At 44.1% G+C, this 245032-nt stretch overlaps 5 protein-coding genes across 13 annotated transcripts; all 5 read left to right on the top strand.

The window, feature by feature from the left end:
* The first annotated feature begins 8357 nt into the window (after positions 1-8357).
* Positions 8358-114011, top strand: PIR (pirin). Of its 3 annotated transcripts, none has more exons than XM_025986708.2 (10): positions 8358-8594; positions 10149-10275; positions 23972-24064; positions 44446-44529; positions 47688-47894; positions 83395-83479; positions 95569-95613; positions 104868-104950; positions 108761-108827; positions 113694-114011. In XM_025986708.2, the coding sequence occupies exons 2-10, from the start codon at positions 10180-10182 to the stop codon at positions 113804-113806; spliced, it is 873 nt and encodes a 290-aa protein (XP_025842493.1). In that variant the 5' UTR covers positions 8358-8594; positions 10149-10179; the 3' UTR covers positions 113807-114011. The 3 variants fall into 3 exon arrangements, with proteins under 3 accessions (XP_025842493.1, XP_072600989.1, XP_072600988.1); XM_072744888.1 differs by having other exon boundaries at positions 8381-8520; XM_072744887.1 differs by having other exon boundaries at positions 8387-8846.
* Positions 114012-114217: 206 nt separating this feature from the next.
* VEGFD (vascular endothelial growth factor D) lies at positions 114218-151025 on the top strand. Its single transcript, XM_025986709.2, has 7 exons — positions 114218-114953; positions 135342-135552; positions 139970-140160; positions 143288-143436; positions 144153-144253; positions 149336-149531; positions 150353-151025. Exons 1-7 carry the CDS (start codon positions 114864-114866, stop codon positions 150477-150479), a joined length of 1065 nt encoding a protein of 354 aa, XP_025842494.1. The 5' UTR covers positions 114218-114863; the 3' UTR covers positions 150480-151025.
* Positions 151026-157695: 6670 nt separating this feature from the next.
* PIGA (phosphatidylinositol glycan anchor biosynthesis class A) lies at positions 157696-170813 on the top strand. 4 transcript variants are annotated; one of them, XM_025986695.2, is made up of 6 exons: positions 157696-158122; positions 160320-161099; positions 165351-165483; positions 166271-166403; positions 166560-166766; positions 168490-170813. In XM_025986695.2, exons 2-6 carry the CDS (start codon positions 160382-160384, stop codon positions 168754-168756), a joined length of 1458 nt encoding a protein of 485 aa, XP_025842480.1. In that variant the 5' UTR covers positions 157696-158122; positions 160320-160381; the 3' UTR covers positions 168757-170813. The 4 variants fall into 4 exon arrangements, with proteins under 4 accessions (XP_025842480.1, XP_072600504.1, XP_072600503.1 ...); XM_072744403.1 differs by having other exon boundaries at positions 158119-158283; XM_072744402.1 differs by having other exon boundaries at positions 158119-158379.
* A 2663-nt stretch (positions 170814-173476) lies between these two features.
* Positions 173477-198290, top strand: ASB11 (ankyrin repeat and SOCS box containing 11). 2 transcript variants are annotated; one of them, XM_072744401.1, is made up of 7 exons: positions 173477-173799; positions 181807-181886; positions 185003-185110; positions 189223-189373; positions 192670-192804; positions 194146-194337; positions 197721-198290. In XM_072744401.1, exons 1-7 carry the CDS (start codon positions 173619-173621, stop codon positions 197843-197845), a joined length of 972 nt encoding a protein of 323 aa, XP_072600502.1. In that variant the 5' UTR covers positions 173477-173618; the 3' UTR covers positions 197846-198290. The 2 variants fall into 2 exon arrangements, with proteins under 2 accessions (XP_072600502.1, XP_025842487.2); XM_025986702.2 differs by lacking the exon at positions 173477-173799 and adding an exon at positions 174613-174855.
* Positions 198291-206695: 8405 nt separating this feature from the next.
* ASB9 (ankyrin repeat and SOCS box containing 9) lies at positions 206696-233935 on the top strand. 3 transcript variants are annotated; one of them, XM_025986710.2, is made up of 7 exons: positions 206696-207111; positions 214535-214614; positions 222755-222862; positions 225895-226045; positions 227751-227885; positions 229879-230070; positions 233716-233935. In XM_025986710.2, exons 1-7 carry the CDS (start codon positions 207021-207023, stop codon positions 233838-233840), a joined length of 882 nt encoding a protein of 293 aa, XP_025842495.1. In that variant the 5' UTR covers positions 206696-207020; the 3' UTR covers positions 233841-233935. The 3 variants fall into 3 exon arrangements, with proteins under 3 accessions (XP_025842495.1, XP_025842496.1, XP_072600501.1); XM_025986711.2 differs by having other exon boundaries at positions 206702-207111; positions 229879-230135; XM_072744400.1 differs by lacking the exon at positions 206696-207111 and adding an exon at positions 208356-208480.
* The last annotated feature ends 11097 nt before the right edge of the window (positions 233936-245032 follow it).

The raw sequence follows: 245032 nt of genomic DNA, 5'->3' as shown, positions 1-245032 counted from the left end.
GGGCAGCCCACACCTTCCAGGGCCTTCTGTCCGCTGCAGGCAGAGAACCCCAAGGGAAGGTCTAGCTGAGTAGAGCGCGTGGAAAACAGCTTGGCCGAGGCGCTATTGATGTTTCTGCTTGAAACCCGCGTGGTTCGGGACGGGGCAAAGAGCCCTTCGGAAGAATTCGGAAGAGGAGAGCTTACACCCTGAGAGCAAATGAGTCGCGGCTGGAGCCCCAGTAGCTCTTCGGGCTCTGGGAAGGCAGTAGGCAATCATTCCAGAAACTCGGGGTGAAGCCGAGGACCGTGGCGCCGCTACTTGGCCACATAGGTTGATGCTACGCTCTGCGATGTGTATTTAACTCCACCGTTTAAACATGGTCCCCTGGCAGGAGATCAATTCTAGAATGGACTGTCAGTTTCGGGGTGGGGAAGGAGGTAGTGGTAGCGCCCTGGAAACACCTGGGCACAGTCTCTTAGGATCCCCATCCCTTCTGGGGCCTTGAGAGACTCCAGGGCAGCAGGGAGGGGTGGCTTCCTCGGAGTCAAGTGTCATAGATTTATTGACTTACTCCATTCATTCCCTTCCTCGGCCGCTTCGCCCCAACCTTCCCTTGGCTCTGGAAGGCATTTTCCGTGCCTTCAGTGTGATTCTAACCTGTTGTTGGCAACCTGCTGCTTCGATCACATGATTTAATTTGTTCCAGTTATAGCCTACATGGTCACCTGTACCCGGTGAGACCCTTAGGAATGTTCCCTAAAGCTTGTTCACGCAAGCCGTTAACAGGCGATGAGCTTCTGCAGGGATGCATGAGATAATTTGACTTCCTGAGGTAAACAAGCTTGTCCACTTGGGAGGAGTAGCGCTTATCTTTAGCTAAGAAAGAACCTGAAAGGATCCACTGTGTGTGTGTGTGTGTGTGTGTGTGTGTGTGAGAGAGAGAGAGAGAGAGAGAGAGAGAGAGCGCACCACCTCTACTGCTACTTGCTGGTCTAAGTCGCCACCATCCCTCACCTGCAATGTCGCCCCTGCCTCCTGGCTGCTATCCCTGCTTTGGCTCTTGCTCCTGGAGGTCTGTTCTCCACTGGCTAGCCAGAGCGATTCTTTCACAAGCAACTCGAATCCTGCCACTCGCCCAGTCTGAACTCTCCATTGGTCCCCCCTCTTCTGGTCCCCGAGTGCGGTCTCTAACATCATCTCATCATGATTCTCCTAAAGCTGGCCTCCTCGCTACTCCTACACTATTCTGAGCACTGTCTGCCCCAGGGCCTTTGCACTGGTAGTTTCCTCTGCCCGGCAAACTGTCACAGACATCTATCTGCCTGGTTCCTTTGCTCATCTCTGGGCTTTGCTTCAAATGGCATCCTCCTAATGAGCCCTACCCGGACCACCTTGCTTACTACTAGAACCTCTCTCCACCCAGCACTGCCAGTCTCCCTTACTCTGCGCTACTTTGTCTTTTTCCACAGCACTTAACACCTTAAAACCTGCTACATGATTTATTTACTTATCACTTTTTTAAAAAGATTTTTACTTATTTATTCACGAGAGATACACAGAGAGAGAGAGAGGCAGAGACACAGGCAGAGTTGGAGAAGCAGGCTCCATGCAGGGAGCCCAACGTGGGACTCGATCCTGGGTCTCCAGGATCACGTCCTGGGCTGAAGGTAGGCGCTAAACTGCTGACCCAACCAGGGATCCCCTTTTTTATTACTTTTAATGTCTGTCTCCGCTTTTTAAAGAGTAAGTCCTGGGGGCATCTCTCTGCACCCGGAGCTTTTTCCATGGGAATCTCTTCACTGGGGATGCCACTCCATCACCTCTCGCATGTATTCCCCTGGTGCTAAGAGGATCTCCTTGGAGGTTGGGATCTGATGTGAACAGTCAACACTTATTGGGATGGAACATTAATGTACCACCTCTCCTAGAAACGCTTGCCTATTAAACCTCAGGCTCAGTGGTGCAACAATTAGACTTGGTTCTAATGAGAGGAGACGGGTAAGTGGGGGATAGAGGTAGACATGAGAAGTTTTGCTGTTCCTTTTTGTTAGGACCTATCCTGATACATATGAAATCTTTACAGAGCCTGTTGGCACGCTACCAATTTTACCCTCTTTTTTTTTTTTTTTAGTGGAGGGATTTGGGGCCCAAGATGGAGTTGGCAAACTATGACCACCACCTGCTTTTGTAAATAAAATGTATCGGAGCACAGCTACGTCCATTCCTTATATATTGTGTGCAGCGGCCTAGCGGAGTAGTTGCAACAGAGACCGTATGCCTGCAAAGTCTCAAATATTTACTATCTGGCCTTCACAGAAAAAAATTGCCAACTCATGCTCTAGGAGAGTCTTGCCAGCTGTGGAAATGACCTAGTAGATTGGAATTAAGTTCGACAGCCCAACTCCACAGACGCTCACTGAATCATACTGTGTACATGGTGCCAGAGTTGGAAGTGAAGAAAATAGGCAAAGGAGGTGGCTTTATGGAACCTTTCCAGCCAAGATTCCCACTTTGATTCAAATTATCTTTCCCAAAAATTTATCATGAGGTATTTCAAAATACAGGAAAGGTAAAAGAATTGTACGGCGAGCACCCATACACCTGCCATCTAGATTGGGCAATTAGATTTTGCTCTACTTGCTTTGTTGTATATGTTTATCCATCTCTCTATCCATCCATCAATCCTCCTTTATTGGTCTTACTACTTCTACTGCTACTACTACTCTGATCATTGTTGTTATCTCTGGTGCATTCAAAGGAAATTGCAGACACCAGTACACCTCATCCAGGAACACTTCAGCATCCTAACGTTAATTACCTAGAGGGGTTAAGTCAAATTAGCCTTTTATTTTAACTCCAATTCTGTGGTCTTGAAAGCAGTCTCCATTTACCCAGAAGACACGACCACATAAAAGCCAGAAACTGAGTGAGGTTAGCAGGGTAACTGAGGTAAGTATCAGGGGCATCACTCACCTTTCTCCACTTCCTTGGTTCAGAGATGAATCAGCCTTTCAGGGCCAAGACCATTTTGCTTGTGATGAATTCTAGGAAATTTCTGTGGCTCAAAAGAGAGGGTCATAAGCTGTTTTTTTTTCTGGAATGCTGCCGAAAACCCATGGGAAAGATAGGAACACAGTCCTGAGTTTCATGCAATCAATGGTTGATCACATGTAGCTTCTGGGTCAGAAGCCTGGGTGCTAGAACAGACCTGGTCTATGCAGATTGCTCTCACGAGGGTGGAAGTGGGAGTCACTTATCCTCATCTCTGCTGGATGTATGTGGATGTCCTCAACCACCAGCATGTTAATGACCGTTGTAAACTAATGCTTACAAAACACTCAGTGTCTGATTTGGAGCCGATGGATTTCCTGGGTTTGGTGAGTCTGAATCCCTAACTTGGAATATTCCGAAGGCATTTGTCATTTAATGAATGGCCGCTACAGTGCTCTGGGAGGCAAATTACCAAAACCTGACCAATCTGTGAGAAAGAATTTTTGAGCTGCGTGCTACAAGGAGGAGAACATGGAAATGATGAAATATAGAAGATATCTGTGTATTTACGTAAAATGTACCTTGGAGAAGAAAAATCAATAAGTCAAACAGAAGAGAAAAATAAATTGAGGAAAAAGGTCAAATAAAGTATGTTGACAATGTGGGTGCCTTTAAAGATTATAATGGTTTTACTTAGAATCATTTAGGGAAGGCTTTCTTTGCTGTCATGTCGGCAGAGTTTTTTTTTATGCTTCCCAGGAGCCTGAGGGCCATTGGTGATCTAAGTACACACTCATACGTCCAGCTGCCTGTTGGACACCTCCATCTGGATGGCCAATAACTAGTGTGAAAAGTGTGCCAAGCTCCACATACAGGGTCACACTTCTCATCTCCAAAGTGGGCCCTTCGCGGAACGTTCCATGCCCCGTATTCCATTTGAAAACATTTGTCCCTCTCTGACCTTGGTTTGTCCTCAGTTTAGGTCTCCTAGCTTCTCAGCCCTGTTCTTTTCCTCCACGGGGTCTGCAAGGAGAGTTCCGTGCCTTGCCCTGCCAACGCAAGCCTCGGACTTAGTTTGCACCCATGACCGGCCTCTCAAAGACAAGAGGAAAGAGAAGCTCGGGCTCCTGTTTCGGTTTCGGAGGTGGAGGGTGTTCTGAGTCCCAGAGGAAACTCTGAAAAGGTGATAAACTGAAAGCGTCCCCAAGAGTGTTGCAACTCTACTATGGAAGTGGGTAACAGCGGACAGTGAGGCCCTTCTCTCCTGCTTCCTTTTAGTGCAAAGCTCTCCTTGTAAATGCTACTGGTAACAGAGGAGCCTTTCAGGACACCTGAACCCCCAGGGTCACTGCGATGGCCTGGGGCATGCCACTTTTGCTCTCTCAAGTTTAATAATCCTTTAGCTTGCCGGGTGGCTGGTCACCTTGGTAACAACATCTAAATGGACACAGCCACGTTCTAAAAGAGTAAATCTTCATAAGATTGTTTTTTTTTCTTAGTCCAGAGAGCTCTAAAAACCCACCTCCTCTCCTCTTGCATGAAAGTATATTTTCCATTTGTCTAGTATCACGAGACAAATGACCCAGAAGCGGAGTGGCCTAAAGCAACCGCTTTTTCTTTGCTCATAGTTCTGCGGGCCTGGAAGTTGGGAAGGATGCAGTTGGGTGTTCATGTCTTATTCGCCTGGCATGAGCGTCTCCCAGAAAGGTGGTTTCAGAGCCATTGCTCCTTTCACATGGCAGCTGCTCCCAGGAGGCAGCAAGCAGAAGCCATCGGGCCATCTCAGAGCCACGTCCAGAACTGGCACAGTGTCACTTGCACTGTATGGTATTGGTCAGAGCAACCACAAGCCCTGCCTAGACTCAGGAGGAAGAGAAGGAAACGCCACTTGGGATGGAGGGAGTATCAAAGTCGCATCGCAGAAGACATGTCTAACGGGACATACTGTTGGAAGTATCATGGTCCGAGGAAAACAGAATCTTCCAAAAGATGGCAAACAATGGGTCTGATCGACAACGTGTGGTTGTGATTGCTGCAGGCTGGCCTGGGTCCAGGGCCCCGGCGGGGGTGGGGGTGGTCCCAGGCCGCGTGCAGGTTAGAAATCAAACACTGAGCCCAGAGGAAGTGAGAACAGAGTTTATTGGAGACGTAGAGAGAGTGCACGTACAGACCCAGTGGCTCAGAGACTCGGAAGGAAGGAGAGTGAGTGTCGTCTTTGCTCAGGGGTCTGGGGTTTTATTGAAGATGATGGTCTGGGGTACAAGTCCTCTCAGGCTTCCAGGAACTGGTCAAACAAGGACTAGGGCTCTGGTGTCCTCATCAAGGTTCTGGAGTCAGTGGTCTTGGAAACCGTTCCTGACAACCTGCCGGGTCACCCCTCAGATGTTATCGTTTATGCTGGAAGACTCCAGAGAAATCGTTAACTCCTTGACCTTTACAAGGAGGATGTACATTAAGGCACGTGTAAGGCCTGGGTGCGGGTCCTAGCCAGACCAGAAGCAGGAAAAGGAGCAAAAAGGCAGGCTTCCCCCCCCTCCACAGGGCCCCTTCTGTTTTCCTGTCTCATAATAATTGCCATGTCAAACATCTCACCCAGACTTGAGAGGAAGGAAGGTTTCCCAGCGGGAGTGACATGGAAAGCCAGCTGAGAGATGAATGCGGATAAGCCAGATCAAGGAGAGAGAGAGTTGCAGACAGAGGCACAGCAAGCCAACAAGTGGGGCAATGCACATTTGGGAGCCTAAAAGAAGTCAGCTAGGTGGAAAGAGGGAGTGCAGTGCTTCTGTGTGTGTGTGTGTGTGTGTGTGTGTCCTTGAGCAAGTGTCAGCATGTTGAAAGTGAGGCCGGATTAAAGACATCGCAGGACTCTCTTGAGGGCCCTGAAGGTTTTAGGCAGTTATTCCATTTTCCTGGGAATTGGACAGTGGATTGGCCAGAGGCAAGCCTGAAGGCTGGAAGAGTGGAGTGGCTCTCTCAGAATGCGATGACACGTGGCAATCATATTTAAGAGATATTAGGAGTGGAATCCACAGGATTGTAAGGTGGAAGAGTGATGGGATAGCTTGAGTTTCAGGCCCAGGCAATTGGCTAAATTTTGACATTTTTGGTAGCAAATGCAGTAGCATTTACTAAAGACTGCAAAGAGCCAGACGGAGAGCCCATATTTCTTTTTTTTTTTTTTCCAGGAAAGGCAAATTTATTGTCACAGAAAGGGAGATTAGTGCTTCTTCTTCTTTTTTTTTTTTTAAATATATAATTGGGAGACGGCTTCTGATGCTAAGTGACAATACTTCATTATGTCATGGGACTTAATATTCATGTGCATTATCTCAATTAGCCTTGAATCAGGTAGAGAGGAAGGATTTGAATCCCGCTCACACATAAAGAATCCGGGGCAAAGTTCCCCGTTCCCTTACTACCCTGTGCTTTTAGAGCAGGGGTCTGCAAACTAGGCCTGCAGGCAAGTCTGGCCCACTATCTAGTTTTTATAGTCCTTGAGCTGAGAGCAGTTTTTACATTTTTAAGTGATTGAAAAAAAAAAAAGCAAAAGAATAATATTTCATGACAAGTGAAAATTATATGAAATTCAAATTTCAGTATTGTAGAGGCAAGGGCAGGTCACCTCAAGATGGGCCACTTTTTAAAAAGAGATTTTATTTATTTATTTGGGAGAGAGAGAAGCAGGCTCGATCCCAGGACCCTGAGATCATGACCTGAACCCAAGGCAGACGCTTAGAGTACTGAGCCACCTAGGCGCCCCCCACTCCGCAGGCCAGTTTGGCCTGAAGATTATTTTGAGTTAAAAGAGATCAAAACCCAGGAGGTTCAGGAAAAGTTCTTTACCTCCCCGTCAACTGCCTCTATTTACATTGGAAAGAAGGAGAGCCTGGACCGAAAAGAGAGCTACAGCAGACAGTCCTCTTTCCTTAAGAAACTTAAGTGCATCCCAAGGCCACCTTTGTCTTCTGAGCTTGTCCTCTCACCTTCCTGCAACTGCTCTCCCTTCCCTTTGTTTCCCTGCACCCCTGTCCCTCACCTGAGCTCAGGAGGCCAGATAAGCCTCCTGGTGCTTCCGTGCCTTTGGAATTTCAGGCTGTGTGGATTCCCCGCCCTTACGAAATTACATTTCATTTCCACTCGCTCATCTGTCTCCAGTCAATGTGGTTCTTCTTCTTTCGGCTAAAGGAGGGGCAGAGGAAATCCTTCCTCCCCAACAGTAACCCTAATTAAGGTTTTATTGAAACAGCCACACCCGTTTATTTGCGTGCCATCCCCGGTTCCTTGCTCCAGAGGCGAGATGGAGCAGTCCTCCCTGAGCATGGAGGTGGCCTGCGAAGTGGAAAGCCTTTACCTTTTGGCCTTTTACAAAGTTTTCTGGTCCCTGTTTTAGAAGTGCCACTTTCTTTCCTTTCTGGGTCACACAATGAGCTTTCTGTGAGACAGCGGCAGGTGTGCCTGTAACCCTGGTGAGGAATCTCAGTGGAACCGGGCCGCTCACAGGCTCCTGCCACTCCCCACTGCCCTGGGAGGACGATCGCACGCCTGCCCGCCGCGCTCCACGACGACCGAGCTCCTCAGCAACTCTGTCCCCACTAGGCTGTGTGTGTGTGTCTGTCTGTCTGTCTCTTTTTTTTATCAAAGATTTTATTTGTCCATTCATGGGAGACGCAAAGAGAGAGGCAGAAACATAGGCCCGGGAAGATGCAGGCTCCCTGCGAGGACCCCGATGTGGGACTCGATCCTAGGACTCCGGGATCACACCCTGAGCCAAAGGCAGATGCTCAAGTACTGAGCCACCCCGGTGTCCTGACTGTGTCTCTTTTTTAGGCAGGTGGAAAAGAGTCTTGGCCCTCCTACCCCGCCCCCCACCTCCCTCTCCCTACTCCTTTGCTTTAAGTACCGAACAGCAGCCTTCTTTTTGCAACACGCTGGAGGGGTGCAGAGGGCACGCCGAGCTCGGTCGGTTCTCCCCACAACCCTAGCAGGCTGGTCTAGCATCCCCATCCCCGTTTGACGGCGGAAGAACGGGGGGCACAGAGAGGCTGAGCCACCGGTCCCAGGTCGCGCAGCGAACAAGTCACGGAGGCACGGCGGGAACCCACGGCGCCCGGATCGGGCACCTGCCGGCCCAGGGAGCACCCCCGACCCCGACCCCGACGCCGGGGGTCGCGCCTCTTCCCGGGTGCGGGAGGGGCCCCGAGCAGGCAGGGGCGGGGCAGCGGGCGCCGGGCGGCCAGGAAATGAGGGAGCGGCACCCCCAGACCCCCTGCCCCACCCCGCGGACTCCCGCCTCCTGCCCGCTGCGGCCGCGGGCGGCGAAACGCTGAGTCACGGTGAGGCGGCGGGCCCGGCGCCCTCCCCGCCCCGCGCCCCGCGCCGCCCCCGCCCCCGCCGCCGGGCCCCCGGGAGCACCGCGCGCGACCCGCCTTCCCAGCCCGCCGCCGGCTCCCGGGGAGGCTCCCAAGAGGGGACGGGAGATGCTTAAATAGGGCCCTGACATTTGGCCAAGGGGGAGGCGGCTTTCCGGTCTGAAAGCCCTGCGCTCGGGTGAGCACCTCGCCGGGTGTTGGCGCGCGTGGAATTCGCGGGCGGGAGCGTGGAAGGACCCAGAAGGAGCGCAGGTAGGGGTGAAGCCCTTCCTAGTCGCTTGGAGGCAGGTGGTGACGGTTCTGTCCCGCTCTGAGGATTGAACGCTTTCCTGAGCCCCACTGACCCGCACCCCAGAAGTATTTATTGATCGCCTGGCCCGGGGGTTGGGGGGGTCACGTATTCAGTGGCGGGGGGTGGCGGGCAGGTGGCGGGCGGGCGTTGCCGAGTACAGCGCTCGGAGGAACAGCAGCTGACGCTCGGAGCGCTGACGACACCCCTTGGAGGTAGGCACTTTTATTACCTCTGTCTGACACATGGGAAAAACGGAAGATCAGAGAAGCTTAGCAAGGGGCCCGAGGCCACACAGCGGGCACCTGTGAAGCCGGGCTGCACCCCAGGCTCTCAGGCTCCGGAGTCTGCGCTTCTCCCTAAAGCATCCCTCTTGGTGTGAGTAGGACTCTCGAAAGGAATGCATTGCCTTCCGCTTGAAGAAGAGTCTTAGCGATTTGGTGGCACTGTCTGCAAGCATTCGAAGGGGGAAACAGCTTGATTATGTTGGGTCTATGATACTCCATTCGGTAGAACTCAGGCCCCCCCAAAAGAAAAAACTCTTTTGGAATAAAGGCGGAGTATAGACTGGGCCTCAAATACAGGATGCCTTGTCAAGGGCATCTCCTCCGTGACTTTCCTGCTCTTGAAGACTTCCTGACAAAGCTCGGGGCATTCTTGCTGCTAAAGTTGGCCCTGAACTTTAGGGGCACACGGATCTCTGAATTTGGTGACCCTCGAAATTACTTTCAGTGCCAAGATCTTTGACACGATTTTTAAAAAAGATTTATTTATTTACTTATTCGTGACAGACACACACAGAGAGGCAGAGACACAGGCAGAGGGAGAAGCAGGCTCCCCGCCGAGGGTCTGATGCAGGACTCGATCCCAGGACCCCGGGATCACACCCTGAGCTGAAGGCACACGCTCAACCCCTGAGCCACCCAGGCGCCCCATTCCACGTGTTCTAGGGAGATTCACAGACCTCACGGATTTTCTTTGTGCTCCCTTAGTCAACACCCCATAAATCACTCTCAGCCTCGTGGTAGCACCTCCCTCGTGGGGGCAATGCAACGTTGGGGAGCTTGAGAAATTTCAATGAGATAAAGCAGATAAACGGGCGCCTGCCTGGCCCAGTCAGTGGAACATGCGACTCTTGACCTTGAGGTCAGGAGCTCGAGCCCCACCTTGGGCGTGGAGCCTACTTAAAAAAAAAAAGCAAGCAGATAAAATGCTCCTTAGAGGTTAGTAAGTGCCCAGGAGAGACGCTGTTGCCAAACCATGTAAAAGATGGCTGTGGGATTGCGTGAGATTGCAAACAATTAGCGGCGCTAATACATTAGTGCTCATGCGTGCTCACTAACGTTATTGTTCTCGATTTCCTAACCCGGGTCTCGCACAGACTAAGCAGTCAATAGATGGCAGCTGTTCATATTTTGGACAGGCCTGAGTTTAATAGCCTTTATTTGGAAACCCTTGGATGTGCCCTCCTGATTTTTCCTTCTTGTTGTCCTCCACTGGCCCTCTACCGTCTGCAGCTTGGCAGCGGAGCACTTTCCAGACGTGGACATGGCACCCTCCAAGAAGGTTACCCTGTCGGTGCTGAGCCGGGAGCAGGCCGAGGGGGTTGGAGCCAGGGTCCGCAGGAGCATCGGCAGACCCGAGGTATGCAGGTTGGGGGGCTGCTTCGTGCTTTCCTGCAGAAGGTCCTGGCGGGCCACCGAGGTTTAACTTGGGGAGAGGGGGCCCGGGACCATCAGGAGCTGCCTTATGGGGGTCCCATCGGGGCCCACTCTCAACTTAGCAGTTAGGGTCCCCGCTGGACTGGCCCCAGGCCGGAGGGGGTTTCTCTATCATGGGTATGGGGTCCTGCCTGCACACAAGGTACAGCTGAAGCACCTCTGCCCCCCTCTGCATTCCCTTGTCCGGTGCTGGGTCCCTCTACCAGCCTCAGCATGCACGTCGCCAAACACGCCCACTTCACAGCCCGGAGTTTGCTCACCCGCAGTTCAACGCACTGGGCAGTAACTTTAGGTCCCACTTCCAGATTCCTGGGGGAGGGCATCTGGTTGGCTCGGTTAGGGTCACGCCTCCATCGCACCCCCCTCCCTTGGCCGATCAGCCTTGCCAGGGATTTGGGTTCATGGAAAAACCACTGACCCCCAACTCTGTGGACCTCCTGTGGTGACAGGGGCGCGTGAGGGCTTCCCTCATAGGAGGTGGTTTTAGGTTAGGTGGGTAGACTTCTTTCAGCACGACAGAGCAGTTTTATTTGAAAATGACAGAGGACGTGGGACTTGCAGAAAAGAGAATCTTATTCGCACAGAAAGGTAGCCAAGGGTGGGGTTAGCCCAGGGAATGCGGCGTCCATCACCAGACCAGATTCCAAAAAGATTTTTTTTTTAATTGAAGCATAACTGACATGCGACATTGTGTTAGCTTCAGGTGGACAGCATACTGATTTGCTATCTGTGTATATTGCAGAACAGTCACCATGATAAGTCTAGTTAACATCGGTCACCATACGTAGTTATAACATTTTTCCTTTTTAAAAATATTTTATTTATTTATTTTTTTCATGAGAGACACACAGAGAGAGAAGCAGAGACACAGGCAGAGGGAAAAGCAGGCTCCCTGCAAGGAGCCCGACGTGGGACTCGATCCCTGGTCTTCAGGATCAGGCCCTGGGCCGAAGGCAGTCACAAAACCACCGAGCCACCCGGGGACCCCCAGTTATAATATTTTTTCTCGTGATGAGAACTCTCTTGAGATTTACTGTCTTAGCAACTTTCAAATATGCAATACAATGACCTTAGTTATGGTCACCATGCTGTACATGACATCGCGAGGACTTCCTTGTCTTATAATTTATTTATCTCATCACTGGAAGTTTGTACTTTTGGACTGACCACCTTGGCCTATTTCACCCACCCCCCACCCCTCACCTCTGGCAGCAACCACTGAGCTGTGTTCGCTGCGTCTGTGAGCTGGGTTCATTTATTTATTTTTTGATTCCACATGTAAGTGAGGCCATATGGTATTTGTCTTTCTCTCTCTGACTTACTTCGCTTAGCAGAATGCCCTCAAGGTCTACCCATGTTGCTGCACGTGATAAGATTTCACTTTTTTATGGCTGAATAACATCTCATTGTGTGTGTACGTGCCTGCACACATGTGTCTACGCACACACACCCATCATATTTTCTTTATCCATTCAGTGGGCACTTAGGTTGTTTCTGTGTCTTGGCTGTTGTGAATAATGCTGCAGTGAACAGGGGGGCGCATATCTCTTTCCACGTTAGTGTTTTCATTTTCTCTGTGTCAACACCCAGAAGTGGGATCGATCGCTGGATCACATGCAGTCCTATTTTTAATTTTTCGAGGAACCTCCTACTGTTTTCCATAGCGGCTGCACCAATTTACATTCCTACCAACAGTGTACAAGGGTTCCCTTTTCTCTACACCCTTCCCTATACTTGTTATTTTTGGTCTTTTTGATCCTAGCCATTCTGGCAGGTGTGAGGTGATCTCTTACTGTGGTTTGGATTTGCATTTCCCTGCTAATGAGTGGTGTTGAGCATCTTCTCTCGCGCCCCGCCCCCCAAATATTTTTGAATAAAGGAAGGAGTATATTAGGGAAATGGATTCTTCTTTTTTTTTTTTTTAAATGAGGTCAGTTTGTTTCTCTTCTTAAAATCTGCTTGTTTATTCTCATACTCTTTCTGCCATTAGCTTCCTTTTCACCTGTGAATGTCTTTTGGGGCGCGTCGGACATTGTTTTCCAAAGGGATACATGCAAACAGGATTATTCTAAAGGGCTAAATCCGCAGTGGATGTTGGGGAGATGCAGATGGATGTGGAATCATATTCTACTAGGCCACATCAACAGAACAATTATAAAGAATTTGGACACCCATTAGTAAACCCGTCATTGTTATTGTGTGTCGAAGGTAGCTAATACTTTAATTACTCCATCTGTCAGGACACATCTGCTCAGGGTTTCTTAATTTTTTTTCTGTGTGTGTGTGAACCCTGTTGGTGGTCTGATGAAACATACACGTTTCCTCTCAGAATAATGTTTTTTATCTTTTTTTAAAATGTTGTGTTTATTTATTTGACAGAGAGTGCGCAGAAACAGGAAGGGGAGCAGCAGAGGGAGAGGGAGATGCAGACTCCCCACTGAGCAGGGAGCCTGATGTGGGGCTCGATCCCAGGACCCTGAGATCATGACCTGAGCCGAAGGCAGATGCTTCCCCGACTGAGCCACCCAGGCGCCCCAGGATAATATTTTTTAAATGGCATGAAATAAAATACATAGGATTACAAAAGAAAACATATTGAAATACGGCTAGCACAATATTACAAAAGGAATTTGTAATCTAGTAATTTTGCATTAAATAACAAGATTTGGTGGCAGGTCACATAACTACCTGATTTCAAAGCTGCGAGGAGCATGAACAATACAGTTCAGTATACCAGGGTGTCTGGGTGGCACAGTCTGTTAAGCGTCCGGCTCTTGGTTTCAGCTCAGGTTGTGATCTCAGGGTCCCGAGATCGGGTCCCGTGTCGGACTCTGTGCTAGGCGTGGAGCCTGCTTGAGATTCTCTCTCTCCCTCTGCCTCTGCCCATTCCCCCAAATAACTCCATAAGTCTTTAAAAAGTAGTTCAGTATGCCTGCAACAGCTGTCATGTGAGATGAAAACAGCTTTGATTTCTAGTGGTGACAGAGTCACAGGTCCTGGTCATTTACTGTGGTTCTTTGCATTCATGATTAAAGTATTAAATTTCAGTCTGGAGATGGCTGGTGGTGACTCGTGCCCACCAGTGCAAACTGAACCACATACTTGAAAATAGTTAAAGTGGTAAATTTTGTTATGTACATTTTACCACAAAAAAAAAAAAATCCGGAAGAAAAAAATTTTCCGTTAGAGGTTAGTGAAAATAAAGATGTAATGTTTTTCCCAGCCAAGTTTATAGCCGCCCTGGCTTCAATCCATGGTACCCAGGTAAGAGTCCCTGGCTGAAAACGTATGCTTTAAAGACCCCCACATTCTGCTAATTCTGAGGGTCTCCCATGTATGCCACTACCCTCAGGAAAAATATGTGCATTGGAATCATTCCTAATGCCATCATCCGGGTTTAATCACGATTAAGGCAGAGGGTGTTTCCTTTTGTCTCCATATAGTTGTATATTTTACATCATGGGGATCATACAAAATAGACAACATTTTGTCCTTATTTTTTTTTTCATTTAACATGGTAACATAAGCACTTCCCATGGTATTATAAATTCATGCACATCTTAAAAAAATTTTGTTTTGAGAGAGAGCCCACATGCAAGGAGGGGGGAAGGGGTAGAGGAAGAGAGAATCTTTTAAAAATTTTTTTTAATTAAAATTTTTTTATTGGAGTTCAATTTGCCAACATATATCATAACACCCAGTGCTCATCCCGTCAAGTGCCCCCCTCAGTGCCTGTCACCCAGTCACCCCAACCTCCCGCCCACCTCTCCTTTCATCACCCCTTGTTCATTTCCCAGAGTTAAGAGTCTCTCCTGTTCTGTCTCCCTCACTGATATTTTCACTCACTTTCTCTTCTTTCCCCTTTATTCCCTTTCACTATTTTTTATATTCCCCAAATGAATAAGACCATATAATGTTTGTTCTTCTCTGATTGACTTATTTACTCAGCATAATACCCTCCAGTTCCATCCACGCTGAAGCAAATGGTGGGTATTTGTCATTTCTAATGCCTGAGGAATATATTCCATTGTATACACATACCACAGCTTCTTTTTTTTTAAACAAATTTATTTTTTATAGGTGTTCAATTTGTCAACATACAGAACAACACCCAGTGCTCATCCCGTCCAGTGCCCCCCTCAGTGCCCGTCACCCAGTCACCCCCACCCCCCGCCCACCTCCCCTTCCACCACCCCTAGTTCGTTTCCCAGAGTTAGGAGTCTTTCATGTTCTGTCTCCCTTTCTAATATTTCCCACATATTTTTTCTTTCCCCTTTATTCCCTTTCACTATTTTTTATATTCCCCAAATGAATGAGACCATATAATGTTTGTCCTTCTCCGACTGACTTACTTCACGCAGCATAATACCCTCCAGTTCCATCCACGTCAAAGCAAATGGTGGGTATTTGTCGTTTCTCATGGCTGAGGAATATTCCATTGTATCCATAGACCACAGCTTCTTTATCCATTCATCTTTCGATGGACACTGAGGCTCCTTCCACAGTTTGGCTATTGTGGACATTGCTGCTAGAAACATTGGGGTGCAGGTGTCCCGGCGTTTCACTGCATCTGTATCTTTGGGGTAAATCCCCAGCAGTGCAATTGCTGGGTCGTAGGGCAGATCTATTTTTAACTTTTTGAGGAACCTCCACACAGTTTTCCGAGTGGCTGCACCAGTTCCCATTCCCACCAACAGTGCAGGAGGGTTCCCCTTTCTCCACATCCTCTCCAACAGTTGTTGTTTCCTGTCTTGTTAATGTTCCCCATTCTCACTGGTGTGAGGTGGTATCTCATGGTGTTTTTGATTTGTATTTCCCTGATGGTCAATGATGCGGAGCATTCTCTCATGTGCTTTTTGGCCGTGTCTATGTCTTCGTCTGTGAGATTTCTGTTCATGTCTTTTGCCCATTTCATGATGGGATTGTTTGTTTCTTTGCTGTTGAGTTTAATAAGTTCTTTATAGATCTTGGATACTAGCCCTTTATCTGATACGTCATTTGCAAATAGCTTTTCCCATTCTGTAGGTTGTCTTTGAGTTTTGTTGACTGTATCCTTTGCTGTGCAGAAGCTTCTTATCTTGATGAAGTCCCAATAGTTCATTTTTGCCTTTGTTTCCCTTGCCTTCATGGATGTATCTTACAAGAAGTTCCTGTGGCCAAGTTCAAAAAGGGTGTTGCCTGTGTTCTCCTCTAGGATTTTGATGGAATCTTGTCTCACATTTAGAGTTTCTTTTTGTGTCTGGTGTAAGAGAATGGTCTAGTTTCATTCTTCTGCACGTGGCTGTCCAATTTTCCCAGCACCATTTATTGAAGAGACTGTCCTTTTTCCAGTGGATAATCTTTCCTGCTCTGTCGAATATTAGTTGACCAAAGAGTTGAGGGCCCACTTCTGGATTCTCTATTCTGTTCCATTGATCTATGTGTCTGTTTTTGTGCCAGTACCACACTGTCTTGATGACCACAGCTTTGTAGTACAACCTGAAATCTGGCATTTTGATGCCCCCCAGTTATGGTTTTCTTTTTTAATATTCCCCTGGCTACTTGGGGTCTTTTCTGATTCCACACAAATCTTAAAATGATTTGTTCCAACTCTCTGAAGAAAGTCCATGGTATTTTGATAGGGATTGCATTAAATGTGTAAATTGCCCTGGGTAGCATTGACATTTTCACAATATTAATTCTTCCAATCCATGAACATGGAATATTTTTCCATCTCTTTGTGTCTTCCTCAATTTCTTTCAGAAGTGTTCTGTAGTTTTTAGGGTATAGATCCTTTACCTCTTTGGTTAGGTTTATTCCTAGGTATCTTATGCTTTTGGGTGCAATTGTAAATGGGATTGACTCCTTAATTTCTCTTTCTTCAGTCTCATTGTTAGTGTATAGAAATGCCATTGATTTCTGGGCATTAATTTTGTATCCTGCCACACTGCCAATTTGCTGTATGATTACTAGCAATCTTGGGGTGGAGTCTTTTGGGTTTTCTATGTACAGTATCATGTCATCTGTGAAGAGGGAGAGTTTGACTTCTTCTTTGCCAGTTTGAATGCCTTTTATTTCTTTTTGTTGCCTGATTGCTGAGGCTAGGAATTCTAGTACTATGTTGAATAGCAGTGGTGAGAGTGGACATCCCTGTCTTGTTCCTGATCTTAGGGGAAAGGCTCCCAGTGTTTCCCCACTGAGAATGATATTTGCTGTGGGCTTTTTGTAGATGGCTTTTAAGATGCTGAGGAATGTTCCCTCTATCCCTACACTCTGAAGAGTTTTGATCAGGAATGGATGCTGTATTTTGTCAAATGCTTTCTCTGCATCTATTGAGAGGATCATATGGTTCTTGTCTTTTCTCTTGTTGATACGATCTATTACATTGATGGCTTTATGAGTATTGAACCAGCCTTGCATCCTGGGGATAAATACCACTTGGTCATGGTGAATAATCTTTTTAATGTATTGTTGGATCCTATTGGCTAGTATCTTGTTGAGAATTTTTGCATCTGTGTTCATCAGGGATATTGGTCTATAATTCTCCTTTTTGGTGGGGTCTTTTTCTGGTTTTGGAATTAAGGTGATGCTGGCCTCATAGAACGAGTTTGGAAGTATTCCATCTTTTTCTATCTTTCCGAACAGCTTTAGTAGAATAGGTATTGTTTCTTCTATAAACGTTTGATAGAATTCCCCTGGGAAGCCATCTGACCCTGGACTTTTGTGTCTTGGGAGGTTTTTGATGACTGCTTCCATTTCCTCCCTGGTTATCGGCCTGTTCAGGTTTTCCATTTCTTCCTCTTCCAGTTTTGGTAGTTTGTGGTTTTCCAGAAATGCGTCCATTTCTTCTAGATTGCCTAATTTATTGGCATAGAGCTGCTCATAATAAGTTTTTTTTTAAGATTTTATTTATTTATTCATAGAGACACAGAGAGAGAGAGAGAGGCAGAGACATAGGCAGAGGGAGAAGCAGGCTCCATGCAGGGAACCCGATGTGGGACTCGATCCCAGGTCTCCAGGATCACACCCCAGGCTGCAGGCGGCGCTAAACCGCTGCGCCACCAGGGCTGCCCTCGTAATAAGTTTTTAATATTGTTTGTATTTCCTTGGTATTGGTAGTGATTGGAGAGAGAGAATCTTAAGCAGACTCCATGCCCAGTGCAGAGCCCAGCGTGGGACTCGATCTCATGACCCTGAGATCACGACCTGAACCCAAATCAGGAGTTGGACACTTAACAAACTGAGTTGCCCAGGCACCCCCTTCATGAACATCATTTAAATAAAAATGATGTGTTCCAGTTATTGTCTTACTCATGGGCCTATTTTTGACCATTTAAATTATAACCATATTTTTCAGTACCCTGCACCCTACCGGCTTATCAGAAACGTTGACCCCCTAACCTTCCAATCAGCAGAGAAGGAAAGCACCCATCCGGTTTCAGGGCAGTTACCTTTCCAACTTCTTGCAGCAAGGCTTTGTCTCTGAAGAAACACCTCAGACACTTTGGAACCCAGAGCTGTGTTAGTGTAGAATTGACAACAGTGTTTGGTATTAGTGGCCCTAAGTGACATGTTCCCTATTGCTGTGAATGAGGTAGTAGAGGAATTTACAAAGCTTTCACTGAGCCTTTGGGTGATGAACATAAAGAAGAGATGGAGGGGGGCTGGCTCACACTGTTCATTATAATTCTGTGTGGGCCGAGGCAGCCAAGCTGGAATTCGAGTGACTGCATAGCATGGTTTGAGCGGCTTGTTCGTCTGTGCCCCCAACGGGAGGGAAGCCCACTACTCCTTTGTACTTGCCTCTGGGCTCCACTGCCCTTCCCTCTGGACATCCCTTGGTGGAAAATGATTTTCCTGGGACCCCCTCTTATACGTATTTGTTTTGTCAGGAAGAATTTTGAACACAGAAAAGTAGAGAGAAGAGTATAATGAACCTCCATGTACTCAACATCCACAGTGATCAACTCCCAGATATCCTGGTTTCCTCTATATCCCCCCATGTGTTCCTGTACTCAGGGTATTTTAAAAGCAAATTGTTTCATTTTACTTTTAAATATTTCAGTTTGTGTCTCTAAAAGATAGGAACTTTAAAAGATAAAAAAGACCTATATTTATAAAGCTTTAAATCCCATTACACACTTAAAAATTTATTAAGAGTCCCCTACTATCATCAAATAACCTTGACTAACCTCGGTCCTGATTGATGCAGCCTCTAGGTGGCGCCCTCCATTAGCAGGGTCCCTGGAAGTTGTCACCCTAGAGGGGCGTAGAGTCATAGGGCAAATGCATTCAAAGCCGAGTCTGGATCCAGGTCTGGACTACATGGGGGCAGTTTCCTTCTACCTTTCCATCGTTCCCGTCGGGCCCCTGTCTAGGTGCTGAGTAGGCCCGGGAGGTAGTCTAAGCTGCTGGAGTCGGCCTTCCATGGCCTTCTCCCTCCTGCTGCTGCCATGTTGCCTTGATACAGGCTGGGGTTTGGTTGGGTGTTGGGCGGGTGGGATCTCAGCTGGTTCCAGGCTGCCACCACCACAGGCATTATTACTCTTCTATCAAGGTCAGGTTCAGCTGTGTGACTACCCAAAAGTAGACAGTCTAGGGTGGGCCTCAAGGCTCCCCACTTTTCAGAGACTCATGCTTATTCTATCTTAGTTCATCATTTTTATTTTTAAATTTTTAAAAAAGATTTTATTTATTTATTCATAAGAGACATACACAGAAAGAGAGAGGCAGAGACACAGGCAGAGGGAGAAGCAGGCTCCATGCAGGGAGCCCGACGTGGGACTGGATCCCGGGTCTCTAGGATCATGCCCTGGGCTGAAGGTGGTGCTAAATCGCTGAGCCACCCGGGCTGCCCTAGTTCATCATTTTTAGAACGTTCTCAGTATATCACCTTATGGCCCAAGACAGCTGTTGGGGCAATAGCAACCACTTGCCCTTGGGCGCAGAGAGGAGCAAGAAGGGAAAGAGCAAAAGGAGAGGTCCCAGCTGTCCACTCCTTTTTTAGATGTAAAGGATTTCCCTGAAAGGCCCACCCAGCGACTTCTACCTACCTCTCATTAGCCAGAGTCAGTCAAAGGACCAGACCCAGCTACAAGGGTGACTAGGGGCCTGACTCAAGTCCCACTTGGGATGTCTGTAGTACCTCCTATACACACAGAATTATTCTAGATTCAGTGGAGCATCATAACAAAGCATGATGTTGGCCCTCTCCGCATGGAATTGACCTTCCTGGTAGCTACGTGCAGTTCTTCCTGATTTATTTATTTTTATTTTTGAAAAAACGCTTTAAAAGATTTTATTTATTTATTCACGAGAGAGGCAGAGACATAGGCAGAGGGAGAAGCAGGCTCCATGCAGGGAGCCGGACGTGGGACTCGATCCCAGGACTCCAGGATCATGCCCTGACCAAAGGTAGATGCTCAACCACTGAGCCACCCAGGTGTCCCTCTTCCTGATTTAAATAGAACACCAGGCAGCTGGAGCTTTATAGAGGGAGTGCCACACACTTGGGGTGGTGGCCACAGGTTTTGACTGGCCTTCTTCAGACATCAACAGAAATAGCCTGGAAGCTGCCACCTGAATTTGGCTGCTAAAGGATTTGGAACGGTGTGAAGGAAAGGAAATTTGGCTCCAAAACTTCGAAAAGATCATCAGTTGTGAATGAGGTGGTGACCAAGTCAAAACGTAGAGAATCCAAGCGCTCATGTCAATCAGATCCTGCCTACAGATCACACATTTCTTTGACGTGCCCTTGAATACTCGCTGAATGCTTACAGAATGTTAGGAACTTTATTTTTAAGATTTTATTTATTTATTTATTTATTTATTTATTTATTTATTTGTTTGTTTGTTTGACTGGGGCTGAGGGGGCATGAGCAGGAAGAAGGAGAGGGAGAAGCAGGCTCCCTACTGAACAGGGAGCCTGACGCAGGGACCTGAGCTACAGGCAGATGCTTAACTGTCTGAGCCACCCACGTGCCCCTAGAATGTGAGGAACTTTAATAAGGCCTGCTACCCAACTGCGCAGATCCCACTTTAGTACGAGGTACATCTTGCTTGTTGGAGGAAGAGTGTCTCACACGTGGACCCCATCTTTTGGCCATAAACACTTGATCCTTCTGGCTCTCTTCAGCCAGTCCCTGGCTTCGGCAGGCTTTTCCTTGTGCTGCCTTTCTTCCTGTGTGTGTCCCTGTGTCGTGCATTGGTGACCAGATGGCTCGAATGTGCAATCAGTATAGAACAAACAGTACTTTCCAAGCGATGACTAACTCTTGTTCTGTGAGCGATGGATGGTGATGAGGGTGGGCCTGGAAAATAGGAACCTCTGCTTTTCACGATTTATTTAACAGCAGCACATATTTGGTCATGTGAATCTCTCTTCATTTTTTTACTTGTGTGTGTTATAGTATTTGTACTTTTCTACTAAAGTATATTTGATAGCATATTAGTTTAGGTGTACCACACAGTGATTTGATATTTATATAGATTACAAAATGCTCGCCACCGCAAGTGTAGTCACCACCTGTCAGCATACGGCGGTTACAGCATTATTGACTATATTCCTTAGGCTGTGCCCTATATCCCCATGACTTCTTTATTTTATAACTCGTAATTTGTGCCTCTTAATCCCCTGTATCTATCTTTTGGACACCAAACTGATACCGAGAAGCAATACATACTCATCTCATCCTTACCCACATTTTCATACCGTAGCACCCTAATAGCGTAGAACTAAAAAGCCATCTTGAAAAGCCATCTGCACCCTTTCTTTTGCAGGTGGGGACTTTGTGGCTCAGAGATTTGTAGGCGTTTGGTAGCAGAGCCCACTCATCTGTGTCAGACCTGCCGCACTCCAGGCATTGGCCCAGCTGCTTTACATTCATTGATTCCAGTCCTTTGAGCCACAGAGTATCCTGAGAGAGGAAAAATAAATAATAAGATAGGAGAATTTTCACCCTCTCCTCCCAACCCCAGTTCCATTCATGGGCTTTCATTGAGCTGAAGTGGAGTTATGAGCGATGGAGTAAGATTGAAAAGATCCAAGATTGCTTTTCACTGGAAGGGGCAGAGAGTTCACGGTGGAAGAGACAGTCCATTCAGAAGGTGTGAGGGGAGGAGAAGAGGAGCACCCTCCTGAGGGTGTGAGGAGTCGAGTGAGGGAAGATTGAAACACAGGGGACATGCTGGACAGCAGTGAGGGCAGTTTGAAATGTAGAAGTTGAGACGCCTTCTTGGGTGATTGGGTGAGAAGTCAATAAATGTTTTGCTTTTTGGTTATTTTTTAACGTTTCACTGCATTTCCTGCGGACTCACTGGACTGAGATGGGCTGCAAAGTGGCCCAAGCTTTTTATGGGTGACAGTCCACATTTTAAAGTGGAGACTTGGCTAGGTGAAAAACTTGCAGTGGCTTGTCGAATTTCTGTGTGTGCACAGTATCTGGTGTGTGTGTGTGTGTGTGTGTGTGTGTGTGTGTGTGTTTTCCTATGGAAAGTGAAAATAAGAGAGTCAAAACCGGACACAGGGACAAAGAGAGGGCCTAGAACCCTCATTTCAAGCAATATGACCGAGTAGGTACACTGAAACACACAACTTAAAAACGTAATTAGCTCAGCTGCCAGGAAGCTGGAGAAATTCTGAGTCCGAAAACAATGAGAAAGAAAGAAGAAAGTCTGAAAAGTTTCATGGCCATAATGCAGTGGAGTCAGTATTTTAACAGTCTATTATAAAGACAACAGGTCCAGAAGATTTTACAGATTTCACCCAATATTTAAGATACGGAAAACTCCAGTACCGCACAAACTGTCCAGGAGCTGAAGCTCCAGGGAGTCTTGACATCACTTCATTAAACAATGTTGCCTTACAGTCAAGACCAGACAAGGACAGCAAGTGAAAGGATAATGACATCGCTTTTATGCACATTTTTGCAAGAGTCATTAGCAAAAGATTAACCACCCAGATACGGCAGTGTATAAAAAAGATAATACATCACGAACAAAGTTTGGATTGTCAGGACCTAGCAAATTTGGCTTAATGTTAGAAAATCTAGTTATGTACTTTACCACCACTGAGAGATGAAAGGAGAGAAAAACAGCTCAGGAGTGCAGAAAAAGCATTCAATAAAATTCAACACCTGTGTCTATCCAAAAAATCCATAAACTAAAAATGGAAGGGGAAGACTTTCATCTTACGAAGGGAATCTGCAAAAAACTTGCGTTAAACAACCTGTGTGCTGGTGAATCTTGAAAAAGCAATCTGTAAAATCAGGAAGAAAACAAGGACATCTATTTACCATCCTTTCTACTCAGCCTTGTTGTAGACACACTAGCTTGCAAAAAGACCAGAAAAAGAAATAGAACATGTAAGGATTGCAAATGAAGGGGGAAAAAACCTCAGTTATTTATTTGTTGATGGGTGTTGGTTGGAATATTATTCCCAGATAGTCACTGCCCCCCACCAAGGGATTGTACACTCACACCCACTTTTAGGTGCATTACCGGTGAGTCCCATAGGCAGGGTTTGAGTGTGGTCCTCCTGCCTTGGGCTTGGCCATGTCACATGCTGTGACCAATGGGACGTGTTAATGTGATTGTGTGCTGTTGGCTTGGCTTCCATTTGCTCTTGTCCTTGGTTATAAGAACAGCATGTCCTAGAAGGTGGCCACTATTTCAGCTTGTGCTCGAGAATGAGAATCCATGTGGAGACCAGCCAAGCCTAGCAGAACCCAGAAAAACAGCAGCCTGGCACAGCTTTAATCTAATGCAGGCAACAAGTGATTTGTGAACTACTGAGCAAAAGCTCATTGATAAATACACCAGTGATCTGAATGTCCCCGAAAAAAACCCAAAAGAAGCTATGGATAGATTATTAAAATTAATAAGAGCTTAGCGATGTTCAAAAATCACCTTTCTATTCACATTTTTATTCCCTAGTAGCATACTGTTCAAAAACAAAATTAAAAAAATCCTATTTATGATGTCCTTAAAAACATTACCTATAAAATTAAAAAAATATGTATGGAGGAAATTATGAATCCTATTAAGAGACATTTTAAAAGCCCCAAATAGGGATGCCTGGGTGGCTCAGTGGTTGAGTGTCTGCCTTCAGCCCAGGGCGTGATCCCAGGTTCCTGGGATCAAGTCCCGCATCAGGCTCTCCACAGGGAGCCTGCTTGTGTCTCTGCCTCTCTCTCTCTCTCTCTCATGAATAAATAAATAAATCTTTAAAAAATAAATAAAAGCTGCAAATAGATGGAGTTAACTGTTTATGTATAGGAAACCTCAATATTATATAAATATCAACCTTCTCCAGGGGGGCCTGAAGTCCCTGATATTTTGATTCTGTTTAGGAGAGACAGTATCTTGTTTGTGCTTAACCGTTTAGTCTTAGATGATCATGAAATGTTTTTCCTCTCTTTGTACTTCTTATAAAATCAGCTCTTTAACATAGTCCTTGTGTGTGTGTGTGTGTGTGTGTGTGTGTGTGCAAGGAGTTCTTTCCCAAAAGTAATTTTCATTGCAAAAGTTCCTCATTAGCTATGTGGTTCTCAGTGAGTTTTGCTAGATCTGTCCATGAATATAGCCCCTACTATGTGGTTTGAAAGGCATGTCTAATCTGCTGGATTTAATTTTCATTTCAGTTAAAAAATCTGGATCCATTTTTGCTGTTTGATGAATTTAAAGGCGGTAGACCAGGCGGATTTCCTGATCACCCACATCGAGGTTTTGAGACGGTAAGTAAAATAATTTGACTACAAAAGTGAGTATCTTCAAATTTGCCTCTCTTATTAAATCTAGTAATCATTTCTTTTTTTAAAGACGTATTTATTTATTTGAGAGAGTGCACATGGGGGAGGGGGGAAGGAGAGGGAGAGAAAGTCTTAAGCAGACTCTGAGCTGAGCACAGAGCTGTCTGAGGGCTTGACCTCATGACCCTGAGATCACAGCCTGAGCTGAAACCAAGAGTTGGACACTCAACCAACTGTGCCCCCCAGGTGCCTCAAAACCTAATGGTCACTTCTTTTTAAAAAAATATTTATTTAAGTGATCTCTACATGCTTGAACTCATGACCTTTTTTTTTTTTTAAAAGATTTTATTTATTTATTCATGAGAGAGAGACAGAGAGAGAGAGAGGCAGAGACACAGTCAGAGGGAGAAGCAGGCTCCATGCAGGGAGCCCGATGTGGGACTCGCTCCCAGGTCTCCAGGATCACGCCCTGGGCTGAAGGTGGCGCTAAACTGCTGAGCCACCCAGGGATCCCGAACTCATGACCTTGAGATCAAGAGTCGCATACTCTTCTGACTCAGCCAGCTAGGTGCCCTTAGTAATAACTTCTAATAGAAAATTCAAAGTTAGAAACAATGAGTAATAGTTAAATTAATTTATAAGTTCTTAGCTGTAGACCAGCTACTATGGCAAGCCACATATGTCACACAAAGCATATTCAAATTTAAATATTTGCTGTTTTGAGGACGCCTGGGTGGCTCAGCGGTTGAGCCTCTGCCTTCAGCCCAGGGCGTGATCCCAGGGTCCTGGGATCGAGTCCCACATAGGGTTCCCTGCATGGAGCCTGCTTCGCTCTCTGCCTATATCTCTGCCTCTCTCTCTCTCTGTCTCTCTCTCATGAATAAATAAATAAATCTTTAAAAAATAAATATTTGTTGTTTTTAATATTCTTTGAGCTGGTGCCACTGGAAACATTTTTACTTGAGCAGTTAATAAAGAGCAAGAATTGGCTTCTGGCGCACCTGGATGGCTCAGTCGGTTGGGCATCAGACTCTTGATTTCACCTCAGGTCATGATCTCGGAGTTGTGAGATTGAGCCCCATGTGGGGCTCATGCACTGGGCTTGGAGTCTGCTTGGGATTCTCTCCCTCTCCCTCTACCCCTCTCCCACTTCCTCTCAAAAAATATACATAATTTTTAAATATACATAAATTAAAAAGAAATGGACTTCTTAAAATTTCTACATAATTAAAATAATTTGTGAGAGAAGAAACAATTTAAGATGTGATTTAAATAATTTTATGTAGAAAATGCATTTTTCTTCAAAAATATTCAGAAATGATTAATCTCATGTAGTATTTTTTTAAAATTTATTTATTCATGAGAGACAGAGAGAGAGAGAGACAGAGACAGAGACAGAGATACAGGCAGTGGGAGAAGCAGGCTCCATGCAGGGAGCCCGACATGGGACTCGATCCCAGGTCTCCAGGATCACACCCTGATGATCTGAAGGCGGCACTAAATTGCTGAACCACCCGGGCTGCCCAATCTCATGTAATATTTTAAACTCCAAAGACAATCTAAGAACACTATTAGTATTTAAAATCAATTCTAAGGAATTATAGAATCAAGGGCTGAAATGGAATATAGCCTAAAAATCAGGATTTTAAGGTCAGACCAATACATTTACAAATTTTAACTAAGATTTGTAGAGATTGTGCTGAACACTTATTTTCCATTTGAGATAGGGAGATAAAAATGTATAAAACAGTATTGTGGCACTTTGAAAGATTCTTATTCTCCACATGTACCTATATTCTGGGAAAGCGTAGGGACAGTTAAGAAGAAACTGCAACCATCTGCTCCGTGGGAGGAACCTGTATTAGGAAACAGACTGGGGCTCAGTGTGTTTGTCAAGCCAATTGTTGAATGTGTAAATATTTACTAAAGACTGGCGACATGCAGATATTGGTGTCAGGCGATCTTTTGTAGATTGGGTGTGTGTGTTCGTGTGTTGGGGAGCGTGGGTGGGAGGCGGGAGGGAGGCTAAGGAAGAAGGAGACTTGGCCCCTGTTCGCCTCTAGTTTGCAATCTGGTTAGGGAGGTGAAAGACGGACCAGTAAAGAGTTAACCACTGCAGTGTCAAGGTTGAGTAAACCAAGAAGCTTCTGGAAATAATATAAAGGCTCAAGGTAGTTGGACCGGTCTCCCTCCCTCACTTAGCCATTGGGCTTCCAATTCTCTTCTCTGTTAGCACTTTGGGGGGGGTTGTGTCTTGCCTTACAGCAGTCATGGAAGCCATTCCTTCTACTTACCCTCCACCCACCCGTGCTGCATTCTGACTTGGGTCCCAGAGCACGTCTCCCCACTGTGCTCCTCTGCTTCTGGTATCAGGCTGTTCTCACCACTTTCACAGCTCCAGTGAAAATCCCTCAAGGTCTTTTCAGATGTCACTGTCTCCATCAAGTTTCACGAGACAATCTCAAGAGGGGACACTTTCTCCTTCGCTTGGTCCCCACAGCATTCTATTTTTACTAGTCTCCTGCACATTAGATCTTTACGGTGGCCTCGATCCTATTCTGTCATGTATTAGAGTTAGGAGTTGCCTCAACCTCCCCTCCCACGGTCAAGAGCACTGTAAATTGCTTTAGCTGAGATAATCCCATGCCTCTCCGTGTTCTGCAGCTGGAGACACTCAGTACCTACTGGCTGAGTGTAATTGGATAATAACAACAGAATTTTTGCTAAAGACGATGAATGTATTAAATAAAACCAGTGATGGCACACATTGCTTTCTTTCCCATTGTGAAAAGGAAACTTAATTTCCTTGACAACTTGCAATGTGTAAATTGTAAGGTGCTCAACTTTAAACCGGGAAGGAGTTCAGCTCTAGAACATTGGTATTTGGCCCTTTGAGTAAGAATTTTCCTTAAAACCAAAGGTATAATTACAGTCAGTGCTCATTATTTGCGGATTCTGTATTCGTGAATTCATCTACTCGCTAACATTTATTTGTGACCCCGGACTCCGCACTTGTGGTGTTTCTGCTGTCATCGTGGGCGAGCGCAGAGTGGGTCAGTGTGAGCATTGCCAGCTGGGGATGGGCGAGGCCCCACTGCCTTCTTGTTTCAGCTCGCGAGCTGTAAACAGGTGTTTTGGAGGACTACCTAATGCCACATCTTTCACATTTGTGTACTTTCTGTTGGTGATTTGGCTGTTTAAAATAGTCCCCAGGTATAGCACCAGAGTGCTGTCTAGTGTTCCTGGGTACAAGGTGGCCGTGATGTGCCTTTCAGAGAAGGGAGGCGTCTTAGTTTTGTTCAGGGGTGAGGTAGAGGGATGCTTGCTGTGAGTTCAATGTTAGTGAATCAATTATATATAGACTATAGGTGTATTATATATGTATATAATACATATAATGTATATGTAAATAAATGAAATGTCTTTAAACAGAAAACACACATGAAACAAGGTTATATATTGATTGGTTGATGAAAATGTGGTTGGAGACTCCACAGGACGAGACCCTGTATTTCCCCAAGAGTGGTGTGGTGGTTCAGTGTACCAGTTTTTCCCAGGGTGTTGGTAAGCCGAGGCCTCCTCTGTCTCTTAATGGGAATGTTAACAATCTGCAGTTCAAAACCAGGCCCGCTTGTAGACTCTCATCAACTCCTCCAGGCTCATTTTCTACAGGCTTGGTGTAAAGTTTGAGAAGGCTAATTAGTATAAAGAACAGAGCCGGGGGCAGGCCGGGTGGCTCAGCGGTTTAGCGCCTGCCTTTGGCTCAGGGTGGGATCCTGGAGTCCTAGGATCGAGTCCCACGTCGGGCTCCCTGCATGGAGCCTGCTTCTCCCTGTGTCTCTACCTCTCTCTCTCTCTCTCTCTCTCTCTCAAGAATGAGTGAATAAAATCTAAAAAAAAAAAAAAAGAACAGAGCCAGGGGGCACTCAGGTGGTTAAGTGTCTGCCCTTCAGCTCAGGTCATGATCCCAGGGCCCTAGGATGGAGCCCACATCAGGCTCCCTGCTCAGCGGGGGTTTCCATTTCCCTCCCTCTCTCTCCTCCCCCACACTCAAGATCACTTTCTCAAATAAATAAATAAAATCTTTTAAAAAAACCAGAATCACCTGCTATGTTGTCTTGCTGTCCAGAAACAGGTATCATTGCTTTGATGAATTTTCTTTCGGTACTTTTTTCCTGGTATCATGCTGTACGTTTTCTGCCTTTTTTTCATTTAACATTATATTGTTAATATTTTCCCCATATTCGAAAAACTAATCTTTTAAGCACCACCCGTGAAGGTTGTACCAATTGACATTACCACGGCAGTGTATGAGGAGGGTGCCTGTCTTCCCTTAGCATCACCAACATCATATATTTGTCCAGTTTTTCTTTACCTTTGCCATTTTGACAAGTGAAAAAGAATACCTCGTCGTAGTTTTAATTTACATTTCTCTTATCTGAACAAGGTTGAGTATCTTTTCTTTTTAAATATTTGTTTACCTTCCATATATATATGCTTGGCCTATTTTTTTTCTTTTGGGTTGCTGGTATTCTTACGGTGTTCTAGAAGCTTCTGTGTTAAGGAAATCAGGCCCTTCTCAGTGATAGGAGTTGCAGTAGTGTTAAGAGGGATTAGGCTGGTTTTGCCTGGCCCCAAAGGTAAACCTTTGGATACAAAGCATACACACAAACCAATAGAAGAAAGAACTTTCTAATAAACATAGACTATGTATATAAAATATAGAATAGGCTTCCCGAATCAAAGTGAGTTTCTTATGCCTGGAGAAATACAAGCATTCACGGAATGTTAACATAATGGGTGTGTTTTCAGGATTAGTGGTCCTCAAAATAGGGTGTGTGCTACATAAGTCAGTGCTGTGCTGACGGACATTAATTTTTTTAAAAGGTTTTATTTATTTATTCATGAGAGACACAGAAACGTAGAGACACAGGCAGAGGGAGAAGCAGACTCCCTGCGGGGAGCCTGATGCGGGACTCGATCCCAGGACCCCAGGATCACGACCTGAGCCAAAGGCAGATGCTCAACCACTGAGCCACCCAGGTGCCCCCGATGGACATTAATTTTTTTTGAATTTTATTTATTTATTCATGAGAGACACACAGAGAGAGAGAGAGAGGCAGAGACACAGGCAGAGGGAGAAGCAGGCTCCATGCAGGGAGCCCGATGTGGGACTCGATCCCAGGACTCCAGGATCACGCCCTGGGTCGAAGGCAGGCGCCAAACCGCTAAGCCACCCAGGGATCCCCGGACATTAATTTTTTAAAATAAAAATGCAATTATGCTGTACTACTAACACATGAATGTAAAATATAAATAGATACATACATTATGAGTGTATGCTCACATTTTTTTAAACTAATAGTGATACGTAATCAAAGAAATGTGGAGAATGTTATTCTACAAAGTTGTTATTACCTCAAGTTAAAACATGAAACAGCAGTGGTATCACCTGGAACCTCAGGCTGCACCTCTGATCTGTAGACAAATAATCTGCATTTCATCAGCATCCTCGAGTGATTGATATGTGCAGGTAAGATTGGAGAAATGCCCATCGAGACGATCTTCTGAACCAGAAATACTATAATTATATGAGATAAGAGCGAGGACCTGATTTTACTGTTAGTCGGTAATCTTTTTTTTAAAACCTAATGGTTTGGATAACTATATATTTTCTGTTAAAAACTTGCCTGAAAAATGAGGAAGAAGGAACGTTCCGGAAAAGGAGGCACAGCTGGAGGTCACAAGACAAAAGGGACGATGCATTCAGCATTTCCTGCCGGGAGTTAGGACTCTGGGGAGCACTGTTTTCAAAAGAGCTGAGTGGTGGGGACACCTGGGTGGCTCAGTGGTTGAGCATCTGCCTTTGGCTCAGGTCATGATCCTGGGGTCCTGGGATGGGGTCCCCGCATTGGCCCCCCACAGGAAGCCTGCTTCTCCCTCTGCTTGTGTCTCTGCCTCTCTCTCATGAATAAATAAATAAAATCTTTAAAGAAAAAAAAGAGCGGAGTGGTAAAGGCCGGGATAATTTTGCAGTTACCTATTTCTGGTCAGGCCTGATACCTTGATTTGCTTAGGGCAGCTCTGAAAGGCCGGACGGAACGATCCGGAGAGCCCACGCCTTGTGTAGTTTAGCTCCAAAAAGAAGCAGTTCAAGTTCAGCACGTTGTTGATGAACTTCTCACCTGTTTTTGTGCCTTTCAAAGTCATCCTTTAAATGACAGCCTCGGGCCTGCCCTGGTTGTAGCGCTGGAAGTCCCAGGCTCCTGGGAACCCCCGAGTCCTGGGGAAGGCAGCATGGGGGGGGGGTCACTCCCGCTTAGTGACATTCAAGGACAGTTAAGAGCAAACCGTCATGCGGCAGGGACACCTCAGGATGACCTTGTCTCCTGGGTCCTTAGCAGGGCTTAGAAGTGCTTTTTTCAAGTTTTTCACTGCAAGCCTCAGCAGGTTCTTTGCTTTTGTTCAGGAGAACAGACCCGTCCTGTTTGCAAGGGTGTGCCCATCAGAAAAGCCACACTCCTGTTTACTGGATGACAGCCAGCAGCTTTGCATGCAATGCCTGGACGATATCCTGGACAGGAAGGGAAGGGTCCGGGTGATTCACCCCTCAACCTTACGACTGACTCAAGCCTCCCGTCTCCCACACAGCCTGCTCTCTCTAGCTTTCTGTGTAGTCTCAAAACCAAACCATGCCATTTTCGAATCAAAGCTGGGACGGGGTGGAGGGGGTGGGGAGGGGTAGAAAGCTTGATAAAAAATCAGAACCCATTTGGCAAAGAAAAGACAATGACTCTACGAAAAATGGGAAAGAAGGGGCCTTTCTCAGTATCCTGAAGACCATTCAGTGAACTTCCCATGTCCTATCTACCACGGAGCTATTACACATAATCCTGTTAATTGCAGGGAAGAGCAGACAAGACTGTTTGCCAGCGCCACTGCGATTTAACATGGCTCTAGAAGCTTTGAAGCCACTACTGAGAGTTACAGCTGTCAGAGAGGAGGAGGGAAAAGTACTTATTTGGAGGTAATACGGTGATAGAAGCAAACCGCACAGTGGCCGCATCCCGCTTTGGGAGGTGATGTGACTGGAGGAGGGCGGAGGGCGCAGGACTTGTCCAGAAGCCATGCATGGAGGTTTTAGCTCCTATGTTTGTTTGACATGATCTGGAGTTGAGGCTCAACAGAGTATAGGAAGGAAGCGAGAGCCACCTTCACCACTGTGCTGAGGGCATCAGCCAAAAGCTCCTTGTAAGTGGCTCGATATAAAGTCCCCATGCACAGGGTCACTCACTTTCCGGCATGAAACATGAAAGCAATAATCAGATAGAATGGGGGGAGATACCCCCTTCATAGTAGCAGTGGGAGCCCCAGATACCTCAGAGGAAAAAGTTTTTTCTCCTTTATCCCAGTAATCCTAGTTTTAGAAATCTGTTTTTTCTTTTTTTAAAAGATTTTATGTATTTATTCATGAAAGACACACGGAGAGAGAGGCAGAGACACAGGCAGAGGGAGAAGCAGGCTCCACGCAGGGAGCACATCACACCCTGGGCTGAAGGCGACGCTAAACTGCTGAGCCACCCGGGATGCCCCTACTTTTAGAAATCTAATAATTTTCTGGACAGAACAGAAAAAAACAAAACAAAACAAAAAAACAAAGTAAGAACAAAGGCTTATTATACACATCTTTATTCCAGTTTTAAAAAGTTGGTACAAAGGGGAATAAAAGTAAGCATTCAAAATAATAGGGGAATCATTATATATCTGGAAATTGCATATGAGGAAGTTGCATATCTGGAAGATGGCATATTCGACATCATTTGTAAAAGCAAATATTGTAAAAAATTTAAATTTTCCTTAATCCTGGACTGTTTATTTTTTAAAAAGATTTATTTATTTATTCACGAGAGACACAGACTGAGAGAGGCAGAGACATAGGCAGAGGGAGAAGCAGGCTCCTCGTGGGGAGCCCGATGCGGGACTCGATCCCGGATCTCAGGATCATAACCTGAGCCAAAGGCATGCACCCAGCCGCTGAGCCACGCAGGCGTCCCTAATCATGGGCTGTTTAAATCAAGGCTTCTCAACCTGGGGACTGTTACATTTTGAGAGGATAACTACTGTGAGGGCCATCCTGTGCATTGCAGGATGCTGAGCAGCTTCCCTGGCCTCTCTCCACTAGATGCCAGTAGCCCCCCCCCCCCGCCACTTCCAGTGGTGACAACAAAAAATATCTCCAGATATTGCCTACTGTGTGCGTTGGGGAGGCTACCAAATGGCCTCCAGGCGAGAACTAATGGTTTATTTTTTAATTTTTAAATATTTTCTCCCAATCTGTGGGTTGCTTTTTTTTTTAAAGATCTTTATTTATTTATTCATGAAAGACACACACACACACACAGAGAGAGAGAGAGAGAGGCAGAGAGACCCAGGCGGAGGGAGAAGCAGGCTCCATGCAGGGAGCCTGACATGGGACTCGATCCTGGGTCTCCAGGATCAGGCCCTGGGCTGAAGGCGGCGCTAAACTGCTGAGCCACCCGGGCTGCCCGAGAACTAGTGGTTTAAACACACATGTCCCTGCAGTGACGTGCTCTACAGCCATTAAGGAGAATGCCACAGCTTGATATGTTCAAATATAGAATAATCTCCATGATAGTTGGAAAGTGACAGAACCATTATGGCATTAGTGTAGGATTTGTATAAAAAGCAAAGACTAGGGCACCTGGGTGACTCAGTTGATTAAGCGTCTGCCTTCAGCTCAGGTCATGATCCCAGGGTCCTGCGATCAGAGCTCCCAGTCCCGCTCTCTGCTCAGCGGGGAGTCTGCTTCTCTCCCTCCCTCCCCCCTTTTGGGCCCACTCTTTCTCGCTCTTGAATAAATTTTTAAAAATCTTTAAAAAAAAGCAAAGACTACTTTTATTCTTTTTTTTAAAAAAAGATTTATTTATTTATTCATTTAGTACTTTGTTCTCACGACCCTGAGATCATGTCCTGAGTCGAAATCAAGAGTCAAATGCTTAGCCCACTGAGCCACCTAGGCATCCTTACCTTTATTGTTTTTAAAAATGGCTTATTATCAATTGTGCTGTGGGAAGGATAGGCTGTTTTATTTATTATTATTTATTTTTTTAAAGATTTTATTTACTCATTCATGAGAGATACAGAGAGAGAGAGAGGCGCAGAGACACAGGCAGAGGGAGAAGAAGCAGGCTCCATGCAGGGAGCCCGATGTGGGACTCGAACTCAGGTCTCCAGGTCATGCCGTGGGCTGAAGGCAAGTGCTAAACCACTGAGCCACCCGGGGATCCCCAGATGGGCTGTTTTAATGAGTGATTACTTCTACATTGATTCAAAGAAAATAGAACTCCAAAATTCACATTACAATTCCAAAAGATGGTGCTTAGAAAATCAACGCTTAATGACAGATACAGAGTCACAAAGCTTTTTGAAAATATTTAGCGGTTTGTAGTATTTTCAAGGTATTGTGCAGCTATCACCACCAATTCCAGCACATTTTCATCAGGCTTATTTTAGTTTTTAAAAGATTTTATTTATTTGAGAGAGAAAGAGAGAGCACAAGCAGGGGGAGCGGCAGGCAGAGACAGAGAGAGAAACAGACTCCCCACTGAGCAGGGAGCCCGATGTGGGGCTCGATCCCAGGACCCTGAGATCATGACCCGAGCGGAAGGCAAATGCTCAACCGCTGAGCCACCCAGGTGTCCCTCTGCACATTTCATATAAAAGGAATCAGATGATATCTGGTCGTTTGTGTCTGTTTTCTTTCACTTAGCGAATGTTTTCAAGGCCCTTGCATGTTGTGATGTGTGTCAGCACTTAAGTCATTTTTATGGCTGAATAATTACCCATCGTATGGATATGTCCCGTTTTGTTTATTGGTCATGTGTTGATGGACATGTTGATGGGACAGGTGTCCCACTTAGACCTTGATTCTTGGGTATGCCTACATCATCTCTGCGGGACACCCAGGAAGCCGGTCCTATGCCTTCCAGGGAAGGTTACTGAGCGGTGAGGAGGAGAAAGTTCATTTTCACTCTATCCCTCTTTTTTCTTGTTGTGCCTTTCACTTTTGAGCAATGTGTATTGGTTATTCAAATAATCAGTATTTTCAAAATTCCCTCTTCACGTACCATATAAGATCAGCAGTGCTCTCATGGCTGGTGAAGCTCCTGGTGCTCGCCGGCTCTCCAGGAACTCTTGCCGAGGCCTCTCTGACTTGGGTCTGGCCTCTGCACATAAAATCAACTGGGTTTGTGTTCTGTTCCAGTCAACAGCTACCTGTGTGCAAGCCTGCACGCGCGTGTGAATGTGAGTTCCCAAGTGGGGGCAGAGGACTTCCAGTTTGCAAGACCGTTAGAAAATAATTAAGGAGGAACAAGAGAGGTCCTGTTGATGAAGTTTCACATTCTGAGGGAGAAGCTAGCATTTCTCACAGGAAGGTCTGGGAGAGTTTCAGCAGGAAATTGGCCATTTGGTACAATCTTAAGGAATAAGTTAGAACTCTCTGGACAGTGGAGGAAAAGGCAGAGGGCGTGGTATGGGGATATTCTAGAAATAGTGAGGAAGTAGTCAGACTAAGAATTAGATGTGTAGAGCGGGCACCTGGCTGGCTCAGTAGACCGTGTGACTCGATCTCAGGGTCATGAGTTCCAGCCCCATGTTGGGCATAGAGCTTACTTAAAAAGATAAATAAAAACTCTGTGGGATAAATTAAAAAAAAAAATTGGATGTGTAGGGGGGGGGGTGGGATCTCAAGCTGTAGGTTGGGCCATTATTTGGGAAAGGCCTTCACAGCAGGGTATGACCTTCAGTTATGAATGAATGACCAATGCTTTATATCCTGAAACTCCCAAGTTAATACTGTCATTCTAAATAGTATGATCTTTAGTCCCAAAATTGGGATTTTAGACTGTCTACGTCAGTGGTTCTCAAGTGGGGGTGACTGACTAAGTGGGGTCAATGTGGCCATTTCTGGGGACATTGCTGGTTATACCAACTGGAGGGTGCTGCTGCCATCTAGTGAATAGAGGCCAGGAATGCTGCTGAACGTCCTGCAGCGCAGGGGCCAGTTCTCACAGCAGAGAACGAAACCCTGGCCTATGTCTAGAAGCATCGGTCACAGGAGGGAAAGCAGCAATTAACTGAATTGGTCTTCAAAAGTAAACCAGAGGGATCCCTGGGTGGCGCAGCGGTTTAGCGCCTGCCTTTGGCCCAGGGCGCGATCCTGGAGACCCGGGATCGAGTCCCACATCGGGCTCCCGGTGCATGGAGCCTGCTTCTCCCTCTGCCTGTTCTCTGCCTCTCTCTCTGTGACTATCATAAATAAAAAAAAAAAAAAAAAAAAACAAACAAAAAACAAAAGTAAACCAGATACATCCCCAGCAGGTTTCCCCCTCCGCGCCGCCTCCCCCTGTTACAATTACAAACAGAAACCACTCGTGTCTGAGAGGCTGCATTCCTAGAGTTCTTACACAGACACGTTGGAAGAGGGGATGTAATAAAGACAGTAAACCAGTCATTAAACATCCTTTTATGTCACCAAATAATGCTTTTGAAGTGAGACTGAAATTAAGTCCAGAGTCAATGAACATAGATCAGTATGTGATAAAAAAAAACTCCTTGCACAGGTGCTTGGGTGGCCCCGTCAGTTGGTTTCGGCTCCAGTCTCGGTCTCAGGGTCGTGAGATTGAGCCCCACATTGGGCTCTGCACTCAGTGCGGAGTCTGCTTGTGACTCTCTCTCCCTGGGATGCCTGGGTGGCTCAGTGGTTGAGTTGGCCTTCAGCTCAGGGCGTGATCTGGGGTCCCGGGATCGAGTCCCGCATTGGGCTCCTGCGGGGAGCCTGCTTCTCCCTCTGCCTGTGTCTCTGCCTCTCTCTGTGTCTAATAAATAAATAAAGTCCTTTTTTAAAAAAAAAAAAAGACTCCCTCTCTTTCTCCCTCTGCCCCTCCCCCAGAAAATAAACAAATAAATCTTTAAAAAAATTCTTGTAAATCTTCAACAGTCTTAGCAAAGTTGTTTCAGAGTTTTCCATCAATCGACTCTGTGAAAATGAAATGCCTTGACCACATGGGACTAAACCCGAAGGAGATTTGCCAGGCAGTCTGAGCTACCAGTTTTATGAAACGCTCCGTATGCCTGCTATACGTTACCTCCGGGCTTCACAGCAGTCCTGAAAAGTAGGAATTGAAAGCCCTCCTCCCCTATTTTATAGATGAGGAAACAGGCTCGGAAGTGGTGACTTGTCAAGGTCCCGCAGCCCATATAGGGCAGGATTGGGCAGGCCCATCTGATCCCGGGCCCGCACTTGTCCACTCTTCCACCCTCCCACTCCTGGAACAGAGTTCCCTTTCTGTACATCTGGAATTGCCCCAAAACATTCTTAAGTTAATACCATTAGAAATGAGATTGCATCCGTGACACGGATCCCCAGCTGCAAACACGTCCGAGTCTTTCTGTTACTAACTGTGGGTCCTGATGCTGTTTTGGTTCAGGGATCCAAATGTCCTCCTGTCTGGCTCTTCTCTGAACTTCACTGAGGAAATGGACTAGGTTGGTTAACCGCCTGGATGTTTCGGGGTAGCCATTTAACTTCTTGCAGCCACAAAACCATTCACGATCTGGTAATGACATGGTAATTAATAAAACCATGCTTTAATTGCTTATAGGCTTTTATTCCAACCTACAAATTCCTTTCCTCCTCCTCTGCACTTTTGTGCCCCAGTCACCCCAGCTTTTTCCCAGCAGGGCAGTCTTTTAAGGACCAGCTGGGGGAACTGCTCCTCCATGAATGACTCCCCCATTCCTTCAGATTCTTGCTCATCAGAATTGATCTTTTTTTTCTGTGTTTCCATAGGGACTAATTGTACTTCTTTTTTTTAAGATTTTATTTTTAAGTTACCCCTACACCCAGCATGGAGCTTGAACTTGCAGCCCCGAGATCAAGAGTCGCGCGCCCCACTGACTGAGCCAGCCAGGCGCCCCTGTATTTCTTTTTGGTATTAACTTCTCTTTTCTGCACATTTTAGTAGTTTCCCCTGCTAGAGTGGTGGCTCCCTGAAGGTAGGGAACGGATGATCACTGTCTTCCTTTTGGGTGATTTCTAATTTCCTGTTTCTGAGCCGGTCCCTTGATGCCCAGATGGCACCTGGCCACCCACATACGGTCCTGAAGCAAGAGACCCCATGCACGGCCTAGAGGACAGGCTTAGTTTTCAGGGGCTTGATTTGCAAGACCTCTCGCTGTTCTGCTGAGGTCTGATAGTAGAAAAACAGCGAGCACACGTCGTTAGCATCAGCAGAGGGCGCTCTTAAGCAACAATACTTCTGACGATGCACATTCTCACCCTGGGTGCAGACCTGACACTTTTGCAGGTGGGAAACTCGGGTAATCCTCGAAGTCGGCAAGCCATCCCCCTGCTGCCCCTTCAGTAGAACCCGGGAACTGGAACACAAGGGGCACGGACACCTTGACCACAGTTTTAAGAGATTTAGGTGCTGTCAGCCTGCGATTATGGGAGGAGCCAGCGATAGGTTGTCTGAAGAGCTTCCACAAAACGTTGAATCCTGAGTGGGGTTGGAAGAGAAAGGGCGTTCCTGGCCTGGCCCTGGGGTTCTAGAAGCAGCTGGAAGTTTCCGAGGGAGTCTGCCATTCAGTTAGATGCAGGAATATGATCGGTATCGAGCCTTGATGTGCATGTCAGATATTTTACTCCGAGGGAGAGGAGAATTAGTAGATTTGGGAGACTTTTGTGAATGGGAGCAACAGAAAAATGTAAAAGGAAAATTGCCTAAACTAAGTAAGTTCTTTTCTCTGTAGTTAGACATTGTTGGGTGGAACTCTTCGTGTCCACACCAAGGAAGGATCCTGGGAGCACCTCCTCTCAGGAACCTGTGGCTCCCTGTCCCTCCACCCGCCTTTTCTCCACCTCATCCATGATGCATGAGGCCTGTTTTCAGCTTTGTGTACTACAGCGCGAGGACCCTTTCTTTGCCAGAGGTGGCCAGTTCGTCTAAAGCCCTTGCAGTGGGCAGTCCTGGCTGGTTTTCTCTGTCTTATCTTTCTCTCTCTCTTTCATCTCTCCTCGAGAATGAGCAGGGGGAGGGGCAGAGGGAGAGGGAGAGAGAGAATCTCAAGCATGCTCCATGCCCAGCGTGGAGCCCGACTTGGGGCTCGATCTCACGACCCTGCGATCATGACCTGAGCCTAAATCAAGAGTCAGACGCTTAACCGACTGAGCCACCCAGGTGCCTCAGTCCCGCCTGTTTTTGCAATTCCCATCAGATCTCACAACGCATGTGTTGCTGCCGAGATGGTGAGGCAGCATGAGAGGGTGACGTGATTTTATCTTCAGAGACAACATGTTGATTGAAGTCCTCGCTCTGCTGTTCTTAATGGTGTGACTTAAGCACATTAAGCCACAGTGTTTTCATCCGTGACCTGTAGATCGTAGATTCTCAGAGTCGGGGGCTTTGTCCATGCTGATGTGTCACGGATCTCCACTGCCAGCGCTGTTCTGGAACCTTCAGGGGAGGTTATGCTTTCTTAGGGAAGACAGATGATGAATAACCAAATAATTATATGGTCTAGTGTCCCTTTGGGAAGAAGCTAAGAGGAGGAAACATGTCAGCGTAGGAAGATAAAGACTAGGCCGACCGATGTGACGGGCTGGGTGGGGGCGTCCTCTCTTAGGCGGTGACGTTTGAATGGAGGCCTGAATGAACAGAGGCCTGAGGAGTGAGCCATGAGCATATCGGGAGACACACTTTCCAGGAGGCGTGAGGGAAGACCCACCAACGGGATCTCTGCCAGCGGAAGTGTGGCAGCTGTGCCAGTTCTGGAACTTACTGACCACTTGTCATGTGCCGGGAACTGTGCACACGTTTCCTCACTTCACTTGGTGAGCCCCTCCCCTGGGTCCATGTTGTACATGAAGAAACTGAGCCTCCAAGAAGTCAAAGCACTTGGCTCTGCGTTTCACACGTGGTAAATGGCAAACCTGAGATTCCAACCCAGGCCCCAGAGCCTGAGTGGTTCCCCAAGGCCGGGCCCCGCCACCAGGGGGCAGTGCGGGGTGGGGAATCCCTCAGGGTTGGCCACCCTGGGCACCGTTGTGGCAGGAAATGGCAAGGCAGGACCCAGTGGAGCTTTAAAATAGTTGGCTGAATTCCTAAACCATTTGGTTATCTTTTTTCTTTTCCACGTTGTTTATCTTTTCCTTTTTTTTTTTAATCTCTTCCTTTTTTGTTAAACCCACCCATTGGCACTTGTGAAGGTGTTTATGTGGGGTCGGGATTGGATGAGCTTATTTTAGTGGGGTGATATTCCAGATTTCTCCGCAATTGCCCAAGTAAGTAAAACATTTTTGTAAAATAACGTGGGTCCTTAATTGTATGGATCCGAACATTACATTTCTAGCCTTGAAGACCTGCTAGCTGCTTCTATTATGCAATATGCTCCTTGCTGGCCTCTCTCCACAGCCATGGCCTCCACCCCTGTTTTTGTTTTGTTTTTCTCTTTTTCCTACTCAGCTACCAATAGAAAAAAAGAGCCACCATTTCAGGCACGGGGAAATGAAAAGTAAACGTAGTTTTATCTATAGTGCAAACTTTGTGCTTTAAAGAAAAAGTCTTGCATCTAGAAACATTGAATGAGATCATCACACTCGTCCTTCTAAATACCAGCCAGAAAGAAACAACAAACTTGACTCTATCTCGTGCTATAATTCTTCAGAATTAAGTGATAGCTCCTTGAGGTGCACGTTTCTTAAATTTCACGTTGCAAGTGGCACTTTTCTCTGGTTCCTGTTTCGGCGTCATGTCTCTCTCCTTCCAAATAGGCAAAGGCATCAGGAAATAAGAACTGACAAGGAAGCAGAAGTGTTTGAAGATCCATGGAAAGTTTAGGACTAGGATGGAGGAAAGGACGGAGCAGGATCAGAAAGCATGGCAAGTCCTTTAAAAAAAAACACCTGTTTCAGATTACAGACTTCTTAATTAGACACACGCAACTCTTGAGTTTAAACATAACACTCCCAGTTCCATCAGCCACCCACAGCAACTCTCCAGGTGTTTGCGATTATGTAATGTCCTAAAAGATCATCTGGTTTGTGTCAGCTCTCAGAGTACGGCTTGAGTTTCAAAAAATATCCTCTGCAGGCATCATTTATACTGAAGGTCTCAGTGTAGGATTTACAGCACTTAAGAAAAATAAAGAAAGAAAAGAAAAGATAAGCAAAACTAAGGGGTCATTGGTTTCTGATTTTTTTTCTTCCCTCCCAACGGCTAAAAGTATGGCTTTTGCTTTAAGTGGTCAAGGGCAGGCGTTATGGCCTCAGTAAAGCTTCATTGACCAGACTTCTCCAATTCAGATTTTATAGTATTTAGGATGGGAGGCAGGATGTTGACTTTTGTATGACCAGAGAAAAGAGGACATCCACGCTGAAAAAGTAGGGGAAAAGTGGGGATAACCGCCTTCTGCCTTTTAGAAACAGTGTTGGCATTGCTCTCTAAAATAAAACTTGCAACAAGCACGCACGCACACACGCACAAACCTCTTTTGGTGTCTGCGTAAATTTTCATCTTTGAATGAGTCATGCTCACCACAATTTACTTTTTAAAGTTGCCTGACATCTTTTTAGATGATTAACAACTCGAAAGTCCCTAGGCTGGGGTAATTGAAAAAACTTCGGAGATGGAAGGAATATGATTTGAAAGAGACTCCTTTGAGAACTCAAAGCTTCACCCAAACAGAATGAAAATTGCCTTTATTATGCAGTTATTTTAATCAAAAATGCCTGCATAAACAGGAAAAGGAAAAGCAATTCTAGACACTGTTCCTTCTAGTTTGGTTGTTTGAGATTTGGAAGCTTTTCATTTGTCCTCTTTAATTTTTAAGCTTCGTATGAGGTCCTTAGTACTTCATTCCTAGTTTGGCCTCTATAATAATAATTCCAGGTCTTTTCTGCCTAGCAACATCGCAGCTCGCTGCATGGTCCTCTCACACTGTATGGTGTTATTCTTCCAATTCTTTGTATTTTCCCTTCTGTCTCACCGCCTTCCTGGCCACCCCCAGTTCACCTAAAGAGGGAAGAAATATTCACCAGCATCTCTGCAGAAGAAAGCAGGTCACTTCTTTTCATTCACCGGTGAACAGTAGCATCTTTATATTTTCACAAAATAAAAGAGTTGTTTTCGTTGTAAAAAAGTAAACTACTCATTGCAGGAAGACCCAAACTATCAGAAAAGTGGGATGAGGATATAATACAATGTACTTGCAATTCTACTACCTGGAGATGACCACTGTCCACATTTTGATGTGTCTGTCCAGGCATCTCCACGCAAACCCTAACATGACGGGATACAATTTTATTTAAATGAACCCATTTAAACTCATCATTGTATGTGACCTCTTTAAATAAAATTGCTGTCGGTAACTTGCTGTTTTTGATTAAATAGTATTTTGGGTGGCAGCTCAGGTGGCTCAGTGGTTTAGCACAGCCTTCAGCCCAGGGCCTGATCCTGGGGACCTGGGGTCGAGTCCCACATCGGGCTCCCTGCATGGAGCCTGCTTCTTCCTCTGCCTGTCTCTCTGCTTCTCTCTCTGTGTGTGTCTCTTGTGAATAAATAAATAAAATCTTTAAAAAAATAGTATTTTGGTTTTCTGGGTCAGTGAATAGAGCTCTACATCACTTATTTATTTATTTATTTAAAAAACTTATTTATTTATTTATTAATGAGCGAGACAGAAAGAGAGAGAACGCAGCAGAGGGAGAAGCAGACTCCATGCAGGGAGCCCGACGCAGGACTCGAACCTGGGTCTCCAGGATCATGCCCTGGGCTGAAGGCAGCACTAAACCGCTGAGCCACCCGGGCTGCCCTACATCACTTTTTTAACAGTTGTATAATATTCTCTTGTATGACTGTACCATAATTAGGTAAGTGTGCCCTAGTAGGCCCGTCATCCGATTGTTCCTGTCTTCTTGCTGCTATAATAAATTGCAAAGACAGATTTGTGCTGACATTTTGTCTTCTTGGATTTAAATCTCAGAAGTTTATTTTTAACATTTAAATCTTTATCCACTCGGAATACATTTCCATATATAGTGGAGGCTTACTCTCTCTTCTCATATGGTCAGTCAGTTCCAATACTGTTTATCAGAAAATGCATCCTGGCTCCACTGATTTGGAATCGCTGTCATGGATGTACAAGAGGAGGTTTATTATAGGAGTTGGCTCACACAGTTATGGAGGTGGAGAAGTCTCACGATCTCCCCTCTGTAAGCTGGAGAACTGGGAAAGCTGGTAGCATAATTTAGTCTGAGGCCCAAGGTCTAAGAATTGGGGACAGGGGACCGGGGGACGGGACACGGGACAGGGGTTGTTGCTGGTGTCAGTGCCAGCATCTGAAGGCCAAGAACTAGGAGTTCCGATGTCTGAGGACAGGAGACCTTAGATGTTCCAGCTAAAGGAGAAAGAGGAGGAATTCACCCTTCTGCCTCTTGTCCTGTTGGGGCCCCCAGTGTATTGGATGATGCCCACCCACACTGGTGAGGGCAATCTTCCTTACTCAGTCTACTGACTCAAATGCCAGTCTCTTCTGGAAACACCTTCATGGATGCAACCAGAAGTAATGCTTTACATGTATCTGGGCATCCGTTAGCCCAGTCAAGTTGTCACATGAAATGAACTGTCACAACCTTGAACCTCCAATTTCCGTAACTGTCTGCCTGTCACCTGGGGTAGAGGTTGCTGCCGAGGCCACTCTGTACATGGTGTACCTCCATGTCGTTGCTTGGCAGGATGCCACACGGAGAGTCCTCCTATCAGGCAGTCCTGATTTCTACTGTCATAAGTGCTCTGTGTAAGTCTTTGGTTTCAGGAACTGGCATCCTATAAAGTTGGCTCACGGCAAAGGGGGTTTATTATAAGGCTACAATATAAGATTTCAACAACTTGATGGTAGCAGGTCTTTAGTTCCCCTTTGTTTGGGGTATGAGGAGGCATAATAAATGATGGCCTAACTTCCCAGCATGAATTCTGAGCCATTGGAGACCATAAAAGAATAAGAAAGATGGCAGACACAAAAGACTACCTTATTTCTGATAAAGCTGATGGTAGAGAATGTGGCTTCCATCTGCACGTGGCTGAGCTTCCAAATACTGAATTGTGAGCGAAACTTAGACTTTATTCAGATCTCACTGGCTGTGCCGGACCCATGAAGGTCACTGCTCACTGGCTGTGCCGGACCCATGAAGGTCTGGGCTGGCCTCTCCCAGAGGCACTCGCTTTCTCTGGGCAGGCTGATTGCAGACGAGGAAGGGGAGAGCCAGGAGTTCGGCATTTGAAATGTGGCCAGTGCAACTGAGAAGCTGGATTTTTAGTTTTGTTTCACTTTATTTGCTTTAATGTGGATGGAACTAGAGGGTATTATGCTGAGTGAAGTAAGTCAATCGGAGAAGGATAATCATTATATGGTCTCATTCATTTGGGGACTGTCAAAAATAGTGAAAGGGAATAAAGGGGAAAGGAGAGAAAATGAGTGGGAAATATCGGAGAGGGAGACAGAGCATGAGAGACTCCTAACTCTGGGAAATGAACAAGGGGTAGTGGAAGGGGAGGTGGGTGGGGGGTTGGGGTGACTGGGTGACAGGCACTGAGGGGGGCACTGGACGGGATGAGCACTGGGTGTTATGCTCTATGTTGGCAAATAGAACTCCAATAAAAAATATACAAAAAAATTAGTTTAAACTTAAATAGCTACACGTGGCTAGGAGCTACTCTGCCTGACAACACAATTTCTTGCCATTCTTAGATTTAGTATGGACATGCCCCCGGAAAAGTTGACTTTAATTTATATGAATCCGTTTGACATTTTACGTGTGTCTATTGAGCACCTAAGTGAGTTTGTATGCCTGGTGTTGGGAATACACTGCCTTTGGATTTCTCAAATCAGCTTTTAGGGAAAGGTGTGGAGACCTGGGATCTGTCGTCCCACACACCCGGGTGAACATGGCCTTGGTAACACGGCCCTGCTGTTTCAACGGGAGCTGCCTCTATTGCACCCTGAGCTCTGGGACCCATCTGCAGGCCGAGGGGACAAATGGGGGCTTCTGTCACCTGGCTGTGAGCTCTGGCACGCTCAGGGCCACATCTACGCGGAGGAAGGGGGTCCTATTTGAAATTCTCTGAGACCTTGCATGGGCTAGCATGGCCCTTGCCCTCAGATTCATTCCCTCCGCCCACGCTCCTGTCTCGGCTGCTCCCGACACTGGCCTCAACACAGTTTCAAGTCAACCATTCCTCACAGCTGCCGAACACCTACTTTTTCTTCTGCTTGTTTTGTCAAAGGTATCTTACCTCCTGGAAGGCGGCAGCATGGCCCATGAAGACTTCTGTGGACATGTTGGTCAGATGAACCCAGGAGACCTGCAGGTATGGCCAACGACAAGGAATTGCTGACGGTGTAATAGTGTCTGGGGGTGCGCCCAATTCCAGTACATTCCCACTTTCTCTCTCTTAAATTTTTGGCCTCTTCTTTTCTGTGGCTCCTTCCACTCAGCATACAAGCCTGCATAGGTTTTTGGTATTCACCCCTCAAGCTTTCCTTGACCCCCTCAAGTCACTTTTAGGTTCCCAACTAGTCTTTCTCTTTGGTTTCTCAAAAGCACAATCAAGGATGATTGTCGTAACTTCCTCATCGCCCATTTCATCCTTCACTCTCAGAAATCAGGGTTGGCCTCTCAACATCCACGCAAACCTCTACTGAACCTGTGTAGGCAGTGGTCAGTCAGATGTCCCCATTGCCAAATCCATGTACCAGTCTTCATCTTTCTAGACCTTTCTGCTACATTTGTGGCAATTTACTTTTTTTTTTTTAAGATTTTATATATTTATTTATTTATGAGAGAGAGAGAGAGAGAGAGAGCAGGGGGAGGGCAGAGAGAGAATCTCAAGTAGACTCTGAGCTGAGGGAGGAGCCCGCTGCAGGGCTCAGTCCCACAACCCTGAGATCATGACTTGAGCTGAAACTGAGAGTCAGACACTTAACCGACTGAGCCACCCCGGTGCCCTGTGACAATTTACTCTCTGTCTTCCAACTTGTTTGCAGGGGTAGATGTTGCCACTTAAGATCATGATGCAAATCTTGCATCCTAGGCAAGATCCTAGGCAAGCCTAGTTCATCCTAGGCTTGTTTGAAACATATTAGAATCCCTAGGAAACTCTTCGGTATTCTTTGCTGGGTTTGTGAGTCCGAACCCTATGTCAAGAATTTTCTGGGGTTATTTACATATTGTGTGGAGTTTTAACTGCACAGATTTGAATTGTGGTGTTTCAATGAACATGAAATTGAAAGCATTTTCATGTGCATAATCTCCGTAAGGTAAGTATTCTTTCTACCTCATTTTTAAAATGAGAGAATGGGGATTTAAAGATGCCAAAAAAAAAAAAAAAAAAGATATCCATGGCCTCAGAGCTAGCAAATGGTGGGGTTGAAATGAGAAATCTGTTCTCCCCCTCCAAATCCAATGGATGGGCTGTACATATTAAGAAAAAGTTCCTGCCAAACTTGGTCATATCTAAAAAAGGATAAACAAGGTATGAAAAGTAGGTTGAAAATATGGAGAGACGAACTGTGAATGAAACACGGAAAGGAACAGGAGGCCAAGTCATTGAGATGCACCAGTAGCTGCTGTCAGTTGGAGGAAGCGCAGCGTGGAGGGGCGCTGAGATCTTCACGTTGTGAGAGAGCAGGCCTCAGCGCATGTTTTCGGTAGTAAGCAGAGAGCACATATTTGAGGCTTTGTGGGGCAGGTGGTCCCCTACGTGGCAACCATCCACCCTGCCTCCACAGCATGCAAGCAGGCGGACAGGATGGCACTGAACAGGCACATGCGTGTGCCAGCGAAACTTCACGTACCGGATCAGGTGGCAGGCTGGGTCTAGGCCCCTGGGCTGTCGTTCGCGGACCCCTCTAATTGGAAGGTTTAATCAGTCTGAGCAAATGGAAGACGGAAATCTATTTAGATTTAGTGACAGAAAGAAAACTCGGAAATACGTGCTGGCCTTCTTTCCCATCTGGGAGCTGATATGCTCAGAGGCGTTTCCCCTGCGGTTCCCTGTCCGTGGACTCCCTTCCTCTTACCCTTGCTCGCTTCTGACTCCTTGCCTGGGTCTCCGCCCGAAGGGTGCAGCCTCAGGAGAGCTGCCTGGAGGAGGCAGGCCGTTGGGTGCGGCCTCACGGAAGCCCGTGGTGCCCCCACCCCGCCGCGGTGCCGGCTACGGGCGGGCGTGTGCCAAGGGCGCTTTGACTGGGGAGGGGTTTCTGTCCCCACGAGGGCCGCCCGGAAGACGCGGTTGGTGGCCTGCGTCTTTGCCCTCTGCCCCCGTCCGCGTCCCGGTGGCAGCAGTCCCCGTGGCTGTCCGTCCCAGGCGCTCGGCCGCCGGCTGTGCTGGGGAAGGGACACCCGAGGGGCGCCTGTCCGGGAGGGCTGCGGGTGGTGGGGAGAGCGCCAAGCCCCCCTCTGCGCCCCTGGGGGACCGAGCCCGCAGGTGTCACCTGCTCCTCGCGCCCCTTTTGGGCTCCCTCCCCTGCCGAGCTCGCTCTCTCCTCCTTCGCTGGGGCTTCCTGCAGCACCTCCCAAGCGAACACTTGCGCTTCAGTCCCTCATCGCAGGGTCTCTGGGGCCGGCCCCGGCTCACGGCCTGGCCGCCGCGGTCCATCCCTTCGCCCCCAGGCCTGAGGCTCGCGTCCCTAAACCAGGACACGGTCCATCCCTTCGCCCCCAGGCCTGAGGCTCGCGTCCCTAAACCAGGACACGGTCCATCCCTTTGCCCCCAGGCCTGAGGCTCGCGTCCCTAAACCAGGACACGGTCCATCCCTTTGCCCCCAGGCCTGAGGCTCGCGTCCCTAAACCAGGACACGGCGCCAAGGCGATTACTGCCCCACCGGGTGGTGAGGGCTCCGTGCCCAGGCCTGGAGCGGCGGCACCTGCAGGTCCGCGCAGGTGTCCTCCAGGTGCCCCAGCACGGGCGGCCGTCCAGGCACCGCCCTCCGCAGCACCGACGGCCTCTCCCGGGGCCGCTCCCCATGGGGGTGGGCACAGTTCATGGTTTGCCGGGGTGGGGACAGAGAAGCTTGGCCACCTCGTCCGAGTTTGGGGCAATCCTCAGGTTCATGCGAGGCCAGAGGTCCGCGTTGGACCGGCTGAGGTCTCCTTTGTCACCGCATTGCTGGTTGGCTTCTCCCCCCAGCCCAGTTGTGTTCCTTACCCGTGGGGCGCATCTCCTGAGAGAGGTGCCCGGGACGCTGGCCGCCCGCAGCTCCCCACCTCGGGGCTCAGTCCGACACTCGGGGTTGAGTTCCAGTCCGATGCTTGGAGTTCAAATGAGGAAGCTTGCGAGGCATTTGGAATCCTGGAAATGGCTTCAGCGGTTGTCACTGCGGCCCTGTCGTTCCCCCCGATGCCCTGGGACCCTGAAAGCAGCACCTGTAAGGTGCCCGGCTTAGCCCTCGTGACATACCTGCCCCACCTGCAGACTTGGCAGAGTCTGGGTTACATATTCCCTTCTTGTTGGTCTGCTGTTTGCAGTGGATGACTGCGGGCCGGGGCATTCTGCACGCCGAGATGCCTTGCTCAGAGGAGCCAGCCCACGGCCTACAGCTGTGGGTTAATTTGCGCAGCTCAGAGAAGATGGTGGAGCCTCAGTACCAGGAACTGAAAAGTAAAGAAATCCCCAAACCCAGTAAGGATGGTGTGACAGTTGCTGTCATTTCTGGAGAAGCCCTGGGAATAAAGGTAAGCCGTGTCATTACGTGTTTGTGAAAGTCCGCGTGTGCGGTCAGTGAGGCTGGCCCCATGGGGGTCACCAGGTCTCACTGGGTTGATCATAGTTCCCATCCCACGGGATGGACATGCTTCAAAGTTGTCAGAAGTGGAATCCAAGGGAACATTTTTTTTTGCCACATGCAAATCCATAGAGTTAGGGAACTACAAGTAAGCAAGCTCATATAAAAAATGTCAGAAAGCAGTTTTCTGTCTTTCCTTTTTTTAAAAAAAGATTTTATTTATTTATTCACGAAAGACACACAGAGGGAGAGGCAGAGACACAGGCAGAGGGAGAAGCAGGCTCCACACAGGGAGCCTGACGTGGGACCTGATCCCAGGACCCCGGGGTCACGACCAGAGCCAAAGGCAGACAGATGCTCAACCACTGAGCCACCCAGGTGCCCCAGAAAGCAATTTTCAAGGTCTATCTTGGCAGGCTTGTGAGCCTTTCACTTATCATATAGTTCTGTAGTTCCTTGGTTGTGCAAGTTTGCGACCTTTGAGAGACAGACACCGAAACCAACTCCACCGCCTGAAGATTTATTTAAATCATTTATGCCCAGCTTAGTAAGGAAAGTACACTGCTACGTCATAGAAAGTTTTTTTTTTTTAACTTGAACACTTCTTTAATCCACACGTGCCATGCCCTGAACATTCTTCTCAACAGAGACTTTATAATATTTAGGATTAGGGTCCATCCTTTTTAATCAAAGAAGACCAGTTTAGGCTTAAAGATCATGGACACATTTGTGGCAGGAAAAGGGTGTGGCGAGTACTGTGCTAATTAACTGCACACAGAACTGCCACTGGGGACGCCACGTGATTTGTGCTAGTGGGTAGTGAGCCGGGTCATGGGGTCTCTTTGGTGGCGTCTCCCAGAGGCAGACCCTGAGCTGGGAGTTCATGTGCAAATGATTGTCAAGGAAGTGCCCCTAGAGAACTTCTAGGGGAACCGGGGTGGGGAAGGGAAGGGAGTCCAGCGAGGGTGTGGTGTCAGGCGAAGTCCCAAAGAGGACAGGGACTCTGAAAGGTTCAGTGTGCCTTCCGGTCATCCAGACCCACCCCGGGCGGGGGAGCTGGCCTGTTCTCTTATTCGAAGTCATTACCTAATGGCCATTGAGTTTGGGCTGGGGGTGCAGAAATGGTTAAAAGGGTTCCTAGGGGATCTGGAGGGGCCCTGGCATCCAGTTGCACCAATGCCACCTGGAGTGGAGAGCATGGGCATAGTGGGACCCACTCTGCCATTCTCCCCGTGGGCGGCCAGCACCTGAGACTGTATTAAGTACTAATTTCTGTACATTTGAACGCCGTTTCTCTCACCCAGGGCGATAATGGCTTGGCAGTGGCTGCCAGCCAGCCACTCAGTGGGATGCATGTCGCCGTTAACAGGTTGGGCAGGATTATTGGCTGGGACTTCCCAGCGTTTTCATCCCTGGCCCTCTACCCGCAGTTCTTTACCTGTGCCAGGCCTAGACGTATGCGTCCCCTTTGCTTTGTGTCTCCAGAGCACACAGAAGTCACTGAAGAATAAAGATCAGAGTGTGCTCTCCTTTAAGCATGGGTAAGTGACTTTGGTCGCTACCCCTCGCAGGCCTGTGGCTTACTTCGCAGTTGGAAACGTGGCCCTTCGCTGTACTTCTGGAGCCCGTCTCTGTTTGGCTGAATGTCGGGCAGTGCCCTTTACAAACATATGTCAAGAGTTCCCTTCAGCTCCTGGGGTTTTTCATCCTGTGTTTCCAGAACTCTAGGGCTGGGCCTTCAGGGGCTCCTGGGGTGGGTGGTGGAGGTCAGGAGATTTTCCCCTCTTCACTCCAGAGCACGGGGCTTTGCCCAGTCATGTATATTGGAAGGGTCCTTACGATTTCACTTAGAAAAAGAGCTGTCTGCAGCTAAAAAGAGAAATTAGACCGCGGATTTAATAGATAAGCAGAGCCAGCGTTGTCATGAATCCTTGGAATTCACAACTGCTTCTCATTTATAGAAAACACCATGCAATTTTAATGTTGGAACCGGTTCCAGTTACAGGCAAAGGGACGTTGTAAAGTACTTCCAAGCAGCAGACCGCGTGGTCTCGCGATCACAACCAAGAAGGAGAGACCAGAGTTAATGTTTTAACTTTGTAAAACAACGTCTTAGTGGCTGAGGGGCCTCTCTTTGTTTCTTTTTGGTGAGTAAAATCTCTGAAGTGAACTACATTCTCCTAGGTACATGATCAGGCTTTAGTAAGAGAGCATTTTAATAAGGGGCCCTTGGAACCCTGGGCAGCATTATTTTGAATTTTGAGAGGCAGTGTGATGCTATGGTTACCAGCAGGGCCTCCGGAGACAGCCCGCCTGGATTAGAATCCCCACCTTGAATTAGCTGTGTGGCCTCGGGAAAGCCACCAACCTCTCTGTGCTTCACTGTATTCATCTATAACGTAGGGTTGCTGTGTGAGGACTGAGTTTTTGATACATTTAAGCTATCAAAACAGCACCAGCCACACTGTAAGCACCATATAAGCATAGCTGTTCCTATTATTGTTTTGATTACTTCACATTAACTTGGGCAGGAGCTGGGCTGACATTTATGTTTGCTGTCTGTGCCAGAGGGACTTGCTGGGATTCGGGAAAGGCATTTAACCTGCTCTGAAGAAAAGACCCTAGCAGGCCACTGTAAATGGCCAAGAGTCATGGGGGACTCTTGGCCATTTCTTTCTAGGTCTCATAAGAAACATGGTTTTTACATCTGAAGCCTTAATATCTGCTCACCAAGGAATGACTGAGACTTCAAAGCCTAGATCTACCTTAAATCAAACTGAAGATTGTTTTGCATCGGGAAGATAATTTTAAGTTCAAGTACAAGGAGAGGCTAGGAAGATACCTTTCAAGAGATTGATGCGCTTCTAGCCAATATGCAGTCAACCGCAGCTCCCCTCCTGTGACTAAAATATCTAGGAAACGGAGTTAGTGACCATCCCAGCACTTCTCCAACTTTATTCATATGGATTCTGTGGGGGAGGAAGGAGGCTTGTTAAAAAGCAGACTGATTGAGCAGCTTGGGTGAGGCCTGAGTCTGCAATTTTTTTTTTAAGTAGGCTCCATGCTGGGCGGGGCTTGAACTCATGACCGTGAGATCAAGACCTGAGCTGAGGTCAAGAGTCGGATGCTTAACTAACTGAGCCACCAAGGTGGCCTGCAAGATGGAATTTTTAAAAAAAGATTTTATTTATTTATTTGAGAGCTAGAGCAAGGGGAGCAGCAGAGGGAGAGGGAGAAGCAGACTCCCCGCTGAGCGAGGAGCCTGATGCAGGGCTCCATCCCAGGATCCCGAGATCTTGACCTGAGCCAGAGGTAGATGCTTAACCGGTGGCTTAACCAACTGAGTCACCCAGGTGCCTTGCGAGTCTGTATCTTTAACCAGCTCCCAGATGATGCGAATGCTATGGTCCAGGGACCACTGTTTGTCACATGTGTGGCGACTGTGGGATCCAAGTCACAGAAGCTTGACTCCTCACAAGGAACAGCTTGATTACGTGCGTAGAGAAGATGTTCAGCTCCGTGGCTTTTGGCAGATCTTACTTACCCTTTCTGGACTTTAGTTTCGACACCCATAAAAAAGGTGAGGGGGTTCTGTGCAAGGTGTTAAGAGCTTTTGCAAGCAGCACAACTGTCGTTTTTTTTTTTTGGTCTGAAAGATAGATGTGCCCCTATTCCCAGATTGTATGCGTCTCAGCCCTTGGGAAGCCACAGCCAATTTTGAGCAAAAATCTGTCAGAACATCACGATCTCAAGCGAAGGCTGAAAGGAGGAAAGGATAAAAATGGGATATTTTGCATAGTTTCTGTCACTTCTGGAAGGTCAAAATCACATGTTTATTTCATGACAGTATGAAATTCTCCAAAGCCCATTCCATCCTTATCTGGCAGCCAATCAGCGATGTCTCTTGCCAGTTCTCTCAGGAATATAAGTCTTCCAACGAATGCCTCTCCTGGCCTCCTGCTGTCTGAAATTCCGTTGTGTCAGAAGCAGACCTTAAGGAGGCCTCAGTCCCATGGGGGTCAGAGAAAGGCAATCTGGAGCCAGGCTGCCTGGGTTCAAGGCCAGCTCCACCACTGAGTAACTTAAGAAAGATCACTTAAGCTTGCTGGGCCCAAGTGTTCCCATCTGTAAAATGGACTGAGAGGATGTGTAAAGAACTGGGAACAATATGTGGTGCAGAATAAGCTCTAAGTGGTTGCTGCTTTTACTTTGCAGAAGCTTTGCACAGTGTTCATGTGGCCTATAGACATATCAAAAAGGATCTTCCTTCTTTTTTTTTTCTTTAAGATTTTATGGATTTATTTGACAGAGCACGAGCAGGGGGAGCACCGGGCAGAGAGAGAGGGAGAAGCAGGTTCCTCGCTGAGCAGGGAGCCCTAGGGGCTGGATTCCAGAACTCTGGGATCATGACCTGAGCCAGGGACAGACACTTAACCAACTGAGCCACCCAGGCCCCCAGGATCTTCCTTCTGATGGACAGATTGTATATCCATGTGTTGGACGATCATCACAATTTTCAAGATTCACTTTCCAAAAAGCATTGGCCAAGCGTCTCATGTAATTCACTCAGACCTTATCACGGCGCCCCAATGCCTGAAACAGTGCCTGATACCTACAATACAATTAATAAATGTTTTCTAGGTGCATAAGTGAAATCACTAAAATGTCGATGAATACTGGAATATGAGAAATGGGTGAAGTAGTAAAAGGTAGACAATCTAGGGGTTAAGAATAACTGCAGTAGGAGCACCTGGTGGCTCAGTGGTTGAGCATCTGCTTTTGGCTCAGGTCGTGATCCCGGGGTCCTGGGATTGAGTCCCTCTGCCTGTGTCTCTTCCTCTCTCTCTGTCTCTCGTGAATAAATAAATAAAATCCTAAAAAAAAAAGAAGAATGACTGTAGTAAGCGTAATATGAGCTAACTAAAAAGTTGAGAGAACAGTAAAATTGGTTAAATTGCATTTTTAAACTACTTAAGGATTAGGAAGTAGGGAAATTAAGAAAGAATGATTTTTCATCTTTAAATGTGAATACTAGGCTGTTTTGCAAGACCCAAATTGTTCCCTGCAGGTTTCTTAAATTCAAGCAGTGACAACAAGGATGGGCAGACGTGTGGAGGCCTGGGGGTCTTCTCTGCTTTAGCTTCTTTTCTGTGGGTTTTCAAGGTGTGGCTTGATCTCTCTGGGGGGGCGGCAGATTTACCAGCTCTCGGTGCATCCCTGCTGGATCTGTCCCCCTTCCTGGCTCTGGCTTCACTCGGGCAGGCACCCTGTGTCCCTTGGGCAAGTCTCTCCACCAAAAAGCAACCTGCCTTCTAATCAGACTGTGTTGATTATGGGTTGGCACATGATTTATAACCAAGTCTGATTGTTACCTCCGAGGCAGAGAGCTCATGGGAGTTTTCCGGCTCTGTAGCAGGCCGTTGGTGCGCACACATACTTCTTCCCATACCAGGGCTAGAAAGAGCTGCCCACCACATTTTCCAGCCCTTGTTTGCATCCAGGAAACTTTAAGGGCAGAATGTCATTTCAAACACTGTATACAATTTTGTATACAATTTTGTCAGTATTCCTTCTACCTTAATCGGATTAAAAATATGTATATTTATTTATTTTGTTATTTATATATTAAATATATAAAACAGGTAACTTAATATAAAAATATAAAATAATGTAATATATGATAAAATATATAAAACATATTTTATATATTAAAAAAGTACATATATAGTTTGTGTGGCTTTCAGGGAAGTACTTTGATAGCACGTCCAAACGGGAGTGGGGTTTTGACAATCATAATACTGGACACTACACTTAGAACATTTTTGCATTGTACCTATTTCTCTATTTCTGGGATAATTTGAACCCTTTGATTGTATCTGGCATATTTTAAGTGCATCTTGCAGACTTAACAGCTGACCCCCACTTCTCAGCATACCCATGCTCCTCTGCCTTTCTGAGCTTGCTTCCATTCACTTGGTGATGTGGGGAGAGCTGGCCCCTCCACGGGAGGCCTCTCTTTCCTTCCCAAGCTCAGAACAGCTTCTCAAAGCAGCATTTAAAAAACTATTAAATCATGAAAACAGCATAGGCACAGTTTCTCTTTCTTTCGTTCGTTCTTTTTTTTTTTTTTTGCAGTTGAAGTATGCCAACAGGGTCATGGGTCTGGCTCAAAAAGGAATGAGGAATATTCTCCCGGGGGCAGAGGTTGGCAGTGGCATGGTGTGTTCCTGACAAAAGGGACTTGCGAGAACGGGCTTCAGCTGCCCCAGAGAGTGAGCAGAGGGAGAATGACACCTGCCCCGAAAGGAATCGTCCCTTCCAAAGGCTTCTCTGTTCATTTATTTTATCTATAAGTCAGACCACTCTGTGATAGCCTTAAAAACTGGATATTTAAAACCGGTTCCCTTTGGGTGAGGGTAGGGAGTAAGGAGCAACTAATACTTATCTCCATAGGTCTTTTTCTTTCCAGTTTTCAAAGATGTCAATGTTTGCGTATTTACAATATCAAGTTAAACCAGAAAAGAAAAAAAAAAAACCCAAATCTTAAACTCAAAAACAAGCAGAAACAAATCACCTTCAAATTTGTGTAAAGATAGGGGCAACACAACCACACAGAGAAAGTATTTATTTTAAGGACTTAAAAAAAAAGATTATTTATTTATTTGAGACAGAGAGAGAGTGAGCAGGGCATGAGAACACGAGTAGGGGTGGAGGGGCAGAGGGAGAGGGAGAAGCTGACTCCCTGCTGAGCAGGGAGCCTGGTGTGGGGCTCGATCCCAGGACCCTGGGAACATGACCTGAGCCAAGGCAGATGCTTCACCCCCTGAGCGCCCCTCTGGTCTCCACTTGACACAGGGCGAGGGCAGCAGCATTTGCCAGGAAAGGACATAGTGAAGTACAGACCGGTAGAAACATGAACTTGAGGATTTCACCATCTCCACCTCTTCTGTTCACTGAGGTCCAGCCTGTGGCCTTCTCCTCAGTGAAGCCTTCTCAGCTGCCCTAGATCTACACAGCCATCTAGCATCACAGCCCATGGGATGTGGGGACTGACCGTTATTTAATCCATGTGTCCCATTGCTCTGTGAGCTGTTTGTTCAGTCATTAGGCACCAGCTGTGTGCACATCGGGCAGTGCCCTGGAGATATGTGAATAAGAACCCAGCACTGTCCTCAAATAAGGTCACAGGCTAGTGGAGGAAGGGGAATTGGCACGCATCGGAGGCATACTGTGATACGTGGAAGGGGAAGCCAGCGGTATGAGAAACTTCCATGGGAGTCCTGACGAGGGACAATCGATTTTGCTTGTGTGCCTAAAGCGAGGGAAACAAAAGAGACGGGGCAGGGGTCATGTCTTAGAACGGCTGGCGTGGAAGGTGTGGGTAGTAGGAGTGGGATAACTAATTTGGGGATCGTGATGGCAGGCTGCATGGACAACCAGACCCTCGTGGGGTTGTGACAGGGCAAAAGGAGATGGTGCAAAATACTGGGTCAGAGGGAAAGTCAAGACCACGTCTGTCTACTCCTGGATTTTGCCTGCAGTTGACCTTGGCTGTATGTACGTATCTCTGTGTCCCCCCTCCCAGGGTTGGCAACAGCACTATTTGAGGATAAAGTAGGGTAGAGTGTCGCGTGCAATCTTCTCTCAAATTTCATAAAGCCGCCCATCCTGTAGGAACTTCCCAACATAGGCCATGTAGCCCGAGCAGACGATCGGCATCATTCCACAGACAAGTGCAAAACTTGGTTCTGGTTCAGTGTTGGGAATAGGCACAATTAGGTCTGTTGGTCTTGTTTAGTAAAGAGGAGGACACCAAAGAAATGCATCCAGCAACTTCAAAGACTTGTCCTGTGGTAGGCAGCCATAGTTGGCACTTCATTTGCAGTTAGGAATGTTCCAATAAACAGTGGTCAGGATTTGCTCAAATCAGCTGTACAAAAGGTTGCCCTTGCCCGGGGCGGTCCATTCACCCCAGAAATACCATTCTTGGTGTGCACAAAGGGTGCCAGATGTTATCATTCCTCCATGATGTCCCTGCTGACCTAGGAAGCACATTCCAGTGGCGATAACAAGCCCTTTTCCAGCCATCAGGGAAGAATGGATAGGTGTGCTTTTAAATCCGAGGTTACATCCTGTGCCCTTGGTAATCAGGATTACAGATTAGCAAGGACAGTTAGAGTAAGAGTGTGACAAAAGCCATAAAAAAAAAAAAAACCAAGGTGTTACCTTCAAGAAAGGTGAATGGACACTTTACATCATTATCGTCGCTCGTATGGCTGTCAAGGCCTGGACTTCTAGGATATATAGTAAGTCTTTGCCCAGGGACACATTATGTATTGTTTTCTAGCAGAGCAGAAAGTCCAGGATCGCTTCAGAGAGCTTCAGAGGCTCTTGCATGTTGCGTTGAAAGGTAAGCTGTTGTGGATATAAATGAGGTAAATGCCAATATTTTAAAGACTGGCATTGGCATGTATAAAGCTATGCTACTGATAGCTACCAACACAGTATTTTCTTTTGACCAAACCACAGGTGCTCAGGGTCACATAGCTTATGAACAGTTTGGCCCAACTCAGAATGAAAGGTGGTGAGGAAATTTGGTGTCAGATATAATTCTGATTACACAAAACCTTTTTTCTTTTAAAAAAAAAAGATTATTTATTCGTGAGAGACACACAGAGGCAGAGACACAGGCAGAGGGAGGGGCAGGCTCCCTGCGGGGAGCCCAATGTGGGACTCGATCCCGGGATCACGCCCTGAGCCGAAGGCAGATGCTTAACCACTGAGCCACCCAGGTGTCCCTACATGAAGCTTTAAGAACTCTGCTCCTGTGGGTCAGTATAAGTGCTCCAAGATGGACAAGGATTGTTAAATTTCAACTCATATGGGCCCTAAATCACTGATAGGGTTTACTCTGTTAAAGGAGGAGTATGTTGTGGTCTTAAAACCATAGGGAGCCCTTCTCATCATCCACTGCGTGTCCTTGGGCTCTTTAGTATTCCCTTGACTTAGTAAAATGAGATTAGGAAATGGTCAGATCTTCCCATTCCTGGCGGTGGGGAATTGGAAGGATTTCCCAGAAAGGTATCTATGCCATTATAGTTTGGTTGAGCTCACCAAGTATGAATTGAGGGCCAACTGTGTGCAAGACCCTGTGAAGGCATGAAGGAAAAAGATAAAAGAAATCAAAGAGCTGGGGCACCCGGGTGGCTCAGTGGTTGAGCATCTGCCTTCGGCTCAGGTCGTGATCCCAAGGTCCTGGGATCGAGTCCCACGTTGGGCTCCCCACAGAGAGCCTGCTTTTCCCTCTGCCCGTGTCACTGCCTCTCTCTGTGTCTCATGAATAAATAAATAAAATATTTTTAAAAAATAAATCAAGGAGCTGGAAGGGTACAGTTGAAGGGACGGACACATCGACTGCTAACACTCGTATACTGTGCTGAGTCACCAGGCTGGGGAACGTGGTGGCTTTAGGGGAAGGCGGCGTAGACCGGAGGCTCAGCCCAATCTGAAAGTTCGGGAAAAGCAGGCCCAAGTCTAAAGGAGCCAGCTGACCTGCCAAAGAAGGATGGAAAGGGTCTAGACAGTCCAGAGGAGACAGCATGAAGCCACAGAGGCGTTTATAAACTGTTTCTGCTTAAAGGTGTGGAAATATCCAGTGGAATACCTCAATACCTTAGGAAGCCCTTCAAAGCATTATGTTCAGTGTTTGAAGCACAAAAATGGGAAAAATCATCATCTTTACCAGGTGAAACTTTTCTGGTAGTTTCTTTCCCTGTATCTCTTTTTTTTTTTTAACTTTTCAATTTCATTTTCTTTTGTCTTTAGAAGTATCTTGAATATAGCAATCATGTTTCACCTAGAATAACTGCTCTTTGGTCTTCTCTGCCCTCTCTCTCTTTATCTCTCTCTGATCAAAACTACAACAGTGCAAAATCCCAAAGATACAGTGTCTCGTATCCTTATCTGTGGGAGTCATCTGTGTTGAGAATAGAGCTGTCACATTTGGAATATAACATGAATTCGTGAAGATCCAGTTTGTCCAGGTTCATCGAAGAATAAAATAATGATAATTTGCCTCTGTTTTGTGAAATCTTAAAGCCCCCTTGTTCTCTTTGCTTCTGTATAGATGGTCATTTTTGATATCATGGAAGGTAATCACAGTGGCCCAAATTTTTCTTTCTTGGTCCAATTATACATAGAAACTGGAGGAGGTTAGATGCGTCCTTTTACAGGAAATCATTTTGAAGTCTGGAACACAAGGCTCTTCTTTCCCACCACCTTCAAACAACTGCTGGTGGCCAGTTTTCCTCTCATCCCTAGGCTCTGAGAACAAATGCTGGCTCCCTCTCCCCCACTGCTCCTCGATGACAAGGAGGGATCTACTAGAGAGAGAGCGAGAGAGAGAGAGAGAGAGAGAGAGAGAGAGAGAGAGAGAGAGAGAGAGCTGGGTTGGGAAAAGGAGGAAGATAAAGAACCTGCCACCTTTTCTACTCCATCCTGGTTGCTCCAGCATTGATTTTTGTGCCTTTCTCCATCTTCTCTCTTCCCCAGTGTTTTCTCATGACCCCACTGTCCTCGCACCACCCCGTCACCACCACCAAGAGGTTCTGTGGGTTGAGTCTTCCTGGCCAGGTCCCCCCCACTCCCCCAGCACCCATGCCTGGCTGCAGCAGCTCGGCTTGTCAGGAGTCCAGATCACGTCTATCTTTGTGGGCCTTGGGGATTTTGAGTGTCTCCGAGGCCCTGCTGAGGCTTGGCCCTCTCAGCATCAGATGCTGATTCAAGGCCATCTGTAACTGATCAGCGCCAACGACGTTTTGAGCAAGGGTTTCTGGTGGCTGTGATCACAGGCTTTCATAGGTTTTAACTGCCAGGGTCTGTCAGCCAGACCAAAGCAGAAGAGGACTGAATTGGGTGGAAGTCAGATGTAGGGTGCTGAGGTAGAGGAGAGGACCAAGAGGTCATTATCACCTCTTCCCCTCCCAAACTCAGGGTGAGCTGAACTTAGACCCTGCGGAGTTAGTCAGTTGGGGACCCAAGTATCATCTTGATTACGAGTAAATGGTAATCAAGATGATACTCAATCATGGGGGCACATGACTTGTCTCTTGACATCTGTTGAGCTTTTAATACTTCCTGCATTTCATTAAACATGTCCAGGTGGAGCTTACAGTCACAGGCATCCTTTTCAGAGGCTGACCTCTTACCTCATGGCAGAAGGAGAGAGGGAAACTCTGGGAAACAAACAAGGGGTAGTGGAAAGGGAGGTGGGTGGGGGGATGCGGTGACTGGGTGACGGGCACTGAGGGGGCCGCTGAATGGGATGAGCACTGGGTGTTCTACTACATATTGGCAAATCGAACTCCAATAAAAAAATTACGAGAGAGAGAGAGAGAGAGAGAGAAGAAAGAAAACAAATACAGCCTAGCTGAGCATTCTCAGATCCTTGAATTGCCCTACCAACTGGATCCCAACCCTTCCCTCTCTCCTCCACCCCCAGGGGTAAGTAAGGGGTCTGGAGGCTCCCCTCAGTATTCCTCAGCATGTTGTTTTGTTAACTTACTGGATTTGATATTTAGCAGTGACTGCCCCCCCCCACCCTGCCCCGTCTGCCTAACTAACTTCAGCTCTCTGGGATAAATTTTACCCCCAGAAGGGTCTGAAATGAGTATAGCAAGTATTTTCATTAAATTAATACCAAAGCACACTGTATTCTAGGCTACACATGATAGGCTCCCTATCCTAGTTCCCTGTGGAATTATTCCCAACCATGTTGACAGGTGTGTGAGAAACCTAAGGGGTAGCATAAAAATTACCTAAATATTAAAATGTTCCAATCTTGAACACCTATCTCTCACCTCATCAAATTTCTAATAAATCTAAACACTTGATCTAAAACCTCTTGCCTTTATAAACCAAGTCAAAAGAAATTATAATATCTAATTACATGCTAAATAAAATTCCAAAGCATCCTTACCCAACTTTAATTCTGCTTTGCTTGGCTGGGGCGGGTGGGGTGGAGTACAGATTTTCTTGTCCTTTATAAGCACCGCAGCCTGGCTTGTCACCTGGACTGGATGTGGCTCCATCAGGACTGCCAAACTTGAATTCTTTCTACACCAGTTCTCCTTTGTCTCACTTTAGAGGTAGTCCCAGAAGGTAGTAAGAGACCCGTTTATTGCAATACCAGCCCTAGTTCCATGAGGTTTCACTGTACAACCAAATCTCTAAGTGCTAGAGTGGTTATATCTGCAGAAAGTTGATGGATGTGGTCAGTCCAGAGCATTAATAAGGCTGGGAGAACAAAGCCATGTGTCCATACTGCCTCTGCCCTTTGAGCTGAGACATTCTTGCCTTCTTGAAAAGTCAGATGCTTGTGTCGGTGGCAACTCCAGGTACTGGGTCTTAAGAAAATCTGGGCAGCCCGGAGGGCTCAGCGGCTTAGCGCCGCCTTCAGCCCAGGGTGTGATCCTGGAGACCCGGGATCGAGTCCCATGTCAGGCTCCCTGCATGGAGCCTGCTTCTCCCTCTGCCTGTGTCTCTGCCTCTCTCTCTATCTGTTTCTCGAATAAATAAATAAAATCTTTTTTTAAAAAAAGAAAATCTTCCACCCGACTATTGAAGGCTGATAAGAATATGAAGAGATGTCCTTTGAACCAATATGCAGAGGAGTGTAAATTCAAATAATATGCTACCACTTGACACCCTTCAGATTGGTCAAAATTAGAAAATTGAGTATTGTCAAGTGTGGCAAGGATGAGAAGAAATAGCTTCGTGCATGGCAGGTGACTAACTGTATTCATCGTGGAGAATGAGCTGGCGTTTCTTGGTTACTTAGTGAAGCTAACGGTGACTATAGAGTATCCTAGCAATTCCACTCCTGGATATTTACTCCAGCAGAACTTCAACAAGTAGACCTATGACATTGATCATCTCAGCATCGTGGGTGGCGAGAAGGACTCAGGCGATATCCGTGTCCCCACTCATGAATAGGATGTGATGGTTATATATGATGGAACATGGTGTAGCTGCCAGAAACAATAGATATTTACTTATATCTACATTATTAGGTTTCAGGAAATAATGTGGCATAAATCAGAACAAGAAAGCAGTTTTGCACACAATAACACTTTTCAAGGCTGCCTGTATATCTAATTAAACATATGAAGCGTATTATTGAAAGGATGTTCATTATGTATGCTCAACTAACAGCCAGTGGGAGAATAGGATTGAACGAGGAAAAATAAAAAACAAAGGGGGCTGTCATGGATGTATGATGACCATGTCCCATGGACCAATTGAATTCCATTTCTTGCATTCAAAGCAAGAGGGAAGGGGTGGGGGAGATATTGATTGATTGATTTGTGTTCAGCAGCTTTTAACTTGGTTAGTGTAGTTGACCTCCTAGGTGATTAAGGGAATTCTAGGAAGCCCTAACATATGTCAAAAAACCTTAATTATTGAAACCATACCATGCCATTAGAGCCAATCCTTTGACAGTATGATGATAGATTGAAAAGAGAATGGACTGTGGAGTCAAGCAGAGCTGGGTCCAATTTTCAGCTCTCTTGTTTAATGTCTCTGTGACCCTGGGAAACTTCTTTTGAGCCCTTCCTTATCTGCCAAATGGGGATAGTAATGAATAGGCCTCAAGTTATTTGTATGATAGATAATGTGCCTAATGACATTATGGGTACTTACTAAGTATTTGTTCTCTCCCTTTTCCCTGTCTCCCTTTCTGTTCCCACACTCTTTTATCATTAGGCTCTATTGACAGCAAATCTCTAGAACTTCTTGGGAAGGGAATAAAAATGACTAACATCTTTCGTGGACTCACAGGGTACTAAATTCTAAGTCAGAGCTGTCCAATAAAAATGTAATGGAAGCAACATGTAATCTAAAATAATCAGGCACATTTTAAAGAAAGTAAAAAGAAATAGGTGAAATTAATTTTAATTGTATATTCGAACCCAGTTATCCAAAATACTGTTATTTCAACATGTAGTCAATGTAAGTTTATAATGAGATATTTTACATTTTTGTACAAAGCCTTTGTTTTTTTAAAATTTTATTTATTTATTCATGACAAACACACAGAGAGAGGCAGAGACACAGGCAGAGGGAGAAGGAGGCTCCCTGTGGGGGGGCCCGGTGCTGGACTCGATCGATCCCAGGACCCCGGGGTCACGACCTGAGCCAAAGGCTCAACCACTGAGCCACCCAGGTGCCCCTGTATGAACTCTTTGAAATCTGGTGTGAATTTTACACTTACAGCACATCTTCATTCTCACCACGCACGTTTTATGTGCTCAATAGTCTCCTGGTTAGTGGCAATTGTATTGGACAGTGAAGTTCTGAGTGCTTTACATGCATCAGGTTTTTTCCTCTTGATTTTTTGGGGTTAATATTTTATTTTAATTAATTTTTAAAAATATTTTATTTATGTATTCATGAGACACACACATACACACACACACACACACAGAGAGAGAGAGAGAGAGAGAGAGAGAGAGAGGCAGAAACACAGGCAGAGGGAGAAGCAGGCTCCATGCAGGAAGCCTGATGTGGAACTCAATCCCTGGTCTCCAGGATCATGCCCTGGGCTGAAGGCAGGTGCTAAACCACTGAGCCACCCAGGGATCCCCTATTTTAATTAATTTTTTAAAAAGATTTTATTTATTTATTCAAATGAGGCACACACAGAGAGAGGCAGAGACATAGACAGAGGGAGAGGCAGGCTCCTCGCAGGGAGCCCAATGCAGGACTCGATCCCAGGACCAGGATTATGCCCTGAGCCAAAGGCAGATGCTCAACCGCTGAGCCACCCAGGCGTCCCTTTATTTTAATTAGTTAATTAATTTCTTCCTACCGATTTAACTTGGGTTCTCTGGAAAACGGAGCCTAAGGCAGGTCTTACGTACAATCCCAGGGCAGCAAGTATGAAGGAGAAGGGAAGTGAGACAGATACTTGGTGGTGCAGGATGCCTGTTCAGAAAATGGGACCTCAGGACTTTGTGATGGAGAAAGAGAAGAGTTCCATATCTTCCATGCCCCTTTGGCCAAAGCTTGCCCTGTTAGGGCTAATGCCCTTCCTCCTGGACTGTGTCACCTCGCCACTTCAGGCAGCCTCTGAGGAGGAGGCACGTACTGCATCCAGTGGCTTGGATCTTCTTTCCAGTCTGGGTGTGGATCCAGAGCCTCGGTGGGCCTGTCAGGTCAAGCCCAGGAGCTTCTGTGGTTCCCACCACCGTGCGGGCAGCCAGTCAGTGAGGAGGGGGCCGGGGGCTCAGGAGCTAGTGAGGCTGAGAGACTCTGAGGAGGCCACGTCGTGTGATTTAACTTGGGTTCTCACAAATGCTTACAACAACATAATGAGAGGGAACCGAGGCTTAGCGAGATTAGCTGTGCATCTCCTGAGTGACAGAGCTGGCATTCTGGCTAGATGTCTGGCTCCAGACTTTGTGCTGCACACCACAAGCTCCTAGGTCTTTACCAGTTTGGCACAACCCAGCATAAATCAGATTTCCTGCCAAGAACAGGTTTTTAATCTGTGGAAACTTTATTTTTATTTATTTTTTAAAAGATTTTATTTATTTACTCACGAGAGACGCACACAGAGAGAGAGGCACAGACACAAGCAGAGGGAGAAGCAGGCTCCCTGCAGGGAGCCTGACGTGGGACTCGATCCCGGGACTCCAGGATCACACCCTGGGCTGAAGGCAGCACTAAACCGCTGAGCCACCTGGACTGCCCATCTGTAGGGACTTTAAAGATAGGGAAGGCCCAAGAGGAGAGATGGATGGTTGAAGGGCTCAGAGGAGAATCTTGACCCACCGGTTATCGTGCTAAGGAGCTGACCACTTCTTACTTGCCCTGATGGGGGATAAGTACCGACCCCTTCCATGGGCCTCCAGCCCTTTGGTTGATTTGGTCAATTCTTTAGTTTCTCAGAGCTATTGCTGAAGAGTAGGGGAACCTCCCCTTTTGTTTGTGGATAGAGAGGTGGCCATAGTCAATACTTCCGGAGCCCGTTTTTGTATAGTTATTTATTTAGATGGCTTGGTGTGGTAAGTGTGGGGATTTGGAAGTTGATCAAGGAAGAGACAGGTTCACGAGAGGCCATAACACACAAACTTTATTTGGGTGGTGCATGGACAAGGTTGCATGAGAAGGGAAGTCCCTTCCAGTTGGAGATCTTCGGAGACAGTGGCACAAGGCCACACCCAGAAGGGAAATAGGGCAAGAGACTTCCTGGGAGAATAGGGGAAATCAGAGAGGGGGCTTGCCTGGCTGGATGATGTCGCTCAGCAACCAGGTAGAGGGCCTCTGGACAGAGTGCTCCGAAAGGGCAGCAGCAGTTTGGGAACTTTCCTAGCTTTGGTGTATATTCGTTTTTGCTAGCAGGTGGTCAGTGCCACTTTGTAGGGTGTGTGTGTGTAGTAGGTAGGCTCCAACTGGCTAAAAATGTGTTTATTTGGAATATATTTAAAGAAGTTGGGTGCATGAGAATTTGAGCTGATTTCAGCAGGCTTTGGGCTAAACAACACAGGGGCCATCTCCAGCCTATTTCTGTAGTAGTTGGACAGGAAACTTGCCATTCATTCACCTCTTTCATTGCTATAATGGTGTATTAGGCTATGAATGCAGTTCTTAGGGCAGCAGGAGGTTAGAGTTCATGATACTGTGAGATGCTCTTCAGATCCAGCCAAGACCTACTCTTCTTTTTCTTCTGTTGGAACCAGAATGTCAGGCAGCAAGAGACAGGAGAGATCCGCTGTCCAACTCTTCCACCGCTTTGTCGATGAGAACGCTGCAGCCCACCTACATGAAAGCCTTTCAAGGTCACACAGCTCATTGTGGAAGGAACCTAGGCCCAGACTCAGGTTTCCTGAATTTTGCTCCACTTTATTTGCACAGTGCCTCTGCCTTGCCATACCATCCAGCCCTGGTGCGGAAACTCACTGAGTGTGTCTCTTTGCAGTTTGGGAATGCTTGTCTCTTTTTCATGGAAGGAAGCTTCAGAATGAACATTTCTGTCTTTCTATACGAAAAGGGTGCCTTCAGGCATATGTCTGTGCAAGCAAATACCCCTGACTGGGTCAGAATGTCCTGTAAACGATCACATAGGAGATGCCCTGTGCCATAATAAATTCCCCCTTAATCGTATCTACACAGAGGTATCCGTCCCAGTGCTCTGTGAAATCTTATCTTTGCCAAATAGCTTCCCATCTTGATGCACTTTCTTGCAAGAACCCTTAAAAACATCTTAGTAAATACCAAATGTAACTAATAGAGATTAAAAATATTATAAAGCCCTGTGAGGAATATTCTAGCATCAGTTAATAGATTTGCTGATTCAACCTTGGAACGTGTTACTCATGGATAGGAGACAAGGGATAAGAAGGCTCCCTCTTGGCATATTTGGGGGTTGCTGTGGTTTTATTGTACTGTTGCCTTGGAAAGATTATGGATGGGTCATTCATATAAGGGATGGATATTTGTTCTTCCTCTGGTTTTAATTTTCCAAAAAATTAAAACATCTCTAACCCAACTTGAGGCAATAATGCTGACTCAAAGAGTGAAGAAGTCCAAGTCCAGTTTCACAGTTAACATGCCTTTGCTTAAGTGTCAGGACTGCAAGTCCTCTTGGCATCTTTATCCCATCCCTCTTTAGCTCTTCTCTCTTCACTACCCCTTTCCCAAACAGAAGGTGTTACTGTTACTGTTGACAACAGGGCAACCCGAGATAAGATGCTGGACCCTAGACTGGAGGATAATTTGACTATGTCCAAAACTCTTGGTCAGCTGGGCAGCTTGATGCTCGAGATTTCCTGAAATCTTTTATGGTTGATAGAACTTAAAAATGTTGCCTGGCTCTCCCTCTCACCCCATATAGAGTAGCTGGCGTTTTGCCGAAGTGTTCCTTAATTCTTTATGTAGCACTTCATGTATATGTCAAAATATAATTACAAGGTTTTAATCCTCCCACAATACCTTTGGCACTGAGGATGGAAACTAATCTTTCCCACTCCTTATCAGAGTTCTTTAAAATAATCAAGAACTCAGAAATCCGAGTGCTTTGGATTGGAGACAGAAGACTTTCATTGAAGAGCATCAGCCTATTCTGAGCAATGAGATTGGAAGTTTACTTTTTTTAAAAAAATATTTATTTATTCACGAGAGACACAGAGAGAGGTAGAGGCATAGGCAGAGGGAGAAGCAGGCTCCCTGTGGGGAGCGCGATGTGGGACTCGATCCCAGGGCCCCGGGATCATGCCCTGAGCCGAAGGCTGACACTCAACTGCTGGGCCACCCAAGTGTCCTTGGAATTTTGCTTTAAATAATGTGGTAAATGTACTTTTCATTTCCTCGAAGCCTTAAGATCTCCAGGAGAAAGAGTAAGGTATGGTTCTCCACTCAGAGGCCAAGGGGTCTGGCAGTGAGTTTCTTGAGTGTGTATGAAGGTGTTCGTCATAGAGAAAAGGGTTCTGTGCTGATGGCTTTTTTCCTCCATGCAAAGCCCAGTAGACCGTGACAGTAGGACGAGGATATTGGGAAGCCTGGTGGGAAGTGTACTAGACCTGACAAGGACTCCTTATGGAGTAGATCTTCCTCTATTGGTTGGGGCTCCTGAGCTAGTTAGTGAAGTTTTCTTCATTATGGCTCTTCCTTGTGATCGGCAGAGAGAGAACCTACCTGAAATAGACCCAAGAAATTAATCATCAGGAAAAGATAAGTCAACTAGGAGAATTAAGCATTCATAAGGAGACACAGAACATGAGAGACTCCTAACTCTGGGAAATGAACAAGGGGTAGTGGAAGGGGAGGTGGGCGGGGGGGATGGGGGTGACTGGGTGATGGACACTGAGGGGGACACTTGACAGGATGAGCACCAGGTGTTGTGTTATACTATATGTCGGCAAATCAAATTCCTAAAAAAAAAAAAAAAAAAAAAAAAAAAAAAGACGCCAATTTAGCTCATGATCTCATACCTCATAGTGAAATAAATTCAACATAGATTAAAGAATTTAATGTTAAGGGATGCCTGGGTGGCTCAGTGGTTGAGCTTCTGCCTTTGGCTCGGGTCATGATCTGGGGTCCTGTGATCAAGTCCTACTTCGGGCTCCCCGCGGGGAGCTTGCTTCTTTCTCTGCCTGTGTCTCTGCCTCTCTCTGTGTCTCTCATGAATAAATAAATAAATAATATTTTTAAAAACGAATTTAATGTTAAAAATTCAGAACTAGGAAAATGTAGGAAAGCATTTATGTGGTCTTTGGATAGAGAAAGACTTTCTAAGTTTAAAAGCACCAGAAGGAAAAGACTGAGATTGGACCCATGTTAGAACTGCTGTAAATGAAATTAAAAGCCAAAAATAAACTGGGAGATTTCTACAACAAGTATTATTAAAGGCTAGTAGCCTTAATTTATTAAAAAAATACCTTCATATAAATTGATAAGAGAAGCACCAAACTCCCTCCCCCCCCGCCCCCGTTCTCGACTAGGAAGTTATAGTCCCAGAAGATTTGTGTGCACGTGTTGTGTCCGCTCACCCACATCCTCGGTGCTCTCAGCCTGGCACCCATCAGTGCCTTGAGTCACCGGTGACTTCCATGTAGCCAAACTCAAAGGTTGTCTTTTCTTTTCACATTGACTCGTCCTTTACATGGGTTGACTGCCTCCTCCTTCTCCACACGCTCTCTCCTTTCTTTGGTCTCTGAGATGATGGGTCCTTTTGTCTCTGGCTGCTCCTTGCTCCTTCAGTTTCCTTTCTCAGGTAGGGAGGTCTCTTTTCCTCTACCAGACCCCTACATGCCCGAGTTCCCTGGATTTCAGTCCTCTCTCATCAAACATCATCTCCCTGGGTGATCTTGTCCATCCCATGGACGTGGATGCCATTTTTAGTCTTATAACTCCCACACTGATATTCACCGCACAAACCCCACCTCTAGGCTCTGTGTGCTCATTTATTGAGCCACCTCCTTGACATCTCCTTTCTCATGTTCCCAGGCCTGTCACATTTAAAATAGAAGTTGAATTCTTGGTCCCCTACTCCCACATGTCTTGACGACAAACCAATGAAAACTCATTTCCCTTTCAGTCTTTTCCATGTTAATAAATGAATGGCACTAACTGCTCAAAGGAAAACATGGTGGTCATCTTTATTCCTTCTCCTCCCCAATCTAGTCCATTAGCAAAACCTCTCTATGTTTTTGTTTTACATTTTTAAAATTTAAATTCAATTTGCCAACATATAGTGTAACACCGAGTGCTCATCCCATCAAGTGTCCTCCACAGTGCCCGTCACCCAGTTACCCCATCCCCCTACCCACCCCCCTTCCACAACCCTTTGTTTGTTTTCCAGAGTTAGGAGTCTCTCAGGGTTTGTCTCCCTCTCTAATTTTTCCCACTCAGTTCCCCCCCCTTCCCTTATAATCCCTTTCACAATTTCTTATATTCCCCGTATGAGTGAAACCATTTGATGATTGTCCTTCTCCGATTGACTTACTTCTCCAGTTCATCCACGTCGAAGCAAATGGTGGGTATCCGTCTCTTCTGATGGCTGAGTCATATTCCATTGTATATATAGACCACATCTTCTTTATCCATTCATCTGTGAAGGACATCGTGGCTCCTTGCACTGTTTGGCTACTGTGGACATTGCTGCTATGAACATAAGGGTGCAGGTGTCCCAGCGTTTCACTACATCAGTATCTTTGGGGTAAATTCCCAGCAGTGCAATTGCTGGATTGTAGGGCAGGTCTATTTTTAACTCTTTGAGGAACCTCCACACTGTTTTCCAGAGCGGCTGCACCAGTTCACATTCCCACCAACAGTGCAAGAGGGCTCCCCTTTCTCCACATCCTCTCCAACATGTGTTGTTTCCTGTCTTCTTAATTTTTGGTGTTCTCACTGGTGTGAGGTGGTATCTCATTATGGTTTTGATTTGTATTTTCCTGATGGCAAGTGATGCGGAGCATTTTCTTATGTGCTTTTTGGCCATGTCTGTGTCTTTGGAGAAATTTCTGTTCATGACTTCTGCCCATTTCATGATTGGATTGTTTGTTTCTTGGATATTGAGTTTGTTAAGTTCTTTATAGATCTTGGCTACTTGGCTACTTGGATCTTGGCTACTTAGATACCAGCCCTTTATCTGATAGGTCATTTGCAAATATCTTCTCCCATTCTGTAGGTTGTCTTTTAGTTTTGTTGACTGTTTCTTTTGCTGGGCAGAAGCTTTTTATCTTGATTAAGTCCGAATAGTTCATTTTTGCTTTTGTTTCCCTTGCCTTCATAGATATATCTTGCAAGAAGTTGCTGTGGCCAAGTTCAAAAAGGGTGTTGCCTGTGTTCTCCTCTAGGATTTTGATGGATTCTTGTCTCACATTTAGATCTTTCATCCACTTTGAGTTTATCTTTGTGTCTGGTGTAAGAGAATGGTCTAGTTTCATTCTTCTGCACATGGCTGTCCAATTTTCCCAGCACCATTTACTGAAGAGACTGTCCTTTTTCCAGTGGATAGTCTTTCCTGCTTTGTCGAATATTAGTTGACCATAGAGTCGAGGGCCCATTTCTGGGTTCTCTATTCTGTTCCATTGATCTGTGTGTTTTTGTGCCAGTAACACACTGTCTTGATGATCACAGCTTTGTAGTGCAGCTTGAAATCTGGCATTGTGATGCCCCCAGCTCTGGTTTTCTTTTTCAGTATTCCTCTGGATTTTCGGGGTCTTTTCTGATTCCATACAAATGTTAAGATTATTTGTTCCAACAAAACCTCTCTACTTCTAAAATATATTTTAGACATATCTACCTCACTCCTCTCCCCTGCCCTGTCCTGGCCAGACCTACTGCAGTAGCCTCTTCAAGGGGATTTTCTTTTCTGTTCTTACGCCTTTCCCAGTTCTCCAAATAGTGGCTCAAGACATCTGTTTAAGATAAAAATTGGATCAGTGTATTCCTGTTGTACTTTTAAAGAAATCCCAGATACCTTATAGTGGCCTGCACTTGACTGGGTCTTTTCTGACTCTGAACTCATCTCATGCCATTCTCTGCAGCCATCTCTGTGTCTGCATATTCCTCTTCTCTTATTGCCTTAAGGCCTTCCATTACTTACCTCATTTTCTCTCTCTACACCCTATTTATTTCTTTTATAGCATGTGTAATTTTATATTTAATTTGTTACATTGTGTTCCTCACTCGAAAGGAAACACCCTGTTATTCACCAAAATACATATCCGGTGACTGACACACTACATGTTCTTAATCAGTGTTTCTTGAATGAGGAAACTAATTAATAAATGAGTGAAAACTTAACAGGTAATGAGCAGATATTTTATAATATGAGATATACAAGTGAATTAGTGAATAGATAAGCAGCAGCAAGAATAGTGTCTAGTACACACTAGGCCCTTACATATTTAGCTATTGTTGTTCTTGTTTTTTTTTTTTTTAAAATAGACTTTATTTATGCAACATAGAGACTGTCCAGAAGCAGGGGGAGGGGCAGGCAGAGGGAAAGAGAGAAGCAGACTTCCTGCTAAGGAGGGAGCCCATGCAGGGCTCGATCCCAGGACCCTCGAATCATGACCTGAGCTAGAGGAAGACGCTTAACTGAGCCACACAGGTGCCTCACTGTTATTCTTATATTAGTAATATTTAATAGTATTTGTTAAATTAATAGTAATATCACCCAAACTTAGAGCAAAATCAAAAGAGCAAGGATATAACAATTTCTGCTTCCTAAATTAGCTAAAATTTAAAAATATATTAGATAGTCAACATTTTGATGAAATGGACACTCTTTACAGGCAGTTACCAAGTGATTTGACAAAAAACAAACCAAAACAATTTGGGTGAAAGCAATTCAGTTAGTATAATAATTCATCAAAATGATTTTTTTGTTCAGAAATAAGGATTGCTAGACCCTGATTGTTTGTATTGGTGTTTGTACAATGGAGGTTGTGCCTTTAAACCTTTTTGTAGGTTAAGCTTTTTTCCTTATTTTTTCTTTTTGTCTATTTTTTTCAAGGATTTTCAGTTATTTTTTTCTTTTCCTTTTCTTTTTTTCCCCCAGAAATCAATTCTTCCCTTTTATGTTTGTGACAAGGGTGTATTGGGGAAAAAATCTAAATATACAACAGTAGGTGATTTCTTGGAATGAGTTAAGTTTCTAACAATTGGGGGTTCAGTGGGGGAAAAAACAATATCTAGAGCATGTAACTAGTTGAAAAACTGCCCTGTGGTGTAGAAAAAATGACCAAGAATAGAAAAACCACTGACAGTAGACTAGTTCAGCAGAATTGCTGTGCAGTCACGTGATTGTGTTGACCAGTTTGCTTTTGGCCACATGACATTTAGCTGTAAACCTACAGATGTATAAAGAGCCCTTATAATGTCTCGACTTCTAGGCTCGAAATTTCACTGTGAAGGAAAAAGATAGAAATATGGTCAAAGAGTTATGTGCAGAAGGAGCAAAGATGGCGGAGGAGTAGGGGCACCTGAAGCTCATCTCATCCCTCCAACACAGCTAAATAGTTCTCAAATCATTCTCAACACCCAAGAAATCAACCAGAGGTCTGAGAGAACAAAAACTGCAAGTTCTACAAGCAGAAAAGCCACCACTGTTTGGGAGGCAGGAGGTGCAGAGTTGACGTAGGGGAAATTACAGCTGTGGATATGGCAGTGGGGAGGGAGCCTGCTTACGGAGGCTACTGCAAAGTATTATAAGCACAAAATCAAAGTCCACTACTGTTGGGAATGTGTCTGGCTTAGAGGTGCTCAGGTGGCGAAGCAGAGCAGAATCCCAGGAGTCACAGCATGGCCTGAGGTTCCCCTGGATCACAAGAAGAATGAGTGGTGCCATCCGCCTAAAGGGTTCCCAGGCCCAGTAGTGGAGAAGCTGGCTGAGAGCAGTGGGTCTTGGTGCCAGCTTTCTGCTCTGTTTTGCCTAAATTGTGAACCATTGTGTGGTCATGTGACCACTTTCCTGGGACCAGCCAGCAAATGGCAAAAGCACAGTGGGACCCTCCACCAGAGGAACGGTGCCCATTCGTGCTGCAGGAATCCCCAAATTTGCACTTTTGAAACTCAGTCATGCACCTGAGATTAAAAACAACAACAACAAAAAACTCAGACATAGGCAGGGTGAACGCATGTTTCAGATGGAAACCAGGGACACAAGTAGGGTGATTGATTGCCCTTCTGTTTGGGGTCACTGAGAAGTGGGGGGCCCAAACTTTCAACTCTGGGGCTAGATAGCGGGGTGCTGCCATAGCCTGCCATTTTCATCCCTCCCATCAGCACTGAAAGCCTTCAGGGAGCAAGAGGGTGCCCCTTAGTGCAGGTTGGAGCTGCTTACACCAAACTCCACCCTTGAAGGCACATGTCCACTGAATTAAGTAAGTCTGAGAATCAGCCCAGCAAGCCCCTCCCCCAGAAGGCCCACATAACAACTTGCTGGAACCAAGTCTCTTGATCATAGAGTACTACAAAGCTTCAACTCTAGGGGAAATAGGATCTAGCTTCCTTTTTACTTTTATTCTTTACTTTTTTGTTGTTTTTTTTCATTTATTTTCTTTTTTCCAATTCCTTAAAATTTTTTTATTATTGATTTTAAGAATTCTTATATATATATAACACATTTACATTTTTAAAATTTATTTATTTATTTATTTCCAGGGATATTTTGGGGGAGGGGGGATCTGGATTCTTTTTTAACAAGCAGACCAAAACACACCCAGGATCTAGTTTTTTTTTCCCCCTTTGTTTTTTGTTTTGTGGTTTTGTTTTTCTTCTTTCTTCTTTTCTTTTCTGGGCAAAACGACGAGACAGAGAAATTCATCCCAAAAGAAAGAATAGGAAGTAGAACTCATGACCAGGGATTTAATCAGTAAAAAATAAGATGTCTGAACTAGAACTTTAAACAATGATTATAAGGGTACTAGCTGGGCTTGAAAAAAAGCATAGTAGAAGACACTAGCGAATCCCTTACTGCAGAGATAAAAGAACTACAATCTAGTCAGGCCAAAATTAAAAATGCTATAACTGAGATGAAATCCCAAATGGAGGCCATAAAAATGAGGGTGAACAAAGCAGAGGAATGAATCAATCAGTGATAAAGAAGACAAATTGTGGAAAATGATGAAGCTGAAAAGAAGTGGGAAAGAAAGGTAATGGATCACGAAGGTAGACTTAGGGAATGCAATGACTTATTAAAGCATAATAACTTTCATATTATAGGAGTCCCAGAAGAAGATGAACAGAGAGAAAAAGGGGCAGAAGGTTTATTTGAACAAAGTGTAGCTGAAAACTTCCCTAATCTGAGGAAGGACACAGACACCAAAATTCAAAGAGTGCAGAGAACTCTCATTAAATTCTATAAAAGCTGACCATCTCCAAGGCTTATTATAGTCAAATTTACAAAATACCCAGACAAGGAAAGAATCCTGAAAGCAGCAAGGGAAAAAACGTCCTTAACCTACAAGGGAAGACAGATCAGGTTAGGAGCAGATCTATTGACAGAAGCATGGCAGGCCAGAAGAGAGTGGCATGAAATATTCAACATGCTGAATAGGAAAAATATGCAGCCAAGAATTCTTTATCCAGCAAGGCTGTCATTCAGAATAGAAGGAGAAATTGTTTCTCAGACAAAATCTAAAGGAGTTTGTGACCAGTCCTGCAAGAGATTTTAAGGAGTCTCTTTGAGTGGAGAAAAAAAGACCAAAAGCAACAAAGACTAGAAAGGACCAGAGTACATCACCAGAAACACCAACTCTACAGGTAACAGGATGGCACTAAATTCATATCTTTCAATAATCACTCTGAATATAAATAAACTAAATGCTCCAATCAAAAGACACAGGGTATCAGAACAGACAAAGGAACAAGATCCATCTATATACTGCCTACAGGAGACTCATTTTAGACCTAAAGATAGCTGCAGATTGAAGGTGAGGGGATGGAGAATCACCTATCATGCTAATGAGCATCAAAAGAAAGCCAGAGTAGCCATACTTATATCAGACAAACTGGATTTTATTTTTAAAAAGATTTTATTTATTTATTTTAGAGCAGGGGGAGGGGCAGAAGGAGAGAGAGTATCTCAAGCAGATTCTCCGCTGGCCACAGAACCTGACATGGGGCTTGATCGCACAACCCTGAGATCATGACCTGCGCTTAAATCAAGAGTTGGATGTTTAACCAACTGAGCCACAGAGGTGCCCCCAAGCAAACTATATTTTAAAACAAAGACTGTAATGAGATGTAAGAAGGGCTTTATATCATAATTAAGGGGTCTATCCATCAAGAAGATCTAACAGTTGTAAATATTTATGTCTCAACTTGGGAGCACCCAAATATATAAATCAATGACTAATAACCAAAAAGAAACTCACTGATAATAATACAATAATAGTAGGGGATTTTAACACCCCACTCACAACAATGAACAAATCATCTAAGCAGAAAATCAATGAGGAAACAGTGGCTTTGAATGACATGCTTGACCAGATGGACTTCACAGATATATTCAGAACATTTCATCCTATAGCAGCAGGATACATATTCTTTTCAGGTGCACATGGAACATTCTCCAGAACAGATCACATATTGGGTCACAAATCAGCCCTCAGTAAGTACAAAAAGATCGAGATCATACCATGCATGTGTTCAGACCACAATGCTATGAAACTTGAAGTCATAAAATTAAGCTTTCTGATCCATGAAAAAAAAAAAAAAAAGAAACTTGAAGTCAACCTCAAGAAAAAAATTGGAAAGACCTCAAATACATGGAGGTTAAAGAACATCCTACTAAAAAATGAATGGGTCAACCAGGAAATTAAAAAAGGAATAAAGAAATACATGAAAGCAAATGAAAATGAAAATACAGCAATCCAAAGCCTTTGGGATGCAACAGAGGCAATCCAAAGAGGGAAGTATACTGCAATACAGACCTACCTCAAGAAGCAGGAAAAGTTTCAAAGACACACACAACCTAACCTTATACCTAAGGAGCTAGAAAAGGAACAAAATAAAGGTGAAGAGCCAGTAGAAGAAGGGAAAATAAAGAATAGAATAGAAATAAACAATACAGAATCAAAAAAATAAATACCCCAGAATGTATTAACAAAACTAAGAGCTAGTTCTTTGAAAGAATTAATAAAATTGATAAACTCTTAGCCACACTTAACCAAAAAGAAAAGAGAAAGGACCTAAAAGGATAAAATCACGAATGAGAGAGATCACAACCAACACCACAGAAATACAAAGAATTATAAGAGAATACCATGAAAAATTATGTGCCAACAAACTGGGCAGCCTGGAAGAAATGGACAAATTCCTAGAAACCTACAAACTACCAAAACTGAAATAGGAAGAAATAGAAAATTTGAAGAGACCCATAACCAGCAAAGAAATTGAATCAGTAATCAAAAATCCCCCAATATGGGGATCCCTGGGTGGCTCAGCGGTTTAGTGCTGCCTTTGGCCCAGGGCAGGATTCCAGGGTCTCAGGATCCAGTCCTACATCGGGCTCTTTGTGTGGAGCCTGCTTCTCCCTCTGCCTGTGTCTCTGTCTCTCTGTCTCTCTCTCTCTCTCTCTCTCTCTCTCTGTCTCTCATGAATAAAATCTTTAAAAAAGAAAGAATATTTTTAAAAAAATCTCCCAACAAACCGAATTCTGGGCCAGATGGATTCTCAAGGGAACTCTATCAGACATTAAAAGAAGAGTTAATACCTATTCTTCTCAAAATGTTCCCCAAAAAAGGAAATGGAAGGAAAACTTCCATACTCATTTTATGAAGCCAGCATTACCTTGATTCCCAAACCAGACAAAGACCCCACTAAAAAGGAGAATTACTTACCAATATCCCTGGTGAACATGGACGCAAAAACTTTCAGTAAAATAGTAGCAAATCAGGGCACCTGGGTGGCTCAGGGGTTGAGCGTCTGCCTTTGGCTCAGGTCATGATCCCAGCATCCGGGGATTGAGTCCCGCATCGGGCTCCCCCTGGGGAGCCTGCTTCTCTCTGCCTATGTCTCTGCCTCTCTCTGTGTCTCTCATGAATAATAAATAAAATCTTTAAAAAAATACTAGCAAATCGAATTCAACAGTACATTAAAAGAAGTATTCACCATGATCAAGTGAGAGGTTTATTCCTGGCCTGCAGGCATGGTTCAATATTCACAAATCAATCAACGTGATATACCACATTAATAAAAGAAAGGAGGAGAACAATAGGATCCTCTCAATAGATGCAGAAAGAGAATTTGACAAAATACAGCATCCTTTTTTGATAAGAATCCTTAACAAGGGGATAGAGGGAACTTACCTCAATATCATAAAGGATGTATACGAAAGACCCACAGCTAATACCATCCTCAGTGGGGAAAACCTGAGAGCTTTTACCCTGTGGTCAGGAACAAGACAAGGATGTCCACTATTACTATTTAACATAGTACTGGAAGTCTGAGCCTCAGCAGTCAGACAGCAAAAGAAATAAAAGGCATCCAAATTGGCAAGGAGGAAGTCAGACTTCACTATTTCCAGATGACATGATACTCTATGTAGAAAACCTGAAAGACTCCACCAAAAATTTGCTAGAACTAATACATGAATTCAGCAAAGTCACAGGATATAAAATCAATGTGCAGAAATCTGTTGCAGGTCTATACACCAATAACAAGCAGCAGGAAAAGATATCCGGGAATCGATTCCGTTTACAATTGTACCAAAAACAATAAGATACTTAGGAATAAACCTAACTAAAGAGGTGAAAGATCTGTACTCTGAAAACTATAGAACACTTATGAAAGAAGTTGGAGAGGACACAAAGAAATGGAAAAGCATTCCATGCTCATGGATTGAAAGAACAAACCTGTTAAAATGTCTGTAGTACCCAAAGCAATCTACACATTTAGTGTATCAATACCACCAGCACTTTTCACAGAACTAGAACAAACAATCCTAAAATTGGTAGGAAACCACAAAAGACACCAAATAGCCAAAGCAATACTGAAAAAGAAAAAAACTGGAATCATGATTCCGGATTTCAAGATATATTACAAAGCTGTGGTCATCAAGACAGTGTGGTACTGGCACAAACACAGACACAAAGATCAGTGGAACAGAATAGAAAACCCAGAAGAGGACTCACAACTATATGGTCCACCAATGTCCGACAAAGCAGGAAAGAACATCCAATGGAAAAAAGTCTCTTCAACAAATGGTGTTGGAAAAACTGGACAGCCACGTGCAGAAGAATGAAACTGAACCACTTTCTTACACCCTACACAAAATAAATTCAAAATGGATGAAAGTCCTAAATGTGAGACAAGAAACCATCAAAATCCTAGAGGAGGACACAGGCACCAACCTCTTTGACCTTAGCCATAACTTCTTACTAGACCCGTCGCCAGAGGCAAGGGAAACAAAAGCAAAAATGAACTATTGGGACCTGATCAAGGTAAAAAGCTTCTGCCCAGCAAAGGAAACAATCAACAGAACTAAAAAGCAGCCTGTAGAATAGGAGAAGATATTTGCAAATGACATATTCAGTAAAGGGTTAGTATCCAAAATATAAGGAACTTACACAACTCAACACCCGAAAAACAAGTAATCCAATTAAAAATGGGCAGAAGACATGATCAGACATTTGTCCAAAGAAGACATCCAGATGGCTAACAGACACATAAAAAGATGCTCAGCATCACTCATCATCAGGGAAATACAAATCAAAACCACAATGAGATATCTACTACCTCACGCTGGTCAGAATGGCTGAATTTAACAACACAAGAAACAACAGGTGTTGGTGAGGATGTGGAAAAGGGGGAACCCTCTCGCACTGTTTGTGGGAATGCAAACTGGTGCAGCCACTCTGGAGAACAGTGTGGAGGTTCCTCAAAAAGTTAAAAATAGAGCTACCCTATGATCCGATGGTTGCACTGCTGGGTATTCACCCAAAGGATAAAAAAATACAAAGGGGTACATGCACCCCAATGTTCATAGCAGTGTTATCAACAATAGCCAAGCTATGGAGAGAGCCCAAATGTCCATCAACTGATAGGGAAGATGTAGTGCACGTGTACTCACACACACACACACACACACACACACTGGAATATCACTCAGTCATCAAAAAGAACGAAATCTTGCCATTTGCAATGACATGGATGAATCTAGAATGTATTATGCTAAGCCAAATAAGTCAGAGAAAGACAAATACCATATGATCTCACTCATATGTGGAATTTAAGAAAGAAAACTGATGAACATATGGGAAGGTGGAAAAGAAAAGAGAGGGAAATAAACCATAAGAGATACTTAACAACAGAGAACGAATAGGATGGCAAGAGGTGTGTGGGTGATGGGGATCAAGGAGGGCACTTGTGATGCGCACTGGGTGTTGTATGTAAGTGATGAATCACTGAATTCCAGTCCAGAAACCAATATGGCACTGTATGTTCAAAAACTAAAATTTAAATTTAAAAAAGATTTACGTACAAAGATATTTATCAGAAGTTAGCAATGATGAAAAAAAAAGAAGACCCAAACAAACCCTAAGACGTAATATCCAACAGTAGGGGGATGATCCAACATGAGGGTGAGGGTTCCAGAACAGGTGGAAATTGTTTCTTTCTCTTCCAGGGTATTGAGAGTTTGCACTCATGGTTACTTAGAGGAATTTGCTTAAGCAACATGTAGTAAGATTGAGCACTTGAGTGCATTTCCTGAAAAAACAAGTCGTAAAAGATTTTGGAAATCCTTCCCACAGAGAAATGGGAATGCATTTATTACAGCTCTGACATGTGACAAATTGCTGCCATTTGCTTTCAGGGAAAGCCAGCATGGTGGCAAAATTAGCAGCATTCAGCGATTAGTGGATGGCAGTTCTGTGTGAGGGGAGCAGAGGTGAAATTAGAGACCTCCTGCGTGCGCCATGCTCACGCACAGCAACCAGCACAATGTGCTCTCTTCTTTTTCACGGGAAGGCTTTTTAGGCCACATGGCTTCCATGTGGAAGTGATTTCATCTCCTTAATTAGGATCACATTTACGAATAAAAGCAGAGTCAGGAAGCCAGCCTGACACGGGTAGCACACCAAGAGCCAGGGTAAGCAGGAAGCCTTTGAAGGCTCTAAGATGAAGGTAGCTGGGGTTCGGAAGGAAGTGGTTTTGTAGCCCTTGTTTGGTCTTGCTTGTATCGCAGGCATTATTGGAGTGGTGTGTTAGGTTCATTAGAGGCTTAATTCTGACATTTATAGAGAAAGAGGGACAAGGCTCGTCTGGATTCTGTAGAACCCCTGTTGTTGTAGGTTAGCCAGAAATTACCCATAACCTCTCCTGAAGAGTCTCACGTTACCTCCTGGAAGCTTTGCCTGCCTATTTGAAGCCTAAGATTTTAAGCGATTGGATTTTTCAAATGCAGACTAAAACCTTTAAAGATAAGTTTCGCAAATACTTTGACCAGAAGTAGGAAGTGAGAAGAAAGACGAAAGAGGAATGGCCTCGGATTTTAGTACCTGTGCAGGCAGTATTGATCAGGACCAAAACAGGGAAAAGGAAAAAGAAAACAATTTCACTGATGGACTTTAAGTGCGTTCGTTCGGTTCGTGCTGAAATGGATTTGTAGAGTAATATTTTATTTTAGGTTGCCATGGGCTGATTTATTTTAATCCTGTGGAAACACATATACATTGATAGCTGAGTTTTACCCAAAAAGGAATGATTTGTGTCATTGAATTCTCACTCTGTTTCGAGGACCACATTAATAGTTTGATACTATGCACGAAAATAAACAAAGCGGAACACAGAAAAGAATGTCCTAATGGTGATCTTTCTTTATGGGTGCAAGTCAGCAGTGTGTGTAATAGAAAAATTAAATCTAGGTTTGCTCACAGTGCATTCAAGGCTGGCATTATCTTTGAGTTAAATGAACATAATTTACATTTTCCATTTCAACAGAGTTACTGTGGAAGATCAAAATTAAAATCTTTTCAAAAACTGTGTATGTGACACATATATATGCACCTACACACACACACACACACACACACACACACTCACTCACTCACTCACTCATAGGAACAGTTTCCAAATTGATTTTATCTCATCACGGCTTGAATGAAATGGAACAATATACATTTAGGTTTGGGGTAGTTGATTATTCAAGACATGTGTTATATTAAAACTTTCAGCGCTCCCATTTTCAGTACAAAAAAGGGTATTAGAATTGGGATTCTCTTTTAGGCTATTGGTGTGAAAAGCACTTTCAGAAGGAATTAAAAATTTCCCTTTAGCCCTTTTCACACTGTAAGATGATAGGATATATTTGTGGCTTTCTAATGTGTCTCACTGGTTTCTGGTTAGATTTTTGTAAATGCAGAATTTTATGTGTGTTTATGTGTGCACATGTGGGTCAGCGTAGTGGCGGTCTTGTGAGATAGGTTACTATTTTTTGGATGAGATTGAGAAGCTCGAGGCAGGAAGAAAAGAGAAAGAGGGCAGCCCGGGTGGCTCAGCAGTTTAGCACTGCCTTCGGCCCAGGACGTGATCCTGGGGACCCGGGATCGAGTCCCACGTTGGGCTCCCTGCGTAGAGCCTGCCTATATCTCTGACCCTCTCTCTCTCTCGTAAGTAAATAAAATCTTTAAGAAAAAAGAAAGAGCTTGCCAGGAGGGCAAGGCTAGAGCAAGGTAACCTGTAGCTCCTCACTCACTCCCCACAGCTCTAGGCGCTCTTCTTTGCTCCAGACACATGCTCCCTTCTTAACAGCTCTAGTCTGAGAATCAGAAGGGAACTTTCAAAATTAGGATGTGGAGGAAAACATTAATTTTCTGACTCAGAATTTTAGAACCATGCATGAATTTAAAAATCAGTGGGTCCTATCATGAGATTTTTCAGATGAGTGAATTAAGCCCAGTAGAAGATACGTGCTTTGTTAGTCAACGGGAAAAGCAATGCTGGCATCGGTGCCTTCCCATTTCCAGTTCAAGAGTATTTTTAATGACTACGTTGTTGGAGAATTCTAGTAAAAATTAATCCAGGGGCCTCTGTGATTAAAGCTCTTTGCAGTAGGCAGGGATACTGCATCTGCTACTGAGACAGAAGTTAGGAAAGACACTTGAACAGGGATTCTTCTTCTAGAAGAGAACCAAATACTGTCCAGGCAGACGAATCATCACTATGTGAAGTTTACCCTTGATCTTTTTATCTTATTTGCTTATTTTTAAGTAACTGCTACCTTCAACGTGGGGCTCGAACTCACGAACCCGAGATCAAGAGTCACATGCTCCCCCGACTGAGCCAGCCAGGCGCCCCTACCCTTGATCTTTTTAGAGGTAATTTTAGGAGACTTCATCAGGCAAAACCAAATCCTTTCCAGATGGTGCCATACACACCTAAGGATCGTAGAGAATTAGATCCTGTGTCCCATGGGTGCTGCCCTTGTTTTATGTATGGTTCAACATCTTCAGATTGATTGTGAATGTTTGGCCTCAGGTTGCGTTCAATGCTGTAAGTCTTTCTGGTTTCATTTATGTATGCACAGGGGAATTTGCTTTTGCAGCCTTTGAAGCTACATTGATGCAGCTTGGCCTTCTAAGCCACATAAAACCACCTACCAGACCTTTTAAAACCCAGAGCTTCAAAAATGAGATATTCATATTATTTACATTATTTACAGTTCTTTATTCCAAAATTTAATGTACAGACACACACTTTGACCATACCAAAACACCTGTCCTAAAGAGAGGCATTTTGCTAAGGGTAAGTAAAGATACTGATGAGTAGTACCCTATGTATACTGTAAATAAATGTATTACTGTGCATGGGATTTTTCCATTATGAAAATCAGTCAATAAATATTTATTGACTACCTACTATGTGACAGGCACTGTGGGTTGGCCCTGGGTGAAATGTCCGTATCCTTGTAGTGTTTATAAAATTATTCTCTGCAAAATGATGCCTTTATCAAGGATAGTAAATAACTCTGGGCTCTGGAGCCTCTCTTTTGGTCTATTGACACATGTATGTTTTTAATGAATGTAAGCTTTTTGCTAAAATATAGACACAGACAAGTACATAAATCAAGTGTACAGATCAGAAAATTTTCACCCAGTGAACACACCCATAAAACCAGAATCCAGGTCTAGCGACAGACATTGTTTGGCCTCGGATATCTCGTTTTTAACCCATTCCAGCTCCTAAGCTTCCCAAGGTAACCACTTTTCTGACTTCTGAAATCATAGATTAGTTTTACCTTATTTTGAACTTCAGAGAAATGGAATAATACGGTCTATGATATTCTGTGTCTGCCTTCATTTGCTTAATAGTATGATTGTGAGATTCCTCTGAGGTGTTGTATATAGTTGGGTTCATTCATTCTCCTTGCCACATAGTATTTCATTGTGTAAGTAGATTACAACTCACTTATCCCTTCTATCATTAAAGATAGCTGGAATAGTTCAATTTTTTCTGCTGTTACTGACAGTATCACTATCAAGTGATATCAAGATTCAAGTTCTTGTCTTTAGGTGAACACTTCTGTTGGGGATCCACGTATGTATGGAACGCTGGGGTCATAGGTAATGCATTTATTCATCTGTCCTGCATACTGCCAAGCAGTTTTTTGCAGTGTTTATACCAAGGGCTAGTCCCACCAGCAGTGTATGAAAGTTATTCCACATCCTTGCCAAATTTGGTGTTGTGTGCTTTTTCATTTTTGTGTGTATTTGCAGTTTTAAAAAAGTCAAACAGAACCGCTGGGGCTTTGTGATAAATGAGACATAAAGTTCATAGCAACAGTGATAATCCCTTGGATCTTGGACTGTGCCAGTGATTCAAAATGGTATCATAGTGGATTACAAACTCTGCTTAGCTGTTGATGGAATCAGAGCCACTGTTTACAGTGCAGAGTCCCACAGAAGTTTGCTTTTCTCACATTCGGAGTTGTGGCTTTTTCTTCAAGCTAGTGGTGGTAAACAACCTTTTTTTTTTTTCCCAAAAGGGCCAAGTTAGAACAAATAAAAATATTTACTGGCCACCTAAATTTTTTTTAAATGGACATGGCCTTATTGAGACCTGGGGGAGAAGCATACACGGGGATATGAGATAACCTACTATATCAAGTAGAAGCCTGGAAGTGAGCAAGCTGAGGCAACTCTTGGCCGACAAACTATTCACCTCAGACTGTATTTGAGATGTGGTTATAGGGAGACAGCTGTCATCCTGAAATTAGTTTGTCAACCATGTTGTAAAGCTAGGAGGGTTAACTTTTAGACCAAGGTCTTAAGAGGGGGATGTATGGTAGCCCATTCCCTTGCTTTAACAGCACTTGTGAAGGGAGGAACCGGTAATATAATCATCCGGGCCCGACGCTCATCAGAGAAGGGCCCAGCTGAAGTGAAGAACTTTATTTTTGGAAAAGAGGCTAATGGTTTCCTTTTCCTTTTCAGTCTAAGATTTACACGCGCACACCAACCTTATATTTGGACTTCAAATTGGACCAAGGAGCCAAGCATTCCCAGCCTATTCCTAAAGGTATGATGGCTTCTGGGGTTTCATCATCAGAATCAAAAACGAAAACAAGGGACCACTTTCTCTGAAATGTGCTCATTTCTGAACCTTAGCACGAAATGCTATGATAGACTTTGTTTGGGTGTAAGTACATTTGGCAAATATTGCTGGGGCTTTTCAAGCAAAGATCATGTGGAATTCATAGAATGTTAGGGCCAGACTGCCTGCCCCCCGCCCCCCTTTTACAGGTGTAAACACTGAGACTCTACAGATTAGTTACTTGGTCAAGGCGTCATCAAGACTTGCTGGGCAAGGCAGGACTTTTATCCCCATCTCCTGATTTCCTAGCCAGTGGGGATTCAAAGTGTTCCTGGAGGCAGATTTCAACCTCATCGCTTGTGAACAGGTGCTCATTGAGCTGTAGATATCTCTCAATAAAGGTGTTGTTACGGATGACTGACTTACCCTAGAGTTGACTTTTAAATTCAAAGAATAATTACAATACTCCCAGGTGTTTAATGCCGATTTCATTTGTTTATTTAAAGGTTTTATTTATTTGGAGAGAGCGCACAAGCAGGAGGAGGGCGAGAGGGAGAGCGAAAATCCTAAGCAGACTCCCCGCCAAGGGTAGAGCCCCTTTCGGGGCTTGATCTCACAAACCCGAGTTGAAACCAAGAGTTGGATGCTCAACTGACTGAGCCACACAGGTGCCCCAAGGCCTATTTTATTTTATTTTTAAGATTTTATTTATTTGTGAGAGACAGAGAGAGAGAGAAAGAGAGAGAGGCAGAGACACAGGCAGAGGGAGAAGCAGGCTCCATGCAGGGAGCCTGATATGGGACTCGATCCTGGGATTGCAGGACCATGCCCTGGGCCAAAGGCAGGCACTTAACTGCTGAGCCACCCGGGCGTCCCAACCCAATTTTATTTTTAAAACTGGTTGCATCTGAGGTCATTAGGATTCACCTTGGATCCATTATTTTCTTCTTTGGTTTTGTGGTACTGGTTATTTTTAGGTACAGAAAAACTTTTTAGATTTATCTACTTAAACATATGCCTACCCTTATACACAACTTTTATAACAGCAAGTGTGAAAGCATATATGCTTTTTTAAAATATAGATTTTATTTTTATTTTTTAAAAGATTTTATTTATTCATGAGAGACACAGAGGGAGAGAGAGGCAGAGACACAGGCAGAGGGAGAAGCAGGCTCCATGCAGGGAGCCCGACGTGGGACTTGATCCCGGGTCTCCAGGATCAGGCCCTGGGCCGAAGGCGGCGCTCAACTGCTGAGCCACCTGGGCTGCCCTGAGCCACCCGGGCTGCTCAGATTTTATTTTTAAGTAACCTCTATACCCAACGTGGGTCTCGAACTCACAACCCCAAGATCAAGAGTCCTATGCGTTTCTGACTGAGCCAGCCAGACGCCCCAGAAAGTGCATATGCTTTAACCTTAAGTGCAGTGCTTTTTACTTATATTTTTGAGTTTTCTTCCCTCCAGTTCCTTCCGGTATCTTCCCTATATATCCCAGCTCTAGGATCTATCCTAGATATATACTCACATTAGGTCTTGCTGTGTTTTCCCCTACACCCACTATTCTACACTGACATATATGTGCATGCAAATGTATACATACACAGGGCTATTTTTCATCATTTTACCAAAATGGAATCATACGATAAATACATTCATGCATCTTTTTTGACCAACAATTCCTCATGGAACTCTTTCCCAATCTGCTTGTATGGCTCTTTATTCTTTGACTTAATTTTTAAAATTTGTAATTGAAGTAGAGTTGACATATAATATTATCTTAGTTTCAGGCGTACAACATAGTGCTCCTACAGTTATGTATGTTACGGCACGCTCACCACAGTAAGCGTCCTCACCGCCTGTCACCACACAGAGTTTTTCCAGCGTTATTGTTGACTCTATTCCCGATGCTGTGCTTTTCATCCCTATGACTTGTTTATTTTATAAGTGGAAGATTGTATATCTTAGTCCCCTTCGCCTATCTCCCCATCCTCCTCCTCTTCAGCAACCACTAGTTTGTTCTTATGAGTCTCTTTCTCTTGGCCGTGGTGGTAATGGTGGTAACGGTGGTCTACTGTGCTATGGGTTGACCCATACAGGCACTCCCTCTGTACCTGGCACCTGGCCACTGCACACTGGTCTGTGATAAACATCCATATGCACATGCCCTTCCATACGGGCACTTATTTTGATGCGGTAGGTTTCCAGGGATGGTCACAAGGTATATGCATGTTTAATTTTAAAACACATCGCCAGGCTGCAATTCAGAAACACAATCGTCCTTTCCATCAGGAGCATCTGAGAGCACCAGTTTCTCCATGACCCCACTGATACTAAGTGGATGGTTCATGTTAAGTTTTGTCCTACCCTGAGTCACTACTCTATATATGGCACTTTAAAAGGCTCTCCTTCTGTTTTATTTTGTCATTATAAATTGTAAATCTGAGATTTGTTTTCAAAAACATTTCTGGAGGGATGCAAAAGCCAGTAGCTTAGAAATGCACATTTATCACTGAGTCAGTATAAACCCACTTGGAGCAGATCTGTTATGAACCCAGCTATGAAACCGAAGAACCTGTCTTTTCCAGGACATCACTTCTAATTATAGTGTATCCTCTTTTTCTCAGTGTCTCTGTCTGCCTGTCTGTCTCTCTCTCCCACTCTCTCTCTTTCTCCCTCTCTCTCTCTTTCTCTCTCACACGCACACACACACACACGCTTGTCTCTGTTTTCATTACATTCAGTGACAAATCCAAAGTTCGAGGTGTGTCTGTCCAGTACCAGACAAACAATGTAGTTCAGGTATCATAAAGCACTTATTATTTACAAGCTTGATAGTTCTGGCTGCCTATAATCAGCCATATTGACTGGTGAAATTATGCTGCATAAATTTTATTATCAAGTCATTCAAGTCAAGGTCACCTTTTATCCTTTTTTTTTTTTTTTTTAAACCACCTTTCCAGGTCAAATTCCATTATAAAACCCGAAGACTGTTTAAATTCATTTTATTTGGGTGCTTTGCTGCATCAATATTTCTTAAAATGTGTTTGTCATTGGCTGGGTCCTGGACATGTTTTGTTTATAATATTTTGAGTGTTTTGTTACTCATGGTAAGGGGATTTGACATGGATGTCTGAGTTATGTTTGGCTTTTGGCATAAGCTTTGTGATCTTGCTGATCTAATGTTGACATCGTTGTATCATTACCAAAGCAGTGGGATAGAAATAGAGGCATACAGCGCTACTATCACATCCCTGCTACCAGGGAAATATGTATTTCCCAAGGGAAATCGAGTTAAGGGTGATCAGAAACATTTCTCATGAATCAGACTAGGTTTTATATGAATTCTTTCCCATAAATTGTATGAGAATTGTTTTTTACCATCTCTGTCTTTCCTTTGGTTAAGACATATTTCTGTGGAGTTGGGCTAATCCTGCAGAAAACAGATGTTTCATGCAGTGATGATTTGGAAGGGAGCTGATATCAGGAACCAAGCCTGGACAGTGCATCACTTACAAAGAATCCAATTTGTCAAGTCTCTGACAGTACCAGATTCCTTTAACATCGGCCACACGTATTTCATGTTAGCTCTTGGCTAAAATGGGAATAAGCAGTTGTTTTTGGTTTGGTTTTTTTTGTTGTTGTTGTTGTTGTTGTTTTTGCCGAGACTTTGACCATCTCTTACAAGCAGTTTGATCTTCCTTGCTGAAAACTGACATGCAGATAATACTGTTATCATTCACTGAGAAGACCTAAATCTGTATTTCTAGGGAAGGATCTATCTGTCCCCAGAAACCTGGGCCTTCTGGTCCTCATGTCCCCTTTATCTTCTGACTCCATTGAAGTTTGGCTCTGAACAGCCACTCTCTCGCTCCCAGTCTTCCTTCACAGTGACTCTGCCACCAGGTATTTAAAGCATGATCTGGGGACAGCCTGGGTGGCGCATCAGTTTAGCGCCACCTTCGGCCCAGGGCGTGATCCTGAAGACCCGGGATCGAGTCCCACATCGGGCTCCCTGCAGGGAGCCTGCTTCTCCCTCTGCCTGTGTCTCTGTCTCTCTCTCTGTTTCTCATGAATAAATAAAATATTTTAAAAATAAATAAATCATGATCTGGAATGTTAAAAGTGGAGGGTGGTTATGGTATGGAAACACTTAATTTTGTGTTCTTTTACTTCCCCCAACCTTTTAATTTTCTTTGCTGTATGTACATCAATCCAAAAGATGTCTTTAGAGGACCTATAGCCTACCCTTCTGTGGTAAGCAGAATAGTGGTGCCACAAAGATGTCCACAGCCTTAATCCTTGGGACCCAGGAATACGTTACTTTCCATGGTAAAGGGGATGTTGCAGATGTGATTAGGTTAAGGATCTTGAGATGGGGAGAGTGGCCTGGATAGTCCAGGTGGCCCCAGTATAATCAAAGGGTCTGTGTAAATGGAGGAGGCGGCGAGAGCAGAGTGAAAGACCAATAGAAGCGCAGGTCCAAGTGATGTAGTTGCTAGTTTTGAAAATGGGAGGGGGCCTCATGCCAAGGAATGGAGGCAATCTCTAGAAGTTAGAAAAGACAAGGAAATGCATTCTCCCCTAGAGCCTCTAGAAGGAAGGCTGCCCTGCTGATACCTTGATTGTAGACCCTCAAGACCCATTTTTGGACTTTAGACCTCCTCAACTATGAGATAACGGTTTGTGTTGCTTTAAGCCACCAAGTTTGTGGTGATTTGTTACAGCAGCAATAGGAAACTTTAAGATAATTCATTCTCTTAAATATTGTCAATGTATTTTTGCTTCTGTGGGAGGAAAAAAACAGAAAGGAGCCCTGTCAATTACATCCCAGTAAAACTGGGGGTGGGGGGATAGGAATGAATGCTTCAAACACTTTTCTAAAAAGTAGATCTTAGGGGCTCCTGGGTGGTATAGTCAGTTAAGCGTCTGGCTCTTGGATTCAGCTCAGGTCGTGATCTCAGGGCTCCGTGCTCAGCGTGGAGTCTGCTTGGGATTCTCTCTCCCCTTTCCCTCTTCCCCTCCCCTCCCCCCTGCTCTCACTCTCAAATAAATCTTTTTTTAAAAATTAGATTTTAATGCTGTGTATACAGTAACTACTCAGTAAATCCCATTGGGTTATGTTTAAATAAATCTGATTGTATTACTTACCTATGTTGCTGTATAACAAATTACTCCCAAGTGTAGTGGCTTATAAGATAACATTTGTTGTCTCATGGTTTAGCTGTGGTCTCTGACTCAGGGACTCTTACAAGGCTGTGATTCAGGTGTCAGCGGAGTCCCAGCAATCCCAGAGCTTGACTGCGAAGGATACGCTTCCAAGCCCACACCCGTGTGGTTGGTGACAGCACTCAGTTTCTGAGATGTGTTGGCTGCAGTCCACCTTTACTTCCTTGTCACATGGGCCTCTCCATAGGACAGCTCACAACACGGCCTCTGGCTTTATCAAAAGCTTACAAGTGAGAGAGGAAGAGAAAGAGTGAGCAAATGGAAGCCAGAGTCTTGATGTAACCCAGTATCAGAAGTGACAGCCCATTAGTTTCGCTGATTCTGCTGGTTAGAGCCAGGCCAATAGGTGCAGCCCACGCTCAGAGAAGAGAAGGTTGCACAGGGCATGAATGCCAGGAGGCACTGGGTGTCTTCAAGTCAGCTTGCCAAGCTTATGATCTTGAGTCAAAGTGCAGTACGTTTTCCATATGATCAGTGACTCAAAAATGTAGTGGTTTTTTTTTTTTTTTTTTTTTTGAAAATGGAAGGGAAGCCATGGTGAATTCTCCTCAGAGTTCCTGCCTAAATGTCATTAGCTACTTTTGAAAGGAGAATGCCCCAAACATGAATGATTCATGTGGAATCTTAGATTTTCAGGGAGAAAATCTTAGATTTTCATAGAGAGAACAAAGGCTGCTTTTGTTCACTACGCAGAAAACATGATTTAATTCATGGCTAGTTTTTGCCAAGCTCTCTACTTACCAGTAGTACATTAAGTCAATCACCGAGCCCCTCGTCCTTAGGATATACTCATCACAGTGATGGATGTTAGTAAGTCTTCAGAGCAGTGATGACCACGAACCAGAGCCTGAACATAAAATTATCCAGGGAGAAGCTTCATATTTTCCTTTGACTGGGTTGTCAATCTTTTTCATACTGATTTGTAGGAGCTCTTTCTATATTGTGGGTGCTTGTCATTGTCAGTTGTTTGTGGTGCAAATATCTCCTCCCCTTGGCCTTCTGTTTCACTCTTCTGTGTACTATTATATTTTTCTATCCATTAATAAATAAAAATTCCTAAATGTATCGATCTGTACCTTAAAGGCTAGTGAGTGCTTTCTGTGGCTTCTTTATTAATAAACCCTCTCAGCTCAAGATCATGAAAATGCTCTATTATAGATGCTTTGTTGTTTTGCCTTCTGTATTGATATATCTACCCCTGCAGTTGAGTTTCCTATGCAGTGAGGTGCAATTGCATTGTTTACAAATGTGGTTTTCGAAAAGAGAAAAAAAAATAGCACAAATCCATCATAGGGAATATCATGAACATTTTGGGGGGCTCGGACTTCACTGAATCATCCAGTAGGAATAATAATTATAGCTAACATTTAGTAAGTGCTTATCGTTTGCCAGAAATTGCTCTAAGTACTTCCCTTATATTAACCCCTACGGTGAGGTAAGGACTGATTATTTTATTTTTCAGATGAGGAGGCTGAGGGACAAAGAAGTTACTTACTTGACCTGAACTTACTCAAGGTCAACGAGCGAGGGAGTGTTGGGATGAGAGTGTAACTTACACGGTTGCACTTGCGCTGTGACTCTTAACTACTGAGGTCCAGACGAATGAGGGGGCCTTCGCTCACCAGCACCCCCATCAGTAGTACCTCGGGCATATTGGTAAATCAATCCAAGACTCTGCAGATAGGTTAAGGAAAAAACCAAGTTTTGAAAATTTTCAAATGCATCTCCCCAGTTTGAAAATTGTATTGTTTTTCCAATATATCGTTTTTAGAAGAGAACAAATTAAATTCATAGTTAATGTAAAGTAATAAATCATTCGAAGAATTTAAACACATTTCAACTTTGACAGGGTTTTTTTTTTTTCTCTTTTCATAGTTTCAGGTCCTCCTTAAAAATCTTTTTTCTCTTGGGGGTGTCTGGATGGCTTAGTAGGTTAAGCCCCAGACTCTCGGTTTCAGCTCAGGTTATGATCTCCGGGTCCTGAGATCAAGCTCCGTGCTGGGCGTGGAGCCTAAGATTCTTTCTCCCTTTCCCTCTGCCCCCCCCATAAAAGTTTTTTTTTTAATCTTTTCCCTCTTAAAACAGGTGCCAGAATATGCCCTTTGATCATCTTAGGGCATTCTCTGCTTTTTCAGGTTTCTTTTGCTTTCTGAACCTTTATTTAATCCTTAAAGTTCTATATATTTGGGTTCCCACTTGTCTTGCCATTAATCTAAGTTCATAGGCCTAAAGTGATTTCTATTTTGCAGCCCTCAGTATAATTTTATGATTATAACTACATATTTGAAATGCTTTCTGAATTTTTCTGAGCAATTAAAAACCAATTGTGAGCACTGTATATTTGAAGATGAGAAGAGTGTGTCCAAATAAAGCTAAGAAATAATAGTAACATGTATTTTTAAAAAAGATTTATTTATTTATTCATGAGAGACACAGACTGAGAGAGAGAGACAGAGACAGAGGCAGAGACATAGGCAGAAGGAAAAACAGGCTCTCTGCAGGGAGCCCGATGCGGGACTCAATCCCAGATCCTGGGATCACGATCTGAGTTGAAGGCAGGCACCCAACCACTGAGCCACCCAGGCATTGCGTAACATGTATTATTTTAGTTAAAAATGGTCACATTAATATATCTCAGTGGTGGGAAAACTTCACTGTAGGCTTAGTCTATAAAGACCAGAAAGCTTCCATGGGATTCTTTCTCTCTCTCTCTTCCTCCCTCCCTCCCTCCCTCCCCCTATCTATTTATTTTACAGAGAGAGAGAGCGAGCATAAGCAGGGGAAGTGGCAGGCAGAGGGAGAGGGAGAAGCTGACTCCCCATTGAGCAGGGAGCCAACAGGACCCTAGGACCATAGGATCGTGACCTGAGCCTGAGGTGGGTCTGCCGCCCATCCTAGGTCTGCAGGCGTGAAATCCATGGTGAGGGAGCTGCCTGCCCAAGATGAACTTAGGGGCATGGAAGGTAGGAGAAGTGTCGTGAGTGATGTGGTTTGAAGTGGTGGGGTTCGGAGCCGAGGGCCAAGAAAGAATTCTTGAGGTCCCTTCAGTGCAAAAAGGTGGTTTTACTAAAGCACGGGGACAGGACCCGTGGGCAGAAAGAGCTATGCTGGGGTCATGAGGAGTGGCCCATTATATACTCTCAAGTTGGGAGGGGCTCAGGGACAGTGTGAGTATGTCAGGAATTTTGGAAGCAAGGTTTCCAGAACCATGAGCGGGCTGGCTATTATTAGGGAAAGGTACTGTCTAGTAAAAACTCAGTCCTGAGACCCTTCAGATGTGCATCAGTGGGCCATATGCGTGGGGCATGATTGCCAACATATATCTTGGAGAGTAGAGAAAAGGGAAGTTTCCAAAGGAATGTTTATGTTAAAATAGACTTACAGGATCCCGGTGGTGGTCAGGCTAAGATTGCCTCTTGCCCCTCAGCAAGGTCTTAACATACAGGCAGCTGAGTCCCTAGAGGAAGGTCACTCTGCCTGTTTCAGGGACTTGTCAGTGGGCTGTAGTCAGTAAGGACATTTTATTTCTTGTGCTTTTGTTCCCACATCACATGTATAGGGAATAGCTGGAAAGTTCATTGAAATAATGAACTCTCCGGCTAAGGCAGCAGGAGAATGAGCTGGGTTAAAGCAAGGAATGTCGCCAAGAAAAGCTCCCACTAGGGACATTGGCAAGAATTGGCAACCTCCCTGGATACGAGAGCAGAAGCCACAGAAAATGATTTGCATAGTTCATAGCTTTACATTTTTTTTGTTTGACTAAAGGAGGTCCGGCTTCCATGTGTTGCTGATTAAACTGTCCTCCAGGGCCAGAGGTGAAGTGAGACCTCCAGCCCAACTTACTTGCTCTGTCATGGCCCAAGGGAGGGGAAGAGCTTCCCAGCTGCACAGAGCCAGTAGCTTGGAGACCGTGTTTGTGGAAGAAAGGAAACTGTAGGGCCTGCGACCTCTGACAACAGTAAAAATGTGGGGATGGTATCAATTCCTGGTGCAGGACTTAAAATTGGGCAGAGTGGGGAGGCAGGAGAAAAGGATGAGGAGACCAGAGAGCTCTTTGCTGATGTAATCCTGCTCTTCACAGACGAGGAATAATTGCAATAAAAAGTGGTGGTTCTTAAACATATAGGAAGCCTTCACACAATCCAGCTCTTGTTTCACGGTAAATTAAACGAGGTTTCTAGCTGGGGCACAAGGGTGTAAGAGCACCAAGTTTGGCCACTCGCCCCTGACAAAATCCAAAGGCAGAGAAAGAAGTAGTGGTGAAACAAGAAAGGAAAAAAAAAAAAAAAAAAAAGAAACAAGAAAGGAATTTATTTTAGTGAGACCAACCCCAGGAATACAGCAAACCAGCATCTCAAAGATTGTCTCCAAAGTGCTGAAAATACGTCCAGGTTTGCAGAAGGACTTGGCCATTCCTTTGAGCAAATGTTTGACCCTTCTGGATCACGTATAAAGATGAAACAGAAAACAAGCCAGGGAAATTGTGTGTGGACTAGTTTTCTTTTTGGAGGGTGAGTAGAAATGAAGCAAAGAGGGTGGAGGAGAAATGCGATGAGAACAATCCGAGTAATCCCAGTTAAAAACCCAGCTGAGCAATTGAGAGCTCTGAGGGTTTTTTTTCAAACTCCGAAGCCATTAATTTTTTAGTACCTTTCAAGCATGAAGAAGGGATTGGTTACGTAAATTATGACGTGTCCTTACAACGGAATGCTTTGCAGTCTTTCCCGAGGATGAGTTACTTCTCTGTTTTGACATGGAAAGGTATTCGGAATAGAACACTGAGTTTGTTCTAGCTTTTAAGCAAATGATACGTAGCGCCGGAAACAAAAAAGAAACTGAAAGCATAAATATCAAATTGCTAGCAATATTTATGTCAGGCCGAGAAGGAAGATCACAGAAAGATTTTCAGTTTAGAGATTACACCCTTCCAAGTCTTAAAATATGTTTTAAATTGATGTGTGTGCATTTTTTTTATAATCCGAACAACACGGCGAAGACATTAGCCCTTTGAAAAATCAATGTGAACAATGTCCCATGGTGAATGTTTTCAAGGAGCAGCGAGGTAAGGGGTTTTGTCGCAGAGTTTCATTGCACATCGGGCTACATAGGACTGGGGAGGCTGAGCGTCCATCCAAAAGGAGAGACAGCAGCACTTTCATAGAGCCGCCCCCCCACCCCCCCAGATAAGACACTGGAACTGGGCCGTGGGTTGTTGGCCTGTGCTTGCAGCATCCCGACCCTCCTCCCCCAGATTGCACAACTGGTCCACCCCAGCTGGGCCTTCTTCATGCCGGTGTCTCCGCCCACAGCGCAGGCACGGGAGTGCGTGATGTTCACTGACGGTAGACAGAGAAGGGAGAACAAGTGTGAGTGAGCTGTCAGCCGGTGGAATTACTTCCAGAGGCCTTAAACTGAGTCTGGTAAAAATCCCAGAGAGGAAAGCTTGGAAGGTGGGAGGGTGAACCTCTTCTGGTATCTGCCCAAGGGTCTTGGTTTACTTCGCCATCCTTTGGATTTTCTCAACCAGACTCGGTTGATGTCGAGTGATATCAGTCATACCTTCTCTCTTGGGTGTTTCACCCCACCTGTCTTCGCACCTGCATCCCTAGAGTGTATTTGGTCCTCCGTGATCCTTCCACGCCTGCCTTTGTTTTGTTCACTGTGTCACCACGTCAACTCTCAACAGGGTGACACAGTGAACTGGGCCCTGCCCTTCCACCTTGAGCTCCACTATGCATTCCATCCCGCATCCTCTCCTTTTCCACTGAAGGCACACAGGTGATGTCCTGATTATGTTTTGAGTTTTCCATTTCTGCACTCAGGTCTTCCAGTGGCACCGCAGCATCCCTTCTGGGCCGTGGGTACAAACACCCATGGAAACCCTGTGCTCCCTGGCATTGGGAGGGCAAGTGGCAGGTTGTCTGTGGTTCTGAGCTCTTGGCCCCACATGTCACAGTAGGAGTCTGGTGAATGCTATGTACCCTCTTCACAGAAAAGTATACACACTTGAAAAATTGTGTACACAGCTCTAGGGAGAGCACGGACCATCCAATCCCCACTTGTACCCCAAAGATTATGCATCCCCAAATCCCTGGAACTGATGCTCTGTTTTAGGATACATGAAGAGGAGTGAGTTCACTAGAGACTAAAATACAACTAAGTAAAGAAAAAGCATGTTTCTAGCATTTTCTTCACACTTAAAACTACCTGGAGGCACAATGAACTGAAGATAAGCCAGATTGGGGTGTTGCAGTTATCAGCATGATGTTAAAATGGGAGGGAACAGTTGGTTAAGACAGCTGTTGGCATATAGCTGTATAGCCAGGTGACTGGTATACCTCCTACGTGGGTGGCTCTAAAACATACTGGGCCAAATCACTTAAGTTTAGGGGTACGTGTATATGTGTGTCCATGCATGTGCACATGTGGGAGTGGGAGTGTGTGTATTAAACAGCTCATAGGGGACGCCCGGGTGGCTCAGCGGTTTAGCACCTGCCTTCGACCCAGGGCGTGATCCTGGAGTCCCGGGATCGAGTCCCACATCAGGCTCCCTACATCGAGCCTGCTTCTCCCTCTGCCTGTGTCTCTGCCTCTCTCTCTCTCTCTCTCTGTGTGTGTGTGTCTCAAATGAATAAATAAATAAAATCTTAAAAAAATAAACAGCTCACATAAGTTAAATTTTTAAAATATAAATCTAAGAGAAAATAAAGGATTTCATTTCAATTTATCTGTCATATCTGTTAGATATGTTTATATTTCATAGATCTTTGTTAAACATATCACTATTATAGCTTTGTTCCTCTGGGCATTATGGACACTAACCTTTTAATGTTGCTGGTCCTTTTTCAGGATGGACAAGCTTCATTTATACCATATCTGGAAATGTGTATATTGGTAAGTGATGACTCTGTTGCTTTGAGTTCAGTTGTGCTGTAGTTGAAACTAGTGAGGGGAGGGAAAGCAAGATGAAACCTTTCATGTAATCAAATAGTAGCCACCTTTCAGCCAGCACCAGCCCTCTCTACATCCTAGTACATCCTGGTATGCCCAGGACCGAGCACCTCTCAGCTTCCAGCACGTTCGGTGAGGGAGGAGGATGTGGACACCAGGCACGATGGCTGCCATTTTCCTGTGGCCTGTGTGCGGATGTAAGGTCCAACCATGATCACTTGGGTTGACACCTTGTTAAAAGGTTGGTGACCTCCATGCCAATGAAGGGATGGAGCTCTAGTGGGCTAAGAGGAGCAGGACTCTCTCTCCTGGGAGGTGGAAGGAGGTGAGTTTGCAGTCCCAGGTGCCGCTGAGAAATCTCAAAGTTGGTTTTCTCTTATTTTAAGGGTCATTGATGTGTCTCTTGTTGTCTAGTCTAGGAGGGATATTTGAGACACAACCAACAGTCATTTTTCTAAAGATTTTATTTATTCATGAGAGACACACAGAGAGAGGCAGAGGGAGAAGCAGGCTCCCCACAGGGAGCCTGATGCGGGACTTGGTCCCAGGACCCTGGGATCATGCCCTGAGCCGAAGGCAGACGCTCAACACGGAGCCACCCAGGTGCCCCAATGGTCATTTTATAGATAAGGGAAGTCAAGTCTAAAGAAAGTTGTTGAACTTGCCAGGATTATGCCTTGGTCGGCTGGGGCCCCAAACCAAGGACTCCCCAAACCGTTTCCCGTACCATACTCCATAATCTTTGTGCAGTGACAACACAGCAGCCGCACTGTCTGACTTGTCTTTTCCAGCCTAAGCCTTTTAGCCAGCCCCGCCGCAGAGGAGCCGCCAGTGGTGGCAGAGTGGAGCCTGCAGTCAGGCTGGTTCCTGCTGCATCTCCTCCCACCCTCCCCATCCTCCTGGAAGCGGCACTCGTGTCGGGCAAGTGTCTCCTGACAGAAAACTGCTGTCACAGATGCTGTAGGCGCCCTGCCCACACCCCTGCGGCCTTAGCTCTGCGGCAAGAACTATCTTCCTGGGGCCTGAACACGGCCACCTCCTGGGTAACACGGCCCGACAGCTGGCTTATTGGTAACATCTGCTTGGGACTTGAAGGTGACACCCAGAGCCACTTAAACCATTCTTTATAATCTCCAAAAAGAGTTCAACTGCCTCAATTTACTCTTTAGGAAAATAATGCTAATACAAACCCATGTATTTTGATTTTATGCAGCAAAAGTGGCCTCAGTTCCTCTTTCACTGAATAGCATTTCAGTTACAGGTCAGAAGCAAAATTCATTTATTTTAGCATTTGAAAAAAGCTGGAAAAAAATTAGTAGTAGTATCACAGGTATCACAATTAAACTCTATGAATCATCTGAAAGAGATGAAGCATCATTTGCTTTCTGATCTCTTGAAAATCTTGAGTATCACAAAGTACTTTATACAAATGGAGAGTGAAAACTATTTTTATGGTGGTGGCGCCATTGCCTTATGATTTCAAGAGAAACAAAATAATCTGCACAGATGGAAAGTAGTAGAGGAAGCACTTGGAATTCTAAGGTGGGAAGGACACCAGAAATGTTTGTGTGGAATGAGAAAAGGCAGGGGCAGCAAACTTGTTATAAAGGGCCAGATGATAAATATTTTCATCTCTGTGGACCATACAGTTTTAGTTGCAACAATTCCTTCCTGCCCTTGTGCATAAAAGCAGCCACAGTGATACATAAACAGCTGGGGTGGCTGTTCTAATAAAACTTTATGGGGATGCCTGGGTGGCTCAGCGGTTGAGCGTCTGCCTTTGGCTCAGGTCATGATCCCCGGGGTCCTGGGCTCGAGTCCCACGTCAGGCTCCTTGTGGGGAGCCTGCTTCTCCCTCTGCCTCTCTCTCTGCATCTCTCATGAATAATAATAATAAAAAAACCCAAAACAGAAAGACTTTATGGCCACTGAAACGTGAGTTGCGTATATTTTTCATGTGCCATGAAATGCTATTCTTTTGATATTTTTCAACCATTTAAAAACGAACAAACCTTTCTTGGCTTCTGGACTCTGCAAAAGCTCATACTTGATTTGGGTCTGAGTGGCGTTGTGGAGGATGAAGGGGAGACAAAAGAACAAATAATCTTCAAGAACCTGTTTTCTTAATTGAAGTAGAGTTGACGCACAAGGTTACATTAGGGTCCGGTGGACATCATAGGGATTCGACGAGTCTCTAGGTGACACTGTGCACCCCACACCTGGAGCTCGCATCTGTCGCCAGGCAGCACTGTTACAGTGCCATGCACTGCACTGCCAGGGCTGTGCCTTTCATCCCTGTGACTTATTCAGTCTCTAACTGGAAGCCTGGACCTCCCCCACCCCTTCACTCATTTTGCCCATCCCTCTGAGGCCCCCCTGCTCTGGCATTCAAAACCTTTAAAATTTTTTAAAGGTTTAATGTATTTATTTGACAGAGAGAGAGAGCAGGAGTAGAGGAACAAGCAGACTCCTCACTGAGCAGGGAGCCCGCCGTGGGGCTCGAACCCAGGACCTCAGGATCATGACCTGAGCCGAAGGCAGATGCTCAACTGACTGAGCCACCCAGGCGCCCCTCAAAACCCATTTTAATCAGTAGTTACAGCCCTGTTTCTTAACAGACCTTTAGTCCAAGAATTTAGCAAGTGAAAAGCTTGTTATTGGAGGGGTAGGAATGACCTATACATCCCCTGGTTTTTATGGACAAGGCGGGGGTTTCCTGAGTCATTTCTATTCACTGGCCTGGTCACCTCTCATGACCGTGGGCCGCAAGTGCAAAACATCTGGCAGGAAATGGGGTCACAGTCTGTAGCCTTGGAGCGAAGAACTTGCATCTGCCCTGGGTGAACTGGACCTCGGAGAGATTCCAGCTCGTGTAACTGGCCTCTTGGGACTCCACTTTAGCCAATGAGTGACTGGCCAAATGATCTCATTTGAATTTTATCTCCTTCCCTTCCTCCTGCCCCCCTCCCCAGTGGAGATGTTAATGAGAAAAACAAAAGGGCAAAAACAAGTCACCAGAGGAAAAAAGACAAAGCACAGATAGCTATTAAATATGTCCTGACATATACAATCTATATAAGAATCCAGAAAACGCTTTCTGACTTTACTGCCTCAATTTTATCTTGCTTTTAAAACCAGGATGGCACCAGCAAACCACAGATGGCAGGAACCGATAAGCAAGTAATTGTCTTTCCCAAAATGTCGTGCACCTCCTTTCTCTTGGAATAGATGTTATAAATGTGCATTGAGCTGGAATGAATAGGCTGCCGTTTGGGTTGAGAAAGTAATCTGGGGAGATTCCATAAAATGGAGATTTAGGAGGACTCAAAAATATTAATTGATACAGGGAATTCTTAAAAGACGGACATTGTTAAGTTTTGAGTAAGGGGACAGGTGAAAATTTCAACATTACAGATTACCGGAGTGAATTCTTTGACAATAATCTTTTACTGGGGCTTCAAGTCCTTTGACCCACTCTCAGCTGAGATCTGTGCAGTATATGATTAAAAAAAAAAATCAGGGGCAGCCCGAATGGCTCAGCGGTTTAGTGCCGCCTTCAGCCCAAGGCCTGATCCTGGAGACCCGGGATCAAGTCCCACATCAGGCTCCCTGCATGGAGCCTGCTTCTCCCTCTGCCTGTGTCTCTGCCTCTCTCTCTCTCTGTGTCTCTCATAAATAAATAAATAAATAAATAAATAAATAAATAAATAAATAAATTCTTAAAAAAATCTAAAGAAACTAAAAACCACATGGTCAGAAAGCCAATAGATTCCCAAGTCTACTGGCACTGAGCCCCTTCCCTGCAGCTGAGATGAAAATGACATTACGCATTAACACAGAGATCAAAGGGTAGAGGAGTTGACATCCTATATCCCTGCAGCTTGGGACAGTGTATCAGCTTGGATGTCAGTCTCCTACAGGGACCAGTATCAGGTATACGGTTTGGGCTGAGAAAATATATTTAGAAATCTAAAAATATTTGTCTGTGGTTAGTGAAATGACACCTAAATGGCTTATGCGGATAGTGAAATGTTTCAGACTTACTTAAGTAAGTAATTATTCATGCTTAGTTCGTGCTTAGCCCTTTGCTCCTGATTCTGGGTGGTTTTAAGTTTGACACCACTCCTGGATGTCAGTAAAGGTGCGGAAACACTAGAAGCCCTCCGAGTTGACCTCCGCTTACCCGGGATGGACTGGACTAAGCAGTGGGCTCATTCCAAGGGGAATACCTTGCGTGAGGGGCTTTGAACACCCAGGACGATCAGCAGCCCCGGTCTGCGTGCCCATTGCTACTCTCTCCTGCCACACTGAAGTGGGCTTAAAGGCAGTTGTGGTTGTTCTCGGATCTGTTATGCCAGTTGCACCAATAATTGCAATTATGCGATTTAATTAAACAATATGTAAATTAATGAAGTAAGTGTAAAAAAAGAGTTGGTATTTTTAGGGGCACCCGAGTGGCTCAGTAGGTTAAGCGTCTGCCTTCGGCTCATGTCATGATCTCAGGGGCCTGGGATCAAGTCCTGCATCGTGCTCTCTGCTCAGCTGGGAGTCAGCTCCTCCCCCTGCTTGTGTGTGCTTGCTCTGTCTCTCTTGTCTCTCTTGTCTCTCTCTTTCAAATAAATAAATAAAATCTTAAAAAAAGAGTTGGTATTTTTAGAACAGCTAAGTCAAATGCTTTGTAAGAGTGAATTGCTAAAGAAGAGCTTTTGAGTTAGTATGGGAAAGATGACAGGAAAAAAGGTGGGGGCAACTAATAATCTAGAAAGATTTTAGGGATTAGAGTCGTTATAGTTATGCTTTCCAAAGACAGGGCTTCAATCCAATCAGCAGACCCACCTTGACTGTATTTCTAAAAATTGGCAAATGTATGCATATTTACACTTTAATTTACAACGTTGGAGGCAGTTGATTGTCTTTTTGAATTAATGATCCTGATTGCATCGATAAGAGGGCCCCGACTGTACATATAAAATTGACGATATCAAGCTCTAGTGGAAGTGCCAGCATGTGTGGAATGGCAAGTCACTGGGACGGCAGTTCTTGTAAAGAGAAGAAAAATGAAATCTGGCTTATGGGGGAAAGTTGCCCAGCAATTAATCACCCACCGAAGCTGCAGCACTAACTTGAAAATATGTTTGAAAGTATTTTGCCCTTTCAGGACTGTTTAGGCAAACAAAAATATTTGCAGTTCAATTGTTTTCGGTTACATCTTCCTTAACTGCACTATTAGATTTAACATTCTTGGCAAAGCTGCTCCATGGAAACTATGTATTATCTGATTTGGGCTCTGTTTATAATTGAAAGTAGTCAAAAACAATAGAGTATATTTTCTTTGAGACTTATTTTAGGTTCAGGAGATAACCAGGTGGGTGAAATAGCATAGAAAGGATACGCAGATAGAAGCAGTGTTTGTTTTCGGGGATCCTGTTTTACATATTTCATAAAACAATACAGAAGCTAAAGGTACACTTAGAATGACCTGGAAACCTGACTTCAGTGTCTATAAGGAAAGGCTACCTTAGACTGGAGCATTTCGCATGGCCTCTTCAGAATCAGCATCGTGATTCCTCTCCTAGAGCAGCACAGCAAGTGGGCAGCAGTTGCCCTCCACGCAAAGTTGGGATCGGCCTTCTTAGGAAAACAGGAACTCTTCATTTCCAAATTCAGGTTTGCTCACAGACCCATGAACACCACCGTCGAGCAAGCTCCCCTGACAGGAGGTGCAGAGGAATTGCCCAATTCAGCATTATTTGAGAGTTGTCTCTGGCCAGCTCACTCCATAAAGACACCGAAGGGGCTGTATAAGTTGTTTTGGTTTATGTATGGTGGAACGTCCTACGTGACAAAATGAGGGGCCAGGAGTAGACCTCGTGGGTAACGTATATGGGTGTCGTGTAGGAGTGAGTTGACACTAAAACACATGTTCCATTACCTGCAGGGAATCTCAGTAAAGCACATTTAATACAGTGCCTCTTCAGGGACGCCTGGGTGGCTCAGCAGCTGAGCATCTGCCTTCGGCTCAGGTCACGATCCCGGAGTCCTGGGATTGAGGCCCGCATCGGGCTCCCCAGGGGAGCCTGCTTCTCCCTCTGCCTTCTTCTCTGTGTCTCCTGAATAAATAAATAAAAATCTTTAAAAAAATGCTTCTTCATATCACAGTTCAAGATATTGCCCAGTTCCAAATGAGATTATTCTTAGACTCCCTGGCCTCTGTTTTATTGCCAAATCCATGCATGAGTAGACCATCCATGGCATTCTGTCACTTACTTTCAATGGCATCTGTTGACCTAAATCTTCCATAGAGAAAGAACTTTTAGTGGTGTGCTGGGCCAGCTGTTGCTCCCCCTGGGGAGCCGATCATGCACCTCTTCCCTGACCTCACACTGGCAGCTTGGAAATGACCACAGTGGGAGCACTTGCACCGTGGAAATTAGCACGCACCACACATCGGGGTCGTTCTCCCGCTCCTCCTTGAAAACCAGTTTCCAACATTGACTAGCACACCACTGCTTCTGGGACAGAGGTTCTTAATCTTTTTTTGTGCCCTGGACCCTTTTTGTCCTTTGCCAAGTCTCCAACATCTGAACGGTGTTGTGGTGGTGGTTTTAATTCAATGAAGTCACTAAAATGTTAAAGGAGAAGTTGATGGTGTAGTTACAAATGTGCTTTTTTTGATGGCATTTGTAAGAACACCAGTGAGCAGCAGCTCTTCTTTAAATTCTAGGTAGTGGGATCCCTGGGTGGCACAGCGGTTTGGCGCCTGCCTTTGGCCCAGGGCGCGATCCTGGAGACCCGGGATCGAATCCCACATCGGGCTCCCGGTGCATGGAGCCTGCTTCTCCCTCTGCCTGTGTCTCTGCCTCTCTCTCTCTCTCTGTGTGACTATCATAAATAAATAAAAATTAAAAAAATTTAAAAAAAAAAATAAATAAATTCTAGGTAGTGATTCCCAGAAGCTGTGTTTTGAGATTGCTGCAGCACTACTATGACATGAAAATATCTGTGATTTCTACTGGAGACAGAGTCGTTGGTCCAGCTAATGCCACAGTGGTCATTGGCTACATTCGTGACCGAAGGAAAGGCCACATTTCAGTTAGGTGTTAGTGAAAATAAAGATGTAATTTATCTGCCATCCAGTGATTGCTCGGAGTTCTATCCATGGGTCCTGGGGCTGCACTGACCCAGGTTAAGAACTCCTGCTTGGTTAGAATCCTTTTTCACACTCGTGGGCATCAAAATGAACCTTGTTGCTTCACACAGGTTATCTCCACGAAGTGGGGGCAAAAGGGAGGATTTTTTTTTAAAATTTCATTTTATTGGAGTTCAATTTGCCAACATATAGCATAACACCCAGTGCTCATCCCATCAAGTGCCCCAAAAGGGAGGATTTCTTTAGGAAAAAAAATAGCTGCGTCTGGACTCCAATATTTACAAGACTCACAAGTTATGTGTCTGTTGACATAATTATTCCTCAAGTTATTGTTTTCATTTGGATAAGCACCCCCTAATTGATCATTCAGCTTTAGCTTTAACATGTCAGGTCAATGCCCATATTTTATCCCAAAACGTTGTGAAGGTGTATCACTCTTAGACATTTCTATGGGCTTCTCTCCCTACTTGGAATCTTCTCTCTGTTGTCCATTCACATGTCTTGGTTTTTTACCCAACTGAACGACCCAGCCCAAATCCCACCTCCTCTTTCCAGCCTCCTATGGCTCTTCTACCCCACTGTGGCTTCTCCATTCCCTACCCTCATGCAGAACCACTGCTGTCATTTTCAGGTCACTCTATTATTCTGTTCCTAGTGAGGATCCTGTTAGACTCCTCTCTCCGGCCTCTTACCAAGTCCTTTTGATTCTTAACCCCACCTCTAAAATCCATCCCACTCGCTCAGTTCAGACTGTAATTCATTTTCACTTAGACTATTAGAATAAACCCCTAATAGGTCATCCTAACTTCATTCTTGCCCCTCCAGTCTGTTCTATGCTCTGGTCCCAGAGTTATGTCTCCAAGACATGGGGCTGACCATTTCACACCCCACTCTCTCCACAAAGGCCCTCCACTTTATACAGATAAGCCTGGCCTTCAAATCTTTTCTTGATCTGAAGCCAGTCTACATTTCCATCATTCTTCACAGAGGAATGTCGCAGCAGTGGTGGAAGGGTCACCCTTCCTCTAGAGACGCCTTGCACATCCCCAGCACTTTATCTTTGCACAGGCTGCTGTCTTGTCTAGAATGCCCTTCCTCCTAGCTTTACCTGGTGTAGGTTTCTGTAATCCTGCAGAGCTCTGTTCAAGTCAACTCTTCCACAACAAATCCTTAGGGCCCCTAGACCTGAATAAGCCCCTACAGCCCTATTCTCTCATTGAGCTTTGCTCATTATTTTATTGTTGCATTAAGACACAATTTCATTTGTATTTCATCTGTCAGCCTCATCATAGAAGGGATAGAAACGTAGCCATCCTGAAGACACCGCCCCTCCCCTAGTACACACAGCATTTAGCACAGACCCTTGGTCATAGTTCAATAGCTATCCCACTTACTTATTTTTCAAAGGAATTACTCTCTGATCCTTTTATGAAAATATATTTAGCTTTTCCCAATGAGATTTAGGTTATTTGTGTAAGAGGAATCTGTGGAGGACCTGGCTGGCTCAGTCAATAGATCTTGTAACTCTTGCTCCTCAGGGTCATGAGTTTGAGCCCCATGTTGAGTGTGGAGCCTATGTAAGTAAAAAAAAGGAATCTGCTTTGCACTTTGGATTTTCTCATAGTACTAGGCACTCATCGGTGCTCAATAAATACTTGTTGACCTGAATTAATGATGGCGTTTACTGATTTTCCTAAGTACGCTTAACTCTTATGAGATGTGTATAATTTGCACAAGGAAGCATTCTTGTTAGCATGTAATACCAAAGACTATGTTTAATAATTGAACTGTTAGGCCTGCCATCCAAAGTGTAAGTGGAAACTTGATGCAGAATTCACCTCCCTGGTTTTTTCCACATGGGAAACCAGTCAGTTTCAGACTTTAATACTTGCAAATATAATCAACCAAGAGATTTAAGGAGATTCCTAAGTCTCTGATTTCTGAGGTTGAAATGAACATTATGGTGTTATGTAGTTACCCGCATTTGTAGCCACGTGATAAATGTACAATAAAGCACATTCAATTTCATGGGTCATCTTTTTTGTAGGGCCTGATGATGCGCAACAAAAAATAGAACCTCATCACACAGCAGTGCTGGGGGAAGGTGACAGTGTCCAGGTGGAGAACAAGGTAAGTATTAAAAATGGGGTAATATTCTTAAATTACACTTCTACTAGTTTACAGGTAAATGCCTAAATCTCCTGTGTAGCTGGAGAACTGTCTCTCTTCCTTAGGCAAAGAAACTCTGCCACAAGTTTATCATCTTTCATTAACCTCCGTTATTTCTCTTGGTTTATTTTCAAGTTTTATCTATACCCATTGCTCATCTTCAGGACTCACCTGAAGCCTCTACTGTTTACCCCTAGAAATCTGAATCTGGAGGCAACATGAGTTCCTTGTCTCTTAATTTTCTTCCTTTATACACTTGATTTATTTTATTTTTAGTCTAAACAAAAATAGATCAGCCCTCTGGCAGTATAAATATAGATCTCCGTGCTTACTCACATAGAGCCCTTTGCAAGTCAGCCCCATTTTCCAACTGGGAGGAGCATATGATGCATTTTGTAGTCCCTTTTGTGTTGAATCCCTGCTCCTTAGGTAGAGTTTGTGATATTTTAGGAGTCTTGGCAGCTTCTATGCCCAGATTGCCAGGTTTCTTCCCTGGGTCTCTTTCATTCCCTTGGGTGATTCTCTCACTCTTTTGTGAGCCTGCTAAGCCCATCTAATGGTTCTGTGTTGTTCTACTAAAGAGGATTGAAGAGACAACTGTACATAAGACTCCTGACCAGATGAATTTTGAAAAGTAGGGATGAAAACTATGTCAGCGTGCAGGTGGCTGGTGGAGAGGCAGTCTGGCTGCCTTGTGGCACTCTGCCCCTGGTGTTATAGAATGTAGTGGATTTGAAGAATTACTGCATCTTAGCCCACTTTCCTGGCAGCTCACCTCCTGCCGCTTCAGTCACCCATAGCACTGCCGTGAACTCTGAAGTAAATAGAAGAAAATCCTCATGAGCACCAGAGAAAATGCAGATCTCGGGGCCTGTGCCCTCTCTTATTAGGTTGAACTGTTTGAAACTGCCACTTTTTGACCTACAGAAATGTGCCAACCCAAGGCGGGAACGAGGCATGGAAGCCACACAGAGAGCAGAACCTACTGATAGCAGATGTGTTTGTAACATTATCCGATTTAACTTGACACCTCAGTTCTTCCTGTAATCTGGCAGAGGGCACATTGCAAATGATAAGGATTTGGAAGCTGGAATGAACCACCAGGAAGGGCTGAGGGGAGCCAGAGAGGCAGGAGGCAGCAGGGGGAGCAAAGAGTTGGCTTAAAGGTCAGTTCGCTGGCTCCAGAGGCACCATTCTGCTGTGTGTTCTTCTGTTATTATCTCTGTGTGTGAGCACAGCCAGAGCCAGCATTAGAAAGATTTCTATGAAAAATATTATTTTAGAAAATTGGCATTTAAATGGGTGTGTCGTGCTTACGTCCACGGATAGCAGGAAGTCCCCGTAGATTATAACGGAAAAGAGATTGTGGAAGTGTGAATCTTGACCTTGCCACTTGTTAGCTGTGTGATTTTGGATACGTTTCTCAGCCTCTCCAAGATTCTGTTTCTTTGTCTGCAAAATCGAGGTAACGATGCTGCGTGCATGGGGTTGTTGGAGGGGATATGTGACATTACGTATGTCAAGAGTCTGCTCCAGGCCTAGCACAGGGCTCAGTAAGTTCTGTCCAATAAGCCAAATTCAAAACCTGGTTTTGTAAATAAAGTTTTGTCGGAGCACAGCCATAGCCATTCCTGTCGGTTTGTCGGTGGATGCTTTCACACCACGACGGTAGAGTTGAGCCTTTGCAGCAGAGACTATACGTGACCCACAAAGCCCAAGGTACTTATTCTCTTTACAAGCACAAGTTTGCTAATCCTGGGTTTAGTACGTAATAGGTGCCCAATAATGGTAGCTAGAAAGTTCGCTGATCTAAACACCTAATTTAACAGAGAGTCGTGTCAGATACGTGTTACCTAGTGAGGATTCATACTTTAGGCTCTAAGGTTCGGGTCATGTAACAGTTTCTACAGCTAGAAAAAAAGATCATGATCTTCAGTTGGGGATTAAACATGAAGCAGTAAGTGGGCCCCTGCTACCTTTGTATGGGGTCTTTTCATCAAACCCTAAAAAGCATGTACTGAGATCCTAGTAACATTATAACGATTTCTAATTAATGAGCTTTGTATTAGAAACATAAATATAATATGTATAATATAATATTTTACCACATATTTAGAAATTTGCTGTATTAGAGGCACCTGGGTGGCTCAGTGGGTTAAGCATTCAGCTCTTGATTTCAGCTCAGGTTGTGATCTCAGGGTCATGGGATCAAGCTCAACGTCGGGTTCTGCACTCAGCGGGGAGCCTGCTTGAGATTTTCTCTCCCTTGCCCTCTGTCCCTCCTTCTGCATGTGTGTGCGCATGCACTTTCTCTCTTTCTCAAGTAATGAATCTTTTAAAAAGAAAAAGATTTTTAAAAAGAAATATGCTATATTATTAGAATAGTGTAAAGTTTTAAACAATTTTAAAGGCTTTGTTTTAAAGTGCCTAATCATTACTGCTTTACTTATTATTTTATTCTAAATTAGATAGACCTAAGAGAGATATCCAAAGAATTACATAATCTTCAGTTCTCTATTAGTGGTTAATAAATCACCCTAAACTCTAGTGGCTTACAGTGGTTACTCTTTCTCACAAGTGTGGTGGGGGTTCTTAGGCTGCTTTCCCTGGCATTGCCGGGTCACAGGACATCAGTGATGGTGGGAGTTTGGAGTCATATTGTCAAAGTGTTCTCAGAAAGGATTCCTTTGTCAACCTAAAATCTCCCAAATGATCTATAAACATGTTCTTTCCCTGCATCCACACCAGCACCAGACATTGTAATTAATACTTCTTTCCGTTTTGGAGAAAAATCTAATCTTAATTCTAAAGAAAAGCTTTTAGAGACTTTAATATAACGGGACCCTTTTGGAGAGAAATTTAGCTGAGCAGATGTCACTTGGCACTTTTCATAAGGTCCCACTTAGTGTAACATTTCTGGAGTATATTTTACATTAATAGTAAGAAATGTCAAAAGTAATAAAATCTTACTTTGGGATTTGTATAGATAATCTTCCCTTTTAAAAACTGTTAATGGGGGATCCCTGGGTGGCGCAGCGGTTTGGCGCCTGCCTTTGGCCCGGGGCGCGATCCTGGAGACCCGGGATCGAATCCCACATCAGGCTCCTGGTGCATGGAGCCTGCTTCTCCCTCCGCCTGTCTCTCTCTCTCTCTCTCTCTCTGTGACTATCATAAATAAAAAAAAAAAAAAAAAATTTAAAAAAAAAAAAAAAAAAAAACTGTTAATGGGAGATTATAAACCCCATAATAAGGAAAGCACATGGTTTGTCTCAAAGATGTTTCCAGTTAAAGAAAATCTTAATTTGCATTCTTCTTCTTTATCTGAGAAGGTTAATGTTTTTGGTGGTCTGGGTTTATTCTTGAGTCCTGATTGAGAAGACCAATCATCTTTAGGAATAAATGTTTCTGTATTGAGTGTTAACACAGAAAATATTTCTGGAATTTATATTCAGAATTAGGAACATTGTCCATTTGGCCAGCATGTCAGCTTCAAATTATTCCTAATCTGACATTCAGAGATAAGCATATTTAGGGCACCTGGGTGGCACAGTCGGTTAAGCATCTTGCCTTTGGCTCAAGTCATGGTCCCAAGGTCCTGGGATCAAGCTCCATGTCAGGTTCCCTGCTCAGCAGGGAGTCTGCTTCTCTCTCTCCCTCTCCTTCTGCTCCTCCCCACCAACTCATGCTCACACACTGTCTCTAATAAATAGATAAAATCTTTAAAAAAGGATAAGCATGTTTATTGTTTGATGTTTTCTTCCTTGACTTTAGGATCCTGAGAGAAGCCACTTCGTGCTAATTGCTGGGGAGCCATTAAGAGAACCAGTTGTCCAACACGGTAAGCCCCAAATGATGGCAGTTTTCCTGGTTGATTTTCTTTTTCTTTGAAAGTAGTGTACGTACATAGTATTATTTGGGAAGAATAGCTGGATATTTGTCCTCTTAATCTACAAATTCGAGGATTTTGTTTCATTCCTCCATCGTCAGAGGAAAATACATACATGGCATTTATTTCTATATTCATTCTCCCTTTTAAAGAAACAGTTCTTGAGTACCCATCGTGTGTAGGATGTTGAGCTTAGAACTGTGGGGAAACCAAAGTAGTGTTTTACATTGTATCATAGGGAACTTGAACTTACAGAAAGGTTTTATGGCCTGCTGCTCAAATATTGTCTTTATCTTTACTAAAAACAGCAGTGATTTCAATACTGTTTGTAGTCCATTGTATTTTTAGTGAAAAATAGGAACCTTTTAAGACCATTTCTTTGGAAGTTTCTAAAATATTTGAGTCACTCTTTATTTGTTTAAAAAATCAATGTGAATAGAGGGAACTGTGGCATAGTAGAAATAGGACTTTAATTGGAGGCGGAAACTTCTGGAAAAAATACCATCACTTCACTTTGTCTTGACTTCCTCATAATGTTGTTTTATTAAAATGAGGAACATCTAAAAGCACCTAGAATCCATCTTACTATTTATTTTTATTAAGAAATTTTTTTTGGGATCCCTGGGTGGTGCAGTGGTTTAGCGCCTGCCTTTGGCCCAGGGCGCGATCCTGGAGACCCGGGATCGAGTCCCACGTCGGGCTCCCGGTGCATGGAGCCTGCTTCTCCCTCTGCCTGTGTCTCTGCCTCTCTCTCTCTTTCTCTCTCTCTCTGTGACTATCATAAATAAAAAAAAAGAATTTTTTTGCCAACTTATTTAGATAAATGCCTATAAAGCATGTGTCTACCTATCAAATCATGAAATCCAGCATGCCTTAAAATCCCATCATATTACCTTGCCTTGCATCAATTCCTAGGTATACATAATGATTTCAGGAAAAAACTCCAGTTGATTGTACATTTAAAGAACACTGATGATTTTTTAAAATATTCTTTTTTGTTCTATTAATAACTTCAAGAGAAAACATTAAATTATACTCCACCTAGCCAATAGTAGTTGACCTCCATTTCACATACACTCCAACTTCCATTCCAAAGGCGAGTGGTTCTTGTTTCCTTTTATCTTGATTGAAGTGCACTGAATTAGTTTGTTCTTCTGGAAGAAGACAGGTCATAATCTTTATTAATAGCGGCTACAATTTAGGTGGGAAAAGGATGTATGGGATTTAAGTCTTTTGAGTTTAATAATATCCTCTGCACCAGTGATGAGAAACAGGAGTCTGACTAAATTAGGTGACAGACCAAAGGGGTGGATCTGCTCGAGGCCACCCTGCATCCGGGTCAGGGAATCCTCTCAAAGGGGCTTGGATCTCAGGAACACTGCAGAAGCCTGTACACCCAAACTCACGTTAACCTGACAAGATAAGTAAGTTCCTTGACATCTCAGTTAATGTGAGGTGAAGCATTTTGTTTGGTTTACTGTGTGTGTGTGTGTGTCTGTATGTGTGTGTGTATTTAACCTTTTAAACCCCAGAAATATATATATATATATATATATATATATATATATATATATATATTTATCTGTGCATGTTTAAAGACAGCCACAACCATCTCTTGAGTGTTGGGAAACCAGTACCAATTTAATGAACTCGCTAAGGACCTTGTTTTTCTTATCAGGGAGTGTCCTTAATTATGTGTCCACAAATTAAGCATGGAATGTCACAGAATGCTGGAATAGGAAATGTCCTTAGCGTCAACGTAGTCATGTCCCTTTTAATAAATGAGGAAAATGAAATCAATATATTTTATTTATTTATTTAACAGAGACTTGGGTAGTATTTATCATTTACTACGATGGGTCAAAGTGCTTTCCATATATTAATTCATTTAATCTTCAGGATAACCTTATGAGTTTGGTCCTCTCATCCCCATTTTACAGATAAGGAAGTGGAGATACAGAGGTTCATTGGCTTGTCCCAATGCCACATATCTGGATTCACAATCAGGCTGTCTGATTTCCAACCACCCTGCCCTTCTGCTTCTCACCGTGTTGGGTTGACCCTCACTCTGCCCTGTGGCTTCTCTGATGGGAAGTGATGATTAGTAGTGGAGCTGGGATTCGAACCCTAGTCTTCTGACCCCATGTTTTGTGCTCTCCACTATACCAGGGTTCTACATAACGAGAGATTGAACACACACCATTTTTATTACTTGGGAGGGGAGTGTAAAGGTTTTAGAAGAGAAAAGATGAGAACCGTAGTTTGAAAGGGTATTTATGAGATTGTTGATAACTATAAAATAGTTTTCTTATTTATAACCTTTATAGTTGATCAGTTAAAAAACATACACTTTCTGGGGGATGTAATGTACAGCATGGCAACTGCGGTTTATAATACTATCGTGCATATTTGAGAGTTGCTAAGGGAATAGATCTTAAAAGGTCTCATCACAAGACTGGGGCACCTGGGTGGTTTTATAGGTTAAGCATCTGACTCTTGGTTTCGGCTCAGGTCATGATCTCAGGGTTGTAAGATCGAGCCCTGTGTCAGGCTCTGCATGAGATGTGGAATCTGCTTCAGATTCTCTCCCTCCACCCTACTCCCTGCACCGCCCCCCCCCCCAAAAAAAGTTCTCATCACAAGAAAAAAATCCTGTAACTTTGTGTCGTGATGGATGTTTAACTAGACTCACTTTGGTGATCATTTCACCGATGTGTACAAATATCAAATCATTATGTTGTACATCTTGAGACAAATACAATGTATTTCAGTAATACCTCTACATTTATATTTTTTTTAAATCAAGAAAGCATGTTTTTGTTTTCCTTTTGTGCTTTCTGGTTTTAGTTTTCTTCTTCCTCTTAAGGATTTGAGGAGATCAGCTCCTGCAGCTCAGCTTTTGGGGGGCTTCCAATGCTTCCCTAGTTTCTCAAAGTGTGGTCCTTGGACCAGCAGTATCTGCATCATTGGAAGAATAGTGAAAAATGCAGAGTTTCAGACTCCACCCTAGACCTCCTAAATAAGAATGTGCATTTTAATAAAATTCCTGGGTGATTCATGTGCACATTATAAGTTGAGAAGCACAGCAGAATACTATAGAAAAGGGTCAACATGGAAGCTCAGAAATGTACCATTTTTACAGAAAAATAATTGAGGGATGAGAGAGGTGCTCCACAAGTCCAAACTGTTGTGCTATTATGACATGCAAGAAATTGGTCCTTAGCCCACGATCTGCTCTCATTTTCTGAGTTCCATTTCCCTTTCATCTACGTGGTCTTTAAAAGTTGACTTCTCCAAGGTGCCCTCTTGGATTGATTTTGCATATGAGGGCTCTGTCATTCTTTCCTACCTGTTACAGCCCAAGTCTCTATCTCCAGCTGCAGTTCCTCTCATGAGCCCCGGATCCACATTTCCAACAATATGCTGAGCACCTCTGCCAGGAAGCTAGCCGTTCCCTTGCTTCCAGTACCTTCATGTCAAAGTATCCAGAGCTGAACTCCTTGTTCTACCCACAGCCTCCTATGTCGGGTATCTCATCTGCCCTTAACAGTTCTACCATCAACTTAGCCTCCCAGGCCAGACACCTTCTCTACCCTGATGCCAAAGTCTTTAAAAACCGCAAATCAGATCATGTTACTATTTAACCCTTCAGTGACTCTTGATCACCTGCGGAGTTATGCCCAAACCTCATCCCATAGACCGCATCCAAAACCCACAGGGCTCTGGCCTATTCCAACATGTCAGGCCCCTCATTCTTTCTCCCTTCAATTTCTCCTTTCAGCACTCTGCCCCCATCCTCAATTCCTCCTTTTTAGCAACACTTGGATTCAAACCCAGCAATTTGACAAAGGCACCAACACACTGTGACCTGAGAGCCAAATCCGCCCACTGTATGTTTTTGTAAATAAAGTTTTATTGGGACACAGCCATCCCTCTTCACTTTCATATCATCTGTGTCTACTTTTACACTTCAGCAGAAGAGTTGAATAGTGGAGACAGACTGACCCACAAAATCTAAAATACATACTATCTGGCCCTTTATGGAAAACATTTGCCAACCTTTAGAGAATCCAAAATGTGATGGTTTCTTGACTTGAAATCTTTGTTATCTCCTGTTTATTGCCAATGAGTTGCTACTAATTTTCAAAAATAACTTAAACCCCTTATGTAAGTGCACAGTTTTGGATACTGGATAGACACCAAAACTATGAGATTAGTCAATTTTTTGCATCAAATCAATCCAGTTCTTGGCATCAGCTGATGCCATCAAACTAACAACTACAGGAAATCTTACAAGTTCCTACAACGAGAGAAAAAAAAAAAAACAATTCTCTGTGTGTCGTGACAGATGTTAAACCAAACTTACTGTGGTGATCATTTCATAATACATAACAAATATTGAATTGTAATGTTGTCCACCTGAAACTCCACCTGAAAATACAACATAACGTCATATGTCAATTACCCCTAAATTAAAAAAAGGAAGAAAAAAAACTAACAACTATAAAAATAGTTGTAATAGAACCAAACCCAAGAATGTTTTGAATGAAGAGATTGTCATTGCTGATGACAACTTGCAATGGATGAGTGGGATGCAGTTGTTATCTGATTTGTTTATCTGAAGTATGGTCTTTCTAATCATACACAATCCTTGTGTTACAGTCCTCAGGGATTGGACGCTGTGTAAATAACCTTTTACTGCTCGGATATGCCTGGATTGGTTTCAGATTAAGAACTCCAGAAATACATATCATTTCTTGTGATAGAAGAAAATATTATCACCACCCAGAACTTTCTGAATGTCTCTTTCTGCCCTAGGTCCATTTGTGATGAACACCAATGAAGAGATTTCTCAGGCTATTCTTGATTTCAGAAATGCGAAAAATGGGTTTGAAAGAGCCAAAACCTGGAAATCAAAGATTGGAAACTAGAGCACAAGAACAGATCTCATGCTTTTTAGAATTTTGCCAGTTGTGGCATCGTCCATTCAGCACATTGAGTTTCCAAAGCTGACTGAGCCGGTGCTTCCAAAGCATTCCACACTAAAGTGATAACATGTGATAACGTGCATTTGTAACAAGGCACATGAGATATTTCCTGGTACGTGCAAATAAACCTAATTGTTGCTTCTTTAAACATCAAGTGTTCTTCATTTAGACCCAAGTTTATTAAGCTTCTGTTAAAAAAAATCATTTTGTGTATGTTTCCCTTTTCTGTGTATATGAATGTTTTGTTATTTTTGCGCATGGGTGAGTTTTGTAAGCATATTTGATTGTTTTCTGTGTGTCCATGGCAGTCGATGTGTGAGCATCTGAGGTCCCTTCCTGAGCATTGCGATTTCCATGCAACATTCATGCCTGTGTGCTGGGGTTTCACGTTACAGGTTATCTGCATTAAAATAACAGCAGTCCTGATGGTTTGAGTCAGTTTTCAAAACTGCCCTGCTATTGGTAGGGACGCGACAGGATTACAGCCAAGACTTCCCTGCATTTTCTGCCAAAGTCTCTGTCAGATTTAAGACACATGCTTCCGCAACCTTCCATGAGGGTTGTAAAAAAAGTCTGAATCCAGAATTGGGTTCCAGCCTTCTGTGGCTGCAAACATTGGTGGCCACACCACCTCCTTACAAAGCAACTAGAACCTGGGGCAGAGGGTGGAGAGATTTTTTTTTTTAATTTGCTGGACATGAAATGAATTTAGAGTGCTTTTTCGTGTCAAGTGGAAGTCATGTCCACCTCCTGATTATTTTTGGAGCATGAGTGCATTTAATTTTTTTTCATCTCTCTCCCCGCATAAGATTGAGCAAAAACGTTCCTTGACTAATTGAAGTCATTTCATTGGATTTTGATCACAACTGATTATTTGGGTTTTTTCCATGTGAAGTCTTGGGGTTTCGAACTTTCCTTCTGGAGAATGCCTTTTGAAACAGTTTTCTCTAGCTGCCTGATGTCAACTGCTTGGTAATCGGTGGACATTAAAATACTCAAAATGTACAGACAGTGGGCCGTGGTGAATGTTTTCATGATGTCTTATCTACAGTTGGTGCACAGCTCCAGTTATGAGCATGGACCAGTGAAGGTAGGTGGCTTAATTTTTAATGTGATGCAGAGTTTTCTTATTGGCTTATACAGAGGATTTTCTTTCTTTGCCCCACCATTTCCCAGACAATATAAAAATTCAGAATACTCCTAGTAGTCAACAGGCTATATCTTGCATTGGTTAATGAGTATTCTGGTTCTTGGGCTAAGATTTTTGCCATGTGTATTTGAAAATGCTGGCTATTTTTTTTTTTTTTTTGGAGATGTTACAGAACATGAGTGAGCCTTGTGGGCACTTATGAGATGGGTAAGTGTCTCCTCAATTACATATGCAGATGGCACAGTGATTTTCTAATCAAGAGCTGATTTGTTTTTATGATACGGATAACTGTGTGGGCCATTTATCCAGGTTGTTTGTAAAGCAGCAAACATTAGTTTACTTAATTTCTTTTGTAAATCGCAAACTGCAGTACTTCCTACAGATGGTTCCTATCTGGTTTTCTAAAATACCTATTGCTACCACCTAGAAAAATGTTTTCTTGGAAGTCGTTTGGTCTTTTGCTTTCTGAAACGTGTAAAATTCAAGTAATTGAATCCCTGGTTCTATGGGCAAGCCTCAGAGCCGGATGAGTGGAGAGTCATGCAAAAGAATGAACTGGGATGTTACTGACCGAGCAATATTTCCCCCAGTTTCATGTATTTTGTAGATTGTATTGTTTTCTTCAGCTCTCATTTCGAAAATGGCTTGGATTTAATTGTTTTGACTGAAGCGGTGCTAAATCATCATCAATTTAGGAATTTCTGGCCATGAACTGTCAAAAGTGACCTTGAGGTTTTGTAGCTGTTGTTAGGACATGTGTTTTCAGCAGAGGCGATACCGCCCCCAACAGGAGAAAATTGGTCCTTGGGGTGAAAAAGTCTTAACTCTCATCCTGCGTGGAGTGCAGATGGACAAACAGCACCTGAATAGACACACGGTATGTCTGGAAAGGTTGAACACTGTGCTGGGGGAGAGCCGCCTTGTCTAGCAGTCTACTAAGTCTTTCTACAGCTAGAAGGTCTTTCTAGCTTCTCCCCCCCCCCAAAAAAGAAAGAAAGAAAGAAAGAAAGAAAGAAAGAAAGAAAGAAAGAAAAGAAAGCAAGCAAGCCTAGCTTTCCAAATTCCAGGTGCACTCAGGAGAGCTCACAGCCTTTCAGCCCCACCTCATTGCCACCAGCCTGCACGCTGCATCTCAATGCCAGATGGTAGGTAAAAAGGAATCCACTTTTGAGCCTACGTGACGGGGGAAAAATTGGACTTGTTTGAAGCAAATAAGACTTTTCATGCTGTTCAGCTTTTTTTTGAAATCCACAAAACTCAGGAATCCTTTAGATGTGTTGGGTTCATGGAAGCTCTCCTCCCCCCCACCCCCAGCGTTATGCCTGGATTTTAAAAAGTTTCCATTTTACTTTGAACGTTGCTGTATTTGACAGTACAAGAGGAGATTTTGAATTGTTGGAAAGAAATAAAAATGTTTTAGGTGGGATCCCTGGGTGGCGCAGCGGTTTGGCGCCTGCCTTTGGCCCAGGGCAAGATCCTTGAGACCCGGGATCGAATCCCACGTCGGGCTCCCGGTGCATGGAGCTTGCTTCTCCCTTTGCCTATGTCTCTGCCTCTCTCTCTCTCTCTCTCTCTCTCTCTCTCTCTCTATCTGTGACTATCATAGATAAATAAAGATTTTAAAAAAATGTTTTAGGTTCTTCAGCTCTTTTAAAGACCTCAGACAGCAAGAATTCTTTAGGTGTCCTGGGCGCAGTGAGGTTTTACGTGTTTCAAATGTACTGATGACGCATGAACTTATTTCATGGGGCGGTGGAAGAAAGCATTTGAATTTGCATGTGACAAGATGTGTCCTTAAACATGGGAGATGCAACATTAGCTTAGTGATACTATTAGTGATTTTTTTCATACATGTCTGAGTTTCCTTTAAAAAGTGAAGCTACAGATACTGCGCTCATGTCTACCCAACCCCCAGCTAAATTAAATGTTTCTGGTGTGAAGACAAGGGTGTGCCAAAGTAAATAGAAGTTTTGGCATTAGACATGACTGAGTAGCATGAGGGATGGAGAGGTGCACCATTATTAGTTATTAGACTTTTCCTTTATCCCCTTCAGAGAAAATCTAAGAAGAAATCGCTGCTTCATGTTCTTCTTGTTTATTTTTATTTTTTAGATTTTTAAAATTATTTATTATTCATGAGAAACAGAGAGAGAGAGAGAGAGAGAGAGGCAGAGACACAGGCAGAGGGAGAAGCAGGCTCCATGTAGGGAGCTTGACATGGGACTCGATCCCAGGTCTCCAGGATCACACCCTGGGCCAAAGGCAGCGCTAAACTGCTGAGCCACCCGGGCTGCCCTGTTATTCTTGTTTAAATTAAAATTTAGTATGGAAGCCTATTTGAGGTGTAATGAACACTAGGATAGGAATTAATTTTTTGCTGTCTGGGATAAAAATCTTTCATTTATGGGACATTTTCAGGGTCCTCCTCAGTAGTAGGTCCATGAGTGTGTTCTCTCCCCTCTCCTGTCTCCCAGCCCCCTCTGCTCCTAAGTGGATGGCAGTGTGGGTTCTGTGTTCTAGGTTGCCCCTTCCTCTACAGTCCTCACTTTCTGTCCTTGAACATTGTCCTTTTCTCCAGCTTAGACTAGCATTGCCTCTACCATAATTATACAAGTCTCTGAATATTTTTTCTGCAACAATCATGCAGACAACTACCAATACCCCAGATGATTGCACTTGGTGTCACTTGAGTAGGAGGCATCCTAATTTCATTAGTCTTGCCACTTGTATTTAGGAGAGCTGTTTGGGGTCAGCAGTGCATGGGATTTGTGAGCTAATTCTGTTGGAAAATCTCAACTCGGATCTGTATACGGTGTTTAGCTGCTAAGTTTCCCAATCTAGGCAGACCACATTTTCTTCTAGAAATAGGGTTAATCCAATGCCTGTTCTTGGCTCCCTAATATAATCAGATTAACCATCTAGATGGGGTTTTTTCTACCATCTACCATTGGGGATAGTCCTATGTCATTGCACAGGATGTGCATTGCTCAACTATAGGAAGCTTGCATAGGTTCACATCTGTGTGTGACATCCCTGAGTACCTTAGTGTAGACATTCTGGGCATTTGGTAATAAATACCTACAACTTCACCATCCAGTCATTTGCACTGACTGTCTGGCCGGTACTATTTCTGGTTTATTTGGTAAGCAATTTTTGTCATTGGGAATCTTGGGATCTCCTTGAGCATTCCGATGAAACCATCCCCCATAAATCTTTCAGAGTCACTGATGCAGACATATCACTAGAGTGGTGAAGGAATAACCCCAGGTTTTGGTAGGTTTTCCCAACTCTTCTGGCAAAATTTGTTTCCTTCTCCCCCACACTACCTTTTAGCCGCCTCTTTCCTCACTGGTGGGCGAATGTTGCTGGGTTGTTGGAGTCATTCAAACTGCATGTGATACCAAGACCCACTGGAATGTAAGGTACCTCTTCACTTTCATGAGACGTCCCATGGCCTTCATAGCCTTTGTGTCACTGGCCTTCTCCTGAAGTCGTCTCAAGAGTGAATTGAGTAACAAGAACTGAGTGCGCCTTCCGTATTTCCAGGAAGCATTCCCCTCCCCTTTTTCACTTCCAAAGTCATGCACAGGAAAGCCCATTGGCTCTTTTGCTAGTCACATGGCCCAATGAGTCCTTGTTCACTTCTCTTTCAGGCACAGTCCTTGGCACAAAAGACATTTGCAATGTTTTCCATTAATTTCTTCATTTATGACCCCGTAGCTAAGTGTGTTGAATTGCATGCTTCTATACACAGATCTGTTCGACCCTAGTTAGTCACTTTTTTAAAAAAAGATTTTATTTATTCATGAGAGATATAGGCAGAGGGAGAAAGAAACAGGCTCCATGCAGGAGCCCGATGTGGAACTCGATCCCGGGTCTCCAAGGATCACGCCCTGGGCTGAAGGCCGGGGCTAAACCACCGAGCCACCCGGGCTGCCCTAGTTAGTCACTTTTAACTGGTGGTTGAAGCTTTTATATCGCCATTACGTATTAGTGGTATTCAGGATACAGTAGAACCCCTGTATCTTACATCTTCCTTGTTTGACTTATTTTTTGATTTAAAAATCCTGATTTGGGCTTGTGGATAAACCTTTACTGTAGACGCCTATGAGCTCTAGGGGGAGAAAAAAAAGACCAGTAATGCTAAATGTTGAGCAAGTTCCATTATGGAACCCCTTTTGGGAGCAGCTTATAAAAAATCGTTTATGGGATGAAAATATAGTATTTGGACATACAAATGCTTCCATGTAGAGCCTGATGTAATAAGATCTGGAACTCCCGGGCACATTTATCACTACTGCAGTTGGCTGGAGGTCCTTGAGAAATAGAGACACACATGACAGTAACATTTCTGAGCACATTTCTAAACTTAACTCTTTCCTACCACTTGAGATTAGCAGAGGGTGGGAAACTATACATAGGAACATGATTGAGATGAGAGGAGATGAGATCTTTCTCCTTAGGTGGCTTCTATGCAAGTCCAGTTTTCTCCCTCTTGCCACCACTTCTTACAACCTCTGCCACAATACCGGGACATTATAAAACAAAGACACGCTGAGACCTCCCTGCATCATGAAAGCTTTGACTGATCGTGATGTCCCAGTTGGTAAAGGATCTCCTTGGCCTCTCATTAGAATCGAACTGTGTTCGACGATTCATTCACTTCATTGGTGAGCACCTACTATGTCTGGGCACTGGGGTCAGTGCTGGAAATGCAACAGGAAAGAAGACAGCATTTTGACTCTCACAGAACTTACATTCCAAGTGTGGTGGGGAGAGGCAGGCAATGGCAAATCTATAACCTGCCAGGGAGAGCGCCATGGAGAAGATCAAGCAACAGAGTGATGGGTCAGGGAGACCTCTGATTTGATTTCACTTTTGCAGACCCCTGAAGGAAGCGAGGGGGGCAGAGACAACCACTGTGCCCTGGCCATGGGGAGGGCGAGGAGGTGGCTTGGGTGTTTGGGTAGCAGCCAGGGGGCCAGTGTAGCTGGATTAGGGAGAGTGGGGGCCAGAGCCATGGTTGTTGAGGCTGGAGAAGTAACCAGGGCAGATCACGTGGGGTGTGGCTGTGTTCCAGTAAAACTCTATGGACACTGAAATTTGAATTGTGTATCATTTTCATGCATCTTGAAATGATCCTCATCTTCTTTTCATTTGTTGCAACCATTTAAATTCATAAAAAATAATTCTTAGCTCACGGGCCATAGTAAAATAGGCTGTAGGCTGGATTTGGCCCACAGGTCAGAGTTTGCCAACCCTGACCTGTGTCATTATGTGATTTTATCCTCCGCATTGTATGTTCTCAGTACCTGACATTTTTAATTTGTGTGTAAGTTTATTGCTCTGTCATCCTCCACTAGAAGGAAAGCTTTTTAAGAACAGGGACATTTCTCCTTCTCTCTCTCTCTCTCTCTCTCTCTCTCTCTCTCTCTCTCTCTCTCCTTCCTTTGTTTTTTTGTTTTAAGATGTTGCTTATGCCCAGGACACCTGGGTGGCTCAGTCCATGAAGCATCTGCCTTGGACTCAGGTCATGATCCCAGGGTCAGGATCAAGCCCTGGATCCAGCCAGTTTCACCCTCTCCCTCTGTGTGCTCTCTCTCTCAAACAAATAAATAAAGCTTTTTTTTAAAAAAAGTTGTTTATGCTCTTTGGCGTTGGCCACACGCCGCTGCTCTGGCCCCAGCTGGAGTTCCTTTGCTTGGGCGCAGGAGGCGCAGCCCAAGGGCTCTTGCACGGGGGACCCTGAGCGTGGGAACTCTGCATTGTGACTTCACTGTCACAGTCACCTGGTACAAAGCCTGTAAGAGAATCGATACTTAAGAAACAGTCAACAAAACTAAAAGACAACCTACAGAATGGGAGAAGATATTTGCAGATGGCCTATCAGATAAAGGGCTAGTATCCAAGATCTATAAAGAACTTCTCAAACTCAACACCCCAAAAATAATCCAGTCAAGAAATGGGCAGAAGACATGAACAGACATTTCTCCAAAGAAGACATAGACATGGCCAACAAGCACATGAGAAAATGCTCCGCATCACTTGCCATCAGTGAAATAGAAATCAAAACCAGAATGAGATACCACCTTACACCAGTCAGAATGGGGAAAATTAACAAGACAGGAAACAACACATGTTGGAGAGGATGTGGAGAACGGGGAACCCTCCTGCACTGTTGGTGGGAATGGGAACTGGGGCAGCCGCTCTGGAAAACTGTGTGGAGGTTCCTCAAAGAGTTAAAAATAGATCTGCCCTACGACCCAGCAATTGCACTGCTGGGGATTTACCCCAAAGATAACAGATGCAGTGAAACAGCAGGACACCTGCACCCCAATGTTTATAGCAGCAATGTCCACAATAGCCACACTGTGGAAGGAGCCTCGGTGTCCATTGACAGATGAATGGGTAAAGGAGCTGTGGTCTATGGATACAATGGAATATTCCTCAGCCATTAGAAACGACAAATACCCACCATTTGCTTCGACGTGGATGGAACTGGAGGGTATCATGCTGAGTGAAGTAAGTCAATCGGAGAAGGACAATCATTATATGGTCTCATTCATTCGGGGAATATAAAAAACAGTGAAGGAATAAAGGGGAAAGGAGAGAAAACGAGTGGGAAATATCAGTGAGGGAGACAGAACAGGAGAGACTCCTAACTGAGAAATGAACAAGGGGTGGTGGTAGGGGAGGTGGGCGGGGGGACGGGGGGACTGGGTGACAGGCACTGAGGTGGGCACTTGACGGGATGAGCACTGGGTTTTATGCTCAATGCTGGCAAATCAAATTCCAATAAAAAGAAAAAGAAAAAAAAGTGTGTGTGCACCGACAAGGCCTGTAGGATTTTGAGACACCCAGGCTATACACTGCTGCATTGAAGAACCTCCGACACCTCCTCTCCCCATGGCTTGTCTGATTTCAGCTGTTTAAATTCTGAAGCATTTTTGCTGAGGCAGTGTACTCACCCTGTGGCGTTCTCCTGTGGGGAGGAGAGGGTTCAGACGCGATATCGAAGAATCCTGGAAGGGAGTCCCCTTGCCCATAGTCTAGCCAGGCGCCCACAGAGAGACGGGCAGGGCAGCGTTGGGCCACACGGCGGATCTGGATCAAACAGGGACGCCTGGGTGAGTTCCTTTATCTTTGGCATCCCTGAGAAGTGCGGTGTTTTCATCTGGTGATTTGTGGGGATGTGGGACATGATGGCAAAGGACTCTGGTTTGATACTTTGTCAGTCTGCATAGGCCAGAATATGCTACAATAACAAGCAACCCCCAGATCGTGGTGACTCTAAACGGGTTTATTTATTGCTCGTACCAAAGGACTGTCCTGGTTAGTTCAGGATCAGCTCTGGTTCAGGATGAAACTGGCTGAGCATCCACATCTTGATGGTCCCTAATCACTGTGACAGGGGGCAGGAAAGCCCCAAAGAGTCTTTCCTTGGCAGTTAAATGCTCTGGCCTGGAAGTGACACACGTCACTTCTGGTCACAGCCTCTTGACCCATGGCTCCATGTAACCACAAGGGGCCAGGAAGTGCAATCCTTCCATGTGCTCAGAAGATAGAAAGCTAGAAATATTTGGTGAACAATGTAAATGACTAACACAACTTCGATTGCTTCTACATGTTTCTGAACATATCTTTGAGATGGGAAACAACCATGGTTGGATACTGAAGTAGAGTCGCTGAAGGAAGACACTCAAGTTTATTTCTGCTGTTCAAGAGTAGGCTCCTTTTCCCTGGAAAAAGGACAGCTGTACGTTCAGTTCAGTAAATATTTGTGGAATGTCTAACATGTGCCAGGCACATGAGTGGAAATGATATTTTTATAAAATAAAGATGTCTTAGTTATTTTCATGTCTTACCAGCAGCTGAGGAGTTCAGTTTGGCCTGTGGGAAGGATAATTTTAATGCCTGGAACTTTAAGTAATAATGTAACTTTCAAAAAAGGTTTTATTTATTTATTTGACAAAGCACTAGCAGGGGGAGCGGCAGGCAGAGGGAGAGGGAGAAGCAGACTCCCCGCTGAGCAGGGAGCCCGATGTGGGGCCCGACCCCAGGACCTTGGGATCATGACCTGAGCCGAAGGCAGACGCTTAACTGAATGAGCCACCCAGGCAGTCCTATAATGTAAATTTTTATGAGTCTTTGTTGTTGTTGTTGTTGTTCATTGTTACCTAAATAATTATAACACTCACATGTTAGAGAAAAGCATTGCTTTTCTGAAATCTTGGTTTGGCTAGAATTGTTTCTGGAGAGAGAGAATGACATTTGTGGACTATTGCCACGGCAAATATTTTGTTGCTGCTTATGGTTCCATTCTGGAGAGAGTTAGGAAGGGTGTAATTTTAACCGAATGAATGCCCTGAATTCATCCTAAATCAAGATTCCCCAAAAAGAACAGAGTGGGATGAAAAAGTAAAAGCAGCCTCTGCGATGGTGTGCTTGGTTCGTAACTGCATCGTCACAGCAACGCTGGGGCTCACTGGGCATTTTAGACGGTGCGGAGGATATTGGTGAGGAAGAGAAGGAGAGCCATGGGTGTTGACAGGGGACCACTGCATCTTTGGAAGAAAGGAAGAAGGGGACACACCGGGCTGACTGCCAACAATAGAACAAGGCTGCCATGACAAAGGACGTGAGATGAAGATCCTCTGCTCATCCAATGGATTGTGTTACACTTAGGCTGGAACAGGGCTGTAGCAGTTAACTGTTGTCACAATAATGCTGTGTAACAAACCAGTCCAAATTTCAGTGGCTTCAAACACCAATAATCTATTCTCATTCATGTTGCTGTGGGCCAGCTGGGGGTCAGGATCAAGGCTCAAGCCATAGGCTGAGTGTGGGTCTGCCCCCCATGTCTCTGATCCTCCTTGGATCAGTGGACAGGAGCAGAGTCTTGTGATGGTGGAAATGTAGAAGTGTGCACTCCTGAGTACATTTCAGTACGCTGCATCATGCCTTGTAATGTCTCACTGGTCAAAGCAAGTCACACGGCCCAACATCAATAGGGCTTAGAAAGATATTTCTCCCTTTTGGGGGGCAGCTGTGAAGTTGTTTTTTACAATAACCTAATTACCACGAAGGCTTTGAGTTGTTTCCTTACACATTGGGCCCTTGATCTTTTGAGATCAGTGACAAAGAAACTGTAACAAACCTCAGGAATATATACTCTTGGGGTTATTCAGAGCACTCTTGGGTCTTGCCACTCAAGCCCATCCCACACTCATCTGCCCCACATCTACGCACAGATAATGTCTGATGGGAGCAGAGCATGGATTTAAAATCCATAAAAGGAGAAGGCTACCTGGGTGGCTCAGTCGGTCAAGTGTCCCGACTCTTGATATCAGCTCAGATCTTGATCCCAGGGTCATGAGTTCAAGCTCCATGCTGAGCATGGAGCGTATTTAAAAAATAAAACGAAATAAAACATGTAAAGGGGGATGTTAACTAAATTAAATTCAATAAACAAATTTTAAAAAATATTTCGACTTAAAAAATGTAAAGGGGCATAGACATCTCCCCAAATCTCCCCATTTGGCTGGTTAGAAAATCACCCACAGTATTCCTCAAACTGGAAGATGTGGAAGTTTTAGGCATCATAGTCCTCCAGTATTGCCTTAAAAAAAAAAACCCAGACAACTATGCACACACACGGAAATGCATGCATGTGTCTGTGTGCATGTGAGCGCATGCACACACACACACAGTTTCCCTGAGTTTGCAGTTCCTTTCCTTAGTCAAGTTTAATTCAACATCCCAGGTTTCTCATATATATGCATTACAGTACAAAACTACATTAGTAAAAGAGCCACCGGGAGCATGAGGCCCCCAGACGGCCAGGTTCCTGGATTTCAGAGAAGCAGGACCAGGCCTCGAGCTCCCTCTGAGCAGCCCCAGCAATAATTATTTGTAAGCCTGCATTCTCCTCCCTGCCCTTCATTGGGGCACCCCATTCCATTAGGTACCATGTGTTCTGGGGAAGGCCAGACCCTAATAACAGAACACAAAGGTTTAAGAAGTGGGTTGTTTCTTCATCCATCAATGAAGATACATGTAAAGCCAGAGCAGATTACTTCAAAATCAGCCATCTGAAAACACTTCCAAGAAATGTTAAAAAAGAAGAAGAAAAAGCTTGTCCTTGATTTACCCTGGAAAAGTTTTTCTCTTTTAAAGTTTTTATTTACCATGATGGAAATTTTCTGTCTTGCTCTTGTCCGACACCCCTCTGGTTACTAAAGGGAAGCCAAGGGGGCATGACACAGACCTCTAAACCGCAGCGCAGGACCGGATGCCCTACCCCGAGAAGGGAAAGAAAGGGAATTACCTTTACTAGACGCCTACTGTGTGCCTGGCCCTTTCCTACATAGGACCTCCTGTAATCACATCAGCTCTCTGAGGTGGGCACTGTTAGCATCGCCATCCACAAAACCAGAAAAGGAAACCAAGCCTTAAGGAAGGTGAATAATTGACCTTCAGGCAAAGAGCTAAAAAGGAGTAGTGTCTGGGTGCCAAGCCAGCATACTTTATTGTTTAAAGTCATTAATGTCTTTTCCCTCTTGGCGTGCAGTCCCATGAATTCTAACACACGTAGAGATTTGTGTAGCCACCGCTGGAATCAGGATAGAGAAACAGTCGTTTATGGTCTCCTTTCCAAGTCACACCCTCCCCGCCAAGCTCTGGCAACCTCTGATCTGTTCTCCATCACTATCATTTGCGTTTTTTTTTTTTTTTTTTGAGAGTGTCCTAAATGGAGTCATACAGCATGTGACCTTTTGAGATTGGCTTCTTCCACGGCCAATGCCCAGCAGATGGATCCAGGTTGCTGCGCGCACCAGATCATTCTGGGTTCTTGCTGAGTGGTATTTCACAGGATGGACAGGGCAGTTTGCTTAACCACTCACCCTCTGAATGACATATGGGTTGTTTCCAGTTTGGGGACTATTATGAGGAAAGCTATTGTAAACAGTGTAAAGGGTTTGGGGTGAACCTAAGTCCTCCTTTATCAAGGGCAAATTCCCAGGAGTGTGACCGCTGGGTCATACGGTGAACATATGCCAAACATTGTCAGACACTGCCAACACAGAGTTTTCCAGAGTGTTGTACCATTAAAAACCAGTCGTGAACAGTTCAAATCCACCTGGTTCCCTCTCCAGTTAGCCACGGCTTATGGTATCAGGCCCAGCTTCCCTTCTGGGAGTGTTATTTTCACTTGGGAGCCATGGGAGGCAAAGACCTAAAACGTCATGCTCTTGCAGCAAAACAGAAGTTCTTAAGAGGTGGAGGGAACACAGAATTATTTGTTGCAACCTGATCCACCTCAGCAAACCTACTGCAAAGGGAAATTGCTGACTGCTACGATGCCCCCGACCCCCAAGGGCAAGTCATAAAACTGTGTCCCCAGGCAATGCTTGTAAATCCCTAAGCAAATCGAGGGAAAGTCGTGTGAAATGTGTTCCCTCCATAGCTCACACCGAAGCTTCTGGATTTTCCCAATATATAGATTCTATTCACTCCACCTTCTTATTACCTAACTTCCTGAAGATATTGCCAACATGGTTGATACAATGACACCAACAGTTTTTGAAAGGTTTGGAATCCCAAGCTTAGACTCACTGCTCTCAAGGGGTCCAGAGAGGAATTTTGCAAAGCTGGTCTTTTTTTCAGATCTAGGAACAGGAGGATTCCTAATAGCATGGGACTGGATGGCCCAAGAAGAGCTCGTCGTGGCTCTTTGAGGAAAGTGGTCAGCGGCCCCACTCCGAAACTCCTTGCAGAAGGCCTGAGAGTTCAGAGCTGGGATTTGAACCCCACCATGTACTCCAAGCCATGTCCCTGCCCCCTAGGCATCCATGCTTATACTCCTCATTTATATTTTCATTCAGATACTTTGTGGGCTGCCTTGTGAACGGATTGCACTTTGCACTTCCCTGTTGAATTCCAGTAGGTTGAAGTACTACCTATTGGTTTTATTTCGGTTTTGAGAAATGGGTTGTTTTGAGTCCTGGGAAATTTGAGAAGCAATTTATTCTGTCATTTAGCATGGTCTCAGGAAAGGCAGCTGACCTCCTCATGCTCTTCTGCCTGGAAAACGTTATTGTTGGTCTTCAATCTTGAAAAAGTCATACAGGTTGGGAACTGATCCACCATCAATCAATTGGCTGACTTAAGAAAGGCTTTGGAAATCCAGTAAAGCAAGATACGTACACAGTATTTTGAATCCAAGGTGTAACCCAAAAGGGTTTAAAGAATAAGGTTATTTCTCAGCATGCATCTGCCATGTATTCCCTACTGAACGGACTTGTACGTAACTTAGGCACTAACCAAGATCTTTGGACATATACCGGCATGCACCATCCCCCAAATGAGTGGTTCTCATTAAAATTACTTGCCAAGATTTTTTTTAAGATTTATTTATTTGAAAGAGAGAGGGCATGCGCAGGGGGAGGGGCAAAGGGAGAGAGAAGCAGACTCCTCGCTGGGCATGGAGCCCATCGTGGGGCTTGATCTCAACCCTGAGATCATGATGTGAACTGAAATCAAGAGTTGGCTGCTTATCCGACTGAGCCACGCCGGTGCCCTGAAATCACCTGGGACGGTTTTTTAAATAAACTTTTTATTTTGAAGTAGTCTTAAATTTACAGAAAAGTTTCAAAGATAGTAGTAGAGAGAGTTCCTATATATCTCCCACCCAGCTTCCTCTAAGACTAGCAAACATTCGGGAAGTTTTAAAAAAATAAATCCCGATGGCAAAGCTGCGGGAGCCATAACATGTGAACCTCTGGGGATGGCATCGCAAAGCATCAGCATTTCTTTGAAGCTTCTTCCCCAGGAGGTTCAAGGTGAAGCCAAGGCTGAGAATCGCTGCTGCCCTTACTTCTCGAAGTGTGGTCAGCCAGCCAACAGTAGCACCATCATCTGGGAGCTTGTTAGAAATTCAAGCATCCCAGGTTCACCCCAAACCTCCTGCATCAGGATCTGGATTCTAAGAAGATGGCCAGGCGATTCGTAGGCACATTAAGCTTTGAGAAGCGCTACTCTATACAAAACTTTAAACAGACCACACAAACCTGGGTCCCATTGCTCTTTGTCCCATTGCTGTTTGTCATGCTCTTTGCATGTATGTGTATATTACTCATCAGTTTCTTCATCGGATATCTGCTAAGTGCTTATTATGTAAAAAAGATGAAGCAGAATTATATTCCACCCTCAAGGAGATCACAGTCTAGTAAGGGAAATGCAATGTGTTCATAAATAATATAGTATAAGTTAGGGACATCATAGAAAGCTTGACGGACTAAGCGACATTGGATTTGGACTTGGAAAGAGGACACTTGGAGAAAGATACTTAAAAGATAAGTGATGTAGTTTGAACAAATGAATAATCCCAGGGTTAGTTTTTCTTTTCTTTTTTTTAAAGATTTTATTTATTTATTCATGAGAGACACAGAGAGAGAGGCAGAGATATAGGCAGAGGGAGAAGCAGGCTCCCCTCCTGGGAGCCTGATGCAGGACTCGATCCCGGGATCCCAGAATCATGACCCGAGGGGAAGATAGAGGCTCAGCCACTAAGCCACCCAGGCGCCCCCCTAGGGTTAGATTTTCTATAGTGGTTTTCATATTTCAATTTATTTCATATTTTAATAAATCTTTATTTAGCTCTTACTACTGCTATTATTTGAATAAGACATTATATAAGACATGTCATTACTGTTGCGTGGCCCTTACAACTCAGTGACGAAGACAAACACTGAGCAAGTAATGACCCAACTAATTCATTAGTGTCAGTGGTGGTGAGCTCCGAGAAGGAAAGAAATGGGGTGCTGTGAATCCATGTGACCTTGGGATCAGACCCAGGCGGGGGTGAGAGTTGTGGGGGAGGTCTCCCTCAGAAGGTAACACCTGGCTAAGAAAGATTTAGCTGGACAGAGAGTGGAGGACTCCAGGCAGAGGGAACAGCGTGGACCAAAGCCAGAGCAAGAAGAAAAAAAAAAAAACAAAAAAACAAAGCCAGAGCAAGAAGAAATGAACAAAAGAGCAAGCCAATAAAATGGATGTCCAGTAATATTCAGTTCTCCAGGGTTTTCCATTGCCTCTTGTCTTGGTACAAGCAGCCTGGCCTTCAAGCTTCCAGTCCTTCCTCCTTTCAGTTTTAAACAATTAGGGCGATAGACCATCTGCATACACGAAAACTTAGCCATTCACCTGTTTTAAGTAAATCGACGATTTTTAGTAGACTTACTGAGTTGTGCAGCCATCATCTATATAAGATCCCTCGTGCCCTTTTATAATTAGCCCTAATTTCCATGCCTGGCCCCAGCCAATAATCTATTTTCTGTCTCTTGGTGGAATACCTAGGAGTAGAATGGGTTGGTCGTCTGGTAAATTTAGGTTTAACTTTTTAAAGAACTGCTGAACTCTTTTCCGAAGTGGCAGCACCATTTTTACAGTCCCATTGGCAGTGGAAGAGGGCTCCTATGGCTCCAAGTCCCCGACAGCACTTGGTGTGCTGTCAGTCTTTTCGACCAGAGCCATCCTGGTGAATGTGAAGTGGTACCTCTTCGTGTGCCAGCCTCTCCCTAACCTTATCTGCCCGTCTTCCCACCCTTCACCTGGCTCTTTTCCCAACCAGAGTGCCCCTCCCGCTGTTCTTTTCAGCATGGCTTCTTGATATCCCCAAATCATGCCTCTGTTTACTCTTTGGATGTGTTACTTGACTAGATATTTTAGAGGAGGAGAGGGGCCAGCAATTTAGAATTTAAATTAGCAGGTGTTCAGGAGGCCTTTGATTCCCCCACAACATGGACACTTCCAAATCCCTCCAGGAAACCGAGGCACCATAACTTTCCAGACATCTTGCCTGCCACTTTAGATACCCTTGGCTCAGATCCCTAAGCCTGAGCTGTGGAGCTTCTCCTGCTTCCTCAGGGGAGAGTGCCATGTGAACTTGGGAATTAGCAAAAGGAGAAATGGTTACCCTTCCTACTGGACCGCAGAAAAGGGAATTTAGGGGCACCTGGGTGGCTCAGCGGTTGACCTTCTGCCTTTGGCTCAGGTCATGATCCCCGGGTCCTGGGATCAAGTCCCCCATTGGGCTCCCCACAGGGAGCCTGCTTCTCCCTCTGCCTGTGTCTCTGCCCCCTCTCTGTGTCTCCCATGAATAAACATATAAAATCTTAAAAAAAAAGAAAAAAGAAAAAAGTACACATTGAAAGAAGGGTAAAATCTTGTTACAAAGACTTTAGGCCTCACATCTTAGAAACTGGCTGAGGTAGCCAGGACATCAGAGAATGATTTGTTATTTAGGAGTGAAATTGCTAATAGTATTGGATTAATTATCACTCACATAAAGACAAGGTGCTGCTGTAACCAAAAGCAGACCCCGGGTAACCCTGCCTGGCTTCCTTCCTCTCTGCTCAGTGCTTTCTAATTATTTTAGTTTTGATGAGGACTTCCCCTAGAAAAGAGGAAGAAATCATGAGCAATTTATTTGGCAAGTGTTTGGTAGTTAAAACTATTGAAATCAATGGTGTGAATATATATTTGGGATGATATTTTACACTTTGTGATTTTAAGTTTTGCCTTACCCAAGCTGATCACATAAAGTTAATTATACAAAAATCAGCCAGTGCAGAAAGTCTTTTGGAAACCAGCAGCCGTTCCTGACCCTTTAGAGATGTACCCCCCGATGAATTAGTCGTCAGGTCTCTGCTGATGTTGAGTGGTTAGTACTTGCGCTTGTAATAGCAAAATGACTGTCTGCAATTTCTCAGCTATTTCAGACTCTATTTTAAATTATGAGGCTTAAAGCATGCTTAAGTAACTCTGAGTATTTGAGTAAACACTGCACTTTTTTTTTTATGATGAGGCAAGTGTTATGAGTCGTTCAGTGCCTTTCATTCAATCCAGAGATTTGATATTTTCTCCTGACTTCTCCCTTGGATAGTTTAAAAACATTTCTGAGATTGAATTGAAACCTGTAGGAACTATGAAAACACACATCACTCTGTATTTATGGGTGGTATTGAATGAAATTTGCTTCAATAAATAAAAGTCCTTTCGGTCTAGTACGATTCTTAAAACATTTAAGCAGCAGTTTGATTGGTTTCATTATTTTCATGTGGAAGCAATGATGTAACAAAATTTTATTTCAAAGATTACATTGAACATGAAGTAGGATTACTGTCCAACCAGAAGAGGCAATGGATAATCAGGAAAAGAGAGGCTATTGACAAATGAGCCCTAATGGAGAATCATTGCATTTCTGTGTTGCTTCGAGACGTGGGCAATTATGCAGTTTCATCCCCAGATTTCCTAGACGACTGCTGCTTAAATTTGATGCCTATTCCACAAACCCTATCTTTGCTCTTCAAACTTCCTCCTCCCCCCGCTCCCAAAAAATCGCCTTTATCTATTTTTTATAAGATTTTACTTATTTATTCATGGGAGACACAGAGAGAAAGGCAGAGGGAGAAGCAGGCTCCCTGTGGGGAGCCCGACGCGGGACTTGATCCCAGGACTCTGGGATCACGACCTGAGCCAAAGGCAGACGCTCAACCGCCGAGCCACCCAGGGGTCCCAAAATTGCCTTGACTTAAACTTCACAGAGAAATGAGAAATCGTAGGCTCCAAGCAGTCTCGCTGTCTGCAAACCCATGTTGTTCTCTGTGAACCTATTTCAGAGGATGATCCTCTCATCCATTCATCCATTCATCTCTGGGACTTAGGTCAAACCAACCCCTCTGCTTGATCTCTCCTGCATATGTATTCAGTGCCTTTCTCTCTGTTGGCTCTTTCCCTCAGCTTAGAAGCCTGTTCAAGATTCTCCACTTTAATTAAATACACACGCATTCATATCTGAACTTCCAAGGAAGATGACCTTCTCAATTCATGTTTTGAGATCTTTTTTAGTCCATAGCCATGCTAGGTAAAATATAAAATTGATCAAATGGTGGTGAACATCTGCAGATGGCAAACATTTGCAGAAATGATACCAAAGGGGCACTAGGGTGGTTAGGTTGGTTAAGCATCTGCCTTGGGCCCAGGTCATGATCTTGGGGTCTTGGGATCGAGCCCCAAGTCTGGCTCCCTGCTCAGTGGGGAGTCTGCTTCTCCCTCTGCCCCTACCCCTGCTTGTGATCTCACTCTCCCTCTCAAATAAATAAATAGAATCTTAAAAAAAGAAATGGTATCAAATACATCAAGCTGAAAAGATCAATATGTTGTACACCTTGAACTTATACCAAGTTGTATGTCAGTTATCCCTCAATACAAATAAACTTTCAAAAAACATGAAGCCCAAAGCTGCAGAACAGATGCACTCTGGGTCTGGAAGGTGGAGGCCACCAAGATTTCAACCTCAGTGGGCAATGCGCCCCATGAGTACACTTCATCAGCTCCCTGGATACAGAAGCAATGTCTAAATGAAGAAAGAATAGAAAAACAAACCTCCCAATGAAGGTGAAACTACTAAACAAAACTCCAAAGTTCAGACAGGCAATTACTGCTAAGAAAGACAGCTGGTAAAATTAATAATCAGGATATAAGTCGTATATATGAAGTTAAAATGTAATTTGAAGAAATAAGTGTATTTAGGACCATCAAAGAGAGGAAGAAAGGAATAATATTCATAAGATAAAATGAGACATTAGGAGAAACATACAGAAATGAAACAAAAAGATGGAAAGGAGAACGAAGTGGAAATATCTATAATATTAGAAAACTGGTGATAGAAATGAAAAGCTTACCAAAGCAGGGGCACCTGGGTGGCTCAGTGGTTGAGCATCTGCCTTCGGCTCAGGTCATGATCCCAGGGTCTTGGGATTGAATCCCGCATCAGGCTCCCCACAGTGAGCCTGCTTCTCCCACTGCCTATGTCTCTGCCTCTTTCTCTGTGTCTCTCATGAATAAATAAATAAATAAAAACTCTAAAAAAAAAAAAGGCTTACCAAAGCAAACTCTAGATTCACACAATTGGAGAATTGGTGATTGGGAAGATGAACCAATTAGTTTAACACGTTGAAGAGAGATGAAGGGAGAACAAAACATATAAATATGAAAGCACATTTAAGAGACCTGTAAGATCATTATAAGGCTCCAATGTATGTCTGTTAAGTATTTTGAAAATAGAATTGAGACAGTGTAATATGTGGAATAATGAAGAACATAATGCCTGAAAAGATAAAGAATTGAAATTTGAAAAGGACGATGGCCTCAAGATTCAAACTGCTGTGAAGGTCTCTGTCAGCTTCTCAACCCTGCCATATAGACAACATGTACATGAATGTGCGTGGTGTGTGCCAATAAAACTTTATTCATAAAACAGACAGGCAGCAGGCTGAATTAGGCCAGGGAGCTGTAGTTCCACAGCCTCTGATCTAAAGTAGGAATCACTGTTTATATTTTCATATATATCCCTCCAGATATTTTTATACATCTATAATTTTACATATATGATGAACAGTGGTAATTTTTTATATATGCATACATATATCATGTATGTTATACACACATAAATCAAAAAGACATCATAACTGAGTCATACATGTATGACTCGGACCACAGTTGGTCTTCTGAGCACCCACTTTTGGACAACACTCAATATCCACCATCATATCTAAAAACAACCAAAAAAATCCTACTCCTAAAATACAGATGAATGATGCAGATTTTAATTAAAGTGTTTGAGGGGCAGTGGAGGAGGGCGCACATCATATCACTCAACATCAAGCTTCCTAAAGGTCCCATTTGCCCACCTGTTTTTCCCCTGCAGCAGGCAGCTCTCTCTACACCCTCCTCAGTACCATCCCGCAGCTGCCCCAGTCCCTCGACTCCGCCCCTCACCCAGCTCTAAAAATCCCCTCAGCCCACATATCCCAGCTGCCCAGGAAAACAAAGATCTAGTAACCACAGGCTGGGCAGGAGATAATCGGGGTCCCTAACAATAGACCACTGTATCGTTTCTCCAACACGGTCCAGGGAGGATCTTAATTCATTCTGTCCCAGTATTCATCTCCATCACTGGTTTCGATGACCACATAGTGTTTCATTGTATGTATGTACCATTGTGTATCCTTATTTTAAACAATTCAGCTACTATATTAAAAATATTGTATTGGCAGTCTCACAAATGTTGTGTCAGTCAGTACAATTTGTGCAAATGTATGGAAAGCAAATTTTCAACATGAACTTCAGAAGTGTATTTTATCAGAAAGAACAATGTCTTTGAAATAGTAAACAGATCTTTAAAAAAAATGTTAGAAGTTAGAAAATTCAGGTTATCACGGTCTTTAAAAAAAACTCCCTTTCTTGTGTGACTACAGGCAGGGTCCCCAGGACATTGTGGATCAGTTTCTCAGATAACAGGGACAAAAGCAACTGTCATTGGCTCCTGTCACAAAAACAGTATGATCTTAAAATTTTTATTAGTTTCCTGTGGCTGCTGTACCAAATCACCGCAATGTAAGTGGCTTAAAACAATAGATATATATTCTCTCACAGTTCTGGAATCCAGAATTGTGAAATCAAGGTGTTGGCAGGGCTGTGCTCCTTCCAAAGACTCTTGGAGAGAATCCTTCCTTGCCTCATCCAGCTTCTGGGGGCCCCAAGCCATTCTTGGCTTAGGGCTGCATTGCTTGAATTTCTGCCTCCGTCTTCACAAAACCTCCTGTGTCCATGTTCCCTCTCTGTCTCTCATAAGGACATTTTGTTTTTGTATTTAGGGTCCACCTGGATAATCCAAGATGGTCTCATCTCATGATCATTAACTTCATTACATCTGCAAAGATCTTCTGCCCAAATAAAGGCACATTCCTAGGTTCTGGGGATTTGTACATGCACATGTCATTTTGAAGTCCACCATTCAACCCAGTATGATATTGCTTTTAAATGTCCTGAGAAGGGATCCCTGGGTGGCGCAGCGGTTTGGCGCCTGCCTTTGGCTCAGGGCACGATCCTGGAGACCCGGGATCGAATCCCACATCGGGCTCCTGGTGCATGGAGCCTGCTTCTCCCTCTGCCTGTGTCTCTGCCTCTCTCTCTCTCTCTGTGACTCTCGTAAATAAATAATAATAAAAAAAATTTTAAAAAAAATAAATAAATGTCCTGAGAACCCAGGGGGAATCATTGCTTTGATTCAGTCATAAATGAGCAGAATATGAACCAAAAATACTAACTAGTATTTTTCCTAGATACTGGTGTGTACATTTGAATAATCTCCCTAACTTCTTTTCAGCTCTATTTCCATCTTGAAGTGTCAGCAATGAGGGTTATCAAGACAAACTAAAACTTCAGCAACTGGCTTTGAAATCAGTATTTTTTTTTTTAAAGCGGGCATCTCGGTCAACATTAGAGCGGTCTGAACAGCAGATTAGGGCAGCTTCTGGTTTGGAAGAACTGCTGCGGATCACACACTTCGAGGACTGGAAGCTCTGGAGATGCCGACTGAAGCTCAAAAGTTTGACCAGCACAGACTCTCGCTCAGCATCCCATCGGGCCACCAGGTTTGCGGCAACTTTCTATGACATTGAAACCCTAAAAGGTAGGTGTGTGCATGCACATGCACGTGTAAGTGTGTATGCATGTGCTTGCATGCATATGTGTGTGTCTGTATGTAAGCAATTCTTGTTCTTTATCAGATACCAACACATGCACCAGCTTCTTCCAAAGGTTTGAGCAGGGCTAGTGTGTGTCCGGGAGAAGAAAAGGGTGTCTTTGATTTCAGAGCTTTGGTGTCAGCAGAGAATCCTGGTTTCCTATGTTTACTCTACAGAGAAATATATTCAATATGATTTTGAGATCTAAAACGGACACAAAAGAACACTTCAAAATTCAGAAATATATTGAACACAGAGATGTGAATGTAAAACGAACCCAGAAAGACCATCCCTAATCATTGGATTAAGAAATCATTGGGTTTACTTAAAAACATAAAACAACCTCAGTGTCCATCAGCAAGGAGCATTCTACTGCCATGCCTACATGGACAAAAACCAATAAATTAGGCATAGCTTTTTTATTTCTTGAAAATTCTGTGATTTTTTTTTAAGTAAAAATGAAAAGTAGAGGTTGGAAGCTGAATTGTAATATTGCATACTGAGATTACTAGGTGATGGAGGTGAGGAACCCTCTAGACAAAAGAATCCAAACTCCAGGTAGGAAATGACCTAATTTGAAATAAGGGGGACGGCGGCGATTGTTCCCTGATAAGGTATGGAGGTTCTTTATAAGAAAACCATTGTCTGTGTATGTACTATGCCATAATGAACGAAGCTTGCCAAACACAGTTGTGTGGCCTCTGATTAGGCATTTGATTTTTTGGATGGCATAGCAAAAGAACACAAGAAGCCACTGTGGCCTTGTTGATTTGGCATTTGAGGTTTGATTAACATACAATTGTCGAGTAATGGATTATATCTATCACATAATGCAAATTGACCAGCAAGCCAAAATTATTATTTTCTTTTTTCTAGAATTATCTGTCTTTGTTTCCCTTTGTTTCCTGTAAAAAGATGATGATGTTGCACAGGCCACTGTTGTCGGCTGCAGGGGAGGCTGTGCATAGTTGGGATAAATCTCTCGGCAGCACTGCAGGCCTGAGTGTGAGGAGGATTCTTTGTGCTCATGTGTGTATGACTGTGTGTCTCGGTGAGTTGAGATGATTGGCACCCTGGCCTAGAACCCACTTTAGCCAGAGGTTTGAAGCTCTAGTTTCTGTGTAGTGAATTAGCACAGACTGGAAACAAAGGAGCCAGACCTCACCTAGAGATCCAAGGCTTTAACCAGGGTCCCTATCTGAAAGCCTGAGGTGAGCTTGGAGATACTCTGTGAGAATGGAGATAGACAAGCATTTACCATACAACCAAGATTAGGTGATTAAAAAAGAAAAGTCAGTGACATTGACATTCTTTAAGGAGAAAACCATAAAAAAATAAAAATATTTTTTTAAACATAAAAATATGAAATTTGCCAACTCCAAAATGTCTCTTATTACATGGGGGGATCATCTGAAGTTATTTACTAAGTTAGAAGCAGTAAATAATCAAATCGATGCGTTACACCAATTGTTATTTGTTATCAACTCTCGTCATGGATTTTGGGGTGATTCCCTGAAGCAGAGCAGCCCTGCTGGACAGTAGGAAAAAATAGCAGAGTTATGAAACTTTTAAGCAGTGCATTGGTCATAATTCCACACAATTTTTTTTTAATTCCACACAATTTTGATTAAAATCTTATCACTCCAACTTTCAAAACTTAGTTTTACGAAAAAGCAAATGGAAAGCAACATTTAAGTAGAATTTTAAACAGAGAATGTTTTCATAAGTTGACTACTTGTTTTCCCCAGGATTCATGATTAATAACAGTGAATTAAGTAATACTCGTTTTAATACCTAATTGCGTAATTTATCTCTTATGGTTACAGCCTGTAGGCTCTTTATATAAATATTCATAATCAGAAACTTAAAAAGGTCTCTTGGGTTAGAAGATTTTATGATGAAAAAACAGAGTTAAGGCAAATGGTGTAGTATATGCAATGTTTCTCAGGCAGCCAAACATCTCGTCTTTTGTGTTTTCAGTGACTTCTGAGGAATATTAAGATGGTGTGTGGGGGGGAGTCAAGATACAGAAAGGTGTTATAAGGGAATAATTTAGACACTAGGCTCAGATCTCCAACAATAACATCGTACCTGTAGACTTCAAGCAGAAGTTCTCTTTGTCCCTTCTAGTGGAAACATGTTCACATCTGGGGGAAGTCAGAATGATGTGGGGAGAGACCAGCACAAATGTGAAGGTGGGGTAAAAATGGAGAAGAGTTTGTCTCTTGCTGTATAAACACATGACCCTCAAACTTAGCTGCTTGGAACAACAGTTTTTATCTCACGGTTTCTGTGGGTTGGGGATACAGACCTGGCCTTGCCAGGTGTCTCTCTTTCAGGGTCTTTGCAGAGGCTGCAGTCAAGGTGTCATCTTGTAAGACACTACTGGCTTTTTTGGGCTGCAGGCGGCATCTCAAGGTTTAATCGGGGCAGGATGCACTTCCCAGTTCACTCGGGGCTTGTTGGCAGGACTCAGCTCCTCGCAGGCTGTTGGCCAGAGTCTGCGCTCAGTTCCTTGCCATGTGGACCTTTCCAGCGGGGCGGCTTGCTTCATCAACGCCTACAAGTTGAGAAGGCAAGAGAAAGAGAGTGGCAGCGAGAGATAGAGACTGCAGGCAAGACAGAAGTCACAGTCTTTTTTAAACCTAATCATGGAAGTGACATCCCACCCCTTTTTCTGTATTCTCTTCGTGAGAATCAAGTCACTAGGCCCAGCCCCCAGGGGGGAGGGGATCGTACAAGGGTGTGCACACCGGGAGGTGGACATCACTGGGAGTCAGTTTAGAAGCTTCCTACCACAGGAGGTTTTCACCACCACCTCCAACATATGACAAACTCCACAGTCGCACAGCGAGGCTAAAAGAAGGTCTTTAGAGTTGTCTTTATCATAAAATTGAATCATTTCCCAAAACATCTGCAGAAAGGCTCTACAACTCTGAGTATCAAAGTGTCAGAATCCCATTTTTAAAAATAAACCATGAGACAAAAGCCAGTAGTGTTTTACAAGAAAGTATGTGATCTTTTTATTCCCAGAGGCTGGTGTCTTTTTCTGGTTTCCCTCAAATTAGTTAGAATGGCCAGATTATGGCTTGTGCCATCAGAATGAACTGGCTTACTTCCTTTTTTCTTTTCTTTCTTTCTTTCTTTCTTTCTTTCTTTCTTTCTTTCTTCTTTCTTTTCTTTCTTTCTTTCTTTCTTTCTTTCTTTTTTTTTTTTTTTTACATAAATATCGGTATTGGGCCCTGGCGAGTGAAAAAAACCCTGGCTCGAAGCAAAGATGAGCTCCATTTAGATTTCCATTAGTGTCATTGGCCCGCTTTGAATCCTATGGTAGTTACTTAAGCAACCAACAGAAATGTATTTCTTGTTATTTTTTAAAGATTGTATTTATTTATTCATGAGAGACACACACAGAAAGAGGCAGAGACACACCAGAGGGAGAAGCAGGCTCCGTGCAGAAGCCTGACGCAGGACTCGATCCCAGGACCCAGGATCAGGCCCTGGGCTGAAGGCGGTGCTAAACTGCTGAGCCAACCAGGCTGCCCCAATATTTCTTGTTTTTAAAGATTTTATTTATTCATTTGAGACAGAGAGAGAGAGAGCACAAGCAGGGGTAGGGGCAGAGGGAGAGGGAGAAGCAGATCCCCTGCTAAGCAGGGAGCCGGAAATGGGGCTCCATCCTAGGATCCTGGGATTATGACCTGAGCCAAAGGCAGGCACTTAACCAACTGAGCCACCCAGGTGCCCCCAGAAATATATTTCTTGATGGTGCCAGGACCCATCCACACCTGACTTCAAGCAGAAAAGAATACCTTCCAGCTGTGTCCTTAAACTGCTTCTAGATAACACGCATCATTTCTTTACCTGCTTCCGTTTGCTTCCTTTCCGGCCAGCTCCTCCAGATGCACCCGGTGTGGTTTTATTTTTTTATTATTATTTTTAAGATTTTTATTTGTTTATTCATGAGAGACACACACACACACAGAGGGGGAGAGGCAGAGACACAGGCAGAGGGAGAAGCAGGCTCCATCCAGGGAGCCCGACGCGGGACTCGATCCCGGGACCCCAGGATCAGCTCTGGGCCGAAGGCGGTGCTAAACCGCTGGGCCCCCCCGGGGAGCCTCCCGGGTGTGGTTTTATACTGCAGACAGTGATCTTCACCAAAGAAGGTGTCGTGTGAGTGGGGAGGAGCCCAGACTTTGGTTTCAGTTTTTTCTGGAACCGATCTTTGGGTAAAGGAGCGACGGGGAAAGTATCCGTCGAGCGGGCGAGGTGACCGTGGCGGCGCCCGGCAGCCCACTGGCCGGCGCTGGCATGGCCGGGCCGGTTCTTGAGCCGGTGCCGACGAGCGTCCTGTCGCAGTCATAGATGAGGAGTGGCAGCGGACGCAGTGCAGCCCCCGGGAGACGTGCGTGGAGGTGGCCAGCGAGCTGGGGAGGAGCACCGACACGTTCTTCAAGCCGCCCTGCGTGAACGTGTTCCGCTGCGGCGGCTGCTGCAACGAGGAGAGCCTCGTCTGTATGAACACGAGCACCTCCTACGTCTCCAAACAGGTACGGGGGCATCGGCAGGTGTGGCCCCTCCAGAGCCCCCGGGGACAAGCGTGTTGACAGCCCCAGCTAGGCTCATTGCCATGCACCGTGTGGAAATGGCCTTGCGGGCCTCATCTCACTTAACCCCCGGAGCAAGCTAACAGGGTATCTATCCTCTTCTCCTCCTACCTGTAGAGATGAGGAAACTGAGCTCAGAGAGCTAACCTGTGGCGGAGCTGGGACCCACATCCAGGTCTGTGGGACTCCAGACCCTGAACTCCTATGGGTTCCTGTCTCTCTGGTGCCATGATGTCAAGAATCAGAAAATCCCAAGGGAGTTACTAGAACAAACGATAAAAGGAAGGAAGAGAGTGGGGCTGCCTTGCATATTCGTTGAGTTCTGTGTTGCTCAAGTGGAGCCACTGAGAAGAGTTGACCTGGGTGGCAGGGAAGTGGGAAGGAGGATGCGTGGTCAAGTGCCCAGTGGTAGCCAAAGCAGGAGCCGTTCCCACCCCTGGACCGAAGAGGCTGGGGGCTGGAGCAGTTGTAGGAACCCCAAGAGAAAGGGGAGAAGAGGGCTGCTGGGCCAGCTGGAGGAGTGGCTGCAAGGAGTCGGGGGCAAGGGGTGGAGGAGGCAAGGGGACCTATAGGTGCAGCCACAGAGGTCAGTGTCTTGAGACACAGACCCAGTGGGGGGGGAAGGAGAGAGGATGGCATCTCTGGGAGGGCAAATGGAGCATATCTAGCACAAAAGATCTTTGAAAATCATTCTCTAGTCCCCATGAAAGAAATAATTCTTCCCTCTCCAGCTTATAAAATCTCTTTTGCCCAGTAGATAAGTTTTTCTATCACTACCGTATTGTTGTCAAATGTAATAAATGTTGCACTGAAAAGCAGTAATAATAAACTTAGGAAAACATTAAAAACCTAGAAGTCCAACTGCATTCCTTTTGGTTCTGTGTTGCAAATTCCTCACGCATGTTGATGGGTTCATTTAATTGTCACATTAACCTACACAATCTGTTCTCCTTGTGATTGTGAACAGAGGTGGAACAATAAAATTACATATGCAACGACTATATTGTGGTAGGAAATAATCTTTAAAAAAATTTTTTTAGAGAGGGCAGGAGGAAGGGGAAGGGCAGAAGGAGAGGGAGAGAGAGAATCTTTAGCAGGCTCCACACCCAGTGCACAGCCCAATGCGGGGCTCTATCTCCCAACCCTGAGATCATGACCTGAGCTGAAATCAAGAGTCAGACACTTAACCAACTGGCACCCAAGCATCCTCCCCCCCCCTTTTTAAGAGGAAAATTATCTTAACTGGATGGAAAGAATGGTATGCTGATTTGTTTGGTAATAGGTTAGCTTATCCTGAATTTTGCTCCCCCTCCCCCCTAAAATATCCCACAAAAGTTTCTTTTTTTTTCTAAATTCTTTTAGAGAATCTTGGAACTTGTAAAAATTCTGACCTCTAACTACTTGACAGTTGGGGGGAAAAATGACATAAGTATGGCTAACCATCAACTGTCAGTAGAAACAAAGCTTGCATAACATAAGAGGCTTTGGTTCATGACCATGTTATTCCCTAAAGCATAGCTGAAAAATTTCGCAAGAAGATGAAGTTTATGCAAAGTAAACACTCTAAAAGCATTCTCTTACTTAGACTCATAGAAGGTCCATTTCATATCAAAAGGTCAGAATAAACACAACTTTAATGGATTGTTTGCACTTAATAGAGAGTTGAGTATTTTATTTTGACTGCTGGACTCAACAGATGATTAGTCTTAAAGAATGTACTTAAGTGTAAGTGCACAGCAGTTTTTCTTTCCAAATATGCACACTTGAACATTTGAACAGTGGTTTAAAAGAACTACCTCTCACTCCAAAGTTATGGACTATTTGATTAAATACATCTTTGAAACACAGTGAATAAATGAATACTCTGTGTAGTAAGGACTACACGGAGTGGAGATTGAATGAACAGAGCACTAAAATCAAGTTCAAATTTATCTGAACCACTCTAGAAACCAAGTAATTGACATTTCTCTGACTTGTACTTGCCAAGATCCCACCTTGCTTCTTCTGGTCACAGAAATTTTGTTCTAAAATGTAATAAGGCATATTCTTAAGAGTATCACCTCTGGCTCCAGGGAAGATGGCCTGGGTTCAAATCCCCACTCTTCCAATCAATAGTTATGTGGCCTTAGGCAAGTTATATAACCTTTCTGTACGTCTGTTTCTTCACCTATAGGGTTAGGGGTGGAGACATTAAAAAAAACCCACGCTAGAATATTGTTATAAGGGGTGAATGAATGAATAGAGAACAGGACCTGGCATATAGAAACATGGAATGATATTCATGTTACCTATAATTATTTGGTTGGGCATGATGATCTTGTATCAGTCATTACTATGTAATGCTGTATAATACACACCCCAAAACTCTGTGGTTTCAAACAATAGTGATTTAGTCTTACCCCTGCATTTAAGATTCAGTTAGTTTTGAGTGGGCCTAACTGCAAGCGACAGGTTAACTGCAGGTCTGTTCCCTGTATCTCCCATCCCTTGGGCCAGCATACCTGCTAAATCATGCTCTTCTCATGGCTACAGCATCCGCGGGAGAAAATGGGCCCCCGAAGCACACACAAGTTCAAGTTTGTAGATGTGTCATGTCTGCTAACATCCCGATGGCCAAAGCAAGTCACATAGCCAAGTCCAAAGTCAAGGGACAGGAAACTATTCCTTCAATGGAGATGGTATGAGAAGAGATAAGTAAATAGTTCTGAACGATAATCTGTTTACTGTGGTCTCAAAGAAACTTCATAGCTGTAAGTTCATTTAGTCCTTATAATTTACACTCAAATTTAAAATAGGAGCAAGGACCAAGTGCCTGTTACAGGGGTACCAGTGACACCAGAATGGTAAGAGATTTGGCCAAGCTTAAATACTTGCTAAAGTTACATAAGCCCCCAGGCTCCTGCCTCCCAGCCCAAGATCCTCTCCATCATGCCAGCCCTTAACCTTATTAGTTCTTTCTTAATGGACAGCTTTGCTAAAGTCACTACCATAGAGGACAAAGGCAAAAATGCAAACTGTAGAAATTAGCATCTAAATACATATATGTCTTATGGTTCTTCCTCTCCTCTAGCTCTTTGAGATATCAGTGCCTTTGACTTCAGTACCTGAATTAGTGCCTGTTAAGGTGGCCAACCATACAGGTTGTAAGTGCTTGCCAACGGCTCCCCGCCATCCATACTCCATTATCAGAAGATCCATCCAGATCCCAGAAGAAGATCAGTAAGCCTTTCTTGTATTCACTTACGCTTGCTCTTGCTTTGCTAAAGCTGTGTGTGGAGAATATTTCATTATTTTAGGTGTTAGATGTATATGGCGGTAAGACCACAAAGCTCAGTGGTTATGAACTCACCAGGTCTACTTATAGACACCTTTGTTCTTTTTAAAAATTATTTTTATTTTAATTTAATTAATTTTTTAGGGAGAGTGCATGCAAGCAGGGCAAGGGGAGGGGCAGAGGGAGAGGGAGGAGAGAATCTTAAGTAGGCTCCATGCCCAGCACAGAGCCCGATGTGGGGCTCCATCTCACAATCCTGAGATCCTGACCTGACCTGAAACCCAAAGTCAGATGCTCAACCAACTGCGCCACCCAGGCACCCCTTATCTCCATTTTTAAAAAGGTAGTGCTTAAGAGCTATGTTAGGACAATGTTTACTTTTGGCAAATAAGCTCTGTTGACAGCTAATTTGCACAGTTTTAAAAGCAATCTTCTTAAAAAGATGATAACTGTCCAAAATTACAGTTTAGTTTCCAAATGGAATATTTGTGCTTACAGAATTACTATCTAATAACATACAGTTCATAAATATGAATTAAGCTCCTTAAAAACCATCACTATTCTCCACTCAGAAATGTATTCAGCATTTTTAAAAAAATGCCCCAAAGGTGTGATTGCCCTTGAAATATTTTAAATCTGGTTTGTTATTTTCTTTTCCTAGCTGTTCCCATTCCAAGCAACTCTGTCCTGTTGACATGCTATGGGATAGCGACAAATGTAAATGTGTTTTGCAGGAGGAGAATCCACTCGTTGGAATGGAAGGTAATGATGACAGTAAGGAAATAAAAATAGTAATAATAAAAATGACAATTGTAACTAACATCTATTGAGTGCTTACTATGGCCAGGCAATGTCGTAAGCCTTTTAGATGTATTAACTCATTTACTCCTCACAACAATCCTTAATGTACTATTATTATCCTTTTTTTTTTTTTACAATGACAGAATGGACACACCAAGATGTCTAGTAATTTTCTCCAGATTACACAGCTAAGAGTGATAGAAGCAGTCAGATTCCAGAGCCCACTGTGCTTTCATTATATAGTAAGTCTACCAATGCACGGCTCTGCTTTTTAATCTTAAAGAAAAACCCAGTGATTAGAACATCTCACAACGCTGGATTTGAAAGGCGATGGTAGCCTTTCATGAAAGCTACTTCAAAACTAAACACTAGTCAACCACATTTTACTAATTTATTTGTATAGAAGCCTCACAGGAACATAAAGTAATTTTAGACTTATTGGTTTCTTTCAACTGTGGCATGTGAAAACAGGCCAATTATTTGGGAAAAAGAAATGGGGAGTAGGAGAAAACTTTTTCTGAAACTAGGGCAAAGTAAAAGCAAAACATGGCCAGCTATTGGGCGATGAGGAGTCGGGGACCACATGTCATCACTGCTCAGAACTCGTAATGCTGTGATGTTTGATGATGACTGTTTGGCTGAAAATGAATGCGTTGTTAGAATTTATTTCCCGGAGGACATGACAGGATTCCACTGAAAAAAATAAAATCACAAGGAGTCATGCACCTCGAACCTTGCTTGTTTTAAACTATGATCTCCAAGCAAGACTTTGTAAGGACTAAACTCTATGGAATAATGTCCTAGAAACCGTAAATAATGTTCTACTTTCTAGACTTCTGTCTCTCGGCTTCCTTCTTATTGTTTTCATGAGAGTTCATGCAAGTCTTGAATGTCATCTACATCCTTTCCACCATGTGTTCAGATTATCCTCTGCTAGAAAAGACCTTGGTCATGAGGAAGCCTGCCACCCACCGAGGCAGCACAGTTACCCTGGGCACACTCTTGTTGTTAGTAAACTGTATTGAACCTCAATCTCTGTCTCTAGGACAGGACCAATCAATGGAATGACAGTGAGAGTCACATGTGTAACTTACATTTCATGGTACTCACATGAAGAAGGTCAAAAGGAACAAGTACATTTAATTTTCATATATTTTATTTAATCTAACATAGCAAGATAGTATCATTTTGACATGTGATCAATATACATTCATAAATGAGATATCCTGGGGAGAGACTCAACTGGTGCACGTGTGTGCTGAGAGTGGGAAGAGTGGGGCGGAAGGAGAGCAGTGCTCTGAGTGGGGGCAGCATGAGTGCTCAGGACTGAAAGTACGAGAAGGTAGCATGTCAGGGTGCTGAAAAAAGTTCAGCGTGGTGGGAACATAACGGGAGGGGGCTGGGTAGATGTGAGAGAGGAAGCTGGAGGAGTTCACAGGGGACCTTGGGCATCTTGTCCCAGAGACTGGATGTGATGCTAAGGGCAAAGGGAACTCCCTCAACTGGGTCAAGCAGGAGAGTGATAGCACCAATTAGAATTTTTTTAAAGATTTATTTATTTGAGAGAGAGAGAACATGCGTGAATTGGAGGGGCAGGGGGAGAATCTTCAAGCAGACTTGCCACTGAGCACAGAGTCCAACTCGATCTCATGACCCATGAGATCACGAACCATGAGTTGAAACCAAGAGTCAGACATTTAATCGACTGAGCCACCCAGGTGCCCCATGGCAGCACCAATTAGAATTTTAACACAATCAACCAGTGACAGGATAGAAGATGTGTTGGCCCGGGGCAGGAAAGGAGACAGGGGACTTCTGGAGAAGTTGCAGCAGTGATGGAAGTGAGAGGCATGGGGTAGCTAGATCACCGTCACCTCTCCAGTGGCCTCGTCAAACTCATGACATACTGAGCTTACTGTTCACTAAACACCCTTTTCACACATGTGGCCATTAAGCCAACTGCCTTTTCTACACCTACAATGACTTCTCTTCCCTGAATGAGCACATTCAGGTTAGCGAATCCAAGACCAGTTTAATTTCATCTTTTTGGATTCAGGTCATAAACAATAAAACAAACAATACCAAAAAAGAAAAATTGGAGGGTCCTGATTTTATATTTTAAATTCCTCAAGAATTTACCTGGGAAAAAAATCCATGAACTTGTTGATAAAAAATGATGAAAGAGACAAGGCTGAGAACAGAACTCATGGTATTCCATCCTCAACCTTGCTAGGGTGGAAATCAATATATGACGCTTCAGGGTATGACCCTTAGCTAGTTGCTGTTTCACTCAGTTCTCCTACACACAGTCTCTGTTACTTTTTTTTTTTAAAGTAACCTCTACACTAAAGTAGGGCTCAAACTCACGACCTTGTGATCAAGAGTCACGGGTTCTACCAACTGAGCCAGCCAGGTGCCCCCCGTTTCTGTTACTTTTAGTTAATGCTTATAAGGATTGAAGCCAGCCACTGCTAACTACCTTTCTGTAGCTCAGCAAACACCTAGTGGACTGTGTTTCCCTAAACTACAGAAGAAGGGCATTCATTGGTTCTATCTGAAATGGTCTGAATGAATCTCTACCGCCACCTTGTGATTCATGCAAGTCTTTTTAGGAGCTCCTTAAATATCCTTTAACGATCTGTTTTGTTTTTAGTTTTTAGTTTAATTCCAATATAGTTAACATACGCTGTAACAGTAGTTCCAGGTGTACAATATAGTGATTCAGCGCTTCCGTACATCACCTGGTGCTCATCAGGACGGTGCACGCCTTAATCCCGGTCACCCGTTTCCCTCCTCCCCACCCCCTTCCCCTCTGATAACCATCAGTTTGTTCTCTAGAGTTGAGAGTCTGTTTCTTGGTTTGCGTCTCTCCCTCTTTTTGTTCCCCCTTTGCTTGCTTGTTTTGTTTCTTAAATGCCACATGAGTGAGATCATACGGTGTTTGTCTTTCTCTGACTGACTTATTTCACTTAGCATTATACTCTCTAGCTCCATCGATGTCATTGCAGATGGCAGGATTTCATTCTTTTTTATGGCTGAATAATATTCTGTTGTAGTGCTTCTTCTTTATCCATTTGTGAATCAATGGACAATTCCAGACTTCAAGTTATATTACAAAGCTATAGTCATCAAAACAGTATGGTACTGGCACAAAAATAGACACATAGATCAGTGGAACAGAATAGAAAACCCAGGACTGAGTCCTCAGGTATGTGGTCAGTTAATCTTTGACAAAACAGGAAAGAATAGCCAATGGGAACAATCTATTCTCATCCTGCCCCAAAGTGGCATATACCTCATCGACATATGGCTTACAAAGCTCACCTTTTTCCTCTTCATGCAATTCTGAGAATCTCCCCCAGATCTGGCCTTCCAACACCCTTTCCACGTGGTTCCTTGAATACCATCAGTCACAGAGCAGTTAAAACTATGAGATTAGACAACATGAGATTGCCATTTTGATATACTGTCAGTGGTCAGATATTGACAAGAATATATGGTTTAACCCAATGTCTTGGAACAATGGACGGGATTCTTCAGAGTCTTCCTACATCAGCCTGTTTCAGGACCCTTTTACTACAGCGAATGAACTCAACATTTGTCATGTGCCTATTTTATGTCAGAATGATGATATCTGATTCCAATAACCTTCAGTATTTTTTAATTCATAGAGGAAATAGACACATGTAAGCAGTGCAAGAAAGGACAGGATGGAAATATGCACAGGGTAAGGGCATTTAGCTAAACTTGTAGAAGTTGAGAAAGATACCTGGGGAGAAAGATGACTGGCAGGGAGAAGGGCAAGGCCAAAAGCATGGGGCTGAGAGACCCTGGGATATCAGGGGAACAAAAAGTAGTATAATTTGGTATGGATGGAACACAGGTATATATGATGGGGGCGGAGGGAGAAAGATGAGTCTGGGAGATTAGTAAGGTCTCCATCATGGAGGTTCTCATATGACCCTGGTTGGGAAAACAGTCTGTTATTGGGAACCTTTTAAGGAACTTAAGGCAGTAGAGTAATGTGATTAGATCTGCATCTGCAGATCTGCACAAATAAAACTTGTGATGGCAAGATCTGTGACAGCCATCTACACAAAAAATATTAGGGTGCTGACTGAATTGAGGTGGTGGCAGTGTTGATGGAAATGATAGAACAAAGTCAGGATGGCAGAACTGGGTGCACAAAGTGATGAGACCCAATATGGCAGGTGAGTCGGGAGTGATGGCACCATTCCCTAAACAAGGCAGATTTAGAGAGAAGCAGGTTTGGGGAAGAAACTAACCATGTACTTGCCTCCAGAACATTCAAGAATGCTAAAGTGTCACAGTCACGTTCTTCCCAAGTTTCTTCTTTTCCATTTCCTGCACCGAATTTCAACTTGGTGATCAGAATTGGACATGGAGTAGCAGTTACCCAATTGTTGTGTACACTTTCTAGAAGAAATAGCTGTCAACTAAGTGTGTCTAAAACTTCTCAGGCCCTCCTCTCAGCTGAACGTGTTCTTCCAACAGATAGTCTGTGGAATCAAGGTTTATCATCACTGTTGTATCTTTTATAACAGCGTTGTGATCTGTGGTGAGGAAATACATCACTTTGTATTTGTATCCACAGTCTGGAATGTCTGAGGTGTATTTCGATCATGCCCATACTTCTGTTCCTCCCTTCTTTTACTCTTCATCTAAAAACTAGGAAGGACCAGACTCAAAATTCCTCGATATCCTATGTTTTATTACTAATACTTGCCTGTGAAAGTTTGCATTTTGTAACCAGTCACCAACCTAAAAATCTCTTTGAAAATCATATCAAAAATACTCAGCTTATAACATCTTTCTCCCAAACTTAAGAACACATGAACTCAGTATTGGTATTATGAAATCAGAGGTGAATCTCCCCCACTATGTGAAAAGACTAGGAGCAAAAATCGACAGGAAGGGAGATCAGAAAAGTTATTTTAGAATAACGGAAAGTATACAACTAATTTAGACGCCACGTTTTCCGTGCTACAGCCATCTGACCAACCTTTTTCTGTTTCTGTTTAGACCACTCTCACCTCCAGGAACTGGCTCTCTGCGGGCCGCACATGAAGTTTGATGACGATCGTTGCGAGTGTGTCTGTAAAACACCGTGTCCCAGAGATCTCATCCAGCACCCAGAAAACTGCAGTTGCATGGAGTGCAGAGAGAGCCTGGAGAGCTGCTGCCAGAAGCACAAGATATTTCACGCAGACACCTGCAGGTGAAAGGCATTTTCACTTTCACCTTCATTTGACTCATTGACAAATGTGAATGCCATTAATGTGAATGCCATTTCACTTTGGTGAAATTCCTTCTGAAAGCATTTTTTTTTTTTTTTGCAGTGCCCAAGTCCCTTTTATTGATAGTAAAACAGAGGTTTGGCAACCAAGGACAAATGAGAGTATATAGAGTGATGAGTAATTGTGAAACCAAGAAAATCCTGGGGCGCCTGGGTGGCTTAGCTGGTTAAGCAGCTGACTTGGTTTCACTCAGGTCATTATCTCAGGGTCCTGGGATCAAGCCCTGCACCAGGCTCTGTGCCCAGCAGGGAGTCTGCTTGAGACTCTCCCTCTCCCTCCATCTCTCCACTCCCTTGCCCCAGTAAATAAATAAATCTTAAAATAAAAAGAAAAGAAAAGAAAAAGAAAGTCCTGCCTGCTGTTGTTGGGTATGGATCTTCCGCAAAAATTTAATTGATGAGATTTAAGCAATTATTTGGAGGGTGAGTTTCAGATCAGCAGGTTCTCTGGTTGGATCTCTCTCAGTATATGTCCACATGTTTGTTTGTTCTTTGAGGAAGGGGATAGCACTGGATTTATACAGCAAGAAATATATTGATAAATAGAACCCTTACAGGTCACCATTTGGGCTTTCATAGGCTTTTTTGCATCCATGTGGAATAACTGTTCAGGGTGTTATACTGACATTTTAAATACATATCGGGAAGATTTATGTTGAAAACTTAATCACATCAGAACAGAGTTATTCCTTTGAATTTAGTCCTTGATTCCGAATTCTCATGTTTATTTTCTTTTGCAACAGCTGTGAGGACAGATGTCCCTTTCACACCAGAACATGTGCGCATGGAAGACCAGCATGTGCAAAGCACTGCCGCTTTCCAAAGGAGAAAAGGGCTGCCTATGGGCTCCATGGTCAAGAAAATCCTTGACTCAACTTGGTTCCTGAGTTCCCCATCCCTAACATTTTAAACAGCATGCTGCTTTGCCAAGTTGCTGTCACTGATTGTTTTTTTTTCCCCACGTACAAGAAAAAGAAAAATCTGTTTTGTCCAGTCCCACAATGAATTCAGACCACCCTTCCATTACACACCAGCTGAGGCTTCCCTGGTTCACTGACAGATGGCTTCCAACTGAAGATGCCCCTGCACAGCAGGATGGAGAGGAGGGAACCTGTAGCAACCTTTTTTTTTTTTTTTTTTTTTTTTTTTGTGAATGTTAAAGGTCTGATCATCCTAGAATCACTGGGGCCATAAAATTGATTACTCAAAGCCAACGAGGCAATTTTATAGTCTCCAAGTCCTTCGCTAATGCAGCTGTCTTGTGAATTCTTCTGACTCTTTATTATGCAGATTTTGATTTGTATGATCAGCACTGATTTTCTGATTACTGTCCAGCTTGTAGTTTTGAGTTTACTGAACTACTGTCTGTCGTTTCATATTTAAGTGTATTTAAAGAAAATAAACACCATTATTCAAGCCGTGGAATTTTGTGTTATTTAATATGGTACCACTCTAAATTTCATGCCAAGGGAAAAAATGTATCTTAAAGAGAGAAAGGGATCGAGAAGGGGGAGGGATGGGGAGAGACATGGGCACAGCAACACTTGATGTCAGTTAGGGGAAGCCCAGGCAGTAGCTCTCAGAAGGTTTAAGATTTTTTTTAAAGATTTTATTTATTTATTTAAGAGGGAGAGAGAGCAAGCAAGCACAGAGGGAGAGGGTGTGGGAGAAGCAGACTCCCCGCTTAGCAGAAAGCCCTACAAGGCACAGGGCTCGATCCCAGGACCCTGGGATCATGATCTGAGCTGAAGACAGATGCTTCACCGACAGCCACCCAGGCGCCCCGCAGAAGGTTTAAGATTCTAAATGAGGGTAAGTGGGGCCCCTGGGTGGCTTCAGCTCAGATCATCTCCTTCCCTCTCCCTTGGCCCCTCCCGCCACTCATGCTTGTGCTCTCGCATGCTCTGTCTCTCACAGATAAATAAAATCTAGGTAAGGTTAAGCAAATGTGACCCAAGCTTAAAATCTGTCTTCCCTTTGAGATTCAGTGTAACTTAACCTGACCCACATCTCGTGATGGAGGAGAGCCCAGGAATCCCCCCTGATGTCTTTGAGAACTTGTGTCTTCTGGCCGCCTCCAGCTCCAACTGCGGGCACCCGTTCTCGGGTCATTCACATCTCACTTCTTGTGGCCAAGGGCTTCCTCTCTCTGTCGCATGGCCACCCAGGAAGGGAGCACGGGCCTTTTCCCTTGTTGTTTTTCTCCAAAACAATCCCACAAATACCTTTTTGATGGCACAGACTTTAATGGACGTTTGGTAAACCAGAGGGAGTGATATAGCATTAGCAGAATTGAGGCAGCATTATGAGTATTAAGCGGTGTTTTTATTTTTTATTTTTTTTTAGCAAATTAAGTCAATTTCACAATTTCACAGAATTTAGCAAATAACTTAAAAACGGATGCCCTCCCCAGAATCTTGCTGAAATGGAAAGATGATAGATAGGTAGATAGGTAGACAGGATCTGCTACAACACCGCAGACTTTTGTAAATAGCTGTGTTCGGCTTATCTCTCCGCACACTGCGACCTCCTCACCATCAGAAACTGTCCCGACCAAATTTGTGCGACCCGAGTTCCTCAGACCATGGTTATTACCAGGGGGAAAGTGATGATAGACACAGCAAAATCATTCTGTTCCTCCTAATTGTTGGATCCTGGCCCCAATCCCTGCCCTTCCCCTCTCGGTTCATAAGCGGTTCCTGAATTCTCCTCTCCCTCCCCGGTCCTCTGCGGCCTGTGGCTCTGCCCCCCTGCTCCTTTCCTGGCTTTAGTGCTCAGTCCCTGCTCTGGGGACACAGCTGTTCTAGACCTGGCTTGGGACCAGTCCTCATCATGCTGCCATTATTACTGCTGTCATCTGCTGGCAGTGGTCCAGTCAACCCTGTCCTGTCACTGTTCCTCCTCCCCCTACTTTATGACCCTCAAGCCAAAAGGCCTTCTTCCTCCTAGTTTCACTGTTTGATTCCTAGCCTTCTGAGAGGGCTCGGACCTAATGCATTAGCGTCCAGCTCCTCCTAGCTGTGTCCCTTCACTCGGTTCCTACCAATCTCTTCTCCTCTGTGGTTGTTGGTCACATTCCCTTGGGAGCTGGGGCAGCACACAGCCCGAGGGACACTGCACAAAGGAGTCACCTTGCTCAGCTTTGGTAAAAAAGAGAGCGTAAATCCAAGGACCGGCTCTGCCACCTAATCTCATTATGGGCTGAGCAGCCCCGTGGATCCTCAGTTTCCACACCTGCCAAATGTGGGTGGTAATCTCAACTCCTTGCTCTCAGAGTTGCTAACCTCACTTGGGTTACCGTAAATGAAAACAATTTGAAAAATACAGTGTAATTTACAAGTTCTTGGCTTATCCTGGATTCCTGGATCTGCCCTAAAAACAACTCCAACCATGTTTTGCTTAGTGGCTCTGGCTTCCTAACTGCCATTTAGGTGGAGATATTATAGAGAATTCTGGGCTAGGACAAAACTATTTGCTGTCTGGCTTTGCACCTCTAACCCTCCATAACTACCAAGAGATCTGCATTTGGATCTCTGAGGCTGTGTCCGAGCTGAGATGGGGCTGGTCCTCAGGGTGGGCATGGGGTAACTGGACTACTGCCTTCTTAGAATTTGCTGGTCATTGTACAGGAGTATTTGTCATGCTAATAGCTTTGGAATGTGGACTGAAAATTCTCAACTTGTTGCAAAATAAAAATATGTGAGAAGCCTCAAGAGCTTAAAGCAAACACAGTAAATGCCAATGATGCATGATGTCCCTGATTATCTAAGCCACAAGGCTGGAGAATGTATTAATAGGGCAGCACAGATCATAAATCTGGGACTAAAGAAAGCAGTGTGGCAGGACGCCCTTCAGAGTTGGAAACAGATTAGACAGCATAATGGACAGAGTTGGATGAGATTAAAATACTGACATCCTTGATAAAGGAGATGACACAAATCATCCATTTTGGGGCTTTTTTAAAGTAAACTCTATCCCCAATGTGGGGCTCAAACTCGTGACTCCGAGATCAAGAGTCCCATGCTCTACTGACTGAGCCAACTAGGGTGCCCCCATTTTAAAGCTTTCAAGAAAAATAGTAGTTTGGTGAAAATTGTGATTTTAATGGATTTGGCCAATGAGAGCTGGACTTTGTCTAACGTACTCATAATCCTCAGTGTGAAAACAATGTCTTACATTTAGTAGGTACCTAATAAATAATAATCAATCAGTAACAAAGAAGTATTGCATTGATTTTGTGCCCAGTGAATGGGAACTCGTCTGCTGCTGGAAGCCCAAGGTGAGCTCTCATTCTCCAGGGCCTCTCTCCAAATGGCTTTTCATCATTCAGTATCTTGCCTGAGCTTCTTTGCAGCATAGCCATTGGCGATCAAGAGGAGAGCGTCCAACAGGACATTCCTCCGCGCATAAGCGCTTACTAATTCAGCTTCTGCTGCTTCTCCTTCACTGATGACCCACTGGCCAAGCAGATCACACTGCCCACCCGGAGTCAGCGTGGTAGGGGATAAGACAGGAGTGTGAATATTGGAAAGTGGCTCATGGAAAGCTGCCGATGTAAACGTCTCCCACAAGCCTGGTTCCTGCCTCCAGCCACATGTGGCACCGATAGCCTTTGTCATTCATTCTACAAGAGCTGAACCCAGTTCATGTGTTCCCGCTTTTCCACATACAGAGTCCAGGACCCATGGTGGCTTTGGTCTGATTACCATTTTGCATCCTGGTTCTGTGTCTGATACGTGGAAATGTTTGTTCTTTTTTTTAAGTCACAGCTATAACATTTTGATTTTTCTCATCTCTCTCTATTTGAAGCAGAACGAGGAGTGAATAGTCCCAAAATGTTAATTGAAAATAGTATTTTGGCTGGAAGTCTGGCTCAACATCAAGCCCATTTTCCTCAGTAAGATCCTCTACCAGTTTGCTTGAACCTTCGCTGGAAATGCTACTGCTCTGTCTGAACCCTTCCTCTCCTCGTCCCCTGCATAACAGCACAGGAGTGTACACTGGACAGTCAGCACCTGTGTCTCTACCTCGTCCCTCTTATTCTTGGAATGATCTTGCTCCTAACAGTAACCTGAGCACTTTTTACTTCTACGCTAAATGCTGGCAGCTAGAAATGCTCTTTCCCTCTGAACCCCCAGTATTTTTTTTTTTTGTATTTTTCTTACAGTGCTGACACTTCCTACCTTTTCTCACAGGTGTTTGCATATGCCTTAACCCCATCTTGGTTCCTTGGATATATGGCTCATGCTAGAATTTCCCTGCCCTGGGTCTTGTATGTAGATAGCAGGCTCTCAATACAAATGTGTGGCCTTCCCACTCCAAAATTATCCAAGGGAGCTTGGAGCTGAATTTTCAAAGAGCTGGATTTCAAGGGAAGGTGATACACACATTTATTTGATACCTTCTCCGTTCATAGGTTATTTTATACTACAACTGGTACTGACTGCCCTCATATTTTACTAAGTGTAATCAGAATACACTGCGTGTAAGTAGTATTAATTTATTTAATTAATTTAATTAATTAATAAATTAATTTAATTAATTAAATTTATTTAATTTTAGTAGCCTCTAAGAAAATTCTCTAGAATCGTACCTTGATTCTACACACTTAGGCCGAACAGTATAATTAGAATTATCCCTAGATTTATAGCATATTCCTGATTCTACAACTTTTCCTTTGACTTTTAGTAAGTGGCCTTAAATTTGAATGGACTATAAATGAAGTCTCATACCCACATGAGATTGTGAGCCATGTGTAGAATTATGATTTATTTGCCTTTAATGCTCAGCGCCTAGGTCAGAGACTGGAGCATGATGAATGAATTTCAATGTTTTCATACTGTCACAACCTATACACTTCATTGGAACAGCCTGCAGTTTTCTCAGCCCTCTCCCCCGCCACAGAGACTCGGCAACAGTGTGCCTTTATTAATAATTTATAAAGGTCAGGCTATTCTACAGTACTTAAAACACAAAGAACCTTTCAAGAAAAGGGGATTGCTTTTTACTGATGGAAAAAGGTATATAAAAGCTAGGAAGGATTAAAAAACTTTTAAAACATAGGGACCATGTTTAATATTCCTTGTATTCCCCACAAAGTCTTCTACAGAGTAGGCACTCAGTAAATGTTTGATGATAAAGGTAGAAAATATTCTGTTTTGAGAAAAGATCACAACTCTTTTGAAGGAGTATTGGCATCGGGATCTTAAAATTTCAAATGTGCATTGTGCTTAGAACTATGGTACTGGCAAACGAGAGGATCAATAATTGGACTTATTATACTTTCCAGGGTCTCTACTCATACCTTTTGTACTGAAACCTACTGCAAAAAAATAAAAAATAAAACCTATGGCAAAAATGAAAAGGAGACCAAAGCAATGCTGTAACATCTGGTAGTGTTGGTGCTATCTGTGCAACCAACTGCAAATTATTAAACTGGAAGAAGTATCCTTGAGCCTTCATTATCTTTATTCTCTGATGCTTCAGTATTATTAACCCAGTGCAGAGTATCTATTCCTACTTGACTTAAATAACTTTAACTCATTAAAGTTAACTCATTAATCCACTTCAAGTACTACAACCAAAATGCTCTTTGAATTATATCATTGAACTGTAATTTTTAAAAAAGAATAGGGAGGGAGAGAATGGGGGGAGGAGCAGTGGGAGAGAATCTTCAAGCAGACTCCCCCACTGAGTGTGGAGCCAGATCCTGGGCTGGATCCCAGACCCATGAGATCAAGACCTGAGCGGAAACCAAGAGTCCGACGCTTAACCTCCTGAGCCACCCAGGCAGCCCTGAACTGTCATTTTTATATGGTACACTCCATAAAATATTTTCAATACATTTTATTGGGTATGACTATGCATTTGTACTGGGATTGTGGCAGTATCGGATAAAAACATTCATTAATACAATTACAACTTGTTCAATGTCTATTACCAGGAACAAACCCTGCCTCAGCTTACTATCTGGCTAGAATGGCAGACATTTAACAAGCAAATTCAATTTCCAGTTTTCAGAAAGAAGTCAGTGTGAGATCCCAAGAAGACCCGCCTGGGAGGATCAGGTTGAGGAGGAAGGGGGCTAGCAGACAGGCAAACAACTTGAATATCACCTGACAACTGCTATGCCAGCATATGGCCAAAGTACTATAAAAATACAAAGGAGGGAGGATTTAATTCCCTCTGGAGGCTTGGAAAACGGCATCAGAAAGGAGCTGAAATCTTCAGGGGATGCAGAGGCTTTCTACAGGCTTAAACGGGGTGCCAGTCGCAGCGGTTTAGCGCCTGCCTTTGGCCCAGGGCGCGATCCTGGAGACCCAGGATCGAATCCCACGTCGGGCTCCGGGTGCATGGAGCCTGCTTCTCCCTCTGCCTATGTCTCCGCCTCTCTCTCTCTCTCTCTCTCTCTGTGACTATCATAAATAAATAAAAATTTAAAAAAGGGGGGGTGCCAGTGATGGTGCTCGGGAAGGCATCTGTTCTCGAAAGTGTACGCATGGCAGAGCTGGGGGAACTCCAAGCACCAAATGGAAGGGTTGGATGGCCATCACACCACTTCCACTGATTCACTGGCCAAGCACCATCATAGCCAGTTGAACCAGTTTCAGTGGGAGTTGATATTTCAGGTCAGACCTCAGATTTTTTTCTTCGGAGTGTGGGGTGGCCAGATAAAATACAAGCTACGCAGTTAAGTTTGAATTTGAGATAAACAAGGGTAACTTTTTAGTAAGGTCGCCAATGTTTGGGGCACACTTGTATAAAAGTGATCTGAAATCCAAATTTTTCTAAACTTTGCTTTTATTTTAAGTGTGTAATTTTAATTAGCTACCTCAGGCAAACCCAGCAGCACGGTTCTGCTGTGACACATAATCACAAACACAGCGCCACCACGACCCGGGTGGCCTTCCGCCCCAAAAGTCTCTCCAATCCAAAGCCAGAGAGTACCGGCTTCCAGAAAAGGGGACGCTGTAACTAGGCAACCAAGACGCGAACCACCCGACCTTCTGCAAAATTCAGGTTTAGAAGTGCGGTGCATCCTGGGAGTGAGTTTTCTAAGTTCAGCTTCGCCTTCCGAAGGCCACCAGACTACAACTCCCAGCAGCTCTAGAGACTCGCTGCGAGTCACGCTGGGATTTCTGACTTTACCCTCTGGAAGGCTCCTGGTAGGCTGCTTGTGTAAGAAGAGACCAGGGCCCGTTTCTAGAGGTTCGCCACCCTAAGAATTCATATAAAAAGTCCAACCGAGGAGTATTACTTTCGATGCAGAGAAAAACAAGTCTCCCCGAATATTGCGAAAACATGTGCCTACGCGCGCTGACGTTACAGCCAGCGCTGAAAGGTGGAGACTGAGCGGTGCTCCTGCACGTGACTCCAGCGCACCTTTCTGATTGGCCGCCTCGGGGGCGCGGCGCTCGGGCGCGGACGCCTCTGATTGGTGTTTCGGGGCAGCGGGGTGGGACTCTGGCCGCAGCCGCGGGAGGTCCGGACACTGGCGGCCATGGGACTTGCCGGTAAGTGCGCGTCTGACCCTGCGCCGGCACTCTCGGCCGCTTCCGGATGGGACTGGGCTGCACCCGTGGGAGTGTGGCCGGCGATGGAAGGGGCAAAGCCCGGGAGGCTTTGAAGCTCGGAAGTCGGGGGCGAGAGCCTCCGGACTCGAGTGGGGCTGAGGGTGCGCTGTGGCGGCCGCGCTGGAGCCGGTGCCGCGGAGACTGAGGCGGGCAGGTTGCAGGGTTCCCGGACCCCCAGCCTCAGACCCCTGCCCACGGTCTGGCTATCTTCCTCCTTTTGGGCCTGACGAGACCCTGCTTGACTCCAACGGGGTCGTTGATTGAGCGGGGTCGTCCCTCCCTTGGCCCTGGCGCTCCCCGGTGACCTCTCAGAGTGAAGCTGGGGTATTGCCCCGGGGGTGGGTGTGAAAGCACCGTCCTCCAGACCCAAGCCCCCGCGGGGTCTCCCTAAGGCTCCTCGGGAGCCTCTCCTGCTGACTCCCCGGGGACTCGTTGGCTCTGGATGGTTGTAAATTTACGGCCATCTCGCATTTGTCACTAAAGTGGCTGGGTGGAGACCTTAGTCAAATCGCTCAACTTGCTTGGCTTCTCTTTTGTAAAGCAAGCGAGGTATTCCTGGATCTCCAAGCCTCTTGTCGGCTCTAAAATCTAAGATTCTGTGGTTGTTCCATTTGTTGAGCTTTTACGCCATAAAGATGCTAGGCGTGATAACCCGGTGGAAGTAGGCAGGCGCCTCAGAACGTTTGCAGGTTAATGACAGAACTTCAGATAAATTCATGTGGTTCTTGACTCACCTTTTTTTTTTTTTTTTAAATCACCTTTTTAAGTTGAGTACAACTGGAAATTCAGGTTTAGGTGACAAACCACAGTAAGAAAATGTACTGAAACCACTTAAAAGACGAACCTGAAGAATCTCAATATTTGGTAGTCTTGAATCTTAAATAGTAAATTCAGGTCAAAAAACACTTATTGAGTATTTCTGAGAATAGATTTAAAATACAGATGACTTTGTTGCCAAGAATTAAGAGTTTACACAGGCAGTTAATTTGCATTTCCTGCGTTTACAAGTGAAATCGGAAATTCAGACCTTTAGGATCGCTTTCCATTGTGTAGTTCAGTTTCTGGAAGTGTGGAAATCTCATTTGTAAATCTGAGGAAGATTTCACTGGTTTTCCAAGACACTCTGTTGCTTTTTTTAAATTTTTTTTTTCTTTTTAGCTTTAAAAGTAAGAATCTGTAATAGTACTGAATATCGAGTGAGCATTTTCTGCTGATGAGGGAGGATCTAGGAGACCCCTGAGATCCATATTTCCTCCTTTAGATGTAGAAAATGGCCCCACATCGGGTCCATCTTGAATTGAGCCTTTGTCTTTAAACTTCAAACTAAAGACAGGGATACTCCTGGAAGAAAGGCCTCCATAACTGAAAGAAAGGTTAAGAACATGAAAGGAGCAGCTTATTACCAGCCTTGAATAAGGAAGAGGAAAATGTACATAGATGTCTGCAGCATGTGCTGTAGGCAGTACTTGAAAAAGACAGTTCTAGGGGCGCCTGGGTGGCTCAGTCAGTTGAGCGACTGCCTTTGGCTTGGGTCATGATCCCAGAGCCCTTTCTGGGATCGAGACCCTCACTTCCCGCTCTCTGCCCAGCGGGGAGCCTACTTCTTCCTCTCCCTCTGCCTGCTTGTGCTCTCTCGTGATCTCTGTCAAATAAATAAATAAATTCTTAAAAAAAAAAAAGTTCTAGCTCCAGGTATATTTTAGTTTAAACCACAAAGTAAATAGCAGAATTGTATGAGATTCATTGGGTCAGTGGCTAAGCTCTAGAGCAGGGCTGGCTAACTTTCTGTAAAGAGTCATGTATTTAATTTTTAGAATGAACTGGTTTGCTAGCAGAGCACATTCTTATATACTGTGACATAACAAACTCATTTTTTAAAATTATGTGTTGCAGTGTTTTTTAAGCAAAATTAAAATATAAGGGCATTGTGGAATCTAGTTTTGTTGTATGGCACATAGTAAGTACTAAGCAAGTAAATGTCAGATGAGTAATTTCATTATATGCTTTTGCTTTTGTTTCATTTTTAGGGGGAAAGCTAGCAAATTTACATTAGCATAAAACAGTGTTTACATCTGGATTTGGAAAACGTAATGTATTTTGTCTCTGAGCTGAGATCTTGTTTTACTCTCTTTTTCAGGTACTAGACGACACACATCTTAACCGAGTTGCTCTAAGGACAAATGCCTAAACCATCTCAGCATGGCCTATAGAGGAGGAGGTGGGCATGGCCAGCCTCGCTCATCTGTGCTCCCCCGTGTTAGCCCTGGAAGTCTCTCAGCATATAGGACCCGTACCCATAATATATGCATGGTGTCGGACTTTTTCTATCCTAATATGGGAGGCGTGGAAAGCCACATTTACCAGCTCTCTCAGTGCCTGATTGAAAGAGGGCACAAAGTCATAATTGTCACCCATGCTTACGGAAATCGGAAAGGCATCCGTTACCTCACTAATGGCCTCAAAGTCTATTACTTGCCTCTGAAAGTCATGTACAACCAATCTACAGCCACGACCCTCTTTCACAGTCTGCCATTGCTCAGGTACATATTTGTTCGGGAGAGAGTCACGATAATCCATTCACATAGTTCTTTTTCTGCCATGGCCCATGATGCCCTCTTCCACGCCAAGACAATGGGGCTCCAGACAGTCTTCACGGACCATTCCCTTTTCGGATTTGCTGATGTCAGCTCGGTGCTTACAAACAAGCTTCTAACTGTGTCTCTTTGTGACACAAACCACATAATTTGTGTCTCTTATACTAGTAAGGAAAACACTGTGCTAAGAGCAGCACTGAATCCTGAAATAGTGTCCGTCATTCCTAATGCTGTAGATCCTACTGACTTCACTCCAGACCCATTTAGAAGGCATGATAGTATAATAACTATTGTTGTTGTCAGCAGACTTGTTTACAGAAAAGGTAATGAAATGATAGCTACAATTGCACTGCACAGACTTTTTTTTCTCATAGAAAGCTGTTGAATACTTGAATGTAATGATTGTTTGGCTTTTCGTTTTGTTTTATGGTCTTATGGCTACTGCATTAAATGTAGCAAAGAAAGGTCTATTATTGTCTTACATATCCAAAAAGAGATTTTTGGAACGGTGGTGAATGCTGTCCCCCCTTTGATGATTTAATAGTTACTTAAAAACAGTAATCTGATGTTGTTTAATAGGTCAGGTCTTTTTTAAAAAAGTTAAAACAGCCCTGCATGTGTGATAAGAAGTAAAAGGCCGAGCCCACCATATAGCCCTTTCTGATGACAAAAGTCATGTCTTTTATTGCAGGTATTTTGAAAACTAAGAAAGCACAGGGGTGAAAACTAAAATCAGCTGTAACTCTACTCTTCAGGAATGAGCCTTATGAATATTTTGATTTATAACTCTCCTGTCTTTTATGCATATCCTCAGAATCAATGAGCTTGTTCCACACGTTGAGGTTTTGCAGCTTGCTTATTTCATTTAGTCGCAGATGAGATATTAAGAACACGTAGGCAAGTAAGTGGTGAAGGCGCGGGGATTAGACAGCCTGGAGTCTGATCCTGGCTGCATCCCATTGTGTGATTGAAGACATGTTACTTAACATCTCTGAGTCTCAGTTTTTTCATTTGTATGATTTGGGCAACAAGGGGAATCTTGTGAGGGTTCGGTGATGGTTCCTATAAAGTATTTAGGCCAGTTGGTATTTGATAAGTGTCTGCCGTTACCAAAGAGGATTTTTTTTTTGATGCCTCTGCAGCATTTAATGGACACCGCAGTAGCATTCGTAGAGCCTTGTCTGCTGGAAGCCTGGAACAATCTGGTTATTGAGAACCTAAGTGGTCTTTGGATGGTCTTTGAAAACCTGTCCAGTAATCAAAATTGTCAAATTGTCACTTCAAGTAGGGAACCATTAAAAAGATAACACGTACCCTTCCTTAAATGTTTTGAGTTTGATTCAGAATGTTATTAACATGCCCTGAGTTGCCAATAGTCTGGTGTCGGCTTGCAGTTGTAAGAGTATTGGTCCACTGGTTGGAGCTGCTTCAACTTTCTGGCACAATCGTCTTCGAAAAGCATAACTTATAGTTGTCAATTTGGGTTTCTTTTAAGTGGGGTGAGCACTTAAAGGTGTATGAAGTAGTGGATTTTTGACTTGGCTCTGATGTTATACAGTTGTTTAGAATACCTCATCTCAGAGCTTTTTTTCTGTAAATTTCTTTTATTGAATTTTTCAAATCGTTCAACTTAGTTTCATGGAAACTTATTTTGTCAGTTTACATATTATTTAACTAAATTACCCAATGCAATAACAAGTGTAACTGGCTTCAAACATGTGGACAAATGCAGCCGATTGTTGGTAAGCATGAAGCTCAGTGACGGGATCAGAAGCGGGTGGGTGTGCTAGGGAGCAGCCTGAAAATCCACACGTGGGCCTTGGTCAGTAGGTTTTACATTTGGAACAGAGCCTTGGTTGATCCAGCAATCCACTTTAAGCGGAGGTTTGTGGGAAAACTGCTGAACTGTGTTTTGTGGGGTGAAGCCATGCTCTCATGATGTGCTTTCATTCTTTAATCAAGAAGTGAATGGACCAGCGTTCTCTGTTCTGAATCCCTCTTGGGATATCAGTGATGTGTTTGTTGTAACTTAGAAAACATGCCTAGTTTTTCTTTTAATCACACAGTATACCTTCGTGTGATAGCTAGCCGAGAAAGCCTATGATGCACACGTGGTTGAGGATCAGAGCAAAATGAACTGTTTGTAGAAAGATTAAACCTGTTACCTTTACTTCACTAATGATGGTATTTTAACCAGCCGAGCTAACCACCAGCCACAGCGTGAAGGTACAGCCTGTCCTGTTCCCAGGTCAGTTATTTAACAAACACGAAACCCTCTCCATGTGGCCAGGCAACAGGCAAAAAGTAACCTTCTCAGGAGGAATGGCCACATCCGTAGCCAAAAAGTGAATAGCTGTATTTATGGTCTGTTAATCGTTAACTAATTAATTTCCTTAGGAGGTGTTCTTTTCAACCAGTTCTCAAAGGCCCAGCCAGTGCCATGTATTGAGTGAGAGAGGATGAATCCCAGTTCTTATCACTCAGGTTTTCTGGCTGCCTTCCTCCCTCTTTCAAAAGCCTGTTTTGCTCTCAAGTCAGGGTTTTCATGGTGCTCCCGTGTGTGCAGGCATGCCCTGCTTCTTGCCATAGTGGTAATGACAACTTCCATTTATATTCTGCAGTTGATAGAGCCTGTGCATGGTACAGTACCTCACTTGACCCTCCCAACCACTGTAGGGTAGATGTTATCTGCATGTAACAGACAAAGAAACTGAGTCTCAGAGATGGTAAGTAACTTGCTCAGGTTACACAGTAAGTATCAGAGATGACAAACATGAGTTCAGCTCTTGAGTCTCTTGTTCCCCCTCACCTCTGGCCCAGCCTCTGGGTATATATAGATTGATAAGATTATTTAAAATACTGTTAGACTGAGCTTTAAAAGCCATTTGAATCATGATTTTTCTTTGTCCGTTTTGTGTGACTATGGTGATTGAAAGACTTTCTGTGTTCCATTGTGTTAGATTCTTCAATGTCTTTTATTGTTTGGGAAAACCCTTTTATTCTTAGAATAATATTATAGATCATTACTAATTTTAATCAGTTCCATTTCTTATAAGGTTGTTGTCAGGATTAAATGACATAATGCACTTAAAGGACAGAGCCTGATGTAGTAACCACTCAGTAAATGCTAGTTGTTATTGGCAGTTATGATTTTTATTCTTTATGTGTTGCATTTTTCATTTGAAGAATGGGTTCTTAACCTTTGTATTCGAAGGGAGGAAGGAAAGGAAAGAAAGAAAATGAAAGAATTAAAGGTAGCTAAATGTTAAAAGTCATTAAGCCACCTTCTGGTTTATGTAGAGATCCAGTTGACAAATTCAGTAATTGTCTTGAAACAAAGGTAGCTAAGATTTTAATGAGAAGCCTTCATAATTCAGAAAAGCTGCGTGTGAACTTACGTTTGCTAATGCAGTTATATTTTGAAAATGCTGGCGGAGTTTATATAAATCCCTACTTTGAATTTAATAAAAATGACCCCATATAAATTACTTCTCCCACCATCTTTTTTTAAAAATAATTGATCTGCCTGTATTTGAGAAGATTGATAGAAAAAAGTGTAATTCTTATTTTTGTGTGTGTGTACATCTGCATTTTTTGAATTAATAAACTTTAACTGGGTTATTTTACATTTACTTTTACTTTGGAATGTGTCCAATTTATAATTGTTAATGAACAAAATTCTCAAAAAGTATCAACATTCCTGTCACTTTGGATAGCCACTTTCAGACTGGTAGGGCATGGTTTATTTTTTTGCTTCATATTACCTGGGGTTGTATTTACGTATTAGAAGGAAAGTGTTTCGTTAAAGGAAAAAAAGGAACCAAGACGCACCCTTTTGTTCTCTGGATTATAACCATCTGTCAGTCGAGGTCCTGCCACCTTCATTTACTTTCATTCAAGGGAAGTGGGCTATGGCAGGTTTGGACGGACTACTCTTTTACATTTTGCTAATACTGTGGAGTTTGTTGTAAGATCCTGTGTACAAGCTGCGTTCTCAACAAAGCGGATGCTGCAGTTACACTTTGTTGCTTAGCCCTTTCTGATGGCATGGTGGGATATGGAACATAGACTGGTAGAAATTTTGTAGCTGAAAGAGACCTTGGACTTCAGGCACATCTGGTCTCTTCGTTTTCTATTATCAGAAAATTCTCCCACGACCAAAGAGCTTGCTCCTAAGTTGGCTGGGACAAATCCTAGGTCTCCGATCAGCTGTCCGGCTCTGTAGAAAACTAACTCAAATGCTAGCTACCTCAAATACCTTTTTTAGAAGTATGTGATGCGTAACCACAAGCGAATGACAAGAATGTTATGTTAGAACGAAACAGCATAACCCATATAACCAACCCATGTATCGGGTAACAGTGGATGTCAATGTACTTTAAGAACTGCAACTCTTAGGAGAGCGCTGGTAGTTTGGACATTCCACCTTGGCAGGAAAGGTTTGAGAATTAGTTTGTCTGCCTAAGGAGGGCATAGCTAATACTTTTCAAAGGGAGTGTTTTCTCAGTTCTGCTGAATTTTTTAAAGTTTAAATATTAATATTTCCAACATTCAACTTTATTTTATATTTTCAGGGACTGATTTGCTTAGTGGTATAATACCTGAACTCTGTCAGAAATATCCAGATTTAAATTTCATAATTGGAGGAGAGGGACCTAAGAGAATCATTTTGGAAGAAGTACGAGAAAGGTACCAGCTACATGACAGGTATTGATGGATTCTATATTGTCTTGGGTGAGAAAATGTTACCTGAATTCAGTTTTGGTTACATGTGTTTTTAAGTGGACTGTTTCTCCTATGTATACTTGATGTAAAAATGTAATGCAAAGTCTGTTTTTTTTAATGTATATAATATGGGAAAACTTAGTTTAAAAAAATTTCACAATTTTTTTTTGGCCCAGTATTATTTGACTTTCAGGGGCAATGGTTGGAGGTACCCTGGAAGGTGTGCGCATGCATATGAACTCACTCACACACACACACACACACACACACACACACACACACAACAACCACTTTGGAAACGTTTGTAGATTTTCAAGCCTTGCTGAGTTGTGATTTAAATAGTATGGCCCAAATCATGTAAATTGTCCTGTACATATAGATTCAAATACTTCTCTTTCTTAGTAACTTAAAAAGATGTTTGCTGTGAAGCATCAATTTTAAGGGGCCTTTTTCTGTTTAGAAATGACTCTTTAATATTTACTCACCAAAGTATATTAATATCTCCACTAAATGCCAACTAATTTTGTAGAAGATGAAATTTATATGCGTGACAAAAGTTAGAAATATGGTAGCTGTATGAGTTTGAAACCAAACAGCTTTAAAGACTCTTTTAGATCATAATTTGGTGATATTAGTCTTGTGCAGTGGCAAACATTAGAACCAGCCGTAATCTAAGTATAATATGAATAGCACACTTGGCTTCTAAATGATATTTCTTTTCTTGCATGATTTTCACTCCTCTCTTTTCTTCTTTCATTTCAAAAATCAGAGTGCGTCTCTTGGGAGCCTTAGAGCACAAGGATGTTAGAAATGTCTTAGTTCAAGGACATATTTTTCTTAATACTTCCCTTACCGAAGCATTCTGCATGGCAATTGTGGAAGCAGCCAGTTGTGGTTTACAGGTAAAAAGCTTTGAGGGCTTACGTTGTTGGGGTTTCTGTACTTGTATTTTGAAAAATAAGCAGGTACTTTCTGTAATGACTTTTTTAAGTTGGTTTTGCTGATTTTCCTGAAATATGAATTATGGTGTAATGTATGTTCTTGTTCTCCTTTTTAAGGTGGTAAGTACCAGGGTTGGTGGAATTCCTGAGGTACTTCCAGAAAATCTTATCATTCTGTGTGAGCCTTCTGTCAAGTCCTTGTGCAAAGGTTTGGAAAAAGCGATTTCCCAGCTGAAGTCAGGAGCGTTGCCAGCTCCCGAAAATATCCATAACATAGTAAAGACTTTCTACACCTGGAGGAATGTTGCAGAAAGAACTGAAAAAGTATGTCATGTGCTAAGCAAAGGGTATTTGAAGATTGTGTCTAAATTCTTGGCGTTTCGTGTACACGTTTGCTTTTTTTAAATATATATATAGGTTTACCCTTTCTGTTGCTTAAGTTTATGAAGTCTCTTCAAATGAAAAGAAATGCACAATGTACTACTTTTGGTATATGCTAGGCTGAGTTTCTAGTCAACTCGTTGCATTTGACATCTGAAAATAGCAATGCCATCAAGACTTCTCATTAAATTAGGCATAAGGGAGTAATAGAGTTTTCTAGAAGGCACGACTGTTCAAAGGCCAAACCGATATTAAGATCTACTCTCAGAAATTTTCTTGAGGCTGTTTCTAATTCTAAGCATGCCAGTTTATTAGAAAGTAGATGGTTTTTCTTAGTCTGATTGCGGCAACTTTGAAACTTGCAAACGTTGAATTCAGGCTACTTCCCAAAACCCTTGCGTCACCCTTGCTAAGTACCATGATGTTCTGTGGGGAAGAGGATTTTTGCATCTTTGGGCTGGTGGAGAACATAGTAAGTTAGGATGCAGGATGCACATGACAAATGTTGGAAATGCCACAAATACAGAGCGGCAGTAGAGAACTTGTAGTTGCTCTTTTAATTCTTCCTGTTCCACACAGGCCATTTTGATCCTTTTCAGCTCCTCCTTCATAGTTTAACTATGGTATTTAGAACATTGATGAAGACATTACATTGGAGTTCATGCTGGAAACATGCTCTCTCAACTGTTCTAATTCACCAGTCTCAGCATAATTTGGACTGAAATGTATTCCAGATGTTTTGAGGGTACAAGAGCTAGCTGGAAGCAGCCTGTACCTTTCCAGAGGCCACTGGCCTGTAGAGCTCGCACTGCACGTCACAGCCTTCTTGAGTTCAAAAGGAGATGGCTTACAGGTCCGCTGTGTGAGAATGACCACAAGCAATGCTCGAATGCAATGAAAACAGATAAATGCTGGCCTCGCTTATGTGTTCGAAACATATGTTTACAGATCTTTGTTTTAAAAATATTTCTGAGTTTTGTGCTTAGCCGTGCCTCAAAAAAGCAAGCCACCTACTACCGGTCCTCAGCAGTAAACTTTGTTTTGTTTGCCAGCATTTGACCTATGCCATCTACTAAAATTTCCCCTATCTTTTCCCCCTTTTATTTGGAGTCCACAAAATGTTTCTGTATGCTCTCACCATCCATACTCAGCAACACGGCCTTACGTGGCCGTGGAAAAGAAGAGCCTCTCTCTACCCAACAGCGCGCTAGATTAGAGCTCTCTGATGGTGGTTGATGTCTGCCAGCTAGCGGTGAGAGCTCCTCAGCCGTGTCAAGGAATCTTAGAAGGCCAGTCCTGCTTCAGGAAGTCACTGCTGAATTAAACATGGCCTCGACAGAGGTGACCCGAAAAGCGGTTCCAACTTCTCAGGACTTTGGAATTCTTGTAGTTGGTTAAAATTGATGGTGATCCCCTAGGGGACAGGAGCCATGGCATATTCATCTTTGTGTGACGAGGTGTCTAGCCCAGTATTTTGTCCAGAATAAGCACTCCATAAATGTTGAATCACATGGCAATAATTACATTAATTCCATTAATCACATCGTTACTAAAACAACAACGAAATGTAAGCGACTTCCGTTTGCATCTCTAAAACATCCCTGGTCCATGCAGGTCGTTGTTTATTGTGGGTCAGAGTGCTCACTCTTGGCCTCTCTCCCGCCAGGTGTACGACCACGTGGCAGGAGAAGCTGTGTTGCCAATGGACAAACGACTGGACAGACTCGTCTCTCACTGTGGCCCTGTAACAGGCCACATTTTTGCTTTGTTGGCCGTATTCAACTTTCTCTTCCTCCTTTTCCTGAGATGGATGACTCCAGATTCTATCATCGATGTCGCAATAGATGCCACAGGGCCAAAGGGCGCGTGGACTCATCAATATCCTTACAGTAAAAAAAGGGGTGAGAATAATGAGATGTCTAAAGCCAGGTAGAAGGAAGCCTGGGTTGTAAGATTTTACACATTTGTAATAGTTATATTAAGACTATTGAAAATAATCCTGCTTTTTTTTCCTTTTTTTTTAAAGTTAATTTAATAAGTTATGCTACCTCTATATCATTCAATGTTTTATTTTGAGGAAAGATAAACACTTATGCAATTCCTGAGTGTAGAAACTCCTTGCACTTACTTAAAACGTAGGAGAGAACATTGAAGCCACTCAGGTATGAAATTTTTCAGACTACTGAAATCCCTCTAACAGAGATGTTTTAACATTCTATTTTGGGAGCTTTGGGTGCTGAAGGGCCAAATGTTTTCTGGGCATTTTTTGGCCAATTTTAAATGTTCTACCATTAATTAGACATTTACCAGATGTTTACAAGTTTTCTTTCGGGAAGTACAACAACGATACGAACCATTTTGAGTCCTGTTCATACACGTTTTAGTCACTTAAGTCGTGTTCTTAGACATTTGTCTGATACCCTCGGCAAGTGTATCATCAGCAGGTTTCTTGAGCAAAATGGTCCATCGGTTATTAGCGTGTTTTAAGCAGCTACTATATGTAGAATATTGAACTAGACACTTCCTGCTGTTAAGGACCAGGGGCGCATTCAGATGCTCTTTGTTTATCACTCAGATGGCTCACTTTATTGTAGTCACAGTTGACAAAATGGCAAACTATCTAATAACATGCCAAAAATGCTCATGCTTTTAATGCCAGGAAAAAAATGGTCGGCAGACTCCGATTATTTACTTCTTCTGTCATATGCATCCTCCTAAGTAGAGCCTTCATCTTAACTTGTGTTTATGAAAATACTTTTTTGCTTCTAAAATACTAGGGACCGATACCACTGTTGATGATAGTGCAGAGAAACCCTCCACATCTTTCCGTGTATAATTGAGTCCTCTGTAAATGCCTTCGTGTTTTCCGAGCAGAATGTACGAGGTGTGCCATCTCCAAATCAGCTGCTACCCTCCACCTTTGATAGAAGTCACTTCCCTTCACTTGTGGCCTAGCTGATGTCTGAGAAGTATTGTCAGTGTGCAAAAGTCTTTACCCCAGAATGTTTTATTTATAGCAAATTGAGTCTGAAAATTTTAGGAACACAGTCTCTTTGTGGATGTCTTTTGTTATTTGTAATCGTTGTTGCCCAGAGCCATGGGTTTTTAAACCCCAAATTATCCACATGGTGTGTCTTATTAACTCCTTGAACTCCTTAGAATAGGCTTTTGTGATAAAGGACTGTGAAATCAAAAGCAAGAGGTGCTTGTGGTGCCCTCAGTAGATTATGGCAGTATTGGGATTCCGTACAGGATTGTTTTTTTTTTTTTTTAATGACAACATTCACAAAACTTCTTTTCTAAAAAGTATCTTAACATGCCTATTAACTGGTACATAACAAATATTTGTGTTTTGTGCTAAAACACAAACACCAGAGTGCGGTTTTTAAAACTGGAAGTAAAGGGTTCTTTTGTTGAAGAAAACTGGACTGACCCAAACCATGGAATCTTCTCTGTATTTTTATGCACAGACACTGATTTCTACAAATATGAAATAAGCCGTGCCAATATCCATGATAAAGCAAGAAACTGTAACCTTTGTTTTTATTTATTCTATTCAGCAAGTTTTATGGGCATACTACTGTTTGTTCTTACATTTTTGTTTCTCAGCATAGTTTCGAGATGGCCATTTATTTTTAGATGGAAATGGGATTTAAACTTCTTGCATGTAAAATACGTGATTTGCAAATCAAAATTATTTCCTTTGTTTTTTGACAAATGGAAGTAAATTTGCTTGTTCTAGTAAATCTTAATTTTTCAGGCTTCCTGGATACCTTACTTGTAACTGTCAGTGTTGCACTGGTCAATATGTGGGAACATATTGTTCGACCCTGCTACTTACATTTATTTGAAAGTGAACTTGCGGTGATGAGGAATTTATGAGAAATATATTGTATTTCTTTTGATATTACAGAAACTAGCACATAAGAAACTGATTTATGAAAACATGCTACATGTCCAAAAATAAAGACCAAAATGACATTTTGACAATTTTCTGAGTTTGTCTTGTTTTGTGAACAGAATATTCTGTACTTGTTGAACGGTGCTCCCCCCATCCCCTCCTTCATTTGCTTGCTCTTTCACTACAGTTAGATGTGTTGCTTGGTCTGTTAGTAAAACAGGAGCTGTCCTTCAGATGATGAATTACGCTGTCATCTTTTCTTTCTAGAATACGTTCTTTCTTTACTCATGGAATAGCAAGTTGAATTGTGCTTTTGTTTTCTGATCCAAACAAGCCCTGTTTTTCCCTGCACTGGAGTTGTCGTGTGAGACAGATGAATACATCTAGAAACTACTGTGTATGCGAACTACATAATTATACTTCATATCTTGTGAGCTGTTTTAAGAGGAATTTGAATTTTGATTTAATTTACTGAAGCCCAGCTTCTCCCACCACTTTTGTTGGAAGCAGTGGAAAGCAGTCCTCTACATTAGTGTGTTCTGATTTATTTTATGCCAAAACTTATTTTTGGCAAAGTCAGGGTATGCTAGGTCTGTGTTTACTTTTGGAGAGTTTTTTTTTAAAGGCCTCTTCTCTGCGTTCCCAAAAGAATATGGCGAGATGTTCCTCGGATCCTCCTCTTGGCTGGGCTTTTTTTAATGCAAAAATTCTAAAAACTAAAGTTCTATACAAAATTTAATTTGTATTCACTAGTACTTTGAGGAGTTCATCTTCCTTTATCCTTTATATTTGGCTATGGCTCAGTGGTTCTTAACAGGATGCGGGAGGTGGGGATCGGGGAAGAGGAGGGTGGTCATTTTTCACCATAGGGGACACCTGGTAGTGTCTGGAGACATTTCTGGTTGTTAGCCCTGGATGGGAGTGGGGGTATGGGCAGAAAGAGGAGATACCGCTGCATATCCCACAATGCTTCTGGACACCCTTTCCCCAACAAATAATTCTCTGGCCCCAAATATCAATAGTGCTGAGGTTGAGAAGCTTGTGGTGCCAGAGAGGGTTTCATCTGTGAAGGCTGCTGTTTTTAAAACCTGGAAGTAAAGGGTTCTTTTGTTGAAGAAAAGTGGACTGACCCAAACCCCTTATTTTGGGATCCTTTTGTGCCAATCTCGAATGTAATGCTCAAATGTAGTTAAAGATGGTCTCAGAAATAGTATGAACATCTGTTTGACCCTTTTAAAAGGCCGAGCTCTTCATGGCCCACTCTCCTGGTATATATCACAGAAAGTACTGCCATGCTTTAAATGAAAATTGAGGCTCAAACAAGATTGAATAACGTCCTATAATAACTATGTCACTGGGCTGACATGAGTAAAAGACTGGCTTCTTGGAGTGTGCTTAAATGAGACCTGGAAAGAACCAAAATGCCTGTGTTCATGGATTCTACGTTGGCACTCTAGATAGTAAACTATAGGTTGGTACTAAGTGTGGTCAAGAAACACTGTACGTTGATCTCTGTTCTCGGGAGTGGGAACAGCACTGGATCTGCCTGGTTCTGTAATACTCTGAAATGGACGCAGTGTACACTGTGACTCCAGGCTCTCTGCTCACACAACTGCCTTTCCACGGACTGTAAGGAGCCAGTTCTCACATAGGTCATCATTCTAATTTGCCTGAGTGCTACGAGAAACTCCCACATTTTGTGCATCAAGCATTAAGTAAGATTTATTTAGTCTGCTCTTGCAGGCTTTTTTTTTTTGGCTTGCTTTTTTCAATAGTTTGTAGAGATTTTGAAAATCGAATATAGCCCAGAATGAAAGAGGAGACCTAGATTTTCCTCATCTAATTTTTGTAGGTGGGACGCCTGGGTGGCTCAGTGGTTGAGCATCTGCCTCCGGCTCAGGTCTTGATCCTGGAGTCCTGGGATCAAGTCCCACATTGGGCTTACTGCATGGAGCCTGCTTCTCCCTCTGCCTATGTCTCTGTCTCTCTCTCTCTCTCTCTCTCTCTGTTTCTCATGAATAAATAAAATCTTTAATAATTTTTGTAGGTGAGGGAAATGAACAATAAGTCAGTTTCCCTTGTATTGGAGCACTGATGGATGTTGAAGGATTAGGGTAGCAAGAGAATATTAATATTGTTCAACTAGGGAAGGTACTGATACATAGAATATTTGGGTAATTTGCCCAGAACATAGGACATCTTCATCCATTTCACTGTAACTCTTCCTTGGTCAAGGAGAGCACACATACCCCATTCAGAGGCACCACCTTTGCTGACACTCAAAATGGGAAATGAACAATAGATAGGCTTTGCTGGCAGACCTTGGCAAGGATGACACAATTAGAGAAAGTGGTCTAATGCTTTCCATCTGACATAGCCACTTGGAGAAGTGTCCAAGATGAGCCCTTTACTAAATACTGCCTCAGAGTGGATGGTCTTGTTTAACTGGTCCTATTTTAGATGGGGGCATTATCTCCCTCAACCCTTGAGATGGAGAGAAGACAAAATGGTCTGGGGCCAGTACTTCCCACTGCAAATAACTTGCTTCATTCTCCGTGGGATCTGAGAAGTTTGTTCTATCTTTCCAATACTGCCTTCCAACAGAACATAGCACAAATTGGGATTTAGGAATAAAAAGGGTCAGGCCAGGAATCCTATGTGTTCAATAGCACTGAGGAATGCAGATCTAAAAGGAAGTTTCTTGAGTTCATTGCACGTTGCTATGAAAGTCAGCACATGCAGCCGCCAAATCACAGTTAGCTTAGAATGTACGGATGAGTTCTCAGTAACAGGAGCACCGAGGGCTAGAAAGTTGAAAATAGATGTCATATGATACCAATTATAACTCAGTGAGATTTTGCAGTACCAAGAACCTATACAGAGTGTAAGCCAAAATGGAAGACGGTCCTGTTTCCTATGGCTTTAAAAACATTTTTATTACAATGTTTGCTACTTTTTTTTTCTTCAAACTTTTAATTAAAGTTTGTTTGGCTCTCCTAACTCATTTCTATATCGTCAAAGGAAATAGAAAAGAAGCGGCTAGGATAGCAGAAGAGATCTATGGTGGAATTTCAGGTAAAAATACACGGCTTTGCTCCTAAAACTTAAAAAAAAAAAACCCTCCTAAATAGTTCATAGGAATAATATTTCTAGAGGGCAGATTTTATTTATACTTTGGTTTTGTGTGGGTAGTCTTAAAAATTAAAGTAGCAAATGATGTTAACTGCACCAATTTGAAGGATTTTCAGCTTTATTTTTTGCAAATTTGTAGTTCTATTAGTAGCTATTATTTAAGGACTAAATAGGATAGTGGCTTTCTAAGAGTATTTGGAGAAACCTCATTTCTACTAACCTAAACACGACTTATATGGGATTATTTTCTTTAATATTTTTAAACAAACTTTAACAATGCATTCTAACAAGACTAAATTTCCTCAGAAAATAGAATGACCAGTAAATCTGATTTCAAGCAGCAAATGTGGCATGCTATATATATATTTGTGTTGTCATTTGCAATTTGAATCGATTACCTGCTCGTCACTGTCAGAAAAAAGCCTGCACTAAGCCCGTTTATACACAGCATTGTGCCAAGCTCTGCAAACAAAGGTTTTTACAATAGGAAGTGCCAACATTTGGGTAAGACATTTTAAAGTCTTGTGGTTTGTAGGATTTAGTCTCCATTTCTCTCAAGAAATGATTTGCCTTAATCATAGTGAGAAGCTACCTAAGTACATGAATCAGATAACCCTTGTCACTGCTGGGATGGTCACTTGGTAGAGGAGTATTTATTCGTAAACAGAGTTCACAATTTCCCTCTGTGATCATAGTGTTAGTTGATGGTTCCAGGGTGACATCATTCTTGATCTAGTATCCATGTCAATAGCACCCGGGATTCTCTTTCAAAATAGACCAGTGCAATGTGATTCTAATACACTAGACAACTTGGAAGACACTAGATGACAGCAGTCTCATCCAAAAAAAAAAAAAAAGACCTCCAAAAACAAAGCCTCGGAATGCTTCAATTCACTGGGGGAAATGACGAGAATCTTGAAGTTTCAGGAAGTGTCAGAAGGCCCGGAATGTGGAAAGAGGTTTCTTTTGGGGATTACATTTGTCACACATTTCAGGGAGGTATGTTTCTTAGACTGGTTTTAAAAAAGTTTCTCTCTCATTTCAAGTTAGTTAAGTGTGATCTGAAAATCTATTTTCTAATTTAATATATAAATATGGGCAGGGGCTTCCTAAGAGTTTCAGCACAGTTTGGATGTTCTCATAGATAAATCCTCCTCGTGGTTTAAGTGAGGTAAAGGCCAACAAAGTCGATATTGGCAAGAGCATGTTAAGAATGTTTTATCTTGTTGCTCATGTGCATTGTTTCTATCTTTGTCATCCTTCATTAAGTACACTCTTAAAAAAGTTTTATAATAGTCAAAACCCATGTGAACATGGTTTGGATTTAGGTCTGGAGCCATTATACAAATCTCTTAAGTAGAGCTCATTCATTCCATAGCTCAAATGTCCTTAATTGTTCAAGCTCCTAGGATGATAGTCATTTAATTTGCAAGTAGCATGGTGTTATAAAGTCAAAAACGTATTTTTTGATTATCATTAAAAGGGGGGGAGAATAGTACACGTTAATTTCTCAGTTTGATTTCCTTTCTGTGTATCCATACATACGTGTGTGTATGACTGTGTGTGTATACACCCACCCGCCCACATGTATGTATAATAGTATATCCAGATATGGTAAGTAAGACTTTCTGTAGTAATATAGACAGCAACAAGCCAGAAATAGTGGTTTTTTTCTTTGATACTGTTAGGAGTCAGATGCTATATACTTAAAGCTAGATGTATTAAAAATAAAAAACAAAATTTTCTTTCTTCCTTGCCAGTCTTCAGCTCAAACCGGAAATTCTCCTTGCTGCTCACTGGTCAGACCAATGTCAGTTGGGAAAATATGTGACATTTAATCAGTAAGTTAGCTAATTGACTTAGAAGAGTCTCAGTCCAAGGTTAAATTTCTTGATTGCAATAGCATATTATGTTCCTGTAAACTATCATCAGAGCTGTCAAAAACAAGGGGAGGGTAGTAAAATCTCAGCCAGGATAGGGTTTAGCTTGTCATAGGTCCTGGCATGCTTTCTTTTGGAAGCTACACCTAGCATCATATCCCACATTAAATATCATTTTGGGGGCTGTAAAATCTTCTGGGATTTTTTTTATTCTGGACTTTCATATTCTGGAATACATCATTCAATGTGTCTTTGTGGCTTAAACTATTACATTTGTAGATAACTTACCAGACTTGAGTTAAACTGTGGTTGTTGGCTGCATTTTTGATTTTTCAGGCTTCTTTGTGTAATTTGTCAATTATATATACATATGTATTTAAGTTTAAAACATTGTCATTGGCTCTTGGCACTATATCTCAAGCACCAGATGGATTCCCGAATCCCACCTTCAACCCATAGAGATTTCTGCAGGCACTTTCTCCTGACGGGTATGGTATATGATTTTTCCACCTTTGCTAATTTGGCCAGAATCGAAGCTCTATTTAGTCCAGGGCTTGGGCATCAAACTTGATAAAAATGAAGTATAGCTACAGGTTGATCATCTGTTTTCACGACCCTGGGGCCAGACAACGTGGTTTAGGATTCAGGGGCTTGGGGGATACTAGAAAGATTGCACAATGTGTATAGTGTATATATTACACAAGCCTCCCATAATCAAACATTTTGATATTTCTATTTCTGTATTATATTTGGTATTTTATACTAAGCAAAACTGCAAACGAAAAAGAACCAATTGCTTAACCCGAGTCCTCACCATGTTTTGTTGCCAAAGGAGTTTGCATCAAATGGGGGGAAAGATTGGTTTTCAAACTTTGGGTGATTATATGATTGCAGACAGGAGATTGTGGAACTAATGTACTCTTTTTTAAGAAATTTTTTCTGTTAAGCCAAATCTAAAAGATTAGTTCTAGTCTAAATATTAAGGCTTAGAATCAGTTGTCTGTTCTAAATTCAAAAGACCTTGATTTGATAGCCACACCTCTGTGTGACTCAACACCCTGACTCCTTTTTCCTGTCCTTCCCCTTCCAACAGGTTTTTCCTGTTTTTGGTCCATTCTTGCCTAATCCTCTACCTAGCTTTCTACTCTTGTTCAGTTTTGCTGGTTGACTTCTCAAGCCTTGGCCTAGCCATCCTCTGCATAGCGACCTCTCACAGGTGCCTGCTGGCTTCCCAAATTTGGACAACCAGGCCTCAGCACGGACTCTGCCCCCACCACCTGTTAACCTTTAGCTCAGCTTGTCTGCTCCCGATAGGCTCAAGGACACCTTCTTTCTAATACCCTACAAAAACTTGTTCCTTGACCATGGTGCATCTCCCAACTAGAACTAAATGTTCTAGAGAGTATGCATTTTAACTCAGTTTTATTATAATATTTTAGGTATCCCAGGAAATTTTATTATAATAGGGTTCTTTTTTTCCAATTACCTTTGTTGTTACTGAAAATGCCATTAATTCTGCTTGGCTCTTGTGTATATTTTGGTTCAAACTTGAAATTCCTTTTGAATTCTTTTATTTGCTAAATGCTACAGGAGAAGATACCGCTTCATATGATTTTGGAACTTGAATAAAGAGAACAAAGGTGGCTCCGTGTGCACCAGAAATTATAACCAGTTAGGCAATTCTTTAAAAATGATAAACCAGTGATCTTAAATACTTGTTGCAATTAGGAAGGGGAAAATTGCAAAAAATATTTTTTAAATAGTAATACTAGGTTTTATCTTGAATACTTGGCACTCAGACAACTGTATTTCTTCAGAACCGATTTTGTTATTGAAATCTGTGGTTTTAGAAGTTGTCGTGCAATTGTTATTCAAAGAATCTGAGAACTAGAGATATAAATCATATTCTGAGAAAAAGTCAAAAGGGGGGGATGAAAAAGTACTTGAACATTTTCCATACACCTCATCAGGAACAAGTAAACATATTTGTCCAGTAAACTATCTTCCTAATGTGCTTGCAGCCCTGTGACACAGGCAGTCCGCCAAAGAGCTAAAAATAGGCTGCCTTAGAAGAGAATGGTTGATTCGTACTTAGGCATTCATTTATTTGGAGAGCTTAGTTGATATTTCCTGAAAGGAATGGAAAAAGTCTCTAGCTGCCAAATAACTTTTATCCTTAATTTCTCACAATTAGCTCCAATTTGCAAAGAATGATAAGAGTGAGAGACTGTGTTGAGAATGAGAAGAGGAAAACAGGAGAGCCCACCATGGCAGTGTTGCTGGAAAGGGTTTTGTGTGAAAACGCAAGGTGCTGGAAAACAATGTGACTGGAAAGATGACTTCCTTGAGAGTGGTTTTGATTCCAGTTGGGAAGCAGGAATGATTTCCACATTTCTGGTGATAGAAACAGATGCATTTCATGCTATGGATAAGGAGGTGATGGATAAGAGCTAAGCATCCCAGGCCAATAAATCGGGCTCAAGGTTAGGTGGGATTTAAAACCAGTAGTTCTTAACACCAGAGCCAGGTGTGCTCTAAGTCCTAAAACTTCGGAATTCAGGACTATTGCTGCCACTTACTGGAAGTGAGAGCCCTTCGTGTGGGGCAGATGGGTTGTCATGCATTTTGGGGGTGTTCTCATTCACAAGCAAGGCTCTTCCCTTTTGTCCTCTCTGGAGGGCCAAGGGTGGGGGTCCCAGGAGAGAGACAAGTTTAGAAGAGGGGCTGCCAAAAGGAGGGGGCCTTGGTATTTGCCTCTCAAGTTGGAATCCGGCTCAGGTGATTTACCGTGCTGCCCCTGGACCTCTCATCGGGACAAAGAGAAGTGGAAAGCTGTAATGTAGTGAGAGAGAAGCCGGGGCTAGCTCATCATTCCTGCTTTCTTGGTGGAATGGAAGACGCCCCCTCCCTGGTTGCCTCTTATGGTCAGCGCCCCCTTCCCCTTGGGGTCCTTTTGTCTCCTAACCCTCCAGGTGACTTTGACCTCCTTTTGTACGTTATAGAAAGGGATCACACAGCACATGCTCATTTGTGTCTGGCTTCCTTCACTCAACAGAGGGTTTTGAGACCTATCCAGGTTGTATGTGTGGAGTGGGTCTTAGGGGACTGGAGAGTAACAGAAATAACTAGAAATAGGACAAAGATGTGGTTAAGGTTCCTGCTTCTCCGTAGGAAAAGGGACACCACAGCCCACCCGGAGGCAGGTTTTTAAAAGTAATAAAGCCATTTCACGTTAATTCTTGTTTTTATTTATTTTTATTTTTTTTACTTGTTTTTATTTTTGAATCCTATACAGTACCCTCAGGTGACTGAGGTTTACTGGCTATTTTTTGAACAAAAGAAGAACAAAGCCATGGCTGTGGGCTTGCTTCTTATATTGGTCAGGGTGCTGAGTTGCCATTCATGGATGAAGATTGTCCTTCCAACCCAAGTGCCTATGCCCTTTTCCAAGAGCGATTAGGCAAGAGGGCAACGTGTCTGATACACAGTTCATGTTGAATGAGATGGAGATATATTAGGAGAAAACCAGTGCTGATTAATTGAGGATTATATGCATTCATTATCTCATTATTCTCAGCTTATGCAAATTATAAATGTCCAAAGAGATTTAAAAATACTCCATCAGCTTTTAACTGGCTCAGGAAGACATGGAGATAGAAGCACAAGATTCTTTCATGTTCAAATTTTTATCCGTTTTTCTTATAAAAGCATTACACATTCACATCAGGAATAGGAAAACACCACTGATTATATATGTACATATATAAACATATATAAATTAGTTCCAATTTATATATGTGCGCGTGTACACACTTTTAAAATTTTGGAACTAACTTCAAAGTGATAGAAAAGTTACAAGAGTGGTACAAGGAATTCCCACTCCTCTTTGCCCAGAGAGCCCATTCATATTTACCCAACTGTCCTAATAATGTCCTTGAGAGCAAAAGGATCCCATGTGGGCCTACAGATTGCCTTTAGATGTTGTGTCTCATCAGCCTTGTGTGGTTTAGAAGAGTTCCTCAGTCTCTCCTTGAGCTGGTTACAGGCCAGTTACTTTGTAGAATGTCCCTCAGTGACTTGGTTCACTGTCCTCAGGATTAGGTTTGGGTTAATACATCTTCAGCAGGAATATGACACAAGCCATGGTGTGTTGTTTTCATTGCATTCCCTCCGCTAGTACATGACGTCTGTCGCCCATTTCATTCCATCATGTGGCATACTGTGCCAATTTGTCCCATCACTTCTGATGTTAACTTTGATCCCCTGGGTAAGGCGGTGTCTACAATTTTGTTCTACCGTAAAATTGCTGGTGTTTCCTTTATAACTAGTAATTATTTTGTGAGGAGATAACTCGAGTCCGATTCTACGATTTCTTCTACAGTTCCAGGTTGGTGTTCTACTCTGAGGAAGAGCTTCCTCCTCACTCTTTATATGTTAATTTATATCAGTGACAACTTCTAGATTCCTATTTTCTTTGATAGGATATAATCTCCTACTACCATTTTTTATTTCGATGCTCAAGTCTTCCCATGTTTGACCAGTGGAAGCCCCTGCAAGCCAGCTTCTGTGTCTTTTTGACACGTCCCATCATTCATTGTCTTTCCAGCAAGATGTTCAAGGCCTATCTTATATTTTTCCTGGCCCAGCCCCGGAATCAGCCATCTTTCCAAAACCTTGTTGAAATAACATAAATATGAATATACATATAAATACATATAATGTTGAATGAAAATCACATTTTCGTACCAACTACTACAGTTTCAACCCAACCCTGTAGAGTTCATTCTAGCCTTCTGTTTTCTCATAACCCAAAAGGTAAGAGAAGATAAAAATTGAATTTCCCTATAAGAATAGGGCCTACTGAAATGTTTATGGCCCTTCACTCTGTCCATGTGGCCTTGAGCTATTTCACACTCAAATAATCCCATCTTTGGCGGGACTGTTTTTGCCAAGGTCACAGGTATAGGAAAACCCGAATTCTTGGCACCGTCCAGATCACCTAGAAAAGGTTGATAAGATGGATCCTTTGTGTGAAATCCAAATTGTATCACATGCTATTTGGTGAATGAAGAGCACAATTATGTTTGAAATTTTACCAACTGGAACAGGTTTTCTTCCAAAACAAATGATTGCCCTTTGGCATGTTTAAAGAGGGTTACTTCTCAAATGTCCATTGAAGCTCATTAGTCTTGTTTACTAATAAGCAATTACAGGAAAAAAATATACTAGCATGGCAGTTCTGAAGCTGTTCCTTAGGACTCTGCCCTACCATGTGTACTAATTAATCATAAATTGCTTGAGTATCTAACATTATGGATGGGTTCTATTGGCCTACTTAGAGACCAGAGCACTTGCTAAATACTAAATTCCTGCACCCCCATTTTACAGATCACAAAATTGAGGTCAAAATAATTTTAGTAACTTGCCCATCTTGGCAGAAAGTGGTTGATGTAGGACTTGAACCCAGGCAGTGTGCCACTACTGGCTCTGGGCTTAGCCATCACACTCAACTGCCCCACAGGAAATTTTGGAAGATTGTGTCATCCGAAAAACCATACATATTCTGCATAATGGGAATAGATATGCCCCATGACCAAAATGAAACAATTACCTAGGGAATTGAGAAAAAACCCATTTCCCCTGATCCTCCAGCCTCCCTTGTAGGGTACAGGCTTTTGAGTTTTCAGGGTAGGGGTGAGAGTGGGAGGCAGGGGAAGGATGCTGGCAGGGAGGCTCATTGACCAGCTTTGCTCCTTATTTTGCCTTATTTAGAGCTATCAGATCCAGGCCCTAGGCAATATTTTTTCAAACTAAATTTATTGCTTGTTAAAAATTGACCCCAAAAGAGTGAGAGAGATGGTCTGTTGCTCCCTCTCCACACACACCACTAAATGAATGGGCTGTAATCTCGGAGGCTTGTTGCCCTGAATGTGGCTGATGAAAGAGCCTGACATGTGGTACTGAGCTTCCCTTGTCTCCCCTAAACCCCCTCTCATGGTGGATGGGCAGCCTCATGGAGCAGCTGGAAGAAGACTCCAGACCTTGACTCAGAGCTTGATTTGTGTTTCAGATTGCTGGGCTGATCGATCCCCACTTCATGAAGCTGCGGCCCAGGGGCGCTTATTGGCCCTTAAAACTTTAATTGCACAAGTAAGTAAACTGAAGATTTGATCCTCTGTGTTTATGGTACGATGGGCATCATGCTCTAGAAGCTTTGGCTTAACAGAGATTTTGTTTGCCCCACCTGGGTCTCTGTGCAACCAGTCTAGGTGTAGATACCCTCTGTAGCTCAACCATTTCTTCCTCCTGCCTCTCTTTTCTTGGGAATCTGGCTCATGTTTTTTCACCCAGCAGCCCCCTCCCCTTCTGGGCCTGCCTTTACCCTATAGTCAGTTTCCTTGTGAGGGGGACAGCAGATGCCTTCAAATTTTGATTGCATTCACTCACCCTATACTCTCCCAGTGTGCCCAGTAACAGCAGCCCTGCAATTGCATCAGTCAGCTATTACCACATAACAAATTACCTCAAAACCCAGGGGCTGGAGACAAGCACAGATTCTCATGGTTTCTATGGGCCAAGGAGCAGCCTGGCTGGGTGGCTGTGGCTCTGAGTCTCTTGCAGGCAGCCAAGTTATCATCCAGGGCTGCAGTCACCACACAGCTTGAGGAGGGAGGATCTGCTTCCAACCTCACTCATGTACTCGCTGGTCAGCTTGGACTCCTGGAAACTAGGGCCTCTCCATAGGGCTGTGCCATGACATGACAGCTGGCTTCCCCCAGAGAAAGCATGAGAGTGTTTTAAGAAGCAATGGGGTTAGTATAACCCCAGCTCCAAAGTGACATCCCATCATGTCTGCCATATTTGGCTCAGTAGATATGAGTCAGTGAATCCAGCCCACACTTAAGGGGAGGAGTCTTCACAGTGAGCCAAGCCAGGAATCAGGGATCTCTGGGAGCCATTTTAGAGACTGCCTACCCTGATGATACAGCATATCAAAAGCAAACATTACAATAGGTGGATGTGGGTAAATCTTACTCCTTTGGGTAGATTTATTAAATTATTCTTAGTTATTAAGGCTACTTTATTTTTGTCCCTAGCACCTTGAACAATGAATAACAGCTTAGTAAATATTTGTAAAATGAATGAACAAAAGTCTACATGCTCCATTTACTCTGTTTGTTTTAGAGTCTACATGTGTATAGAGGAGGTGATTTATTATATCTTTTTTCCACATTCTAGCTACCATCAAACCTGGCTTCCTTACCATTTTGAATTTAAACAGCTGGGCACACGTTCTGTGTGTGTGTGTGTGTGTGTGTGTGTGTGTGCACACGCACACAGTTTTTATTTTTTAGCTTCTTTTTATGAGTGGTGTTAACTTCTTATGAAAGTGGAGGCAAAAGGAAAACAGTAGCTGCAAGTAATGATCAAATTGATTTTGTATTTGATTTTTATCACTTGCTTACTTATTTTTAGGCACTTAAAATTTGATCTGATTTGATGATTTCTGATATGTAATACATTCACATAGTTCAGAAATTAAAGTGATATTAAAAGGTACTCAGTGAAAAGTCTTGCATCCACCTCCTCCCTCTCAGTCCCCCATCTCAACACTTTTATTAGTATTTTCTTTTTTTTAAGGAGGCTACACACCCAGTGTGGAACCCAACATGGAGCTTGAACTCAGGACTGGAAGATCAAGACCTGAGCTGAGAACAGGAGTTTGACGTTTAACCAACTGAGCCACCCAGGCGCCCCTTATTAGTATTTTTTAATAAACTTAATTTTGGCATAGTTTTAAAGAGGAGTTGCGAAGAGAGTACAGACACTTCCCACATACCCTTCACTCAACTTCCCCTAGTGCTAATATGATACGTAACCATGTCCTTTATTCCAAAATCAGACGTTAACATTGGTACAATACTGTTAACTAAACTGCAGAGTATTGGAATTACACCAGTTTTCCCACAGGGTCCTTTTTCTCTTCTAGGCTCCGATCCAGGATCCCACACTGCATTTAGTACATCTTTATTTTTAACTATACTTCATAAGCATGTTGGTTTCTGTAAATCAGCGTGTTTAAATGTGTGAGGAGCATTCTTCAGAGAGTTCGGCTTTTTCTCAGCGCATGCCCACTTCTTTACCCTTACACCTTAGTGAAAAATGTATTATTCTATTTTATTTTTTTACTTTATTTCGCATACAGGGTGGTGGAGTAAAGCAGTCAACCAGGGATCAGGAGCTCCTGACACTCATGCTGGCTGGTATCGATAGCTGGGGAGCTTCAAGGCTTATTAATAATTTGAACTCTCTGCATCTCCCATTTTCTCATGCACAATGGAGGTGATTCACTCTTCCATGGTCTTTCAGGCCTGTCCAGCATTGCACATGCAGAAATCCAAGGATTCCGAGTTTGCACCAGATGGAAGTTTTTTTCTAATACACTGCTGCCACCTTCTGGACTAGCCTGTTTTTATTTTCTTAAAAGGAAAACAACGTCTAGGAAAAGGAAAAGATTTTTCTCATTGTATTAAATACCCAATTTGAAATATATAGCACAGCTCTAGAATAATGACATCATATTCAGAACACAAGAATGGACAGGACCCAGGAGGCATAGAGAGGCCCTAAGGTGAAGGGACTGGCAATTGTGGCAAGTCCCAGCTGCTGGCCACAGCAGAGATGCCACCAGCACCAGGGAGGTCTGGTGGGACCTGAGGGTGGGAACTTAGGTTGGGGTTTGGGATTCAGGGTCACACACTAGGTTTTGGAAGCTTTCAACGGGCCAGTGAGGAGGCAGGAAATGAGAAGCAAAACTCTGCTCAGAAGGACGGGCAGAGACCTAACTCCTTTCCCAGACAGAAAGTGGTAATCATGGGGGCGGCGGGGGGGGGGGGGGGGGAGCAGGAGGGATGGTAAGGGCCAAGTTGTGAAAACCAGGGCATGAAGTCAGAGTTGGCCAACAGCTAGGCTGATGTTGTCATCTGGCATATGGACTCCAAGATGAGGAAGGAGGAGCATGGCAGTAAGAGGAGGGGGATGTGCTGGGACTGGGTAAGGAGATGAAAGTTGGGAGAAGTTGCTGTCCCCTAGACCCTCATACTGCAGAGACCTCTCCCTGCAGCGGAGTTGTGGCCAACAGCAGTGCTGCTACTATGGCACCCGAATCCCGGGAGCACTGTCTACTTGACTCTGAACTTAAGTCCAGGAGTCGCTGTCGTAGCTATTGCTAATGCAGCCTTTTACCCCTTCTCTCCAAATTCTAGGGTGTCAACGTGAACCTCGTGACAATTAACCGGGTCTCTTCACTCCACGAGGCGTGCCTCGGAGGTCACGTAGCCTGCGCTAAAGCCTTATTGGAAAAGGGTGCACACGTGAGTACCGCCCTTCCCTCCTGTGGCTACGTCTGCCCGGGTGCACCTGCTATAGCTTCTAAGGACATGCTACCTTCCAGACTGCGCACCCACTGAGGGTGTAGGCAGGTCTGGCCCTGTCTGTGCACATTCCTGAAGCACTGACACACTGCTGGTCTCCCCCGTCTTCAGCCTCTCTGCCCGTGGGCGAACATTCCAATGAGGTAATTCACAGGAATCTTTGAAAATTGTGATGCTGAGTTTCAAAACATCAACTGGAACAAAAGTTATTTGAAAATCGATTTCGGGAAATTGGTCATAAAACATTAAAAAGAGCACAAGTTAAAAGAACAACAGAGGAACTCCTGGGTGGCTCAGTGGTTGAGCGTCTGCCTTTGGCTCAGGGCATGATCCCGGGCTCCCTGCAGGAAGCCTGCTTCTCCCTCTGCCTGTGTCTCTGAGTCTCTCTCTGTGTCTCTCATGAATAAATAAAGTCTTTAAAAATTTTTTAAAAATAAAAGAACAAAAGAAACACTCTTTTAATTTTTTAAATTTTTTTCAGAAACACTCTTAATTCAACATCTTAAACCAACAACTATTTGTATTGAGCAAAATCATCAGATGAGCTTTTAATAAATAATACATTGAAAAAAACTCAACAGAATTAACTTTATCTTTCTAAAAAAATTCTATCCTTATTTCTCCTTTTCTTTTGTATATTTATTTTCTTTTTTAAACAGAATTTTAGAATTTATTTATTCATGAGAGACACAGAGAGAGAGAGAGAGAGAGAGAGAGAGGCAGAGACACAGGTAAAGGGAGAATCATTCCCTGTGGGGAGCACGATGTGGGACTCAATCCGAGGACCCCGGGATCATGCCCTGAGCTGAAGGCAGACGTTCAACCATGGAGCCACTCAGACACCCCATTTATTTTCTTTTTATATTATTTTTACTTCCAATGTAGTTAACATACAGCGTTGTATTAGTTTCAGGTGTACAGTATGGTGATTCAACATTGCCATACATCACCCAGTATCCTTATTTCAAGGATAAGGAGTGGCTGAGGCTCTGTGTGTGATACAAATATCCCAATAAGATTGTACAATTAAAACTTCTGAAAGTCTCAATAGCATTTATTTAGTTGCCAGATATCATTTTGTTTCTAAGTTTTGGTTTTTAAGTTCAGTCCTTGTGTTCTTTGTTTCATGAGTTGCAGTGTTTTTAAGTGCTTACAGAAGATTTTCTTTGCATTTTATATGGAAATTGGGTTTCTACATATAGAACTGAATATAAACGTCTTTCTTGGGCAAAATGGTATTCCTGGTGCCATAGTGGTCAGAGATGGGAGGCAGGGAGGGAGCAAGGACTCTGGGACCATGACCTGAGCCAAAGGCAGATGCTTAACCTACTGAGCCACCCAGGCGCCCCAGTGGTCATGTGTTTTTATCAGGTAGTACTTCTTTACATTAGAAGTCATGTATTTACATTAGAAGTCATTTACAGTTATTTACAGTCATGTCTTTACATTAGAAGTCATGACCATGACCTTGGTCAACTCATGTATAATGATGAGGGTGAGGTTGGGTGAGGACCATTTCCTTTTTTTTTTTTTTAAGATTTACTTATTGATTGATTTAAGGTGGGGAGGGGAGCAAAGGGAGAAGGAGAGAGAGAAACCCAAGCAGACTCCATGCTGAGTGCAACGTGGGGCTCAATCTCACGACCCTGAGATCACGACCTGGGCCAAAACCAAGAGTTGGACACTTAACCCACTGCGCCACCCAGGTGCCCCAGAGGGCCATTTCCTTCCATTGGTGGAAAACAGCAAACAACATCGGGTTGTAGAGGAGAGTGTGCTGGTACAACTCTGGGAGGTTTTGTGGAGGACAAAGAAAAGAGGAAGACATGGTCTCTTGGTTTTGGCAGTCTTATGAGGAAATGGTCAATAAATGTATTATTTAACATTTATTTTTATTTATTTATTTATTTATTTTTAAAGATTTTATTTATTTATTTATTCGAGGGCGGGGGTGGGGGAGGCAGAGACACAGGCAGAGGGAGAAGCAGGCCCCATGTAGAAAGCCCAAAGGACCTGATCCTGGGACTCCAGGATCACGCCCTAGGCTGAAGGCAGGCGCCAAACTGCTGAGCCACCCAGGGATCCCCTTATTTAACATTTAAATCAGAAGGAGAGAAAGAATAAAAGAACGCTGGTCAATCAGTAGAAAATTCCTCAAAATTGGCAGCCCCATGGGGGCCTCAATCTCAGCATGACTGAAACTGTGCTTAGGATATTCTTCCTCTGGGACCGACTCTTCCCCTTGCGTGCCCCACATCAGAGACCAGGTGAAACATCTTTCTGAGCTCCTATGTTCCCAACCTGGGGTCATCCCCCACCTTCCCTCTCCCCAACTAACTAATGACCACATCCTGGCAATTTTACTTCCTAAGTATTTCTCAAGTCTCTACTCTCTTTTGTCTTGCTCCTGGAGTGACCTAAAGCCTTTATTATTATATCAAAATTATTTGGTTGTATTTGTCTTTCCTGAGAGAATTCAACCGATTCTGAAGAGGCCAACTGTCTTACTTGCCTTTGTTTCTGAAACACTGGCACCTAATAGGTGCTCAATAAATATTGGTTGCCCTGAACTGAGAAACTTAGGAAGTCAAATTAGCCTTTGGGACTGAGGATGAGGGCGATTCTCAGTAACAACAAATCAAATCAAACCAGTATCACCAAATATTTTTCAGTAAAAATGTAAATAGGTTAGAAATCTCTAGACTCTATGAATTCTTACACATTTTTGCCCTGTCCTTGTCTGTCTCTGCCACCTTAGCATCTCCTCTTTAACTTTCCAGTTTATGGGGGCTATCCTGGCACTGTGGAGAAATATCCTTCTTTTGTTTCTTTTTTAAAAAAGATTTAATTTATTCGAGAGAGGGAGAGAGAGAAAGGGAATGAGTGGGGAGATGGGCAGAGGGAGGGGGACAAGCAGCTCCCTGCAGAGCAGGGAGCCAGATCTGGGCTTAGTCTCAAAACCCCCAGATGGTGACCTGAGCCAAAGTCAGACGCTTAACTGACTGAGCCACCCAGGTGCCCCTTTTGCTTTGTTTCTGAAATGTGAAAATTTAGGATCCTGATTATCACAAGCATATAGCTTCAGTTGTTGAGGCAAAATGGTTTGACATGAAGCTTTCATTGTCCCCCATTTCAATCCTGTCGGAGTCTCCCCACCAGAATGCCTTGGCTCCCTGATGTCCATTCAAATCTCTTGCTAATATTCAAAGATGCTTCCCAGATCCCTAGAGGAAACACCACATTGATGGCTATTTTCTTTGTGCCTTTGGCTTGATCGTGATCTCTTTGGGAGTCACTGCTGGCACATGCAGTTCATATGGATTATAGTAGACCAGTAAGGAAATTTGTGGCAAGAAAGGCAGAACTGTGGGGGAATTGCTGAGGAGGTTTTCTTGTTTTTGTTTTTTGTTTTTGCAAGCACAGATGTGGGGACCTGGTTTCTCCGGCATTTTTGGTTCCTGCCACGTTTGTTCATGATTGGGAGGGGGAGTCTGATTCATATGGATGGAAAGTGAAAATAATTGTTGTTGCAAATACTTAAAAATGCTTCCTGGGCACCAGACAATGTTCTAAGGGTTTAACATGTAGTGATTCACTCGATCTGCCCAATAATATTGTGAAGTAGATTCTTTTATGATCCTCATTTTACAGATAAAGGAAACTTAGAAACAGAAAATTAGTATTCCCACCAAGATCTCTGAATAAATAGAAGAGAGGGTGCTGGGATTTGAGCCCAAGATAATGATTCCAGATGCCATGTTCTTAACCACCAAACAGGACACCTCTTCAATGGTTAGGAGGCCAAGAAGCTCTGGAATACCCATGGATACATTTGAAAAGCTTTGTCTCATTTTGCCCCACTTGGGTTATTATTTATGGGTGAGGGTTGATAGGCTAGTGGTATCTTAGAGGATATAAAGCTATAATGACGTAGAGTTCCCTCGCTCACTCACCAGCGTGGGAAATTCCTCCAGGCAGATGCGCAGGAAGACACACTTGGAAATGCTGATAGAAAAATAGCAAATCCTCTGGGTCTCTTTGCTCATCCCTAGGTCAATGGAGTGACAGTTCACGGAGCCACGCCCCTATTTAATGCGTGCCGGAGTGGCAGTGCGGCTTGTGTCAACGTGCTGCTGGAGTTTGGAGCCAAGGCCCAGCTTGAGGCTCACTTGGCTTCGCCCATCCATGAGGCAGTGAAGAGAGGTAAATGGGCCATCACACTGCACACAAAACATTGGTGGGCTCCCTCCAGTCTGCACGAATCAGTGGTACGGTGTTCACCATGCAAGGAACAACAGACCTGCACCAGTAGGCTCGGTGTCACTTAGAATCCCAGAGCAGCAACCTCAGCGTGCCTAAATCTTCAGGAAATACTGGTGGGGCATGAAACAGCTCTTCTTGTAACCTGCCAATGGCTTTCTGTCTCCCGTGTCGCATTTCCTGTGGAGTCAGGCTCTCGGTAGGCCTTTCTTTCTTTCTTTCTTTCTTTCTTTCTTTCTTTCTTTCTTTCTTTCTTTTTTTAAGATTTTATTTATTTATTCATGAGACACACACACACACACACACACACAGACGCAGAGACATAGGCAGAGGGAGAAGCAGGCTCCCCTGTAAGGAGCCCAATGCAGGACTCGATCCCAGACCCCGGGATCACGCCCTGAGCTGAAGGCAGACCCTCAACCACTGAGCCCCCAGGCGTCCCTCGGTAGGCCTTTCTTGAAGCTCTTTGCTGGGGTTTGGGTGGCAGCTGGCACAGTCAAGACTACAAGGGTGACTGCCCTTAGTCGTGCTTTGCTTATGTGTCCGTCTTTCCTAGAAAAGAACAGCTCATCTCCAAAGCCCATAAAACATCAGCCATGAAAATAAATTATGAAAGCGTCTAAAAGCCAAGGCTGATAGTGTCCCTAATGGAAGATTACACATAACTGTCCACAACAAGCAATTTACTCTTTCTAGATGAGCTGCTGACTTCAAGGTCATTAGTTATTGAAAAAAGGTTGCAACTTTGAAAAGCACAGCATTAGAAACCTTGAAGTTGATACTAGACTCCTGTATTCTGTTGCTTTTGAAATGAGGGAAAAGAGTAAAATTAAGGGATTTATTTATTTATTTATTTATTTTAAAATTAAGGTCTTTAAAAACTATGCATTGGCTGGACATGAACAAGAAGATACCACTGAAAGGCCAAAGCCATTTATCAAAGGTCACACTGAGAGAGCAACATTTCTGTTACCTATTGGTGGAGTTACTCTTTTTTATGGAGATCAGAAATACAGTGGGGATGTTGGAACACTGTAGAACAGTTATCTTTGCTGGTCTAATTGGGGACAAAAGTCTTTATTTCAAAAGGCATAATGAAAGATTTGCTCTGGGTTATTAAACATGTCACTTTGGTGATTTTTTTTTTTTTTGGCATCGGATTACTTTTTTTCCTGTGATTTTATTTTTTCCCATTTTTTAATAATTGAAGTATAATTAATGCACAGTGCTTTATTAGTTTCAGGTGTTACAACATCATGATTCAGCAATTCTATGCATTATTCAGTGCTCATCCCAAGCGTACTCTTCATCTCCAACATCTGTTTGAACTTGCCACCCACCCCTCTACCCTCTGGTGACCCTCAGTTTGTTCTCTATATTTGAGTCTGGGTTTTTTTGTCTTTTTCTTTTCCCTTTGTGGATTACTTTAAATGAAACAAAAGACCCAAATCTCAATGTATCCATGGTTTTGATGTCTTATACATACTTAATAAACATTTATTGGTTAATAACTGATGCTGGCCATTTCCCAAACTCCAAGTATATCCTTTAAGTTGAAGGGAAATGGTCTACTTTGGAAATGATCTAAAAGTCTTAAAAATATTTTTTAAAGATTTTATTTATTTGAGAGAGTGAGCAAGAGAGAAAACATGAGAAGCAGACTCCCCACTGAGCAGGGAGCCCCATATGGAGCTCTGGATCCCATGACCCTGGGATCATGACCTGAGCCAAAGGCAGATGCCCAAACTACTGAGCCACCCAGGTGCCCCTAAAATTTTTTTTAAATATTGATTTGAAGTAAGTTAGTTGCATTTCCATCCAACATTTAAAAATGGATAAATCCTGGGAATGGTTTGAATAACTTAACTAATTCTGCAATACTCGTATGGTTTTATCTTGTAGTGTTTGGTATCTATGTGCCTACAACATATATACGTGTTTATCATAAACACATGAATTTATGTGTCTGTGTATTTTTTTTTCTGTATCTACAAGCTTGTTAGGGACCAACATCCACAGAATGGAAGAATAAATAGCAAATTCATTATTTTAGATGCTGTTATATTAGTGCTAATCATTTATATATTAATTTTGTAAAACTTCCTGTGAGTAGCTAAATTTAACTCAGGCCAGGCTCAGTTTCTTCTGTAAAGAAAAAGAAAGAAAGAAAAATTAAAAAGACAAGAATAATTTTAAAATGTGTGTTAGAAAAAGAAAAAAAAATGTGTGTTAGATACTCTGTATTTACCAGGAAATTTTAGGTACTGATTAGATATTATTTCTGGATTCTTACAGCTTTGAACCTATCCAAACAGGCTAGGGTCAGTTTGAGTCCATACTTTAACATATTGATGCTATAATCCCAGCAGAATATTTACTTATGTGAACAGTTTGGATCCTTCTTTGTACATTTTCAGGCAGATTTTTACTTAATTTAGCATTTGTGATAAATCAACCAGGTTTGAGATGAAGCTTGCTTTTATGTTACCTTCTAAGGAAAAGGTTGGGTAAGTGATGGAAAGATTTTTTTTTTAAGAAAACACTTAAATCTTCAGAAAGAACAAACTCTTTATAAGCTCCCATCAGTTCCTTGAAAGTATTTGCTCCTGATGAAATCTTTCATATGCTGCAAATTAATCAAGTCTGTTCATTGGGCAGTCCCTCCAAGGACAATGCTTATTTACATAGTTCTTGTTAGCCACCGAATCTGAAAGTGCAGTTAAATATATTCTATATTTGAGGCTTTTTATTCTCATAGGTGTCTTCTAGATTAACCCAAATAAGGAGGTGTGGCCATTCATGGGTGAAGAAGAGAATTGAGAGATGCGTAATGGAGAGGGATCCTGGCTGGGCCTTGCATTTGGGCGCAGGCTTTTCAGGGTAATAATAGGATGAATCATTTACCCCTCTGCATCTTGCAGCCTCTATTTGTAAATGGGTGGCTTCATCATAGAGAGTTTATTTCAGCTGTGCTCCCTGGAGCCGTTAGTTTAGTTGAGGTACCGCAAGGGCTGCAAGAGGAATTTAAGTGGGGAAGTATGGGCATGCTTTCCTTTTTATTGGTTTTTATTTGGGAGTTTTCTAAGATTTCTGAACAAAATTTTTTCTGCTTAAAAAAAAAATCTAGGTTATTTTTTTTTTTTTTAGATTTCTAAAGTCCACTCCAGCTAAGCAATTCTATAGGTCTATAAATAGGCAATATTTCCCTTAGTTGAGTAAGGTTCTCTTTTTTCCACCAGGTCATAGAGAGTGCATGGAGATCCTGCTGGCAAATAACGTTAACATTGACCAAGAAGTGCCTCAGCTTGGAACTCCCCTGTATGTGGCCTGCACCTACCAGAGGGTAGACTGTGTGAAGAAACTTCTAGAATTAGGTAACTTTTTGAAATCTTTTTATGAGAAGAACCTATTAATTTTGTTGGTTTTCCATGGCTTTAAAGACAAAGTTATTGTCAGGCTGAACAAAATTCTGACAGTATTTGATGTCTGAATGCTTGAAACAGAACTTTTCCAGAGAAATGAGTATCTGCTTCCTTTGACCCTGGCTCCATTTAAGTGGTATGGTACTCCTTGCTGGTTTCAAGAGAGAGTTAAGAGTCTCTTTCCCATAAGTCCTAGTGGGAAAAAAACAGTTTTATTCCCTTGGCTGTCTTTGAGTCCACATGCCCATCTCTGAGCCAATCATGGTGGCCAGAGGAATACAATACACTGATTGGCTTAGGCCTATATTTCAGGCTACACTGAAGTTGTTGGGCTTCACTGGCAGCATATGAACTGGGAATCATAGGGGATGGTTGCCCAGAGGGAAATCAGTGTGGTTATCAGGAAGATGCCGGATAGATAAATAATAGATATTTGCCTTAGACTCCTTTAGATCAATCTTGCTAAGATCCTTAGTAACCTTTTAATTTTAATTTTTAATTTTTTAAAAAAAGATTTTTAAATTTATTTGAGAGAGAGAGAGAGAGAGAAAGAGAGAAGGGGCAGAGGGAGAGGGAGAGAGAATATCAAGCAGACTCCCAGCTGAGTGCAGAGCCCGACACAGGGCTGGATCTCAGGAACTTGAGATCATGACCTGAGGCAAAATCAAGAGTAGGACGCTTAATTGACTGAGCCACCCACATGCCCCATAAGTGCCATCTTTTTAATTCTAAAAGGCATTTACAGAAACTAGGAGTCCAGGGCAAGATAAAATGCCTTGAAACTATTATTTGGTTAAAGATTCCTCAATCTTAGCCACTGACATAAAGGTAGAGTCTGTACTAAGAACCTTTAAGAATTTTTATCTCCAAGATTTTTTGTCTTTTTCATCCCCCATCATTTACTCCTCCCTGTAGTAGTCGGAAATCTTTCTTTGAGCCCAGAATAATATGAATACTAAACAAACTTAACTTTACCCTTTGCTAAAAGACAAAATAATTCTGTGTAAAAGGAGCTGTAAATATTTAATTTTGTCGATCACACAGTTCATACAGGAAAGCAAGTAAAGTATTTTAAATGGCTACACATACTTTTCTTCACTTTTCTCATCCAGCTGTTTTGAAGCAGCCTTCATAGCCATTGCTGAGGGTCTAGGCTTCAGTCACCTATTTTCAAAGATTTGTCAAATATGTCATGACATCCACGATGCCTTTATCTAGAGCTCCTGTGTTTTAGGCTCCTCGTACTTCCCCGTTCACATTTAGCACTGACTCGGGGGCATCTGCTTTCCTAAGGGGCCAGCGTGGACCGTGGCCAGAGTCTGGACACCCCACTGCATGCTGCGGCGAGGCAGTCCAGCGTGGAGGTCATCCACCTGCTAGCGGACTACGGTGCTACACTGAAGTATAGAAACGCGGAGGGCAAAAGTGCCCTGGATCTGGCAGCTCCGAAGAGCAGCGTGGAGCAGGCACTCCTGCTCCGGGAAGGTAAGGAAGGGCCAGGTGGCCCCTTCTCTTCCCTAAGCACGTCTCCTACCTCTCCTTCCTGTCTTCTCTCTAGACTGTCTTACCTTTTTTCTTGTCTCTTTTTAATTGGGACTGGTGTGTGGGAGGCAGCCCGTCTCACTTGCATCACTGGGATGAGATTTTATGTGCTGTATTTATTGACTTGTCCCAGAAGGGCATTTTTATAGCTGGCAGGTGGCTGTGTATTTTCTATAATGAGAAAATGATCGGAGCACGTTGCTTCCGCCATGCAAAGGTTGAACTGCCACTTCTCTCAGTGCAAGCACACAACTGAGTAGACCAAACCTGTGCTTTGTGATATTTGGGGGCAGTTAGCGATACTTGAGTGATAGGCTGCAGGGGTACACAGAGTGCGTGTTTCAGAGGCTGGACTCACTGGTGATGTCGCCTGCCTGGTCTGTTCTTCCAGCTCAGGGACTGGGTGGATCCATGCCCCCAGTTGCCTCGCTCCCATTTCCCCCTTGGGCGAAGGGCGCTACAGATGCCTGAGGGGAGAAGGTAGGTCTCTCAAATGCTCTGCTTTCCAAATTCATTTTTTAAAAATTTTTATTTATTTATTCATGAGAGACACACACAGAGAGGCAGAGACACAGGCAGAGGGAGAAGCAGGCTCCATGCAGGGAGCCCGGCATGGGACTCGATCCCGGGTCTCAGGATCACATCCCAGACCGAAGGCGGCGCTAAACCGCTGAGCCCCCCAGGCTGCCCTGCATTTCAAATTCAAACACAAGCCATGTTAAGTCTATACAGAAAGAGGACATTATCCGAGCCTATATGGATCCCTTGTATGCTTGGGAGACTATTAAAGATAGTAGTAATTATTCAGGTTTCCACGTGTCAGGCGCTGAGCTGAATTTGAAACCTAGATTAATCTCCCTGAATTCTGAGAACTTTAAGGCAAGGAGATAAACTGTATACTAACTGGTGCTAGCCCAGCAGCAAGTGGGAAAAGAGATACTGGCTTGCAGAAGGTCATATGACTGCTAAGAAGAACTAGGATTCCAGCCTGGCACTCTGACCCCAGAACACGCACCCTTAATGTTATGATGGCCCAATCCTGAACCTTCTGAAACAGTTCCTGGCAGAGAAGGGTTTCATTTTACTCACTGGTTCCGTTTTATGAAACCACCCTCACGTCTTCTATACCTTCCAAGTGGAATGCTCGGTTCATTAATTTTAGGAATGCTTTCCAGGTCAGTGCTTCCTGAGTGCTACCATGAGTATGAATCACCTGGGGGTGTCATTAAAATGCAGATTTGGATTCAGGAGGTCTGGGGTAGGGCCTAGACTGTGCACACCCACTGAGTTCCACATCATGCTGCTGTTGCTGCTGGTCTGAGGTCACACTTTGAGTACCACTGGTTTAGATTATTTTCAATAGTCCAGGTCATTAATGATTGACCCTTTAGGATCACCTGGGTGGCTCAGTGGTTGAGCGTCTGCCTTTGGCTCAGGTTGTGACCCCGGGGTCCTGGGATCAAGTCCCACGGGGAGCCTGCTTCTCCCTCTGCCTATGTTTCTGCCTCTTTCTCTGTGTCTCTCATGAATAAATAAATAAAATCTTTAAAAAAATAATCGACCTTATATTTGAAACTTCACTTGAAAAATCATGATCTTTCTCACCAGCTCCCTGTTTGGAAATACCAGGCACTTTCCAACTCGCAGCTGAGACTATGGTTAATAGCAGTTGTCACGTTTCTTCTTTTCTTCCATCAAAAGTGTTTTCAGGTCCAAGGTTTAGATATCTTCTAAACAAGTTCTTCTCTGTTCTCTTGTCATTAATATGGCTGCTTACTCCAGAAGGATGAACACCAGCTATATCAGAGTTCACTCTCTCAACTTCTGTAGGCAACCTGGACAATTTGTCTGCATTACTGTTTTCCAGAGGAGTTTTAGTTGGGTGACAGGCAGAGATGCTTTCCATTTTTGCTTCCCAGGATTTTAACTAAGGGCAATTAGTTGCTCATTCTATCGCATGGATACTCCTTGGAAACATTAAATCAAATATTATCTGGCTTTTTGCGTAAGCAACGCACCATTTCTCATGCGGTGCAAGATCCTGTTACAGTAGGATTTTCTTGAGAAGGACAACTTTGTGTAGTCCAGTGATCATATAGGTCTACTTGAAGAGATCTTTACTGATAGTCAGGTTAGGGAATAATGGCACATTACAAATGCCTTGGTATAACTAGGGTTCCAGCCCAGCCTCATCTGTCCTGTTCAACCACATTTTGGCTCTCATTACTTTCCTTCAGCCACTCAAAGCCATGGGTGTGATGACTCCATGAGCCTCCTTGAGGCTGAGATTCAGGGTATAATGAGCGTTGAGGGAGTTGGGTCCTTTCTCCAGATTCTCTATTGAGCCGAGAGCCTTGTGTGAATGGAGGGCCCCTCCTAGTATGACTTGGGACCCAGCCAGAGCCAGGAGGTCCAGGAGGCCTGTGTGACCTCTCAGCAGTTGTCTCTTGCTTGGCAGCTCTGTCCCAGGGTCCTTCCTGCTCAGTGTTTTCATTTGTGTTCTCTCCTCGGCCAGTATTATTGCATTCATTGGCATGAACAATACATGAATGAAGTGCATTCCCTTTATTTTTTGTATTTTTTATTTAAATTCAATTTAAATAACATACAGTGTATTATTAGTTTCAGAGGTGATTCACCAGTTGCATACAACACCCAATGCTCATTATTTCAAGTGCCCTCCTCACCTCCTCTCTGGCAACCCTTAGTTTGTTCCCTAGAGTTAAGAGTCTTTAATGGTTTGCTTCCCCCTCTGTTTTAGTCTTATTTTATTTTTCCTTCCCTTTCCACTATGTTGATCTGTTTTGTCTCAAATTCCATGTGGTAAATTCATATGGTATTTGTCTTTCTCTGACTGACTGTTTTCGCTCAGCATAATGCCCTCTAGTTCCAGCCACATCGTTGCAAATGGTAAGATCTCATTCTTTCTGATGGCTGAGTGATGTTCCATTGTATAGATACACCACATCTTTATCCATTCATCTGTCAATGGACATCTGGGCTCTTTCCATAGTTTGGCTACTGTGGACATGAGGTGCATCCCCTTTAGACCTCATGCTTCATTCCTGGCTTGTCTCTAGTTAGGCTCATTCTTCAGTATCACCAATAGAGTTACCTAGAGGGTCAACTTAAATGTGTTCCCACCCAAAGGGGCAAACTGGGGTCCCTGTGTGTTATTTAGCGTCTGCTATATCACTCCATAATCCACTTACAGATCCAGGCTTTCTTAATCTTGTAGAACATTTCAGCCTCTTTCAGTTCTCTGGTCTTCCCTTCTTCCCCACCCCCACTGTCATGAGTTTCACACATTTTCATTTCTTCTCCAGGCCCGCCTGCTCTTTCCCAGCTCTGCCGTCTATGTGTCCGGAAGTGCTTGGGTCGAGCGTGTCATCAAACCATCCATGAACTCCATCTTCCAGAGCTGCTGGAAAGATTCCTGCTATACCGGTAGTCCCACCTGGCTGTAGGAAGATACTTGGAAATAAGCAGGTTGTTGCCTGCTGTATCCAGGGTACCTAGTGTAGATGCCCAACCACTAGACTCTGAGTATCTTTAAATGAGCTAAGTCAGTTAGCATAGATCCCTGATGAACGGGAACACTTGACAAGTGGAAACTCCCGGTTAATGCTCTCACTAACCAAGGGGCAACCAGGAGCCTTTTTTGTCTTTAGCTTTTGTTGTTAAGAAACTTTAAAAATATGCAAAGGGGAGTGAAAATAATCCATGTTTGAAGATTCATGATCTTTAATTATTGAATATCATGCAGACACATGTAAATCTGGGTGAATAAGATTATGATGCATTTAAGTATTTCAAGATGTGTTCCTGATTTAGTTCCTTCCTCCTTTTCCCTTTCTTTCTTTGCTTCCATGAATAAACCTCTGCTATAATTTTGATTTCCTTGCCATTTGTATTTACATACATACATTTATATATACATATATACACGTATATACATATGCATAGTTATACACACACACACACACACAGACATGCTCAATACGTTAAAAACATCACAGTTAATAGAGACTTTCAGTTACTGAGGTCCTGGTTGATAAGAGAGATGTTGGAAGAGATTAGCTCATCCAGAAGTTGGGGTCTATTGCTCATCACTTCTGATATTAAATGCTGTCCTTTGAAGTAAAAAGTTTTAGGCTCGAACAACACCGGGCGCTCCCAGCTAGCTGAACCCACAGGCACTGTTTGATGCTTGTTGCAACCTAAGCATCCATCAGCTTATTTTCAAAGTCAAGAGCCTCAGGGTTTTTCAAATAATGACATGTTAATGCCAGTCACTGAGATGGGCTCAACACTGGGTCAATATTATTTCTGTGAGTCTGGGCCCCAAATAGGCATGACAGTTATAATAGAAAACACAGCCTTCCCTTCCCCCTCCCTTTTTCTCCTTTTCTACTCAGTCCCCTTCTGCTTTTCCTACTGTTCTCCTTTCTTTATCTCCTTCTCCTTTCTGTGAATTTGGAACATGGAAATTGGGCACTTAATTGTTGTAAGTACCACTGTAATGGTTCAGTGACTATAGTAATATTAGCTTCTAAAAAGAAAATTTTCTCTCAAAGGATCCTAAAGTTTGTTCCAAACATACATTTTTCCCCCAATTTTTTCTAGCCCTTTGATTCTCAACTGGGGACAATTTTGCCCTCCCTTCACCCCCTGCCACCACCACCTTGGGGGACATTTGGCAAAGCTTGGAGATGTTTTTAGTTGCTGCAACTGAAGGTGGGGTGGGTAGAGGTCAGAGATGCAGCTCATCGTCCTACTGTGCACAGGGCGGCTCCACACAGCAAAGAATTATCAGATCCAAAAGGTCAGTAGTGCTGAGATTGAGAAACACTGCTGTAAACCTACGCTATTCAGTACAGAAGCCACAAGACACATTAGACTCTTGAGCAGCTGAAGTGTGGCTAGGCTGAATTGAGATGTGCTGTAATATGAAAAAAAAAACATACCCATGTTTCAAAGATTCAGTACAAACCACATGACATATTAGTAATTTTGATGTTGATTACACATTGAAGTGATAATATTTTAAATGTATTAGGTTAAATAGAATTCATTATTAAAATTAATACCCCTTCTCTTTCCTTTTTTAATGTGACTACCATACAATTTTAAATTATACACATGGTTAGCATATTTCTGTTGGTACGGTTTGAGACCTTTTTTCTGATTTTCACAACTTTTAATATCAAATAAGTTAATTAGTTAACCACCTGGGGGGGAAAACATTAAATTCTTTTAAATTCCTATTTAACATCACATTCCAAAAACAAATCTTGGTCTTTTGAAAATGTTAAACAATTCCAAATACTCTAAAATAGTAGAATAAAATGTTCATTAATGTACATGAAAGGGATGGTCTTTTCTGAGCCTAATATCAAAGGCAGAAACTTTAAAAGAAAATACTAATAAGTTAAAATACGTATCATAGATGTTCAAGGATTAAAATATGTATCATAGAACATTCAGGAATTGGAGGCTTTCTATCTTCAAAGTGTTCTCCTGAGTGTACTGTTTGGTCAACTTGCATGCTGTTGAATGTTTGAGCTCTGTGTTAAGCCCCAGGATGTCCTAGGAGATTCAATCTGTCTGTGGCCCCAAGGAGCTTGAGGATCCTGCTGTTCCATCTACTTTCACAACTGCAGACCATGAATTTCGTGAATCATTTGTACGGATCTACCAGCTCTGGTAGGTGTGTTTTGTGTGTGTGTGACTGTGTGGTGGGGGGTGGAGGGGGCACTTTAATTCTGAACTGAGTCTCAAGAGACCACTCACCAGACCGGTCCTTCTGGTTCCAGACGGATGCCGATGCAGAACAGATCCCTTGGAGCTGTTGCAATGTTTTATGATTTTTGAACATAGAGATTGGACATGCGGTAGTCTTTAAATCCCCTTTGAGTCCTACATTCCATCAAGCTAGAATTAGACCATCAGATATTGGTTTATACGATATTTATATTGCTTGTTCCGGGGGGGTTCTTAACACTAATCTAGATTATTTCATTTTTCATAGGGTGTGGGATGTTTTATTCCCCAAATGGTATAATTTTTTTACAATTCTAATCATATTTGAAGTGCTCTAGGATAACTTTTTAAAAAAGATTTTATTTATTTATTCTTGAGAGGCATGACAGAGGCAGCGACATAGAGGGAGAAGCAGGCTCCATGTGGGGAATCCGATGAGGGACTTGATCCCAGGACCCTGGGATCATGGCCTGAGTCAAAGGCAGGTGTTCAACTACGGAGCATGCCCTCTAGGATAACTTTCCAGTTAATTCATTCAGTACCTTTTTACCCAGAATCTTTTTTTTTTTAAAGATTTTATTTATTTATTCATGAGAGACACACAGAGAGAGAGAGAGAGAGGCAGAGACGCAGGCAGAGGGAGAAGCAGGCTCCCTGCAGGGAGCCTGATGCAGGACTTGATCCTGGGACTCCAGGATCACTCCCTGGGCCAAAGGCAGGCGCTAAACCACTGAGCTACCCAGGAATCCCCTTACCCGGAATCCATTACGTGCCAGACACTAAGGCTGTGAAAAAGATAGACAGGGTCCTTGCTCTTGACAAGCTTATGCATTACTAGAGGCAGCAAGGAATAAAGCAACACATACATACATATCATCATGTCAGGAAAGTGCTAAGAAAAATAAAGCAGATTGGGGTGAAGAGTGATGACAAGGGCTACTGTTTCAGATAAGGTGATTTGGCAAGGCCTCTGGCAGAGTGACCAAATAGTAAAAGAACTCCTCAGGTGTGTGTCTAAAATTTACTAGTTTTTAAAAAAGATTTTATGTATTTATTTGAGAGAGAATGAGTTTATAAGAGAGCACAAGCAGGGGAGAGGGAGAAGCAGACCCCTCGCTGAGCAGGGAGCCCGACGTGGGACTTGATTCCAGGATCCCAGGATCGTGACCTGAGCCAAGGACAGCTGCTTAATCAACTGAGCCATCCTATTCCTTAGCTATTTCCATATTGTTGGACTACTTAGATTATTTCTACTTTCTTGCTGTTACAAATAACACTAGTATGAACTTTAATTTTTAATCTTTTTAAACGAGGTATTTCTTAGATGATGTTCAGAAGTGGTATTTACAGATTAAGAAAACTATTTAAAATTATAGTTTAAAATAATTAAAAATTTTACACAATAAATAACTTCAAGTGAAAAATATTTTCATAACCATACAAATATCCAATATTACCTATCTGTGTACCATATGTCTCTCTCTATAGACACCTAGTATGTCAATCAATATACCCTGTGTCTGTCATCTAGCTACCCATCCATCATTTATCTGACTGTACCTTTCATCTGCCTTGACCCATTATTTTTAAAAAATGTGCGCTTGCCTGTTTTATTTGAAGATTTAAACCTCAACTCTTTCAACATCCCTTAAATTATTTAAAAGGTTGGATATGTCACTCAACATCTCCGCTTTTCCTTTGTCCTTTATTAAGGAACTATTTCTCCCAAAGTAATTCTCCTCCTGATATTTCCAATATCGCCTTTGTCAGATCAACCTAAGGTTGCAAATGATCCTTTTCTCAGCAGTGCTCATTGCTGAGAAGATTTGAGGCGCTTGAACACGAAGAGAACAGCCGAGGCTTCTGAGACATCGGCTGAAGCTGGCACGGTGAGGGATGAATTGTGGGGTAGCTCCAGCTTGTTAGGGAAGGTCGGATCATCTCCTGAGCTCACTCGCCACAGATAGTGGCCAAGGGGCTGCTGCCGCATGGACATCTGCTCATGGCGTCAGTCAGCTCCTTTCTTTGGCAGAATCTGCAGTAGGATGAACGCATGGATCACGCTCAGAATGGCAGCTTCCTACTTTCACGAGGGTTTGACCTGTAAAAAATATATACCAGATTTTAACTCTTATGTGGTAAATTTCCCCCTACCACTGTTGTTTTGAAAATGTTCCAGCTTATAGAAAAATTACAAGAACAATGCAATAAATATTTGTATACTCATCACCTCAATTCACCAATTGTTAGTATTTTGCCACATTCACTTACCTGTGTGTATGCACACACATAGGTATATGTACACATATGTATGCGTGTGTGTACACACGTCTGTAGAGTGTATATGTGTGTAAGCCATGTATAATTAATATATATACTAATAAGTTTTTTAAAGATTTATTTATTTTTGAGAAAGAGAGTGTGAGCGAGGGGAGGGGCTGAAGGACAGAACCCCAAGCACCCTCCCCACTGAGCACAGAGACCAATGTGGGCTTGATCCCACGATCCTGAGATCATGACCCTGAGATCACAACCACAAGTGTCCAAATCAAGAGTTGGGCACTTAACTGACTGAGCCACCCAGGTGCCCCATATAAATAATTTTAAATGAGCCATTTGTGAATAAACTGCGGACGTTTGTTCCCCAGGGCCAGGATTAGATGAGGCGAGTGTTGCAAAAAATTTAAGGAGGCAACAAGAAACTCTATCATCAAAGTAAATATTTTAGTGCAATATATTTTTTTAGTGCAACTTTTTTTTTTTAAATTCAGCATTACAGAAAAAAGCCAGTGATGACCAAAATATCAAAAATTTTAATTTATTTTTTTAATTGGTGTTCAATTTGCCAACATATAGAATAACACCCAGTGCTCATCCCATCAAATGCCCCCCTCAGTGCCCGTCACTCAAAGATGGGCTGTTGTTTGTTTTACGAGCTTACATAATTGTGCAATGAGAAGAGTGTTTCCAGTCAGCTGGAGGTCCTGGGACATGTGGCTCTTGGGCTTATGAGGAGTGACAGTGGCTTGTGAACAGATTGGGCAATATGGGCTTCATATACTCATGTGTTTTGATTGTAGAGCTTGCATTAGCTTTTTCTATTTGGTACACAGTATGTCCATAGGGGCACACATTGCTCCCTTTGCTTCAAGCTACATGTGGCTTGAGCATGCAACTCCTAGGAACACAGAGTTTCTTCTGTATCACCTCAGTGCAGTAAATAACAGGCAGGAAGCTTGACAGTGATACACTTGTGATTATGTGATATTAGTTCATATTTAAATTTTGGGGATTGTGGCATTGATGTCTTTTATGTCTTGTGCCTCACCCCCCCCCCCACTACACCCCCATTCAGGATCTGATCAAAGATCAGGCACTTTTTTTCTCATTTAAGCTAGAAAGCCTCACCACCCCCACTTTTGTCTTTTCTGACATTGGCAGTTTTGAAGAATCCAGCCCCGTTGTTATGTAGACTATCGATAGCTCCATTTTGATTTGCCTGATTGTTTTCCTCAAGAATACTGCATTATGCCAGATTTTAAAGAACACATCCTTGTTTGAATCTTACTGTACTGCTAGATGGAGTGGGAATGAGGGACTGCTTTCCCAAGTAGCAACATCAGCTAGCTCAGCATGCAGAGCCGGTTATGCAAGAACAATAGAAACAGCTAGTTTTTTTGCGGGAAACGCAGATCATTCCGAATTATCAGAGGAGATGTGTACCTTTTGGGTTTTAAAGGTTTTGTGCTAGAAAAATTGCTGGCTGGAATGACATGAGGTTTCTGCTCCTGGGCCAACTTTGACTGATTGGAGGTGACTTTCAAGGCTCTCCAAGGCCTGGGTGGGGGAAGGGAAGAGTCTCCGAACCCATGAGTGATGTCAGCCATGGACATCTAGGTGAGGGGTGCAGAGGCACTGGTGAGTGTTAAGACTGCACTTGATAAAGAATGATTGTGGCCTTACTGCTGCTTCAGGCCATAATTCTTTTTTCATACCTAACCCGGGCCAAGTTTCTGGCACAGGTGTGCGCATGCGCACACGTACACATTGCGCACACACTGAGGACTGATTGGACGTTTCTAAGTTGTCCTTCTCGTTGTAAGCCAACCGATTCCTCTATAATCACAGCTCACGCACATGTAAATCAACTTTATCCTCATATAGACCCTTAAAAATGCATGACCTTCTCTCATAATGATTTTTGAGGGGATCCCTGGGTGGCGCAGTGGTTTGGCGCCTGCCTTTGGCCCAGGGCGCGATCCTGGAGACCCGGGATCGAATCCCACGTCGGGCTCCCGGTGCATGGAGCCTGCTTCTCCCTCTGCCTGTGTCTCTGCCTCTCTCTCTCTCTCTCTGTGACTATCATAAATAAATAAAGAAAAAAAATATTTAAAAAAATAATGATTTTTGAATTCCTGATTGGAAGTGTGGTTAAACAGTTAAAAAAAATCAATTCCCATCCTCCACTATTCACAAGAGGTGACTGACATTGTAAGCGTAGCGAGCAGGTTAAAAGCTGATTTCGTTCCCTCCCAGGTACTAAGGCAAAAACCTGGAAATTTTCTTTCTTGTCATTTTGGACAATAAACTTAAGTTTGAATATGGAAAAATGTTATCTTCTTGGAGTTTAATTAGAAGTAAATAAAGAAGCTGTACCATGAAGATTTCACTCAAAGAATGGCAGTAATGCTCAGGATCCCCACTGTGCCTCTCTGTTTAACTCCTTGTCATCCAGTCGACATTGGGAATAAATTTCTCAGTCTCTGCCAAATACAAGTTTTATAGTTCTTCACATCTTTCCTGATGGAGTAGCGAACAACGTCTGTGCTTGTGGCCTGTTCAGTTAATTCTGCAAAGCACCGGAGGGCAATTTGGCAGTGTTTCTCTCGATCTTAAAGCAACAGCCCCCTTTTTCCCAAAATGAAATTTGTGTTGAGATATTTGGAGATTTGCATGCAGTTGTAAGCAGTGATACAGGGAGGTCTCCCGTAGCTTTGCCTTCTTTCCCCCAGCGACAGCTTTCTGCAAACCTGTAGTACAGTGGAGATCGACCCTGACACAAACCACTGATCTCATTCAGAATGCTCTAGTTTGGCTTGTACTCGCTTCTGTGTGTGTCTTTAGTTCTGTACAAATCCTCTCGTATGTACAAGCACACCTCTGACCTGGCATTCCCACTCTTAGGAATCTCTTCTCCAGAAATATTTGCATTTGTGCATAAAGCCACTTATATAAAAATATGGACTGCTCTATTTCTTTTGTAGTAGGAAAAGAAATGGTAACATCCTGCCTCCATCATAGAGGAATAAGGAAAGGTTTTTGGCACAATAGGGAATGCTACACAGTAATGAATAAAGAAAGGGAGGGCTCTATATGCTAACATGGAAAGATCTCCAAGATGAAGTAAGTGTAAGAGGCCTAGAACAATATGGTAATATAATGACATTTATGTGAAGAATGTAAAGGGATAAATGTGCACGCATATGTCTGCACAGAAACGCATTTTAAAACAGGAAGGACACTACCTCAGCCTGTGAGTGGCCGCCATGCGTTTCAGTGGAGGATCCTTAAGTCTGAAACAGTGAGGCTACCTCTGGCATTAAAAAAAAATCCGGGGGATCCCTGGGTGGCGCAGCGGTTTGGCGCCTGCCTTTGGCCCAGGGCGCGATCCTGGAGACTCGGGATCGAATCCCACGTCAGGCTCCCGGTGCATGGAGCCTGCTTCTCCCTCTGCTTGTGTCTCTGCCTCTCTCTCTCTCTCTGTGACTATCATAAATAAATAAATTAATTAAAAAAAAATCCGCAGTCATTTCACAGACTATGCTTAAGACGAACTCAGAGCCTTCCCTAACTGGGAAGAAACATGCCCTTCCACCTGGAAGAGAGGCACAGTGGGAGCCTAGGGTTGGCCATCAGCCTGAAGTGGCACCCAGGGGTGTGGGGAAACTGAGTCCACCTGAAAAGACCCACGGACAAGAACCCACTGTTTTGTAAAGGCAAATAGGCGGAACCTTCCCAGGGTAAAACTTCTTACAACGAATAAAGTAGCAAGTTCCTTCCACACCCCAGCCCCCCCTCCCCCCAGCAATCCATTTTCCAATAGCAACCATTAATTATTTATTTAGAAGTTACAATACAATGTGGGGAGGAAAGGCAAAGCCGGACACGCAGTGAAATCCTTGAAGTCAGAGGTAGGAAAATAGCAGTTCTTTCCAAAGGGACATTTTTGTTGCATATAGACACATTTTCCCATAAGAAACTCCCAGAAAAATTGAAACCACATGTGCAGATGGCCAGGGCGTGCTGTGCATGTTGCTGTGCAAGCAGTTCAGCCGGGCTGCAGCAAAACCAGCTTTCTCAGCTCGTGGGTTCTGGGGCTTTCTCAACAATGAGGAGCCCCCAAAGAACAAGCAGATCCCCGCAGAGGCAACAACGTTGCAGCGGGGAGTGGTTTCCTCCCCCCCACCCTGTTCCCTTTGCTCTCCAAAAGTTACAAACTGGCTTTCCTTCCTGATAAACCAAGGCTTCCTCACTGATTGGTCTCAGTTTGGGAAAGGACGTGACATCAGCAACTTTGCCGACTTGGGGCTGGGGGGCCCGCTGTGGGCTTTGGCCGACCTCCAGCCGGCTAGGTGGAGCGTGTGCGTGCGTGTGTGTGTGCGCGCGTGTGTCTGGGCGCGCGTCCGTCTGACCACAGGTAGTGCTCGGATTACCCTGCCCATTCCGTGCTCTGCGGTTCTCCACCGTCTGAGCAGGACGGTGCGGCCGAGGCTCCGAATTCCCAGCAGCAGAAAGAACATGGAATTTGGACTTTCCTGAGCAATTGAAGTGGAACACGGAGGTTGCCCGGCTCCGGGGGCACCATGGACGGCAAACCTCCGGGCAGGACCAGCAAGTCTCTGAGGCCGGGAGGCCCGCCCGACACCAGGCTCCTTTCAAACCCGTGGATGGGGGGTGAGTCTAGGGGCCTGGGACCAGAGCGCGGGGAGGCTGGCTAGGGTGCTTCGAGAGGAGAGGGCGGGGTGACTCCGGTGGCCCTGCTGGGGTGTGTCCCCGGCTTGTCAGCCAGACATCCTCCACTCGGATCAGGGGGTACACCTCCTCTGCGGAGTCCTGGACGCCATCCAAGGCCAAGTGGCACGGTTTGTTCACCGGTAAAAACTTCAGCTCCGAAGAACGATCCTTTGTGGGCCAGATGTAGCCCGTATACTACATCGGAGGGGAAGAACTTCTAATGGGGTGTTTTTACTGCCGAGACATTTATCAAGAGGTCTTAGGTATTTGGCATTTAGGCGGGGCTGGGTTTCTAAGTGATGTCCCAACACTGAGCGCTGATCGATTCACTGTAAAAGGAGACTTTTTCTTTCTTTCTTTTTTTTATTTTTAAACTTCAGAGAAGCATCTTACAGGCGTAATTCTCACCGGTCGGGTGGGGTCTTTGCTAACTGTAGAGTCTCGTGCCTCTGGGCAACTGTCATTTTTTGGTGAGCATCCAGCAGGTGCCTGCTGACTGGAAGGACTCTGTAAAATGGGTCTGAGCGTTAGGCTTCAGATTCATATTGTGAGCAAGGCTGCCCACGACACGGGTCTATCAAAGGGGCAGGATGCAGGGACCCAGCAGTCAGGTAGGACTCACCACTCTCCTGTGGCACAGCTGCTGAAAGGGGAAACAACAGAAGATAGAAAATACCTCATGCCTTCCCTCCGACTAACTGAGCAGACAGGACTGCTCATCCATTCATTCACGTATCCAGTTTTGCTTCTAAAAGGAGCAGGGCACTCAACAGATAGGATCTGGATCCCCGAAGGCAGAACTGGATTAATCAGATTTTTTGAGCACAAGCTTGGAGTAGTAGAAAGCAGCGTGGCACCAAAAATTACTTTTAAAAAATGAATGTGATAAATTTATCATTAAAGTAGCAAATTATATTTCCAAGTTCAAGTGGGAAAGAATCAGTAACCTGGATGAGTTCCACATGATTATTTTACACCTAAGTATTGTTTATTTTTATTTCCACTCGTGGGGCGGGGCGGCCACTTTTCACTGATTAGGATTTCTAAAGGTCCTAATCCAACTCCATGTGGGGCAGGATGGGTGAGTGGGGGTGGACAGGTGTCCATATGCTCAAGGGTATGGTGCTTCGAAAGTGAACACATTGTCACAACTAGAATGCAGAGTCTTAGGGAGTCTGCTGAGGACAAGTTTGGAGAGATCGAACTCAATAACAGAGCTGCAAAGGCTCGGTGGAGTTAAGCCTTCATAAAGCAGGGAATCGGGAGCCATCGATGGTTCTGGAGTGGAGACCTGGCAGTAAGGAAGACTGTAAGTAAATGAATCTGGTGGCCATGTTCAGGATGGATTGTGGGATTACGGGAAATTCTTGCACGAATGCCCAGGTTCTCCAACTCTCTCATGTGTTGGTGTCACCCAGAGGGTTTGCTCACATGCAGATGGCTGGGCCCCACCCCAGAGCTTCTGATGCCCTTGTAGGCCTGGGTGGAGCCTGGGCATCTGCATTCCTAATAAGCTCCCGAGTGATGCCGGTGGTGTTGTTTGGGCTTTGAGAACCAGGCACTCACTATCTAAGCATGGGGCTTACATTCGGATCGAGCTTTGGAAATGACAGAGAAAGGGGAAACAAGGGTGACAGTTTCAAAGGAAAGAGCAATCAGGCTATGCTGCTTGATTAAATATCGGGACTAAAGGAGGGAAGGCAGCTGAAACTGTAAAGTTTTTAAGCTTAAATGAATGGCAGCCAAGGGGGTTGGGAAGCCGAGACCTCTGAGTGTTCTGCGGGGGCTGTGCTGAAATCCTGGGAAAGGAGAGCTTGTCTGATGGCCCAGAGCGGAGAGCCACGGATGGAGCCCCGGGCCAGGCCTGCAGCTGAGCATGCAAGACCGGTGAGTTAGAGAAGCAGAAAGAGATTTGGGTGTTGTCATTTCCCAGGAACTAAAGGATAAGAAGTTTCCAAAGAAGCAGAAGTTACACGGGCAGATGGCAGGACACCTCGGCTCTCCTGCCTCCTTGTCCTCTGCATCTGACTGGCCAAGTCCCCCTCACCTTCCGCACCCGGCCCGGCCACTGCCACCACGAAGCCCTCCCAGACTCTCTGCCGCTCCCTTCCTGAGTGGGGTCCAGCTCCCACTGCTTTGCGTCAGCCCTGCCCCTCGGGCGCAGCCTCAGTTCTGGCCCAGTTGCATTTGTTTATGCTTCTAAAGTCCTGACCTTGGTGAGGTGTGGAATGTGGGCCCCTCCGGAGCGCTATTTCCGCAGGGCCATGCCGGGGCACAGCTCAGGTGAAGCGTATCCCCTGGCACAGGGCCAGGTCAGAGGTTAACCAGGGCCCAGGTGTGCTTCCTCTTGGGGAACGTGGCTGCTCCCTTTCTCACTTGCAGGTCTTTCTCCACCTCCTCTGGACGAAGGGAGGAAAGGACGTGCAGATGGCAACCAGCTCTTCAGAGAGATTTGTTCAATGCTTCAGTCCTCTGCCAGGAGCCCCCCCCCCCGCCAAAATGTCTTTTTCTTTCCTTGAAAATACCATGTTATGGGTTGAATTGTGCCTCCCCAAAAGATACGTGGGAGCCCCCACCCCCAGTACCTCAGAATGTGTCCTTGTTTGGAAATGGGGTTGTTGGAGGTGTCATCAGTTCAGGTGAGGTGATACTGGAGTCCGGCGGGCCCTAATTCAGTGACTCGTGTCCTTAGAAGAGGGGAGACAGGGAGAAGGCCTTGTGGCAGCGGAGGCAGAGATTGGGGTGACACGTCTAACAAGCCAAAAAGCCCCAGCAGCGATGGACGGCCACCACCTGAAGCTAGAAGAGGCAAAGAAGGAAGGATTCTTCCCTGGAGCCTCTGGAGAGAGCATGGCCCTGATGACGCTGTCGTGTCTGACTTCTCACCTTCAGAACTAGATGGCAAGGAATAGATAGTTGAGGCCCACTTGGTCATGGCGGCTCTAGGGAGCCCATTCGTACCTACTCATAGAGACTTTGGAAGAATACACGGAGGCAGAGACTAAACACCACCCAGAAGCCCCTGAGCAGGTGTTTGTAGAGAAATTGCTTTCCTCAGGAGATTGAGCCCACCCTGTAGACAGTGGGCTCCCATCGAAGACAGGTGCAAGCAGGCATGGAAGGGCCGCAGTCCCCTGCTCTCGTGGATTTTTAGATCCCAGGGTGAGGGTTTCTGTGGGGACACCTGCCTGCTCAGACAGAAGGGGTGATCTCTGAGGTCCCCGTGGAGAAAGCAGCCTGAGAGTGAGCCAGACAGAGAGCGAGAAAGAAGACGCTGGGCGTTGGGACTGGAGAGAGAATGACAGTGGGCAGGTCTGACTGGCCCACCAGCTGCCTCAGTGGGCCTTTCTGTTTCCGGTTTCTGACCACGAGGCTCTGTCTCTGTTCCTCCTCTTTTTATTTGTCCTGGAACCCAACCAGGGTGCATCGGATTTGTAAACACAGCGCCCAGATCGTGGGCAGTGTTGGTGCCCAGCGCGGGGCCTCCCTTACCACATCCCAGAGGCCGAAGGCAGCCCCCCCGCCGCCTCGGGCCCACTCAGCCTCCCTCTCTGCCCCCTGACCTCGCAGAATGTTTCTCAGGGTGGAGATAGATTTATGCCACTGCCTCAGAGCTTCGTTAGTAGCTCTTTTTTTTTTTTTTAATAGTATCTCTTTTCAGAATGTACCAATTAGCGCCTTTAAAATCCCTTCTGAAATAATGGAAATTAAAAAAAAATCATTCCAGAATGCAATAAAAGTGAAATAAATGACAGCCTTCCTAATGCACTGCAGGGTTGGATGGAGACTCGATCTTAAAGAAAGGTAGGTTTAATGGCACTAATTGGAGGCCTGGTGGGGCGGGTTAGGAGAGCTGCACTAGGGCACCCGTGGCGTTGCTGGAGACCCCAGTGGGCATCTCTTTTCTGGCAGTAAAACCAGTAGGCCCCGGCTGGGCGAGTGCAGGGGAAATCCTTAGCACATACTCAGGGCCTGGACGGTGTCTTGTGTGCAGATAATGGTCCTGAAGTTTCAAAGTCGGTGGTGGGGTCAGTGGAAGAGGGGATGGTGACCTCGAGTCACCTCTCCACCCAGTCCCCTACTGTGAGCATTTCCGTGTTCCTGCGGCAGCAGGTCCCCTTTGCCCTGTGTGCTCTCGCTGGTTGTTAGCAGGAAGGCAGGCAGAGCCGCTTCTGGGCTTAATTGCACATGTTGTCTGTAGCTCATTGCCTGCTTGGGTGTGGGCTCTGGACAACCCTGGAGAGACCTCTCCCTGACTTTCCCATGCAGGAGCACACGAGATGTACGTCTCAGCCATCTCTTCAGTGCCTTCAAGAGCTAAAGAGAGTGTATGGACTAGTCCATGTGGCAAATTACGGCGTTTACTAAACCGTGTGTATGTCTAGATACATCTCTCCATGCTCTCACTGCTAGACAAATGTTAACCTATCCCCTGTCACGATTTTAAGTTCTTACATAATCACTCAGTTGTTCAGACACCTGCTGAGGCTGACGTCCTTGTATAAATTTGAGATGAATTTTGGCTTTGCAAGGCCCCAAGTGTTTATCCTGGCCAGGAGTGATAGACAGCCTGTGACAGGCTTACCAAACTCTGGTCTGAAATGCCTTTAATTTAGAAAGGGAAGTCTCATACACTGCTGATGGGGATATAAAGTGGCAAGGCGATTTTGGAAGATAGTTTGGAAGTTCCACAGAAGGCTAAACATTGGGTTACCGTGTCCTACAGTGATTCCACTCCAAGGTGTGAAACCAAGAGAGCTGAAGGTGGTCAGACACAGATTTGCGCACGGATGTTCATAGCAACATTATTAATCACAGCCAAGAAGTAAAAACAACCCAGGTGTCTATCAGCTGACCAACGAATAAAAAAAAATGTGATCTGTCTATACAGTGGGTATTATTTGGCCACCGAAAGGGATGAGGTACTGATATGTCCTGTAACGTTGGATGAACCTTGAACCATTACACCAGGTGGAAGAAGCCAGTCCCAAAGGACCCCATCCTGTATGATTCCATTTCTATGAAATGTTCAGTAGAGCAGTGGTGGCCAGGTGTCGGGGGCAGTGAAACTGGGGAGTGACCGCTAATGGACAAGGGGTTGCTTTTGGGGAGGACGGAAGTGTCCTGAAGTTGACTATAGTAGTAATGGCTGCACTACTCTGTGAATCTACTGAGAACCAATGAATTGTACACTTTAGGTGGGCGAACTGTATGGTGTGTGGATTATAACTCAATAAAGGTGTTAGATAGGTAGATGTACAGGGTCAGTCCCCCACCACGTGTACGTGGACAACACCCCGTGCTTCTCGATGAGAGACTGTGTCTGCTTTGTACAGACTACGTGCTAGAGCAGGGGTACAAAACCTTAGGTAGCCTTTTTTATTCCTCTTAGAGGAGCGCACAATGCTTCACTGTAAATGGAAGGAGTAATGGTTTCAAGACAAATGAATAGAAAGTCAAGCTCATTTTTGTCTATAGTTGATAATATAATTGCATCCGTTTTATGAAATCTGAACAGAATTACAATTTAGGCCCCCAATTATCTGCCCGGACTGTTTAGGTTGTCAACTCTAATTATCCGAGCTCGCTTTAAGAAAGGTTGGGGAGTGTGCCAGGTATATTTCTTAGCAGCTGAACACTTGGGAGAAAAAACGGATTAATCATTACACACATGGTGATCCATTAGGGTACATTTGCAAGTTTCTTTAAAAGCGACTTTCGGAACCTTTCTCAATTTTTGGCTCATCCTTCCCACTCAAGATTTTGTGCGGATTGTATTTTGCATTAACACCTGCAGTGCGGAATTAGTTGTCCTTTCAATTCTAGTTTAGAGAGACACCTTCCCTTAGCTGCAGTCTGGAATGTAGGCTCCAAGCACCAGAACCAGCAGTATTTTTCTTAAGAGCATCAGGAACCTCAGAGAATACTGGGAGGACATGAAGTTTCTATCGAGCATAAGGTTTCGGAGGACAGAAAAGCCATTTCACTTAAGGTATTCTTAATGACCCCAGAAGGAAAGCATTGGATGGGCAGTGCGTCCGTAGGCTCATTCAGCTTCCTCTTACCTATGAATGCTTTGTGGATCCATCTGGAAGGATGGTAATTTGCTCCTTGGGACAGATTTTCCAGGGCACTGATAGTTCCAGATAGGCAGACGTCCGCCAACGTGTGTCAAGTACAAAGTGTTCTAGTCTCCAGCTTTGCAGGTGGTAAGGCACTAGGAACTGCCCTGGCTCCCCAGGTCCCATTAGCTTTTAGGAGACACCAGTTCCTTTGCAGGCATGACTGGAACCAGAACATTCTGCTGTGTTTGTGTGTAGTGTGTTTACCAAGCACGCAGAGGGGGAACAGAAGCAAGCTTGGAGGAACCTTCTGACTTCCTGTGTTTGTTCCGGAAATCAGACACGGGTTGCGATGAGGAAAATTCAAGTCTCTGCCTCGTTCAGATTACCTCCACATTCAATTAGAGAGAGGAACACATTTAATGTGTTGGGATAGGGGTTTACAGGCTTCCTTCCTAAGAGTGTGTGTTCTTTCCATATGGTTGTAGAATAAATTTGCTGTTTGAAATAACAGGGATTATGGGGGTGTCATCAAGACTCTGCTTAATGGCAGGGCAGGATAATGATAGTAGCTAATAGGTATTGAGCTATGGGTAAGTTTATTGCTGTCCTCACATTATAGGGAAGGAAACTGAGGCTCAGAGCCTGTCCAGGGACCCACAGCTCAGAAGAAGCCAAGCAGGTCTGAATTCAGAGCTCTCTTAACCACATTGGCGTGCTGCCTTTCGGGGTACATAATGTCCCAGTTACAGGGTCAGACTGAGCTCCATGTTGTGCTTGATATTGGGACGGGAGGTAGTCCATAAATAGATACAGTTCTGTTTAGATCTGATTTCAAACCTAATGGTGTATGTAATTCTGTGATCACTACTCTTAGTTTATGGCGCTGTTTGCTGAGATACCAGAGTTCATATTTCATGCAGGAAGCTAGACTGGCAAGCACAGCTTACAGGCTGATGCTGATAATTAGTGATGCTCTCACTTAACTCAGTGGACCATTTGCCTTGGAAACCAGTGTGTAAATGGAAGTTGAGTAGTCCGTCGTCCTGATCTACTTCTCTTGTCCTCAGTTTGGATACTGGCTGTAGTTCTTTTTTTAGCTATCTAGACATTTCAAATAAAACGTGTCCTCGGAGCGTCAATAGAGGGGAGAAATGCTGATGGGCTAATGGGACTTCTGGTGAATTGACTCCAGTGTCTCCATCCAGGAAGACCTACTGGGCTCTTACTGACCAGCAAGGGTGCACCTTGGGTCTATGGTGCGTTAGCAGGTTGTAACCCGTTCCTCCCTTTCCATGTAGATATTGTGTCCGATTGGTCTCCGGTGCATGAAGCTGCCATCCATGGGCGTCTGCTTTCCTTGAGGAACCTCATTGGCCAGGTATGTGGCTTTTGGGGAAAGAAAAAGACATATTAAGCATATCCTATTGCTCACCACACCGAGAAAAAAAGCAGAGTCTGATTAAGATATAAATTTTCTCTTCAGCAAAATGAGGTGAATCCTGTCCTACTTAACCATTTCTTTTTTTATCTGGAGGCTGGCATAAATACTAGAATTTAGGACAGTTCTATGCACATCGTAGGCACTGTTAGTACCTACTAGGTGAATAACAGGCAGATTTGTGCATTCAGACTGCCTTCACTTTAATCGATGGGCTGTGTTTTTGAAAATAGTCATGTGAATAGTTTTTCTCAGGGACACGTGACAATGTCTGGAGACATTTTTGGTTGTCACGACTGGGAGCAAGGGCTGGGGGGGCGGTGCTACTGGCATCGAGTAGGCAGAGACCAAGGGCCTCTCCAAGCATCCTACATTCGTTGCTCAGGACAGCCCTCTACATCAGAAAACTATCTAGCCCCAAATGCCAGTAGCATGGAGGTTGAAAGCTCCTAATGTCAAATAAATGCTTAAAAATGTGTTTTTATTGATTTTATTTATTTATTTATTTATTCATGGAGACACAGAGAGAGGCGCAGACACAGGCAGAGGGAGAAGCAGGCTCCCTGCGGGGAGTCTGATGTGGGACTGGATCCCAGGACCCCGGGATCACGTTCTGAGCCAAAGGCCAAAGCTCAACCACCGAGCCACCCAGGTGCCCTGAAAATGTGTTTGTAGTCATATCATTTAAGAGGCATTTTCAGTTTTATGGAAGCTTCTAGTTGATGGTGGCTCTGCCCAGTTGGATATTCATTTTTCTGCTCCTCTAGTGTAATTTCAAGTCCACATTCATTTGAGTTTTGCTAGTTTGAAATTAATGGGAAATTCAGTGAAGATATTTTTTAAAAAGGAGTTGAAATCACCATTCAGGATTCTGATAAAGCTTTTGTTCAGAATGTTCTGTTTTCTAAAAAGGCTATAGGTCTTTTGGTGGGAGCTCTCAGCCCTTCCCATAACTATGGACCCTTTGGCAGTGTGGCAAAGTCCATGGACCCCTTCTGGACTAGTGTTTTCAATGCACAAAACACAATACTGAGAAGACCTATCAAATTAGTAAAAGAACAAATGTGACATGATGATATCAACTGTATTAAATAAGATTTTGTGGCCAGTAACTATCATATTTTCTGAGTAGGTTGAGTGCAGATTTTGAGATATTTTAGATGTCTCCAGTGATCGTAATACAACGTAAGTGTCTGTGAGTCCTCTCAGTCATAGTCCTATATACTGCTATTACCGCTGTGGTTTGTTGTCTGGATCCATAATGGAAGGACATCATACACTTTAGGTAGTTATTGGTGAAAATAAATGTTTTAAAATAAAGAAAATTCCAATTTCATGGACCTATCTAGACTCGGAAATGCTCCTGTAAGATAACAACTTCTAAAGACAAATTTCAGACTACCCTAAGCCACTATTTTAAGCTGTTTCTGGTAGCAGAAGCCTATTATAAATAGAAATATAGATAGTAACACATAACTCTAGCCAAAAGCAGTTAAGCTGCTTCTCAGATAAAATGAAACATTTACCTTATTTTGATAGGTTGAAAAATGATCACTGTAGCTTTTATATATCACTTATTAAATTGGACCGATATTCATTTATCTTCAGTATTTGTATGTTTACCACACATCGGATGGAGCCATTTCTTTATCTGAGCTCTATCACTTTATTTGAGCAACTTCTCTTCTTGGAACCTCACTTTTGGCTTTCATAAAATGAGCATTTCAATAACTACCCGTATCAGATCTTGCTGGGTAACAAACCACCCCAGACTCAGTGGCATAATGCAATAAACATTGATTTCTGGCCTACGAGTCTTTGGGTCAGCCAGCCTAGGCTGGGCTTGTCTGCAGGCCATGGGTTGGGTGTAGCTCTGCCACCTGTCTCCCATTCCTCTTGGAGTCGTGGTTACCTGAGGAATTTTATTCTCATGACAAAAGGCTGGAGCATGGCAGGGCAAGCCCAGCCATGCAGGGGTATTTCCAGCCTATTTATGTCACATCCACCAACATCCCAAGTCTGAAGTCAAGGATGAAGGAAGTACATTTTATCAACTATGAGGTGATGGCAAAGATGTGAATATATTACACTGCTATAGGAGAGTAAAGAATTAAGACCAAAAATTCAGTCTGTTAGGCTACCTTATATGGGTTTGTGAGGATTAACTATAAATTACCTATTCCAGTTACCGTCATCACACATGGTATTTATTCTCTGATTGCGATCTAATAACACTTTGGATAATCAAAACATAATGACAAACATGGTTGCTAAACCAAACATATTTTAGGAAGGAAAATAAGACCAAACATTCAAATGTCTGTAAAACAAAGAGAAAAGAGAAAAGAAAGAGGAAAGAAAGTCTTATTTGGCCCAAGAAGGGAGAAGTTGAATCTATGACTATTCTTCACCATGGCTTCGCATTGAAATTATCTGGTATGCTTTTAAAAAATAACGCCTGGGCCTCACTCCAGATATTCTGATTTAAACTAGGGCAGTCTTCATGCATTAGTAGTTTTTTTTCTTTTTTTCATATTTTATTTATTTATTTGAGAGAGAGAGTAGGGGGAGGGGCAAAGGGAGAGGGAAAGGAAGAGACAACCTCAAGCAGATTCCCTGCTGAGCCCAACTTGGCCACTTGATCCCATGACCCTGAGACCATGACCTGAGCCACAGTCAAGAGCTAGATGCTTAACCAACTGAGCCACCCAGGTGCCCCCTGCATTGGTAGTTTTTTAAAAGCTCCTGTAGAACCACTAGGTTCAAGGATTCTTTTCTTATTAAAAAAACCCATTATGACTGTAGGAGAGAGAGAAAGGCCTTTGGACATGAAAGAAATAGGTAAGTTGGATTTCATTAAAATTAAGAACTTCAACAAAAGGCAATATTTGGAAAGCAAGGAGGCAAGCCACAGATGAGAAAATATTTGCTATGTGTATGTATATATATCCATCCATCTATCCATCCAATGATGGCTCATATTCCTTGTTTAAAATCAATACAGAAAATGCAGGCAGCCCAACAGAAAAATGAGCAAGAGACTTGGACTGGCACTTCATAAAAAAGGATATCCAAATATTCAGCAAATGTATCAAACTATGCCGATTAGTGATCGGGGTAATTCAGATTACAAGTAAGATATTGTATTACCAGCTCCTCCCACTAGAAGGGGTAAATTTGAAAAGACAGATAATACCAAGCTTCTTTACCTGTGTAGTGAGAACATGTATATTTTCTTTATGATAATTCCTTGAGATTTACACTTAGGATTTACGGACTTTTCTTTATTGCACTTCAATCAAAATTTATTTAAAAAACAGTAGCAGTTTGTTAGATCAGCAGAAAGCAAGTAAGGTACCGCTTGACCATGTAGTGTGACCTTAATTTGGTGGTTCTCAGTCTGGACTGCACGTTAGAATAGCCTTGAGATGTCTGGGTTAAGGTGAGGCTTTAAAAATACTGATGCCTGGGGACGCCTGGGTGGCTCCGTCAGTTAGGCATCTGCCTTTGGCTCAGGTCATGATCCCAGAGTCCTGGGATCGAGCCCTGCCATCAGCTCAGCTGGGAGTCTGCTTCTCCCTCTACCCCCTCATCCTGCTCCTTCTCTCTCTCTCTCTTTCTCAAATAAATAAATAAAATCTTTAAAAGAAAATATTGATGCCTGACTTCAGCCTCCTTTGATTATATGGTAAGTGCTCTGGGATGCAGCCTGGGTATCAGGACTTTCAAAGCTCCCCGTTCCACGGCCCAGGGGAGACTGAGAGCCTTAGCAATAAGGCCTGGCTGCAAGCAGGTGGTGAAGACTGGCTTTTCTGTCCCTCGGATACAACTCTTTTTTTAAATAATTTTTAAAAATATTTTATTTATTCATGAGAGAGAGAGAGAGGCAGAGACACAGGCAGAGGAAGAAGCAGGCTCCATGCAGGGAGCCCGATGCGGAACTCGATCCCGGGACTCCAGGATCATACCCCGAGCTGAAGGCGGTGCTAAACCACTGAGCCACCCGGGCGCCCCTCTTGATGTCGCCCCCTGCAATCCTCAAAGGGCTAAGTTACTACTGAGTGGAAACGAGGAAAGATCCCAGTGTTCTGAAACATCAGATCTTTCGGATGTGGCAGCTAACTGAAGGCTAAGTGGTAAAGAATACGAAGAAATCTTAGATCATGACTGCCTGGAAATTACAGAGGGCTAAGCATGCATCATTTCATGGTCCTCATAACAACCTTATAGGGTGGGTACAGTTGTCCCCATTTCACACGCGAGGAAACTGAGGCTTGGGGGGATAAGTAACTGGCTCAAGGTCACACTGCTTGTTGGGTGCTCCCTGCTGAGCATTTGAACTTGGGAATCAGTCTGCTCCCCTCCCTCTGAGGTCTCCCTCCTAGGTATGAGACAAGATAGTGGTGCCATTCAGAGGATTCAGGCTGGCCAGACAAGGAACCCTTTTCAGGGAGAGTTTGGTTGTTGGCAGAGGCTGAGTTTACGTTGTTAGTTGGGTCTCCCGGTGGTTATGTCTTAGCAGGGACCTAGAAACATGTACCGGGGTAGAGATTGAGTTTTGAAAGCCGTATACCATTATATAGAGAGTATTGAGAGAAGAAAAACGGATTTGAGGGCAAATCCTTGAAATGCCAGTGTTAGGAGATGTCAGGGGGAAAAGGACAGTTAGTGAGAGAGACAGAAAAAGGACGAGAGGAGGTGAGATAGAGGTTGTTCAGGGAGAGCTTGGTTTCAGCCAGAGGAGGGGTTTCGTGAGGTTGGGATGGATACATAGCAAATTCAGAGGTGGAAATGGGGAGGACAGAGCAATATATATTGGATTCCACAAGGAGGGAGTCTCTGGTGATCTTTAAAAAGCAGTTTCAGTGGGATCGTGTTGGTAGATGAGAGAAGGGCGAGAAGTAGAGATTATGGGGGAGTATTTTTTAAAAAGTGGGGAGAGGGAGCCAAGGGGAGAAGAGCATCGGATGGAAGTTTGGTAGAGGGTCAGGAACAAGGATGGGAAGACTTCAAAATGCGAGAAGAAAGTGTGGCCAAGAGGAGAGAGCTGGGGGACACCTCTGAGGAGGTGGCCGAAGGCAAATGACGAGGTGGCAGAGGGCCGGGCTGAGGTCACGGGCTGTCGGGGCAGGCTCGGAGAAGGGAGCAGTGGAAGGATCGAAGACTGCAGACACGCAGAGGTTTCAGGGGTGGCAGGAGAGGAATGTGAGAAGTTCTCACATCAAGTGGCTTTGATCTCCTGGCTACAGTAGAAGGGGTGGTGTGTTTGATGAACGCGAGAAGACAGGTGTCCATGACCACCTTCCGCCCAGGGTGTAGACAATGATGTGTCCCTTGTGACAGGACAAAGGAAGAAGCCCGACCTTCTTGGAGTCTTCGAGTTGGTTCAGGCGGCGTGCACATAGGACTTGAGGCTGGGACAGAAAGCTGCCGGGTACGGGGCACTGTGTCGTTGTGGCTGCCCTGACATTGTCCAGCCCTGTGGCCCCATCAAAAAGCGTGTCTGATCACAGGCTGACCTGAGGGACAATCGATGATAGAAAAATTAGAGATAAGCCATTTAACCTTTTTTTTTTTTTTAAGAAACCTGAGAACCCACTGCGGACTGGACCCTGTGTGAAGTAATGGGCTAAAAAGCACCTTACGATATTCTTCGATTCAGATTTGTCGATAATTCAGACAAATTGCCACAGTTCCTTTAAAGTGGCACTGTGGCTCAATGAGGAACTGTACATGCAGTCCTAAATTTGCAGAGTGAACCTTAATGGAAAGGAACCTCTTTGTAATGTGCTTATGTAAGGTGGGGTGAAAACTTCTCGTATTGTTACTGATTTCTTTGGCATTTTCACTTACCTGGGTTTATGTATAAGCACCCAAATGATTGCTTAGAAATGGCAGTGGGAAAGTAAGAAAAAGAAAGAAAGAGAGGAAGGAAGGAAGGAAGGAAGGAAGGAAGGAAGGAAGAAAGGAAGGAAGGGCAGGATGCCTGGGTGGCTCAGTTAAGCCTCTGCCTTTGGCTCAGGTTATGATCCCGGGGTCCTGGGATCGAGCCCCTCATTGGGCTCCCTGCTCAGCAGGGAGTCCACTTCTCCCTCTCCCTCTGCTGCTCCCCCTGCTTGTGCTCCCTCTCTCAAATAAATAAATGAAATCTTTAAAAAGAAAGAAAGAAAGAAAGAAATGGCATTGGTGACTAGAGGAGTACATTTATAATAATGGAACACCTACTACATAATTCCTTTAAAGGGCAGTCTTCTTTCATCCCATAATCTGTTGCACAGGGGGATATGGATTTCTTGTGTACTCTAGCAGTGTGAATGGAAGAGATTGGACAAAGATAGAGCATTGAGAGGGGGGCAGAAGTGCATCTGAGAACAAATCTTAGAGGGGATCCCTCTAATTACATAATACAATTATAATGACAATAATAAAATAACTCCGTTCTTGTTGAGTTGGTGCTCAGTAAGCATTTATTCAGTGCTCATTGGGTACAGATGGGATGCTGGGTTACAGGTGGGAAGATTTAGTCGCTTCCCTCCCTGTAAACAGCAGGGCCGGGGGGCAAAATACCATAGTGGATGTTGGAATTTCTCATTTACAATTGGATTATTTCGAGTCTCCCAGAACCCCTCATCAAGCCAACCCAACAAAAGGCTCTGGATTCAGTATACTGAATCCTGTTGACTCCAGAGTATGTCCAGAATTATTGGACCTCTCAAAATCGATGAGGTCACCCATCACAGTAAAAACCGACAGGACAGGATGATCAGGATGCTGATAGACTCATAGATGTCTGTACAAGTGGAAGAATGTGTGTTAGGAATGATGCTGTGGGAGGCAATTTATTGGAATGATTTTAGGCAGATTTGAACTGTTATGGGAAGAAAAGGTACAGTGTATTACCAAGTCCTTAAACTAATCATGTTCTTAACTAATGTGTCCCAAGAAAAAGAACTTTTATTGTACCCAGTTTCCTCCTGTTAAGGGTAACTATTCCACGATCGGGGTGTGTGTGTGTGTCTATGGAGCCTCTCCTGGAGTTCTTTTGATGTTTTGCTTGGATTGGGCTCATAATCATCTCAAGAGCACATTTTCCAAGGGGTTGATGAACCCCAGGGCCTTCAGAGAAGTTTCTTGGTTCTTTGGATCTTGAGTACCTAGAGTGAGAACCTAATTGCACCCCCTCCGCCTTGGAACTTCCTGCTGTCTGTCTGTGGGGGTTCACCTCATGCTTTGGCCCTGCATTCGTCATCTCTTGCTGTGTAACAAATTCCCCCCAACTCAGCAGCTTAATGTAATAGACCTGTATTAGCTCACAGTGTCTGTGGGTCAGGAATCTAGACACAATTTACGTGGGTCAGGGACTCATAAGAGTCTGCAGTCAAGGTGAGGGCTCGAGACGTAGACATTTTAAGGCTTGACTAGAGATGGACACGAGTTGTAACTCACATGCCTTTTGGCAAGATTCAGTTCCTCCTGGGTGGCAGTTGGCTGGAGACTGTTCACCGTTCCTTGTCTTGGACCTTCTCAACAAAAAGCTAGCAAGTGGGAGGACAGGAGCAAGTGAGAACAAGAGAAAAGTCTAGAATGTGTATCCCTAAGAGTCAAATTGCTGGGTCATAGGGATGCATCTCGTCAACTCTAATAGGAGTCTGTGCAACTGTTTTCCCTGTATATCATATGATACTTCCACCAGCAACATGAAAGTTCCTTTTTTTAAAAGATTTTATTTATTTTGACAGACTGAGAGAGAAAAAGTGCACAGCAGGGGCAGAAGCAGGGGGAGAGGGAGAAGTAGGCTCCCTGCTGAGCAGGAAGCCCAACGGGGGGGCTTGATCCCAGGACCCTGGGCTCATGGCCCGAGCCGAAGGCAGACGCTTAACTGACTGAGCCACCCAGGCACCCCGAGAGTTCCTTTTTTGTTTGTTTGTTTTAATGTCATTAGCAACACCTTACCCTACTCTCCGACTGTGAGCCAGGTTAACTTTAAAAGCATGGTCATAGCACTGGATCTGTGGCTGGAAACCCACCCTGTGAAACTATTGCTTTGTACCCCTTACTCTGCTCATTTCCTCTCCTCCAGGGATGGCCTGTGAACCTCATCACAGCAGATCGTGTGTCTCCCCTTCATGAAGCCTGCCTGGGAGGCCACCCCTCTTGTGCAAACATTTTATTGAAGCATGGGGCTCAGGTAAGTGCAGCTCACATAAATGTCTTAGAAACCGTGAATGACAAATGACGGTTCCTATCCCTTTTGAATGATTTCCAGCGTTTTTGACTAGTCCGATTTGAAGGTTGAAGAGAGGCGTTTTGCCAAAGTATTATGTCCATCAAGCTTCTTCGCTTTAGCGATAGACGAAGTACTGAATTTTTAGCTAGAAAGTAGTGGTGGTTTGAGTCTGCATCATTTTCTTGAACAGTCACTACTAATAAATAACTGTTAGATTTCGCCTTCATTCCTATGGCTGGAAGGTAATGAAATATTATGGAAAATATGGAATATTTGGCTCCAGAGGACCTGAATAATGGTCCCAAACCATGTCTACCATTTTCTAATATTGAAAACTGGAATAAGTTACCGAGGCTCTGAGCTTTCGAGTCCGTATCTGAGAAGAGGGGGAGAATGACAGTGAAGCTGTGTAAGCTTGCTGTGGTTTTGTGAGGATTGAGGGAAGTGAGGTATTTGATTTTTACTTAGAGAATGAGAATCAGGATGGCATAATGAGATCCCTTCCCTAGGATCTCAGTAGGTCCCTACCGGAAATGGGGACCAGTAAGTCTTCCATTCACTAAGTCCCCTCAAGGTCAAAAGTGACAGACAAGTCTGATTAGAAAATTACATATGTGGGTTTCTCATGTTCTCTCAACCTGTATTTCCTGAGCATTTGTTACGTGCCTAACCCCGGATGAAGATCCTTAGGAACTTATAAATAAGATGAGGACCCAGCGGTATAAATAGGCGAATTAACGAATATCACACTCGTCACATTAATAGATAAACCCTGAAATCTCGGTGGCCTGGTACAACACAAGCTTATTTCTTACTGAACTGAAACTCCAGTGGGGGTGTTCCTGGTTGGGTGGCTCTTTCCTGGGGGTGATTCAGGCACACAGGTTCCTTTCATCCTGTCACCCTGCCATCTTCAACAAGTGGCTTCCACGTATGCTACTAGTAGTCACCTCCACTCCAGGAGTTTGGAAGGAGAAAAGACGTGGAGGGTTGTGCACAGAGGACTTTTAAGGGCCTATCTTGGCCGTGGCGTATGTCACTTTTGGCTCCACATCCCATGGGCCAGAACTCGTCTCATGGCCTGGGAAGCTGGGGAGTGCAGTCTGGCTGTGTGCCCCGGAGAGCGAGCGGAAGTAGCTTTGTCGGATGCACATCTCTGCCACAGCGGGCAGTTACCAAACGTTGTTTCTTCCTGTTATATTTGGCTGTGTAACAAGCCACCACAACTGAATGACTTAAGACAACAGCCATTTACTTATCTCACAGTTCCTGTGCCAGCCAGATAGGTCTGACCTGGCCTGGTTCGGCTGACCTCAGCTGGGCTTACTTAGGCCTTGAAGGTTAGCTGACAGGTTGGCTGGGGAGGGCCGCTTCACAATGACCTTGGCTGGGATGGCTGGGGTGACAAAATCTCTGTGTGGTCTCTCATCCTGTCACAGGCAACCTGGCCTGGTTCCCATGGTAGCAGGGATGCCTAGAGCATCAAAAAGAAGGCAAGCTCTCAGCTTGCATCACATTTGCCATTGTCCCACTGGGCAAAGCAAGTCCCATGGGTGAGCCCAGGTTCAAGGATTGGCAAAGTAGTCTCCATCTCTTGGTGGCAGGAATTGCAATGCTACATGGCAAAGGGATATGCAGACAGTGCGGAGAATCTGTGGCCATTTTTGCAAACCACCACCGTGTGGCAAGCGTGAGTGCTGTGATGGGGGAGAGGAAGTCTGAAGAGGCTTCCTAGGAGGAATGATGTCTAAGTTGAAACTCAAAGGGTCTGTTGGAATCAGCCAGTTGACTGGTGGGTTGGGGCAAGTTGTGTGCTTCCCGCCCACTGGGAAGGGCTGTTGTAAAGGCCTGGAAGTGAAAGTGAGCAATTTAAAAAAAATAAATTTCAAATCACTCCTTATGGCAGCAGAGTGGGTAAGAGGGGCCAGCACACAAACAGCCTTGTTGTCCTTGCCAGGAAAATGGGCTTTGTCCTGAGAGCAGTAGTAGAGAGCCATCGGTGAGTGCATCATCGGGTTTATATAGGGTTTGAGAAAACTCACTCCACGTGTGGAAACAGGACCAGGACTCAGGGGAGGCCTAAGGGCACCTAGGATGCCAGCTCTGGAGAGCCACTGCCTCTCAGGGTTGTTGAGCACTTGCGTGGGCCTGGGAGGGAGGGTCTCCTTAAACTTTGCACCCTGGACATCTTCTGTGCCTCACTAGTCCTGGCCTTCCTTGGAAATGGCTCGTGAGAAGGCTCTTCTCGTCTGCGGTATAGCTTCTCTTAACAGTGTAGAAAAGTTGCATTTGGCTTTGTTCTTCCCTATTTGGTTATAGCCCAGACACAGTGAAGTCAGATGCGAACTGCAAGTTTCTGTCGGGTTTCCCACGTTAGGAAAGATGGCCCCAAAGACTAGTTTTCTGGCCCTGTAGGACGGTAGCCAGTCCTGTATCTATTAGCAAATTTATTTCAGCATTAATTGACTGACTATATAAATTCTCCTTTGAGCCAGCCTTACCATCTTCCTGGTTCTCTCCCTAATGAACGGATTGAAGGAAATCTTTGGCACGTATTCACCCTATATTTCTGTGAAAGTCATGTTTAAAAAAAAAAAAGTAACGTTAATAATACGTTCCTCTCACTACTGTAAAGGACACTGGACTGGTGTGGGACAGGTCTAGGATGGAACATTTAAAACAAGGAGAGGAGTTTGTAAGCTATATAGGATTATCCCAACTGGCTTCAGAATTCCTGTCCTGGGGGTGTGGAAGTGATAGAACATTCGGCAACATGTTCGGTGCCTCAGCTCATTCAGTTTTTCACAACCTTGTGGAATTTGGTGGTTGTTCTTTTTTTTTTCTTTTTTTTTTGAATTTGCTATTTTTGTCATCATGTTATAGCCGCGGAATGGGAGGCTCAGGGAAGTCAAACAACAGCTTGAAAGGAGTGGAGGCTAGATTTGAACCCAGGCCCCCACCACCTGCCTTCAGCCTGGTGCTCTTCTTTCCAGGTGGATGGCGTTACCACCGACTGGCACACCCCTTTGTTCAACGCGTGCATCAGCGGCAGCCAGGACTGTGTGAATTTGCTTCTGCAGCATGGGGCCAGCCCCCACGCCGTGAGTGACCTGGCATCGCCCATCCACGAAGCTGCTAAGAGAGGTAAATCTATGGAGAATTTACATTTTCCGCCGCTCCTTCCGCAGACATCTTACTGTTGCAAGGACGAAGCAAGCGGAGGGATGGTTTTGAGGGACCTTTTCTCAGTGTGAGGTCCTGGGACCGGAAGCATCCGCCTGGCCTGGCGTGCAATTGCGGACTCTTGGCCCCCACGCCAGACACACGGAATCAGCAACTCCGGGGTGGGGCCCGGCCATGCGTGTTTTGTTTAGCAAGCATCTAGGTGATTCCGATGCACAGAAAGTTTGGGAACCGCCCTTTCGGAGCATCTGGAAAGCTGTTCACTGCTGTAGTTCTGGAACGGGGTCTGGCACATAGTAGAACTATCCATGCATATTTGTGGAATATATTGTTGAACCCATGACCCCGTACAAATCCAATTATTTTGTAAAACACCCTCTACTCTTCTGTTTTCGGGCCTTAAAGAATATTGTCTCGGGGCCACCTAGGTTTTTTAAGTGAAACACATTTTGGATTTTTGGAAAATAAGGTGCCATATACGGCTGGGGGTAATTCTCCACCACGCCTGACTCTTATCGAGGTATACCTGACAAAGTTGTATTTCTTTCGGGTGTACTAACATGATGACTTGATAGACACCCACATTATGAAGCAGTTGCCACAATGAAATTAACGAAAACACAGTTACCATTTTTACGTGTGGGGAGAACACTTAAGATGTATCCTCTTAGCAAATTTCAAGTATACAGTATTGGTATTATTGCATAATGTTGGACATTAGATCCCCAGCACTTACTCAGCTTGGGGTAATTCTTTTTTTTTAAGATTTTATTTATTTATGAGAGAGAATGAGAGAGAGAGAGAGAGGCAGAGACACAGGCAGAGGGAGCAGCAGGCTCCACGCAGGGGGCCCGATGTGGGACTCGATCCCAGGACCTCAGGATCACGCCCTGAGCCAAAGGCAGACGCTCAACCGCTGAGCCACCCAGGCAGCCCTGGGGTAATTCTTTTTCATAAAGTCACAGTTTTCCCGATATTCTTAACTCGGACACAAAAAATTCAATGGCAAGTTTTGCTTCTCCCCAGCGTCCATTGCCGCTGTCATCCGCATCCTGACCGCTCGCTGCCAGTAGGGTCTTATTTCCCCGCTGGCCTTCACAGAATGGCTCCCCAGTCCTATTTGACCGAATCCATCAGTAGGATCACAATCTCCCAAAGCATTGACGTTTCTTCTTCAAGAGACGTGTCAACTCAGCACCTTCCCCAGATGCGTGGAACTCAAATGATTTTATGCAAAGAGGAAGGCAGAGGAGCGATGTTTGAGGTGTGGCATTGTGGCCCGAGCAAGAGCTTTGGATCAGCTTTGAGCAAACTTGGGTTGCCAGACGGGGCCCCCGCCAGTCGGGTTTGGCAGCTGCTTGTCGCCTTGCCTGTGGCCACGGTGGCCTGCCTGGAGCTCCGAGGCTGCCTCACACCCCCTGCAGCGCCTCCCCCGCCACGTCTCCTCGCCTGGGCCACCTTCCACCCCCCCGCCCCCCCCCCCCCCCCCCCCCCCCCCCCCCGTCTCTGTGTCTGGCACGGTGCAGCTGACAGTCAGCCCTGGGCTGGAGGAAGTAGCTTCGGGTCCGGGGTCCGAGCGAGTGGAGGCGCACAGCCCACAGGGAGGGCCGGGTTTCCGGGCCGACGGACGGTGCTGAAGCTGTCTTTGCTCTGTCTTGGGCTGCAGGCCACGTGGGGTGCCTGGAGACCCTGGCCGCGCACGGGGGCGATGTGGACTACAACATCAGCCACCTGGGCACACCGCTGTACCTGGCTTGTGAAAACCAGCAGGTAGCCTGCGCCAAGAAGCTGCTGGAATCAGGTAAAACTAAAAGCACACGACCGAAGGAAAGGAAAGGAAAAGAAAGGAAAAAGGAAAAGAAAGGAAGGGAAAGGAAAGGAAAAAGGAAAGGAGTTTATTTTTTATGTATTCTTAAAATATATTTATTTTTATTTATTTTTAAACATTTTATTTATTTATTTATTTATTTATTTATTCATTCATTCATTCATTCATTCATTCATGAGAGACACAGAGAGAGAGAGGCAGAGACATAGGCAGAGGGAGAAGCAGGCTCCCCGCGGGGAGCCCAATGCGGGACTCGATCCCCGGAGTCCAGGATCACGCCCTGAGCCGAAGGCAGATGCTCATCCCCTGAGCCAGCCAGGCGTCCCTAAACATATTTTAAAGCTGTTTGCATCCTGGGGAGGGGGTAGGGGTGGGGCACGCAGAGTGTGGGCCACGGAGGCAAACAGGATCGGGGTTCACAGTGACTGGGTCCCCGTGGGGAAATGTCTTATGCTGTTTGCACTTTCGTTCTTTCACGTCTGATGAGGATAATGATGCCAATCGGATCTGCTCCCAGGGTGGTCCTCGGTGATTCTCTGCCCCCCTCCCTTCCTTGTCGCCTCCCCTGCTGCGGCAGGTCACGCTCTTAGCCCTGGAGGACTCGCAGGGCTGCTGGAGCACGGCTGCGCCTCCCCCCAGGGCCTTCCTCGCCAGTTCGCCTTGATTTGCAGATTCCACCTGCCTCATTTTTAGCTCATTGGAAATGTTGTTTTCCTCCAGAAGGCCTGTGGAGCGTCCTTTTTTTCCCCCACCCCCTGCTGTTGTCCAGACCCTCCTTCAACCTCCAATGTCCGTTTTGTCACCCCTGTAATTACCTGAGTCCTGCTTATTCTTTACAGCTCCAGTAGCCCTTCCCTTGAATGCTTCTGTGGTTCTTGTTGCCTTCCACTCATGTGGCAGCCATAGCCGTGAATTAGGAGCTTCATGCTCCTTCTCTCTCTCTCCCACCATCCCTCCCTCTCCCCCGATGCTCTATGTAGATTTAAGCTCTTAGGAAAGGGCAGGGTTTCGCATCCCTCACAAAACCAAGAACAGTACCAGAACAACCCAGTTACATTTGTCGAGTGGATGCAGGTTTCCATTTTACTAGGGGGACAGCAGCTGAGACAGAGTCACGTGTCCCCACATGTCCCAGTGGGAGCCAGCATCTGGTCCGGGTGGGGATTTGTAGAGTGTCAGGATGGAACTGGCTTGGGACGGTCCTAGAAATCCACCTTACTCCCGAAGAGGAGGACTGTGCCCTTTTCCCCGTGACCTTGGAATTGGCTGCCCTCACCTAGGAGATGCCCTCACAAGCTAGTCGCTCTTTGCAGTTTAGATTACACAGTCCCGGGTCCCAGGTTTTATAGCAGTGGCTCGGCGTGTGAGTGTGGCTGCGTGGTGTGATAGATGAGATTTCACTGTATGAAACTAAAAAGCCTCACTCGCAGCTTGTATGGCTAATATGTACACACTACACTGATGCACGTGCGGCTTGCATGCCTCCAGCATTTTTCTCATACGTAGCACACCTATGGCTAGCACTCAAAGGCAACATTTTTTTTTTATTAAAGATTTTATTTATTTGAGAGAGAGTGAGAGGGCGCATGAGCCAGTTGGGGGGGAGCGGCAGAGGCAGAGGGAGAAGCAGGCTCCCCCTGAGCAGGGAGCCTGATGCAGGGCTCGATCCCGGGACCCGGGGACCACGACCTGAGCTGAAGGCAGCTGCCCAAACGACTGAGCCACCCAGGCGTCCCCAAAGGTGACCTCGTATGCTACATAGCTCATGTTGTACCTTTAGTCACATTGTCAAATGGCACTTTCCCCGTATTATTAAATGGAATCAAGTCGTGTCCCATTGTTTTCCAGGATTGCCGTGCCCACTATAGAAGTCCCTCTGTGAAGGAATTTGAGGCACAGTCCTTGGAGAAGGGGGACGCTTGGGCTCAGCTTCTTGGCTGACTGTGTTATTCTTGTGACTCTTTAGGTGCAAATGTGAACCAGGGCCGGGGTCTGGATTCCCCTCTTCACGTGGTGGCCAGGGCATCCAGCAGGGAGCTGGCACTCCTGCTCATGGACTTTGGAGCAGACACCCAGGCCAGGAATGCCGAAGGCAAACGTCCCTTGGAGTTGGTGCCTCCCGAGAGCCCTTTGACCCAGCTTTTCTTGCAGAGAGAAGGTGCTTCTCCTTTGCCCGAACCTAAGCCCTAATCCATAGCTCTTATGGGCTGTAGCAAGAGGCAGGTACTTACCAAGTTCTGACTTCCAATACTATGTGAAAAATTGTTCTCGGCTGTCATCAAACGTGGAGAGTTGAGATTATTGAGTATTCAACAAGGTATGGTACTGGTTATGTGGAAAAGAACCATCTGTTGTGTGGAATGTAGGAGACAGGCTGTTTTGGAGGATCTAATATTCATATATGAGGTAGGCCACCTTTGAAAGGATTAACATAGTATTGACAAATTTTGATATTAAAGTTATCTAAAACATGCTATAGGATGATGCAATAGAATCCTCTTTGGGATTGTTTAGTGCCCCTGGGACGCCTTACTGCACTACAGACGGGCCACACTACTGGGAAGTGGGTTTCTGGGAGGCAAAAATGCTACTCATTAAGTGCTATAAGCTACTCCTTTCAGGATTTACAGCAGTCTGAAGGCATTTGTTATTGCAAGTCTGTCAACACCTAAGTCCACACCTCTGCAAATAAGAACCAGTCCTTCTGACCCAAACAACTAAACATTGTCATTGAGTGCTGTGCAGGGGGGTAGGGCCGTGAGGTCGGGGGTGGGCTGGGGTGGGGAACAAAGACCCCACAGATGGTATTCATAATTGTCCCTAGAAATGGAGAGCAGCCAGTTCAGGACCTGCTTTTTTTTTTTTTTTTTTTTTTTTTTTTTTTTTTTACTAGAGTGTGGACTTTGTTAAGTTTTCGAGGTTGTGAGACTTTGAAGCAGGTTTCCCTACCAGAGGGGGTCTGATGGCAGGTTGTCTGGTTATCGCCTGCCTGCATGCTGAGAATTAGGCCTAGCTCTGTGCAGAATTGTAAAGCAGCCACAGAATCACTTCTTCCTCCCACTCCAACTGCTCAGGGTACTTGCAGCCAAAGCCCTGCCTTAGGGGCCCCCCAACAGGGCCTGTCCCCTTTGAGCAGCATCAGGCATAAGAAACAGTTCAATAGAAACCCCTTTAGGTTAAGCAATGGGATAGTCACCACTTTAGGTTAAGCAGTGGGATAGTCACTGCATTTTTATGATTTGTTTAAAAAAAAACTATATATATAGGGCAGATGGCACAATGCTTGGGGCCCATGATGTGATTAGGAGCGCACAAAGATGTTTTCATTTCTTTTAAGATCCAAAGGAAGAAAGGGATAAACCTCAACCTGGATTATGTTCGTCTGTATACCGACACAGTCATAAAATACAACTTTTTAAAATTGGGAATGAGATTCACAAAAACAACAGCGTCTCCTGGCTCTCTAAAGTCACAAAGTCATGTGTACGCACACACTCACATGCGCACACGTACATGCATATACGTGCGCATGTGCGTAAGTGTACCCACACATATATAATCCCTCATCCCCTGCCTCAGTAAATAATCCCCTTGGATTTTCAGATTGCCTCCACTGACTCTTCCCTTCCACTCGATTTCCGAAGGCCATTCGTGGGCACCTACATTGCCCTTGACTCCTTTAACTCCCATTTTGGTGACAGTGTGGTCAATGATCCCACTGGTTTATAAAATGTCATTTGCCACTGGAGAGAATCACTGCTGCTTTGGCCTCCATGCGTCATTTTTGGGGTTTTGGTGAGGTCGCCTCTCAGCAGTCTGGAAGGCCACAGGAAATGAGGCCAGGCAAGTGCAGGGAGCCAGACCTGCAGATTTAACACAGCAAATTCTGTCTCTGGATGTCCCTGCAGAGGAGTTCAGGATTGCCACCCCACCGGCCTTGGAAAGCATGTAAAGCAGTGTTTACTCGTGGCACACAATGAAAACCGAAAATGACTCTCAGCCCAGCATGACAGGAGCCACCCTTGAAAGCACTTTGGCTTTAAAGCATCCTGAGTGTTGCTGGGGGCGGGGGCCTGGGGGGAAGAAATCGAGACCAAAGCAATATGCCAATTCATAGATTAAAAAAATTAGCTGGTTTTATTACTGAGTAAAGGGAACTGCTTGAACACTTGCAGGTGCCAGTAAGTGGCTGCAGAGCTGTAGTGGGTTTCCGGCTCTATTTATATGGGATTAAGGCTACAGTTGTGCATCATCCCACTTCGAGGAAATGGCAGATATTCAATCCGTATCAGTAGTTGCGCTGCTTACGCTGTCGTCCTGCTTTTCTGCATTGCCCAGCGTTTATCATCACCTCCTGCGGTTGTCCCTGACCATGTATCTAGTGCACATGATTTGTCATGTCCTTCAACTTCCCCAGTGAGATGAAATTAAGTTTAGTTTCCCACCCTGTAGTTTTGGCATTTGTCCATCTGTGTGCCTTGGGTACACTGGGAAGCAGCTCGTCAGTATATGCCTTGAGTCCAACTGACTGTATCTGGAAGGTGCCCTAAATCCCAACGGGGGCCTTCTGAATGTGCTGTGAGGTCCCCATTGACAAGACTGCATTTTGTGTCTTTGATGGTGGAGGTATCTCTTTGCACCTGTCCTTTGTGCCATCACCCGAGAGCTAGGCAACCCACCCTACCCTGCAGCTTGTAGGAAAGCCGAGGCCATACTGTATCCTTTTGCTTGTTTTCTCAACCTTGGCTCCACAATAAGATGACCTGGGGCACAAGCCTTTAAAAACTCTTGTGCACACCACCCCCCCAACATTAACTGAAGCCACAGCTCTGGGGTGGGACCCAACAGCGTGCGATCTAAAGCTCCCCTTGATAGGTGATTCTGAAATGCAGCCCGGATTGCAGGGCCACTGCTCTATGGGATTCTTGATGGTATATAGCTTTGCTTGTGTGTGTGTGTGTGTGTGTGTGTGTGTGTGTAATAACCAAGAGAGAATTCCATTTACAGTTTGGTACAGGCGGTCAGGGGTAGATAGGAAGTCATGTCTCATCCCTCTACTCTCTAATGGGGTTTCTCAGCCTTAGCACCGTCAACAGGATGTCTAGTGGCCTCCCTGGCCTCTACCCACTAGATGCTAGTAGCCCCTCCCTCCAAGTTGTGACAAACAGAAGTGTCCCCCGACTTTGCCATGTGTCTTCTCCTTTTCCCCTCCACCCAACCCCCTGTTGAGACCCACCATCCTAAACTGTAAAGTCTTGGCTGGTTACTTTTCACCTGTGAGTTGAAGCATTGGGTTAGCCCTGCGTGCAGAGTAAAAAACAAATATGACTTAATAAGATAACATACCCTTAGGCTTCACTGATAGCTCATTATATTTGAATATCTTAAAATTGCTAAATTATAAACATGCATCTAGAAATGCCTTTTTTTTGGAAATACCTTATTTTTAAGGTAAAATACAAGAAAGCTGTGAAACATGAATTTTATTTGCATCATTGGGAATTTTGTGTGGCTTCATAATTCCAAAATTAGCTGCCTTCAGCCTCCATTAGTGAGGCTGAGCTTTGATTTTTTTTCTTCCCGGCTGTTCTAAATCAAAACCTAACAAGCTCATTTCAATTAAATACCAGCGAAGAGAGAACGTGGCCTAAAAATGCCTCCTTAGAAACCCAGAACATGGTCTTAAGCAGAACCACGTTATTTCCCTAGGACAGTGTTACAGCTCGTCTGCTTTAGAAGGAGAGGAGAAGTAGCCTTAGATCAGTGACACCAACATGTGGCTTGTCTTGCCTTCTTTCTCCAGGGCCACCTTCTCTGCTGCAGCTCTGTCGCCTTAGAATCCGCAAGTGCTTTGGGACCCAGCAGCATCATAAGATCAACGGACTGGTCCTCCCAGAGGAGCTGAAACGGTTTCTCCTGCACATGTAAATGTGCCAAGGGGATGGAGGCACACACGACCCACAAATATTGTGGAGTGTCGTGGCCATTGGCATTTTAAAATAAACTCACGTTTATAAAGCTTGGCCAGTTTTGTCAATTAGATTTTTATTTTTGGTGGAAACACGCCGGGTATGTTTGTATTATTGGTCGGGAGGCACTGAGGCCTTTCCCCCTTCCCTAGAGGAGGGCGGCTGAGATCACAGCCCTTGTTTGCACGTCTCCCACAGCCCAGCGCTGAGCCAGGACCACTTCATGCACTACGTCTGCCATCACAGGGCCCCTGCCAGGTAGGCACCTTCCCGCCCCTTCTCCAGGTGACACACTGAGACCCTGACAGGTCTCTTTGTCCCGGTTACTCGCAGTGAGTGCAGGGAAGCCAGATTCCAGTGTAGGTTTTCTGGGGCTAACCTGGGGACCTTTGAGTGAGGCAGATTTTTCAGACATTACTATCTTGGCTCCGTCCGTTACATGGGAAGGAGGATAAAGAAGCAAGAGATTTGTTTGTCTACATCTGACTTTATTATCTTCTTCAAAGCTTCCTGGTTCTTGTGACAAAACCACTAGTGCCGTAGTACATTGTGGGGCCATTTCTTTTTCTCAAAGTGTCATATACATGTTAGGCATATTCTAGAACTATGCTGTCCCCTACAGTAGCTACTAGCCCAGTGGTTCTCAACCAGGGATGATTTTGCCCCCTAGGGGACATTTCTGGGGCAATGTCTGGAGCTATTTTTGGTCATCACAACTTTGGGGGGGGGGTATTGCTGGCACCTAGTGGGTGGGGGCCGGGGCTTTTGTTAAAGCAGCCCACCGTGCGCAGGACAAGCTCCCACCGCAGAGAATGATGCAGTCCCAAATGTAAACAGTGCCAAGGGTGAGAAGCGCTACATTAGCCATATGGGGCTGGCTACTTTTAAAAATGTAAATAAATTAAAATTACATAAAATTAAAAATCCCATTCCTCGGTGTCATTGGCCACATTTCGGATGTTTAATAACCACATGTGGCTAGTGGTTTCTGTATTGGACAGCACGCACAGGTACAGATCATTGCAGAAAGTTCTCTTGCTCCATCGTTGCAGAGATTTCTGTTGGACAGCCCTCTTCAGACGCTTAGCAAGTGGATTTTAACTGCCTTTCAGTTTCTGATTTGCATGAGACCTGTAATAAAATTCAGTAATCATGACTGTAGTCCTGCCTTCTCTCGGAGAGATGCATTTGGGGCTCCATTGTATCAACAGAAAAAAAGAAAATGTTTTACCTTCTTAGGGCCAGTCCTTACCTGTAAGATGACACATGGCCTAGATTGTCACTAAAGATATTTCTGAGATAATTTCTGTGATTCTAAATTCAATTTGCTTTTATGGGGAAAAAAAAGGACTCTAGAATATTGTTCTAAAACGCCCAACCAGCTTCCCAGCAGATGGCGCTGCTGCCACATAGTTGTGTAAGCAAAAGGCTTGCTCCTCACAAATGACCCATTGTAAGATGGTTTACAACATAGGCTCTGGAAATTTCCATTCAGGAACAAAAACTTTGTAGTGATAAATTCCATTGACACTGGGTTTCCTTCTTCCCTTCCAGCATACCCCAAAAATGCAAATATGACTCTACAGAACCTCACTTCCCAGCTCCTTTGTTTTTCTTCTTGATCTGATCATGTTGACATTTGTAACTGCTCAGAATTTAGACAGAAAAAGAACACTAGCATCCTGCCACTTGCTAATTCATGTAATCGCGTTAATTCATTTATTCAGGAAACATTCAGTGCCTGTGTCTGCACTCGGCCCTCTTCTAGACACCAGGGTAGCCACAGTGAAGGAGACAGGCAAAGAATTTATATTGACTTTCTGGATCTTAACACTGTGGTTGGGGGAATCATCTGCTAAGGAGTACGGATGATAGGCACTTCGCTATAGCTTTCTTTTTGCAAACATTAGTTAAAAAAAATAGCCCGGTTTCTCATTTAAAATGTATTGGGCAGACTCATGCTTATGTTAATCTTCCCTTGGCCAAATCCTCGGAGTACAGGACTGCACAGAATTACTAGAACAGCATTTTTCTTCTTAAATCTTCCAGACAATTAACCAATTTGCAGATCCCTATAATAGATGGTCATCTCCACAAATGGGAAAAATACCACCACTACCTCCCTCCTTGCAATTTGGGAAAATTTCAAATTACCTCACTTAGCAGTGCTGAGAAAGAAGATTCGGTTTAAATAGGGAGTCTATTTTTATGAGGCTAGATATGGTTATGTTCATCAGTAGCATATACCTTTGAACACTTGAGCACAATCTGGTGCAACCTCATAAATTCTATCATCAAACTGGTTCGGTGACATTGCATAGGACCCCCCCCCCTTCATGAATGAGGGCTGTAAATTTTTAGCCTTACGAAACCATCTTTTAAGAATGGTAATTACTATGTCTGTTTTTAGAGTGCACACTGAACTCATATTATTGTAGTCCGGTCTCCGATTGTTGGTTACTACACTCCCTTGGTTTTATTCCAGTAGAAAATGCTGAGGGGTTGGTACACATCTCCGGCACAATTCCTGTTATAATGAAACAAGAGAGCAAGAAGAGGAAGGCGGGGAAGCACAATTGATTTACTGTGGGTTTGTATTGGGGCTGATTGACGTAGTCTGGTACTCCGTGTACCAGGTTGGAGTGGTTAGTCATTAAGCAGACACTTGGGTCTCAGAAACAAGGGACCAAGATGTGCTCAGCTGCCTATTGTGGAGAACGGAGTTGGGGATTTATAACGTGGGGAAAGCTTAGCATGAGGGCTTGGGTATAAGACTCAGGCCGCGTCAAAAGCAATTAAACACCACCTCCCATTTTAGAGGGTTTGCTAAGGGCTAGGCCCGACGGATCAGTGATTTATAAGCCTTGCCTCAAACCCTCACAACTCTGCTACCCCATTTTACAGACAAGGGGGTGCAGAGGGCTTAAAGAATTTACAAGAAGTCGCACAGTAGGTGGTGATGCCCGACTTGAATGCAGAGGCCAGAGCTCTTGAGCGTGACACCTCTGCTTTTGTCATCTGCAGTAGTCCCAGAGCTCTGTCCCTGGGTCCTGTTAATTTTTGGCAGGTCTTAGAGGTGGAGGTGGAGCCAAGTCCAGAGGTCAAAGGTCTGGGCCCACCAGTAGGCAGCTGTGTCTAGTTAGGTTGGACGTGGCTCAGCCCTTTCCCCAACCACAAGAAAGCAGCCTGGGAGATCCCAAGCTTGCTGCTCTGGGGCAGGCAGCTCAGGCTTGCCCAGCTGGGGACGCTGGTGAGTACAGAAGCCTGCCCTCCCCGGGGACCAAGCCCCCAGTGGCAAATGCCATTTCTTTCTTCTGACCTGAGAGTATTTCTTACGAACCTTGTCAGTGTCGAAAATATTGGTCATGTGGCAGGTGGAGAGGAGGCCTGGGCTTTGAACAGAATTGTGGGACTGGTCATTTGTTGCCTGTCTATATTTGGCTCTTTTCTTTTCTCACCCTATTACTGTTCTATCACTGCATTGTCCTTTAGCACAAACGTCGTGGCCTAACACAATACATACGTATGATCTCCCAGGTTCTGAAGGTCAGAAGTCTGGGTGCCGTGTGACAGGATTCTCCATTCAGGGTCTCACAGGGCCCAAATCAAGGTATTGACCCAGGCCACAGTTCTGATCTGGGGCTGGGGGGTGGGGTCTTTCTCCGGGGTCGCTGGTTGTTGACAGAAATTCAGCTCCTTGCAGTGGTAGGACTCAGGGCCCTGTTTTCCTGCTGGCTGGCAGCTGAGAACTGCTCTCAGCATCTGGAGACCTCCCACGGTTCCTTGCTCTGGGCCCCCCTCCCTGGGAATTGTGCGGCTCGGATGCTGGATGCAGCTCTCTTCCAGGACCAAGTGGCTTGCATCTCCCCAGCTCCTCTGCTGCGGCCAACTGGAGGAAGCTCTGCTTCTAGAGGGTTCGCCTGATTAAGTCAAAGCCTACCTAGATAATCTCCTGATTTGGGACCTTAGTTACATCTGCAAAATCCCTTCAAGGGCCACTTGGATTGGTGTTGAACTGAATAACTGGCCGGAGGAGTGTGTGTACCCAGGACCCAGAATCTTGCGAGCCACCTAAGAATTCTTCCTCCCACACCTGCCAATGGCTAATTGCCATCAATTTGGTGTTGATTTGTCCCGAGTCCGATATGTGATAACATGATCATGATGATTTTTGTTATTTAATCAAACACGTATATGGTGCTTATTCTCTGTCAGGCACGGCTCTAAGGTTTTCAGAAGTGTCAGCTCATATGATGCAATAACTCTTTGATACGGTTGTGTTACTACGTCCATTTTAGAGCTAACGACATGGCCAGAGAGAGGTCAAGTAACTTCCCCAAGGTCGTACAGCTCTATCGGGGACCGCATATTCCTTTAATCATATCAAGCCTAGATCAACAAGTTTGAAAGTGATAAATGAAGGTCCACGCGGGACCAAGAAGTGGGATCCCTCAGCCTTGACTCCATTCCCTTGGGAACCTGCTTACTAAGTACAAGGTCGCTGGCATGCCTGCCTGAGGGGTGAGGTGGGGGAGTGCTGTTTGCTCTTACGCGGCCTCTAGAGTCTTCTGTATGTTGTGGACAGAATGTTTGTTCCCCCCAAATGTTTGTAGGTCATATGCGGGAATCCTAACCCTCAAGGTGATGGTATTAGAAGGTGGGGCCTTTAGGAGGTGATTAGGTCGTCAGGGTGGAGTCCGCATGATGGGACAAGTGCTCTCATAAAACAGACCCAGAGGGCTCTCTGGCCCCTTCTACCATGTGAACATACGGGGAGTAGATGGCCCATCCCCAAACCAGAAAGCTGGTCCCCACCAGACACCAATATACTAGCACCTTAGCCTTAACTTCCTGGCTTCCGGAACCCTGAGAAATACGCTTCTGTGTGTAAACCCCCTCCCCACCCCAGGCTATGGCGTTTTTGTTATAGTCGCCCAAATGGAATTAAGACGAGGAGGGACAGTTTCAATGAGACAGATGTTTCACAGGAGTCTCCCCTAAAGTTTATAAAAACCAAAAGGGAAACCAAGCAACGTGCTTATGAAATATGGCTGTTTGCTACCGTTCTACCTCCTGGCCCAGCCCCTGGCCAGCTCCCCTTGAGCAGAGGACACAGGTCTCTTGCCTTATCTCTCCTGACTTCCCTTAAGCATTTATCTGTGGCGTCTCCCCCATGCCCAGGACAGTGAGGCCAAGACAGACAGTAGCCCCCTGGTCTGCTTTCTGCTTAAGGCCCACCTTCCACACTCTGGTTTCCTGATTCCCTGCTGATGTCACTGGGAGTGACCAGCCCCTACTCTCTAGAGCAGGGACTTACTCTGCAGTCATAGGCGGTAGGTCTTATCAGGTGGCTCAGTGACCCCAAAACGTTAGGACTATTTAAATCCGAGGCAAGGTAAGGGAGCCTTCTGTTAATGTAATCTGGAAGCTGCTTCTGGTGAGTCAAGAATAGGCACCCCTAGGACTTCCCATGTCTTACTCCAGTCCCACCCTTCAGGATGTTTGGGCCAGGACTAAGGGAGGCGTGTTCGTGTTTGCCTTCCGCCGTGGGCTCATCTTGATGAGGGACGTGGCAAAAATCCTTGGCCCAGTCCTTTCATTACAGAAAAGGGTCCAACCTTCATGCTGTATTCTCCACGATGTGATGGAGAATGTCCTACTGCCTAATACACCCTCCGAGACCTTTAGACTCCTTCAAGTGTATAAATTCTCACTGATTTGACAAGATTGATTTTCTACCCTTTACTTTGCAAAATCCATTGTGAGGCCGAAGCAAGTAAAATTGATTTCCGCTCACTTTCCTCCCCACCCAAGGCCTCTTTGCTCACTTCAGGCGATATGAGATTTTTCAACTTTCTATACCCTTTTGAAAGCTTGGGGTTTTTTTGGGAGTACAGTGAAATCAGGTGGCTCCATGGGCCTGTGTGGGAATTTTAATGTGACGTTTTAGGTGTTTAAGCCTCCCAGGCTTAGAAGAGACCACTGTTGGAAACCTCAGTATTTACATTGTCAACGTTGGGCTATGACCATGGAAACTGGGCATGGTATCATCTGCTTTTCATCCAATTCACATTTTGTGCATTTTACCTAAATAAGAACATGCTTCAGAAAGCCACTGGTGGAAATTTATTCCTATGAGTTGCATTGTACAGAATCGAATGTGCCGGGTGTGTGCTTGACTCCTCAACATGTGATACAAGGAACATCCCGTTTATTTCAGTTCTCTAAAGTGGATTTAATTGGTCCCAAACCACCATCAGCCTGGCTGGAAATTCAACCTAAGTCATAAGGTGAACCCCACGACAGAGTTAAGCAGAGATCTCAAGGGTCTGATGTTGCCTAGAATATGGAAGGAGGGCTTCCCGGTCTTAGGTCCATGTGGGCCCCAGTGGTGGTTGATGTCCAGGCTTGGGTGGTTCCTTGGAGACAGGAGCCTCTGAGGCAACCACAAAGCCTAATGCTCAGGCTGAGGCTGGGACCCCAGTGCCCGTGACCCAGCCTCCCTAGTGAGTACCTGTAGCAGCTGTTCTCACTCAGTGCTGTTGTGTGGGGAGAGGACATGAACACCTGCTCCTGGCACCTGCCCCCAAACCACAGTCCCCCTTTAGTCTTGGGGTATTTATGTCACCTCATGTCTGCAAATTCCACCTGAGATCTCCCAGGGCTCTCTCCTCCGGCTCACCCTTCCAGCCCTCCCTTCCAACTTTCTAGTATGATTTTTCCAGAAAATCATGTGTGTTTCAGAAACACAAACCAAGAGAGTGGGCACTTGACATGGAAGATGCCTGCCTCAAGGGAAGCCCAGCCTTCAAGCCCGCATCATAAATGTTCATGAGCTCTGGGAGGTATGGGCCTGCGTGGTTTCTATTTTCCCAACAAAGCAGGAAGAGTGAGTAGGAGGGGGAGGTAAAGTTGGTCGTTAGAGGATGGGAAAGAGGTAAAGCAGTTGTCTTCCAGACTGGCAAAGGTAAGTACTAGAGAGCGGTGGTAGGATTGTGAGGCTGTGGAGTGCCCACTTGAGATCCGTGGTCACAATTGTGTGTTCCCTCCAGCCACACACACAGTGCTCAGGTGTAGCAGTGGCATGGGTGCAAAACTGGGAAAGAGGGACAAGACAATCAAGGGACTGAGGGGGGAGTACCCAAGGGGCTGATTGCTGCCTGACCAGGGCAGGGATAGGGCACACCAAGGGCACGGCTGGTGGGCAGTGCAAAAAATGGTAGGGCCAATGTCCTGGAAGTCCCAGGGGTCTCAGTGAATCAGAGGACTATTGGTATCTAGAGCAAGTGGGTTAGAGCAAGAGGGGGTGGATTGTTAGTGAGAGGCTTGAGATCAAGATTTTGGTGTTTTTTGTTTTGTTTTGTTTTGAGATCAAGATTTTGGAGGCAGTTTGGTTATTGGAGATGACAGCCTCTAGGAGAAAGTGGGTGGTTTAAGGGAAAGCTCATTGGAAATGCAGGCCGCAACGGACAGAGGAATGAGGCTGTAGAGTGTATGATCTTCTTCGGGGCGGAAAATTGCCAAGAACAATGACAAGCATAAAAGTGTATGAGGAAGACGGAGAGCCAGGTCTAAAAACCAGACATTTGTTGATGACCATAACAAGGAGGGGTGGTGGCTCGCGTCCTCTGGTGGCATGCACTTGAAAAGAGATAGAGGTTTGAGGGAGGAGGAAGAGAAATGATCCAGAGCAGAGGTTGGCAAACAACGATTAGCAGACCCAATCCATCTTGCTTCCTGTTTTAATAAGTAAAATCTTACTGAAACATAGCTACACCTGTTCATTTATATATTACCTGTGTTGGCTTTGGCACTAAATCAGAGTTGAATAGTTGTTCCAGAGACCACAAGGCCGGCAAAACGTCTAAATTATTTACTAACTGGTTCTTTTTTTTTTTTTTAAGATTTTATTTATTTATTTATTTTAGAGAAAGAAAGAGTGCAAGCAGGGACAGGGATATAGGGGGAGGGGGAGAGAATCTCAAACAGACATTGCTGAGTGCAGAGCCCAATGCGGAGTTCGATCTCACGACCCTGAGATCATGACTTGAGCTGAAACCAAGAGTTGGACACTTAACTGACTGAGCCACCCAGGCACCCTTTTATCTATTTCTTTCTTTTTCTTTCTTTCTTTCTTTCTTTCTTTCTTTCTTTCTTTCTTTCTTTCTTTCTTCTTTCTCTTTCTTTCTTTTTTTTTTTTTTTGAAGATTTTGTTACTATCTGGTTCTTTACAGAAAAAGTTTGCTGACCCCTGAACTGGAATTAGCAACAAAGAAAATTAACCTTACATTGACAAGTAAGCACCATCAATATCACAATAACTTCTCTTGGTGTACAAATGTCAAATCCTTCTGTTCCTTCCAGTCTGAGTCTGCTCAAGGTCACCGGGTCAACCATTTTGACTCAGTTGATTTTTCTTTTACATTGGATCAACCCATTGGATGGCTGAAATGACAGAATGGTTGGCTGCTTTAGCTTTGTGCATAAATATATTTTTCTGTGTAAGCTGGAGTCAGTATACATAATTGTAATGTTTGAAATTTATAGAGGTGAGTTTCATCGTGTGCAAATCCAGAGTGCCATTCACCCAAAAATGAACTGCAGGCTCTGGCCCCATCGGCTGGCCTGTTAGAGTACTGAGTAAAGATGCTAGTGGATCTGCTTCCCCCACCAATTTCCTGTTCCACTTACTGGGTTCCTTGTATTAGCCTTAAAAATGGGGAACTGGCCTAGATGGGCTTGCCCAGCATAAAGAGACAGGCATGGACGGCATCCCCAGAGTAGTCAATCTGAAGCTTGCCTGTTCCTTCTCTGGAAAATTTGAATCAAGCAATAGAAAGACTCAGAACGGTCAACCGAGCCAAATAAATGGTGGGACAGTAGAGTAAATATTCATGTTATGCCCATTGTTTAGCTTCTTGAAACTATTTTTTTCTTTACTTATTTATTTTATTTTATTTCATTTTTTTAAGATTTATTTTTATTTTTTATAAATTTATTTTTTATTGGTGTGCAATTTGCCAACATATAAAATAACACCCAGTGCTTCTTGAAACTATTTTTTTAAAAATGTCTGCTCTTCTTGGGAACTGGGGTCTATGCGGAAGGAGCAGCATAGATGCAGAGCAGTCTTGACTCTTGAGAAGACCGCTGATGGCAGGAACCCACCCGAAGCAGAGCCAACAGGTGCACATTCCGTAACAGATGTACTTTTCTCGTTTTAATAAGAAGGGCTGACACTGAAATAGCAAGAGCTACTGGAGTTATTTGCTGCCCAGAGATAGCCTAGGGATTCTCTCAGACAAAGCTATGAGTGGAGCGTTTGAGGTGCAAATGGTTTCCTTGGAAGATTTTTGATTAACAAGAGCATCACCTTGGCTGTTTTCCTCCCTGCATTTTCCAGAACTGACATTAACTGTGGTGTTCGTCAAAATGTATTTCAAATGTGGTTGTATCAGTTATGCTCTGGACCTGTCAAACTGCAGGTAATGGGAAAAAAAAAAAACATTAAAGACCTTAAACAAAAATTCCCGCACAGCCCCTGGCTCCTGACGGTTACTGATGGAAGCTGGCCCGGTTGTGCCCTTTGGCTCATTAATGTTTTTCTGATCCACCTGGTTTGTATGTTCATTGGGTTTCATGATAACATGCTCTGCTGTTTGGAAATTTAGCAGTAGAAGAGAGGAAGAAATAAATACGTGTACTGGTACCAGCTACAGGAAAAATCCACGATACCAGAGATTTGGAAGGATTTTGACCACTGGGAATACCAATGTCTTGGTTCCAATGCTCCAGGTGGACTCTCTTTTCCATGCCTGGTCAGTGATGACTCCTTTCCCTCTGATTAATGAATAAGCCAGTCTCTGTCTTTAGTTCAATAAACTGTGGGCTGGGGCAGCTGTTCCACTATGGGTCCCCACCAGTGGTGGTGATGCCAAATTGGTTGTTAAATGAGGCTGGCAGATCGTTTCCCTTGGGCTGTGAATCTTTGTGTCTCGTGTGATTTCCACTCTAGGTCACGACTAGAGACAGCTCGCTACTTTAGAAGGTTGAAAAACTTTCGTTTGATGTGAGACTTCCAACTGTCCTCTTGCTGGAAGAAGTGATCAAAACAAATGACTTCTTTCTGGAAACCTTCATCTTCTTAGGCTTGTCACAGGGGGCAAAGGTCCCTCTTTAAGTGGAGAGTCCTGGAATCCGTGTTAGTCATGTGGAGAATGACTCAGAGATTAGGGAGGGGGCTTGCTTCCCCACCCCACCCCCACCATGTGGAATAACAGGACAATATTTGATATTTGGCTGCTCTCAATGTAGAGGAATCAGTGTAATGAACACTTTGCCTGCCTAGTGGAGGCAACATAATGACACTTATTTTTGTCTACTGTGGCATGGAGAATAGCTTCTGAGCAGTGGTATGCTGGTAAATACTTTAACATTCGGATTCCAGAAAAAAAAAAAATACATCTGATTTGTAGTATTGGCCAATTTCTGTGATAGAAAGATGCCCACCATGGCCAAGTTGAGGCCACCAACCTGATTCCATTGAGTGCAGAGTTGGGAAAGATGTGCACAGTGTTAGGAGCCAGTATCGACCGGCTCCAGCCATTCGGTGCTTTGTAGGAATGGTTAGACCATAGACAACAAAGTAGGCTTCTGTTGACTGCTTCTGGAGAGTATCTGCCAGAGAAGAAGAAGAGTTAAGGGAATATGTTTCAATATTGTCACTTTTAACTATGCCTCATCTTTATGGCTTTGACACAGATAGGAGGGGCTGTCTAACGATGCAGGTTCATTCGGCTGTTCCAGGTAAGTTGCATGTGGCCTCCAGCTACATTTTTTCATCGTGACAGTACAGAGTTGTGGGAAGAACTTCGTATTGGAGCATGGATGGGGCCCACTGGGGGAAAGATCTTTCTTCTCTCCCCAGCTTGTCCAATAATTGACCATTTCACTCTTGGACAAATCACGTGTCACCGACCCTCTTCCTTGCCTCCCCAACAACTTAAGCGTAACAGCCAGGCACCAGCTTCTTCCAAACCAACTGGAAAGCAAGTCTACAGGACTGTGCACTTTACCATCATCTTCTCTACTCTCCCTCTGGAAGTTCAAACAATAAGACAATAAATGAAAGACAGAAATGAGATGTCAGCA

The sequence above is a fragment of the Vulpes vulpes genome, chromosome X (genome assembly GCF_048418805.1).
Source record: "Vulpes vulpes isolate BD-2025 chromosome X, VulVul3, whole genome shotgun sequence".
Taxonomy (NCBI): Eukaryota; Metazoa; Chordata; class Mammalia; order Carnivora; family Canidae; genus Vulpes; species Vulpes vulpes.
Note: the sequence above shows the minus strand (reverse complement) of the source record. Positions and strands in the feature narration are given on the sequence as shown.

What these genes read in the sequence shown, in the direction of transcription:
- PIGA (XM_025986695.2), top strand. Translation starts at nt 160,382, where the DNA reads ATGGCCTATAGAGGAGGAGGTGGGCATGGCCAGCCTCGCTCATCTGTG. An exon ending in AGGTACCAGCTACATGACAG is followed by an intron (nt 165,484 to 166,270) that starts GTATTGATGGAT and finishes TTCAAAAATCAG; the next exon opens with AGTGCGTCTCTTGGGAGCCT. An exon ending in CAGCCAGTTGTGGTTTACAG is followed by an intron (nt 166,404 to 166,559) that starts GTAAAAAGCTTT and finishes CTCCTTTTTAAG; the next exon opens with GTGGTAAGTACCAGGGTTGG.
- ASB9 (XM_025986710.2), top strand. Translation starts at nt 207,021, where the DNA reads ATGGACGGCAAACCTCCGGGCAGGACCAGCAAGTCTCTGAGGCCGGGA. An exon ending in TATTGAAGCATGGGGCTCAG is followed by an intron (nt 222,863 to 225,894) that starts GTAAGTGCAGCT and finishes TCTTCTTTCCAG; the next exon opens with GTGGATGGCGTTACCACCGA. An exon ending in CAAGAAGCTGCTGGAATCAG is followed by an intron (nt 227,886 to 229,878) that starts GTAAAACTAAAA and finishes GTGACTCTTTAG; the next exon opens with GTGCAAATGTGAACCAGGGC.
- PIR (XM_025986708.2), top strand. Translation starts at nt 10,180, where the DNA reads ATGGCACCCTCCAAGAAGGTTACCCTGTCGGTGCTGAGCCGGGAGCAG. An exon ending in ATCTGGAAATGTGTATATTG is followed by an intron (nt 95,614 to 104,867) that starts GTAAGTGATGAC and finishes TCTTTTTTGTAG; the next exon opens with GGCCTGATGATGCGCAACAA. An exon ending in AGAACCAGTTGTCCAACACG is followed by an intron (nt 108,828 to 113,693) that starts GTAAGCCCCAAA and finishes TTTCTGCCCTAG; the next exon opens with GTCCATTTGTGATGAACACC.
- ASB11 (XM_072744401.1), top strand. Translation starts at nt 173,619, where the DNA reads ATGGAAGACGGTCCTGTTTCCTATGGCTTTAAAAACATTTTTATTACA. An exon ending in TTAAAACTTTAATTGCACAA is followed by an intron (nt 181,887 to 185,002) that starts GTAAGTAAACTG and finishes TCCAAATTCTAG; the next exon opens with GGTGTCAACGTGAACCTCGT. An exon ending in GAAGAAACTTCTAGAATTAG is followed by an intron (nt 192,805 to 194,145) that starts GTAACTTTTTGA and finishes TGCTTTCCTAAG; the next exon opens with GGGCCAGCGTGGACCGTGGC.
- VEGFD (XM_025986709.2), top strand. Translation starts at nt 114,864, where the DNA reads ATGTACAGACAGTGGGCCGTGGTGAATGTTTTCATGATGTCTTATCTA. An exon ending in ATGAGCATGGACCAGTGAAG is followed by an intron (nt 114,954 to 135,341) that starts GTAGGTGGCTTA and finishes TTTTTTTTAAAG; the next exon opens with CGGGCATCTCGGTCAACATT. An exon ending in CCTCCTACGTCTCCAAACAG is followed by an intron (nt 140,161 to 143,287) that starts GTACGGGGGCAT and finishes CCTCTCCTCTAG; the next exon opens with CTCTTTGAGATATCAGTGCC.